This window comes from Delphinus delphis, chromosome 8 (assembly GCF_949987515.2).
Source record: "Delphinus delphis chromosome 8, mDelDel1.2, whole genome shotgun sequence".
NCBI classification, from domain to species: domain Eukaryota; kingdom Metazoa; phylum Chordata; class Mammalia; order Artiodactyla; family Delphinidae; genus Delphinus; species Delphinus delphis.
In genome coordinates, this window is record NC_082690.1 from 52,099,166 (window position 1) to 52,387,523 (window position 288,358).

At 36.7% G+C, this 288,358-nt stretch overlaps 1 pseudogene; it reads right to left on the reverse strand.

Annotated features, from left to right (window-relative positions):
- Window positions 1-107,305: 107,305 nt before the first annotated feature.
- LOC132429045 (pre-mRNA-splicing regulator WTAP-like) lies at window positions 107,306-108,225 on the reverse strand (annotated as a pseudogene).
- Window positions 108,226-288,358: the final 180,133 nt, after the last annotated feature.

Below are 288,358 nucleotides of genomic sequence, written 5' to 3' on the forward strand. Positions count from 1 at the left end.
GTGATAAGCCACAACCATTCCTGGCAGATGAACAGTATGTTTGCATTTGGTCCACTGTAAACAAGGGTGATAACTGAGGCAGCAGCGTGTGACAGGAAGAGCCACAGATTTGGAGTTTACCTGAACTGGATAAGAATCCTCATTCAACCAATTATTAACCTTGAGAGTATAAAAGGACTACTTAAATTCTCTGAGCTTAATTTTTGCCTCTGTAAAATAGGAGGTATTCTACTTTTACGTGGCCCTTGTGATAATTCATACTAATGGACTCTAGGTAGATATAGTGGCATGAAAACCACATTTATCTTTATTCCCTAAATGAAAATAAAGGATGTCCTAAATTATGCAAACCCACAGAGGAAAAGGGAAAGGAGAAGACATAAAAGCAATAAATGTTGGGAGGTGTGAAGTAGATAGACAACTGTTAAGTGAGCATATCCAGGGAAGCCCAACTCTAAACTTGTAGTGAGAAAAACTAAAAAGCCATTGGGTATATAATGCATATTAAACCCTCTTAAAATAATTTTTAAAAAGGCAGGGGCTTCCCTGGTGGCGCAGTGGTTGAGAGTCCGCCTGCCAATGCAGGGGACACGGGTTCGTGCCCCGGTCCGGGAAGATCCCACATGCCGTGGAGCAGCTGGGCCCGTGAGCCATGGCCGCTGAGCCTGGGCGTCCGGAACCTGTGCTCCGCAACGGGAGAGGCCACGATGGTGAGAGGCCCGTACCGCAAAAAAAAAAAAAAAAAAAAAAAAATTCATTCCAAGCCAACAGAAAAAGCCAGTGGCAAGGTCTGAGCTTGGTGTTACTAGGCATCAACTAGTAAAAATCTCTACAGGCCCTAAAAATCTTGTATTAAAAATATTAGCATATGTCACTCTCCTCTATCAAATCACAACTTACTAGGCATCAACTAAGGAAGCCAGGGTAGCTGAACGGAGAGAATTGCAGGTGAGAGGATTCGGGAGTTAATTATGGGGAGTCTTGTAAGTCAGAGATAGAATTTTGAATGTATTCTAAGTGTGATGGGAAACCTTGGATAATATTAACTTAAAAGTTGCTGCTTTGGTCATTTATGATACAGATACGATTAAAGATGGATAAGAACAGAAAGGCTTATTAGGCTATTGCAGTATCTTAGTCATTATATAATATACCTTATGACGGAAGACCCTTCCGTCATAATTTTATTCAGGTTTTCATGCAATGCAATCTCTTCAGACTTCCACTGACATTATAATCAATATTTTACTTCCATTGTTCTATCTTCCTTTGCTTTCCACTACCTTTCCTCAAGGTACTTCTTGTTAATTGAATAAATGAATAAATAAATGAATTTTCTTATTCTCTTTGCTACAATTTTCTTATTCTCTTTGCTGTAATTTCCAGGAAGTGAAGCTCATTCTTCCTGTACATGGAATGGTTTACCCATTTCACATAACAGAAACAAAAATGGCCTTAGTTCCACCAGAAATTTTGACTTTCACTTCAAAACAACTCAAAACATAAGTGTACACTGAGTATGAATGATCCAGATGCTATGGGGGCAGTAATCAAATACAAGTCATAATCTACATGGGAATAAAACCTATACATCTGAAAAGGTACTGTAATTCCTCCATTCTAAGAAGCCATGCACGTAAGATGGACAGTCAATTTAATAACGACTTTTCATTGGGAGAAAACAACCACTGTCATTATTTAGTTGAGCATACTAGTTCTAATACATATCCTGTCCTGAATATTATTTTGACAAACTGTGCCTTAGAATAAAGAAAATATAAGAATTGACAGGAGAGGGAGAGAATGATAAAAACAATATGAATGAATAGATGCTAAATGATTTATGAGACATGACACAGAACCAGTGGGAAAAGTCTGTGTGTTCTAGAGTAAATGAAGAGACCACTGGGTAAGCAAAGTCATGCTCTCTATACATAAACTGCATGTCAGTGCATGTATCTGTGACCATGACTGGACAGATAGACCCCACCAACATTCAGACCTTATTTCTTCATTGTCGGGTGTAAAAGTTTGGTTTTCCTTCAGTCCATCCTCTAAATGAAGAGATCATCAATAGGCCTGATTCTATACACAGAAGTACTTTCTTTGGTACCCAAATATCTTTGAAATAATAGAATTCAGTTGCTAACATTTTTAAAAAGTTATGAGAATTTGCACGGAGACCAGATCTGAACTCTGGCAACACTAGGTCTTCATTGTCACCTGGCAATAGTCAATGACACGTGAGTAATTTAGCCAGTTCAGACTGGGCGTGTGTTATCTAGTTAACCTTCTCTCATTTAGGTTTCTAGCCTGGTCCCTATGGGTATGTTATTTGCCCCTTGAACTCTAAATAAAGTCTCCATTATGTTCTCCCTCCTCTTGGGTTTGGAAGCTATCTGCCTGTGTTGCCATGCTGACTCCAGAACTCACTGTGTGCTTTTGGTCAAGTTACTTAACCTTCCTTTGCCTTGGTTACCTCCTCTATAAAATAGAATTATAAATAGTACTTACCTGATAGGATTCTAAAAAGATTCAATTATTTATTTCTGGCAAAACATTTGGAACTGTCCCTGGCAAATAGTAAGTTCTCATTGCTACTATCATCATGATCATCATCACCCTTCAAGATCTACTTAGAATGTGGCCTTCTAAGCAAAACCTTTCCTGACTATCCACACCTCAACATAGTTCATTCTCATTTGCCCAACTTTGTAACTAGTAAAAATCTCTACAGGCCCTAAAAATCTTGTATTAAAAATATTAGCATATGTCACTCTCCTCTATCAAATCACAATCTCATGGATGACAAGGGCTATGTTTTATTCATCTCTGCATTCCCAGAGTCTGACAAAATAAGCATTACACAATAGAAAATGCATGCCTGATGGATCTCTTACTCACATGATTTTATTTGGCATTTTATTATTGAACATTATATATTGTCGAACATGAGTACGCCTAGTGACCAAATGGCAGAGGACAAAAATCCATCAATATGTATTATTATTTATGTTAATAACAATAAATATTTTATCTCCACGCTCCTCTGTTATTTTTATCTCTCAGTGGTATTTTTCTTGGAAAGAATTAAATCTGAGCTATGTTTTCCAAACTCTAAAAAGTGTTTGTAGTGGATTCTACAAATGTGTCTTCATATCCACAGCCTGTATCACAGGGTCTGGCATATAGGAGGCACCTTCTAGAAGTCATTGAAGGAGTGAATAACTGAATGAATAAATGTATGAATGAATGCCATTCTCCATCCGGAGACTCACTCTTATTAAGATAGCAGGGACTCAGGTCTCAAATGAAGAGCCCTGGAGCAATTCTTAACCCCCCTCTCTCTCCACCTAACCACATCACAATATCTAAGGACACTGCATTTCCATATCTGCAAGTGAACTGGTAGTGCCTTTTTTACCCTGTTGGTTGCTCATACAAAACCAGGGGAGGCAGTAAAAGGCTTGGAAGACATTTAAAGTAACTTTTAGGAAAAGGGTGGAAACAGTTCAAAATGACTTTCACCCACAATGACACAGCTGTACGTTGAAGGAGAACATATTAATAGTTCTTATTGAATGTGAAAAAGAAGTAACCTTTTACTTCCCTAATGAAGATGTGAAAAGGACATGTAGAAGCTATATACATGGTGGTAAAGAGGCAGAAATTCAAAACGTTTTTTTTGACACCTAATAAGAAAGGCTTCTATAGAACCAATACATTTTACTGAAAATAGTATCTTGCATTTTGAATGTAGTTAGCAATTACTCACATGTGTTCATCAATTTGATACTCAAATCAACTATGGGAAGTGAGACAGTATTAACCTGAATTGTCTGATGAGGTAACTGAGGTTTAGGATTTTTAAGTCCCAAAGTTTTATACATATTAGACAAATTTCTGTGAAAAATATATATATGCATCTCAAATTAAATAAGGTTGACTGACTACCTTTCACTTGCTGCTCTCATATTAATGCCAAACATTTCACGTACTGTGTTTATAAGGTAGAATATTCTGGATATAAATTTCAAGGATTTGGACTTTCACAACTATATCTAATTCCTGTAATCATTACTTTAAAATTCTCTGACATGTCATGTAATTTCCAGTTTTCAGATCCTCGCTGTGGCTTCTCAGCTGTAGGCTGTGGGGTAACCTTCCTGAGCAGCTCTGTCATTAACATTGACATTAACCTTCATCAATTCCCCTTTAAAGACAGATTGCTTTTCATTTCACATACTTCTGTCTTGATCTGAATAACCTTTATTGGTACTTAGTTTACCTTTGGGGATTCATTCTTTGAAGATATTATTTTATTGCAACTTTGGAGAAACAAGGAAATATCCCCCACAGGGATGTCTGACATATGGGCAGGAGCAGATAAAATCATCACTTCTTCCTTTAAACGTTGGTGGCTACTTATATTACCACCACTGGAGCACTATTCCTGTATCCCAGTATATACCATGGTGTAATATGGTCAAGAAATGTGTAAAGTGTTATATGCCATAATAAATAGCACCCTATCCTTCTCCATAATCATGCCCATCGCTCTTGTAAATACTTACTCAGTGTATGTTGAGCACCTTGATAACAGAGATCATGGCTGCTTTGCTTACCACTCTCCCTCCCAATAACTGTCAGATACTGATATGTATCAAACAAACACCCAATAAATATATAGTAACTAGGTGACTGTGTCTCTATCCTCTATGGGAGACATAAAATTCACATTTAATTATAAAGAGCACTGGCAGTCCTCCAATGTAGAAACCTTTATCTTCAATGAATTTATACTGAACTCTGCATGTCCTGCTCTCCAAGATTTCTAATGAAAAATGTTAAGCACACAGAAAAGTTGAAGTAATTTTACAAAGAACTACCATCTATATTCTACAGATAACATTTTATTATGCTTGCTTTATTAAATGTCTAGCCATCCCTCTGTCCACCCATCATTCCATGGACATTTATTTTATTTTATTTTTTTACATCTTTATTGGAGTATGATTGCTTTACAATGGTGTGTTAGTTTCTTCATTATAGCAAAGTGAATCAGTTATACATATACATATGTTCCCATATCTCTTCCCTCTTGCATCTCCCTCCCTCCCACCTTCCCTATCCCACCCCTCTAGGTGGTTACACAGCACCAAGTTGATCTCCCTGTGCTATGCAGCTGCTTCCCACTAGCCATCTATTATACGTTTGGTAGTGTATATATGTCCATGCCACGCTCTCACTTTGTCACAGCTTACCCTTCCCCCTCCCCATATCCTCAAGTCCATTCTCTAGTAGGTCTGTGTCTTTATTCCTGTCTTACCTCTAGGTTCTTCATGACATTTTTTTCCCTTAGATTCCATATATATGTGTTAGGATATGGTATTTGTCTTTCTCTTTCTGACTTACTTCACTCTGTATGACAGACTCTAGGTCCATCCATCTCACTACAAATAACTCAATTTCGTTTCTTTTTATGGCTGAGTAATATTCCATTGTATATATGTGCCACATCTTCTTTATCCATTCATCCGATGATGGACACCTAGGTTGCTTCCATCTTCTGGCTATTGTAAATAGAGCTGCAATGAACATTTTAGTACATGACTCTTTTTGAATTATGGTTTTCTCAGGGTATATGCCCAGTAGTGGGATTGCTGGGTCATATGGTAGTTCTATTTGTAGTTTTTTAAGGAACCTCCATACTGTTCTCCATAGTGGCTGTACCAATTCACATTCCCACCAGCAGTGCAAGAGTGTTCCCTTTCCTCCACACCCTCTCCAGCATTTATTGTTTCTAGATATTTTTGATGATGGCCATTCTGACTGGTGTGAGATGATATCTCATTGTAGTTTTGATTTGCATTTCTCTAATGATTAATGACGTTGAGCATTCTTTCATGTGTTTGTTGGCAATCTGTATATCTTCTTTGGAGAAATGTCGATTTAGGTCTTCTGCCCATTTTTGGATTGGACTGTTTCTTTTTGTGTTTTTGAGCTGCATGAGCTGCTTGTAAATTTTGGAGATTAATCCTTTGTCAGTTGCTTCATTTGCAAATATTTTCTCCCATTCTGAGGGTTGTCTTTTGGTCTTGTTTACGGTTTCCTTTGCTGTGCAAAAGCTTTGCAGTTTTATTAGGTCCCATTTGTTTATTTTTGTTTTTATTTCCATTTCTCTAGGAGGTGGGTCAAAAAGGATCTTGCTGTGATTTATGTCATAGAGTGTTTTGCCTATGTTTTCCTCTAAGAGTTTGATAGTTTCTGGCCTTACATTTAGGTCTTTAATCCATTTTGAGCTTATTTTTGTGTATGGTGTTAGGGAGTGTTCTAATCTCATACTTTTACATGTATCTGTCCAGTTTTCCCAGCACCACTTATTGAAGAGGTTGTCCTTTCTCCCCTGTACATTCCTGCCTCCTTTATCAAAGATAAGGTGACCATATAGCCTGGCTTTATCTCTGGGCTTTCTATCCTGTTCCATTGATCTATATTTCTGTTTTTGTGCCAGTACCATATTGTCTTGATTACTGTAGCTTTGTAGTATACTCTGAAGTCAGGGAGCCTCATTCCTCCAGCTCCATTTTTCGTTCTCAAGATTACTTTAGCTATTTGGGGTCTTTTGTGTTTCCATACAAATTGTGAAATTTTTTGTTCTAGTTCTGTGAAAAATGCCAGTGGTAGTTTGATAGGGATTGCATTGAATCTGTAGATTGCTTTGGGTAGTAGAGTCATTTTCACAATGTTGATTCTTCCAATCCAAGAACATGGTATATCTCTCCATCTATTTGTATCATCTTTAATTTCTTTCATCAGTGTCTTATAATTTTCTGCATACAGGTCTTTTGTCTCCTTAGGCAGATTTATTCCGAGATATTTTTTTCTTTTTGTTGCAATGGTAAATGGGAGTGTTTTCTTGATTTCACTTTCAGAATTTTCACCATTAGTGTATAGGAATGCCAGAGATTTCTGTGCATTAATTTTGTATCCTGCTACTTTACCAAATTCATTGATTAGCTCTAGTAGTTTTCTGGTAGCATCTTTAGGATTCTTTATGTATAGGATCATGTCATCTACAAACAGTGACAGCTTTACTTCTTCTTTTCCGATTTGGATTCCTTTTATTTCCTTTTCTTCTCTGATTGCTGTGGCTAAACCTTCCAAAACTATGTTGAATAAGAGTGGTGAGAGTGGGCTACCTTGTCTTGTTCCTGATCTTAGTGGAAATGCTTTCAGTTTTTCACCATTGAGGATGATGTTGGCTCTGGGTTTGTCATATATGGCCTTTATTATGTTGAGGAAATTTCCCTCTATGCCTACTTTCTGCAGGGTTTTTATCATAAATGGGTGTTGAATTTTGTCGAAAGCTTTTTCTGCATCTATTGAGATGATCATATGGTTTTTCTCCATCAATTTTTTAATATGGTGTATCACATTGATTGATTTGCGTATATTGAAGAATCCTTGCATTCCTGGAATAAACCCCACTTGATCATGGTGTATGATCCTCTTAATGCGCTGTTGGATTCTGTTTGCTAGTATTTTGTTGAGGATTTTTGCATCTATGTTCATCAGTGATATTGGCCTGTAGTTTTCTTTCTTTGTGACATCCTTGTCTGGTTTTGGTATCAGGGTGATGGTGGCCTCATAGAATGAGTTTGGGAGTGTTCCTCCCTCTGCTATATTTTGGAAGAGTTTGAGAAGGATACGTGTTAGCTCTTCTCTAAATGTTTGATAGAATTCACCTGTGAAGCCACCTGGACCTGGGCTTTTGATTGTTGAAGATTTTTAATCACAGTTTCAATTTCAGTGCTTTTGATTGGTCTGTTCATATTTTCTATTTCTTCCTGATTCAGTCTTGGCAGGTTGTGCATTTCTAAGAATTTGTCCATTTCTTCCAGATTGTCCATTTTATTAGCATAGAGTTGCTTGTAGTAATCTCTCATGATCTTTTTTATTTCTGCAGTGTCAGTTGGTACTTCTCCTTTTTCATTTCTAATTCTATTGAGTTGAGTCTTCTCCCTTTTTTTCTTGATGAGTCTGGCTGATGGTTTATCAATTTTGTTTATCTTCTCAAAGAACCAGCTTTTAATTTTACTGATCTTTGCTATTGTTTCCTTCATTTCTTTTTCATTTATTTCTGATCTGATCTTTATGATTTCTTTCCTTCTACTAACTTTGGGTTTTTTTTTGTTCTTCTTTCTCTATTTGCTTTAGGTGCAAGGTTAGGTTGTTTATTCGAGATGTTTCCTGTTTCTTTCGGTAGTATTGTATTGCTATAAACTTCCCTCTTAGAACTGCTTTTGCTGCATCCCATAGGTTTTGGGTCATCGTGTCTCCATTGTCACTTGTTTCTAGGTAATTTTTCAATACCTTTTTGATCACTTCATTATTAAGTAGTGTATTGTTTAACCTCCATGTGTTTGTATTTTTTACAGATCTTTTCCTGTAATTGATATCTAGTCTCATAGTGTTGTGGTCGGATAAGATACTTGATACAAATTCAATTTTCTTAAATTTACCAAGGCTTGATTTGTGACCCAAGATATGATCTATCCTGGAGAACGTTCTATGAGCACTTGAGAAAAATGTGTATTCTGTTGATTTTGGATGGAATGTTCTATAAATATTTATTAAATACATCTTGTTTAATGTATCATTTAAAGCTTGTGTTTCCTTATTTATTTTCATTTTGGATGATCTGTCCATTGGTGAAAGTGGGGTGTTAAAGTCCCTTACTATGAATGTGTTACTGTCGATTTCCCCTTTCATGGCTGTTAGTTTTTGCCTTATGTATTGAGGTGCTCCTATATTGGGTGCATAAATATTTACAATTGTTATATCTTCTTCTTGGATTGATCCCTTGATCATTATGTAGTGTCCTTTGTCTCTTGTAATAGTCTTTATTTTAGAGTCTATTTTGTCTGATATGAGAATTGCTACTCCAGCTTTCTTTTGGTTTCCATTTGCATGGAATATTTTTTTCCATTCCCTCAGTTTCAGTCTGTATGTGTCTCTAGGTCTGAAGTGGGTCTCTTGTAGACAGCATATATATGGGTCTTGTTTTTGTATCCATTCAGCCAGTCTGTGTCTTTTGGTGGGAGCATTTAGTCCATTTACATTTAAGGTAATTATCGATATGTATGTTCCTATTCCCATTTTCCTAATTATTTTGGGTTTGTTATTGTAGGTCTTTTCCTTCTCTTGTGTTTCTTGCCTAGAGAAGTTCCTTTAGCATTTGTTGTAAAGCTGGTTTGGTGGTGCTGAACTCTTTCAGATTTTGCTTGTCTGTAAAGGTTTTAATTTCTCCATCAAATCTGAATGAGATCCTTGCTGGGTAGAGTAATCTTGATTGTAGGTTTTTCTCCTTCATCACTTTAAATATGTCCTGCCAGTCCCTTCTGGCTTGCAGAGTTTCTTCTGAAATATCAGCTGTTAACCTTATGGGGATTCCCTTGTGTGCTATTTGTTTTTTTTTCCCTTGCTGCTTTTAATATGTTTTCTTTTTATTTAATTTTTGACAGTTTGATTAATATGTGTCTTGGCATGTTTCTCCTTGGATGTACCCTGTGTGGGACTCTCTGTGCTTCCTGGACTTGATTAACTATTTCCTTTCCCATATTACGGAAGTTTTCAACTATAATCTCTTCAAATATTTTCTCAGTTCCTTTCTTTTTCTCTTCTTCTTCTGGGACCCCTATGCTTCGAATGTTGGTGCATGTAATGTTGTCCCAGAGGTCTCTGAGACTGTCCTTAGTTCTTTTCATTCTTTTTTATTCTTCTCTGCAGTAGTTATTTCCACTCTTTCATCTTCCAGGTCACTTATCCGTTCTTCTGCCTCAGTTATTCTGCTATTGATCCCTTCTAGAGTATTTTTAATTTCATTTATTGTGTTGTTCATCGTTTCTTGTTTCATCTTTAGTTCTTCTAGGTCCTTGTTAAATGTTTCTTGCATTTTCTGTTTTCTATTTCCATGATTTTGGATCATCTTTACTATCACTATTCTGAATTCTTTTTCAGGTGGACTGCTTATTTCCTCTTCATTTGTTAGGTCTGGTGGATTTTTATCTTGCTCCTTCATCTGGTGTGTGTTTTTCCATCTTCTCATTTTGTTTATCTTACTGTGTTTGGGGTCTCCTGTTTGCAGGCTGCAGGTTCGTAGTTTCCTTTGTTTTTGGTGTCTGTCCCCAGTGGCTAAAGTTGGTTCAGTGGGTTGTGTAGGCTTCCTGGTGGAGGGGACTAGTGCCTGTGTTCTGGTGGATGAGGCTGGATCTTGTCTTTCTGTTGGGCAGGTCCACGTCTGGTGGTGTGTTTTGGGGTGTTTGTGACCTTATTATGATTTTAGGCAGCCTCTCTGCTAATGGGTGGGGTTGTGTTCCTGTCTTGCTAGTTGTTTGGCATAGGTTGTCCACACTGCAGCTTGCTGGTAGTTGAATGAAGCTGGGTGTTGGTGTTGACATGGAGATCCCAGGGATATTTTCGCTGTTTGATATTACGTGGAATTGGGACGTCTCTTGTGGACCAGTGTCCTGAAGTTAGCCCTCGCACCTCAGAGGCACAGGACTGACTTCTGGCTGCAGCACCAAGAGCCTTTCATCCACACGACTGCCCCCAAGAGCTCCATTCAGATTACGCTAGAGTAAAATAGCAGAGGAAGCTGCATTGGCTGTTAAGTCATGTCTCATCAGAGCAGATCCTTCTTGGCCATGTGCTTGGGCAACTCTTTCAGAGGCAGGGGGTGGCTGTCGCTCCCCAGGGGGACACAGACACTGGCAGCAGACGTTCTGGGAAGTCCATGGACTTTTTTTTTTCCTTTTATATTTCAGAATAAATTGTAGACAGCCATACATGTCTTCTGAAGTACTTGAGCATGCATATCAATAAGAGTACAACTTTTGTCCATGATTTTTTTTTTTTATCTTTTAGGTAAATTTTACATGTTAGGAATAAACAAATCTTAAGCATGCATTCAATGAGTTAGACATGCATACTCCTGTATAACCCAATCCTCAATCAGGAAACAGAACATCACTTTAAAGATTCTCCTTATTCCTCTTCCCAAAAGTCCACCCCCCCACCTCCCCCCCACCCCCCTTCAAACTGACAGAACTATGGATCTGATTTTCCTTCTCATTTATTTTTTCTCTTTTTGTTTGTTTGTTTGTTTTGTTTTGTTTTTGCCTGTTCTAGCACGTCAGAGTAACATATATTCTTTTGTGTAAGGCATTTTTTTTAGCATAATGTTTTTAAGAATCATTCATATCGCTGTTTCCTTTATAGAGTTGAATAAAATTCAAATGCTTTACCAGTACTTTCTCATCTAGAATATGTTCTGGCCCTGCCTAGTATGATTAAACACTTCAGGAATTTTGTACTCTCGGAGAAATCTTAAAATTCAAATGGGCTAATTCTGCCTCAAATATAAATAATCATAAAGGAATGAGGTCTATTATGGAAAATAATTTGTTAGAGTGGACAAGCTGTAAACTGAGAGTAGAGATTTGGGTTCTAGTTCTAAATCTGGGAGACTTTACATATAATTTTTTCCCCTCTGAAAAAGATTGTCCTCATCTGTAAACAAGGAAATTAGATTAATCCTCCAAGGATGGACTTCCAGACCTAAGAGTCTGTCATGTGCTCTCTCGTGTCAATTTCTATTTCCTTTAGTCATTCTTCATCATGTATCAACTTGAAAAAAAAATATCTGTATTCCTACCCCTCAGAGATAGCATCTATTAATATTTAGCTGTATACCATTCTATATTTTCCTATGTACAAATACTCATACTCATATAGAGATATTTATATAAACTATTTTGAAACCTAAATAAGTTTTATGATAAGTAGTCCTTGTCATAAATATTATTTACTAGGCAATTTGTGGCTGTATATTATGTTTGAGCAGCTATATCATAAATTGTTTTACTAGAATTTTATTATTAGACAATTACATGGCTTCTAATTTTTCAATTTGATTAATAAAGCTGTAACAAACATCCTTTTGTGTCTATATGTGTCTGTGTCTGTGTGTGTGTGTACATATACCTCTATCTCTCTCTATAGAAGTGTGTATGTATATATAGTGATTTCTTACAGGCAAAAACTTAGGAACAGAATTACGAAGTCAAAGGGAAGGCTTCCTAGTGAATGAAATCTTTCTGTAATGAAATAATTTGAATGCTCACTCATTACATCTAAAATGGCAGAATTTTCTCCCTAAGTCATCATCAGTTTTTCTTCCCAACTTATGTCTGAGAAAATAGGTGTATACATCTCAGTTCTAATGCAATTTGTATACCAAAGAATGATCAGATATTTGAGGGATATGCAGAACAGCATACAGGTTAAATGAGCAGTTATAGAAGAAAGGTTCTTGAAGTTAGTCGCGTAAAGCCCTGATACATAACGATAGAATAAATTTAGAGTAAGCGTAAATTTAAATAAAAAAGAAAACCAATTAAAATCAGCAATTAAGGCACTATCAATTAGCCTTAGAGAATATTTACTAGGTCTCTACAAAGAAAGAAAATAACCAAAGAAACATTCATTTTGTATAACACTTGGAATTAGATATAATTCTCAATTATCTTGTCTTATGAACTGAATTGTGCACTCCACAAATCATATGTTGAAGCCCTAACCCCCCAATCTGACTATATTTGGAGATAAGGGCGGTAATTAATGTTAAATGATGTCATAAAGATGGGCCCTATCCTGATAAGGTGGTAGTCTTATAAGAGGAGGAAGAGATACCAGAGATGTCTTTATCTCTCCATGCATGCACAGAGGAAAGGCTATGTGAGAACACAGAAAGAAGGTAACCATCTGAAAGCCAGGAAGAGAGGCTTCATCAGAAATCAAATCTTGATCTAGGACTTCTAGCCCCCAAAACTATGAGAAAATACCTTTGTTGTTTAAGCCATCCGGTCTGTTTTATGTTATTATGGTAGCCTGAGCTGACTAATATACCATGTAAAGTCTGTCTGTAAGCTCATCTATAATAAAACCTAAAGCTCACAAAAAATCCCTCTTTGTTCTACCTAAATTAAAACTGTAAACGGGATATAAGGTTCATAAATAAATGCAAGCAAACTCGAAATACTGTGTAGACACTGTTCTTGTTCACAGGAAGAGATGGCTTCCTGTGGTTGGATATTGCTACATTGGTAAAGACATCTTGGTAGGGGATTTTATCATTTAGACTCTGTGGTGGACACTGTATCTTCCAGTACCATTCAGATTCCTCTTCCATGAGGAACATGTTTCCCCAGCTGCTGATGTCGGGCAAAGTTATTAGAGCCTTCAGCTATCAGCTCCTTCAGAGACTGCCTTGGCTGCAGAGAGCTGCCCCGCCCAAGGTCAAACCCTTTCCTTGCATGGCCCACACTGAGTGAATAATCAGTTGAGGAGTGTAAAGGCCTGTACATTACCCACCTTGGGACAATTCAGAGGGGCTAGTCTAGCTCTAGAACTCTCTGTGTAGGTGCAGAGGCTGTAGTTGGCCATATGGCTGCTTGCCTTCTCCCTGTGCCAAATAGCACTTCCTACCCATCCCTTCCACAGGTGTTGCTCCCAAGGGCATATCTAAATAAACACCCTGCATGCTAAATTCCATTTCAGACTTTGCTTCCTTGGGAACCCAAACTGAGGTAGAGAGTGGGTAGAAAAGGTTACAATAACATTTGCAGGTGCTATAATTGCATCACTGCCTGATTGATTTTCCTCAAAACAGCCCCAAGAGGGAACCCAGGTCCTCTATGCCAAGCTATTTGGCCCACAAAATCACAGACCTAGCAATTGTAGCATAGGACCATATGAGGCTAATTTTTCCCACTCTAATTGTGTAAGGTATATAAGAATTTAATAATAAACACCTCTTAAAACAACTGTTTTATCATTAGCCTCATTATAGATCATTCTATTGAAAATGTAGACTAGGATCAAGACTAGGTATACAGATAATCGAAGTATACTTAGAGATCCAATAATTTAAAATTCAAATTGCTGAGACTTTTTTCAAGAAGCTGTACTATTCAAAAAGTACATCATCCCATTCACTTATACCTTCTGTTAGAATTCTTTTTTTTTTTAAACATCTTTATTGGAGTATAATTGCTTTACAATGGTGTGTTAGTTTCTGCTTTATAACGAAGTGAATCAGCTATACATATATCCCTATATCCCCTCCCTCTTGGGTCTCCCTCGCACCCTCCCTATCCCACCCCTCTAGGTGGTCACAAAGCACCCAGCTGATCTCCCTGTGCTGTGCGGCTGCTTCCCACTAGCTACCTATTTTATATTTGGTAGTATATATTAGTCCATGCCACTCCCTCACTTCGTCTCAGCTTCCCCTTCCCCTTCCCCGTGTCCTCAAGTCCATTCTCTACATCTGCATCTTTATTCCTGTCCTGCCCCTAGGTTCTTCATAACCATTTTCTGTTAGAATTCTTGAAACCACTTTTCTTTATTTCTCATTGTTCTCTTCTCTTTTCCCCTCCCAGTATCAGCCCCTCCACCCACCCCTTAAGGCAAAATACAAGTTCTTCCCGTCTTAGCCATGTCTTCAAATTCATGTTCTGACACTTTCTTGCTATGTGGCCTTGATAAGGTCTCTTAATTTCTCTGAGCCTTAGTTTTCTTTTCTGTAAGGCGAGGCAGGTGGAAAATACTTAACTACCATAGTTGTGGTGTACATTGAGTTAATGTATGAAAAATGCAGACCATGGTACCTAGCACATACCAAGTACTAAGCAATTTTTTTCCTCTGTTTCTTCCTGTGAGAAATACTGTGAAAGGCTGTATGAATTAAAAGACCCTAAGACCCACTGCAAGTAAATGGTGGATGCATTGAAGTAGGGAGCAATCTTTTCCTATTTTGTAATTAAACTCCTATTTATTGGACACTTAAGTGCTAGGTATACAATTGTAGACAAGATAAAGTCTCTTGATTCAAGGAGCTTACCAAATAGTGAGGGAGTTATAGATAAGAAAATAAAAATGTGGGAGAAAGTGGAGTGTTGACTGCATATATAGAAAGAATGAGATGGGGTCGTCTTTCTTTTTTCATAGCTGTGTTTCTTAAAAACAACATTCAGAGGAAGAGCTAGGTTGCTGCCTTTGGATTAACATGAAGGCAGTGTTGACTGTAGACATGAGGGACTTGCTTCCAGAACAGGGATGCTATTTCCAGCACAAATACAAAGGCTCAGCAAAGAATTGCAAAATATCTCTAACTAACCACCAAGCACATTCCCTAAGACACCTGGCCTTTCCAAGCCTGACACCTGTCTTTCTAGTGCTGCTAATAATGGATAAACAATTAAAACATGGATCTAAGTGTTGACTTTGATGAAATAGAGATTATTGTAAATTGAGGGGGAAAAGACATATCTTTATGAACTATTACCCCAAACATAAGCAAAACTGTGTGTGACAAATGCAAATGTAGCCCATTCCTTTTACTCACCCCATCCCCATACAAAGGACTTCACGTTCTCAAGAGAGTATCACTGATTCAACACAGTTTTCTGGAAACCTTTTGTCTTTGAAATGGACAAAAATGTCATTTTCTTTCATGATTCTCTTTTGGTGCTATGGAAAGCAATGTAATTATACAGCATGTTATACAGTATCGTTTCAATAAGGAAGAGATTAGTCCTGGTTTATGATAGAATAACATTCTCTGGGATTCAATATAGCATGAAGGTAATAAAAACAAGGTCTTTTTAAATTCATCACCAGGAATAAAAGAGAAAAGATACTAAACCAAAAAGGTGAAGGGAAGGTGGGTAGACGGCATTTTGTCAGAAGACTGAAAGCAGTACACGTAGTCTAAGAAGATGAAATGGAATTGAATAAAGGAAGGAAAAGGGGAAGAAAGGGTGAAGTATTGAATATGTGCTTAGACCTTTATGTTTCTTCTCCTATTTACTCATTACAATATTTTACAAAGAACTTGAAGCTCAGATCAATTGTTGACTGCCCAAGCTGACCTAGCTGGTAAAGTTATAGGTTTGAGCCCAAATCAGGCACAATCCAGACTCAGCTTATTCTTGTTATATGTCCCAGATTTCTGAACAATCTCTACTTGTTTATTAAGGAAATTGATAGCAATCCTTCTAGTGATTATCCTGAAGCAAATCCATCCTCTGCTGCAGCTTGGGCATTTGTGGCTTAAGTGTTTAAAATCTCTACCATGGGGTGAGAAGCATGAGGGTTAAAGAAGGAAAGACATTTGATAAGCCCGGCTTGATGCTTTATTTCAAGTCAGAAGTGATCTTTCGTAGACACAAAATCTTCTATTTTCCCAGATTTTAATGTAAGAAGACTTCTATATAATGTTCTCTTAGGTTAAAGTAGAGTACAATATTCTTCCCTCAGTTTCCTAAACATAAGACCATCCTTCCCATTCCCAGGCTTTTGTTTGTGCTATTTCCTATGCCTGAAATATTTCTTCCTTCTGAGTACTCTCTTCTGCCAACACACACATTCCTGTGGATCCCAGCTTTTCTTTTAGATCACCATTCTTTCAACACATCAGAAGGAAAGACAAGATAAGATCTGTTCTCTCCGTTCTAGGAAATTCAAAGTACTATACAGCTCTTTTATTTTTTTAATCACATTGAACACAGTTGTAATTTTGCATTTATTTATGTAGAGTTTTATTTATGCCTGCTTCTCACAAACTCCACAAGACAGAGGCTATATATTTGTGTTATTTTGATCCTTACCATTGCATCCCCAAGATGTAGCTTTACTAAAAGCTTAAGTGAATGAATAGTAGTTTCAATACGTTTTTCTTCCTTTCCTAGAAAACACACTACCATGGGAAAACTATGTTCCTTCTCTTTCTCTTAGTAACTGAATAACATTGTTATATATTGAAAAGACCATGAGCTTCTGCATACTCTTGGGTCTGAATCCTAGCTTTGACACTCAAAGTATGGCATTGTATAATTTATTTACTTCTTGAAGACTCTGATTACTCCTCTATTAAAGTGGATATAAATTCATATCTTATAGGATTGTTCCAAATCTTAATGACATATTGATACATCATATGCAATTAGCAATTGTGAGTTTCCTAATTCTATACCTGTGTTTTTCTTCTTACAAATAAGGTTGATGGTTATGCAAGCTTTTGAGTTGTTGGTGCAGGTACTGCCACCAGAGCATGAACTGGCTTCTGGATGTGCAATTTGACATAGGTTCATTAAGATAAAACATTTTACCTCCTCCTGGAAGTCATCCTTAGCTAAAATGTATCGCTAGTTTAATCACGGTCCATAGTCTCTTTTCTTCCTACCACATTGTATTTTTTAAATTCTATTTTTCATTTTATGCTAATTGTTTTGAATATGTGTATTTTCCTTCTTTTGTTCAATTAACCAGGAACCCCACTAGATTTTATGGGGTGATACAAAAGTGAGGTTGGAAACAACTCTACCATTTATCTTGCAGTCTGTTGGCATAGGCAAAGGTTAAAATAACACAGTAACAGGGCAATATTAATAAGCAATTCTAGAAATCTTTTGTATGATATGGTTGCTGTGTATCATACACTGTGTAAACATCAATGATGATAGCTTCTAGGAAAGAAAAATGTAAGTGCAAAGCCATGTTAATATGAAAGGAGATGGTGGATGTTGGAATGACTGCCAAGTCTAAGGGGTGGTAGATATATGGAAGAGATGAGAAAGTTGAAACTGATTAGATGGAAAACTGAGCTAGATCATAGAGGCTTTGCCAGTCATTCCATAAAGTTTGTTTATTTGTTTCCTAAAAGCAATATGGTGTTAAAAGGCTTTTAGCAGGAAAACAACATGATGTCATGACTGTTTAACAAAGGCAAATCTTGTCTCACTTAAAAATATTGTCTTTCTCTCAAAATCATGTCTTCCATTAAGGCAGGGGCCACATTTTCTCCTTTTGTGCATTTCCCTAAGCATTTAAAAATTAATAGGTGCAGAATAATCCTCAACGCATCACACATTAAGTTGTATAGTATGCAAACTAACATTTGAATTCTCAAGAAGACTTACAAGCTCTTACAAATAAAGGAACAAGGTATTAATTAATTTAAGTGTATATAAGTAGGGCTCTACAGGCTTGGAGAGCTTTTATATAGACTGTGTGATGTGTTCTCGTGATCTTCCTCTAGGTGGGATGGGAAAGGAGAGAGCCAGATATTAAATACGTGCTTTGAAATCTTGGTAGGGCTCACAGACATGGCTGATCTTGTAAGTGCATTTACAATTTGGGCTATATGGAAACCAGAGGCCTCCGGGGAATCCTTGAGTCTTGTTCTGTCCAGTCATATTTTTATACTTTCATATCCACAAGATCTTGTCAATAAGATGAATGCTGATGTACCAGCATCCTGAGCTAAAGGCAGAGCTCAAACATCCAAATAATTGATGCATTTTTTATCAGACTAGACAATAGCCATAACATAAAATCAAACAAGAGTCTGCTAACAGTTTTTTGGTTTCTTTTTTACTATTTCTGTTACACAATCATTCAATGATTTTACCATTCTATTTTAAAGAAACTGAAGAAATGAAAGGGGGTTTGGAGACAAGATGCTCCTGTCATGAAATGCACATCTTAAAATTAGAAAAGGACAATGTGAAAACTTGTCATAGTGTGAAGAAAAAGGTTTTAGAGCAAGGAGAGTAAAATTCTCCTCCCACACTTTCCTTCCTATCTCTCTCTCCCTCCTTCTCTCTCCCTTTCCTCTCCTTTCTCTGTATCTTACTCTTTCTTATACTGTCTCACTTCATTACATCATATACCCATAAGTTGATGTGGGGACCCTTCATATTCCTATTACAAGCAATTCTTAAGCACTTATTATGTGATAGTCATTGTGATCAAAACTAGGGATAAAAACGATAAATTAGACTGTGAGTTATGGAGAGAAACTGGGTGTAACTCTCCTTTGTACCCCCAAAAACTGGCAATGCTGAATTAAGTTTCATAAAATAAAAACAGTGAGTACTAAAAACAGTAGTAAGAATAAAGTTAATAATTGAGTGTTTGCTGTATGCCATGGATTTAAAATGTGGTCCCTAAACCAACAGCATCAGCATCAGCATCAGCTAAGCTAAAATAAGGTTATCACCTCACACTGGTCAGAATGCCCATCATCAAAAAGCCTACAAATAATAAAAGCTGGAGAAGATATGGAGAAAAAAGAACTCTCCTACACTGTTAGTGAGAATGTAAATTGGTACAGCCATTATGGAGAACAGTATGGCGGTTCCTTAGAAAAATAAAAAAGAGTTACCATATGATCCTGTTATCCCACTCCACTGCATATATCTGGAGAAAACTCTAATTCGAAAAGATACATGCACTCCAGTGTTCATTGCAGCACTATTTACAATAGCCAAGACATGGAAGCAACCTAAATGTCCATCGAGAGATGAATGAATAAAGAAGATGTCATATATATATATATATCACATTATATATATATGTGTGTATATATATATATATATATATATATATATATATAAAATGGAATGTTACTCAGCCATAAAAAAGAATGAAATAACACCATTTGCAGCAACATGGATGGACCCAGAGATTATCATACTAAGTGAAGTAAACCAGACAGAGAAAGATAAATATCGTATGATATTGTTTATATATGAAATCTAAAAAAAAAAAAAAGATACAAATGAACTAATGTACAAAACAGAAACAGACTCGCATACTTAGAGAACGAATTTGTGGTTACCAGGGGGTAACGGGGTGGGGAGGAATAGATAAGGGCTTTGGGAATGACATGTACACACTGCTATATTTAAAATAGATAACCAACAAGGACCTACTGTATAGCACAGGTAACGCTGCTCAATATTTTGTAACAACCTAAATGGGAAAGAATTTGAAAAAGAATAGATACATGTATATGTGTAACTGAATCACTTTGCTGTACACCTGAAACTAACATGACATTGTTAATCAACTATGCTCCAATACAAAATAAAAAATTAAAAACAAACAAACAAAAAAGAAATTAAGCACTCAGGTTTCCCTCTAGGCTGAGTAAATCAGAAATTCTGGGGTGGGCCCTGGAATCTGTTTTGTAATAAGCCCCCAGGTGATAGAATTGGACACTAAAGTTTGAGAACCACTTCCTCTATGTTCAGTAGTTTACATGAGTCATCTCATGTAATCCTCATAAGCCTTATGAGTCAGATACTATTCTAGCTTTGCATTATATATTATATATTGCTGCCTAACCAGTCATCCCAAAATGTGGTGACTTAAAACGAAAGCAATCGGGGACTTCCCTGGTGGTGCAGTGGTTAAGAATCCACCTGCCAATGCAGGGGACATGGGTTCAATCGCTGGTCTGGGAAAATCCCACATGTCACGGAGCAGCTAAGCTCGTGCGCCACAACTACTGAGCCTGCGCTAAAGAGCCCATGAGCCACAACTACTGAGCCCATGTGCCACAACTACTGAAACCCATGAGCCTAGAGCCTGTGCTCCACAAGAGAAGCCAAAGCAATGAGAAGTCCACACACTGCAATGAAGAGTAGGCCCTGCTCACCACAACTAGAGAAAGCCCACACAGCAACAAAGACCCAACACAGCCAAAAATAAATAAATAAAAATAATAAAGTTCCCTTTAAAAAAAAAAAAAAGCACATGTATTAAAAAAAAAGAATCCACCTGCTAATGCAGGGGACATGGGTTTGATCCCTGGTACAGGAAAATCCCACATGCCACGGAGCATCTAAGCCCATGTGCCACAATTACTGAGCCTGTGCTATAGACCCCGTGAGCCACAACTACTGAGCCTGCATGCCACAGTTATTGAAGCCCGTGTGCCTAGAGCCTGTGCTCCTCAACAAGAAGGCACTGCAATGAGAAGCCTGTGCACCACAACGAAGAGTAGCCCCTGCTCGCTGCAACTAGAGGAAGCCCGCACACAGCAACAAAGACCCAACACAGCCAAAAAATAAATAAATAAATGTTCCTTTAAATAAATAAATAAATAATTTAAACAACAGCAATCGTTGTGTCATTGTCTCATGATTCTGAGGTTAAGTAACCTCACAGTATGCTTTCACTCATTCAGGGTCTCTCATATGATTGCAGTCAGATGGTGGGGCTAGAATGATCTGAGGGCTCATTTGCACATATGTCTGTGGCCTGCTCCATGGAGACTTAGTGGCTGGGGAGCAGGAATAGCTGCAACTCTTGAGACATCTCTTTCTAATTCTCTCTAACCTCTTCATCCTGGCAGCTTCTGGGTAGCCAGACTTCTTAGAGGACAGCTTCAAAAGCAAAAATCCAAGGGGAAAGAGTGAGAGAGAGAAAGGGAAGCATGAGTTGTATCACCTTTTATGACCGAGCCTGGCAAGTCATGTGACATCATTTCTCCATGCCTGCTTGCCAGGCGGTCACAAAAGCCTACCCAGGTTGAAAGCGAGAAGCAGAGACTCCACTTCTTGATGAGGGAATTGACAAGTTTTGAGACGAGGTGTCAGACTGGAAATATTTTTCCACTGATCTTTATAGAATATAATCTGCTACAATCTCCATTTTTCATCTAAGAAAATAGAGATGGAGGAAGGATTAATAACTTGCCTAAGATTTCTTAGTAAATGGTAGAACAGAGATTTAAGCTGAGAGGTAGCAGTCTTTATCAGAATGCAATACTGGTTTCCATACAGTTTACTCTCTACCAAGTGTGTATGGAATATTTTACATTGATTATTTATTTCTGTCATCAAGAACCCAGTGCAATCTATACCATTACTTTTGCTGTTTTGCAGATGGGACAACTAGGGGTTAGAGACATTAAATAGCTTTTCCAAATGTGCATGCCAGAATTTGAATACAGGTGGTATTTCTCCAAAACATGAAATCAAGCATAGTACTATGTTGCTGTTTTCTTTTATCAATTATGATCATTCATATCATGAATACATATGTATTTTTGTCATGTGTTTTAGTGTTTTTGTTTTCTTCTCTGCAATTTCTGCCTTAATTTATAAAATCATAATTGTTTCTTATTCCCATAATTTAAAATAAATTGCCCTACTTCCAGAAGTATGTCTTTATCCTGAGTTAGGGATAGTGCCACTTTCTCTAGAAACTACACTGAAAGATTAATGTGATGGCTCAGTCTAGGAAGAAGGGCAGAAAGATGTCAAAGACAATAGGGAAAAGTTGAGGAAACTTGGCATATTTTTGCTGAAAATAAGAGATTAATGGAGGATAAAATTGATGCCTGAAAATATGTAAATATTAGTCATGGGGAAGAATCTAAACTTATGTGTAGCTCTCATGACAGGAAAGATATAAAACTAATGGTTAGATATTTCAGGTAGGCAGATTTCGATATAGAACAAAGCCCTGTATAATGAGGACTGCGTGGCAATGAAATGGATTCCTAAGAGGTATATCTGTACTTGTGGTTGAAAAAATGTCAAAGAGATCAGCTGCCCAGTTATTGAAAATATTGCAGAAGAGCTTCCAACACTGGATAAATTGTCAAAGGGGATGGCATGTAAGACTGCTTCTAGTCCTAAGATTCTAAGATCACTGAGCAATTTATTGAGGATGTCCCTTCCACTGAACAGCACTAGAACACCCAGGCATTTTCTCAGGCTTAAGTGAGCATTAGAATCTTGAGACTACAAGGGGCCCCACTGGGAATCTACCAGGATGACAAGAGGAGAGGAGATGCAGCTTGCCCACAGGACATGTCAACTCTTCCTTTTGTGGCAGTCCAGGTAGCAGGTCACACAGCCATCTGAAAACTGTCTTCTTTCCAGATGACAACTTCAGGTCCAAGGAGACAAGATTGGTGGGTATAGGGCTGCTCTGGCTTAGAAGCTTCATATTCCGGAAGAGTCGATATCTGTCTTAACACCCCACATGAATATCTTCCAGGGTGACCACCACATATTCATACAATACACATGTTACACAGCACTCAGAGAATCCCAAAGCATGGTGTATTTATGTATTTATAGTTTGTTTATAGTTTTTCCCAATCCAGATGTACTTTAACACTCAGGGTTATTTTATTTATTTATTTTTTGTGGTATGCGGGGCTCTCACTGTTGTGGCCTCTCCCATCGTGGAGCGCAGGCTCAGCGGCCATGGCTCATGGGCCCAGCCGCTCCGCGGCATGTGGGATCTTCCCTGACTGGGGCACAAACCCGTGTCCCCTGCATTGGCAGGCGGACTCTCAACCACTGCGCCACCAGGGAAGCCCCCAGGGTTATTTTTTAACATTAGCGATGTTGCCTAGAAACATGTTGACTTTCTTACTCTTATCAGTTTTTTCAGGGTAGCTGAGCTAGAGAATTAACTCAAGGTGGTTCTCATGCAGCAGGGGTGGTATTTCGTTGACACTGTGTCTACAGTAGCATCAGAAATGTAATGTGATATCAATTCCATTCTGAAGCACTTGCCACAGTGTCAGGCCCTTTGCTAAATAGCTTAAATGCAAGATTTCATTTCATCTTCAAAGCATCCCTATGTCCTAGCTACTATTTGGAGCCCCATTTTATAGACAACAAGTTAAGTCTTGAGAGAATAAGAAGTTTTTCAAGGTCATCCAGCTAGTGACAGGGTCTAAATCTGGATCTGGTTTTGTCTGTCTCCACAGTCTGAGCTTTTAACCACTTGTTTACTCACCAACTGTGTACTGACCTTCAACTCTGTGTCAAGAACTTTGCTAGGAGCTAGGGATAAAGAATTGAACAAGACACATATGGAACCTATATACTGCATGTAGCAACAACCTGTGCTAAATAATAACCATTACAGATTGAAAATGTCTAAGTACTAAATTATATTAAAGAAAAGTGTCACTGATGCCAGGGATGTGAGCAGTAAACTATTAAGTTAACTAAGTAGCTTCCCAAATAAGATAACTTGGCATGACCAAGACCACCCAACAAACTCTTCTTCTTCCCTAGATTTGATCAAATAAAAGAGGCAAATAAAGACCTGAGATTCCTGTAATCGTGGAAGATTTTATGAAAGTCTTTATTGCTACCTCAATAGAAAAAAACAAAGATACCATTGTCTATTATATTCTTTTGAGGAATGAAAGTTAATTTAATAGTAGTGGCTACTTCAAGATAAATGAGTTTTACCTATACTTAGATTGAATAGAATAATAATACAGGATTAAATTCCATTTATGTTTATCATGACTTTGACTGGGTGTCCCATGGATGGACTTGAGTCCCCATTCTCAATCTTGACACGGGAAGAGAAAGATTTATGGATTTGAAAGTGGCTTCAGGGCAGGGTTTCCAGATAAAATGCAGAACACTCAGTTACATTTGAATTTCTGATAAACAAATTTCTACTCTAAGTATATCTCAAATATTGCACAGAGCATACTTTTACTAAAAATGATTTGTTTTTTGACTAAAGTTCAAATTTAGATGGATGCCCTGTATTTTCATTTGCTAAATCTGGCAACTCTACTTCAGGGGTCCATGTGCTTAGCATTGCCAACCTGATTTTGCAGAGCTGGGACATACTCCGCCCTCTGGGGATGCATTTATTTTTTCTTCAGCCAGTAAATGTTTACAGAGGGCCTACTGTCTGAGATGCATGTGCATATTGATATAGATGATTATAGTGCCAGGTGAAAAATATTGTGAAAGTCAAGAAATACATCAATTAAAATGACCACAAAATGGCCAGTATTTATAAAGGTGTATTCTCAGTGTCTGCAAGCACTGTGTTGAGCCCATAGATGTATTCTTTCACTAGATCTTTATATCAACCCCAAGAAGTAGGTGCATTTACTATAAGAAGGAACTGAGATGTGAGACTTGGAGATGGTTAAGTCACTTACACTACTGCACATGGATGATACGTGGCAGAGCCAGGATGGAGGCCTTGGGCTGCTTAATGCCAGAGCCTGGACTTTGACCCATATACTACACTAAGATGGCATTGGATAAATACAGTTGGCTGAGAAAGGCTCACTACGAAAGTGCTTTGAACTAGATTTTGTAGTGGAATTAGGAATGGACCGAGTCAAAAAAATGGATGATGGACGTGAGGACAGTCTTCTTGAGAAAATACCATGCCTGAAGAGTAGGGCACATAAGGGGAAAGGCAGGAAATGGGTAGGAAACCAGACAATGTTAGGTTTGGCATTCACCTCTTCAAGAAATATTTCCTGATTACTCCATCTTGGTCAAATACTGGTAATTCCTATGTATGGAGAACCACAAGTTAGGATCACTTTATTTTAATGATAAGGATATGGTGCAATCAAATACTTAAAATTAATGTCGTCCCCAGTGTGAATATAATAGCAAATAAATATAATAACACAACGATAATACACAAGTATTCACTATGGGCCAGAAATAGTTCAATGTACTTTACACGTATTAACACCTACAGTCCCACAGCAACTCTATGAATTAGGTATAATTTTTGTCTCATTTTAAAGGAGAAGAAATTGAGGAATAGCAAGTTAAAATACCTTGCCCAGGAGTGACACTTCCCAAAGTAAAGGTTCAAGTTGCACTCTCCCAAGTTCTAGCTATCCTTGTTTGTCAGCTGATTCATGGAAGTCTGATTCTGGACTAGGAAGGCTGGGCTATCAACGTGCAGTGTACAGTAACCCTAGCAGTCTGAAAGCTGAACGCACACAAGTAGTTTTACATAATTAATTTAATTCAACATTTTTTTTTAAATTCAGTGCTGACTTCCCCATGGGAAGCCTTCTGGAATGCTTGCCTATGCAGATTTTCATAATCAGAAGGCAACAGGAGACAAGCAATAGCACAGGCTGCTGAAAATGAAGTTCTAGACATATTCAGATGATGGGGTAACTGGGGAGGCTGCTCAAGCAGGCAGGTCGTGAACAATAAATGAGATGTCAACAGGCAAATCCGAGGAGCTTAGTAAAATATTTCAGACACAGAATTGTGCTGACAGTCATATATGGGTGTGTGTTCAAGGAAACAATGATGGAGTATGAGAAGTGATACAAGTAAAATGTAAGGGTCGAATGTGTGCTAGGTGGCTTCTACTTGCACTAAATTATTTGTTTTGCTATCAGAATACACGAATGGACATTATTATACCCATTTTACAGCTAGAGACTGAGGCATAGAAAAGTTATATGTAGTGGCCAAGGACACATAATTAGTAAGTAGAAAACAGTATTTCTTACTAATGGTCACTTCTCTTATTGCGAAAACATATCTACTTTCCATCTATTCATTTATTTCCCCAAATATTTAATCAGTTTCTGTGGAAGCACTTTTATTTTGTAGTAAACAAAACAGTCACAGTTCCTGAAAACATGGGGCTGTCAGTCTCTCATTTATACTGTCCCTGTCATCTGATATTAATTGGTTGTTTCATTTTTTATTTTTGTAATTGTGAATACCTTGTTTCATTTAGCATAGATCACATCTGTTCTGGATTGAGGAAAGATGAAAGTATTGGCTGAGGTTTGAGCTAGGTAGGATCCAGGACAGAAAGTTTAAAAAAAAAAGAAAAACTCAAGTTGGTGTGGCTGTCAATCTGGTACGTTGTCCAAATGCTAAACTGAAAAGCAAATCAATAGTTGTCTACCGTGGGACTTCCGGAAACAAGTCATTGTCTGTGCTTAATTAAAATGCCAGACTGACATCTGACACCACATCAGAAGTCTATGACAGCTTCAGATGGTTACATTATAGGAGAAGTTGCAGTGATGGGGAAACAGAGAAGGTGAAATGGTACCCAGAGCCCTGGCCTACATTTAGGGTCAAAATCAGCCCATTCTCTAATCACCTGGGCATTGTTGGTACAACAGTATACTTGTATTTGTGAATATGCAGAAGTTCATATTTTTCTCCTTCCAAAGTGCTGAAGGGAAGGGAGTACAACCCAGACTGCAAGGGTGGATTGTGACAGGTCCTGGACTTTCTTCATCTATTAATTAAAGATGAAGACATTTTTACAATTTAAATCCAAGGAAGGGAGACCTGGGCGAAAATACCTTCAGGGAATATTTTAATTTTTAAACTTCAGTGGATCACAAGTTTTCATGACCTACAAAGGCTTTCCATGATTTCATCACCTCCCCTTAAGCCCTGATCTCACCTTCCACAGCTGCCTGCCTGCCTGCCTTGCTCAGTTCTCCCATCCCTCTGGTTTGCTACTCAGGCCTTCAAAACGCTCTCTACCACAGGGCCTTTCGATCTTTTTTCCTTTCTGTCTCAAATTCCTTTCGCCAGATATTTGCCTCCTCAATGCTCAATGCCACTCTGACTGACACTCTTATTTCTAAATCACAGTTAAGAAACCCAGCCCTTTTATTTACTCTATTTATTTTATCCATAGCAATTATGGCTTTCAAAAATATTTTATAATTTATGTATTCTATTATTTATTGTCTGGATTTCCTAATAATACACAATCTCTACATGGGCAGGGATTACTTTTCTATTTTCACTAATGAGTCTCAAGTGTTTAGGAACACACCCTGCATGTCGTAGCCTCTCAATAAGTGTTTGTTGAAAGAGTGGCAACATTTTCTCATATGTAATATTCCACAAGTGCACACCTACATTCACATCATCCTGCCCAGATTTTAGGTTAATTCTAATTCATAGGTTAGCTCAAAATGAAATATAAAGTGCTTATAATCTAGCATAAAAAACTGATCTCAAGGTTGAGGTCTGGTTTATCAGTGCCCTACAGGGTGAGTTAGGTCTTAGTAAAGTACACATTCTTTAGTAGAGCTGTTTGTTTGTTTTTCTGGAAGGGAAGCCACAAATTGGAACTCTCTACCATGTTATCTAGTGTAAGAATTGTTTTTTGCTTGTAAAATTAGAAATCAAGAAGAAAATGCCCAGAAAAAACAAAAGTCAATCAAATTTTACTTTTTCTTTCAAAACCCTTCACAATAATTGGGGACAAAACAAACTTTAAAAGAAAACCACAACTGAAATTACCAACTATTTAGAAATGAAAACCAATCAGTTCACTACACATGCTTTTGGTAACAGTCAAATATAAACATATAGACTTAAATGAAATTATTAGAAAGCAAAATGAGTAAGTTTTACCTAAGTTCCAAACTCAGAAGTATTAGAGAAAGAAAATAGAAGTGGATTTGATTTATAAAATAATTTTTTGAATGAGTGTTTCGAAATAAATGATGAAATAGAGAATCTTTGTTAAGTTAAATTATCAAAAGAAAACGAGCAAAGAAGAGAAGGAGAGAGAAAGTGTATAAGGGAGAATTCAAATAAATAAAATTGGGAATAAGAAAGGGGGCATAACTACAGATATAGAAAACATTTAAATATTTTTGAAAGTTTAATGTATATAAAAATAGGTGTAAAAGGATTTTTATTGCATTATCCTGTGTAATACTGAGTGACTAGAGACAATCTTACTATCCAGCTAGGAAGAGAGTAGTTAAATAGCTTTTGGTATTTCACACTGTGAAATATTATACAAGAGTTAAAAAGGTTGAGATAGATATAAATATATACATTTACATACATATATACATTTATATTACCTTCCAGAATACATAACACACAGAGACACACACACACACAAACACACACACATTATTAGATTAACTGAAAAAAGAAAATAGCAAAATAACATGATCTCCCATATTTGAAAACATTTAAAAAGAAAAATAAATCCCTAGTAAGCCAAATATATTTTTATTATATATATTTACTCACATAAATTTTTAAAAATCTGGAAATATGTAAGGAAAACTCTTAATTCTTATTTCTTCTAAGAGTGGAATGATTGGAAAGGCTACAAGTAGCCTTTCACTCTTGGCTCTATGCACTTTCTTGTTGTTTGCATTTTTAATAATGAAAATATACTCAAATATTACTTGTATAATAAAAATATGTAAAGTACCCTTATCTATATAAGTAATGTGTAATTATTATACTTGGAACTCTGGTGCCAGTATATTTTTCAGGTAAACAAATATAGATTCAGATAAACATATATTACATCAAGATAATTCCTTTCTTTGTGAATTTCAGGCTACCTAATCACTGCTAAATCTACTGTCATTAGCTACTGCACTTTGCTGTTTAAACAAACATGCAACCATTTTTTTTTAATAGACATACCTGTGTGTTAGGCTTCCTCCTAGACCTTAACATTACAGTAATTAACTATGATGATGATGACAATGTGATCATCATCATAAACCCATAGAGCTTTGCAGATAGCCATCACAAGTGGTTTTGCATTCATTCTGTGTGGAATAAAATAATTTTTGGAATGGAGAAGTAATATGATTAGATTTAGACATGAGCTGATCTGTTGTCAGATTGGAGGGAGGACTATGATAGAACAGTTTGGAGGCAGAAAGACCAGTTAGGACAGTGAATCTTCCTTGAGAACACCTCAGAAAAAGTGAGATAGGGGTAAAAGGTTGATTACTAAGCCTCACCCCAGTAGTTCGATTTTCCAAGAGAGACCAGGAATGATCTCTTTCTCTGTGTGTGTTTTGTGTATACAGATGCACATGTAATAAGTATTTTTAAAATACCCACAAGACTCTGGTGATCAGCTAAGTGTGAGGATCTCTGAGCAAGGAAAATATGTACAACGATCCAAATAATCTTTGGAGAACTCAAGAATAAAAAGAAAGGGGCGGAGTGAGAAACGTATAATGGAGAGAAATTACATTAGGAGAGTCTTTTTAGAAAGAGAACCTTTTTTTTTTTTTTTTTTTTTTTTGTGGTACGCAGGCCTCTCACTGTTGTGGCCTCTCCCGTTGCGGAGCACAGGCTCCGGACGCGCAGGCTCAGCGGCCATGGCTTACGGGCCCAGCCGCTCCGTGGCATGTGGGATCTTCCCGGACCGGGGCATGAACCCGTGTCCCCTGCATCGGCAGGTGGACTCTCAACCACTGCGCCACCAGGGAAGCCCTAGAGAACCTATTTTTTTTTTTTTTTAGAGGGAAATTATTTTTATTGGCTGGTGACAAGCTTCTTTCTTATACACTATTTTTTTTTTAACATCTTTATTGGGGTACAATTGCTTTACAATGGTGTGTTAGTTTCTGCTTTATAATAAAGTGAATCAGTTATACATATACATATGTTCCCATATCTCTTCCCTCTTGCGTCTCCCTCCCTCCCACCCTCCCTATCCCACCCCTCCAGGCTGTCACAAAGCACCGAGCCAATATCCCTGTGCCATGCGGCTGCTTCCCACTAGCTATCTACCTTACTACGTTTGTTAGTGTGTATATGTCCATGACTCTCTCTCGCCCTGTCACAGCTCACCCTTCCCCCTCCCCATAACCTCAAGTCCGTTCTCTAGGAGGTCTGCGTCTTTATTCCTGCCTTACCCCTAGGCTCTTCATGACATTTTTTTTTCTTAAATTCCATATATATGTGTTAGCATACGGTATTTGTCTTTTTCTTTCTGACTTACTTCACTCTGTATGACAGACTCTAGGTCTATCCACCTCATTACAAATAGCTCAATTTCGTTTCTTTTTATGGCTGAGTAATATTCCATTGTATATAGAGAACCTATTTTTAACTTTCTGAAAATCATACAGGTTTGGATGATACCTTTACCAATTCTTATTTCCTTGTTCACTTTTCTAGTCATCATTTCTGGAATGAGTATTTTCATTTTAGTTCAGATTTATTTAGAATGTATCTCTCTCTCTCTGAAGAGGTACAATTCTTTTTTTTTTCTTTGTTTTACTTTATTTTATTGAAGTATAGTTGATTTACAATGTTGTGTTAATTTCTGCTATACAGCAAAGTGATTTTGTTATACATATGTATACATTCTTTTTTATATTCTTATCCATTATGGTTTATCACAGGATATTGGATATAATTCCCTGGTATACAGTAGGACCTTGTTGTTTATCCATTCTATATATAATTGTTTGCCTTTGCTAACCCTAAACTCCCAATCCATCCCTCCCCCTCCCCTCTGCCCCTTGGCAATCACAAGTCTGTTCTCTATGTCTGTGAGTCTGTTTCTGTTTCATAGATAAGTTCATTTGTGTCATATTTTAGATCCACATATAAGTGATATCATATGGTATTTGTCTTTCTCTTTCTGACTTACTTCACTTAGTATGATAATATCTAGGTCTATCCACGTTGCTGCAAAAGGCATCATTTCATTCTTTTTTCATGGCCGAGTAGTATTCCTCTGTGTACATGTACCACACTGAAGAGGTACAATTCTAATGAGAGGATGGAGAGACTGGTTGGGCTAAAGAAGAAAGTGGAATAATAGAGAAAGGATCTTTGGCAAAACAGAGCATCATATAAATGAACAAAATGTCCTGCTTGACTAATACTCCTAGTTGTTTGTTTATTGTCCTCTGTATATAATACCCTAATGACATATCACTGTCTAAAAGGTCTAATGGGATCTGGACCTGAAATTTGTCCAGCCTTCTCTTAATCTAGGCTTCCCCTTCCTTGCTCTGATACTGCCATGCAGACGTTCTGGCCTGAGAGTCTTTGGTCTTGTTCCCTTGTCTGAAACCATCTCCCTGCTTCCATTCAAAGTTGCCACCTTCTCAGCCTCTAGATTTCAGTTTAGGTGTCACACCCTCAGAAATACTGTTCTTGACCTTTCTACATAAAAGAAGCTTCCCTAGTTTTACTTTCATCTCTGCTCATTTCCTTCCTAGCTCTTATCACAGTGTGTGATGCATTTGTTGACTGATATATTTTCAGTCTTCAGCAGTAGGTTATGAGGCCATCGTGGCAGGGACTGTGCCTCCTTGTCCGTTGGGTGTAGCCAGCCCCCATCAAAATGCCTGGCAGACACTTAGTATTCAAATAATACTGTTAGAGAAGTGAAATTTGAAGAAAAGCAGAAACAGTAATCATAAGTTACATGCAGCTAATTTTAAGAACCCAGAATTCAAAGACTATGTTCTCATATATGTTAGTATCAGAAGGCAAAATATACATATTCATGTATATGTTAGTCATGAAATTAAGCTGCTCAGGGATCCAATCTCTATCATTTGAGGTTATTCATTTCTATTTTGGCTGTACCTGAGTTTGCTGCAAGATAGTTTGTCAAGATTTTTCCTTTTTTTAAAAGCTAATGGCCTAGTCATCCCCAGGAGGGGCCTGAGGCTGCGTGTGGAGGTGTACAGAGGTTTCCACTGGCCGCTACCTGCTAAACTGAATATACTTAGCTACCTTGTCAAGTCCTAGAATTGTTTGATTTTCTGCAGGAAATGTTTGCCTTTGAAAACTCCAGTGGGGAAATAGCTTTTTCACCTCTGCTCAAGAGAATTAGTTTAACATTGTCTGAAGATGAGATTCATCCCCTGGAGGAGGTACCCAGCATCTAATGAGCTTAGGAACAAATCAGAAAAACAGCAGGGAGTGGATTCCAACCCCCACCCTCACCTTGGTTCCATAAAAAAGTCTGTTTTAGTTGTTTGCATGAGTGAGCTACCCATTTAAACTGAGTTTTGTCTGTGTGTTATATTGGATATGTATAACTCTGATATGGAAACACGTCTAGCTACATTATGCATTCTGAAAGGTGTATGATTTTGCTCCTTGGAGTGCATTCTATTTAAATATTCATAAATACATTATCCACCAGGCATGTAGTTGTATCTCTTTTATGTCTACTATGAGTCCTGCTTCTGGCAGTTTCAGCCAGAGCAACTTATACCCTCATAGTCATACACACGTGCACACACACACACACACACACACACACAAGCATACATATAGTCACTGAAACAGTGACTGCCCAACAGTTATTCTCAACAACTGCTTCCATTACCTCAGATTGAACTTGATTATTAGCTAGTACCTCCTCTTTCTTTCACTAGGATTTCCTCCCAACTCAATCTCTTCTCTGAAATTGGCTCCTTGGACATTGTTTTTGTATTTGTTCATGCCGGCATTTGATCCTCAATTCTCCTTAATAGATCGCCACTTGTCTCATTCTTCTGTTTTACTACAGTCCTTGCTACCTATGGAGGAAGTCCCTTTTCTAGTTCCGCCCTCTTAGAACCCAGGTTACAATAGTGGCTCTTTGACTGGTGGTTTAACTCTGCAAGATCAAAGGAATAGGCAAGTTTGAAAACAAATTGTTTTAATCTTTAATCATGTAGATTTAGAAAGAATATGTATACTCCAAATGGAAATTGGGTAGGAAAACTTTTAACAGAAAAACTTTACCCCCAGAGCAACACTGGTTTGATAGTGCAAGAGAGTACAAATGAGCCAATGAGAGAAGATACTATATGTAGTACTCTCTAGATGAGCTTGGTTTTTTTGTTGTTGTTGTTTTGTTTTTAATTTTATAGTTAATTAGAGAATTAAAGCCTTCCAATTATAGAGGAACAAAAGCATTTTTTTTCTTCGCCTTGTTTTGTTTGGAAGGGCAGAGAACACATACATGTTGCACATGTATGTGTACATGTGTAACACATACATCTCAAAAATTTTCTAAATATCTTAAAGCATGCCAATTCTCATAACTAGTAAGTGACAGTTAAGTACCCCGGCCCTCACCATCATTATGCATTTCCTGGGTAATTGTAGTGACCTCCTGACTTAGGTCCCCGCTTTTGCCCTTGACCTCCTTTAGTTTTTTCATCTGACTGAAGGTAAAATCAAAGTTCTTATTATAATCTTTAAATTTCTCTATGCTTTCACCCCAATTCAAGCTCTTGATGCTCTCCTGTCTCACTTTCTCTTCCTTTCTTGTTCCTTAAACTTCTCAGGCACACACATACCTTAGATCCATTGCACTAGTTTCTATTACTATTCCCAGAAATCTCATTCTCCAGATATCTACATAGTTAGCGCCTACATTTCCTCCATGTCTTTACTCAAAAGATATAAAATAGAGCTTCCCTGGTGGCGCAGTGGTTGAGAGTCCACTTGCCGATGCAGGGGACATGGGTTCGTGCCCCAGTCTGGGAAGATCCCATATGACGCAGAGCTGCTGGGCCCGTGAGCCATGGCTGCTGAATCTGCGCGTCCGGAGCCTGTGCTCCGCAATGGGAGAGGCCACAACAGTGGGAGGCCCGCGTACCGCAAAAAAAAAAAAGATATAAAATAGACCCAAATAGAATTTCTAGTTACAGGAATGAAATATCCAAAGAGTTGGTGGGGGGACAGGGAAGTGCTGATGGGATTAATATCAAATTAGACACTGCAGAAGAAAGATCAGTAAACTTGAAGTCATAGCAATGGAAACTATCCAAATTTAAGCATATGTGTATGTGCGTATATGTGTGTGTGTGTATATATATATATATATATATATATATAATATTTTGTTTGTTTTCCCAATGTATACAAAAGTTATGTTGACACTATACTGTAGTCTAAGTATACAATAACATTATGTCTAATAAAACAATGTACATATCTTAATTAAAAATACTTTATTGCTGAAAAATGTTAACTACCATGTGAGCTTTCAGCCAGTTTTTTTTTTCAGCCAGTAATTTTTTGCTGGTGGAGAGTCATGCCTCAGTGTTGATGGCTGCTGACTGATCAGGGTAGTGGTTACTGAAGACTGGGATGACTGTGGCAATTTCTTAAAATAAGGTAACAGTGAAGTTTGCCATATCAATTGACTCTTCCTTTTATGAATGATTTCTCTGCAGCATGCAATGCTGTTTGGTAGCATTTTACCCACAGTAGAATTTCTTGCAAAATTGCAGTCAGTTCTCTCAAACCTTGCCACTGCTTTATCAACTTTGTTGTCATTTCAACAGTCTTCACAACATCTTCACCAGGAGCTGTTTCCATCTCAGGAAAACACTTTCTTTGCTCATCCCTAAGAATCAACTCCTGATCTGTTAAAGTTACCTCATGACATTGCAGAAATTCAGTCACATCTGCAGGCTCCATTTCTAATTCTACTTATCTTGCTATTTCCACCATACCTGTAGTTACTTCCTCTACCTAAGTCTTGAACCCCTCAAGGTTATCCATGAGGGTTGGAATCAACTTTCCAAACTCCTGTTAATGTTGATATTTTGACTTCTCCCCATGAATCATTAATATTCTTAATGTTATCTAGAATGGTGAAGCCAATTCAATGTACTTTGTCTAGATCCATCAGAGGAATCACAATCTATGGCAGCTATAGCCTTATGAAATGTATTTCTTAAATAATAATACTTGAAAATAAAGATTACTCTTTAATCCACAGGTTACAGAATGGATGTTGTATTAGCAGGCATGAAAATATGGTTAATCTAAATCACCATCAGAACTCTTGGGTGACTATGTGCATTGTCAAGGAGCAGTAATATTTTGAAAGGGATCTTTTTGACTGAGCAGTAAGTCTCAACAATGGTCTTAAAAAAGTCAGTAACCCATGTTGTCAAAAGAAGTGCTGTCATCCAGGCTTTGTTGTACTATTTATTGAGTACAGGCAGAGTAAATTTAGCATAATTCTTAAGGGTACAAGAATTTTCAAAATGGTAAAAGAGCATTGGCTTCAACTTAAAGTCACCAGCTGCATTCGCCCACAACAAGAGAGTTACCCTATCCTTTGAAATTTTTAAGCCAGTCATTGTCTCCTCTCTAGGTATTAAAGACTTTTATGACATCTTATTCCAATAGAAGGATGTTTTGTCTACATTGTTTTTAAAAATTTTTTATTGAAGTATAGTTGCTTTACAATATTGTGTTAGTTTATACTGTGCAACAAAGTGAATCAGCTATATATATACACATATCCCCTCTTTTTTGGATTTCCTTTTCATTTAGGTCACAACAGAGCATTGAGTAGAGTTCCCTGTGCTATACAGTAGGTTATCATTAGTTATCCATTTTATACATAGTATCAATAGTGTATATATGTCAACCCCAAAATCCCAATTCATCCCACACACCCTTCCCCCTTGGTATCCATATGTTTGTTCTTTACATGTGTCTCTATTTCTGCTTTGCAAATAAGATCATCTCTACCATTTTTTAGATTCCACATGTATGCATTAGCAAACGATAATTGTTTTTCTCTTTCTGACTTACTTCACTCTGTATGACAGTCTCTAGGTCCATCCATGTCTACAGATAACCCAGTTTCATTCCTTTTTATGGCTGAGTAATATTCCATTGTATATATGTGCCACATCTTCCTTATCCATTCATCTGTCAATGGACACTTAGGTTGCTTCCATGTCCTGGCTATTGTAAATAGATCTGCAATGAACATTGTGGTACATGACCCTTTTTGAATTATAGTTTTCTCAGGGTATATGCTCAGTACTGGGATGCTTGCTGGGTCATATGGTAGTTGTATTTTCAGTTTTTAAAGGAACCGCCATACTGTGCTCCATAGTGGCTGTATCAGTTTACATTCCCACCAACAGTGCAAGAGAGTTCCCATTTCCCCACACCCTGTCAGCATTTACTGTTTGTAGATTTTTTTATGATAGCCATTCTGACTGCTGTGAGGTCATACCTCATTGTACTTTTGATTTGCATTTCTCTAATGATTAGTGACGTTGAGCATTCTTTCATGTGTTTGTTGGCAATCTGTATATCTTCCTTGGAGAAATGTCTATTTAGGTCTTCTGCCCATTTTTGGATTGGGTTGTTTGTTTTTTTATATTGCGCTGCATGAGCTGATTGCAAATTTTGGAGATTAATCCTTTGTCAGTTGCTTCATTTGCAAATATTTTCTCCCATTCTGAGGGTTATCTTTTTCTCTTGTTTATAGTTTCTTCTGCTGTGCAAAAACTTTTAAGTTTCATTAGGTCCCATTTGTTTATTTTTGTTTTTATTTCCATTTCTCTAGGAGGTGGTTCAAAAAGGATCCTGCTGTGATTTATGTCATAGAGTGTTCTGCCTATGTTTTCCTATAAGAGTTTGATAGTGTTTGGCCTTACATTTAGGTCTTTAATCCATTTTGAGCTTATTTTTGTGTATGGTGTTAGGGAGTGTTCTAGCTTCATTCTTTTGCATGTAGCTGTCCAGTTTTCCCAGCACCACTTATTGAAGAGGCTGTCTTTTCTCCACTGTATATTCTTGCCTCCTTTATCAAAGATAAGTTGACCATATATGGTTAGGTTGATCTCTGGGCTTTCTATTCTGTTCCGTTGATCTATATTTCTGTTATTGTGCCATTACCATACTGTCTTGATTATTTTAGCTTGGTAGTATAGTCTGAAGTCAGGGAGTCTGAGTCCTCCAGCTCCATTTCTTTCCCTCAAGACTGCTTTGGCTATTCAGGGTCTTTTGTGCATCCATGCAAATTTTAAGATTTTTTGTTCTAGTTCCATAAAAAAATTCCATTGGTAATTTGATAGGGATTGCATTGAATCTATAGATTGCTTTGGGTAGTATAGTCATGTTCACGATATTGATTATTCCAATCCAAGAACATGGTTTGTCTCTCCATCTGTTCATATCATGTTTAATTTCTTTCATCAGTGTCTTAGAGTTTTCTTCATACAGGTCTTTTGTCTCCCTACGTAGGTTTATTCTTAGGTATTTTATTATTTTTGTTGCAGTGGTAAATGAGAGTGTTTACTTAATTTCTCTTTCAGATTTTTCAGCATTAGTGTATAGGAATGCAAGGATTTCTGTGCATTAATTTTGTATCCTACAACTTTGCCAAATTCTTTGATTAGCTCTAGTAGTTTTCTGGTGGCATCTTTAGGATTCTCTATGTATAGTATCAGGTCATCTGCAAACAGTGACAGTTTTATATCTTCTTTTCCAATTTGTATTCCTTTTGTTTCTTTTTCTTCTCTGATTGCCATGGCTAGGACTTCCAAAACTATGTAGAATAATAGTGGTGAGAGTGGACATCCTTGTCATGTTCCTGATCTTAGACGAAATGCTTTCAGTTTTTCACCATTGAGAATGATGTTTGCTGTGGGTTTGTCATATACGGCCTTTATTATATTGAGGTAGGTTTCCTCTAGGCCCACTTTCTGGAGAGTTTTTTTTATCATAAATGGGTGATGAAGTTTGTCAAAAGCTTTCTCTGTATCTATTGAGATGATCATATGTTTTTTCTCCTTCAGGTTGTTAATATGGTGTATCACACTGAATGATTTGAGGATATTGAAGAATCCTTGCATTCCTGGGATAAACCCCACTTGATCATGGTGTATGATCCTTTTAATATGTTGTTGGATTCTATTTGCTAGTGTTTTGTTGAGGACTTTTGCATCTATATTCATCAGTGATATTGGTCTGTAATTTTCTTTTTTGTAGTATCTTTGTCTGGTTTCGGTATCAGGGTGATGGTGGCCTTATAGAATGTGTTTGGGAGTGTTCCTTCCTTTGTAATTTTTTGGAAGAGTTTGAGAAGGATGGGTGTTAGCTCTTATCTAAATGTTTGCTGAAATTCACCTGTGAAGCCAGCTGGTCCTGGTCTTTTGTTTGTTGAAGATTTTTAATCACAGTTTCAATTTCATTACTTGTGATTGGTCTGTTCATATTTTCTGTTTCTTCCTGGTTCAGTCTTAGAAGGTTATACCTTTCTAAGAATTTGTCCATTTCTTCCAGGTTGTCCATTTTATTGGCATATAGTTGCTTGTAGTAGTCTCTTAGGATGCTTTGTATTTCTGCAGTGTCTGTTGTAACTTCTCCTTTTTCATTTCTAATATTATTGATTTGAGTCCTCTCCCTACTTTTCTTGATGAGTCTGGCTAACGGTTACCAATTTTGTTTATCTTCTCAAAGAACCAGCTTTTAGTTTTATTTATCTTTGCTATTGTTTTCTTTGTTTCTATTTCATTTATTTCTGCTCGGATCTTTATGATTTCTTCCTTCTGCTAACTTTGGGTTTTGTTTCTTCTTCTTTCTCTAGTTCCTTTAGGTGTAAGGTTAGATTGTTTATTTGACATTTTTCTTGTTTCTTGAGGTAGGCTTGATAGCTATAAACTTCCCTCTTAGAACTGCTTTTGCTGCATCCCATAGGTTTTGGATTGTCCTGTTTTCATTGTCATTTGTCTCTAGGTATGTTTGAATTTCCTCTTTGATTTCTTCAGTGATCTCTTGGTTATTTAGTAACGTATTGTTTAACCTCCATGTGTTTGTGTTTTTTATGGTGTTTTCCCTGTAATTCATTTCTAATCTCATAGTTTTGTGGTCAGAAAAGATGCTTGATATGATTTCAGTTTTCCTAAATTTACTGAGGCTTGATTTGTGACCCAATATGTGATCTATCCTGGAGAATATTCTGTGCACACTTGAGAAGAAAGTATAATCTGCTGTTTTGGGATGGAATGCCCTATAAATATCAATTAAATCTATCTGGTCTATTGTGTCAATTAAAGCTTGTGTTTCCTTATTAATTTTCTGTCTGTATGATATGTCCATTGGTATAAGTGAGGTGTTAAAGTCTCCCACTATTATTGTTTTACTGTCGATTTCCTCTTTTATAGCTGTTAGCATTTGCCTTATATATTGAGGTTTTCCTATCTTGGGTGCATATATATTTAGAATTATTATATCTTCTTCTTGGATTGATCCCTTGATCATTATGTAGTGTCCTTCCTTGTCTCTTGTAACATTCTTTATTTTAAAATCTATTTTATCTGATGAGTATTGCTACTCCAGCTTTCTTTTGATTTCCATTTGCATGGAATATCTTTTTTCCATCCCCTCACTTTCAGTCTGTATGTGTCCCTAGGTCTGAAGGGGGTCTCTTGTAGATAGCATATATGGGTCTTGTTTTTGTATCCATTCATCAAGCCTGTGTCTTTTGGTTGGAGCATTTAATCTGTTCACGTTTAAGGTAATTATCGGTATGTATGTTCCTATGACCATTTTCTTAATTGTTTTCTGTTTGTTTTTGTAGGTCCTTTTCTTCTCTTGTGTTTCCCACTTTGAGAAGTTCCTTTAGCATTTGTTGTAGAGCTGGTTTAGTGGTGCTGAATTCTCGTAGCTTTTGTGTCTGTAAAGCTTTTGATTTTTCCATCGAATCTGAATGAGAACCTTGCCAGGTAGAGTAATCTCGGTTGTAGGTTCTTCCCTTTCATTAGTTTAAGTTTGTCATGCCACTTCCTTCTGGCTTGTAGAGTTTCAGCTGAGAAATCAGCTGTTAACCTTAGGGGAGTTCCCTTGTATGTTATTTCTCATTTTTCCCTTGCTGCTTTCAATAAATTTTCTTTGTTTTTAATTTTTGCCAATTTGATTACTATGTGTCTCGGTTTGTTTCTCCTTGGGTTTATCCTATATGGGACTCGCTGCACTTCCTGGACTTGGGTGGCTATTTCCTTTCCCATGTTAGGGAAGTTTTCTACTATAAAATTCAAATATTTTCTTGGGCCTTTTCTCTCTCTCCCACTTCTGGGACCCCTATAATGTGAATGTTGTTGCGTTTAATGTTGTCCCAGAGGTCTCTTAGGCTGTCTTCATTTCTTTTCATTCTTTTTTCTTTATTCTGTTCCATGGCAGTGAATTCCACCATTCTGTCTTCCACGTCACTTATCCCTTCTTCTGCCTCAGTGATTCTGCTATTGATTCCTTCTAGTGTATTTTTCATTTCAGTTATTGTATTGTTCATCTCTGTTTGTTCTTTAATTCCTCTAGGTCTTTGTTAAACATTTCTTATATCTTCTCGATCTTTGCCTCCATTCTATTTCTGAGGTCCTGGATCATTTTCACTGTTATTATTCTGAATTATTTTTCTGGAAGTTTGCCTATCTCCACTTCATTTAATTGTTTTTCCTTGTTCCTTCATCTTGTACATAGCCCTCTGCCTTTTCATCTTGTCTATCTTTCTGTGAATCAAGAAGCCATAGTTATTCTAAATGTGTATGCCCCTAAAAACAAAATTCAAAATACATGGAAAAAACAAACAACTGAAAACAGGCACAGAGAAATCCATATTTATAGTTGGAAATGTTTTTACTCCTTTCACAGTAATTGAAAAAAACCAGTAGACAGAAGATATAGAGGAGATTCCATGAATACTATCAACTAATTCATCTTCATTATCATTTATTGAACATGCGACTCAACAACAAAATAATACACATTATTTTAAAGTACACACAGAATGTATATCAAAATAAGCCATACTTGGTCATAATTTTTTTAATGTATTTAAAATATTAAAATTACAGTGGCCTTCAGTATCCATGGTGGAAATTTCAATCAGCAATTGGTTGAATCTTTGGATGTGAAAGTTGCGGATACAGAGGACCAATTCTATATAGATTTTGGTCTTTTATTACAACTAATTTAGATCAGCAGTTAGTATTATAATCATGTGAGCATAATCCCAAATATTTGGAAATTAAACAAAATATGTATATTTAATGCATGGGTCAAAGAATGAATCCCAAAGAAAAATGGTTTTTTTAAACTAAATGAAAATGAAAAGCAATTCCACCCCTGGGTATATATCCAGAAAAAACAAACACACTAATTCACAAAGATAGATGCACCCTAATGTTGATATTAGCACTGTTAGTGGGACACTGCATCTTTACTGCAACACGATTTTTAAGAGCTTCATATATTCACTCTATCTCCCGAGTATTTGGAGACCCCTGGGATTTCTTTTAACTGTTTCATTATTTGGTTTCAAAAGATATATACATTTATATCCAACTTATGTCCATTTTATGAATTCCCAGACTTCCTTATATCTACAACTTCCTCAAATAGTGAATGGCCCTTTCACTGTTCACCAAAGCACTACGTAGTAGAAAGATCTTGTTCTAGACCAGAGACATGTCAGAATATTAGCTCTACCACCTCTCTTGGGAAATGTTAACAACATTCCTATGTATTGATTCTTCAGTTTACTCATCTGAGAAAAGAAGATACTAATATCAATTGTGGACTGCTTCATATATCCTTTGCAGAGGGAGGAAGGATGACTGGGACTTCTGTTGTTTAGTTCTCATGTATTTAGTTTAGCTCAAGGCGACAGATTAGCCCAACTAAAATAAGCAATTGTAAATTTATTAGCTCACATAACAAGGGGTAGATGGTAGGGATTGTTCCCCACACAATAATCATGGGACATTGACCAGAGGTAGAAAATAAAAGACTGTTTTGTGTACCTTTTGAGGAAAGTAGGCAGAGCTTCCACAAAACCCCTACCAGACTTGCTCTCACAAAATCTGGCCAAAAGGACCGGATTTGCATCTCACTGCCAGGGCTAAGGCAATCACTAGGCAAGGGGAATGGAGTTACTAAGATTGATTTCACCTAATCAAGATTCACCATATGGACCTGGGGAAGCACCTCTCATCCCTTTCAACACACACACCCTTACGAGAAAAATATCACGGTCCTCTTAGCAAGGATGAAGCAGGCCATTTGGTAGGAAACCAAGGAGACATTGACTTCTAGGGAATTTGTCATCATCTGAGGTCTGGTGACAGTGTTATTACTGACCCAGAATTCAAATTGTTTGACACATTCATAGTATTTTCATTTCTCTAGGAGATAGAGGTCTGTGAGGAGTGTGTGTGAGAGAGAGAGAGAGAAAGAGAGAGAGAAGAGATAATAAATTATTAATTTGTGATGAAAATTGTAAACTGTCCTGTAGACAGAAATGCTGCTGTTTTTGGCATTGTTCTGACTCTGACCCAAGGATTTTATCGTCAGAATATTGTTTGGAAAACTAGAACTCAGGACTCAGAAGTCTTATTTAAACTTAAGGAAATTGCTTCTTTTCTCCCCTGAATGTGAGTTGAGGATAGGCTTGAGGATGCCTAAACCTTTGACAAGTAGACTTGTCATGGAAGTAGAGATGTTTGTATCCATATTCCTTGAATAGTGAAAGCCTTTGACACTCTCTTTTTTTAAATCTCAAGTTCAGTGATTTTCACATCTGCTCTTGTAACTTACTGTCCGGGAGACATATCAGAATTTCTAAAACCATAGATCATTCTGCCAAGTAGCAAAATTGTATCTGTTCTTTACATTTTGGTTCTACACTGGATTAACTAATTTGTGGTTGTTCATACAGATTTTAGTTAGACAGTTAATACTGAAATTGATCTGGTTTCTACCTACTGAATTAAAACTGTCACTTACCTAGGTCTCAGAAATTATTCCTAAATTATTTTATTTGTAATTGTGTGACCCGTCTCCTCGTTTCCTTACGCAGAAAGTTAATTATAAAAAGCATATGAATTTTACTAGATAATTTAAGTTGGTAGGTTTATTTCATTTAGCTTTATATTCTTCATGGACATTTGACTGTTGTTACCACCGACTCTCAACAGAAAATTGTTATAAGGATTAACTGCTGTTGTGCATGAGAAGAATCTAGCATATTGACTGACATGACTGGCCTGCACATAGTAGGCTCTCAATAAATGTCAGATGCTACTATTATTTTATTCTGGAAAATTAGAATTGTGACACCTACCTCTTGGTGTTTTTACAAAATTGCAATGAAATATCATCCACATAGATGCCAAATATAGTACCTGGCTTCTCTACAGGAACTCAATAAATGTTCATTTTCATTCCTCTCCCTGCCTACTAAACAAAGCATCCAGAGGAGTAATAATGCTGTCTTCATGATCCTACCTCACCCCAGCAAAATAATTTCCTCTTCTTGGAGGAGAGAAACCAATAAAGTCTGGTTTCAATTTATTTAGAGTATTCTCTTTCTGACAGCATAAAATAAATCCCTGTTATGAAATAAACTGTGCTGATCTATGTATGATGGTAACTCAGTACCACCTAGTCCTTTTTGGATAAATAAATTAAAAATACTCTGTTTCGAGAATAAAACCAGCATACCAGTCCTCTGAAGGAAATACCTAATACAGACTCAGCAGAGTTACTGTGGGGAGGAGCAGGTGATGGTGAGTGCAAGCTCTAGGCATTTATCACTCTGAGTGTTACCGCCTGCTTGGAAGAATTTGCTATTTACTTCCAGCTCAGGACAATTAGACTTAAATTCCAAAGCCACACATTAGGTAAGTGAAAGAGAAGAGTAGAGGAGGACTGACTCTGGTAATTTAAGTAGCATGATTCTTATATATATATATATATATATATATATATATATATATATATATATATATATATATATATAAAAAAGTTCATTTATTTATTTATTTTTGGCTGTGTTGGGTCTTCGTTGCTGTGCTCGGGCTTTCTCTAGTTGCGGTGAGCGGGGGCTACTCTTCGTTGTGGTGCGCGGGGGCTACTCTTCGTTGTGGTGCGCGGGCTTCTCATCGTGGTGACTTCTCGTTGCGGAGCATGGGCTGTAGGCGTGCAGGCTTCAGTAGTTGTGGCTTGCGGGCTCTAGAGCGCAGGCTCAGTAGTTGTGGCTCACGGGCTTAGTTGCTCCGCGGCATGTGGGATCTTCCCGGACCAAGGCTCGAACCCATGTCCCCTGCATTGGCAGGAAGATTCTTAACCACTGCCTCACCAGGGAAGTCCCGGTAGCATGATTCTTACCTACTGCGGTTAGTCAGGTGAAGTATAAGATATCAATAATGATGCTTTTTAATGCTGGATAATTGCATTCAGGACGCTTGCCTTACCTGTTCCAAGATCTCCCTCAGAGAGTAAGTTCCATAATGCTACATAGAAGTACATTCCTGTGACTGATTATAATGAGACGTTTCCTTTGCACACGCAGAGGTAAAAACTCCAAAGCAATTTTCACAAATTGTAACATTCTAGAGTAGCTGATGTTTGAAGTACAATTTCCATGCAATTGAAGATTTCTTTTCTGGCTAGAGAATTTTTGAGCTTCTATTGTAGATGGGCATTGATTGTAGATTGTTGTAGATGGACAAGGAAATAAACCAGAGAATTATCTGTGCTCTCACATACCGTTTTATTTCTAGGGAGCATGTTAATTGTTGCATTAAATGGCACCAAGTTGTCTTCCCCAGATAAATGGTAGTTGTTACTTCTCTTTTCCCAGTGTTTATGAGAACAGTTGGCTTTGATTTGGCAATTGTATAATAATACTTCAAGGTTTGGGGAGCATTAGTGATGGAAGTTTGAATTAAGTTATAGATTCATTTATGTATCCATTGCTGTGTGCTTATGCAAAAGTTTGTAAATTATAAAAACTCTGTTGAATGTTTCTGATAGATGCTAAGCCTCCCACTGCTCATACAAGTTATAGAGATTTGTGGCCAGATTATTGGGTGGGATTTTCAACTCATAGTAAATGTTGACTCTTCCACTTGCGTTTTTGTAATCAAAGTAGAGTTACATACTCCGTACAATGCCCATACTATAGTAGACATTCACTAAGTATTAGTGAATAATGAGTAGTAACATGACCCTTCATAGTAAGGTTAAATGAGATGTAAGAGCCTAGCAGAGTGGTTGTTCAGTTTTATTCATATATCAGCTTAAACCAGCAGAAAGCAATATGCTTTTTAACAAATGACTTTTGTGTTAATCTTACAACCTGGACTATTAACCACTTCTGCATTTATTATAGAAACATTATGGTGGGAAAGGTATGAATCTTGGAGTAAAACAGAAAAGTGTTGGAAGTGTTATTTATGGTGTCATCTTGAAAACTTCTTATTTATAAAACAGTGACCTTGAAATTGTAGGGAAAAAATACAGGTGATTTCCATAAACTCCCTAAAATACAGTATGGTATATGTTGGGTATCCCATGAATATCCTAGAATCTGTATTCTTGCTTCCATTATTATTAGTAGTAGTAGTTTTAGTATTATTGCAACTATTCAAATTTTATTCATTGATTCCAGAAACATTGTACACTAGGGCATATGATCTCTCTTATATCAAATTCTGCAGGTGATAAGTTTATCTTAGAATTAACATTAGGAAAACCATTTATTTTCTTGAAGCAAACACCCTCTTTACTGATAGAGATATGTATAATACTGTGTTTTTATTTTTGTCATTGCTGACAGGAAATGCAAACCAAATTTTAATTTTAGCTCACAGCTCCAGTGATCATCCCAAGATGACTAAAATTGCTTCTTTTAAAAAATCCTTAATTCTAACTTTTCTAATTATATCTGTTATGTTTCTTTTTGCTATTATGACTTTTGTAAATTACCTTAAATTCTTTTTGAAAAGACCTTTGGTTTAATTGAATGAAAGTGTTTACAACATGATTAAAATTGATGATTACTGGCATCATCTATGCTTTGCTTTGTCTTCTGCAAAACTGACTTCATCCTTGCCCATAAAAACCCTTAAAAAACAATTTTTAACATTATATTACAAACCATTTATACATTTTGGCCCATTTGTGTTAGCTGGGTTTGAACTGCATATTTTATGACACATTTAAATGATTGAGAGAGAGATTTATGTGTCTTTATCTACATCAGATATAGACGTTTGTGACACAAAGCTATGAAGCTATGTTTTGTTCTATAATATTTAATTTTAGCTTTAGGATAAATTTTAATTTTCCTAAGGCAATTGAGTTCATTTATTGATTAGATAATTGAATGAACAGTACTCCATTTTAAGATTAAACATGAGTTCAATTTTTACAGCTCATACTATCGCACCCATTTCTGCATCAAAGTGCTATTTAGAGCCAATCTACCGCAAATATGAATACATGGATCCTCTGTTTTAAAAAAGAGTGTGACTGTTGAAACTTCAGATTCTGGTTTTAGATTACTGATCACATCAGCACAATTTTTACAATACCATCATAATATATGGGATGAACAACAGATAACCTGTCCCTCATTAACTCATCCACCAAGCATTGAGCATCTACTCTGCATGAAGCATTTTGGTACAAAGGTTATTAATATATTTCCCTTGCTCTCAAAGAATTCACAGATATAAGGGAAAGAAATGTCTGTAGATGAACAGTTGCAACACAACATGACAAATACCAAAATTAAGGTTTGCAGGAATTCCAAAGCTGGCATAGAACAGGTAGTTCAGAAAAATAATTTGATAACAGATGATGTTTAAGTTGGTTCTTAAGAGAGACTTGGAATTTTCCACTTGGATAAGGTAGGAAAATGTATTCTAAACATGTGCAAAAATAATGAGGTGTTATCAACAGAACGTGATCAGGAAACTGTAAGTTGTTCAATATAGAAAACAGTCCTCAGCAGTTCATAGAACAGCAGAACCCAAAGGAGTCTGAAGAGACTGTGAAGCTTAGAGAACTGATGTATTAGGGTTCCCTCCTCATCTTGGTAGTAATTATCAGCATTCGTTTATGTGTAGACTCTGATCTAGAGAAGATTCAGTGTCTTATTCATCTCAGAACCTTCAGTCAAGAAAATGTTGCTCATCCATTCACCCATTGATTTAAAAAGATCAGTTGCAGTACTGGGCCCTGGGGAAATGGGTGAGCAAGGCAAACAAGATGTGTGCTTTTGCTCTCTGGTAGCCAAGAGACAGATACAGATACTAAACAAATAGAAAAATAACCCCATGAAGAAACAATGCAGGGTAACATGTTGGAGAGTGACTGGAGGTCAACCCTAGATTGAGTGGCTACTAAAAGTCTCTCTGAGGAGATGACTTCGAAGCTGACACTTGAATCACAAGAAAGAACCATCTAAGCAAGGGCAAGTGGGGAGGCCACTGCAGGCTGTGGAAAGAGCAAGAAGAAATTCCCAAGGGAGGGAACAAGCTCAGCTTCTTCAAGAAACCATGAGAAAGTCAGTTAGACGAATGCCGAAGAGCAGAGGGAGGACAGATCCAAACCACCTCTGTGGTCTATTCCTTTGTAGATTGGAGGAAAACATTCAAATTTTATTATTAGTGCAATGGGAAGCTATTGGTGGTTTAAGCAGGAAAGTAACATGATCTGATTTATGTTTAAAAAAAGAGTACTGAATGAAGAATGTACTGTAATAGAACAAGAAAGGTGACAACCTAGGAGGCTTTTGTGTAATCTCCATCACCTTAGATTAGGATCCTGGCAGTGGAGAAGGTGGGAAGCGGAGAGATTGAGGACGTACTTTGGACACTGAATAACCGAATAATAACACTTGCTGTTGTATTAGGTCAATGAGAGTGAGGGAAAGAGAGAAAGCAGGAATGACTTCTTGCAGACTTTCTGAAAGGGAGTGGGTGGACATAAGGGACCCAATTTAAACAATAACAACAATTATAGTAGCGAGTCCTTAGATAAATGCTTATCTGTGCCAAACACTACTCTAAGCAAAGTTATGTATATTAACTCATTTAATTATTATGATAGCCCTATGACTTCATTTTTACTATCCTTCCCATTTTGCAGATAGAGAAACTGAGGGAGAGAGATGTGAACTTGCCAAAGGTTATACAACAGGACACAGTTTCATCTTAAGACCTTTATATAACTAATTCCTTCACCTCCTTCTAGGTCTTTGCTCATATGTCACCTTCCCTTTGAAGCCCACTCTAACCACTCTACTTAAAATTACAGCACTAGATACCCCATAGCATTCCCAGTTATATGCTTCCCTCAGGTACCAAATAATCTGCTTGTTTATGTTGTTTATCTACCCCTAGTAGAATATAAACTTCATGAGAGCAGGGATTTTGTCACTGTTGTTCAGGGCGGTATTCCAAGTACTTGAACAATTCCTGGCACACAATGAACATTCAATAGATGATTCTTGATTAAATAATAAACACATGGATAGATGACTGGAGTAGTTGAGCTGGCTTTCAAACCCTGGTGGCCTGACTCTAGCATCTGTATACGTACTCACTATACTATATAGCACGTTCCCTCTCAGGGTGGGATGGAGAAAGAGTCCAGCTCCCCAGTCAGCAGGAGTACTGAGTTATACTAAGTTAAACCAGATCCAAAATTAGGAAATGGAAGAGACGGTGGGTAACGTAGCCTGTCCTTATCTCTCCTGCCTTATCTCTTTCCGCTCAACTCCTCCTCTGTGTGAAGCACTTTCTCCCTTCACCATTTTACTTGAATAATCACAGTATGTCTTTACAATTTCAACGTAGATATCAGGTCTTCTGGAAAGGATGCATCTATTCAGCTGTGACTGAGCCAGTTGCCTCTTTCATGTTGCTCATTAAATTCCGTGCTTTTCCTTTTATAAGTTGTCAGACTGTACTGTAAGTATCTACTGAGCTGCAGTGTGTTTATCTGAGGGAATTCTGCCCACTACCTGGCCGCGACTGGCACCTAGTAGGTGCTCAAAAAGTTGTTAAATTGAACTGAATGACTCTAGGATGCTCCCCCAAATATAAAACTGTATAAATAGATTGGGCCCTGGTCTATAAAGAGTTAACACTAACCAGTTCAAATTGCTTAAAGGCTTTCTGAATCATTGTTACCAATAGTTCAGTTTGAATTATGCTGTCATCAAGGGGAGCCTCTGTTCTCTTATCCATTCCCATATCACTTAAAGAAGCTAACTGAGAAAGGGGAGTTCAAATTCTAAAATCCTCTGAACCACTGAAAGCATATATTTCAGATTAAAATCCCTTTTCAATTGGCTGAAGCCACCATAATTGGATCCAAATGAATCTGAATTTAAATGTGTCTGAGTTGTGATAATATAGTCAGGGCTGTGTTTACCACATATAAAATTTTAAGCAATATGGATTATTTGCTAAGGTAAAGAGCATCTTTAGAAAGCAATTTATATTCTGTAGATTGGAGGAAATAAAACCTTGAAAGAAGATCTAAGCACATTTTTGTATTGATATTTTAGGAAAATTTGTAGTAGCAATATGCTAGCACATAAACCCCACCAGTGAACTAATCTGAGGTTTAAATCAAAATAACTTGTATAGGTCTATTTTAGTTTCTGATGATTCTTTTTTTTTTTTTTTCCCTGAGATGTGGAAGAACGGCAATATAATCTCTTTTATGTAACCAGCTTAATTTTTCATAAACAGCCCTAAGGTTAAAAAAAAAGAACTTGAGAGCACAATATGTAATTGAATCATCTTGGAACAAGAACAGCGGAAGGTAATGAAGATTTAGGTAGGGAATGGATTTCACACTGTTCCTCCTACTTTCCTTTGCAGTCACATCAGTGAATCTGAGATTTCTGGGTAGAAGAATCAATAGGAATTTACAGTGAACCTTGAAAGAGGGCATTCTGATGTGACTAAGGAACTCTGAAGACAATTGTTACTCAATGTTGAAGCAGCTCCTTTCTCTTGCTGGGGGAAGGGGTGAGTAGATGAGAAGCGAATTGAGTGATGTGAGGACGTTGGCTGACTGGTAATGGAGAAATTCTCATGGATGATTTTTTTTCCAATCAATCATTCCATTCATTCATTCACCTACTTATTCATTCATTCAACAAGTTTCAAGTGCCTGTGTGGATCGAGCTTTCTACAGGGCATGTGTAATCAAGAAATAGATAAGATACGATGACTAGCCCCCAAGGATCTCACAGTATAGAGGGGGAAACAGACAAAGAAAGTAATCATTAAAATACACAGTGAGAATTGCCATGGTAGGGATGCTGTACATGCCAAGACTTGACAGGCCTATGGAATCTGGGAAGGAATCCTGGAGGAGGCACTACTCGGGCTGCATTTTTATGGAAAGTAGTTGAAAACGTCTATGAGAAATAGGTCCAGGAAATAGTGTTTATGTAGCATTTTCATATGTGACAAGCTTGGCATTCTCAGGTAGGATTAAGTTTGCCTGTATGTATCAGGCAAACTGAAAAGGTTTGCCTGTATTTATCAGGCATACATACATTGCCTGTATGTATGTATCAAATAGTACTGGTTTAAGCAAGAGAGATGTTTATTTCTGTCTCAAATATAGTTCCAGGACTGGCACAGTCCTTGAGGATCCAGGCTTTTTCTAACTCACTTCTCTACTCTCTGTGGGTGTGACCCTCATCTCTTGGTCCAAGTTCACATCTTTATTTTGATAGCAGGATAAAGGAAAGAAGAAAAATATGGGGCAAAGGATGTGTCTGAACTCTCTCTTAAAGAAGATTCTGGGGGATCACTCCATATCTAATTTCCCAAAACCTAGTGGCATCTAGCTGCAAAGGAGGCTGTGCTTTGTAGTGTATGTTCCTCAAGGCCATGTGTCAGGTGAAAATTACACTATTGTGGAAGAAGAGGAGATTGGATTTTGAGGAAAACAATAGCTTTGGCTGTAGGTGGAAAACAGTAAGATGTTCAAGGAATAGCAAGTATTTCTTGGTGACTTAGACTGAAGGTACTAGAAGTGGGAGAGGAGAGAGATGATACTGAAAATGGTGTGACCTAAAGTTGGAGGCATAGTCATGGGCCACACATGAAGAGTCTTCAGTGAACAATAAATCTTTACTGTGCCTTTAAAAATGTGCCAGTTACAATTTATGTGTACTCTTATTCAATCTTCCAGATAATTCTATAAGGTGCAATTATTATTATTCTCATTTTAAGATAATAAAACTGGGGTTTAAAGATTAAGTAGCGTGCCTACAATTACACTGCTAGTAAGTGAAGAGCTGAGATTAGAGTTTAGATTGGCCTGACTCCTGAGGCAGAATACCAAGGAGCCTGCGGGGCCCAGGAGCTTGACCTTCCCCCTTTCTTTTGTGGCTCCACATCTCTGAGTTCTTTTTCTGTGTTCTCTTTCTGAGTGGGCTACCTGGATGCAATTAGCAAATCTTGTCCTGGTCAGAAGCAAAGTACCTGAGAGAAAGAGAGCAGTAAACTAAGCCTTAGCAGCTCATGATGTGAAATAGGAAAGGAGTCTGCAAATTGACTCTTGGCATTTCATCTCACGTTTTCATTAAGTTTTAACTCTGTATATAAAAAGGTTAATTATACGGTGCTTTAATCCTATGTAAAAGGTCAACCAAGTCCTACATTATGTAAGGCATTAGGACAATTCTTGAAGTAGAAACACATTTGAACGGTTGATCAAGGTAAATCATGAGTTTCATGAAGCACTCTTGATAATAAGATTCAATTATTTCCAATGAGTATGTCTAAATCTGGTGAGTGGACTGCCTTGCCTATTATAAACCAAACTAATCTTACCAAGGACAAACTGTGATACTCATCCTTGTATTTTATAGGTTTATTTTTAGCAATGTGTATTTCCTATGTGTGTGATTCTAAACATACATACCCATTCTAGAAAAAATTATTGAGCACAGAAGCTTATGAGGAAATAAAAAAAAAAATCATCACTCAGAGAACTACTACACAGAGAAATCCACTGCTGCAATGTTAATATATTTTCTTTTAATTTTTAAAACCATTTATGTTTATGCCTGGTTTTCGTAGGCTGGAATCACACTATTTATAACTTTATTTCCATATTTTAAAAAGATTATATTGTAAATATTTTCCATGTCATTAAAATTTTTTGTAAATGAAATTTAGCAGGTCGCATGATAGCTCATCCTTGGGCTATGGTCACTGAATTAGCCAGTCTTTACTTGGAAACACTGTGGTCTGTGGTGTCTGGATGTTTGTATGACTAAGATGCCTGGAGGGCGAGGCAATTTTTTGGTTACCGTGGTAACTGGCTGGTATGGACAAAGAGGCCTGGTTCCACAGAATTTTAGAGTGCTTTGCACTTGACTGCCCTTATCCTTCCAAGGTTGAGAATGTCCTTTTCTCAAGTCTGTACCTCCTGGCCAAGTCTGAAAGCCATCCATCATGATGGAGCTATTGTTTAGAGGGGTTACACTGACAGGATTCAAATATTAGCAATGCAAAATCACTATTTTCACCTCCATGTTCACTGTAGCATTATTCACCATAGCCATGGCATGCAAATAACCTATCAGTCAACAGATGAATGGATAACGAAAATGTGACATATATATATGATGTCAAATATAGTATCATTTGATCATAAAACAGAAGGGAATCCTGCCATTTGCAACAACATGGAGAACTTTGAGGGCATCATGCTAAAAGTGAAATAAGTCAGACAGAGAAAGACAAATACTATATTATCTCACTTATATGTGGAATCTAAAAGGCTGGATTCATAGAAACAGAGAGTAGAATGGTGGTTAGCAGGGGCTGGGGTGTGGGGGAAATGGGGAGATTGGTCAAAGAGTACAAAAGATCAGTTATGAGATGAATAAAACTTCTGGAGATATAATGTTATAGCGTGGTGGCTATAGTTAACAATAGTGTATTGTATACTTGAAAGTTGCTGAGAAAATAGATCTTAAACATTCTCACCATTCATGCACAAAAAAGACTGGTAAAAAAAGATAACAATGTGGGACCAGGGACCATATTTTCGATCACTCATCAGTATATATTCTACCTTCTTTCTGTATGATTCAGAAATAAGGCATTCATTGCTCCAAAAAGCATTGTGTGTTTTTATATCCCCATGCCATTGCACATGCTGTGTCTTCTGCCATTTCCATATGGTACTAGTCATCCTTCAAAGTCCAGTCCAATATCACCTTCCTTTAGCTTTACCCCATCCACTCCTCTACCTTTTCCTACCCCAGCTGCAGGCAGAATAACTTGCTCTCTGCTGTGTCCCTCTACCACTTGATTCTTACCTCTGTTATAAATCTGAGCAAAACATTTCTTTTCTTACTCTATGAGGTACTCTCCCCACTGGACTGGAAGCTTCTGAAGGCAGAGCTCCGAGCCCAGTGTCATTCTTTTAATCTCACGTGTCGGGCACCTACCTTGTGATGTTGCCCATCTCACTGTATTGAGTACCTGATCAGAAAGCTGGGCCTCAATGTCCTCATCTCTAAAGTGAGCAGTACAATGCCAGTCTTTCATAGAAATGTTTTAAGAATGTGTAGCAGTAGCAGTTTTATTTTAGGTGGGGCCTCTCAGTGGAGTTTGAAAAGTGATCCTTATCTGCAAGTTTCCAACAAGCCTGTGACTTGGACAACTGTTGCCTCTCCCAGCCCCCAGGATATGACTAATTTAACTCTAGAGAGTTGCTTGTGAATGTACAGGGTCCAGGAGAGTATTATAAGGGTAGGAGTATGTCACTGAACGAAAATAGAAAAGGTTAGAACATTTCAACTACATTCTGACACGTTGATGAGACAACTCCCTTTTTAAAAGATTTCTGTCAATAAAAATCCCTATTCATACTTGCCCAATTGGGACTTAGGGAGAGCTAATGAAATATGTTTGTAAATCACATTAAATAAGATTAACAATTTCTACTTTTAATGCTTCACATGATAATTTCAGAGCACTTTCTGATACCAAAAAAACCTGCCATTCCTGAGAGAGAAACTGACACCTAAGAAGTGTGAATCTCCTCAGGCCACAAAACGTGATCCCTCCATTTCCAACATATTTGTGTCTTCATTCCTCTCATTTTAAAATAAATGAAGGAAATGTAAATCAACATTTATTGCATTGTACTAGGCATCCTCGGGAAGATAGAAGTAAATATGATGCTGGACCTGCTCTCCTGAAGTGAAAGCATTACACTTGATATCTTGTGCTAAGTGTATTTATAGAAGAAAACACAGAGGCAGAAAGGGCTTTGGGGACGGATTATTTATGTCTTTCAGGATCAAGGAGTACAAGGTCCAACTATATGGAGAAAGAATGATTTGAGCTGGATATTTCAGGAAAATGTGAATCTTCTAGGATCAGAGGAAGTTAAGGTGCACACAACATGAAAAATCTGAATGACTTAATATTTCAAACTATATTTCTAGTATATGTCATATGTTCATTATGGGTCACATGCAGCCCTGTTCTATTCCATTCTTTCTCTGAATCCCAAACTCACATAACTGCCTCTGTCTTGGGCAGTTTGGTGGCAGAGAGGGGAAAAGAGACATCAAAACCATGAGCTTGTACATAAAACTTCTCCTACCAATAGCATTTATAACAGTTATCCATATTTCATTGGCAAAGTAAATCACACGGCCACTCTTAGGTATATGAGAACACACACATAATCCTTCCTCAGGGAAAATAGCCCTGGCCAGTGGAGTGGGGGAGGGGAGGACAGCAAATATTTTGAGCAGTGATTCAGTCCACTGCGGAAGATGACATCTGAGCATTTTAGATGTGAGGAAATCTCACTAATAAATAATTAGGAGATAGGCTAGAATAAATTAGAGACAGCTTTGAATTAACAATACGCTGTAAATTACAGTTTTGATATTCTCAAGTAAATCCAGAAGCGTAAAATAAGCAAAAAACATATGTCACAGCTAGATTTGTTTGATGAGAGATAATAATTTGTGATTATTATCATATTACTACTGCTGATAATCATAGCTGAGGCTGAGCATATTTTCATTTTACAATACAGGTACATTTTCCCATTCATTTTTCACAGCCATCCCATGAGGCATGCAAAATCATTAACATTATCCCCATTTTACAGAGAAGTAAGTTAATGCTAAATTAAACCCACTGAGTCATCCCAAGTTACAGTGACTAAGTGACAGACCTGAACTCAAACAGGAGGAGCTCTGCCCTCAAAACTAATATTATATCTAACTGGACAAAACAAACTTTCACCTAAGGAATTTAATCACTGCTCTGACAGTATAATCTATATGAAAACTTGCTTTTTTTTCTAGGATAATTTAAGAGTAAACATCAACTTTTCTCAGTCATACTTATCACAAATCCTGAATCAGTGAGGTCTAAGTTATTGATTTATATGCCGTAGTATGAAAATGGGAGCTCATACTATTTCAACTGCGTACATATTTTAAGATCAGCTATGAAATTATTTTTTACCAACCAGTGAAGATTTCTAACATGCATTCATCAGAAGCTAATTCAGCCAATTCCTAAATATAACACTGTGCTTTTCTTTATGCTCTTATAGGTTTTATTAGAAAACGCTAGCTTTTCTTTGTCTGGAATCAGCGTTTTGTCAGGTACTTGGTCCATGTGCTTTGTCAGAAAATATGCTGTCAAAACGAATTTAAACATTCCCAGAACCCACTTCACCTAATAAAAGTTATCTGCAAAGGTTGCGGTTTCTTTATAAAGATTCCTTCAAAAAAAGTAAAAGGAGAAAATCAGTCATAGCAGCTCTTTATAAAAAACCATGCAGACCCTGATTCCTCATTTTCTGACATCTGAATACAAGAGAAGAATAATGAAGGGAGGCAGTGTAATGCAGCAGAGAAGACCCAGTGTTCAGAAGGCTAGAGATGAGCGTTCTAATTCTGGATCTACCTCTAAATTACTGTGTGAATGTGGGCCAGTCAGACCCCCTGGGCTTCAAGGAACCCTATGTAAAAAAAGAAGGGTCAGGTGGATGATGACAGACCTCTCTTACAGTTCTAATAGTCTGTTACTTAACAAAACAGAATCCATTCATTCATATAATGCTTAGTGTATCTACCAAATTAGTTTTGGATAAGTGGCTACTCAGTTCCAGGCCCTGTGCAGATGCCAAGAATTGAAAGCTGGAGAAGGCATGATCAGCCATAGTCCTTGCCCTCTGTGACCTCACAGACATGGCAGGGAGGCAGGCAAGGAAAGTAAGCTCTCAGTGCAGTACAAGTGTGATGCTGGAGCACAAAGGAGAGGACACAGAGGGACACACAGGGGGCCTTGTATCCACGTCAAAATTTGTTATAGCACAAGGCCTTCTGGAAAAAAGTTCTCCTCCATGCACCATCCTTGTCTTTAACCTGTTCCCATGAAAGCTAAACCTTCCCCACTATTCTTCACTCTTCCTGCATGCTTTGTGCATATGTCACCTTGCTGTTATTGCTATTTACCTGTGAGGAAACTGAAGCTCATAGACTGAGTTACCCAATGCCTCATGAAAGTAAATTAGGAAAGTGGCCTGTGAGACCCCATAGTCTGACCCCAAAGCCAATGCTTTTATCTCCCATGCAAGCTTTGTGAGTGTATGCATTTTGAGCACCTTATGAATTTGTTTTCTTCTGCATCGTGGATTCCCTTGCATGATTTCTAAAGACTTCAATTGCAGTTTCGCCACTGACTGATGAGTTCGGCTACCAGTCTTTTTGTCTTGTTTTGTTTTCTGGGTTTTCTTTTAAATTGTAAGATCAAGTCCCCTGCTTGTTAAGAACTTGACTCCATCAGCTTTGATGAAGACCTTGATTGGAAGAAGGAGGGGTTGATAACCCTCTGTGGAGTTACAGAGAGGCTGGCAGGAAGCACTTTGCTTTTGTGTTCAGACCACTGAAGGAAGTGTTCAAAATAGAAACAAGCGGTTCCCTTTGGGCGTTTTCACTCCTGGATTAATTTTGCCAAGATGGATGCACAATCTCACTTCCAGGCCACTTCACAAAAGCCCCTTCAAGTGCAAAGGAAAATGATTCCTTGAGAAGCCAGAGAAAAAGAGTGTGAAAAAAAGCAGTTGAGTGTTAAAAGAGGTCTATCCTAGGAGCCTTCTCCAGATTCACTAGCTGAACTTCTTGGAGCATGAAGCAGCATCTGTAGGGACTGTGGTCAGATGGAAATGCAATAAAATGTAAAGACAAATACAAATTTAACTCTCTAAAATCTATTTCAGCAGCTCACAGAAATCCTCCAAGGTCCCTGTACTGAATTATTTCAGACAGACATGGGCAACCTTTTTCATTTCTTTTTTGATGCTCCTGGGTGTCTGTGTCAAGGACTTTTGATGATGTTGAGGTGAGGAATTTCACTGTAATTTTCTCAAGCCACCAGATTCTTGCCTCCCCCATGTATATAAATAGGAAGAGTGGAGTGTGAAAGGCCCTCCTCCCACTATGCCAGCCCCCAGCATCACACTTAAAGGCTCTCTGGAACACAGGAGATTCAAAGTTAAGTATGAAGTGCTTATAAAATGGCCCAGAGCTGCTTTTATTGACTGGAAGCAAAAGCTTCACTTAGCGCTTTTCTAAGCAACTAACTCCATATTTTTGCTTCTAAATTAAAAGATATAAAGGATCGATAAGAATATTGTAAAATATAGTTGTAAAAAATCGCATCTACTATTTTTCAGTGCTTACTATATATAACCTGGCACAGTATTATACACTTTACAGACATAGTTACCACAAAACCCTGAGAGTTGGCTGGTATATCTACCACATTTGTTTCTGTTTTTGTTTTTTATATAACTGAACCTTTTTTTTTTTTTTTTAAAGTTAACTAACTTTCCCAGGGTCACAGAGAAATAGCCAGGGTTTGAACTTGGCTTTCTAATTTAATTTTTTAAAATTATTTATTTATTTTTGGCTGTGTTGGGTCTTCATTGCTGCGCGTGGGCTTTCTCTAGTTGTGGCAAGCTGGGGCTGCCCTCCGTTGCAGTGCACGGGCTTCTCATTGCGGTGGCTTCTCTTGTGGAGCACGGGCTCTAGGCGTGTGGGCTTCAGTAGTTGTGGCACACGGACTTCAGTAGTTGTGGTATGTGGGCTCAGTAGCTGTGGCTCGCGAGCTCTAGAGTGCAGGCTCAGTAGTTGTGGCACATGGGTTTAGTTGATCCGTGGTATGTGGGATCTTCCCAGACCAGGGATCAAACCTGGGTCCCCTGCGTTGGCAGGCAGATTCCTAACCACTGTGCCTCCAGGGAAGTCCTGAACTTGTCTTTCTAACTCAAACCTATTACACTATCTAATATGTCTGCCTTGGCCCAGATATTGACTGTCACATGACACATTCACAGAGTGATGTGTCTGTAAAGACCAACCCATTCACTTCATGGATAAGGAAAGAAAAGCCCAGAAATTGTAAGCGGCCTGGTGAGAGAGAGCATCGAGTATGCTCTCAGTCATCTTGGTCTCCAGTCCTGATTCTAACACTTACTCCTTATGACCTTGGAAATGCTACTTAGTAACTCTGAACCTCAGTTTTCTAATCTGTGAGATAACGGTATTAGGGAACCAGTCTGCCTCAAGATGCCTTCACCCCACCCTGTTTCACCTTTAATCCCATGCTTTCCTCTTCAGTACCTGTATCAATAATAATTTAACTCTTAATAGATTTCCTTACAAAAGCTTCCCCTTCAGGATCTTAATACTTTTCTTATATAGAAATAAGTTTATCATCACCAATCCAACCCATTTGAGATGAAGGTTGTACTTTAAATGTTACTCCAGGGTTCAAACCCTTTCTTATGTATTTTCCTCCATGGAAAGGGGACTAATGTTTATAGTATTATGAGTACATATGTGCTGTGGACAACTGTGTTAGATTTGTTAGATTCAAAATCTAATCCTATTCAGTCTTTATAGTTATTACATAAAGAGGTAACATTATCCCCACTTTAAAGCTAAGAAAGCTAAAGTTCAGAGTGTTGTCATTAAAAGTGCTAAACTTGCATAATTTCTAAGTGATAAAACTGGGATTCAGGAGCAGATATTTTTGGTTTACAAGCGTAAGCCCTTTTCCCTGCTCCCATTCTTGTAGGCCTATTCCTTACCATGATGAAAAGTTAAGAGTGACCACAAGGTGGACCCAAGTGGAACATGACTGGTCTCCACTTGATAACCATACAATCAGAGAGATCTTTGCACAACCATTTTCCAGAGTCAAAGTGCTTGCATAATGTTACCATTTTTCCCTACTCACCTTATTCTCATAGGGCTCAGAAAGGCAATGTAGTGACTCAGTTCCTGAGACAAGATTAATTTCATATGTTCTCAGCAAGTGAAGTCAGTGTTCCTTTGTACCATGTTCCTCTTATGGACATTAAAATGTAGCTTATCTTAAATACTGTGATGCACGTAACAAAAGCTCTTCTTTAATGAAAGACAATCTTAAATTTAAACATGGAAGAACAGTCTTTACATATCCATAAATTGGTTAAGTGTCTTTTCATTACTATAAAATGAGAATAATACTACTAACACCTCACCATGGCGTTAAACCATCCATCCATCCTCTCAGTAAGATTATTTTATACATCACATGTCCCTGTCTGTTGTCCAGTACTGTTACGTGCTGATTGTGGAAGCACCTTGCCAAAGTTAATACTAATGTATATTGAATCTGAAGCGTTTTATTATTGTCTCTTTTGTATTAGAGCACAGTGATATTTGAACTACAAACTCAAGTGTATTATCTTGATATTTTCATGAAAAATAATTGGCATTAATAGAAGTAGTTAAGAAGTTAATGCCTAAAAACATTTGAAACAAACTTCAAAGTAGTCTCACTAAATGCTAGTAGAGGACACAAGTGATTGTTTAAATTGTACAAGTGTGTTATGTGCAGTGTAATAAAATCTTAAAAGTCTCAGGGCACATAATCAGATTTACTAAAATGTGTAAATCATTTGAAAAAAATCTATCAGAAAATCTCACACCAATATAAGAAAGATCTTAGTGGAAAACATAGTCACCTCTTAAGTAGAGAAAAAGGAGGTTTTTGCTTTCGTAATAATAGAGGTTTCCACAAGAGACCTGTAAAGGGGGTTATAGTTAAATTAGACAAATAATTATTAATATTGACTACACATAATTTTATTTTCTTTACAAGGTATTTTAAACTTGTTCATAATAAATCTAATATATTTTCACATTTTAAAAAGCTTATTAAAATTCCCTATGTCTGGGCTGGTGGTCTCAACAATGTGTTTGAGCCATCTCTAAACATCAGCGTGTGTGTGTGTGTGTGTGTGTGTGTGTGTGTGTGTGTGTGTGTTATATGGTCTATTTACCCAAAAGGAAATCCTGCAGTCTCCTTCCTGAAATGATTGAACCCTGGTTGCCAGTTCTCTGAGAGTCGATTTGCAGGTGGAGCTGACAGCAGGCTCAGTCCCTGAGTCCCACTGCTGTCTGTGTTGGATCTCACTTGTGTCTTAGCTGAGACTCAGCTCTGGTACCCAGACTACAAGTCTCAAGCCTCAAAGGCCTTGTGAATAGGCCATAATAATTAAATGAAAATGTAATAAGAAGTAACATTATTTAGCAATGATGATGTCAGGCACCTTGCTAGACACTTTACACAGAGTACTGGTGGCAACCCTGGTGGCAGCCCTACCATGTCAGTGTTATTATCTTCATATCTTAGACGAGGAAACAGAGGTTAGTGAGATTAACTAATTTGTCCCAAATAATACATTTTATAAATAGTGGAGCCAGCAGTTGCTCTCAAGCCTGTCTAACTCTGAAGCCCATGCTCTTTCTACTTGTAAGACAAGAATAAAATAAAAAGACACATGCTTGCAGATTTTTTTTATTGATAATGGTGACCCTTGGTTCAGTCGATAATTCATGGATTTCTGATCAAAATTATCTGCGTACTTATTCCATGTGAACTTATTTTGTGCCCAAATTTACCACTACAAGCCCTACTTATCATCCAATCTCTTTGAAAATCCATATATGGCTGTTCAGTAGCAAGCTACCTATTAGAAATGCGGGGAAGCTTGTTTTACGACATTGGCACTGGTTATGAAACCAAAAGTTGAAAAGATGGTATAAATTAAAAGAGGTGAGGAACATTATCACTGTGTGAATGGAACCAGCTTTGTTTTGTTGGTTGGCTGTCACATTGACAGGAGCTTATGGGCCAATTGAAAAAGTACTGTGTTATGAGGTTAATTGTTAACAATCCCAACTAATGTGATCGAGAAAAGGGGCATGACTTTGAAAATCAGCTTCTTCCACTCTTGAAACAAATAGATATTAAAAATGGTCTATATGTTCAAAGACAAAGCATCGCTTAAAGCAAACATACCCATTGATAGCAAAACTTGAATTTTGATCTTAACATTAGGAAGATCTGAATAAATAAGACGTATTTTTAAACCTATGATGACAAAAAAGCAATTCTGTTGAGCAGAATTAAAGTAGGCGAAAATAGCTGAAAGTAACTGTAAATTAAATAGCAAATCTTTGGTTTCAGATCTAACCTAGGTTAAAATATGGGCATTTTGACTTTTTGCTTTGTTGGTTTATTTACACACCTCTCTAAGCTTCAGTTTTCTACCTATAAAGTGAATATAATGATAGCTATCTCACTGAGACATTACAAGTATTAAATTAGATAATGTAAGAAAAATACCCAGCATGGTGCTAAGGAAATAATAGGTCATCAATAATAGAATTGGCTACTCTAAATAAATATGAAGCAAAATATATCCATTATCTAATCCACAGCCTACCACTCTTAACGTATTAACATATCTTCTTCTGAATGTCTTTTATTCTCATATGCTTATATTTTACATTACTTAAATAATTCTGTGTTTTATTTTATTTTCTATTAAAGTATAGTTGCTGTGCAATATTATGTTACAGGTGTATGATATAGTGATTCACAATTTTTAAAGGTTATGCTCCACTTATAGTTATTATAAACTATTGGTTGTATTCTGCATGTTGTACAATATATCCATGTAGCTTATTTTATACCTAATAGTTTGTACCTCTGAATCCCCTACCCCTATATTGCCCCTCCCTTCCCCACTGGTAACTACTAGTTTGTTCTTTATACCTGTGAGTCTGCTGCTTTTTTGTTCTATTCACTTATTTGTTGTAGTTTTTAGATTCTGCATATACATGATATAATACAGTATTTGTCTTTCTCTGTCTGACTTATTTCACTTAGCATAATGTCCTCCAAGTCCATCCCTGTTGCTGCAAATGGCAAAAATTTCATTCTTTCTTATGGCTAAATAGTATTCCACTGTATATATATCCTATTCCTTCTCCATTTATCTGTTGATGGACACTTAGGTTGTTTCCATGTCTTGGCAATTATAAATAATGCTGCTGTGAGCATTGAGATGCATGTATCTTCTCAAATTAGTATTTTTGTTTTTTTCGGATATATACCCTGGAGTTGAATGCTGGGTCATATGGTAGTTTTACTTTTAGTTTTTTGAGAAGTCTCCATATTGTTTTTTATACTGGTTTCACTAATTTACATGCCACTAACAGTGTAAGAAGGTCCCCTTTTCTCCTCATCCTTGCCAACATTTGTTATTTGTGTTCTTTTTGATGATAGCCATTCTGACAGGTGTGAGGTTAATATCTCATTGTGATTTTGATTTGAATTTCCCTGATGATTAGCAGTGTTGAGCATCGTTTCATGTTCCTGTTAGCCATCTGCATTTCCTCTCTGGAAAAATGTCTATTAGGTTCTCCTGCCCATGTTTAATCAAGTTTTTTCTTTTTCTTTATGTTGAGTTGTATGAGCTGTTTATATACGTTGAATATTAACCCCTTATTGGTCATATCATTTGCAAATGTATTCACCCATTCAGTAGGTTGTCTTTTCATTTTGTCAATGGTTCCCTTTATTGTACAAAAGCTTTTAAGTTTAATTAGGTCCCATTTGTTTATTTTTGCTTTCATTTACTTTGTTTTAGGAGATGGATCCAAAAAAAAAATGTTGATACAATTTATGTCAAAGAGTGTCCGTCTATGTTTTTCTCTAGGCATTTTATAATATCTAGTCTTACATTTAGGTCTTTAATCCATTCTGAGTTTATTTTTGTGTATGGTGTTAGAGAATGTTCTAATTTCATTCTTTTACATGTAGCTCTTCAGTTTTCCCAGCACCAATTATTGTAGAGACTGTCTTTTCTCCATTGTATATTCTTTCCTCCTTTGTTATTGATTAATTGACCACAAGTGCATGGGTTTATTTCTGGGCTCTCCGTTGTGTTCCACTAATCTATGTGTCTGTTTTCATGCCAGTACTATACTATTTTGACTACTATAGCTTTGTAGTATAGTCTGAAGTCAGGGAGTGTGATCTCTTCAGCTCTGTTCTTCTCAGGATTGTTTTGGCTAGTCAGGGTCTTTTTTGATTCTACACACTAACAACAAACTATCAGAAAGAGAAATGAAGGAAACAATCCCATTTACCTTCACATCAGAAAGAATAAAATACCTAGGAGTAAATCTGTCCTCTGTAAAAGACCTATCCTAGGAAAACTATAAGACCCTGATGAAAGAAGTTGAAGACAACACAAACAGATGGAAAGATATACCATATTCTTAGATTGGAAAAATTAATATTATTAAAATTACCATAATACCCAAGGCAATCTACATATTCAATGCAATCACTATCAAAATACCAATGGCATGTTTCACAGAACTAGAGCAAAGATTTGAAATTTTGTATAGAAATGCAAATTTTATTTTTATCCTGATTTTGAATTATAATGACACAATAATCATTTTCATTATTTTTTTATTCAGGTGAAATTCACATAACATAAAATTAACCATTTTAAAGTGAACAACTCAATAGCATTAAGTATTTTCTCAATGCAGCCACCACCAAAACATGTGTCTTGTCCCAAAAGGAAACCTTCTACCCATTATGCAATTATCTACCTTTTATCCCTCCCCAGGCTGTTTCAACGAAACACCAATCTGGTTTCTGTCTCTGTGGATTTACCTATTCTGGATATTTCATTTAAATGGAATCACATGATATGTGACTTTTCATGTCTGACTTCTTTCACTTAACATAATGTTTTTAGGGTTCATCCAGATCACAGCATGTATCCTTTTTCAGCTAGATAATATTACATTGTATGTAAATACTACAATTTGTTTATCCATTCATCTCTTTATGGACATTTGGTGCTTTTCACACTTTGGCTATTGTTAATGGAGCTGTTATAAACATGTATGTATGTATTTGTTTGAGTACTTGTTTTCAATTATTTTGGATATATAGCTAAAACTGGAATTGGTATGGTAATCCTATGTTTAGCTTTTTAAGGAGCAGCCAAACTATTTTCTACAGTGGCTGAATCATTTTACATTTCCACAAGGACTGCATGAGGGTTCCAATTTCTCCACCTCCTCACCAATACTTCTTATTTTCATCTTTTCTTCATTATAGCTGTCCTGGTAAATGTGAAATGGTGTCTCATGGTTTTGATTTCTATTTCTCTAACGACTGATGATGTTCAGCTTCTTATATTGGCCATTTGTATATTTTATTTGGAGAAATATCTACTCAAGACCTTTGTCCATTTTTGAGTTTTTGTCTTTTTGTTGTTGAATTGTAAGACTAATTTATATGTTTGTGTTACTATATTCTTATCATAGGTAATATTTTCAAATATTTTCTTCCATTCTATAGGTTGTCTTTTCACTTTCTTGATAATGTTTCATTATTGTAAAATATTTATTTATATATCTCAAATAAGACTTTTAAATTTTTAATGTGTTCATAACATTCAAAATAATAAGTATAAAAAAGCATTATACACAAAGATGAAATACCTAAGTACCCAACCATAAAGAGATGTTTAATTAAATATAGTGAATCCATATTCAGTATGAAATAGTGGTCTGCCACCCCATTAGGCTGCCAAGATAAATTACTACGTTAAGTAATATCAGCCTGGAATTTTAAAATAGGATTTAAAAATTAAAAAAAAAAAATTAATTTAAAAATACATTTAAAAAATAGGATTTTTAAAAATGTTATAAAAACAGATGAAAAATTAATGTTCCACATTTTTTAGTCAATAAGCCACCCTCCTCATTACTCAACCTCACCCCAGTCATACCCAGTTAGTGTCCAACATGACTTACTGGTAATCTAATACGAGTACTTTGCATTCAGTGTATGTTTGTGGAATGGTTATTAACATGGACTCATAAAGCTCTCCTTAACACTACAGCATTTCCCTTTTCTATATACCAATGAAGGAACCACTAAGTAATTAAAAACACTTCCCAAGCCATTTGTCATAGACATTCTACAGTTTGAGTTTTTCAATGACATTCCTCAGTCAAATTAGAAGGACTTTCCTAATGTTATAACTTAACTTTCAAATAAATGTATTCAGGCACATTTTGCATTTTTTATACTGCCAAACATTTAACTTTCGCCAGAAAAATGAGGTAATTTTTATGTTTAGGTTAATATTTATTTTGTAGGGAAAGCATGGATAAGAAAATCTTACTGTTAATGAATTTACAATTCATTAATTTAACAAATATTTATTGAACCTCCAATGTATGCTAGAAACCATGTTATGTTATGAGAATTCAAAAATGAAATAACCATTATATACTCTCAAAAAACTTACATAAATGCACAGCTAATTGCAGCATCATCACATTATTTCTACACATTCCAGTGAAAACACAGGGAAAGAAATTCCCAAACCTAATTGTGGAAGTCAGGAACTATTTCACAGTTTATGTAGCTTCAGCTGAGCTTCAAAGAATAAATTGCAGGTTTGCCAGATGAATAAGCTGAGAATGGAGGTTGAGGATGTCCTAGGCAGAGGTAACAGTATGTACAACATTCAAGGAAGTGTGAGAATTTATGAGAGAGAATTTGGTGTTGCTACAACATGAAATGAAAGAGGAGTGAAGGATGAGACTGGGCAGGTGAAACAGATCATGACAGTTTTTTAAGGTAAAAGATCAGCATAAACTGAGGCTCAGAGGCAGTGTATTTGATTTAGAAACAATAAAAACACTTGCTAAAGATTGCAAATGCCCTCCCAGTGCAAAACCTATGTTCTTTTCCATCCTGATCCAATGACCTGTGAAAAACACAATCATTCTGGCTTGCCAAACTATGTCCATATTTTCTAATATGAGCATTATTATCTACTGATTATGAAGGAGAACAGCTTTGTTTGACCTTTGCTCTAAAATGTGTTTCTGTAACTCTTGATGCATTTCTTTCCAGTGCAGCAAACATGGAGTTAGGCAAAGAGGAAAGTTCCTTTTTCAACAAAATCCTTATATTGCAAGTAATTGGATTCGTAAATGAGTATATGTGACAATAATTTTATATTAGGTGTCATGGTGAGATAATGAAAGGAGTTATTATCTTTTCTCAGTTGCAGAGAAGTTGATGCTTGAGATAAATGTAGAAGGATATTATCCAAGTTCTAGCAAAAAGGAAAGACAGCCTATGAAATAAGAACAGGGAGATGTTTAAATAAATAAATATGTGAAACAATGTATTCATTAAAAGGACTGCAAGAGAAACTTAGGTGCCAGGGGAAGAGTGATGTTACCTGAGAATAGAAAGGTAAGTAGGTGACAGATAGTGAAAAATTATAAGGAAAGGAGTTCAGAAAGCCAGGAAGTCTCCCAGATTCTACAGCTAGAAAGGAAAGAAAACAAAATTTAAATACAGATTAACTTGATCCTAAAGCTGGCATTTAAACCATATGACTTTCCTCTATGATATAATTATAAAAATGGTACAATATCCTAATAAAATTTTCGAAATGTACATATAATTTTGAAATTCAAGTCAACGGTCATGCGTAAGCAGCATTCCCTCTGGCCATCTCTGTCGTGGATTAGATCCGATAAGCTCTCTACACAGAAGAATAGTATTTATGAGAAGAGAATGTCTGTATAATTACGTTGAGAATTCTGAGACTCTGTTCACTCTCAATGAGATAGCTTGTAATACTCATCTATCAATGTCTGGTATGGCTGCTAAAGTGATAAATGAAATCCTTTCTAATGCTTCAAGAGACCTTTATGACCGCAGTGCCTAGCACAGAATTTAGACAATGACAGTGTTAACTATCTGAGTTGGTGAAGCCCCCATTTAGAGCTCAGTAACTGCTAAAGGGGTGAGGGTGTAGTAAAGTAAACATTGTTCCAGAGATTAAATATGATCACTTGCAGTAAGTTATTTAACTCAATATCTGCTACAGTATAATAAATAAATATCATCCCTGTCTCCTAACATTGAAAATTAAGTATTTCTAGAGGTCAAATAAATTCCATTACTAATGTACCAGGAGGTACATATAAGCTGATTCTTTTAAAAAGAAATCATCTATGAGAAGTAGATAATGAGCTCAGCAAATCCTCTTTCCAGGAAAATAACAAATTTAACTGGTGAAACTTTTATTTACATATATAAGTTTATACATATATATATTGAATAAAAATGAAGACACATAATAACACAACCTATGACATGCAGTTAAATGCAATGGTTAGGGGAAAATTTTTAGGGGCAAATGCCTAAAAAGAAAGATTTCAAATCAATAACCTGATTTTCCCCTTAAAACACTAGAAACTTAACTAAACTGAACAACAAACTAAACTAAAATCAAGCAGAAGGGAGGATTTGAGTGCAAATAAATGCAACAGTGAAAGGAAAATGGTAACAACAAATAAATAAAACAAAAATTTGGTTCTTTGAGATCAACAAAATTGACAAACCTTTAGCTAGGCTGCCCAAGAAGAAAAGAGAGAAGCCTCAAATTACTAAAATTGGGAATGAAATAGGATACATTACTACATACCATAGAAAAAATAAATATTTCTCTATTTAAGTTATAAGGAATACTATTCACAACAGGTCAACAAATTAGACAACTTAGATAAAAATGGAAAAAATCCTAGAAAGGCACAAACTACTGAAAAAATATTAGCAGAAAATAGAAAATCCAAACAGACTTATAACAAGTAAAGATATTGAATTCTCAGGCAAAAAAAAAAAAAAAATTAAAAATCCCCAAAAGAAAATTCCAGGCCCAGATAGCTTCACTGGTAAAATTTACAGAACATTTAAAGAAGAGTTAATAACCAATCTTCAAAAAAACTTCAATATAAATATCAATTCTTCTACACCAATTTTTCAAATTCTTCCATAGAGTAGAAGAGGAGGGAACACCTCCTAAATGGGTGGCTGTGAATCCGGTGTTACCTTGGCACCAGACAAAGACATCACAAGAAAAGAAAAATGCAGACTAATATTCCCTATAAATACAGATGCAAAAAAGTCAATAAAGTACTAGCAAAGAGAATCTAGCAATATCTAAGAATTGTATACCATGACCAAGTAAAATTTATTCCAGTCTACAAAGTTGTTTTAACAACGAAAATCAATTAATGTAATACATCATATCAATACAATAAAGGACAAAAATCATAATTATCTCCATAAACAAAGTAAAATCATTTAACATAATTCAGTAGGAGTAGAAGAGAATTTACTTAACTTGATAAAAGGCATCTACAACAAACACACAGTTAACATCTGATTTAGTGTTAAAAGACTACATACTTTCCTCTCTGACATTAGGAATAAAACTACAATGTCCATTCTGAGTATTTGTATTGACCATTTTAATGGAGATTCTAGCCAGGGGAAAAGAAAAGAAAAGAGAAGAAGAAAAGAGAAGAAAAGGAAAGAGAAGAAGGAGGGAGGAAGGGAGAGAGAGGAAGAAAGAGAGAAAAAAAAAGAAAGAGAGAGAGAAAGAAAAGAAAGAAAGAAAGAAAGAAAGAAAGAAATCCAGATTTCAAAGAAAGAAGTAAAATTATCTCTGTTTAAAGGTGACATGATTATAAACAGAGAAAATCCTAAGTAATTGACTACAAAATGATAAGAGCTATAAAACAATCTTAGCAAAGTTAGGTGATACAAGATCAACATGCAGAAATAAATTGTATTTCTATACATTAGCAATGAATATTTTGGAAATGAAATTAAGAAAAAATTTCACTTATAATTATATCAAAAATAATAAAAATATTTATGTATAAATTTAACAAAATAAGCACAAAGACTTATATACTGAAAACTATAAAACATTTTTGAAAGAAAGTAAAGGAGATTGGAATAAATGGGAAAATACCCCATGTTCATGGATCAGGAGATTTAATATTGTTAAGGGGAAAATACTTCCCAAATTGAGTTACAGATTAATGTAATCCCTATTTGAATCCCAGCTGGCTTTTTTTTTTTTTACAGAAAGTGACAAGTTAATCCTCAAATTTATTTGGAAATGCAAAGGAGTCCAAATAGTCCAAACAATTTTGGCAAAGGAAAACAGCTGCTGGGCTCACACTTTCTGATTTCAACACTTATTACAAAGCTACAGGAATAATGATAGTGTGATACTGGTATAAAGGTAGATAGATAGACAAATAGAATGAAATTGAGAGTCTGTAATAAATCCATATACCTTTATTGTTTTGCAACAAGAGGGACAAGATTATTCAGTAGAGAAAGAATTATCTTTACAATAAATGGTACAGAAACACCTGGATTACCATATGCAAAAGAGTGAAGTTAGGCTTATACTGCAAAGTCTTTACAAAAATTAACATTTTTTCAAACATTTTTTCACACTTCCAAAAAATCTACAGAGTAATCTGTATAGTCAAAACAATTAATAATATAATTAAAATAATTTCTAATAGTCTATAGGAAGTAGGTTAGTTGTTGTTTAGGGTTGTAGAGGGAAGGAGGAAATGGGGAGTGACTGCTAATGGGCATGGGTTTATTTTAGGGGGAATAAAAACGTTCTAGAATTAGATATTAGTGATGATTACAACAACACTTGACTACGATTTAAAAAACATTGAATTGTACATTTTAAATAGGTCAATTTTATGGTATCACATTATATCTCAGTAAACGTGGGCACAAGAACCAAGCACACACACATAAAATATCACCTGAGAACTCCTGTGCAGACTGAACATTGATACTCTTAATGGTCTGAATATTCTCTCTCTCTGCCCCTTTCCAAAACTGTCCTTTTTCTTTGAGGTGAAATTATTTGGCATTACTTGATCCTTCTGAAACATTTATATTTTAAAATCTTAGTCACATAATTTGCACTTCTTTTCTTTCTGTTGATATTCCCCAGGGAAATGTAAGAATCTGTGAAAAAATAATTATTTCATTATGCAAAAAGAAATGAAATTGCTGCTGTTGGCAACAGAATTAAAACAACAAATCTTGGTTGACTTCTTCCCAAAGGTTAGTTTTGGAGATATTTTTTAGATGAGTTAGTGATTTTAAGTGTCAGTACAATTATACACCTGTCAGGAACTAGGATTCTATTTATTCTACTTGATTTACAGTGAATTCTAAGCACTAGTCAGCCTGTACTATAAGATGTTAAGGAAAACACCAAAGAGAACTACTACAAAAGACAAATGAAGCAGTGTAACCTGGGAATTTGTTATCTGGGACCATGATTTGCCTCCAGTTTCAAAATGGCAGCTGCTATGGAGGAGCTTCTGCTGGCTGGTCTTCATAGTTGCTGTTGAACAAACATCAGCTTTTCTTGCTATTGAACCCGGATTTGACTAGTGGTTGGGAAGGGCAATGGATGGTGTTGGCGGAGGACTTTTCCTTTTTGATATGGAAAATTTTGCTGTCACTTTGAGATACTTCACCATGGAGGCCTTAACTTAAAGTAGTTATTTTATTAAAAGCATTATCTTCCCTTCAAGTAGCATATACTTAAGGTGAAAAATATTTGCCTAAAAACGAACAAACCGTTATAGCCTCCCTGCTTATGTGTACTGATGATAATTAACATTTCGATATATAGAGAAACACGTTGCTATTCAAAAGAAAAAAAACAAAACAAGCATAACCATAAAGTGGAAATATTGAGGTGTACAGCACCAATCCAAAACTTCTCTATGTTCTTTGAAATGTATCTCCTCCAATGTGGCAGGTACATTTTGAACTTTGCCCAACATCCAGTACTGGGGAAGTATATTACAACCATCTTCAAATATGCCACATACTGTCTTACTGCACTGCCTTTAAAAGTGTTGTTTCCTTTACCTAAAATAACATTTCTTCTCTTTACTGCCGGATGAAACTTCTGTTCATTCTTCAAAACCTTCAACAAACAGCACTGTGAAGTTCTCTGTAACCCCTCTGAAGCACTACAAAACACACTGGCAGTCAGTATAGACTCATCTCTGTGGTGGCACTTTTCACACTATATTACGTGCTAAGGTTAATGTCGTATTTCATGTGTTTATCACAGTATTTAGCCTACTGTATTTTAAACAAAAGAATTATCTTTTATTTCCTCAAAATGAATTCAATATTTTTATATTCTATCTATACTATGTATTCATTCACACTTTTATATTTTTTATTTATACTTTGCTTCTCTGGATAAATTTTAAGTTTCGTGAAAACTAGCAATGTGTTTTCTATCAGTATGATAGTTCCACAAGGACTCTTTGAGAAAAAATAACCTTCCATTGGTATAGCATTTAATAGTTTAAGTAGTATATTCATTTTTATTTTCTCTTAAATGTTTATAATAATCCAGTGAAATGGTGGTGATATCTCCAGTTTGCTTGGGAGGAAGCAAAGAGAGCTTGGTTATTTATCCAGAGTTGTACTGCGGTCAAATTATAAAGTGGTCACAGTATTGGTAACTTGAGATTAGGTTTCCTGAAACCAGGTAAGGGCCTACCTCTTGTGAACAAATAATTATTTGTTCAATAAGATACTTATTGAAAATGCCAGAAAGTCAATAACCAAATGGCTTTACATCTTTGTATAAATTTATTTCAATCACAGCATATTTTGTTGTTATTTTTAGGCAGATGCTTAATTGCAATATATTTTTTGAACCAGTGAAATACTTGATACAATTTAATTTCAAAATTCCAAAGAGATTACATTTTAATTAAAAAATATATTTTTAGAGCTATGCTTGTTTTTAGGAGAAAGTGGTGAATCACAATGTAATATCATAAAAAGATTAATCTCTGATATTTTTCAGATATAACATGATATGTGTTGACTGTAGAAAATTGAGAAACTATAATAAAAATTCTGAAAGAAAATATACCAAAACATTTACAGTATTAATCTCCATTTCATGGGATGGAGATTAATACTGTAAATGTTTTGGTATATTTTCTTTCACAATTGTTATTTGTATGCATGTCATTTTGTTAATGTAAGCTGTTTAACATCCTCTATAGCAGATATAGGGGCCTAGGAAAGATGATCATTCAGAGGTACATTTTTTAAAATTACTAATTGCTACTAAGTTATGATTAGAAACCTAGCTGTCCATTGTTTTAAATTTATTTTTCCAACATTTAAGAAATTTATAATCTGGCATATTTAAAAAAATTATTTATAAAGTGTCTTTGGTAATATTTGAACCAGTTACAAAGATTCTGAAGTTCCTTCAATTATTCTGTACTGCAATTACAAATCATGCATTTGATTTCCATTTTGAAATGCTACCATTTTCTACATTAATAAAGAAAACTTCCAAAGTACTTATATGTACTAAGTTAAATTCACAAATATGAGAAATCTCATGTTCCAAGGTTTTATACAAACTTAGAAAGATTTCCACTAAAAATCACAGCTAAGTTAATTATTTAATTATATATGCTAATTTGGCTTCTAAAAACTGAACATCTCTAATAGGCCAAATTCTCTTAAACATTACAAACCTTTAAAATGAAAAATAGCCATCTATTCTTTCTTAAACTCCAAATATTTAATGTATAGGTTTAATTTTCTTATTTAAAAAGTAATTTTTATTCACTTATAAAGCAATTATATTATCCTAGTTGATGGACAAACTTCTCAGCAGGTAGAGGTTGCATGAGGATCAAAGAACTAGGCTGAAACTCTGACTGAATTCATGCTGGAGCCTTGACTGAGTTACACTTAGCCCTATGTATAGTATGTGTCAAGGACTTCATGATAAAGAGGGATTAGCATTACAGTCCTCAGAATTTATGTAGTTCAAGACCCTGATCTACACAGGTACTTTTAGTTTTGTTTTGTTTTAACTGAAGTATAATTGACATCTAACGCTCCATTAGTTTCCAGTATACAATGTAATGATTTGATATTTGCATACATTGTGAAATGATCACTACAATAAGTCTAGTTACCATCTGTCACCATACAAAGTTTCAGAGTTTTTTTCTTGTGATGAGAGTAACTTTGAAATTTGTAATACAATATTATTGACTATAGTCCCATGACTTGTTCATGTTTTATCTGAAAGTTTATACCTCTTGATCCCTTTCATCCATTTGGCCTACCTCCACAACTCCCCTCCCCTCTGGCAAACACAGATCCGTTCTCTGTAACTATAAGTTTGGTTGTGTTGTGTTTTATTGGTTCGTTTTTTTGTTTTGTTTTTAGATTCAACATGTAAGTGAAATCATAAGGTGTTTGTCTTTCTCTGACTCATTTAATTTAGCATAATATCTACAAAATCCATCCATGGTGTCACAAATTGCAAGATTTCATGCTTTTTTATGGCTGAGTAGTGTTCCATCGTATGTATATGTGTGTGTGTGTGTATGTATACACACACACACACACACACACACATCTTACATCTTTATTCATCCACTGATGGACACTTAGGTTGTTTCCATGTCTTGGCTATTGTAAATAATGCTGCAGTGAACATAGGGGTGCTTATATCTTTTTGAATTAGTATTTTTATTTTTTTGAATAAATACCCAGAAGTGGAATTGCTGGATTATATGGTAGTTCTATTTTCAATTTTTTGAGGAATCTCCATACTATTTTCCCTAGGTGGCTGCATCAGTTTACATTCCTACCAAAAGAGAGAATAGTTGATGGATTTGTTGAAGCAAGTCCATTTTGATAACCCCTTAATATTGCTTTGGCTCATGTTCCTGTCATCATAAAGCCCCCTATTGTGTGAACTAATTGAGACCTCACTAAATGGTGTCATTTGTATAGCTTTACTCCTGCCTGATTGCAAGCAACTCTAATTCCCAATGTCAAGATCACATTTCACTTCACAGTTATATGGGTCATAACATGAAAACGATTAATTTCATGTTGATTACTCTCTGCTGCTATAACATGAAATGCACTTCATAGCAAGTGGACTTTTTGTATGTTTGCTTATCTGCCACATTGGCAATTATTTCGTGTGTACTCTGAAGCATTCTAATGAACAGTTATAAGAAGTATCCCCTTACTTATGAAATGTAAGCCAATGATGCAAATGATCCTAAAAGCCCTATCTCATGAGACTGTATGTAGTTGTGTGTGTGTGTGTATGTGTGTGTGCACGCGTGTGCATGTTTACAAGATTAATCAATTCCCTTGCAGGTTGCTTAAAACAATGTTTAGTGTATGGTGCATTCACACTAATCTTTTGAGGAATATACACATTTAGGAAAGAAAATTGCAGAGTGATAGCCTGGTGTAAGTAGTAAGACATCATACAATAAATTTCTTTTAAATATCCAAGAATCCCTATAACAAGAGGCTATAGGGATTCTTGGATATCTTAGGGAGCTTGTGCAATTTCTAGAATGTAATTTAGAAACCAGAAACATTCAAAGTATTTTATCATAGCAGTGTTAAAATTTATCAACTTTGAGTATTTTAAAGAAATTACAAGACATTATCAAGCATACACACATAAGGCTTTCATTTAAAGGCAAAGGCTATGTATAGTAAGAGAAGATAGTGGAGGAAGAGACAGCCAGACTTGTTTCCCAGGATTCTTAGTCCCTAATGGAAACACTTTGTCTCTAGACTAAACCACCAAGAACTGTGCTATGAATCTTGACTTCAAGGTAGAATTTCCAGCAGTGTCTTTTTTCCCCTTCAGGTCACATAACCAAGTCAGGATTTCTAACCATTCGTGCCAAGTGAAGCCATCAGTAGACAGACTGACCCTGCTGGTCCCCAAGGAAGTTTCAAACTTTAACAAGCACTTGATTTAATCTTAGTGCCCTTTATTTAGCCAATAGTCAAAACCAGGTATGCAGACATCCTCAGAGATAAGCCCCAGTCTGGCTATAAAATAACTCTGTTCTCTATAAATAATATCAGTAATGATAATAAGAAGTAGCTATATTAATTCCCTATTGCTGCTGTAACTAACTGTCACAAAGCTGATTAAAATAGAACCAATGTATTACCTTATAGTTTCAGACATCAGAAATACAAACTGGTTCCTAAACAATGTATGTAAAAGACCTAGCAGAGTGTTTGTTCTATATTACACACTAAACAAATGAGAATTTTCCATATCATTTTTGTGATCATCAAATATAATATTCACCTGTTTAAAACAGTAATAAGTAGAAAGAATATTTATCAACAGATAAATGCCTTTTAAAAAATATTTTAGGATGTACTTAACGTGGATCTCTTTAGTCCTCCTGAGTATTTTAACTATTTGAAAAGTCAGCTATCATTACATTCATATTGACTTCTATATAGGATATCTGTACACACACACACAGGTGCACATGCACACAGACACACACAAACACACAATGTATCTTTCCTCTTGGTCAATCCATTTCTACACAACAACAACACAGCTTCCTTAACACTGAATAATTCAATAAAACACCTAGAGTTTTTGGATCTGAAAAATACTCACAAACCATATTGACCTAAAAAAGTGTGTTGATATTTCCTGACCCTTTCTTAGTGAAATTCAATGCTAAATAGTTCCAAGTATTCCCCCCTCCGAAAATATAGTAGATATTATTCTGTTTCACACTGAACAGGAATTTTTTCAAAGGTAAAAAGCAATGAATCAAAATTTTAGAAAACCTGTAGAAATTATCATAATTTTATAAATAGGAGATGGAATATATTCTCTCGTTAGAGCTTCGCATTGTTTATTTCCTCTTGTTCTAACGTCTTTATGGTCCTTGAGACATTGTGATTAATATGCCTATATGTGCATTTCATCAGCTTTTTATGAATATGCCAATTTGTGCTTCTAATAAAACTGTAGTAAGTATTTATCCAACTATCTACTGCTATGTTGTGTCAATCACCAGATTCTTTACATTTTTTTTAAACTCAAAAGAAATCGTGTTTATCATTTGCTTCAAAAATTTTAAAGGGCTCAGCAGGCAATTTGCATATGTCACCAGTTTAACTGAGCAAGGATTAGCAAATTAAATCTTAATTAGCTAATTTTTGCATAATTTTAGGGAAATTATATGCTTTGTGCAGATGACAGGTGGGAGGTAAGACATTTAACTTGAATTGAAGTTTTCCTTGACTTTATGAATTTTAATAGAAAAATAACATTTAGCAGTTAAAATACGTGTCAAACTGAATAGATCCTATCTGGAGCCACTAAAATAAGAAATTATTTTATGAAAGAAAACCAGCAACAGACATTGAAGTATTCCTACTAATACCTAAGAATTATTTTGAAATGAAGGGGATTTTTTTCAAACAGGTTTTCTGGTTCATAGCATATGTTCCAGACTGTAATACAGTGATAAGTTAATGGAATATGAATGTTAATTCACAATTCCCACATATATTTACAATAAAGTCACAGCTGGCATTAAGCCTTTATATGGGAGATTTGGTAGTGCTGTGCAATGGTAATTATAATTGTACTAACTCACATGCCAGGGGTGGTGGCATGCATCAGCATTTGGATCCCTTGGCCTGATACCCTGAGCTATTTCTCATCTTTGTGTTGCTTCCACTTTCTGGACTTTCTCCTGCTACTCTTCATACTTCATCTTGGTATCAAACCATCCTTCAGAACTTCAGTTAAGCATCTGTATAGAGGACATCTTCCTTCATCCCGCTCTATCTCGCTAATGATTTAGTTCTATTCTCTGTCCCAAGTTCCATGTGCATTTATTTTTTTATCATTACACTAACCACACTGTACTATAATTGCTAATTCTTTGCTGTTCTCTCTTTACTGCCACCTTGAAAGCAAGGACTATTTTATCTTTCTTTGTAAACTTTCAATAGAAGTTTGTTGAATAAATTAGGAAAGGAACATTTCCGTCATATATTCAGTTCAGCTCAAAAACGTTCTCAAAATAATCTGTGAATGAAAGCTAGGGTTTAATATTTTATTAGGAGGACAAGTTCCTGCTGCTTAATATTGCATTTGTTTTCACTGGGCTCACTCTTTAAAGTGATGGCATATTAGGTCTACTCAACACATAGCAAAGGTCACCATGATATTAGAGATTAATATGTCATTTTGTAAGATCATATGAGGTCCTAGTAAATCTGACAAGAATAGTTATTATCACTGAGTCAGGCTGGAAAAGTCTTTATTTGGCCAACAGACCTTGCTTCTCCCTCAGGCCAACTCCTTGATCTGTGTACTGAATCTAACTTCCTCTCACCTATTCTCAGACTTCAATTCAGCAAGTGTTCCCTTTCTCTTCTGTGTCATTAATATTCCTGTCTTTATTTGATCATTTCTATTACATACAAATGGGCTTTTTTGTTTCTCATCAAAAAAAACCCAAAAACAAAACTCAAATCCACATTTCCTCTGCTATGACGTCACTTCCCTGCTCCACTTTACAACCAAACTCCTCACAGAGCTGACTCCCCTTATATCCTATCTTCTCTGCCCAGTTTCTTCTGAGCGCATTTCAATGAGGCTTCCACACATGACTCTACTGAAACACTTTTATCATCATTATCAATGAGCTCTTTGATGCTCAATGCAATGGACAATGTTTAGTCTTCTTCTTACTTTGTTTTTTTCAGGGTTTCATATAATTAACCAATCCTTCTTCTTTAGATTATTTCTTCACTTGGCTTTGAGGCACCATTCTCTGTTGTCTCACTTCCTACCTGACTTGAAACTCCTTTGCAGTGTACTTAGTTGGTTCTTCCTCATTGATTCCATCTAAACGTTAGGGTTTTATTCTTGGATATATCTTCTCCGTGTACATCATTCTCCAGGAAGTCTCATTTAGCATCATGTTTGTTTATTAATTGTTTTAAATATCATTATATGGTAATGATTTCCCACTTATATCTACAGCCCAATGTCTCCCTGCATTCCAGAGTCCTACATCTAATGACTTACCCAAATATCTCTATTTGAATATCTACTAGGGTCTCCAACTATCAACAGCTCATCCCTTGATCCCCAAATATAAAACTCCTCTTATCACAGCATTCTCCACCCAGAAAATGTCATCTTTTCCTGACTACCACACCTTCACTTTAGTTTTTCAATTTTTGTTTATAATTTTATTCTAATAGCTAAGTCTGTAAAGGACACTATACATTCCATTTCTGTAATAGATCTTTACATTGTATATGTTACTCAGACAGCTTATTCATGTTCGCTAAACTATTCTTGCTACTGTCATGTTTGGTAGGTTTGCAGATATTTTTTCCATGTGCTTGCCTCTAATTGTGCATAAATAGTTTTGTCTTTTTTCCCCTTGATGGAAGAAAACAAACCTTATTGCTTCTGGTATGGAATATTAATTTAATTTAAGTTATGTGTGGAAATAGCCCCGATATGCTGGTTTTAAAAATGCATGTCAACATTTGGCATTTGGGTATTCTATGTAAATGCAAGCTTTTAGCAGAATTCCAATTGAACAATTTATAGTTTCTGAATATAATTTATGGGAACTATGTAAATATCTACAACTTTATAGTCACTGTTTCCTAAATTACTCATGAATCACTAATTGCCTTTTTCAGCTACAGGATATGCAAATATATGTTCACAGAGAGGAAATACTAAAAACTACAAGGGCCATTTAGTTAAAAATAAATAGACAATGACACTGAATGCTTTACCAACTAGGAGAGGGCACTATTTTTTCTTTGACCTGCTAACTTGTTATAGATCTATCTTAGTTGGATGAAAACTGGAAATTTCAAGGATATACCCTTGAATGCAAAACTGGTTTTAGACGTGAGTAGAGTACATGGCCACTTTCATGAAAATCAGCTCAGCAGAAAGAACTTGAGTTTGAAACCAAGCAGATTTGGATTTGAATGCTGTTCCTGCCCCTAACCAATTCTAGAATGTTGGGCAAGTTGCTTAAATTCTCTAAGCCTCAGTTTACTCATCTGTAAAAATAATATAATAATACTGATGTTGACTAATGAAATCATATGTTAGAATACTTATTCAATGTCATATACGTAATGCTTTGTTTCTATGATGATAATGATGTTGGTGATGATGATTTGATTTGGCCTTAGTGAGACAATCTAATGAATTATTCTGTCATTATGTTTTTCCCAGCTCTTTATTTTTGTAACCTGTTAAAGCTTCAAAAATTTTGGAAGAACAAACACCTGTATACTCATTATTTAGAGTTAGCAGTAGCTAACATGTTGCCACATTTGCTTTACCTCTCACTTATGAGAGATGGAAAAGCTTGTCACTGTGATCTTCCCATGTAACCGAGAGAAGTTTGTCTTGCGTGGGGCCTCTTGATCCACCCATTTGTTCCTTCATCCCCTCAACAAATATTTATTGAACTACTACAATGGTGAGGAACTAACTGTTCTTGGCATTGGGACACATTAGTGAAAAACCAATCAAAATATATGTACTTGTCATATTTTCTATTTGTATTTATCTTAAGGTGACAAGGCCCATAGTCATAGAAGGTCCCATTTTCCTCATATGTTTTGTTGTTTGAATTCCTCCTCTGAGCCAAACAGCTCAAATGGAAATATAGTGTGAAAGGTGAACTTGCCCTTTTTCTTATTCATATCCATTCTCAAAAGATACTATAAATGGTCCCAACAAATGTCTCCAGCAAGAAATTCAGTAACCTTTTGAAAACCACTATGCAAACAGTCATTTTCTTCAAGGAGAGAATAGAAGATTCCTTTGTAGAGAATTGCTGTGAGGACAAATTCAACAGTTGTTTCCTGCCCTTCAAGCCTCCATTAGTCATTCGATCATTTAGATGTTTGCAAATGAGAGCTCTCCTCACAGTAAAGTTTGTGGAAATTATCTCTCAAGGTGACACTCAAGTGCTAAAACTTAATGGGAGTTTCCAGATGACTTGCAAGGAGACCTTCCAGCCCAGAGAGTAAAACTGTGTTTCTTGAACTAACCCATCTTAGTCAGTTCAGGCTTCCATAACAAATACCATCAACTGGGTGGCTTAAGCAACAGAAATTTATTTCTCACAATTCTAGAGTCTAGAAAGTCCAAGATCAAGGTGCAAACAAGGTAGCTTTTATTCTGAAATCTCTTCTTTTGGCTTTTAGACAGCCATCATCTCACTATGTGCTCATATGACCTTTTTGTGCACTCACTGGGAAAGAGAGGCCAAGCGAGCTCTTGTATCTCTTCTAATAAGGGCACTGATCCCATCATGAGGGCCCCACCCTCATGAACTCTCTAACCCTAATTACCAACTTGGTTCCATCTCCAAATACCATGATGTTAGGGGTTAGGGTGAACATATGAATTTTGGGGGTCACAGACATTCATTCCAGCACATTGCCCAGGGATAAAAATATCTCCTTAGGTAGTTGGTTAACATACCAATTGTTAGACTCCCCATCAGCAATTTCTGATTCAGTTGGTCTGGGGGTGGAAAAGTAATGGAGTGGGGCTTTTCAGAGTCACTGGAAAGGGAAGAGTTGACAGTGAGAGATTGTATCATCATCAGGATATAAGGGGATATTTTGGTATATAGGAAGGTAGATCCTTGAGAAAGTTAAATGGTCAGCTATCAAGAAGGAAGGAGAAAGCTTAAGAAAGTTCTGAGGAGAGAATAGCCCTTGCTTTAGTAAACTTCCTGTCAGATGGCTCAAGTCTATTACTTTAGGCAGTCTTGACCACCATGCACTCTGAATTAATAGAAACTTCAGGCTTTATTACCTGGTGGTGTATCTTCCTCCTTTACTTCCTCTATTACTTTTTCTGTAACTTATTTTGCTTTTCTTTCCTCTGGTACTTTCACAGAAGGGTAAAGATCATTTTTCCCTGTCTTGTTCTATCAGAATGATTCAGTTGTCATAAAGAGAAGCCTTAACAATTAGCAGCAGAAAATAATAATAAAAGTTGAGGACTTTCTTATAACCAGACCTTGTATTACTGTGGTTGTAGAGATACAAAGTCCAGGCTTTGTGACACAATGCTCTGAATTATCTGGATTAGAAAGAAAACTCTTGCAGATACCATAGCTGCTAGGTTAGAGAAGAATTTTCTGTTCTTTTGAAATTCTACAATTAATAGCATTGGCCTCTGCTTGCACCTGGATATCTTTCTTGTCTAGTATTAGAGGTGGCTTAACCAGGCATTTTAAAATTGATTTTTTTAATTTAATATTGTGGTTGAATTATACCAAGTGCCTCCACCTAACATCAATGTTTGCTTGACCTTGTAAATATTGAGTTAAATTCCAATTAATTCAATCACTCCATGCAATAGAAGTCTTCTGTACATTTCTACTGGTGGCACGTGGAAACTAATTTTGTAGATAAATGAATAAGCAAGTTTCATTAGTTTAGGGATTGTGACTAAGCCATTAATGAGTGGCCATATTTCACAAATTATCTTTAATTATTCATTTCCGAGCCAGTTGTTTATCTAAGTGTAAAAGTTGTTTTCCCCCATTGGCATATAAACTAAAACTATTAACCAATATTTGTATTAATCCTCATTTATGTAATTGAAGAGACTTCCATTTATCTCTGTGTACTATAGAGCTTGCCACCCTGAGGTAAGTATTTGTTTATAACGTCCAACTCCAATGAGATCCTAAATTTGTTGAGGGCAGAAATTTGTTTTATTCATCTTCATGTGCCTGATGCCTCGTACACTGCCTGGCTTATAGCAGGTGTTCATTAAATATCTGGCGAAATGAAAATACTTTGTGTTCATCTTGATGTATATGAGGGGTTAATAATCTGATGTGGTTAATAAATAATTTTGAGTGATTTTCACTCTTGTTCCAGTTGTTTCTCTCTATATATCTATATCTATAGATATATAGATATCTATACGTTTCTCTCTCTATATATATCCCATTTATCCTGGGCCTTATTAGCCTATGAGTTAAAAGGCTTGCATTTTTTACACAAATTGTCACTATGACCTCACATTTATGCCTCATACAAGCTTTCAAACCCCTGCAAAGTTGCCCACTACCATTTATTTCTGGCAGATCCCAGTGGGTTTCTCACCAGATACTGCTCGATGTTGTCCTCATGTGCTAGACGTCTGCTTGGCAGTTGCCACATTCACTCTTCCCGTTTTTGTTATTTTTTTTCTTGCAGAGGGTGGCTGCAGATACTGACTCCATTCCTTTCTTTATTTCTAACTAGATAGATGGTAGATAGGTGGAGATAGATAGATAGATAGATAGATAGCAACGGACCCTCTGTACTGCTGAGTACTTAACATTTTAAGTTCTCAGGCCCTGAGTCTACTTTGTGTCCCGCCACCATTCTGAGGCTCAGATTTCATTCATCGGCTGGGAAGGGCATCCAGATACCGTGTTTTCCCTTCTATTCTTTCTCTTCCAAATCTCTTCCAGCCTTCAGGCTTCAAAAACTCCCTTTTTGAAGATCTCCTCTGCCTGAGACATCCCTAATATGTAACACAATGTTTGCCAATAGTTACCTATGGATTAGAAGCAGAGCCAGGACTATAACTTAAGTTTGGTAGGGTCCACATCTCCTTTTCACTGACTCAATAAACGTAGGGTGTCTACTATGTGCCAGACACTGGAATACTCATGAGCAAAATTGTCAAACATCTTCACTTGTGGAGGTTGTATTCTTGTGAAGGAAGATAGATATTATGTAATAGATCATTATAGATATGAAATAACAGATAAGTAAAATATATGACATGTTAGACATATAACGTAAGGGGTTTGGTTAAAATAAATTTTAAAAAGGGGAGATAGTGTATGGTAGTGAGAGTAATCAGGGACATTATCTTTCATAAGGTGACATTCAAGTAGAGACCTAAGGAGGGGAGGATGGGAACCAAGGGACAAAGGCCTAAATGGATTTAGACTAATATGACCAGACGTAGTTCATTATTAACCAGACTATTGCATGTCCTAGAGCAGTGATGTCCAAGCTGTGAAGTTAGCTGTATAGCTTCATGACATAAATCTTAGTATTTCAGACCCTCAGTTAAATTATGAAACCTCTCAACATGTAAACTAATATTTAACTCTTCCCTTAACCAGTAGGATTCATTTTCATATGACTAAGCTTGAGATAAATCTTAATACACAGTAAGAGAGGTTTCAGTTTCAAAGTATACAATCAAAATATGCCATGTCTGCTTAGATGTAGAATAAGAATAATAAAATGGAAATAAATTCGGGGCAAAGTTTCACTTTCTCATTCTATTTGAGAAAATTTACAAATAAGAAAAGATAAGGCATTTTCTTAATAATATGTGGTAATTCTTTGAAAAACAGGTTGTAAAAAAACTTGGAAGTATGGCATATACTGAAGAAAAAGATATGATAATATCTTATTGGACTCTCAAACAGAGAATTGGAGAGATAATTAATGTTGAAAGTGTGTGTTTATTTTGAATCAGACCACAGAGTGTTATCATATGACTTTTATGAAGAATTCGTTACCTAATTCTCAGTTTGGGATTAGTAACGTGTGAGGGCAGGATAGTAATATCACCAAATTTACTTGTTAGAAAGAATATAACAGCATAATGACATATGCTTAATAGTAGATAAAATTATTTTTACTTAAAAAGTATAAACAATTTAAAAAGAGAAGGAATTAATAGAGCCTATAGTCACCATGCTGTATATTAAATCCCCAGGACTTATTAGTTTATAACTGGAAGTTTGTACCCTTGGATCCCTTTCACCCATTTTGCCCACCCCCTACCCCCTACTTCTTGCAAATAAAAATCTGTTGTCTGTATCTATGAGTTTATTTATTTTGTTTTTGATGTTGTTTTAGATTCCATCTATAGGTTAGATCGTGCAGTATTTGTCTTTCTCTGTCTGACATTTCACTTGGCCTATGTCCTCAACATCTATCCATCTTTGTGCAAATGGCAAGATTCCCTTCTTTTTTTTTTTAACATCTTTATTGGAGTATATTTGCTTTACAATGGTGTGTTAGTTTCTGCTTTATAACAAAGTGAATCAGGTATACATATACATATATCCCCATATCTCCTCTTTCTTGTGTCTCCCTCCCACCCTCCCTATCCCACCCCTCTGGGTGGTCACAAAGCACGAAGCTGATCTCCCTGTGCTATGTGGCTGCTTCCCACTAGCTATCTATTTTACATTTGGTAGTGTATATATGTCCATGCCACTCTCTCACTTCATCCCAGCTTACCTTTCCCCCTCCCTGTGTGCTCAAGTCCATTCTCTACATCTGCATCTTTATTCCTGTCCTGCCCCTAGGTTCTTCAGAACCTTTTTTTTTTTTTTTAGATTCCATATATATGTGTTAGCATACGGTATTTTTCTCTTTCTGACTTACTTCACTCTGTATGATAGACCCTAAGTCCATCCACCTCACTACAAATAACTCAATTTCATTTCTTTTTATGGCTGAGTAATATTCCAGTGTGTGTGTGTGTGTGTGTGTGTGTGTGTGTGTGTGTGTGTGTGTGTGTGTGTGTGTAATCATATCTTCTTTATCCATTCATCTATTAATGGGCACTTAGGTTGCTTCCATATCTTGGCTATTGTAAATAATACTGAAGTGAACACAGGGATGCTTATATCTTTTTGAATTAGTGTTTCAGTTTTCTTCAAATAAATACCAAGAAGTGGAATTGCTGAATCACGTGTTGGTTCTATTTTTAATTTTTTGAGGAACCTCCATAATGTTTTCCATAGTGGCTGCATCAATTTACATTCTCACCCACAGTGCACGACGGTTCTCTTTTCTCTACATCCTTGCCAACATTTATTTCTTGTCTTTTTGAAGATAGCCATTCTGACAGGTGGGAGGTGATATCTCACTGTGGTTTTGATTTGCATTTTCCTGATGGTTAGTGATATTGAGCAGCTTTTCCTGTACCTGTTGGCTATCTGTATGTCTTCTGTGGAAAAAAATGTCTATTCAGAACCTCTGCCCATTTTTTAATTGGATTGTTTATTAATTTTTTGCTATTGCTATATATTTTTCACTATATATTTTACATACTAACTCCTTATCAGACATATGATTTGCAAATATTTTCTTCCATTTGATAGGTTGCTGTTTCATTTTGTTGATGGTTTCTGTTACTGTGCAGGTAATTTTCTTTTGTTTAGTATAATTACCTGGACAGATCAAACTCCAAAGAAGATTGCTTCTTTGAATTACCTCTATTAAACCTCCATAATTCTGGTACTGTGCCATAATTGACTCAATCATTCCAGGTATTTTTAATGCATTTTTAAAATTTTACATTTTTAATTTTCTTGAGACAGGCATTTAACAAGAAACTAAGTGATTGATGCTGCTCATTCTTATTATTTCATTTGTTCTAGCAACACAATCCTATGTGCCATTACAAACAAAATAAAACCATTAAACATTCACATCTAACAGGAAAGGGGGGCACCAACAGACCAAAAAACAGGGTTTATATACAAGAAGTTTAAAATCTTCTTAGGTAGATCAAATGTACATACAAATGATGCCTCCATTTCCACGAAGGAAATACTATAAGTTGAAAGTGTTACGATTGCCAGTTTGCCTCTTAAATATTTCTCAAATCTGCCTTGCCATCTCAAGCCCCACCTTCTCCTCACACTAGGGTTGTTTTCCACCTGCTTTATCACAACAGCCTCCTTAAATACTCTTTTCTGTCTCTGCGCCTTCGAGTTCCATCCATGTCTCTGTGAACACATTCCCGGAACCCCAGCACAGAGGGCAGAGGCAGCGGCAGCTGTAGCCTGAGGTGGGATGTGCCAGGCCAACCCCTACTGAAGACAAGCTCCCAAGAAGCAGAAAACAGTGACATGCAAACCCTCCCTCTAGCCTATATTAAGATAGGATCAGGACTTCATGTGAGAAAAAACTTCTACAAATGCAAATACAAGCACGTTATGCTTCTGGGTAAAGAACATCCATGTTTCCGCATCACACACAAGGTGAAGGGCAAGCTCAGCCCACGGGCTTCATTTCCTGCCTCCCAGTACATTCACTCAGCATCAGCCCACACACACGGAGTCGCTGTCCTCTGGACACATAACCCGCACATAAGCAAACAAATTACTCACTCAAATTAAAAAGTAAATGCATAGGGCTTTCCTGGTGGCGCAGTGGTTGAGAGTCCGCCTGCCGATGCAGGGGACACGGGTTCATGCCCCGGTCCGGGAAGATCCCACATGCCGCGGAGCGGCTGGGCCCATGAGCCTAGGCCGCTGAGCCTGGGCATCCGGAGCCTGTGCTCCGCAGCGGGAGAGGCCACAACAGTGAGAGCCCCGCGTTCCACAAAAAAAAAAGGTAAATGCATAAGTAACAGAAAACAGAATTAAAACCTTCCATGAGATTATACATGACAAGTCCTATTGTCAGAAAGTGTTTGCTTAAAAGACCCTACTGCTTTAAATATTTTAAACATTTATGGAAACTCTCCAAATTATTTTATTTGCATAAATTCCAAATGAATTTATTTGCCTGTGTGCACATTAGCATACAGACATTTATACCCAGGTATTTTAGCTAACAAACCAATTATTCTACTGCATATACTTTTTAAAACTTAAGATAATGATACAAAATAATTTAGAAAAGAAATAACAGAAAATAAATGTGCATACGTCACCATTCTAGTTCAACCAATGTCGATTTTTAGATTCTTACCCTCCAATCCACATTTGATATGTATTTCATATAGATTTCATATAGCTGTAATCAAAGTTTCCACTCTTTCTGCATTCTGACTTCCTTAACTTTATATCATAGCTATTTTTATGATGTGGCACAGAGCAATATTTTTAATGCATTCGTTACATTCCACAAAGTAGATATACTATAATTTACTTAACCATTGCCATATTGTTGAGCGTTTAGTTAAAATTATCATAATGTCAAGCATCATGATAAATGTCTATGATAAGCATAAATTTATATTCATATGCATGTATTCATATACACTTTTTCATATTTGAATGCCTTGGGCTTACTGTACTAAATGATTTTAAATTTTTTATGACTGATAAATAATGATAAATTACTTCTCTCAAATAATATACAGTGTACTTGACCACCAATAATACATGAATGTTTTACTGTTCATCTGTCCTGGTTTACATTTTAATGAACATTTGTATTTGTTTGTTTAAATTCTTTAGTTGAATAGGTTGAATGTCTGTTTCTTAAGCAAAGGATGTTGGACATAATATAACATTTTCATAATTACCCAAGTCATCATTTGAAATTTCAATATGCTATAGAGTAAGGCACTAAGCTCATTAAAATACCCAATCTATGCAACGTATATCAACTGTATGCCAGACAGTCTGCTAGTCTCGTCTCTAATTTTTAAAATTTAATCGTTACATGAAGAAAGTATTAATATACCTATTTTTAAAATGGTTTCAGTGAAACTAAATAGTATTGTATGTCGGAAGGGTGAAGTACAGAGTATAAGATTTAATAAGTGAATTGTGTGATTTATTACATCTATACACATTTCTTTTTCTCTCACTCCTTACTTTTCTTTATGTTTTTCTCCCTCCCCAGCTTTCCTTTCTTTCTCCTTTCTCACTCCATCCATTTCCTACTCCTTTCCTTGTTTTTGCAGATTTGATTATCTTTCCCCAATACTAATATCTACTGATGATGCTAAAATACTCCAGTTAGTTAAAAGATAGTATCCAAATATGATTTAATTTCCCACCTACATTGTGATTTGTAAAGCCAATTATAACTGTGTGTGTTTGTCTGCGTCTCATTTCCCTTGAACCGATCACACCAGACTGGACTGGGAGGAACGCCTATGCAATTTCTCTTTCCTTCTCTAACCCAATGATAGACATTATACTGGGAAACTCAGACACCTCTTTTTTCTTTACCTACTTTATACTTCTGGACACCAGTATTTTCACATTTTTAAAAATTGATTTGAGGCCTGATTCTGAGGCATGTTAATTTATTGAGTCTCTAAGCTGGGACAAATATTTTAGTTTCACTCAGTATGTAGCTTTCTCATTTCCCTTCCAGGTCAGTAGATAAATCCTTCTCTTAATATTTCATAAATGCCAGGAGTTAGTTAACAGTGCTGAGACAGCATTAAACTAATCTCTCTGGTTCTTGACACAGTCTTTATTTTGTTCTTAACCCCAGAAGATGTCACATTTGCAGATGATATTTAAATTTCACCTGAAACACTGTGAGGTATGATTTCTTCAAAACTACAGTGTTTTGCAAAGCAGTTTTAACAGTCACTATGGGAAATTTTGCATCCTTCAGAAAGCCAAATCTTTCAGAACTCATAAAATCACCTGATAACTAGAGAAGAGTGCTAAGAAAGAAGCCAATCAGCTAAGCTAAGTATTTCATTGGCTTTTAGGTTTACATTTTTTTCTTATTGAAGGTTAGTACTCTGACCTCCTCTATAATTAGGCAGTTAACAGAAGCGAAGCAACCTGTTGCAATATTTTTTCTTAACTAAATGTGCCAGTTTGAATGCTGCATCAAGTCATCTGATTCTGGACATAGCACTATTTTTGTTATTCATTCATTTTCCTTTTGAGTTCAAAAAACAGTTGTTTTGCCTGGCATCATGTAAACCTAGCCTTGGCTTTGAGGATTCCCCTCTTCCTTATTCTTTTTTTGCCATGTTTGTCACACTTTAGTTTTTTATGCCAAACCTTTTTAAAGCATTGTCCTCGGCACTCACATCACTACTGTCATGGCAACCAGGTGGATATAACTGAACTTATGTGTATTCATTAAGCAAAAATGGGGCTACTCAAAATTTTTTGTTTGAATACTCTTTAGCCATATTTTTGATTCAGAAGATGGGACTCTGTACCTATGATGGAGGAACCTAAGAAAATGGTTCCTAGTTTCTAGTTTGCAGTAGCTTTGGCTTCTGTGGGATAATTTCTATCAGACAACTGGATGCATTTGAAAATCTTTATATCTTAATATTAGAAGAGTCTTATTAGCTTCGCTTGTTTCTGTTTAGAATTAATGACCAGGAAACATAGTTCATCTTTTAAGATCATTCCAGACTTTTAGTAAACAAATAAGCAAACAAACATCAAATGAAATGAATTCATTAATTAATTCCAAAGTCTAGAAATGGAGGGAATGAAGGTAGGTTTTGTTCTATATTATACCTGTATGACAGAGCCTGAACCCCATTTTAAGGAGGTGAATTTTTAGCAATCTACCCTCTCTCTTTCAATATAGATATGATACATGTAGATATAGATATACATTCAACCCTTGGTATCTGCCAGGAATTGGTTCCAGGAGCCCCCACCTATACCAAAATCTGAGGATGTTCTAGTCCCATAGTCTGTCCTCTGTATCCTTGTAGTTCCACATCCACAAATTCAGCCAACTGCAGATAGGTTAGTACTGTCCATATTTATTAGAAAAAAAATCCACATACAAGTGTGGATTCAAACCCATGTTGTTCAAGGAAGGCTGGCACACCAGAAAGGCAATTTGGAAGCTGGGCATTCAGTGGGAGCTGGGGTAGATAATCTCAATTTACCGGATCAGAGTGTTTGTGATGTTCCTAACATAACACAGGTGGCTAAGAAATATTCTCTTTGTTTTCCTTCCCTTTCCCATTACTCCAAATGCTTGCCACTTCCCACTACCAGAAAAATAGGAGTTATGTGAATTTTCTAATGGGTAATAGTAAATCATCCTTAATTTTGAAAGATAACTGCAGAATACTTGTGAACTCTCAGGGTGGAGACCATGTCCTCTACCTATTTTGACATTTTATTATGGCTGATGCTGTGCTCAACTCATCTTTGTTAATGAAAAAGTCTTATTTAAAAGTCTAAGAAAAGAGGCCTCAATTTCTAAATATTCTATGAAAGTATATGATCCCCCAGTTTTCTAATTGATAGAACCATCAAAGCTGTTATTTTGCATTGTTCATTGCTGCACTACTATGTGCCATTTACTCTCAACATTTAAAAAAAATTTCTTCTGAAAACTAAGGTCAGTTCATGACTTCAATGCAACATAAAATTAGATAATGTAGGAGACGACATCTTGGGTGACTACTCTTAAATTAATATCAAAAAACAATTAAAAGGATAATATTCTTGAAGTTAATTGTCCCTGACACCTATTAATAATACGAGCCTACATTATTGCTATACACATTCATTAACTATTAGTATTTTAAAGTATTTATCAAAACTGAATGCTACTACAGCTATAAATTAAAGCAAAATTAGTATATTTACACCTGCCTTTAATAAAACTAAAATTGATTACTTTTCTTTGTCATCAAGTCAGTTCTCTAAAGCAAGTGATATATTTATTTTTTATTTTTATTTTTTAACATCTTTATTGGGGTATAATTGTTTTACAATGGTGTGTTAGTTTCTGCTTTATAACAAAGTGAATCAGTTATACATATACATATGTTACCATATCTCTTCCCTCTTGCGTCTCCCTCCCTCCCACCCTCCCTATCCCACCCATCCAGGCTGTCACAAAGCACCGAGCTGATATCCCTGTGCCATGCAGCTGCTTCCCACTAGCTATCTACCTTACGTTTGTTAGTGTATATATGTCCATGCCTCTCTCTCGCCCTGTCACAGCTCACCCTTCCCCCTCCCCATATCCTCAAGTCCGTTCTCCAGTACGTCTGTGCCTTTATTCCTGTCTTACCTCTAGGTTCTTCATGACATTTCTTTTTTCTTAAATTCCATATATATGTGTTAGCATACGGTATTTGTTTTTCTCTTTCTGACTTACTTCACTCTGTATGACAGACTCTAGGTCTATCCACCTCATTATAAATAGCTCAATTTCGTTTCTTTTTATGGCTGAGTAATATTCCATTGTATATATGTGCCACATCTTCTTTATCCATTCATCCGATGATGGGCACTTAGGTTGTTTCCATCTCCGGGCTATTGTAAATAGAGCTGCAATGAACATTTTGGTACATGACTCTTTTTGAATTTTGGTTTTCTCAGGGTATATGCCCAGTAGTGGGATTACTGGGTCATATGGTAGTTCTATTTGTAGTTTTTTTAAGGAACCTCCATACTGTTCTCCATAGTGGCTGAACCAATTCACATTCCCACCAGCAGTGCAAGAGTGTTCCCTTTTCTCCACACCCTCTCCAGCATTTATTGTTTCTAGATTTTTTGATGATGGCCATTCTGACTGGTGTGAGGTGATATCTCATTGTAGTTTTGATTGGCATTTCTCTAATGATTAATGATGTTGAGCATTCTTTCATGTGTTTGTTGCCAGTCTGTATATCTTCTTTGGAGAAATGTCTATTAGGTCTTCTGCCCATTTTTGGATTGGGTTGTTTGTTTTTTCTTATTGAGCTGCATGAGCTGCTTGCAAATTTTGGAAATAAATCCTTTGTCAGTTGCTTCATTTGCAAATATGTTCTCCCATTCTGAGGGTTGTCTTTTGGGTTTGTTTATGGTTTCCTTTGCTGTGCAAAAACTTTGGAGTTTCATTAGGTCCCATTTGTTTATTTTTATTTGCATTTCTCTAGGAGGTGGGTCAAAAAGGATCTTGCTGTGATTTATGTCATAGAGTGTTCTGCCTATGTTTTCCTCTAAGAGTCTGATAGTTTCTGGCCGTACATTTAGGTCTTTAATCCATTTTGAGCTTATTTTTGTGTATGCTGTTAGGGAGTGATATAATCTCATACTTTTACATATACCTGTCCAGTTTTCTCAGCACCACTTATTGAAGAGGCTGTCCTTTCTCCACTGTACATTCCTGACACCTTTATCAAAGATAAGGTGTCCATATGTGCATGGGTTTATCTCTGGGCTTTCTGTCCTGTTCCATTGATCTATCTTTCTGTTTTTGTGCCAGTACCATACTGTCTTGATTACTGTAGCTTTGTAGTATATTCTGAAGTCAGGGAGCCTCATTCCTCCAGCTCCGTTTTTGTTCTCAAGATTGCTTTGGCTATTTGGGGTCTTTTGTGTTTCCATACAAATTGTGAAATTTTTTGTTCTAGTTCTGTGAAAAATGCCAGTGGTACTTTGATAGGGATTGCATTGAATCTATAGATTGCTTTGGGTAGTAGAGTCATTTTCACAATGTCGATTCTTCCAATCCAAGAACATGGTATATCTCTCCATCTATGTGTATCATCTTTAATTTCTTTCATCAGTGTCTCATAATTTTCTGCATACAGGTCTTTTGTCTCTTTAGGTAGGTTTATTCCGAGATATTTTATTCTTTTTGTTGCAGTGGTAAATGGGAGTGTTTTCTTGATTTCACTTTCAGATTTTTCATCATTAGTATATAGGAATGCCAGAGATTTCTGTGCATTAATTTTGTATCCTGCTGCTTTACCAAATTCATTGATTAACTCTAGTAGTTTTCTGGTAGCATCTTTAGGATTCTCTATGTATAGTATCATGTCATCTGCAAACAGTGACAGCTTTACTTCTTCTTTTCCGGTTTGGATTCCTTTTATTTCCTTTTCTTCTCTGATTGCTGTGGCTAAAACTTCCAAAACTATGTTGAATAAGAGTGGTGAGAGTGGGCTACCTTGTCTTGTTTCTGATCTTAGTGGAAATACTTTCATTTTTTCACCATTGAGGATGATGTTGGCTGTGGGCTTGTCATATATGGCCTTTATTATGTTGAGGAAAGTTCCCTCTATGCCTACTTTCTGCATGGTTTTTTATCATAAATGGGTGTTGAATTTTGTCAAAAGCTTTCTCTGCATCTATTGAGATGACCATATGGTTTTTCTCCATCAATTTTTTAATATGGTTTATCACATTGATAGATTTGCGTATATTGAAGAATCCTTGCATTCCTGGAATAAACCTCACTTGATCATGGTGTATGGTCCTTTTAATGTGCTGTTGGATTCTGTTTGCTAGTATTTTGTTGAGGATTTTTGCATCTATGTTCATCAGTGATATTGGCCTGTAGTTTTATTTCTTTGTGACATCCTTGTCTGGTTTTGGTATCAAGGTCATGGTGGCCTTGTAGAAGGAATTTGGGAGTGTTCTTCCCTCTGCTATATTTTGGAAGAGTTTGAGAAGGATAGGTGTTAGCTCTTCTCTAAATGTTTGATAGAATTTGCCTGTGAAGCCATCTGGTCCTGGGCTTTTGTTTGTTGGAAGATTTTTAATCACAGTTTCAATTTCAGTACTTGTGATTGGTCTGTTCATATTTTCTATTTCTTCCTGATTCAGTCTTGGCAGGTTCTGCATTTCTAAGAATTTGTCCATTTCTTCTAGATTGTCCATTTTATCGGCATAGAGTTGCTTGTAGTAATCTCCAATGATCTTTTTTTTATTTCTGCAGTGTCAGCTGTTACTTCTCCTTTTTCATTTCTAATTCTATTGATTTGAGTCTTCTCCCTTTTTTTCTTGATGAGTCTGGCTAATGGTTTATCTATTTTGTTTATCTTCTCAAAGAACCAGCTTTTAGTTTTATTGATCTTTGCTATCGTTTCCTTCATTTCTTTTTCATTTATTTCTGATCTGATTTTTATGATTTCTTTCCTTCTGCTAACTTTGGGGTTTTTTTGTTCTTCTTTCTCTAATTGCTTTAGGTGCAAGGTTAGGTTGCTTATTCAAGATGTTTCCTGCTTCTTAAGGTGGGCTTGTATTGCTATAAACTTCCCTCTTAGAACTGCTTTTGCTGCATCCCGTAGGTTTTGGGTCATTGTGTCTCCATTGTCATTTGTTTCTAGGTATTTTTTTATTTCCTCTTTGCTTTCTTCAGTGATCACTTCATTATTAAGTAGTGTATTGTTTAGCCTCCATGTGTTTGTATTGTTTAGCCTCCATTTGTTTGTATTTTTTACAGATCTTTTCCTGTAATTGATATCTAGTCTCATGGCGTTGTGGTCGGATAAGATACTTGATACAATTTTAATTTTCTTAAATTTACCAAGGCTTGATTTGTGACCCAAGATATTATCTATCCTGGAGAATGTTCCATGAGCACTTGAGAAAAATGTGTATTCTGTTGTTTTTGGATGGAGTGTCCTATAAATATCAATTAAGTCCATCTTGTTTAATGTATCATTTAAAGCTTGTGTTTCCTTATTTGTTTTCATTTTGGATGATCTGTCCATGGGTGAAAGTGGGGTGTTAAAGTCCCCTACTATGAATGTGTTACAGTCGATTTCCCCTTTTATGGCTGTTAGTTTTTGCCTTATGTATTGAGGTGCTCCTATGTTGGGTGCATACATATTTACAATTTTTCTATCTTCTTCTTGAATCGATCCCTTGATCGTTACATAGTGTCCTTCTTTGTCTCTTGTAATAGTCTTTATTTTAAAGTCTATTTTGTCTGATATGAGAATTGCTACTCCAGCTTTCTTTTGGTTTCCATTTGCTTGGAATATCTTTTTCCATCCCCTTACTTTCAGTCTGTATGTGTCTCTAGGTCTGAAGTGGGTCTCTTGTAGAGAGCATATATATGGGTCTTGTTTTTGTATCCATTCAGCCAATCTGTGTCTTTTGGTGGGAGCATTTAGTCCATTTACATTTAAGGAAATTATCGATATGTATGTTCCCATTCCCATTTTCTAAATTGTTTTGGGTTTGTTAGTATAGGTCTTTTCCTTCTCTTGTGTTTCTTGTCTAGAGAAGTTCCTTTAGCATTTGTTGTAAAGCTGGTTTGGTGGTGCTGAACTCTCTCAGCCTTTGCTTGTCTGTAAAGGTTGTAATTTCTCCATCAAATCTGAATGAGATCCTTGCTGGGTAGAGTAATCTTGGTTGCAGGTTTTTCTCCTTCATCACTTTCAGTATTTCCTGCCACTCCCTCCTGGCTTGCAGAGTCTCTGCTGAGAGATCAGCTGTTAACCTTATGGGAATTCCCTTGTGTGTTATTTGTTTTTTTTCCTTGCTGCTTTTAATATGCTTTCTTTGTATTTAATTTTTGACAGTTTGATTAATATGTGTCTTGGCGTATTTTTCCTTGGATTTATCCTATATGGGACTCTCTGTGCTTCCTGGACTTGATTAACAATTTCCTTTCCCATATTAGGGACGTTTTCAACTATAAAAATTCTCAGTCTCTTTCTTTTTCTCTTCTTTTTCTGGAACCCCTATAATTCGAATGTTGGTGTGTTTAATGTTGTCCCAGAGGTCTCTGATACTGTCCTCAGTTCTTTTCATTCTTTTTTCTTTATTCTTCTCTGCAGTAGTTATTTCCACTATTTTATCTTCCAGGTCACTTATCCGTTCTTCTGCCTGAGCTATTCTGCTATTGATCCCATCTAGAGTATTTTTAATTTCATTTATTGTGTTGTTCATCGTTGCTTGTTTCATCTTTATTTCTTCTAGGTTCTGGTTAAATGTTTCTTGCATTTTGTCTATTCTATTTCCATGATTTTGGATCATCTTTACTATCATTATTCTGAATCTTTTTCAGGTAGACTGCCTATTTCCTCTTCATTTGTTAGGTCTGGTGCATTTTTATCTTGCTCCTTCATCTGCTGTGTGTTTTTCTGTCTTCTCATTTTGCTTATCTTACTTTGTTTTGGGTCTCCTTTTTGCAGGCTGCATGTTCGTAGTTCCTGTTGTTTTTGATGTCTGTCTCCAGTGGCTAAGGTTGGTTCAGTGGGTTGTCTAGGCTTCCTGGTGGAGGGGACTAGTGCCTGTGTTGTGGTGGATGAGGCTGGATCTTGTCTTTCTAGTTGCCAGGTCCATGTCTGGTGGTGTGTTTTGGGGTGTCTGTGGACTTATTATGATTTTAGGCATCCTCTCTGCTAAAGGGTGGGGTTGTGTTCCTGTTTTGCTAGTTGTTTGGCATAGGTTGTCCAGCACTGTAGCTTACTGGTCGTTGAGTGAAGCTGGGTGCTGGTGTTAAGATGGAGGTCTCTGGGAGAGTTTCACTGTTTGATAGTATTTGGAGCTGGGAGGTCTCTTGTTGACCAGTGTCCTGAAGTTGGCTCTCCCACCTCAGAGGTAGAGCCCTGACTCCTGGCTGGAGCACAAAGAGCCTTTCTTCCACACAGCTTAGAATAAAAGGGAGAAAAAGTAGAGAGAATTATTAGAAGTAGGAAGAAAGAAAGAAAGAAAGAAAGAAAGAAAGAAAGAAAGAAGGGAAGGAAGGAAGGAAGAAAGAAAGAAAGAAAGAAGAAAAGAAGGAAAGAATGCAAGAAGGAAAGAAAGGAGGGAGGGATGGAGGGAGGGAGGAAGGATGGAAGGAAGGAAGGAGGGAAGGAAGGAAAAAAGACAGAAAGAAAGAAGATACAGTAAAATAAAATAAAGTATAATAAAGTTATTGAATTAAAAAATAATTATTTAGGAAAAAAAAAGGACGGATAGAACCTTAGGACAAATGGTGGAAGCAAAACTATACAGACAAAATCTTACACAGTAGCATACAGATACACCCTCACAAAAAGAGGTAAAGGGGGAAAAATCATAAATCTTGCTCTCAAAGGCCACCTCCTCAATTTGGGATGATTCGTTGTCTAAAGGAGGGAAGGAAGGAAGGAAGGAAGGAAGGAAGGAAAGGAAGAAAGAAAGAAAAGAAAAGAAAGAAAGAAGGTAAAGTATAATAAAATTATTAAAATTAATTATTAAGAAAACAATTAAAAAAAAATGGACAGATAGAACCCTAGGACAAATGGTGGACGCAAAGCTATATAGACAAGATCTCACACAGAAGCATACACATACACACTCACAAAAAGCAGAAAAGGGGAAAAAAATCATAGATCTTGCTCTCGAAGTCCACCTCCTCGATTGTGGATGACTCGTTGTCTATTCATGTAGTCCACAGATGCAGGGCACATCAAGTTGATTATGGAGCTTTAATCCGCTGCTTCTGAGGCTGCTGGGAGAGTTTTCCCTTTCTCTTCTTTGTTCTCACAGCTCACAGAGGCTCAGCTTTGGATTTGGCACTGCCTCTGCGTGTAGGTCGCTGGAGGGCGTCTGTTTTTTCTCAGACAGGACGGGGTTAAAGGAGCCGCTGATTCGGGGGCTTTGGCGAGCTCAGGCGGGGGGGAGGGAGGGGCACGGCGTGCGGGGCGGGCCTGCGGCGGCAGAGGCCGGCGTGACGTTGCCCCAGCCTGAGGCGCGCCGTGTGTTCTCCCGGGGAAGTTGTCCGTGGATCCCGGGAACCTGGCAGTGGCGGGCTGCACAGGCTCCCCGGAAGAGAGGTGTGGATAGTGACCTGTGCTCGCACACAGGCTTCTTGGTGGCGACAGCAGCAGCTTTAGTGTCTCATGCCCGTCTCTGGGGTCCGTGCTTTTAGCCGCGGCTCGCGCCCGTCTCTGGAGCTCCTTTAAGCAGCGTTCTTAAACCCCTCTCCTCGCGCACCAGGAAACAAAGAGGTAAGAAAAAGTCCCTTGCCTCTTCGGCAGCTCCAGACTTTTCCCGTACTCCCTCCTGGCTAGCTGTGGCGCACTAGCCCCTTCAGGCTGTGTTCACACCGCCAGCCCTCTCCCTGTACTCCGACCGAAGCCCGAGCCTCAGCTCCCAGCCCCGCCCGCCCTGGCAGGTGAGCAGACAAGCCTCTCGGCCTGGTGAGTGCTGGTCGGCGCCAATCCTCTGTGCGGGAATCTCTCCGCTTTGCCCTCCGCACCCCTCTTGCTGCGCTCTCCTCCGCGGCTTCGAAGCTTCCCCACCTCCGCCACCCGCAGTCTCCGCCCGCGAAGGGGCTTCCTAGTGTGTGGAAAGCTTTCCTCCTTCACAGCTCCCTCCCACTGGTGCAGGTGCCGTCCCTATTCTTTTGTCTCTGTTTTTTCTTTTGCCCTACCCAGGTACGTGGGGAGTTTCTTGCCTTTTGGAAGGTCTGAGGTCTTCTGCCAGCATTAAGTAGATGTTCTGTAAGAGTTGTTCCACGTGTAGATGTATTTCTGGTGTATCTGTGGGCAGGAAGGTGATCTCCACGTCTTACTCTTCCGCCATCTTCCCAGCACCCTAGCATGTGATATATTTAAAAGGGACCAAACCAAAAATCAGGAATTTTGAGTTGTAATTCCAGCTGTACCATTCACTGAGTGAGAGGCTTTAATAAATCACTTAACCTCCTTAGACCTTCAACTGCTTAACTCTGAAAAGAGAAGTTTGGAGTAGATTAATATATATGCTTATTTTTAGCTTGAAAATTCTGCAATATCTGAACATATAGTCTTGATTTTAAATTTCAGACACAAGGTGGCACTATTAGCAGTGATTTTCATTTAATCCACAGATAAAACCAGGGCAATTTTAAGATGTGTATACTAAAAAAAAATCGAAATACATCCGCACACACACATACCCTCACACACACACATGCTGTCTTTGGTTGATTACCATAACGTAACATCTGGATGAAAGCTGAACAATTCAGTCAACCAACTGCTCGATACTAAGATGATTGATTGATTTTTTTTTTTTCATTTTCATGAGAATATTTCAGTGTTGGGTAGGCAATAAAGACATATTTGCAAAAATGTGTGCAAGATGAAGATTGATAATGCTATGATTTCAATATAAGTAGGAAATCTTGAACAAGATATATCAATTTTATAGGATGAGAGGGAAGGTGTTGAAACGTGGGCAAATTGCATAACTAAGAGTTTGCTATTAAATTTAGAAGAATACTTGCTAGGATGCAATTTTCAAATAACAGTAAAGACAGACGTTTTAGAAAATTGAAAAGGTGTAGCGCACACAGAGATGAGAATTTAAATTCTAATCGAAACCATTTTTTTCTGAGAATTTCCAAACTCTTGCTGCCACTTCCCAAAAAACTCTCCACATGTTTTGAGGACCAAGCAACATTTTGTGGCTAAACCAATATCGTGATTTAATAGAATATTCTAGTAATAAACACATTTTTCCCTAAAAGCTGAATTTGTCCCTTCCTTGTTTGTTATGATGGTTTTCAAATTAACTCTTTCATGGTAAGTTCAAATGCAGTTTCTCCTTTTTAGTGTTTTCCCAATCCAGGTAGAATTAGTCTCCCCTTAATAATTTATAAAATTCTTAGAGTCAAAAAATACTGGAGATCTTTGCAATCCCCTAGACCACTCCTTTCATTTTACTGATGAGAAAAATGAACTCCAGAGAGAAAGCAGGAGGGCAAGAAGCACCACATCTGATCTATGATAAAGGCAGAAATATGGTTCTAGTGTTCTATCGGGTGCTGTTGTATGTCTCAGATGGTAGACAGCCCTTTCTATCTAGAGTACAAATCTTATCTACCTTCCCAAACTATAAATTCCTTTTAGAAAAAAAAGTCTATTTTATTTCTCTCACACTGTCTAGCATAATATCTGGTAATATGGAGGTGCTCAAGACATACATTTGAATAAATAAATGATTAAATCTAATGAACAATTATAATAAACTAACATTCACTTCTTCCATATTTATTTGTGCCCACTGCAAATCTTCACTCCAGATAATTACATATTATAATGTCTTTTCATACCTCTACAAAACCATCTGTAGTGAGAAGTGAGAACTTTTAAAACTTGTTTTATTGTAAGCTACTCTGAAGTTGGTTGTAATCATAAGTTCTTTCCTATTACTCAGTGGATATCACTCAACTGATCTCAATTTAAATTGTTGCAGCTGAACAAGTAATGAATCTATGGCTCACACCATCCTTGGTTCAACAGACATTGGCTCAACAATTCTGAGAAAAGACTACCGTTTTTGAGTTATGTGGCTTCAGTCAGTGGTCTAATCTCCTTCAGTCTCAATTTCTTACCCTGTAGCAGGGATAGTGATAATTATCATTTCTGCACAGAGCTGTTTTCCCGAGTAAGTACACAAGTCCCAGGAACATGTGAGTCTGGCACATATGTTATTTGGAAAAAGTTGTAATTCTCTCATTATATTGGAGAAGACACAGGAGATAAATAAGTATACAAGAATAACTAAGATGAAGTTGCCCTGTTTTCCCAAGTGTTGGTCTAGTGTCGATAATAAGCAAATGCATATGTGATGGCCTCACTGATCTTTGGAAACAAAGTAGGGACACATAAATTGTAATGACCCATATAATTCTAGGTCTCACTCCAACTTATGAATGTAGAACTTTTTCAAAACTAAAGTTTTACCCAAGTATTTGCAGGTATTCTGGGAAGAAGTTTCATGTATGCTCATACATAACCCTCTCATGTTCTTCTGCCCCTCTCTTCTGTGGTATTCTACTTCTGAAGGTCTGTGGGAAGGAGGTTTCAGATGCCCAGGCTAACCTTCCACTGCCCTTGGCTACCAATGTCCAGTACGTCGGGGCAGGTGTCTATGCCGCAGTCAGTGCTGTCCCTTACTGCTTCTCCAGGGCAGAACCCAGTGCTTGGCATGAAGCCAGCGCTTAAAAACATTTATGCAGGGAATGAATAAGAGGTACCAAAGGCTTTCCTGGAAATCTGAACATAGTGGAGCCACATTGTGGTCAGTGCAGAAGGACGGAGGTTGGCTCTGTTCTCCCTTCACTGTCTCACTTTCAAAACTCTGGCTGGCTTTTGTTACCATGTCAGGGAGAGAGCCCCTTGTGAAAACAGCACCCTCAGCTTCTGCAGGCAAATCTTTTTTCAAAAAGACTGAAGGCAAAGATCCTATTCCTTTCAGTGGGCTTTAGGCCAATGTCTGAGAAAAGCATTGCTATTCTTTCCTTTCACCTTCCATTCTGGAACTGCTGCTTTCTCTCTCCCAACACCACTAGAATTCTCTGTATGTAGAGAAAAAAGAATTTAGTCATATTGCTCTTACTAGTTTAGTAGATATGCCTAGACATATCTAATTTCCTAACTAAATTCAAATGTTCACTGTTTATTCAGATAGATATTTCAGAAGGGAAATCAAAATTTTAAATATATTTAGAAATGAACAGAAATAAGAAAAGTTTATAAAATTATGGAATACAACAATAACTTTACTCAGAGTAAAATGTATAGTTTTATGTGCCTTTTTATATGCTTTAATAAAATTATTACAAATAAACTAAAATTCAACTTGAGAAACTAGGAAACAAACAAAATAAACCAAGAAAGAAAGGGAAAAGTGTTAATAAAGGTAAAAAATTAATATATTTAAAACTAAAATGAAAAGAATGATAAAAGTAAAATATATTTCTATTTAAAAAAACAGAAAAAGAAGCACTCAGTAAGTCAGACATAGAAAATTTTAAAAAGCAAAAATATACAATATTAGGAATAAAAATTGTGATATATAACTATAGATACAAGTGAGATTAAACAAAATTATAAGAGAATTTTATTTCTATAACTATGCAAATAAATTTGAAGTATATAAAATGGATGATTCTCTAGCAAAACATAAATTATTGAAATTGGCCCAATTACATAAAACATAAATATCAAGAGTGTTATATTTAAAAAATACAGGGCTGTAAAAGTAGTTTTAAAAAATCCACAAGGCTATTTTTAACTTTAAAGTGGAGATGCCTATTTTACTGTGACAGCACATAGTGGTCATCAGCAACACATTTAGATATAGGTATATTAATAAGCAAATTTAAACATAAAACACTTTTCTGTGGCCAAACACCATACATAAAGTTAAGGGACAATGACATGCTATGGAGAAAATGGAGCACATATAATAGACATAGGACTTTACCACATGTATTTTCTACAAATAAATTTTTTAGAAAGGTAAACAGCCAAATAGAAAACTGGATAGCATATATGAACCAGTAATTCAAAAAAGGAAAAATAAAATGAAATACACATGACATGAAAAGATCCTTAAACTCATAAAATTCAGGGAAATACATGCATATTTTGTCCATAAAATTTAAAATGTTGATAATATCAGTGTTGACAGGGATCTGGGAAAAGATCATTATCAGATGGTATTAGTGAAAAGTATAGATTGGTAAGAATATTTTGGAGGATACTTCGAAGCCTCGATTGAAATTTGAAACGTCATCCCCATTCTTAGGAATTTACCACAATGATATTTTGGGCTTAAAAATATATACTGGTAAGAGAGTCATTGCAGCATTATGGTAATGTTGAAAACAGTGGGAAAGTTAAATGCCAATCAATTGACAAATGGCAATGGGTGCATGTATAGGCACTAAACTCAAAAGATATATATTATGTTTTGTCATGAAAAAAATCAAGGTGGTATATGACAAAATTCCCTTTAAAAGTATATACATATGTGTGTGAAATTTTGTCTATATAACACACATAGGCTAATATATGTGTAAATCATCAAAGCTGCAAATTTATGTATCAAACTGCTAACAATAATTATTTCTGAAGGTTGTGATAGGAGAGATGGGTAGAGGGGGACGGATTTTTCACTTTGGACTTTATATATTTCCAGAAAAAGTGATGGAATAGCACGTGGTTTTTAAAATACTTCTCTGTCGTGATTTGCTACAGTTTTCAAATTAGATGAAATATTTTCAAAACAAGTCATGGAGCTTAAGTGTTATAATACGGAGATGAGACCCAAGCTGTGAGGGTCAGTTAGAGGAGATGCAATAAATACAGTCTGTTCCAGGGAGAAGTATGTCTTCAAGTAGAACTCTGGATATTGTGTTTCTTATGAGGCAATACAAGTCTCCTCCTTTAAATATTGTCCTGGTAGGGCTTAAGCTTCATTTGGAAACTTCACCTCTTTTAAGGTTCATTTCCCTATTGTCCAATTCACCTCTGTGTCATTCCCACGTATAAACTTGTTGCCTTTGTATGATGCATGAGGAGACCTTGTCTAATATGTTGTCTTTCACACTATGAGTTGTGACATATTCCTGGGTTGTAGAATCAGTGTAGTGGGTCTTGTCCAGCCTGTCTTAGAAAATAAAACTAGGATGGAACAGAGAGTATCATGTATAATAAGATGCCTTATTATTTCATGGAACCTTGGCTTTAGGTGTGTGTATATGTGTGGTAGATTGAGATGTAAAATGTATTTCTCATTGTGAGTCAATGACAAAATGCTTAAAAGCCACTGGTCTAAACACAAGTCTAGAAATAACCAATAGTATCAACTTGTGGATGCCTCAGCAGCTCCTGTGATCTGTCAGTTTCTTTGAGAGATGTCCAAGTCAGGACTTTATGCCAGCAAATAGCAAATTTCATTATTTAGATTTCTACCATTATAGCTAAGTGATTTCAGATATTGAAGGCTTTCCTTCTTTTTTCCATCTTGTGATGACTACTTTAAAACTGCATAGATTTTTTGAAAGGACTTACACTTTGATGTTGTGCCTGTCAAAATAAGGTACATGACAGTGTGTTAGGTAGTCCTCAAAACCATGGAAAAAACAAATTTTAAGTAAAACAAGCATAGTCACATTATGAAAGACTACAAAGGTCATATGGATTTGTAAGATAATATACAAGACTTCAAAGTTCTTTCTCTCCTGCAGTAATCACTGTGGGTGATCTGCCCTGAAATCCCAAGGGCACCCATTCAACTCTCCTGCCCTCAAGAACACTTCAGTGGAAAAGCCTGCTGTAAGCCACTGTGAGCCAGACTCATAATTAGCAAGTGACACCACTGCAGAAATTCATCGACACTTAATTGAGAAAGGAAAGAGGTCATGGAATAAGAGTTGTGAAGGTAGTAACTTCTGGCTACACTGGGCAATTTTGTTTTCAAGGAACAGAGATTCACTCAGATCATCTCAATTACTAGAGATTTATTATAGAGATAAACAGAATTAACAATAAAAATAATAACAACAGCTACAGGAATATCATGGGGAAACAAGAATAGCCTTGTACCTTAAAATGGAGCCTCACTGCCACTTAAACTGTCATTTTGGATCCAGGAAGCAAGTGATCAGGTATTTATTGTGGCCTCTGCAGAAAAGGTGACAAAGTTCTGTGTCTCTGCTTCTCTGAGCTGCCAACCAACTACCTGATCTCAGGTTGTATTTTTTTGGTTTGTGCTTTGTTGTGTCTTCTTTACCAAGTGTATATCATAGTATCTACTGTTTCTGTCTCTGCTGCCTGCCTATTTCTAACAATGACTGACTTTCTGCCTGCTCAGTTCATATTCCCAGAGAGAATTTCTGAGTGGTCTAGCTAATAAGGATACTTCCTGCCACCAGCTGAGCATGTACACACTCTGGAGCCAGATAGCCTGTTTCAAAGCCCAGCTTTACTGAGTACTGGACATTTGACCTTGGGCAACTGATTTAAATTTCTGTTCCTCAGCTTCCTTACCTATATAATGGTGTCTATCCCATAGAATGGTTGAAGAGTCGATGTGTGATAAGTACTTTTAGCTCTCATTAAGTACTGGTACTCAAGTAGAGCTTTTGCAGCAATGTTTCTCAGTTCTTGAGATAACCTATAGGAATGGCCAGTATACTGGGGCCACAATATACAGACATGATTTCCTAACTTCATATAAATAAGTATCTACTGTACGCCAAGCCCAGCAATGATGCTTTCATGCTTGTAGGGAAACACAATGAAGAAAAGCGGGGGGGGGGGGGGGGGGGGACATGGGTACTTGAGCAATGGCAGTGATAGGATCTCATTGAGGGTATAGCACTTGAGCTGTGACGCAAGTGACAGAGGAACTTGTATCAGACAGTTCTCTCTGCCAAGTTTTGTTCATCTCTCCGGTTGGCCTTCTTAGACAAGTCTAAGATCATCCTACCCTAGCTCTCTCTTGTGTGCCTAAGGCTGCTTCCTGGAAACTCGCATTCTTTGCACTGATGTGGCCCAGGCCAACCACAGTGCAGCACAACTCTTCTGTGCTTTACTGCCGAAGCAGCAAGCCAGACCACCCCTTGCTGTGTCAAGATTCACCCAGAAGTCAGATGCCGGTGATATGTACACTACACTCCCAAAGGCCTCCACAGTTGTCATTTTGCTTGTTTGTTTTGAATGTGTTATAGTAGAGGAAAGATGGATGGCTAGATTTTCACAAGCCCTGCCAATTAGTAGGGATTCACGTTTTTCTTTCCCATTAATAACAGCTGTTGATTACTATTTTAAACAGCACAGTGAGCCTCACTAGCAAATTCATAAATACATCTGTCTCCAATCTTTAAAATTAAGAGCCACAAAACTGACTTGGCAAAGTAGAGGGGTCTGTTTCACTACTTGTTAATCCTTTCAGCCATAAATTGGTATGAATCAATTCTATATAGTATTACCTATGAAGGTGAAGGAAATAAAAACAGGGGAACCAAGAAGAGGACTAATATTGAGGGCCTTCTATGTAATTTTTTTATATGTATTATCAGCTCTAATTCTCAAAACTATTCAATGAGATGCATATTATTACCCCCACTTTTACAGAGGAAGATAAAGGTATTTATACATGGAGATATACAACTATAAGATGGTCAGATATGCTTTCCCCTCTATGAAGAAGTAAGGACAAGTCTTGCTAATCGGATAACTGATCACATTATAACTCCTTTCAAGGCAAACGAGTCTGTTCTTGGTAGCGTAGGTGGAGGGAGGGCACGTTCCTTTGTATGCTTGTCTTTTCCCTTTCATCTTTTAATTTAATTTTTTTAAACCAATCCTTCAACTTGGAAAGAAAAAAAATTTCCCTTCCTGTTGAAATAAACAACAAATCTGGGGTTTTAGCTACCTGATGTTCTTTGAAATGTCAATTTCAAGGGAGAAAATTAGTGTTGGAGAGCCTGGGACTAAATTTCAACTGTGCCTTTCTAAATTGTGCATGCAAATGGACAATTAGACCTGCGATGGGTAATTGCATGCCTAAGTGAACCCTTCCACAAATAGTTTAGAAGCTGATTTTGAAGGTTGAATTTGTAGCAGTCCTTATAAATTTCCTCTCCTGCTGGAAAAACCTATGGAAGCTCATCCTTAACTATAATAAGGGAACACCTCTCTATTCCAGACACTTCCCAGCAAAAAAAAAAAAAAAAAAAGTCATTTGAGGAGGTGAGAATAGAGTCATTAGTATTAGTAAGCCATTTATCCATCCAGAAATAATACTGTTAGTATTTTATCCTTATCTTTCTCAACTTATTAATATATTCCTAAAATAGTCATATATTTAATACTGTAATATACTTTTTCACATTTAATAATGTATTCTATAATGCCTATTCTTCCATAATCTTTTTATCACCTTCATGTTTTTCCATTTTAACATATCACACTGTATGGAACTGACATTCAAGTATTTCATGTTAGGTTATTTCTTAACTTGCTGTATTATAAAATACATTATTATAAAAATGCAGTGGTAAACATTAAGGCCCATTGTTTTTTACGTAATTCACTAATTATTTCTTCAAATCACTTCCCCCACATGCAATTCTGAATAGTATCATTCTTTTTGACTCTTGTCATAATAGGTGGAAACTAACTCTTTTTTCCTTATTGTTTTCACTCATATTTTATTTTTATTATTATTATTATTTTTGCCTGTTGAATGGAATGGGGATTTAATAAATTGCACTACTGAAAAAAATAAAGCAGTAAGTCTCATCACAGCTAATATCCTTATACAATCTAGTTGTGAAATGAATGTTTATAATGCTTCAAACAGTTTAGACCTGAAGTTTGATACCACACCTTCATTATTTGTACATTCCTCAATAAGATTATCTACAGTATTAGCAACCATTCAAAGAACAAACCATTGAGTAAAACCACATTGATTTAAGGCTCAATCAAGTAATATGGAGCCCCAAACTAAATGGTTAAATGTATGAACTACTTGTACTGACATCTATTATTTGATTCTCTCATGACTATTAAGTTGGTTCTTAGCAAATAAACCCTTTAAAGGCAAAATTCACCTCATTTGAGTTTGACCCAGAAGTTCAACAACAATCACGAAGTCCAGTCTTATTGGCAAAACTGATATACAGTGTCTCTAAGTCACTATGCTCAAGGTTAAGAGCGATGCATATTCCATCTTTACATTTACTGGAATTTTACATGTTCAGTTCATGATTTTAAATCTCTAGGTTTTCATTCCTTCAAACTGTCTGAAGACACAGTGTGCCACAGACTTAAGACTTCTGTTTCTCCCTCTATTTTCTTCAAACAGAAACACTTCTCAAGTGTCTACATGTCCCAGAAGGGGAATTTTTCGGAGGTGGCCCCTTCTTCGGAATAGTCCGACGCCATCAGGCCTCTGAAGCAAGGGGAGGGGGAAGAGAAAAAAGCTGAAACACAAGGTTCATCTGGTAAGTTTTACATTAACCATTACAAGCTGGATAGTATAAGAATGTGGCTTTTTGGCTCAAAAAGTCTGAGTCTTGGTGTGGAAACGAGTACTTGGCTGTCCCACCACAGCTTTCCTGTAGTGGGACTGTCAGGGGAGTCTTGACTGGGGAGTATGACTTGTTTACCTATCAGGCGTAAACTTCCAGGCCCTCAGTTCATTTGGGGCTTGTTCCAGTTTGCCTTTAGTCTGTTCCAGTTCACCTTTCATTTTTAGGAAAAACAAGTTGATCGCTGGGTCTACTATTGTTGATCTCAGTTGGGCAACACTAGGCACTGGACTTGCTTGAGGTACTGGATTTGAGAAGTACACTCTTGCAGCTCTTGCTCCTTGGTTGCTAGTCGCATTACAAGAGTGTTTTCCCTGCGTGCAGACTCTTGCTGTTGCTGCTTTCGTTTTTCTTCAGATTCCCTTAAGCCAGTTACATCATTAGAGTTAGGATCTGCGTACCTGCCCTCCAAAGCTTGCACATGTGCTTCATATTGTTTCCACCTGAGAATTAATTCATCTCGTGCCATACTTTGGAGTCTGTTTCACTCAGTCGAACCTTTTTAGGAAGAGGTTCCTCGTTGGTCATCTTGAATCCTCTCCTGACGGAGGCCGCGCCGGCGCCGCCCAGTCACATAGGCTGACCCCGCGCTACCCGCTCGCTGCCCGGGCCGCCCGACCCCGCTGCCGCCGGCCCCCGCGCTCCTCCTCCCGCCACAGCCCCGGCTCTGCCCTTTATTTGCAGGTCTCGCTGCCACAAAATGGCACTGAGGGAGGATCATTCATATTTTAGGTTGTGGTCAACGGCTTGCAAAGGCCAATCTTTCTTCCCCAGCTCAGCACTTATGTGAATGATATTCCTGTCCTTTAAAGGGCGCTTTCCCTCTTTTTTCCAGCAAGATCCATTCACTCCCTGTAAAATTACTATGCCATGGAACACAGTAGAAAATGCTAATCTTCCTCATTCTCTGCCAAGTAAAGCAGTGTGATATAACATACATTCAATAATTTATTTAATTATGTATGCTTTCTTTCATATCTACTTAAATTACAAAACATGAATTAAATTTCCTTGGAGATTCAGGAAAAATCAAGAAGTAGTAGTCTTTGAATAAGGTATCTTCCTAACTTCGTACCTTCCTTTCTCCCTTCCTCCCTCCCTCCCTCCCTCCCTCCCTCACTCCCTCCCTTCCTTCCTTCTTTCCTTCCATCCATATCCTTCATTATAGATATTCATATATCCTCTCAAGTAGGATACATGCTTCAATATACTCAGTGAAATAACTACACATGTTTAGTTTATAGCAGTTTTAATGTCAGTGATGAAAATTGTAATAGTAATTTAATTTCACAAAGAGCTGTGGTCATAGGCTAGATGATATGAGTGTCACAGGAAGGTCTCTTGATACACATGGGCTTAAAAAAATATGGCTGCAAAGAGTTAATATCCCACATGTTTAGAAACAAGACTAATCTATCCACTTTGAAAGATATTTAACCTGGCTGAACTGTATTAGCATATGAAAAAATTAAAATTGAAAAAAATTTAAGACAACAGTCTTAACACTGGATAAACACAACTATTTTATGAGAATTCCAGGGAAAAAGAAATGGCCTATTATGATCATTTTGGTGGAAGCAGCAGGAATCAAAGCTCATCAACTATGGAATTTTAAATCAAAATGATTGTTTCATGATACGATAACCCTGTCCATATATATTAATGTTTTATAGACCACCAGAGGATTATGTGCTTTGAAAAGCTATATTGATAGTGAATTAATTTACCTCAGTGATGGAAAATTAATGATTATTGGCAAGACACTCCTTAAATTGAGTTATCCTATTACATAAAATACTATATAAATGTTTTGTCAGGTTTTTGGGTGGCTTATTTGTTTTGTTTTGATTTTTAACCTTTCAAGAGTTTTACATTTACCATAGGAATATCTCATTTAACTAATGGCATATAAATATATACCTTAAAAACTAACTGCTACTGATTTTGAACAAATATATTTGAAAATTGTACCTCTCATATTGTTGTATAAAATTCATTTCATTCTTCATGCCATTATTTATTTTTTATTTTTTTATTTTTTACAATCACTTCTAATGAGCATTTTCTATGCAGAGGAGAAGTATGTTACAAAGTATACCATGTTCTTTAAATATAAGTAATAAGTATCCCATATCAGTCTCTCTTTCTGAATTACCACTCTCGAGCTATACCAGAATTCTTTCAATTCTTAACTTGTGCCAAGTTCACTTACACTTCAGGAACTTTTACCCACCCTTCCTTCTGCCACCATTCTTTACTAAATTATTTTTTTAATTCATTATTTTTCCAGAAGACCCTGATGTCCTAGTCTAAGTTTGGTTTTCCACTTGTGAACTTCCATAAGTGCTGTATCTTCTGTACTATACAATTTAGCATTCTGTATTACTCGCTGCTCAACTGTGAGATTCCTGAAAACAAGGGTATTATCTCTCGTTTGTCCTTGCATCTTCAGTCTCAAGAAGTGTCTGGCAGAAAGAAAGGAATAAATAAATATTTAATGGATAGTCAGATTGATGAATGGATGGATAGGTGAAACAGTTATATGAGAAAACAGGGCACATTTGGGAATTCTTAGGGAGCAGTGAAAAAAATGTTGTAAGCACAGTCGATTCTCATCATTTGCAGTGTTTTTGTTTTGAGAAGTTGCCGCCACACTGAATTAGTGAATACAGAATCATTGCTCCTAGGAGAGACATAAGGATAGGTTCCTATGAGCATCTGGTCACCACATTTTTGTCCACTGATCAATAAGTAACTTTATATTATGTGTGTCTCTGTTTAAAGACCTTATTAAGCGTATATTGTTGATTTATTAACATCAAGCTCATGGCTAACAACACTATAACTAATGCCTGAGTGAAACTTACCTACAACATGTATTTTCTCCATAAGGCACATAACAGCCTTCTTGCACTTAGGAGCACTAAAGAACACTTCAGCACTATGCTTGGGAGCCATTTTAAACAGCAAAATCACCAAAAAAAGCACAACAATGCAAAAAATGTGACACTAAATAGCCTGCAAAATAATCACTTTTTTCCAATATGAGAGCTGAAACAGGAAAGTAAAGGATTGCCTTATTCCACCTTGGCTGGCAACATGTGCGTCAGGCAATGCAATTTTTTTGTTGTCCTGCATACGTACATGTCCCTGAATGCCTGTGAAAGTGCTATGAGTATTGGTTTTGAAGTTACAAATTAATTTGAAAATGTGGAATATGCGAATAATGAAGCTTGACTGTGTTTGGTGCTAGTGAAAAAATATGGCTTCTGTTATCCAAGAAGATGGGAAACAATCAAATAACTATAAGACAAAGCAAACATAAAGATGCACAAAGAAAGTGTTCAAGGAGTTTGGAATAAGTGGGCATAACTGTAATCAGATGAGACTTCATAGTGAAAGTGGCCTTTAATCTATACATAGAAGGATAAGTAGAATTTTAAAAGAAGGATATAAAGTAAAGAAAAATCTGGATGAAAAGACATGGCTTTGGGAAATGAATGAATGTTCGATAATGCTTAGAAAACCCAGTTAAAAAAATGATTGTAATAGGCCATCAGGTGGATAGACTAAACCAATAATAGTAAGTGTAAAAAATGCTAAGATAGAGATGAAAGTAAAATAGCAACAGAATAAGCTAATGAAATGGATCTAGGAATGTTATCCACGATTGTATCAGTTTTCTACTGCTGCACAACAAATTACCACAGATTGAGCAATTTAAAAACAGCATACATTTATTATCCCACAGTTTCCATGGGTCAGGAGCCCAGGCAGAGATTGAGGCTGAGTCCTTGGGCCAGGATCTCACAAGGCTGCAAACAAGGTTTGGCTGGGTTGCATTCCTCTCTGGAGCTCAGAGTTCCCTTCCAAGATCATGTGGCTGTTGGCAACTTTAGCTGCTTGAGTTTGTAGGACTGAGGACCCCATTTTCTTGCTTGCTGTCAGCCTGGGGCTGCGCTCAGTCCCAACATCCGGGCCACACACCTCAAGGGAAGCTCACCTCTTCAAGTCAAACAGGACGATCTCTCTTGTTCTAAATTTATCCCTTCATACAAGGACTAAATTCTCTATTACACAGTTCACCTGGTTAGGTCAGGCCCACCCAGGATAATCTCCTTTTGATGAACTCAAATGACTGTAATTACATCTGCAAAATCCCTTCACTTTTGCCATATAATGTAACCTAATCACAAAAGAGACATCCCATCATAATCACAAGTCCCATCCACACTCAGGGGAAGAGAATTATATAGGGTACAGGACTCCTGGGGGCAAACTTATAATACTGCCAAGCATAAGGGTACATTGAGTTCATGCATGTATGATCCCTCCTCCATTTTTTTAAATTATTATTACTAGTCAATCACAACTTGCCCAGATCTAGCAGTTCCATTTTTTTTTTTTTTTTGCGGTACGTGGGCCTCCCACTGTTGTGGCCTCTCCCGTTGCGGAGCACAGGCTCCGGACGTGCAGGCTCAGCGGCCATGGCTCACGGGCCCAGCCGCTCCGCGGCATGTGGGATCTTCCTGGACCGGGGCACGAACCCACGTCCCCTGCATCGGCAGGCGGACTCTCAACCACTGCGCCACCAGGGAAGCCGTAGCAGTTCCATCTTTGAACTTACTAAAACAGGGGAATCCCAAAGAAGAAACTTTGTGTCCCTGGGTTCAAACTTGGTTGAAGCTCAGTTTGGGATCTCAGTTAGGACCAAAGTGATCTGCGTAAGAAAGAGAGAGAAGGCCCTAAGGAGAGGTCCAGGGGTAGGGAGAGGAAGAAAACATTTCTGCAGTGCTGTGAGCAGGGGCAAGATCGAGAGGTATGCCCAGAGACAGAGAGAAAGGGAACACGTGAGACAGCCATGGAGGATGAGAAGCTTTGGAAGAGTTGGCATGTTGAAAGGAGATTTTCAAAGCTGCTTGGATTTTGTGTTTCAAAAAGTAGCTACTCCTAGGGCTTCCCTGGTGGCGCAATGGTTGAGAGTCCGCCTGCCGATGCAGGGGACACGGGTTTGTGCCCCGGTCCAGCACAACAGTGAGAGGCCCACGTACCGCAAAAAAAAAAAAAAAAAAAAAAAAAAAAGCAGTTACTCCTGCTTCTCTGCCTCCCAGTGCCTTCAGTAAAATTTTGCTCTGTTTGTCCTTGTTTTAGAATTGGACTAATGTCCAGGATTTATTTGTTGTTATTTTGCTTTGATTTTTGAGAAAATGTCTAAAATTTGCTAAAAGTTTGACACTGTAAAAGATATATTATGACAGGCTAAGAGGCTGTACACTATGTATAAAATAGATAACTAATAAGAACCTGCTGTATAGCACAGGAAACTCTACTTCATTTCACTGTACAGTAGAAACTAACACAACATTGTAAAACAGCTATACCCCAGTTAAAAAAAAAAAGAAGAAAAAGAGGTTGTTGGATACCCCGTGCTCTCTCTCTCTCTCTCTCTCACTTTCTCTCATCTTCCTCTTCTTGCTGCCCAGGAACCACTCCTTCAGGCTTTCTTTCTCTTTTTAATGTATATCTATATCTGATTAGGATAGTTCTCCCAGCTAAGATCTTCCAATGGTTTCTTACAGCACATAGAATGAAATCCAAACTCTTGCCTTGGATTAGAAACACCTGGATTCTGAAGAGTGGTATTTGGCCCCCAATTTGACATTATCTGGTACTATCCTCCCTTCTCTGTTCACTCTGCTCGACCTCTCCCTGTTTCTTGAACATGGCAAACTTATTCCTGCTCTATCAGCTCCATACTAGTTTCGTCTGCATGGCTAACTTCATCATGTAGTTCAGATCACAGATTAAATATGATCTCCCCAGAGAGGCCTTTCTTAAAATCGCTATCTAACAGAGCCAGCTTTCTATTAAAGCATTCTGTTTTAATCATCTAACTAGAACTTACCACCATCCGATATTGTCTTATTTATTTGTTTATTATCTGTCTTCTGTCCTCTCACTCCTGCCCTGGGACAGGCCATGGGTTCTGCAAGGTCAGGCAGTGTCTCCACTGATATCCAGTCTATCGCCAGTAATTAGAATGTGCCTGACACATAGCAGATGCTTTATAATTACTTGTTACTAAATGAATTCATAAGAGATTAGAATGTATTGGGGGTTATCTGTCAACATTTAACACAGTGCATTCGGGAAATAATTAGAGAAAGTTGAGTCCAATTGACACTTGGTAAAGAGAAAATAGCACTGGGCTGATCTTTGAGATATGGGGCTTTTAATCTTGTGTCTGCCACTAACTTGCTGTTTGATCTTGGACAAGGACAAGGGAGGCCTTTCAGAATTGGAGTAAAAAAGACAAGAATACTTATGGAAATTTCTGTATACCAAATCTGTTATATATTAGTAACACACTTTTATGGATGAGGAAACTGAGGCTTTGTGAGATGAAATAATCTATGATCAGTATGTGGTAGAGCTAGGATTTGAAATCACCTGTGTTTGGAGTAAGTTCTCTTCCAGCTCTGATATTCGGGAATCTTGAAACTCCATTCTTTTCTACTTCCTCTATAGGACGACTTCCTCCTAATCAAGCGTCTATCATTTCTTTTTTATCCTGAACAGCTTTTCTAATTTGTAGAATGGAGGAAATAAAAATGCACACTGAGTGGAGACTGCATACAAGGGCTTTGGGGCTGCATGCTCATTTTAACTAGTTTTTGTGGTTTTTTTTAACAACTAAAAAAAGAGTAACAAGCAGAGGTAATATCTACAGAATTGTCTTTTCCATAATCTCTAAGGATTTATACTCTTTTAAAAATCACCTAGTTTGTCTTCATCTAAGCATTTTAGTTTTTCAATCTCCAACTGTTTTTTGTGTTAAATGCTTTCTAAATGATTTGTAAAGTTAATATTTAAACAACTCTTACACTGCCTAATCACATAGTTCAATCTTTTGAAATGTCACCTTTTTTTCTTCTTCCAGTATCTTTATTTAGATGTCAAATTGTGCTAGCATTGCCAATGTTAACTCCACAGCAAGCAGTGATTATGTCACATACCTGTTTTATTCTTCTGCAGTCCAATTCAGTTAAAAATTGCTTCTCACTTATTTCACTTGCTTTTTTTTCTTTTCCTTTCTTTTTGGTTGCTGTTCTTTTAAGTTCAGGCATGAGTTTGATTTGCTTGAAATTTCAAAAAGTAAAGATGTTTCCTAGATATATAAGAGTCACTGTGATACTAACAAACACTGTTTTGGGCTAGGGATGAGTACTTGCTTAGTGATGCCCTGTTTGACTGAGAATTTTGTTCTTTTAAAGGAAGTGGTATTATCTGCGAGACAGAGCCTTATCACTTCAAGGAACTTCTGAAGAATGGTGTACCTTCTCTGATATCTTAATGACTTAATGCCACAAATTACCTGCCCAGTAATGATAACAGTAATAACACAGTAGCCATAGCTAGTTTTATGAGTACTGTTATTATCCTTAGTTTACGGATGAGGAAATGAAATTCCAAGAGGTACAGGAACGTCAGCTAATGAGTTGACTCAGGGCTCTAGCAACAAAATTTGGGCTTTTTGACTAAAAGAATCTGAATTTTGAACCACTATGTTTTACATACCCAGGACTTAGTTGTACTTTCTTGTCTGGTCTTGGTCTGGTGTGCCCAATATTTTTTTTTCTTTCATTCACGAAACATTGACTAGGCATCTAGAGCAAAGCAATAGAGTTAGAACAATAAATAAAGCTATCTATTTTTAAGCTGCTCAAAGGTTAGCAGAGACGGTAGTGAAAAACAAACATGTAAACAAATGGGTAGACTAGAAAGCTACAATTACAGTTGGGCAGTTTCAGAGATTATTTCCAGAGTCTGCCCAGGTTTTAGTCCATGAATTGAATTAATATGTGCTGACAAGGGGAAGAAGGAGAACAGTTATTGAGTGCATACTCTGTGCTGAAAATTGTGCTAAAAACTTATATTAATTAAGGTAATGCAGGCTTAATAAAAAGGTTGTCTGTTTCTTGCTCAGGGAAGAGGGTGTTCTTAGCTGGGCAGTTCTCCTCCAAGCAGTATTGGGGGACCTAGACTCTTTGCACCTTGGGTCTCTGTCATCTTCAATTTGTGATTCCCAAGATTTCCCTGGAAGCCTCTGTTTCAGCCGGCAAAAAAATGGGAAAAGAGCAGGAGGATTATATACGAGACACTATTATGGACCAGGCTTGAGAGGAACCTTGCATTTCACTGGCTAGAACTTATTTACATGGAAATACCTAATTGCAAGGGAAGCTGGGAAATGTAGTCCAGCAATGAACCCGGGTAAGACTATGAACAAACAAACAAACAAATTGGAAGTATGGATGCCATGAAGCTACCTATTTAATGTCAATAAAATTACCCTCTCTAGAAGAAGGTCCAAAACAGTAATACTTGTTACTTTTGTAATAGCCAATCTTCTATTAGGGCTATCTTCACAGAGCATTCAGAGCAAGAAAGGAAAATACCCTTAGAAAATATTTTTAACATGATAATCAACTTGCCTCCAAAAGCCTTTCAGCTAAAAAACTGTGTGTGTGTGTGTGTGTGTGTGTGTGTGTGTGTGTGTGTATGTATGTGTATGTGTGTGTACATGTGTCACAAAGATAGTAATTAATCTGATTGAAATCCAGATCATTCTGTGTAAAGTTTATGTCCTTTCTATCATACCAAGCAGATTCTATGAAAAGTCTTAAAGAAAATAAATTAATTTACAGCAGAAACAATATCAGAATGCTTTGGTATCTGGGTATTTAACACCTGTTTGACCTTAACTACTTAAGCAAACTCTTACATCTTGCATTAGAACCTCAAACAACATATATACAAAAACGCCCATTTATTAAAAGTATACTAGCACAAGGACTTACGGTGTAACTGTCCTTAAGGACTCAACTTAGAATGAGAACCTTAAATTTTCTGTAAATAGATTCAAGGAAACTTCAGATCATCATTATCCTCTCTATCTCCCTGTACCTCCATAGTCATGTTTGCTAAATCTCCTTATTTGAAACATGGAAAAATTAAAGAAAACCTAATGCTATATATTAAAGGAAAGAGAATATAAACTTGAATATTAAGTGGTATCTTGAATCTCCATAAGCTTTTTTATTTAGATATTCAAAGACTTATAGACCACAGAAGGCAGAGTTGGAACTGATAATCGTTACCAATTCTGAATAACATCTTCCAAAATAAAGCATATATGGAATAGAGCATTTATTAGAAATCCGTGATACAGCCACAAAACTCCTAAAGAGTTAATCATGGGCTGTTTATTTTTTTTATTTGCTTTGCTATTTGGTAACAGAATATACGGTATAGTATTATATTAGACTCTACCCACTGTACATTTGCCAGTTGAGTAAACGCTCCTCGGGGCTGAGAGGTAAATTAATAGGCACAGCTCTCTGTATTTCCTTGGTTGACCAGGTCCTTCTTTGATGCAACCACTATTCTGAGACAGAACTGTCCCCTACCTTTATTGCTGTTTCCTAAGATCCAGGATAATGAGGGGTTAGTACAGGAATAAATAGCTCCTGTTGCCAGGATATATTTCTACAAACAATAGTCATATTTCCACCCCACCTAGTTCTTATTGGAGGAAGTATATATGAGAAATATGCCTGTAATCATCCAATGAAGTACCATCATTTTCTCCCAAACTCCCTTCCCTTTCTCTTCACATAATTGCCCTCATTTTTTACCTATTTTTCTGAGATGCTCTTGCCAAGTGAATATAGCATTTGTCTTTTGTTTGCTTGCTTGTTTCTTTTAAAGTTGGACTCATCCTACTTCAGGTATCAAATGAAATAGAAGAGATCAATATCTGCTTACTTTCTGAGGGCAAGTCTTAGTAGGTTACTACTTATATTTCATAATCTAAACCACTCAGCCTGGAAATTAGTGGAAATCTCTCCAGATTTATCTGTTGGTTTTAGTTTTCATATTATTGTAAACTTTTCCTCTGCAAATTCATAAATTAATAGTTTGACGAGACAGGATGTTGCTAGGGGCTGGCTATTTCTTAGGCATTATTTAAAGCTGTATTGTTCATGATTGCTAAATGAGTGAATGAATAAATAAATGGACAAATGAGTAAATAAAGTTAACTAGGGCCACCAAAAAAAACTAGAGAACCTCACCTCACTTGGTGATGACACAGAGGAGAAGGCCAATTCTGTGTGCAGTCACTGAGAAAAATGCCGCAGTTCTCCAATATAAGCCTTCTCCAGGCTTAGAAAGACAGGCTCATTCCTGAGCAGAATAATGATATAAATGTCAACATCTTCCAGAACAAAAGACACCACTACAGTTTCTATTGAAAACACATTGTTTATCTCAAAATACTCCTGTTGATAGCTTGCCATTGGGAATAATCATTGCATAACAGTGCTCTCACACTGCAAGAGAATGAATACAAAAAGTGAATGTTTCACAGATGATAAACATCAATACAGGCAGCACTTAATTTTTTAATTAAAAAACCCTTTTCTTTTTTGAATTCAAGCCTCTAGAAGATTGCTTAGAGATACTCTCTTCGCTGGAAATGCAAGACCAAAAATTCACCAAGTAGCACTGCCATTTCAGTAAGACTTAAAAAAGGAGCAAATGTAGTGAGAGAATCCAAACTAGTAGAAGACAAAGGCAGTTTGAAGCATATAAACGTAGCCTAATGATGGCTTTGATGAGCCTTTGTCTCTCAGCTCTTTGTGCACAGTAAAATATGAGGAATTAAAAAGAGAGAGAGCAAAATAGTCAAAGACTTATCTGTATGTGTCACTAATGAGTGATGAGAACTGGAAAGACAAAGAATGAATTTCGGTGGTTTTGATGGGCCTTTATCAGATAATGTCTGTGTGAGTTACAAAATATGCAACATGACAAAGAGTAGGAGTGGAGAAAAAGGGAAGAGTTAAGTTTGATATGCGTAGAGTAATACATTAAAGTTTTTTGTGAGGGGAATGTGAGTTGGTGGGGAGATGACTCTCCAGTGGTTTTCACAAAAAGAATCAGCCAAATGATTATCTGGCATGAATGTCTTGGTGAAATCTGTGCAGTGTTGAACATACGTTAAAGCCAGGCAAAGTCTTCTATAGAGAGGAATCCTGAGTATAGGTCCTCAGGGAAATGATCAAGTAATTTACTCAACAAGAGTAAAGGAAGTGCAGACTGTTTGCACACATGGCCATTTCACTTAGCTTGACTAGACTGAATGGAGCCATAAGTCAAACTGGTCTTCAATTCAGTTAATTTTTCTTTTCAATCTGACCAATTTTTAAACTAAATTGACAATCCTTTCAGTCAAACTACCTGTATGTGTGGACATAGCCACATAAAAGTATATGTTTTGTCTATAAAAACACTAACCTGAGTTGGAACGCTGGCTGTCCCACTTGTTTGCTGTGTTTTTAAGCCACTTCAACATGTGGGGCTCCATAGTCTTTAATTTTCAACTAAATATAATAGTACTTATTGCATAAGAGTTTATAAAAATGGAAAGAAAAATATATGTAAATACAGAACATTATGCTATTACTTGGAGTAGAATTTGGGGGTAGTATTGAATTGCTCTGCATAATAATGGGATAAACATTTGAAATTGTTGCATAGAAGAGGAGGAACTTACTTTTGGGAAGAAATGCAAATGTCTTGTGGTACCAAGAAAGGACTCAAGAAATAACGCATCTATTAAGGAGATTTAAGGTGTTTGCTTGAGTGAGGGAAGTGATGTGATACACAGTTTTCATGACTCACTCTATTAGTTTGCTAAGGCTGCTGTAACAGGGTGCCACAAACTAGGTGAACAACACAAATTTATTGACTCACAGTTCTGAAGACTAGAAATCCTACGTCAAGTTGTCTAGGGACAAACTTTTTCTGAAGGTGCTAGGGAAGAATCTGTTCCAGAACTCTCTCCTAGTTTCTGATGGTTCCTTGGCTTGTGGCAGCACAATTCCAATCCTGATGTGGAGTTCTCCGTGTGTGTGTGTGTGTGCCTGTGTCCACATTTCCCCTTTGTCTAAGGACACTAGTTATTTCATCTAGTTAGGGCCCATTCAATTCCAGTATATGACTTCATCTTAACTAATTATATCCATAATGACTCTATTTCCAAAGAAGAGCATATTCTGACATTAACATATGAATTTTGGTGGACATAATTCAGCTTGTAATACTCACTAGTGGTTTATTGGTGGTAGATTTTTTTTTCCAGAAAAAATAAAAAGTTCTCTGGTCTCCATGTTGATGGAGAAAAATAGGGACTGCCCTGATGTGGTAAAGAGCCTGGAGGGAGAACTGACATGTGGGTTATGAGTATGAAAAGGCTTCAGTGAGTTGATTATAGCAGTAAACAGTCATTGAGAAGCTAATTGATACTAGGCATTGACAACTGCAAGAAGATAGACCTGGCACTTTGAGGATCTCAGGGTGTAGTGATGGAGATTCACCAAGAGATAATGACAATGATAATGACAAACTACAGGCCAAAATACAATGATTTCCCAGCAAAGTCATTCACATAGTCATTAGAAATTTATGAAATAATAGTTTATCACCATAGGTATTTCATGTTAAGGATATCTTCCTAAAATTATCTTTCTATTAAAAATCTATAAAATTGACATAAATGTCTATGCCTGCATGATCACTAAGTGGTGTAACTGGATGTGTTTTTAGGTCTATGTGACTTTCTATTCTATGTCATTGTCAAGGCTCCCACCCGCAAAGAATGTAAACACAAGTTTTTGTAATATGTGAGTGAAATTCAGATCAGTTACACAAGATAACCTTTAATTCTGGTGTTAGAATACTGTTTCAATATGATACTTCATGGTGAATATCATATCTAATGATTTTGATACATTTGTGGAAATAATTTACACATATATTTATGTTTGTTTATTTATTTATGTATATATAGAGAGAGACATATATATTTTTGTATATATTTAGAGTACTTTTGGGTTCACAGCAAAGTTTAGATGAAGGTGCAGCAATTTCCCATATTCGCCTGACTCCTACGCATGCATATCCACCATTATCAGTATCCCCCACCAGAATAGTACAGCTTTTACAACTGATGAACCTACATTGAAACATCATTAATACCCAAAGTCCATTGTTTACATTATAGTTCTCTCGGTGTTGTACATTCTATGGGTTTGGACAAATGTGTAATGATATGTATCCCTCATTATAGTATTATACAGAGTATTTTCACTGTTTTAAAAATCCTCTGTTCTTTGCCTATTCTTTCCTCTTTCTCACCCTATCAACTCCTGGCAACCACTGATCTTTGTACTGTTTCCATAGTTTACCTCTTCCATAATGCCATATGCTTAGAATGATACAGCATGTAGCTTTTTCACGTTAGCTTCACTTACTAATATGAATTTAAAGTTCTTTCATATCTTTTCGTGGCTTGATAGCTCTTTTTTTTTTAAGCACTGAATAATATTCCATTGTCTGAAGGCATCACAGTTTATTCATTCATCTACAGGGAGAGATCTTGGTTAATTCCACATTTTAGCAGTTATGAATATAGCTGCTATAAACATTCTGGTGTAGGTTTTTATGTGCACATAAGTTTTCAACTTCCTTGGCTAAGCACCAAGGAGTACGATTCCTGGATCGTATGGTAAGACTAGGTTTAGTTTCATAAGAAACTGCCAGACTGCCTTCCAAAGGGGCTATACAGTTTTGCATTCCCACCAGCAACGAATGAGGTTTCCTCTTGCTCCACATTCTCACCAGTATTTAGTGTTGTTGATGTTTTGGAGTTTGACCATTCTGGTAGTTATGAAGTGGTATCTTGCACAGGCTCCGGACGCACGGGCTCAGCAGCCACGGCTCATGGGCCCAGCCGCTCTGCGGCATGTGGTATCCTCCCGGACCGGGGCACGAACCCGTGTCCCCTGAATCGGCAGGTGGACTCTCAACCACTGCGCCACCAGGGAAGCCCGAAGTCGTATCTTATAGTTGTTTTAATTTGCATTTCCCTGGTGACACATGATGTGGAGTATCTTTTCATATGCTTATTTGCCATCTTCTTTGGTGAACTACCTGTTAAAGTCTTTGGACTAATTTTTAAATCAGGTGGTTTTGTTACTGTTGAGTTGTAAGTGTTATTTGGATAATTTGAAAGCAGTCCTTTATCAGATGTGTCTTTTGCAAATATTTGCTCCCTGTCAGTGACTTGTCTTTTCATTTCTCTTGGCATTGTCTTTCACAGAGCAGACATTTTTTAAAATTTTAATGAAGTCTAGCTTATTAATTATTTCTTTCATGAACCTTATCTTGGGTGCTGTATCTAAAATGACATCACCATACTCGAGGACATATAGGTTTCCTCCTATATCACCTTCTAAGTGTTTTATAGGTTTACATTTTACTTTTAAGTCTATGATCCATCTTGAGTTAATTTTTGTGAAGGGTATAAAGTGTGTGTCCAGGTTTATTGTTTTACATGTGGATGTCCAGTTGCTCCAGCACCATTTGTTGGAAAAACTATCTTCACTCCATTGTATTACCATCTTTCCCTTGTCAAATATCAGTTGACCTTATTTATTGGGCGGGGGGGGGGGGGCGGCTATCTCTGGACTCTCTATTCTCTTCCTTTAATTTATTTGTGTACTCTTTCTCCAATATCAAATTTTCTTGATTACTGTAGCTTTATAGTAAGTCTTGAAGTTGAGTAGTGTTAGTCCTCCAACTTTATTCTTCTCCTCCAATATTGTATTGCTTTTTCTGGATCTTTTGCCTTTCCATGTAAACTCAGAATCAGTTTGTTGCTATCTACAAAATAACTTGCTGGAATTTTGATTGGGATTACACTGAAAATATAGATCAATTTAGAAAAAACTGACATCTTGACAATTTGAGTCTTTCTGTCCATGGATATGGAATCTCTCCATTTATTTAGTTCTTTTTTCATTAACCAAACTTCTGTAGTTTCTTCATATAGATCTTATACATATTTTGTTAGATTCACACCTATGTATTTTATTTGGGGGGGAGCTAATGCAAATGGTATTGTATTTTTAATTTTAAGTTCTCCTTGCTCATTTCTGATATGCATATAAAATGATTGACCTTTGTACTTGAGGTATTTTGTAATCTTTCTGTATTGTTTTTATTATTGTTTTGGTCAATCTGTCAGATTTTTTACATCACAATCATATCATTTATAAGCAAAGACAGTTTTACTCCTTTTTTCCCAAACTGTATACATTTTATTTCCTTTACTTCTCCTATTGCATTAGCTAGTACTTCCATTACAGTGTTGAAAAGTAGTGGTGAGAGGGGACATCTTGTCTTGTTCCTGATCTTAGTGGGAAACTTAGCTTCCCACCATTAAGTGTGATGCTAGTTATAGGTTTCTGTAGATATTCTTTATGAAGCTAAAGAAGTTCCCCTCTAGTCCAAGTTTACTGAGAGTTTTTATCATGAATGGATAATGGATTTTGTTAAATGTTTTTTTGCATCTATTGATATAATCATATGATTTTTCTTTCTTAGCTTGTTGATATGATAAATTACATTAATTAATTTTTGCATATTGGACCTGCCTTGCATACCCAGGATAAATCCTGCAGGGTTGTGGCATATAATTATTTTTATCTATTAATAGATTGGTTTTGCTATAATTTTGTTGAGGATTTTTACATCTATATTCATGAAAGATAGAGGCATGTAGTTCCTGTTTCTGGTGATGTTTTTGTCTGGTTTTGGCATTAGGTAATGCTTGCTTCACAGGATGAGTTAGGAAGTATTCCCTCTGCTTCTGTGCCCTGAAAGAGATTGTCAAGAACTGAAATTTCTTCTATAATATTTGGTAGAATTCACCAATGAACCTACCTAGATCTGGTGCTCTCTGTTTTGGAAATTTATTAATTATTAATTAAATTTCCTATATAAATATAGACCTCCTCCGGTTGTCTATTCCTTCTTTATAAGATATGGCAAATTGTGTCTTTCAAGAAATAGGTCCATTTAACTTGTCAAGTTTGTGGACATAGAGTTGTTCATAATATTCCTTTATTATCCTTTTAATATAATATTCATTGTACTTATAGTAATGCCCCTTCTTTCATTTCTTATATTAGTAATATGTATCTCCTTTCCCTTTCTCTCTCTCTCTTTAAGTTAACCTGGCATGAGAATAATCAATTTTATTGATTTTTTTTTCAAAGAACCAGCCCTTGGATTTGTTGATGTTTCCTATTGACTTCCTGTTTACAATTTCATCAATTTCAGCTCTAATTCTTATATTTCTTTTCTTCTCCATAATTTAAATTTAATTTGCTATTCTTTTTCTAATTTCCTAAGGTGGAAACTTATATAATTTATTTTAGATTTTTCCTCTTTTCTAATATATGGATTCAATACTATAAATTTCCTTCCAACCTCTGTGTTTGTTGTATCCCACAAGTATTGATAAACTGTGTTTTCTTTTTTATTAAGTTCAAAACATTTTTAAATTTCTCTGGAGATTTCTTCTTTGACTCATGTATTGTTTAAAAGTGTGTTGTTTAACCTATATGCATTTTAGAATTTTCCAGTTCTCTTTATGTTATTGATTTCTAGTTAAATTTTATTGTGGTCTGGCAGGAGACATTGTATGCTTTCTATTCTTTTAAACATGTCAAGATGTGTTTTATGACCCAGAATAAGATATTTCTTGGTGAGTGTTCCATATAAACTTGAGGAAAACCATGTATTCTGTTGCAGGATTATGTAGTCTATAGATGTCAGGTACATCCAGTTGATTGATGGTAGTGTTGAGTTGTGCCCTGACAGATTTTTAGCCTTATGGATCTGTCCATTTCTGATTGTAGGGGCATTGAAGTCTCCAAGTATATAGTGGATCCATCTGCTTTTCCTTGCAAATCTATCATTTTTGCTTCATGTAGTTTTATACTCTGTTTTTAGGTGAACACACATTAAAAACTATTTATTCTTGAAGAATTTACCACTTTATTGCTATGTTTTAGTGCCTCCTTTATCATGAATAAATTTCCATGATTTAAAGTAGGCCCTATCTGAACTCCTGGCTCAGGATCGCTTCCCTCCATCATCACTGAGCTGCCCTGGAGCCCACGGGGATGGTGGCTTCACTGAGACTGCTGGCGCTGGAGGGGCCCCAATGGCTGAAGCCATGACAGTCCTTAGGACCATGGGCTAGATGCTTGTCAGTTTCTAATGTTAATAACATTGAATTTGTGGGAGATTAGTTCAAGATGGGGGAGTAGAAGGATGTGCGCTCACTCCTCCTTGCACCGGAATCACAACTAACTGCTGCACAACCATCAACAGGAAGACACTGGAATTCACCAAAAAAGATACCCCACATCCAAAGACAAAGGAAAAGCCACAATGAGACGGTAGGCAGGGCATAATCACAATAAAATCAAATCCCATAACCACTGAGGGGGGTGACTCACAAACTGGAGAACAATTATGCCACAGAAGTCCACCCACTGGAGTAAAGGTTCTGAGCCACACATCAGGCTTCCCAGCCTGGGGGTTCAGTAATGGGAGGAGGAATTCCCAGAGAATCAGATGCTGAAGGCTAGTGGGATTTGATTTCAGGACTTCAATAGGACTGGGGGAAACAGAGACTCCACTCTTGGAGGACATACACAAAGTAGTGCACAAATCAGGACCCAGGGGAAGGAGCAGTGACCCCACAGGAGACTGAACCAGACTTACCTGCTAGTGTTGGAGGGTCTCCTGAAGAGGCAGGGGGCAGCTGTGGCTCCCCACGAGGACAAGGACACTGTCGGCAGAAGCTCTGGGAAGTACTCCTTGGCGTGAGCCCTCCTGGAGTCCACCATTAGCCCAGCCAAAGAGCCTGTAGCCTCCAGTGCTGGGTCTCCTCAGGCCAAAAAACTAACAGGGAGGGAACTCAACTCAGCCAATCAGCAGGCAAGCAGATTAAAGTTCTACTGAGCTCTGCCCACCAGAGCAACACCCAGCTCTACCCACCACTAGTGCCTCACATCAGGAGCTTGCACAAGCCCTTAGATCACCTCATCCACCAGAGGGCAGACAGCACAAGCAAGAACTACAATCCTGCAGCCTGTGGAAGGAAAACCACATTCACAGAAAGATAGACAAAATGAAAAGGCAGAGGACTATGTACCAGATGAAGGAACAAGATAAAACCCCAGAAACACAACTAAATGAAGTGGAGATAGGCACCCTTCTGAAAAGAATTCAGAATAATGATAGTGAAGGTGATCCAGGACATCAGAAAAAGGATGGAGGCAAAGATTGAGAAGATACAATAACTGTTTAACAAAGACTTAGAAAAATGAAAGAATAAACACCTAAAATAATTAAAAAAATAGAGATGAACAATACAAAACTGAAATGAAAAATACACTATAAGGAATCAATAGCAGAATAACTGAGGCAGAAGAACGGATAAGTGACCTGGAAGACAGAAAGGGGGAATTCACTGCCACAGAACAGAATAAAGAAAAAAGAATGAAAAGAAATGAAGACAGCCTAAGAGACCTCTGGGACAACAATATACGCACCAACATTCGCATTATAGGGGTCCCAGAAGGAAAAGAGAAAGAGAAAGTCTCTGGGAAAATATTTGAAGTGATTATACTCGAAAATTTCCCTAACATGGGAAAATAAATAACCACCCAAGTCCAGGAATCACAGAGAGTCCCAGGCAGGATAAACCCAAGGAAAAACAAACCGAGATACATAGTAATCAAACTGACAAAAATTAAACACAAAGAAAAACTATTAAAAGCAGCAAGGGAAAAATGACAAATAACGTACAAGGGACCTCCCATAAGGTTAACAGCTGATTTCTCAGGAGAAACGCAACAAATCAGAAAGGATTGGCACAATATATTTAAAGTGATGAAGGGAAGAAACTGAAACCAAGATTACTCTATCTGGCAAGGATCTCCTTTGGATTAAACAGAGAAATCAAAAGCTTAACAGACAAACAAAAGCTAAGAGAATTCAGCACCACCAAACCAGGTCTACAACAAATGCTAAAGGAACTTCTCTAAGTGGGAAACACAAGAGAAGAAAAGGACCTACAAAAACAAACCCAAAACAATTAAGAAAATGGAAATAGGAACATACATATCGATAATTATCTTAAATGTGAATGGATTAAATGCTCCAACCAAAAGACACAGGCTTGCTGAATGGATACAAAAACATGACCCATATATGTGCTATCTACAAGAGACCCACTTCAGACCTAGGGACACATACAGACTGAAAGTGAGGGGGATGGAAAAAGATATCCCATGCAAATGGAAATCGAAAGAAAGCTGGAGTAGAAATACTCATATCAGATAAAATAGACTTTAAAATAAAGAATGTTGCAAGAGACAAGGAAGGACACTACATAATGATCAAGGTATCAATCCAAGAAGATGATATAATAATTCTAAATATATATGCACCCAAGATAGGAGAACCTTAATACATAAGGCAAATGCTAACAGCTGTAAAAGAGTAAGTCGACAGTAAAACAATAATAGTGGGAGACTTTAACACCTCACTTACACCAATGGGCAGATCATACAGACAGAAAATTAGTAAGGAAACACAAGCTTTAATTGACACAATAGACCAGATAGATTTAATTCATATTTATAGGACATTCCATACAAAAACAGCAGAATACACTTTCTTTTCAAGTGCATGTGGAACCTTCTCCAGGAGAGATTACATCTAGGGTCACAAATCAAATCTCAGTAAATTTAACAAAACTGAAATCACTTCAAGCATCTTTTCTGACTACAACACTATGAGATTAGAAATCAAATACAGGGAAAAAAACAGAAAAAACACAAACACATGGAGGCTAAACAATACATTACTAAATAACCAAGAGATCACTGAAGAAATCAAAGAGGAAATCAAAAAATACCTAGAGACAAATAACAATGAAAACAGGATGATCCAAAACCTATGGAATGCAGCAAAAGCAGTTCTAAGAGGGAAGTTTATAGCTAAGCCTACCTCAAGAAACAAGAAAAATCTCAAATAAACAATCTAACCTTACACCTAAAGGAACTAGAGAAAGAAGAACAAACAAAACCCAAAGTTAGTAGAAGGAAAGAAATCATAAAAATCAGAGCAGAAATAAATGAAATAGAAAGAAAGAAAACAATAGCAAATATCAATGAAACTAAAAGCTGGCTCTTTGAGGAGATAAACAAAATTGATAAACCTTTAGCCAGACTCATTAAGAAAAAGAGGGAGAGGACACAAATCAATAAAATTAGGAATGAAAAAGGAGATGTTACAACAGACACCACAGAAATACAAGGCAACATAAGAGACTACTACAAGCAGCTCTATGCCAATAAAATGGACAACAGGGAAGAAATGGACAAATTCTTATAAAGGTATCACCTTCCAAGACTGAACCAGGAGTAAATAGGAAACATGAACAGACGAATCACATGTAATGAATTTGAAACTGTGACTAAAAATCTTCCAACAAACAAAAGCCCAGGACCAGGTGGCTTCACAGGCGAATTCTATCAAACATTTAGAGAAGAGCTAACACCTATCCTTCTCAAACTCTTCCAAAATATAGCAGAGGGAGGAACGCTCCCAAGCTCATTCTACGAGGCCACCATCACTCTGATACCAAAACCAAAGATGTCACAAAGAAAGAAAACTACAGGCCAATATCACTAATGAGCATAGATGCAAAAATCCTCAACAAAATACTAGCCAACAGAATCCAACAGCACATTAAAAGGATCATACACCATGATCAAGTGGGGTTTATTCCAGGAATGCAAGGATTCTTCAATATACACAAATCAATCGTGATACACCACATTAACAAATTGAAGGAGAAAAACCATATGGTCATCTCAATAGTTGGAGAGAAAGCTTTCGACAAAATTCAACACCAATTTATGATAAAAACCATGCAGAAAGTAGGCATAGAGGGAACTTTCCTCAACATAATAAAGGCCATATATGGCAAACCCACAGTCAACATCGTCCTCACTGGTGAAAAATTGAAACCATTTCCACTAAGATCAGGAACAAGACAAGGTTGCCCACTCTCACCACTCTTATTCAACATAGTTTTGGAAGTTTTAGCCACAGCAATCAGAGAAGAAAAGGAAATAAAAGGAATCCAAATCGGAAAAGAAGAAGTAAAGCTGTCACTGCAGATGACGTGATACTATACATAGAGAGTCCTAAAGATGCTACCAGAAAACTACTAGAGCTAATCAATGAATTTGGTAAAGTAGCAGGATACAAAATTAATGCACATAAACCTCTGGCATTCCTATACACTAATGATCAAAAATCTGAAAGTGAAATTAAGAAAACACTCCCATTTCCCATTGCAACAAAAGGAATAAAATATCTAGGAATAAACCTACCTAAGGAGACAAAAAAACTTTATGCAGAAAATTATAAGACACTGATGAAAGAAATTAAAGATGATACAAATAGATGGAGAGATATACCATGTTCTTGGATTGGAAGAATCAATATTGTGAAAATGACTCTACTACCCAAAGCAATCTATAGATTCAATGCAATCCCTATCAAATTACCACTGGCATTTTTCACTGAACTAGAACAAAAAATTTCACAATTTGTATGGAAACACAAAATACCCTGAATAGCGAAAGCAATCTTGAGAACGAAAACGGAGCTGGAGGAATCAGGCTCCATGAGTTCAGACTATACTACAAAGCTACAGTAATCAAGACAATATGGTACTGGCACAAAAACAGAAATATAGATCAATGGAACAGGACAGAAAGCCCAGAGATAAACCCACACACATATGGTCACCATATCTTTGATAAGGAGGCAGGAATGTACAGTGGGGAAAGGACAGCATCTTCAGTAAGTGGTGCTGGGAAAACTGGACAAGTACATGTAAAAGTATGAGATTAGAACACTCCCTAACACTATACACAAAAATAAGCTCAAAATGGATTAAAGACCTAAATGTAAGGCCAGAAACTATCAAACTCTTAGAGGAAAACATAGGCAGAACACTCTATGACATAAATCACAGAAAGATCCTTTATGACCCACCTTCTAGAGAAATGAAAATAAAAACAAAAATAATCAAATGGGACCTAATGAAACTTCAAAGTTTTTGCACAGCAAAGGAAACCATAAACAAAACCAAAAGACAACCCTCAGAATGGGAGAAAATATTTGCAAATGAAGCAACTGACAAAGGATTAATCTCCAAAATTTACAAGCAGCTCATGCAGCTCAATAACAAAAAAACAAGCAATTCAATCCAAAAATGGGCAGAAGGCCTAAATAGACATTTCTCCAAAGAAGATATACAGATTGCCAACAAACACATGAAAGAATGCTCAACATCATTAATCATTAGAGAAATACAAATCAAAACTACAATGAGATATCATCTCACAGTGGTCAGAATGGCCATCATCAAAAAATCTAGAAACAATAAATGCTGGAGAGGGTGTGGAGAAAAGAGAACACCCTTGCACTACTAGTGGGAATGTGAATTGGTTCAGCCACTATGGAGAACAGTATGGAGGTTCCTTAAAAAACTACAAATAAAACTACCATATGACCCAGCAATCCCACTACTGGGCATACACCCTGAGAACACCATAATTCAAAAAGAGTCATGTACCAAAATGTTCATTGCAGCTCTATTTACAATAGCAAGGAGATGGAAGCAACCTAAGTGTCCATCAACAGAGGAATGAATAAAGAAGATGTGGCACATATATACAATGGAATATTACTCAGCCATAAAAAGAAATGAAGTTGAGTTATTTGTAGTGAGGTGGATGGACCTAGAGTCAGTCATACAGAGTGAAGTAAGTCAGAAAGAGAAAGACAAATATTGTATGCTAATACATATATATGGAATCTAAGAAAAAAAATGTCATTAAGAACCTAGGGGTAAGATGGGAATAAAGAGACCGACCTACTAGAGAATGGACTTGAGGATATGGGGAGGGAGAAAGGTAAGCTGTGACAAAATGAGAGAGAGACATGGACATATATACACTACCAAACGTAAAATAGCTAGCTAGTGGGAAGCAGCCGCATAACACATGGAGATCAGCTCGGTCTTTTTTGACCACCAGAGGGGTGGGATAGGGAGGGTGGGAGGGAAGGAGACACATGAGGGAAGAGATATGGGCACATATGTATATGTATAACTAATTCACTTTGTTATAAAGCAGAAACTAACACACCATTGTAAAGCAATTATACTCCAATAAAGATGTTAAAAAATAAAAGAATACAAATTAGAAAGAAGAAGTAAAACTGTCACTGTTTGCAGATGACATACTATACATAGATTATCAGAAAGATGCCACCAGAAAACTACTAGAGGTAATCAATAAATTTGGTAATGTTGCAGGATACAAAATTAATGCACGGAAATATCTTGCATTCCTATACACTAACAACAAAAGATCAGAAAGAGAAATTAAGGAAACAATTCCATTCACTATTACAACAAAAAGAGTAAAATACCTAGGAATAAATGTACCTAAGGAGGCAAAAGTCCTGTACTCAAAAAATTGTAAGACACTGATGAAAGAAATCAGAGATGACACAAACTGATGGAGAGATGTACCATGTTCTTGGACTGGAAAAATCAATATTGTGACAGTGATTATACTACCCAACACAATCTACAGATTTAATGCAAGTACTGTCAAACTACCAATGGCATTTTTTACAGAATTAGAACAAAAAATCTGAAATTTTGTATGGAGACACAAAAGACCCCGAATAGAGAAAGCAATCATGAGGGAAAGAAATGGAGCTGGAGGAATCAGACTCCCTGACTTCAGACCATACTAGAAATCTACAATAATCAAGTCAATATGGTACTGGCACAAAAACAGAAACATAGGTCAATGGAACAGGATGGAATGCCCAGAGATAAACCCACACACCTATGGTCAACTATTCTATAAGAAAGGAGGCAAGGATATACAATGGAGAAAAGACAGTCTCTTTAGTAAGTGGTGCTGGGAAAACTGGACAGCTACAGGTAAAATAATGAAATTAGAACACTCCCTAACAGCATACCAAAAAATAAACTCAAAAAGGATTAAAGACCTAAATATAAGACTGAACACTATAAATCTCGTAGTGGAAAGCATAGGAAGAGCACTCTTTTTCATAAGGCACAGCAAGATCTTTTTTGACCCACCTCCTAGAGTAATGGAAATAAAAACAAAAAGAAACAAATGAGACCTAATGAAACGTAAAAGCTTTTGCACAGCAAAGGAAACCGTAAACAAGATGGAAAGATAACCCTCAGGATGGGAGAAAATATTTGGAAACAAATAAAGGGACAAGGGATTAATCTCCAAACTATATAAACAGCTCACGCAGCTCAATATTTAAAAAAAAACAAACAACCCAATCCAAAAATGGTCAGAAGACCTAAATAGACATTTCTCCAAAGGAGACATACAGATGGCCAAGAGGCACATGAAAAGCTGCTCAACATCACTAATTATTAGAGAAACGTAAATCAAAACTACGATGAGGTATCACTTCACTCCAGTCAGAATGGGCATCATCAGAAAACCTACAAACAACAAATGCTGGAGAGGGTGTGGGGAAAAAGGGAACCCTCTTGCACCATTGGTGACACTGTAAACTGATACAGCCACTATGGATAACAGTACGGAGGTTCCTTAAAAAACTAAAAATAGAATTACCATATGACTCAGCAATCCCACTACTGGGCATATACCCAGAGAAAACCATAATTCAAAAAAACACATGCACCCCAAAACGTTCATTGCAGCACTGTTTACAATAGCCAGGTCATGGCAGCAACCTCAATGCCCATCGACAGACAAATGGATAAAGGTGATGTGGTACATATATACAATGCAATATTACTCAGCCGTAAAAAGGAAGGAAATTGTGTCATTTGTAGAGCCGTGGATGGACCTAGAGACTGTCATCCAGAGTGAAGTAAGTCAGAAAGAGAAAAACAAATATTATATGTTAATGCATATATGTGGAATCTAGAAAAATGGTACAGATGAACCAGTTTTCAAGGCAGAAATAGAGACATAGATACAGAGAACAGAAGTATGGACACCAAGGGGGAAAAGCAGGGGTGGGGGTGGTTGTGGTGTGATGAATTGGGAGATTGGTATTGCGATATACACACTAGTATGTATAAAATAGATAACTAATAAGAACCTGCTGTATAAACATGTAAATAAAATAAAATTTAAAAAAATATAACTAAAATTAAACAAAATTAAACAAAAACAGAAAGAAAAATGAAGTAGGCCCTATCTGCAATTAACATAACTATTCCTGCTTTCTTTTGATTAGTGTTAGCATGCTGTAATTTTCTCCATCAGTTGGCTTCTAATATATATGTGTATATTTAAAATGGATTTCTTGTAGACAACATATAATTGGGTCTTATTTTTTGATCTACATTTTCTTTTAATTGGTATATTTAGACTTTTAACATTCAAAATGATTATTGATATAGTTGGAATAACAGCTACCAAATTTGTTACTCTTTTCTGTTTGTTGTCCTTGTTCTTTGTTTCTATTTTTTTACTTCCACTCTTTTTCTGCCTTTTGTGATTTTAATTGAACATTTTATATCATTTCATTTTCTCCCCTTGCATAGCATAGCATAGCATCTAAAATTGTTTTTTTTTTTTTTACTTTTATTAGTGGATGTCCTAGAATTTTCAGTATACAATTACAACTAATCCAAGTCCATTTTCAAATAACACTATTATAGGTGGATCTCAGGATAATGGTGGAATAGGAGTTTAATATCATCTTCTTTCCAAAGAACAGTGATTTTGACAATCACGCATGAACAAGAATGTCTTTGTACAATTCTGGTAGATGAGCAAAAATGTCTAGCACACCACTGGAATAAAAGGAAGAAAGAAAGAAACAAAGAAAGAAAAATAAGGAAGGAAGGAAGGAAGACAAAAACCAAAAACCAAAACCTGATGTTGAACTCACTGAAGAGGGAAACAGAAAATTTTACTTTACCTGCAACACTCCTTCCCCAAGATGGCACAGTTTTATCTCCTTGGCCTGTAGTTTCCCCAAAGGGAGAAACTGAAAGTTTATGAGTAAGTGCCTGGATTCCCCAGCTATGCAAGAGAACCAAAGAGGCTCACTTCTTTCTCACCGCATTCAGAATACTGGAGTGTGCTATACAACTGAGGGGCAGTGAAGGACCCACAGAACAGCAGCCAGGACTCTGAAGTTACCACAAGAATGTGAACCTTACTAACTGCCTTATGTACTCAGTCAGGCCGTTCAACCCCAAGCCTCTGGGGACACCTCATCTGAAGATCCCCACACTGGCCATAGACACCACCAGTGCTCTGCATGCCATACACACACCAACCCCTTAGCCAGCCAGCTTCCTCCGTACACACCTTTGGGCAGTTTGAGTTTTTTTAGATGGCTAGTGAGCACACTCAGAAAGCTAGCTCAAGTCTACAAGAATGGGAGAAACCACGCGAACTTGAGCGTTTAGCACTACCCTAGGGAAAACAAACAGGACATTGTCAGCACCTGCCCTAGCTTTGTAGTATCAAGAGAAGACATGCAATCTTAAGAACTCCCCCAAGGATGGAACAAGAAGTATGGAGCAAGTGTGCCCATAGAAAAGGTCGGAGAAAGCCTCAGAATCCCTAACAGGGGTGACAGAAGGATTTCTCTCCTGAATTCAGTAAAGACTAGAGCATGTGGCTCCTTCTATAAATTCAAAGACAGAAGCAGAAGACTTTAAGGAACATGAAAAATCAAGGAAACATGACACCATCAAAGGAACACAATAATTTCCCAGTAACTGACCCCAAAGAAATAGAGACCTTTATTTTACCTGATAAAGAATTTAAAATAGTTGTTTTCTCAGGGATCAAGTGAGAATCAGCCAGGAAGAAGATGGAGGGGCCACATGGGTGCTTCTGCCAGATGAAATGCCCTCCACATTGTACATCTTCTCTTTGCTGTTTCTTAAAATTGTCTCTTATTGATAGCAAATCAAGGGTGATTTCATTTAACATGATCCTGAAATAGCTCTGTGCTGGTCACAAAGCAGTGATATGTAGATCCTCTCCTGAAAAGGGAGATGGTCTTGGATGAACGCAGCATTCGAGGATGAATTTGAATGCATTTGCTTTCTCCTCTGTCTGCATGTCTTGGATGGGTTGTCCCTGAAGTGGCCATAAGCAAATGGAGAAATTGTTGAGAAGGAACTGGAATGCAATCAGTGTTTCGGAGAGCTGGAAGCCCCATCTTTCCAGCCCCTAATATCTCTACTCATTGTCACATTCTCTGAGCTTGACCATTCGACCATTCTGGGGTGAACTCTGCCCTCTCTGCTGGTAACCTGGTTTACTTATGGTTACCCCCATAACCACGGTCTGATGGGTAATACTGATCAGAAGGAAATTTTACTGTATCAGAATTTAGATAAGTTAATAGGTGTAGGAAATGTATCTTGTAGGTGGTTCTATTTGTTAAAGTCACATTTACTGGTTACAAATACTTGGAAATACTTTGGTAGAAGAGATGACTTAGCTGACAAGATGCTAAGAGATGCAGAAGTGATAACTGGAAGATGATGCAGTCAGTTCTGCTGTCACGTGACGTGTGCTCCTAAAAGTCACTGTGTTGTACAGAATTGCACAGTAGAACTGTGTTGGAGCACATCGTTCAAAAACTTTATCAGTGAGACATTAAAAAAAGTGGAAACCTAATAAACACAGTAGCACAGTTCTATACATGTTAAATGGTTAAGAAGTACACATAGACTACAATAAATACGACACTTTACCTTGAAAAAAAAATAGTTGTTTTAAGGAAGCTAAGTGAACTACGAGAATAAAGAGAAAAACAATCCCATGAAATCAGGAAAACACTACATGAATAAAACTAGTGTAACAGAGAAATAGGAATAATAATAGCGAACCAAATAGAATTTTGGAGCTTTAGAGTACAATGAATTAAATGAAAAATGCAATAGATAGCATTAACAGCAGACTTGATCAAACAGAACAAAGAATCTGTGACGTCTAAGCCATGTCATTTAAATTTTCCAGTCAAAGGAGAACAGAGAAAAATGAATGAAAACGAGTGAAGAAAGCCTATAGGAATTATGGGATACCACAAAGTGAAACAATCTACACATTATTGCAGTCCCGGGGAGAAGATAAGGAGAAAGAGGTAGAGAGCTTATTTAAAGAAATAATGGCTGAGAACATCCCAAAGCTGGGGAGAGATTTGGACATCCAAGTTTATGAAGCTCATAGGTCCCCTAAAATATTCAACTCAAAAGAGATCTTCTCCAAGACACATTGTAATAGAACAATAAAAACAAAAACAAAGAGAAAATTAAACGTGTAAGAGAGAGAGAAAAAAAAAAAAAAAACTCCTCACATACAAGAGGATTCCTATAAGACTATTAGCAGATTTCTTAGCAGGAACCTTGCAGACTAAGAGAGAGTAGGGTGGTGAAATAAAAGAAGTACCAACAAAGAATACTTTACCTGGCAAAGTTGTCCTTCAGAAATGAAGGAGAGATAGAACCTCTCTCAGACAAACAAAAGGTAAGAAAATTTATCACCACTAGACCTGACTTCCTGGAAATGCTTAAATTAAACTATGCTAATTATAAATATGTTTTGAAGGCAGAGTCAAGAGGATGTCCTGTCAGATTCAATGTTGGGCAAATAGTGATTGTTTCACTTTACTTAAAGATGGAAATATATTAGTCTAAATACCTAAGCTTATATTATTATAGGGTTTTGAGAAGGAAGGACTTTTTTAACTTTCACAGTATAAGTACCTAAGAGATAAAGTAGTATTTGCATTTCCCACAGTATCTACATCATGACTTTAACATTTTATGTGCTTGATAAATACATTTTTTAAAGTAACATGTAATGCTTCACAAGTAGTCTAAATACTTTATAATAATAAAGTAATCCCAATTCCCCCCATCCCATGTATCATTGCTGTCATTTATTTCACATGTATATATATATGTTTTATATACATATATAACACATTATTGAATACATTATTATTTTGAACAGACTTATCTGTTAGATCAATTAAGAATAAGAAGAAATTATTTATTTTACTTTTATTTATTCCTTCTTTGATTTTCTTCCTTTATGTTGATCCAAGTTTGTGACTTACATTATTCCTTCTCTCTAAAGAACTACTTTTAACATTTCTTGCAAGGTGGATCTACTGGTAACAAATTCCCTTTTGTTTTTCTGAGAAAGTCTTTATTTATCCTTTACATTTGAAAGATAATTTTTTGGGGTACAGTATTCTAGGTTTGTGCTTGTTTTCTTTTAATGCTTTAAATATTGCATTCCACTCTCATCTTGCTTGTGTGTTTTCTGAGGAGAAACTGGATGTAATTCTTATCTTTGTTCCTTTATATGTATTTTTTCCTTATGGATTCTTTCACAATTTTTTATTTTTGATTTTCTGTAGTTTGAAACAATATGTCTAGATGTAGGACTTTTTTCGTTGTTCTTTGTGTTTTAGCATTTTTCCTGTTTGGTGTGCTCTGAGCTTTTTAAATCTCTGTCTGCTTTTAATTTGGGAGAAATTCTCAATCACTATTGTTTCAAATATTTCTTCTGCTCCTTTCTTCTCTTTATGGTATTCTATGCATATTTTATGCTTTTGGTTGACATCCCAATGGCCTTGAATATTCTATTCTCTTTTTATTTTTTGTTCTCTTTGCTTTTCATTTTTTGTTGTTTCTCTTCATATATTTTCAAGTTGAGAGATTCTTTCCACATTGTGTATAGCCTACTACTAAGCTCACAAAAAGCATTCTTTATTTCTATTACAGCGTTTTGATCTCTAGCATTTCTTTTTTGTTACCTCTTAGGATTTCTGTCTCTCTGCTTATATTGCCTATCTGTTTTTTGTTTGTTTTTGATGTGGACCATTTTTAAAGTCTTTATTGAATTTGTTTCAATATTGCTTCTTCTTTATGTTTTGGCTTTTTGGCCACGAGGCTCCCCAACCAGGGATTGAACCCTCACCCCCCTGCATTGGAAGGTGAAGTCTTAACCACTGGACCTCCAGGGAAGTCCCTGCCCATCTGTTCTTGAATGATGTCTACCTTATCCATTAGAGCTTTTAGCACATTAACCATGGCTGTTTGAAATCACTAGTGTGATGATTCCATCATCTATAATATTTCTGGTTCCGATGATTGCTCTATCTCTTCCAGTTGTGTATGTGTGTGTGTGTGCGTGTGTGTGTGTGCGCATGTGTGTGTTTCCTTTTAGTATGCCTTACATTTTTTTTTTTTATAGCCATACATGATGTACCAGGTAAAAGGAACTACTGTAAATAGGTCTTTGGTAATGTGGTGGCAAGGTGTGAAGGAGGGGAAACACTCTATAGTCCTATCATAAGGTATCAGTTTTTTAATGGGCCTATGTCTATGGACTCTGAATTTCACAAGTGTTTCTCAGTTTGTTTGTTTTTCCTTCTTCCCCTACAAGTGGGAAAGAATTACTATTAGAGTCTCTCTTCACCCAGCTCAGTGAGATTCTCATAATCCTTTAGCAGGTAAGCCTCTAGTTGACTAGTTTCTTCTGAGGGCAGGATTTGTCAAGAAGAACAGTACACTGGTATATTCTACAATGGTTCCTTTTCCCCTCTGCCTTCTAGAAGCATGCCAGGATTTTTCTTTGATATTTAGTGTGGGAACTTGGTCAAGCTCCTGGAGGTAAAACTCACAATAGTGTGTAGCCCCTCTTATAACTGGGTCCCCCTGACATTTTTAATTCTCAGACTTGTCCATACTGGATCTTCAGCAGCTCATCAATTACAGTTAGGCTTTTCTACCTGGGCATGTGTTCTCAAGGTGTTTTCCACTCATGAGTCCCTGCTCTGGTAAGTCACAACTCTCTGTATTCACCTGTCTTTCTCTCCAATCATGGGGGCAGCAAATTGTCCTATGTCCTCACCTCTCTTACAGATCCAAAAAGAGTTGTGATTTTTCAGTCTGTTTAGTATTTTACTTGTTACGATGGATTGGTGACTTTCAAGTTCCTTCCTTATATGCAGAACTGGAAACAAAACCAAAAATTTATGTAATTTTAAAATTAACTTTCTTGTGTGAAATGAAGACAGAATGTTTCGACCAAATTTATATGGTGCTTGAAATATAAGGCAACCTGGTAGAGAGGGAAATAAAAGGCCTTTAGTGTTACATATTTATATGTGGTTTTGAAAATCCTGCTTCTTCATGTTCAAACCATGTGTGATTTATGCAAATTTCAGCACTACCTTCTAAGCTTTAGTTTCTTCCTTGGAAGAATGGAGGAAGTAATGCACACCTCACACTTCTATTATCACAGTACAAAGTAAGTGAAGTCTTTTTAAGTGCTTCACATCTAGCACACAAACAATTTTTATTTATTAGTCTTTTGCTACTCTTCCCCCTCTCCCCAATACAAACACCCCTATAAACACATACACCTAGAACTCTCTTTGCCTCGTTGTTAGGAAGTTTCAGTTGTTATTTTGTGCTAGATTGAAACATTTTTGTTCACCATAAAAATATTTTGGAAGCAAGATGTAATTACCCAGGCTACCCTTTGGGCTAATGAAGCTGAAAGGCTAGCACTGAACCACCATATGCACTGTGCATGGAGGGGCCTGTTGGAACCATGCATTTAAATCCATTTCTTCCTGAGAACAATTAGATAAAACCATCCAATTCTTCCAGGAGCTTTGAAATGATCACCTGTTGGACCCAGACTCTGGGTAAATTGCTTTCATTTGAACACCATTTGGAATTTGTTCAACTAATCACAGTCTGTTAATTGCATTTTGGAGGAAGAAAGAAATTGAATGAAGTGACTGGTTTTTGTTAGATTCACGCCAGCCATGGGATTCAGTGTGTGGCTACAGCATTCTACCCCGTTAATCTCAATAAAAGGAGGACTTTGCAAGCTGTAATAATTAAATCACCCTTTACAAGACAAAATAAGTTCTGCATGGGAACATGTTATGCTACACTACATTATATCTTACATATTATATATTCCTACTTACATTGACCATCTTCTTTATCCAAAAATACCAGATACCAATAATCTAATGTACCTTGATTATCCAGGGCCAATTATCCATGGTGATTTTTCACCTTGGCAAGAGAAGGCATTTTGAATATAATGATGACACCATGCTCCATTGTTCTCCTAATACATTTTTTTCCTGTAGTCTGAGGCAGTGGAAAGCACATGAAATTCTAGTTATTTCAAGCAGAGTTTGAATAGCAAAATTGTGCCAACTAGTTGAGTAAACTTGGTAAAAATACACCACTTCTCTAAGCCTCTGTTTGAAACAACCAGTTATTTTCAGATATCATGGGATAAAACTAGAAAACTTCATATATCACATTTAACAAAGTGTTTATGCCATAGTGAGCATCTGCAGTGCAGTTCTATCAAGCAGAAGCAGTAGTAGTAATAAAGGTATGGTTATATCACATTATTATTTGGGTAAATAAAATTCCATCCCAAGTCCGATTTTCTTCTTCCCTCTCAAAGATCAGTACTGAGTAATCTATTTACTTTTCTGGACCTTTTTCTAAATAAATAAAATGATTTTATTCAGTACCCATGATTTATATAAAAAATACAAATGATTATTGCCCTCGAGTAGATTATAACGTACTTTACGTGATATGAATAATGTACCTTGGTACTAACAAAATGGAATTACTTAGTAGTTCTTATTTTGTTCTTATAAAGACCAGATCACTAGAAAACTTGTAAGATACAATATCAAAAATAAAGCAGAAATAGTCTGCAGTTCCAAAATTGTGAAGGCATTTTGCAAAGTTGGAAGACATTTTTCCTTATTTTTAAGAAATGCCCCCAAACTGAGTACTATAAGTGTTAAATGCTCACATATCCTAAAAAGAGGAGCTGGATTCATCAGTACAGTTCAGGATGATAGGTGATAAACACCCACATATTCTGAGAAGTGCTTCCTATATCTACTCTAAACTTGTGGAGCGGTGACCAAAATCAATCCAGAATCTCTAGCTAGCCCATCCATAACATATTTCCAAGCTACATACAAAATGACTGAAGTTTCATTGTAATGAAAAAGAGAAGAGGATGTCTTGAATGGATTTCATAGGAGTAGAAGGCACTGTAATGTTTCTCCAAACCCAGCCATTGTGAACCAGACTTCTCAATTCCTGAAAATAAGAGTATTCTACGACCGGACAGCTATGTTACATGCCAAAGATGCTATCCAGTTGGTGTGGAAAAAAGGGGTGACATAGCAAATTGAATGTAGTGTTGGGGGAAAGTAAAGCCCTTTTAAATTGAGCCTTAAGGAGTCTAACCCATTAATAACCTGGTTTTATAATCAATAACACACACATACACCACATAACTCAAATTGCTGTTTTCACATAACATCAGAAGCATTTTATCTCACTAAATATTCTTTGTTTTTAAAATCAATTCCACTCCTGTTGCACACTGAAATTTTTACAATTTTTTGCTATTAAAAATTAAGGAATGCTTGAACAACTTCATGCATAACAATTATTCAGCATCTCTGGTTATATCCTTTGCATGAATTAGTAGACCCAAAGCTGTGACCATTGTTAAAGATCTAGGTACATATTGACAACCTGCTCTCTGTAAAGGTTATAATAATTAGAGGTCTCATTAAGTTATAGTAATAGGAGGTTCCAGCAGCCATATATGAGAGAGCCGCCACATCATGGAAATCACTCTGTAATAAGTGAAAACAAAACAAAACAAAAAACTCATTTTTTAAAATTAAAAAGGTCGACATTTTTCATATATTTATTTGACATTTAGTTTTTGTCTTGACAATTACCTTCTTGGGTTCTTTGCCCATTTTTCTATGGAAACCTTTGTGGTTTGTTAAATTGATTTCTAAGAGCTTTTTGTATATCAAGAATTATAAACCTTGTCTACTATATTTATAGCAAAGATGTTCTCCCCTTTGTCATGTGCTTTTTAGGTATGTTTATTTGATATTTTTCCATAAATTTGACTAAATTTTTAAAAAAATATGAATTCAGTACAAGAACAGGACAATGAGTACACTAATTCACATTCATTATTTAGTTTGTTCACAAAACACACACACACACACACACACACACACACACACACAGAGCCAGTTATTTTTTTAAAGTACATTAATTTGGGAAGAGTAGAGAATTGCAGTTCAGGACAAGCAAACTAAGGCAAATCATAAGCAAGTCTGGAGAACATAGGAGAGGGGCTTGCTTTTTTAAAGAGAAAAAGAAAGTTGTGAGGGGCTGTTTCAAAGAGTCCAGGATGGTGACATTGTCTCATTGGCTGTACTGTTGCTGGGCAAGGAGAAATTCTTCCTTCCTACTACTGGGGTCTGAGTGGTGGTGCATGAAAACTCCCCCATCAGGGCTTCCAAACTCCATTTTAAATTAACTTTCCTTTACTTTCACATTTTCCTCTTTTGATCAAGATGTTTTTCTCAATAGCATTGCTGATCAAGAGTCAGGTTTCTCAGATTTAATGGTTTCATCCTTTGATGCCAGAAGGAAACTTTTCTGGTTTTCATGTCCCAAATCCCCACATCTGAGGGAGAGTACACAGACTTGAAACCTGTGAGGCCATATTTGCATAACAAGAAGGGGTCGGAGGGAGAACTCTCAGGCATTTTCCATCTGAGATAAGCATTGGAGATTATCATTCCTTTGAGCATATTACCTCTGCAAAGATTTGAAAGCCAACAGGCACAAAATTTAGCAGAATAATGACCCTAGTTTTTATAATAACAAAAAAGCAGGAGCCAAACCTGAAGGCAACCAGCTAAAGAGGTCAAAGGACCATGAACTGTCAGGTAATGATTGGCAAATGTGTAACAACATATGAGAATACCTCTTCATATCAGCCTAATCTGATAGGTAACATCCATAGGCTTGAGAGTTAGCATTTGGGGTCAAAGAAGAGACCAAGGGATCTCTGACATCATGAACAGACTGACATTTTGGCAACAGCTCCAACAGTCAGAAAGATTTTCCCCTTTTTCAATAGATTGGACCAAGAAAGAGAGGGAGGAGATGACAGCAAGAAAAAGGTATGCAAACCTGGTTTGGTCATCTTGGGAAAGCTGTCTGTTGGATGCTGTCTGCTTAAATTCCTGGAAATCTTTCTTTCAGGTTGCCACATAGTGTGTGAGTCCAGTCAGGCTTGTTGTTTTCTTAGATGTGATATATGAATCCAGGAGTCTATTCCTTGAAGTATTGTAGCACAAGAGTTAGTTAATTGTACCTGATAGAGCCCTTTCCAATGAGGTTGAAGAGTGTCTTTCTGGAAATACCTTTTCCAATAGCTGAAATCTCCCAGGTTTCAAGGTGTGATGTTTAAGGTCTTCATCTCCCAGGAGTCCACAGTGAAAAGATTGCTCTATTAAAGCATGCTTATTTTCAACAGAAACAATTAGGCTTCTACAATATTGAAGTATATCTCCTTTTATCAGCTGTGGATCAAAAGAGGCAGGAACTAGATGCATAGGGCATCCTGTGATTATCTCAAAATTGGGGAGCTTATGAGTTCCAAAAGGGGTAGACCTGAGATTTAGAAGGACTAATGGCAGTAACTTTGGACAGGGTATTTGAAGGGTTGATACTGTTAGTGCTTTCAATTGGCCCTGAGGACTGAAGGTGGTAAGCATAGTGAAAGTGTTGAAAAACCAGCCAAACAGCACAGATCTGTGGAATCACTTGACTGCTGAAGTGAATTCCTCAGTCAGTATGAAGTTTAAGGGGGGTTTCCCAGGTAGAGACAACATTTTCTAGTAGGATTTTAGCCACAGTAGTAGCAGTAGGCTGTCCACAAGGAAAGACTTCAGTCCAGTGAGAAAATATGTAAATCATTACCAAGATATATTTATATGAGTGAGATGGGGCTAGCTATATAAAATCCATCTGCCAAACCTCAAACGGTCCATTCCTGAACTGTACTTCAGGAAGGTAGGGCAAACAAACTAGGCACTCTTTGTGACCTTGTTAACATCTGCACACTAGTATTGAAGACAGTGGTTTAATGTACAGTAGTCAATGGTGAAAATTTTAGTCTCTGGCAGGACTGGATTGTTATTTGGCCCAAGCCAGAGTTCGTTTTATCAAAACAATAGTTATTAGATTTCCAGTATTGTTTTTCCTTTTTTGGGGCCAACTGCTGGACATCTTTAGTTCTAAATTATCATTTGGGGGAACATCACTTTGGATCATAACAGAGGTTGAATTGTTGGTTCCTTAAGAATAGCATTTGGCAGAAATATTAGTGAGATAATTTCCTTTAGCCTATAGGGAATCAAGTTTGGAATTCCCAGGAACCTTGATAATGGCCACAGCAGCTGGCAAGAGTATACAATCTAATAATTCCTGGACATAATGTTTTCCACAGGAAGTGAGGCAGCCTCACTGTTTCCATAGCATTCCAAAGTCATGAGCTACTCCAAGGGCATAACTACTGTTAGTATAGATATTTGCAGTTTTACCTTTGGCTAAAATGTAGGCCTGAATAAGAGTGTCCTGTTGAGCTGAGGTAGCTGAGATCAAAGGTATTGCCTTATTGACTTCAAAGGAGTTGCAATAGCATATCCAGCCTAATATCTACCATTTTTATCTTTTAAGTAAGAACAACCAGTAAACAAAAATAAAATCAGCATTATTCAAGGGCGTTTCCTGTAGTCACCAGTGATTCAGGAGGTGATCTGTAGACAACTGGCTTCTACTGCGTGAGGTACAAAGATAGAGGGAATCTCATGACTTTCTTCCATGGCCTTGGCTAAAAGGGCAGTGGCAGGAATGGCTCTGAGGGAAGGAGTTTATCCTTGTGCCACAGGATCTAGCTGTTGGCTATAATACTCAATGGTGGTCCCCATGCTTTTGGGTGAGTACATCAAGGGCATTTCCTTCCTTTTCACATATAAAGAGGAAAGTTGACAACTGAGATGTTAAGGGCAGAAAAATTTATCACATTTTCCATCAGGGTTTGAACAGCTAAGTCATCCTGATCTTCCCACATAATAGGGTCAGGTCTATTGGTTTTAGTAAAGGACATAGAACTTGGGTCATAAGAAATTTGAAATCCAATTTTGGCAGCAGCCAGCTGGCCTAAGAAAACTCTAATTGATGCTTAATTTGGGGTTTGGAGAAGATCAGAATGCCATGAAGCCTATTTGGATCTAAATGTAGCCTTTGTTCTGAGATCAGGTGTCCCAAATATCAAACCTGAGTGAGAGAACTGCAGTTTTTCTTGCAGACTTTGTGTCCTTTCAAGGCTAAAAGTTTTGGATTTTTTTTCCTTGTCACTTAGAATATTTTTAATGAAAATTTTATGTTTTAACTGGTCAATTCTGTCTCCCCATTAAGAGGCCTGGGGGAGCAAAGAAGCAAGTCATAAGATGGTCTCCTCACAGGCAAAATAGGAATATTGCAAGGCCTAGTACAGGGGATAAGGAGGCCCTAATCTTTATAACCCTCTATTATGAGCTTGATGGCTTGCAGCTGATCCAATAAGGACAAATGGTTAACATCCTTAAAATTAGCTCTAGTGTTGCCACAGAAGAAGCAAATAAAGGACACTGAAGGGTCATTTGATTCACTTTGTTGGGTATTTTGGTTACTGCTATGAAATTCTAGAATTATCTCCCCCTTTTAGGAGAAAAATTCCAGCATGATATTTCTCTAAGAAATCTCAGCCCAATAAATAAATAGGGACAGAGGAATTTAGGAGAAAAGGATGAGTATCTTTTAGAGGGCCTAAACAACAGGGAATAGGTTTAGAGATAGGAACCTGTTGAGGCTTCTTAGAGACCTCTACTACTTGAACCATTTTAGTACTTCGAGGCACTGGCTGTTTAATAACAGTGAGTTTGAGCACTGAGAGGGTAGCTACAGTGTCTATAAGGACAGTCATTCCCAATCTGAAGAGCTATTTCTCCAAGCTGGTTAAGAGGAAGGATTGGGAAAAGCCACTGCAATTCCTGAGTCCCATGATTGGGAGTTAGTAGGGCTTTGGAAAGGCTAGTTAGAAAACTGACTGTGCCTGGAGCACTAAGATTTATAACATTCTTTCTTCCAATGTCCTGGCTTTTGCAATAATGACAATACCAGGAGGGGGTTGCTTTTGTTTAGGGATCTCAATTTGTTGGACCTACAAATTAAGGATTTCAGTGGTCTTCCTTTTATTAAATCATCTAGGGTGTGGGCAAGCTGATTTACTAAATTAACTAAAGCTGGAGTGGACATGGTTTCCCATTCCTTCCTTCCTGGTCCTTTTATCTAGAAGAGAAAGACCCTGGTTCAGCCCAGCAATAAACACGGAGTTAAAGGCTACCCAAGTAGATTCAACATCTATAGGAAGATCCGGATTTTCCTTAAAAATAATTTGGAGCAGCCTATAATAATTATTCACAGGCTCACTGAACACTTGGGTACAAGCCTGAATTTCATGTCAATCAATAGGTTTGGGGAAAGCAGGGCTTTCTAGCCGAAGTTATTTAGCAAGTTGCCCCGCCTGATCCTATAACAACTCAGGGGGTTGTTTTCCTATTTGCAGTCCTAGATATTTTTCAGGATCATCCCAATTAGCTGTTTTCATCCATTGTTGGGCTTGGCCTTCACCAATAAGCATGTGAACTGGCTGTTATAAATCTGAGAAAGCTGGCTGGTAAGTCTGGAAGACTATATTAAATGCCTCAACAAATCTATGAGGGTCTTCAGTAGCTTTAGGAAAATCTTTGACCATGGTTCATAGTTTGGCCTTAGTTCAGGGAACATAAGAAATTAGGAGCTTAGCATCAGAATCCTCAGAGGGTCTGGTTTTAAAAGGACAGTTTCTGTCAGGTTTGAAAAAGGAAGAAGTAAGGAGAAGTTCAGCGAGAGGGTTGGAATAAAGAAGTAGAGGGTACAAAGAGGTGCAGTAGGAGAAGAGGAAGTTAGTGCAGAGGGTGAAAGGTATGAAGAAGCCTCCAGTGCTTTTTTTTTTTAATCGGCTTTCAACTGCTTATTAACCGTGGTCAATTCAGAAATGGTATTTTGGAAAGAGGCAATTTTAGAGTCCTGAATACTTTTGGAAGCCTCAAGATACCAATTGAAATAGGCATCCCATTCAATTTGTTTCATATTAGAGCACTGGTACTCTAAATTGGTTCTAAGAAAAGCAAGTCTGAGGAGATTGAAAGTTCCCCATATGGTCACTGGAGTTCTAAATTATTTTTGGTTAAGTTGGACCAATTAGTTAAAAATGGGCATGAGGAGAGACCGTTGTTTTTAAACATGAAAACAAGCCAGAGTTCCAGAAGGAGGAATGTCTTGAGAGATGTTAGCAGAGTGAGATCCCCTTACAAGAAAACAGAAGAGTGCTCCCCAGGAAAGACAATACCATCATTAAAAAAAAAAAAAAAAAAAAAAAAAAGCCAGTTATTTTACCAGCAAAATAAATTTATTGAAGAAAGCAGAGAAGTGCAATTCAGGACAGGCGAACTATGGGAACCATAGGTAAGTTCAAAGAACAGAGAGAAGGGCTTGCTTTTATAGAGGAAAAGAAGGAAGTTGGGAGGGGCCGCTTTGAAGAGTCCAGGGTGGTGACAGCTTCTCATTGGCTCGGCTGTTGCTGGGCAAGGAGAAATTCTTCCTTCTCACTACTGGGGTCTGAGGGCTGGTGCCCGAGGGCTCTCCCTTCAGGGCTTCCTGACTCTATTTTAAATGAGGTTTCCTTGTATTTTCACAAATTCAAACATCATGAATAACCTCTGTGGTAGGTATTTTCAACATTAAAAATAGAAACTGAGATTCTGGTAAGTTTAGTGATTTATGTAGGGCCATACGTAGAATTTGAAAAGTTGAAATTCCAAATTCTCTCCAGGTAATTTACAGTGATTTTTCCACAATACCTTGATTTAGTACTAAATAAGTATTAAAATGCCCTATTTTACATGAACTAATTCAGGTAATTTTGTTAGCTACTCTAGGAGGTAGTTGGTACTCTTATGGTCATTTTACAGATCAAAAAACTGTGGCTCAGAGACATGAGATTCTTTCCCAAAGTAAGGTAGAAGCCAGATTTGAACTCAGGGTGTCTGACTGAAAAGACAGTTTCCTAGCATCTGCACTTGATGTAAACAAGTTAAAAACCAGGCCATGATAACCACAAATATGAAAATATTATCACTGCAAATTCACAGTGAGGCAACATTTACTAGTTCTGTAAATCATGGTCATTTGATCAAAGCTAAGTAATATATCAAGATGTCTCTAACCTTTCAAAGCCACTGTTAGAAATTTTTTTAAAAAATAGTGATTTTCTATATAATTTGCTCTTATTTACTGTGAACAAACACTGTCTGCACCCTAAATATTTTATTTGGAGAAAAGTGTTAACAAATAGCACCCTGGTACCAATCTTATTTTGCCATTTAGACACAAAACAGGAGAATGATCAAAATTACATCTGATTTTTAAAATCACAAATTTCAAAGATTTCGAACTTTAGATGAGACAAAAGTAACTAAAATATATCATCTTTAAAAGTTGTGGGCAGACCATTCTTTTTTAACATCTCATTTAAATTTTATTAAAATGTATTTATTATTAACTGGGCGAAAGCCAAACATTAGAAACATTCCTAGCTATTATGTATTCCTAAGAAATGTGTATCATGATGTACTTTGTTCAAGGTGACATTATGGTCTTCCTTGCTCCTCTTGCATTGTCTAACACATGGTGGATAAATATATGTCAAGCAAATGAATGAATGAAATCTTCCATGATGTTCATCCCACGATGTTTTTACACATGTTGTTTGCATTTATTCTTCTTTCTTTGTAAGAAAAATTAGTGTTCCCGTTTTGGGGCATTACTAACTTGCATGTAATATGTTTATGAGTCAGTGTTCCCTGATAGACAGTAGCCTGAAGTCAGGCCTGGGCATTCCATTCTCTGTGCTTCACATACTGTGTCATAAAGTTCAGAAACTCACTATATATTTGCTTAATGAATTAATGAAGATCTTGATATCCAGGAAAGATAGGAATTATGGAATTAATGATGTGATTTGAGGTTTCAGCAGAGAATATGGGGGTATTTGGGACCTGAGAGATAAAGAGTTAGACATGTATATTTTTAATAGCATTATTTTTTCTAACTTTTGTCTGTTCTTATACTCTGTTCTATTTTTTTTTTCTAAACTGTTAAAATCCTTTTGAAAATGGAAATATCTGTCTTTTCTCCTTTCTCCTACTTAGCACCTACCAATTCCAAAGGCTTCAATTTTAATGTTCAAGTCCCTTTTCAAAATAAAATTGAAAATATCACCCTTGGTTGAGTGTTTGTGTCTTGAAGAACAAAAGCTTAGAATATCTTTAGTACTAGTACTTTTTAAAAAGCGAAGTGGCTTTAAAAAATAAAACTTCGACATTGGATACTCAACCATAAGGAAAAAAAAATAACTAGCAAAAAATATAGAAAAAAAATTCAGAAGCTGAATGGTCTTGACAACTGCCTTGAAAAATGCACTATTCTGCAGGGAAAGACATGAATAATGAAGAACTCTTCTGGAACCATTAGAAAGGTGAAGGACAGTGCCTTGGAAATTATTCCAAGTGTTTTTATCAGGCTCAAATGTTTCTGTTTCTTATCTACTGCCCCTTTTGCTACAATGAAAATAATGTTAATAATGACAGTGACATTAAAGGCCTGGGATGATTTGGAAGTTGGGGGCTTGTGATTTTCCTGTCGCTATCTTCATCTTGACTGTGCAGATTAGGCCTCATAACTTCCAGGACATCTTTGTGGCTGAATCAATATTATTTTATTTCATTGACCTCACATTGTTGATACTTTCGACCAGAGTGATAGGAGGCAGTCCTGGAGAAGCCAGTCAGAAGGCAGTGAAATCATCTTCATAGACAGCTTTTCAAGGAGAAAGAGGGAAAGGAATGAGCATTTTTGTTGTTTTGATTTGACCATTTGCCAATTATATATATCTCATTTAATGCTTACTTCTGTCCTTTAAGATATATATTATTATCACCCCATTCCTACAAATGGGGAAACAAAGCTCAGAAAGGTTAATTTGGCCAGCAGCATTAAATATGAAAAAAATGCCTTTAATTTATTAGTTTATTTGATTAGCAGTTACATTTACTGGGCATCTACTATGTGCAAATATTGTCCTAGAACGGGGTTAACAAACTTTTTTCCATTAAGGGTTGGATAGTAAATATTTTTAGTTTGAGAGTTTGTCACATTGACTCAACTCAGCCAAAGTAGCTACAGATAATACGAACAGGAATTGTGTTCCAGTAAAACTTTATTTACGCATACAAGAGGTGGAATGTATTTGGCAAATTCCTGTTCTAGACATTGAGGACACAGTAGTAATGAAATAAAATGCCTCCTTTTATGAGCTTGTATTCTGCCATAAGCAGGAAGATGACAAATAACACAAGTTATATTGTAGGTGATAATAAATACATGAAAGCAAAACAAGTCAGAGTAAGAGGGTAGGGAATGACACTTCTTTTATGATATCAATTATACTCCATTCATATTGCTTAGAAGTACACCCTGGAGTTTCCTTTATTGATGTACTTAAACATTCTCTCAACTCAAACGTCCCTTAGCTATTCTGAAATAACCCTAAAACTTCAAAATTTCCAAATGGTTGATAGATCAGAACTCCTAGTTGATACATCCTATGGACATACCTTACCTCAATTTAATGTATTACAGTTTCTCCTTTTTGAAACTCTTTCTTTTCTTACCTTCTTGTATATTTATGTCTTGGTTCTTCTCTTCTCTAGATAGCTGTTATCAAAATCTTCTTTTTAGACTCGTTTTTCCACTCAATTCCATAAAGCTAAACTTTAGCACTCTCCTCAGTTTATATATTCTCCTTCAGGGACCTCTTTGACTACCATGACTTTAGCTACCACCTTTACAAAACATTCTCCAAACCTCCATCTCTGGCATACATTTACCTCCTGAATTTTGAATTCATATTTTCAGCTCCTATGGAAAATCTCCTTTTGCATATCCTACAGATGCCTCAAACTCAACAGTCTGAGCACCTGATATACCTGAACATTGTTTGTTTCTCTTCTTCTATTTTCTTTCCCAATGAACAGTCACCAATCACCCAGTCCTGAGATTTATCTGCTAATTCCTCAGCAGAGTTGGATCTAAGTTAACCATAATTATGTAAGACTAATAGTGGTAAAAAACTTACATGCTCAACATTATCTTGTAGAAAAAGGATGGATTATACAGTTGTCAAAAGCAGATTCCCATCCCAGTTCTACGATGTACTAAGTGAACTACAATTACATAACTGTGCAGAACTTTTGTTCTCTTACCGCTGTAACTACCTTCTTCAAAATGACAACATAAATGTGAATTGATAGATGGATCTAAAATTCTGTTAGCCCTGTATATGTTCACAAAGAAATATGTTATCCCTCATATCTCCCCTTCTTTCTCTTCTATAATTTTTTTAAAAAATCATCTTATTTGATCTTGTAATAAGGAAGAAAAATGTAGACATATGGAGATGAATATAATTAGGTCCTTGGTTTAGCAACTCAGTGTTAAGTGTGTGTATATGTATGGGAGGGAGAAGCATAAAAATAAATAATGAAATACAAAGCAACACAAAACTATATGTGTTAGTTCAGTTTCCTACGCATTCATGGTCTCCTGAGCCTTGTAATTAACTCAGGGTGTTACAAAGCAGACATTCAAAAAGTGTTAACACTTTGAGGTCATTCTTTTGATTGTTTTCTTTATAAACTATGACACATTCACTTATCAAACTCTGCCACATCAGAGTAATTAAACGAATAAATGACATGAAACATGTTGTTTTGAACTGACTTATGTTCACTGAGTTTTGTGACCATAGGCAAATTATCTAAATTCCCTAATCCCCATGGAAATAATAGCACCTACTTCAGAGAACCATTTTAAGAAATTAAATCAGATGATACGTGTTATCAGCATTTCTTAGCACGGTGAATGGCACACGATAAACACTTAATAGAGGATAGTCATTATTGTTGTTGTTATCATTAGACTGACAAAATTAATTTCTGTTGTTCTCAGCCTGAGATGGACTATCCTTAGTATGTGGGTATGTATGTATGATTTATTTATAAAATTCATTCAAGCCTTTCTTGGTTTCTCCCATAAGATGAAGCTGATGTACTCTTCTCCCTCACAGCGAAGTGAATGCACCCAAAGCTTCCTACAGGAGCAGTGAGGGGATCTTGAGATGCGACTTTAGAAGTACTGAAAAGAAACTGCCTGTCTCTGGCTTGTGACGATAGGAACACTTCAGTTTGTTACTATTACCGCATTGTGACTTAGCCTTTCTTTTTATCTATTGTCAAGTGCATAAAATAACAATGAAAATGACACCATGGAAGAATAAAATATATACCTCTTTAGTTCCCCTCTCTGGTTCCCAGTCAGCACCTCATTTTTATTTGACAAGGAAGGACACTTATCCTTCCCTCTAATCTCTGTAGCTTGTGCTGCTTATTTACTATTTTAATTGACAGTGAATCCTGGGGATGAAGCATGGCTTAGGCAATCAGGCATTACCTTATATGGCACTCGGCAGGCATACGATGTTGTGCCAAATGGTGGGCTGGTTTCATTAATAACCATAAAAACTACTCCTGCAACCCCTTACAGCTAAATATCCCCCCCAGATGTTTTGCAATCACTGTGTTAACGGACCTCTGCTAGAGCAGTGTGGGCAAACTAGCCATAAGGATGGTAGAGAGGCATTTTAGGGAAATGCCTACAAATGTCTTCGTTTTCAGCTTCACCAACCAATAGGATCTCCCAAAGGAAAATATGAAACTCTCCAGCTGTTGCTGCTGTATTGGAATCCATCATTGTGTCCTGGACAGCAGGAATAGCTGGAAGGCATGGACCAATTTGGAAGATTTTTCAAAAGAGAAACAAAAATTGAACAGCCCAGAGAAAGAAGGGATTAGTTAAACCAAAAGCAAACTGGGAATCCATTTCCCTAGGGTTAGGCAACTTGGGAAAGTATCTTTCTGCCTAATTCTCAAAGCAAATGTAGAGTGTATCAATGTTTCTGTCCATGAGAAACAAGGGCCTAGAAGAGAGAATGCATCTTCAAGAAGTGGCTCTCATCACCCAGATTCATGCTTCTCAAACTAGAGCAGACCTGCTCCTGGGAACCAAGGCAGAGAGCTAGAGGTATATTATGCACAAGAACAACAACAACAAAACGTGGGTGGAGGGTTATACCTAAAAAAATACGACATTTATTGAGCATACATTGTAACGTTACACACAGTAATAATTCTCACATTAAACCCATGAGGTGGGATTTTTTTTGTTTTGTTTTTTCATGTTTTTCTACTGATGAGGAAAGTGAATCTCAAAGTAGTGTAAACAACTTGTCCAAGGACACACAGCAGTAAATGGACACTTGGGATTCAAACCCAGGCTGCTTAATTATAAAGCCTGATTTCTTCTCTCTCCTGCTGAATCAATTTTAATCAGTAATAAGTAAATTAAAATATAGTTTATTAAAATGAATTGGCTATATCTTGTAGTCACATAATTGTCATTTTTTTCTGTTGAGGCTGTTTTCTGTTTTCAAAGTCAAATTTTAATCCAAACTGAACAAACAAGTGGAAAAGTGAGGGAGCTACCTGTATTAGCAGACAAAGATGTACCAAATGTAAAACAGTGGGTTATTAACAGAACTATTTACATGCATATTTACAAGCAATCCTTTTGTCCATTAAGCTTTACTTTAGTTAGTTGGGAAAAGATTTTTGACATTAGATAAAGCACAGAATTTAGGCTGTAGAAAATAAATGTATGAAGAGCATATGCAGTCTGTAGTATATTAAGGGTATTGATAGTATTTGACTAAGATGTAGTAATATTGCCCTGCCTGTTGACCTCCCTGAAGGGAGCTGGGCATACATGGAAAAGCAGCTAAATGGAAAAAAAAAAAAAAAAAAAAAAAAAAAAGTCCCACATGATAACCTATTAAGCTAGTTCCCAATACCTTCCTGTAAAACTCTGGTGAAGCTGCGTGGAAATATGTGACTTAGGATCTAAGATCTAAGTGGAACCTCTTAACTCCTCTTAAAGAAAAAAAGGACTGGGTCTGGTCTTCTTTGACCTGTTTGGTTTAGGATCCCAGAGTAATGACCAGCACACTTAGACTTGTATAATGAGGGAGGAGGGGCCTTGGACCTGCTTATCAACTTAGGTACATAATGAGTACAGGAAATGGAACAGAGCTAAAGTCAGCCATAGACTGATGCATGACCTTTTAAACTATATTGACCCAGTGACTCCAAGTCAATATGCTGGACTCTTGGTTAGCAACTTCTCCCTTCCTGGAGAAGATGAAGGAGTGAAAGAGCAAAGAGGCAGCACACAGAGTGTGGGCAAAACCCTACTACCTCTCTTCCCCCCATGTGCTTAGTCTGTTAACCCAGCTCAGTGTGGCGGTGACTGATGCGTCACTTAGAGATAGTGCTATTTTCCCCAGATGTGGATACTGTTGGAGTTTCCAGGAAAACCTGTCCCCATATCCATGTGACTACCTGTAAGGTCTAGTCATTGTCCCCCACCTTTCCTTGATAGTGTGATAGAGAGTTTCACCAAAGATCTCAGAAATCCCTTTAGTGAGTCAAGACAATAATTAACTTCAAAGCCACATTAGAAATTAAGCTAAAACTTCACATCCCCTCCTTCTAAATCTACTTCTTAAATTACGTCTTGCCATATCCTCTAGACTAGTGTGCCGGAACAGCCTCAGTATTACAATGCTCTCTAATATGAACTATCCTTGGCCTCCTGTAATAAATTATCAAAAAAAGTAATATAGATGTAAAATTCACCTCACCCCTCACCCCTGAGGTATTTAAGCTTCAAATTTTCTCTTTGATTACTCCCCTTATTTTCTCTAGAAGCCCTTTTATTTCTGGCCAGCCTGGGCTCTGTCTTCAGTAGCTGCTCATCAAGGGTCATTTTCCCCTAAAACAGGCATATTGCTGCACACTCTAATATTGAACAACGAAAACTCCTAGTTTCTCATGTGTTCATCGTTCCAAAGTTTAGTAATTCAACAATAAGTGTAGAGCAACACCAGCCTCATAACCCCCAAATTTAGTGAGATACGTAGCTCCTGCAGCAATAGACGTTCCTAAGCAAAGGTAATGTTTCCTTCCTGTTTTTTTATCTAAATTTTTAGTTATCTAGCAAAGTCATAAAAGAGAAAGCAAGAGGAAAAAGATAGTTATTTTTGGTTTTGCTTTACCTAGATGTCACTGAATACATGCAGATTTTCAAAGGCTACAGTGTTGCACAGTCTTCCATTGCAATGACACACGCTTCTCTCAAATAGTTCGGAAGCCCCTTTAAGCCCTATAGTATTTCTACAAGTCTTTACCTTCAAAGATTCCATAATGAATATGTTATTTGCTGCACGTTCCCACCACCCAGATCCTTGCCGCTTATTAGTTTATGTTTTTGTTTAATTCCCCCTAGCCTTTATACTTCAATAGTAGCATAAAAAATTGTGTGATTTCTGTTAATCTTGGGTCCTACTTGCCCTAGACAATTCCTGTCTCCATCAATTCCAGTTGAGAAACAAGATGGAAGGGGGATGGGGTGAGAGAAATCCTGAAAGGAAAACAAGCAAGAAAACAAAAATACCCACAACGAGCAGTCAGTCTGTGGAACCTCCCCTTGTCCAGCAGAAACAACCCATGGGCCATAATTCTCACATACCTAGTAGTTTGCTGCTGTATATAGCCTGAAGGCCTAGCCTGCATCAGTGGACTGGAAACAGGATAGACAGGGGAATGACCATCTGGGGTAATAAAACTCTTCCAAGAATCAGTGTTTGACAAGTCTGTGACCAGTGCTTCTGTATGAGATGTCTGTTTTCTCCATGGACATCTAATTTACCTCTGCAACAAGGACAGCTGCCCTTGGTCCAAAGTCTGTAAGGGAACCTGCTTCTTTTTTCCTTGTTCCTCTGACTACCAATTCTGTCCAGGTTTGCTAAATATAGCAACCTAGTTTCTCAGTGCCATAGTTTTTTTCTGAATGCCTCTGGAAGCTATACCTATATTTTAGGTATGTATCGGTAAGCTTCTGTCTACTCCACCTTCCTACACATCAAGACCACTGAAATGGGAGGAAGGACCTCTGGTCATAGAAAGAGATGAATAGTAAGGAAGGATATGTTTGTCTTTCATGCTTAGGGGTGAACTGGCATGGGATATGATCCCACATCAGGCCAGTAGCTTAAGGCAAGCAAGGCTACTTAGTAGTTTAAGGAAAAAAAAAAAAAAAGGGAAAAGAAAGCAGGAGAGCTGGAAAAATCTCCGCCTGCCCTTAGGTGCAGGCTCTTAACCAATTTGTACATCTGTCCATCTGCTTAGGGAGGAAGAGAGAATCAGGAAAGAGATATGACAGTGTGCAATACGGTCACAGTTTGCTGGGATCGATTAACCCTAGTAAGACAGGAAGTATGGAGGAACTTTGAATGGGTGCTTGATCACACCCGATAATGAAGTTCAGCCAGTTAATGCCCTGGACTCTGAAAATTGAGTTTGGAATTTCCTTTTACTTTGAGGAAAAGCGGAGTGTGGGTGCAGATGTAGGCAGAAGAGCTGAAGCTTTTTCTGGTTCAACAGGTAAACCAATGGGAGATAAGGGATGTGAGAATTCTGAGTTTTATTGGATGGACCTGGTGACTAATACATAGAGGGAAAAGCAGTAGCTCTTAGCAGTGGAAGGAGTGAACCACCCACTGGCTTACAAGTCCCCTGTTACAATATCAAACTCATTAAAGTTACGACCATGTGAACCAGCTCACCAGTTAGTGGGAGTAACACGTGTATTCAAGCTGGACTAAAGAAGCCCATAGCTGATTTCAGTCATATTAAATAAGAATAAATTGATAATTTATTGACTGAATGCTTACATGTGCCAGATAATATATTTGGATGTATTATCTAATTAACTTAAGGATCACAATAATTCTAGGCATTATATTTGTTTTATAGAGAAGTACATTAAGGATTTGAGACATTGAGAAACTTGTGGAAGAACACTGAGTTTATTAAAAAAAAAACCCTACATATCCATGAATGTCCACATCTGACTGACCACAAAGCCTGTTTGGCGGGATGTGTATCTAGGTTTTCTGACTTTTAAGATCAATTGGAAATTAAGATTTTTAATTTCTCTGTGTTTAAATATTGGCTCCATTTCCTCCCAAGCACTGAATGTGGGAGCAAACAAACATTTTGTGGGTAGCATTTAGCCTGCATGCTGGCTGTTTGCAACTTCTGCTGAGTCTAATAGCTTACAGTTTACACTAAGAGCATAAACGTGTAAGTTCAGCAAGCAGGTTAAGAATATAGAGATAGAGCCTGGTTTCATGTTTTATGTAATCCCATATGGCATTCTCTTGTAGTTCATTATAAATATTCATCGTACGCATTTTATGTGACTGGCACGATGCTGGATACTGAGGATTCAGTGATAAATAAGAGATACAATCTCTATTTCTCATAAGAACGAGACAAAATAAGAGGCAATAATTTTTTTTTTGCGGTTCACGGGCCTCTCACTGTTGTAGCATCTCCCATTGTGGAGCACAGGCTCCGGACGCGCAGGCTCAGCGGCCATGGCTCACGGGCCCAGCGGCTCCGCCTCATGTGGGATCTTCCCGGACCGGGGCACGAACCCGCGTCCCCTGCATCGGCAGGTGGACTCTCCACCACTGCTTCACCAGGGAAGCCTGAGGCAATAAAATTTTGTACAGTTTGGATTCTATAATAAAGGGAGGGCAAGGTTCTAAGGGAGGGCAAAGGAGTAACCAAGTCTTAAAGGGTCATTCTTAGAGGAATAATTGATATCCAATTTGAAATAGAAAAGAGTTCAGTTTACACAGACTCACCAAGACTTGAGAGACCATCATCCCTTCTGGAAACTGGACATGGTGAAAATTTGGTTCAGTAATATAAAGGGATAAATGACAAGGGCCATTGTTAGAGAGCTAGGAAGATCACGTCGTGAGGGGCTTTGGAAACCATGCTGAGGCCATATTGAGTATAGACTGTTTCCTGATAACAGGGAGGAACAAGCAGATTTTGGAGGGAGCACCACAGTTAAATGTTCATGTTAGAATCATCTGTCTAGCCACAATGTGGAAACATAGATTGGAAAGATCAAGGCTGAAGTCAAGGAGAACAGATAAAAGGCTATCAGTAGAAGGAGGCAGAAGATGATGTGTCTCATATAGCTTCACTAATGGCGAGCCTAAGTGGACAGGGAAGGAAAAATTAAGGAGGCAGAATCAACAGGTTCCCCTGGTGGAAGGGGCTAAGAAAGATTTCTACTTTAAGGTGTCAAGTGATTTGGGGAGACAGGTATGCTGGAAGGAAATACTGAGGGAGGGACAGGTACATCATGTCTTGAAGGACTTGTATTTGTCTTCAAAAAATTCTCATTAGTCCAGAGAAAGAGAAGCCAGGCAGCTGGATTGATTGAGGTTTCATTATTGCTTCTGTGAAGGTGGGGGCATGGCAAGTGGGTCAGGGGACAAAATAGCCATTTCAGATATGCCCAGAGTATTCTATATGCCCAGAATTGGGGTTTCATTATGCAGGTGAGTGACTGAAATGGAATCCCATGAAGTCTTAAGAGAAGTTGAATAGGAAACAAACATGGCGACTGCTAGAAACTAGATAGCAGACTTTTGGGTTCCACTGGGCATGTGATGAGTTTGGAGCTTGGAAGTTGATATTCCTGCGGTCCACACAACTGAAAAGAAGCCTAACAAACTGAAAATCAGCCACTCTTATTAGGTCTATCAGAGAAGTGAGGTCACAGGGCAAATGGTTGCCCCCAAAAAGGAGAGACAGGTGAATACAGAGAAATACAGATTACCAGAACAGCACTTGGGGATTGGAAACCTCCACAGTACCTGCTAAGACAACTTGAACTGTGAGGGGTGAATTGCTGGAGGTTCCCTGTGGGCAAGTTTCATAGTTAAACACTCCAGGGGGCCTGGACATAGAGGGACCTCCACACTCTAGTGAGTTTTACTTCCAGTTGCCCTACCACGTTCTCAGTGAAGATCCAACAGAAATTCCCTGGAGCTTCTGTGAAGGTGGGGGGCTGGGTGGGTGGGTCAGGGGACAGAATAGCCATTTCAAATATGCCCAGAGTATTCTATTCCTGACAAGCCTTGCCCCCAAGGGAAACTATTTTACCAGAGTCTAACTGACCTGGGGGAAGGGAAATGCCCAGCTCTAGTTTGCTCTAGCCTTCCTGTCTAGCACCTAAGGGGGAAACAATACAAAACTAAGAAGTACACTGAGACCGAATCCTAAGACGGTAGAGACCAGATGTCTAAACACAAGTGATGATCCAGAGACCTGGAAGAAGTTAGTGAGAAAGGGGAAGTCTTATCAGTTTGTGGTCAAAGAGTAGGATACTCGAATTTAAAATTTCAGAGGCAGAACAATTGGTGTGGGCTGCTGCCTTATCCAGGTTGCAGAATCTGTCAAAAGAATCTAAAAAACAAAGCAGATTCAGAAAAGGAATGAAAGAGTTGGCCTGAAACAGGTATGAGGGGGTCAGAATGGCTTATTGGTCAAATAAAATCTGTAAGTATTTAAAGGTAGCACTGCAAAATAAATAAGCTTACTGAGTATCTATTAGCCTGTTCATGGCAGCCATTCAGAAACTTTCTCTCATGATTATCATATTCGTAAAGGTCATGCCGTATATTCAGGCATCAACATAGCAAAACTCAGAGATAAAATTGTTTTTTAGGTAGTTCAGGTTTATGAGAAATCTCTGAGGTTTTATTAGTTTGGGGCCCAGAATTAATCAGTTTGATGCTGTTATTTTTAGTTTATCTCAGGGTGCAAAGTGTTATTTTGTCTGTCTGTTGTTGCTGTTTTTTTATGCCCTGACTGTGGTATGTGAAATACTTAGTTTTGTTGGCAGCAGGTCAAAGTGCCATTTTTTTTTTAGTCTTACTTCTAGTGCAGAACTGGCCCAAAACCATGACAATTACCAGTCCTTCCCTTAGTAACTAATCCAAATAAGCTCACAATTATCTGCACACTACCTTATTCTGCTCAAAAAACAAAAAAAAAGGACAAGCAACTGCACATGTCAATGGCTCTCTTCTATATCATAAAGATTTGGAAATAAGCATTACTGTTTTTTGCCTAGGAAATAGCTCCCTAAAATAAATATGTCCATTCTAATACTCGGAATATAACTTATGCAATTTTGTAGTAACACCCTGAAGCACTTTTGAGATTTTGCTGTAGAAAATAACAACAAAACCAGACTATCAAACAAATAAACAATAAAAATCACAGATCTATAATTTATAATAAGTATATTTCATATTCACTTATTTGAAAGAAGATCATTTCCTACTGTGGAAGACTGTGCATGGCTTTTTGTGACAGTTATCTGCTACTTCCAAGTTGGGCTTTTCTTGCTGCCAAAATAATGACCTTATAATGAAGGTTGAGCTTGGTTTTATATACACACACAAACATATATATACACATACATAATGGTATTATATGTATTATGTATATGTATTATATGTATATATGTATGGAAATAATTTATACGTGTATATATATATATAACTTATAACATGTGTATGTATATATATGCATATATACATATACACACATATAACTTATGGAGGGCCTGGAACAAAATGTGCAGTGAATAAATATCAGCTATTAAAATATGTGCAATCTACTATGATGTTTATAAAACAGAAGATGCTTAGTATATACTCACCTATGACATTTCAGAAGAGATTTTGTTTACTGTCCTCTAAATTCATTTATACACATTATGGAATTAAAACCTAAATGTAATAAAAATGAGAGCTAAGGGTCAAATGTGACACAAATTATAAGTGCTGGAAATGAAGGAGATATAATCACAGTGATAGAGAAGAGAAAGAAGAATAAAAGAATAAAATGATGATGATTTTTCATTTCTTCAGTTAAAGTGACACAGAGAAAAAGATAATGGAGACAGCTGGAGATAAGCAAGTACAGAAGAGAGGGAAGGATGCAGGTGGAGAGTTCCACTTGTGGGTTATTAATGTAGATAGAGATGAAGGTAAAGGCAGAATTTAGATTTTCTTGGTAGGACCAAAAAGAGAGAATAAAGACAGGAAAATTAAAAAGAGGTTCTTAAAAAGATGCGACGATGTGAGAAGGAGCAGTGAATACTCATTAAAAGAAAGTTGAAGGATCAATTGAAATATTGAAGAATCAGATATATAAATAAGTCAGAATTATTCAATTCTTGAAAGAGGAGAAGGGCAATATGCAAGTTAGTAAAGCAGCCCCCTCTTCTCCCTTTTTCGTCCTATCAGTAAAAGTTTATCATGAGGTTATGGTCATCGTTCATCAGTAACTGAATTTCACCAGTAACTGAATTTAACCACAAACGGTAATTCTTTCTACCTAAAGAATGATTTCTCTGTCCTGCCGTAATCATTGTTGGGGATAAGCTCAAACGCATTTCTCTCATGTCAAATTCTTTAGAATTCATTCCCCTCCCCATACTCTCACTGTGCTAGTTCTTACTTTAATCAGCATTACCATCAGCCATGGATTATAAATATTTCATTCATGTATACATCAAGTACTATTGAGCACCCACCATGAGTTTGACATTTTGTTGAGTTCTGGGGGTGCAAAAGTGCTCTCAAGGATTTTGTAATGCAATGGTGACACGCTGAGATATTGGCAAATAAATATAGTAAACGATTGAATATATCATGGCCATCTATTGAGTAAAAAGACATATAAAGGAGAGAATGACAAAATCTACTTGAAGATTATCAAGACAAAGCATCAGAAGGAAGGTGTGCTCCCTATGTTATTGAGAAAAAGAGATTGAACTAATGGAGTGAATGAAGTACAAAACCATAGCAGAGAGCCATGGTGAGCAGAGCTTAGGAGGTCTGCTGAGAGCATGTGTCTCTGTCTTTTTTAACATTTTGAAGATCAGTTGGAAGCTAAACATAAAACACACACACACAAATATATCTCCAAACAATTCTTTCAACTAACTCCCCCGTGTTAATCCCAACCCTCAGTTTAATGTTTCACATAGTAGTCACCTGATTGCTGTTTATTAGAAGAATGTACAAATGACAATACAGTTTTTCCAGCTGCTGCATATAGTAAAAATAAGAAACAAACTTTCTTCTAAGTGAACAGTAACTGTCAAATTCTCTCCTTGCTGTATGTTTGTTAAGCTGCAATAATAGCTAGGAACTCCTGCCAGCACCAGACTTATCATGTAAATCAATGCTCAAAAGCAATATTATTGTACAGCATCTTGCTTTTTGGCTTTTATTTCAGGGCTCCTGAAGTCTGGTTACAAATAGGTCATTTATATTCTCACATTTATTTTTTATAGTTTTCATAATGAAAACTAGGTCCCTACCATCGCTATACATGTACTCAGTTTTCATAAGCAAGACCATGGAGAAGATGAGTTGCTCGAAGTTGTAATGCAAATTGCTTAGTGCACTAAAAAGGCATTGCTTTCCCCCATGTACATGTTTTATTTGCATTTTAAGACTCTAGTAAAACTCTATTAACCATCATTCTCCTATTTTAGTAATTTTCTCATCTTGGAATTTTGGGGGGACAAAGTAGAAACACATTTCTTTAGTATTATTAATATTTACAACAAATTTTATGGAAAAGCATCTAATAAACAATATTGTTGCAAGGGTAACAGAAAATAGGAGAAAAAATAAAGGAGGAAGCAGGGAAAATCCAGACTCCTACTTGTCTAATAAACCAACCGTTTTCATTCACAATGGTTATGTTTAGACTTCAAATGCACTTGTTGGTAAAGAACAACTGTGGAATTAATTTTATGTGAGCATAACAGCCAGCTTTATCTTTTCTACAATAAAACTATCTTCTCGGGGATGAGAGAGTAGAGCTCAGATGGCTCCCAAATTTCATCTGCTTCCAGTGAATTTCCTCCCTTGCAGCCCTCAGGCTGCTCTCAGAGGCCTGGTCTAGAGGACACATTGTGAATGACTGCATTAGCCAACAGACTCTAGTACAGCAGCAGCGTGTTACATTTTGAGGGCAGCCACGTAGAAACAAGGTTTATTAGAGATGAAGAGAGAAGGGCGACTATTTCAAGAGAGAGTTCTGGTTATGAGAGAAGGTCCTTCAGTCTCACTACCTGGATTGATTGTAGTGCCCACCACCCACATGTTGTGAGGCTTAGGCAAGTTACTTAACTTTGCTGATCCTTGCTTCTTTCTATCTGTAAAATATATACAATGATCGTACTGATGTTATAGGGGGTTGAGGAGCTGCAGGTGATTTAACATGTGTAAAGTGCTAGGCTAGGCGCTTAATAAACAATAAACGTTAGCTCAGTTCTCTAAATCTAAACCTTATTCGCCCTCTCCTACCTACCACCAATTGTGCTGACTTAACGTGTAAAGAGGGCTATCAGCCAGGTATGGAATGCTACACGGACATTAAAAACAGGAAATCTGGGGGAGCCGGCCAATGAAAAGATCCTAAGGTAAGAATGGATTCCTTCTGGTTTGTAACCTTCTTCCACATAGCCGTAAATATTTCCATTTGGTCTGAGCTGTGCTGGATTCTGGTTGAACCTCTTTCTATATTCAAAGTAGACAAAATTCTCAAATTATTATGAAATCCTTTCTTCAAAGTATCAAGAAAGTAACTGTGGCAGAATAAGTACTTGAGTTCGAGTCCTGTCCTTCTGTCTCACTAGCTCTGTGACTAAAATATTGTTTCCCCTTTCTGGACCTTATTTCAATAATATAATATGTTATCTTAGATAATCTATCAGGTTCCTGGAAGCTCTAAACTTTTGTGTGGATTAATCCATGCCTGTAATTCCAGGAGTCAAACCAAATGAGAGCCAAATGTAAATGATGCTGTGTTTCTGTGGTCTTTAGTATGCGATAACCATTTATCAAGTAAGTAGGAAAGTTAGAAGATTTTAATGAATAAGACTGCTTTCTGATTCTGCAGTTCGCTTATTTTTATACTAATTCATTCATTCATTCATTCAGTAAGAATTTACTAAATGTCTTCTATAAGTCACACTGTTTGCTGGATTCTGGCAATACAGACATAAGGTTAGGATTCCTGGCCATTAGAATATGGGGATCCCAATAGGAAACATATATATGTAAGCAAATAATTGTAGTATGGTATGATGAAAGCTATGTATAATATGTGCAAAAAGAGTCATGAACACAGAGAAGTAGAAATTTTGAATGAAATGGAGAAACAGAAAATGAATGGGCTTTGAAGTCAGGTAGAATTTCCATTCAGCCATCTACAAAGTAGGTGACTGTACAATTTGTTTAGCTCCTTTAAGTCTCAGTTGGTTGTCTGAAATATGATGACGGTAATACCTATTTTAAAGTGTGGTTATGACTAACCACACTTTAAAAAAGGTTTGCTACCTTCTCAGAAAAGGGGGCGTTTGCTCTGGGTCTTAGAAGAAAGAGTAGGAGTTTGCTCGGTGGATGCAGTGAAATGGGTGTGTGAAAGGGTGGGATGTATATTGAACAATACATTTGAAGCCTTATTCTTCATCCTAGATAGTGGTTCCCTGTTACTGGAGGAGAACATCCATAGGAAGAATATGGTAAATGAGTGTGTAAAGAGGATTTGTTCTCAGATAGGCAAGGGTTTTGCCTCTCATGCTGTCTTATAGGCAGGCATTGAAAGATGATTAGTATTCCTCTTAAATACGTGTTTCTAAGATTATTTTGGTATTAATATAGTCATGGAAGTTACTCCTAGCTATTTCAGTGTTGTGGGAAGAAAATAAATGTAGAAATAATATGAGTAAAGAAAGATAGACATTAACAAGGTAATGTCCTCAGAAGGACTGTAGGATTTAGCAGAAGTTTGGGGTTATACTTTTAACGCAGCAAAACTTGACAGATTCGTGCCTTTATTTACATTTTAAAATACTGTTTTGGGGTTAGAGAAAGGAAATCAAACAATATGCTTAAAAGTAGAAGACTTGGTTTAGTGAATAAGATGCAAAGAATCAAGTTAGCATTTTCAGTGATTTTAAATGATTTTAAAATACCTTGATTTCTCATTATACTTTATTGATCTTTCAACATTGTTTCAAACACTAGTTGAAAATTATTTTTCCTAAAAATATTAATGGCCTCGACCCCCATTGTTTTCTGACTTCTCATGTCACTAATTAGAAGCTGATGAGTGTCTATTCTCCTTCCTTTCAATGTCACTTTCTTTCCTCTCTCTAGAAGTGTTTAGTATCTCAGTTTTGAAATTCACAAGGATGTTTTTTTTCCCATTATTTTTATTATCCATGCACAGGATACTTAGGAGTTCTATCAGTCTGATAACTTATGTCTTTCTTCAGTCACAAGGAAATACTTGTTCTATACTTGTTTGGTGATTTCTCCTCTAGTTATATTGTTACTTCTTTCAAGGAATCCTCCTGATAGTGTTTTGGATCTTTTGGTTTGAGCCTCATTGTCTCTTCCCTTTCCTCTTATTTTGTTTCTATCTATTTTTATTGCTATTATCAAATATTCTGAGGTGTTTTTTCATCTTTATATTTTAGACCTTCTATTGATTATTTTTTAAATGCCTGTAATCATATCTTTAAACTCTTAAGAATGATTTCTTATACTTTGTTTTTTTCTCTCCATCATAGTAGTCCTCACTTTATGGGTAAAATATCTTCTCAAATCCCTGTGGATATGTTAATTAAAGAGCTCTTTTAAGTTCTTTTATGTTGTCTGAATTATCCATTTTTTTCCTCAGGGTAAATATTTCTGTTTTAGACTTTTTGGTCATTTTCTATGGTACTAATTATTCTCATAAACATTGTGATTTGTGGTACTCCATTCACATTTAATTGTGTGGGTTTCCATTACTTTTAGATGGTTAAGGCTATTTTCCAGCTACATTGATCTTTTAAGACTCAGTTTGTTTATGACTTCCACAGACATATTTTTATTTTTTTAAATTAATTTATTTATTTTTGGCTGAGTTGGGTCTTTGTTGCTGTGTGCAGGCTTTCTCTAGTTGTGGAGAGCTGGGGCTATTCTTCACTGCAGTGCATGGGCTTCTCATTGTGGTGGCTTCTCTTATTGTGGAGCATGGGCTCTAGGCGTGTAGGCTTCAGTAGTTGAGGCTCATAGACTCTAGAGTGCAGGCTTAGTAGTTGTGGCGCACGGGCTTAGTTGCTCCACGGCATGTGGGATCTTCCTGGACCAAGGCTCGAACCCATGTCCCCTGCATTGGCAGGGGGATTCTTAACAGCTGTGCCATGAGGGAAGCCCCAGACATATTTTTAAAAGGAACAGTTCATTGTCAGGTAAGTACTAGGTTAGTCAACTGGAAATTCTGAAAGAAAAATTTGTAGTCAAGATTATTCCTGGTTTTCCAGCTTTAAGACTCAGTCTTTTTAAAGAGTACTGCCACAGACCTCATACTTGGAAATATTCTGTAGGCTTGTAGCTCTGCTGACTGACCTAGAGAAGCTATATTAAATAGGAGATAATAGGTGAAAACGTTAAATAATAACAACAGGACAGTACTAATTTTATAAATCATGTGCATCTACAATGGTAAGGAAGCAACTGGAGTCAATAGTCGTGTTATTAAAAATTATATTGGAAAAGTTGTGATAGCAGAGTGGCTCTCTTTTGCATCCATAATACCTTATGAATGTTGCTATTATTGCCCTCACACTTTTACATTATAATCACTGATTGAATTATTTATATCTCCTTTTCCTACTAATACCTTGATCCACTGCATTGTGTTCATTCTTGAATCAGTAGTGCTTATCACACTTCAGGGTGGGTGGCAGATAATGTTTGTTGGCCAAATGACTGAATGAATAAGGTAATGAATGAATGGAGATTCTTGAGTTTCCCACTTGTTTCTTTTACCTTGGTCAAGGCATTTCACTTGTCTGACTGTCAGCTTCCTCATTGTAATATAAGGGTAATGTGTATCCACTTTTGTTTCTTTTCAGAGGTTTCATAAAAACCCAAGTACTATAAGATATACTAGTGCATTATAAAAATATTTTCTGTGCTATGTATACATGACTTTTATTATTATCATTGTCATTACCATAATCTCGTCACCTTCATTGTCATCATCATCATTTTCATCATTCTAAGTCAAGCAAGGACCCTTTTCTGTTTATTCAAATCTACCTATTTGATAATACCTTCTAGGTTTATCTGATTGATGTGGGTGTTTTTATTTTCTACCTTTCAATCACTAATTATACAGAAAATGCTTATTAGGATTTGTAAAGAAAATATAAATTCACTGGAATAAAATAATGGCCTAATGTCTCCAGAGACGTTCTAGATGACTAATGTAAATGCTACGTTCAGAAGATTTTACAAATAGTAGGGATGATGAACACAAAAAGTAAAAATTTGTAGAGTTTTTTATACTTTTCAAAATACCTTCACAGAAATTTATACATTTAGTTGTTATTATTGCTTCATGATATAGTTAGGTGATGTGCTATTATTCCTATGTGAGTGATGAGGAAGTGGAAAGCATGAAAGGTTAAGTAATTTGTCCAAGGTCAAAGTTAATCAATAACAGAAGTGATAACAGAGCTCATGTACAATCCCCTAATTTAGTATTATTTTATTATATGACATATACATCCAAATTCTAACTTGGTCACTACATTTACAACAATAAAATTTCATCTTTTTTTTTTTTTTTTAATAATGGGAGAGGCAGAGTGTAGAGAAAATCAAATGCACTTGGCTTCTTTCATCTTATCCACCAGCTGTTCTTAGTTCTCATTTATAAAACTGTGTTAACTGGACCCCCAAATAATGAGGCCTCATTTATAAAACTGTGTTAACGGGACCCCCAAATAATGAGGCTTCAATGACAGAACAGAACCACTAATTCTTTTTCCTTAGCCAGTTTTTCCTTGGCCAATGAACTAATTATTGAAGAGAACTTTATTATATTTTTCCCAGTTCACTTTTAGACAATAATCAAAGAAGCAGGAAGAAACGTGCTAGTGTCTAGGGACAATTATTGCAACTATTTTGCTTGCAATGTAAAAGACATTAAAAAAAAAGGCAAAGTGGTGGGAAATGGGTGTTACTTTCTACAGATAGTGCATTGCCTGACTCATATGGCCAAAGAGCAAAGTCATTTATGGGGAATCATTGTCTCCAGCAAGATCATTAAAGAAGATAAATGCTTCTAGACCAGATGGAAATATAAGAGAGTTGGATCTAAATTAGGGAAACCATTGGCCACATGTGAATCCCAAGCTATATGCGTAAGCCTGATCTGATTAACTGTTTTGAAAATTACCTTTGCAGTGAAATTTAGAGCACACAAGAAGAAGGACGGCTTTTAGAGGATACTGAGAACTTGGCTCTGAGGGTGGAAATTTGAGATTTGTATTAGACCACCCAACTCAACGAGCTCTCTCCCTTCATTTAAAGAATAATAATTACATTCGTTGAAAGATTTTTATGTTCTAGGAACTATTGGATGCTTTGCATATATTCTATCAAATCTTGCCAACAATCTTAGAAGATGAGATGAGGAAGCTCTGAGTCAGAGGAAGCTCTGAATAATGATAATGATGTTGATAATAGAAATAGTTATTATGTATTGAAAACTTATTAAGTAGTGACCATGTTTTTTTTAACCCTCAAAACACTCCGATTGCTACAGGTGCTGTTCTTTTTGATTTCCATTTATAGAGAAGGAAACTGGTGCCAAAGATATTAAGTAACTCGCCCAAGGTTATACTTGCCAAAGAGCCGGAATTTGAGCACAGCAATCTAGTTCTAGAGCCTGTATCCCTGATTACAATGCTAGACCGATAAGAACTAAGGAGTATGGATCATCTTATTCACCACGTAGTAGAAACTTGATAATCACTTGTACATAAATTAAATGAAGAAACTAAGTTTCAATGCGAAGGAAGGAAGAAAGGAAGGAAGGAAGGAAGGGTTTGCCAAAGTTACTGTGTCTCTCTGACTGCAAGGTGAAGTCAGATTTTCCTCAGCAAATATATCACAAAGCCAAGTCTGTCCTTATTGATCAGCCTATGACCATTCTGAATGGTGGTATTAAAGATGGTCTCTAGAGCATGCAGGCCAAAAGGGGGCTGGAAGGAAAGGATCCAGATAAGTCCTTCTTGGGATGCTATGCATACAGGTATGGCTGGGTTAGCCCTGGAAGGCAAGTTGCATCTTCACAGCTGGAAAACATACTTGCCAGTTCTTCTCTGCATGTATTTTTTTTTCTTTGTTATCCCAAAGCCTTGGTAAATCACATATTTTACATTTCATTTGAGTAACTTCAAATTTACATAAAGGTTTAAAGAATAAAAATAATACGAAGAACACCCAATACTCTTTACCTAGAGTAACCTTTTGTTGATATTTTACTCTATTTGCTTTAATAGAGTTTGCACTGTCTCTCTCACACACATATTTTCTGTCTATCTATATATCTATCTATGTATCTATCTACCTACCCACCTACCTATCCATCTACTTATCTATATGTTTTTGTTGTTGTTCTTGTTTACTTTTACTTTCTGAATCATTTGATAGTAAATTACCTGTATCCAGGCTCTTTACTTCAAAATTCTTCAGTGTATCTTTCCTAAGAACTGGGATATTATTTTGTGTAGACCAAAACAGTTGTCAATTACATTAAATGTGATACAACACTTTTACCTAATCTACGATTCATATTCCAGTGTTGTCAATTAACCCAATAATATCCTTTTTGACTTTTTTTCACCTCTCGTACAGGATCAAGTCCAAGATTAGTATTGTATTTAATTATCATGCCTCTTTAGTCTTTAATATGGACAATTTTCATAGCTTTTTTTTTCTTGGTCTTCTATGTCAATTAAAAAAATAATAGCATCTTTCTCTTTTATAAGTAGAACATTCCTCATTTCTTTGATTTTTCTGATATTTCTTCCTGATTAGATTCAGGTTGTGCATTCCCAACTGGAATACTATATAGGTGATATTGTGAACTTCTGAGAGTATCACATCTGGAGGTGTATTCATCTGCTACATTGATCAGTCCATCAAGGCATTGGTTTCTCTATGATATAGTTTCTATTTTTTCCCCCTTTATTACCAATAAGCCGTAATTGGGGAAATACTCTGACTATGTTGTAAATAGCCTGCTCCTAATCCAAATTTCCTTCTAAATTTAGCATCAATTAATGATTTGTGCCTGGTCCAATCGTTACTGTGGTTGTTATAAATGATTTTCCCTCTCCAGCCATGTAGCCTGAGATCTAGTTTGTGCTACGTGCCATACACAACACAGGGCCAGCTGTGTTAGTCAAGTTCTCCAAGAAGCAGGTGCTACAGCAGGATTAAATATGGAAAGATAGTACTAAGGGAAACGATTGTGTAATTGGAGATAGGGAGAAATTTGGAAGAAGCTGGATGTACCATCAACTGAGATGCAAATCTGACGTTGAGTGAGGGAGAGAGGGAGTGAAGGTTGGGTGAAAATGTTTTAGACTGCAATACAGACTAAAGGAGGGTCAGAAAAGCCATTGGATAGTCCTTGAGCCAAAGGTGGCTATCAGATGGGACTGTATTTCCCAGAAATAGATCTGCCATAGTAGCTCTGCTGTATTCCCATTCCTTGACTGGGAACAGCATGAGGGCTATGGCAATGAAACTCCCTGTAGTACAAAGTCTTCTGGGCACATTTAACTACTCCTTTAGCAGCATCCCTTTTTGAACATCATGTCACCACTATCAAACAAATCTAATCACACTGCCCTTTTCTCCTCATAGATATATTTGAGAAATACAATCATGTAGATGAAAGCACCTTGTAAATATCAAAACTATACCAGTCTAACAGGATTGCTGTTCCTACTACTGTTTTTTTTTAAATTTATTTTTTATTGAAGTATAGTTGATTTACAGCAATGTTTCAGGTATACAGCAAAGTGATTCCTATATATATATATATATATATATATATATATATATATATCACTCATAATGAAAGGGACTGAGAATAAAGCAATCTCCACAGTGTAGCATCTACATTTAGGCATTTATCTGCATGTGAGGCTAACAGGAGGACTTTTTACTGAACTTACCTCTGACTCCTTTTTGCCTATTTCTTTCAAGGTGGTTTACTCTAGAATGTAAGTCCTGAGGAAGAAAATACTCCTTCACAGAGCAAGAATGAAAGGGTAAAAATAATTATGCTTAAGAGGGGCCTATAGATAAGTACTGCTATGTCTCATAACTATCTTATTATCTAATATAAAATATTTCCCCCCAAAAACAGTTCAAAATCTCTGTGTGCTTCACATGAAATCAGTTTTGTTTGTGTTAACTGAGGTTGAAAAATGTGCTGGAATACTATCTTCTTAGAGGTGTTGTGGTGAAATGAGAGCAAGCACAGGCTTTGTTGCTGAGGACTCGCAGACTGTGGAGAGTTTAACCTACTTAAACTTCAATTTTCTCATATCTAAAATGAAAACTAATAACATGTTCACTCCATGATTGATGGAAGCAGTAGATATAACAAGTGTCAGGTGTCCAACCTAGCCCCTGGCAAACAATAGATACAGTAAATTGTGGTCATTGTTATTAAATCAAGAAATGTCTATTAAGCATCTATTATGTGTTGGTCACTATGCTAGATGCTGAGGCATATAATAAATAGACAGAGAGACAATCCCTGCCTTCCAGAAGCTTACAGTGTAATGGGGACTATAGACAAAGAGGCAATACCTACAGTGAAAAAAGGCTTTGACAGGGTAAAAACAAGGTGCTTTGGGAATATATAGAAGGGTCATTGAACCTAGAATTGGGAAATCAGGGGAGTCTTACTGGGGAAAAGATGTTTAAGAAGACCCAAGCGCAAGTAGAATTCAGTCAGTCAAAAGGTGAAAGTAAGAGTAGAGGAGAATTCCTAGTAGAAGAATCAGCATATATAAAGTCCTGGAGGCAAGAACAAGCATTCCATGTTCAGGAAACTGGAAGAAAATCATGGTGGGGATTAAAGGTGGTGGTAGAGTGGTGGGAAAACAAAGTCTGTGAGATGAAAAGGGCCTTGAAATCAGTGTTAATGACTTTATATCATTAGCCAATACCTAAATACTGACACATAGCAGATACTGAGTAATTGTTGAATATAGGGAGTTATTTTTATCATGCAGTTTTTTTGAGATACCCATACTTTTCTGCTGAAATATTCTTTGGAAAGAAAACTGTGTGCCACATAGAAGCACCCCTGGGTTTTCCCTGAAAGGTAATATTGCACATGAAAATCTCCCAAGTGGCATAAATGTCACAGAATCTTTAAAGTTAAATCATAACACGGGATTAATATTTACCTCCTACAAATTGAACTGCTTCTCTAAACTAGAGAGTTCTAGTTTTCCCATGGGTGTGTCAATTTCATTTCCTTTAATTAAGAGAGTCTGTGAAAAGAGTCCAAGATCCTGTCTAGTCTAACCAAGGGGAACCTACCTGATCAGAGATTGGAGCACACAGAAACACACACATGAACTCTTTCCAAAGCAATTGTTTGAAGTGGTCCAAAAACATACACAAGCTGCACCTTTGATCAAAGAAAAATAAGAGGTAATCCCCAAGTCAAACTGAATTCTCCATGGGTATTTGTGGCAATTTGACTGAAAATTGTATACTATCAAATCCCCATGGAGTATGTTTGAGGTTTGGAAAGACATGAATATTTGAGGACACGGAAATTTGTGAAGTCCAAAGATGTTTATTGACAGGACTTATTTCAGTTTTCCCAGGCCAGAGAGATAAAAAGGTTTTCTCTGTTTTTCTTTAAATACTTCATCCATTCCAAAGAGGATAGCTGGGTAATCCCCAGACAGGAAGAGTTACTGACTTACCACAAATGCATAGACGTGGGACAGCAGTATGGTCCCAAGTGCTAGCTTTGTGAATGGTTACTATATCTGGCCATCACTGTCTCCATTTGCAAAATATGCCAGGTGGTCTTTGTATTAATTGATTCCCCATGTTCCATCTTCCCTGATTCACATCTGTTCTAATGAAGAGAGTGTATAAAGGACTATCTAAAACTTGTGCCGTATAAGACTATCAAATGAGAGTTTTTAAGTCCAGTCAATTGCCTATATGTTGAGTCATTCTTTTCAAGCATATGTTTGTATTTAGCTAAACAGAGCCAGATCTGACCATGGGGTACAGTGGGACAGGCAGCTGTATGCATAGAAGCATTGCCCAACAATGAAATAAAGGTGCCAAATAGAAAGAGAAGTGACGACAGTCCAATATTGGGGCCACTCAGCAGAGTCACTCATGAAGTGACTGGTGACCAGAAATAAGCCTTGATCAGGGCGCACTCTGACAGGGCTGTGCTCACGAGGCAGCCAGAAAAACCTGAGGCTGGACTTCAGCTTTGCCACTTACTAGTTGTACAGCCTTAGGCAAGCTGGTTACTTACTTAGTCTAAGCTGTGGTGCCTTCACCTTTGAAAGTGGGAGAATGGTACCTAATTTCAGACTTATTTGAGAGTTCAACAAAATGACATGTAAAATACTTAGTATGCTAGGTATTCATCACATGCTGACTATTATAGTTTATTATTATATTTGTTGTTATATTGTTATTAGTAATAATATAGTAAGAGCAGAACATCACTATCAGCATCACTTGATATATCTTCCTTGTATAGCTAATAGTTGACTTACTTAGTTTAGTTAATTTGCCATAAAGTTACCTAACTGTTTAACTCAAACCATGATGTAAACAGTTCCAGGTTATTGGTAGGAAGCATGTATAGATATAGATATGTATATATGTTATATAAGGGTGTAATGATCAAATAAGGTAGATAAATAAATTACAGTACAATGAAATATAGATATGTGAATGACACTTAGGATATCATAGATACTGGAGTAATTAACTTTCCCTAATGAGAGATTAAAAGGAGACCCAAGGTGTAGCAATGACAAACTCAGGTCTGTATTTGTAGCTTTTTTTTTTTTTTAATCATGTGAAATAATGTTTATTGCTGCCAGTTATATAATCAGTACACCTTTCTTGAAGAAAATTTAGAAAATATTCACATACATGAAAATAAAATTATCCCAAATCCCAGCAAGCAGAGAGACTAACAGTTAACATTTTATTTAACAGATAACTGTATTTTAGATCAATTACAGTATTATGTAGATAAACTCTTAATAAGAATCTAATTCTCTGAACTTATTCTGTGCCTTCTATCCAACTACTTCCAGACTTCCGGTCATGTCATTCTCTCCTCAAAGAAGGAACCCAATCTCAATCTACTCACCTTTAAGACTGAGTTATTTAACATCCCTGAGCATCTGTTTTATCATAAGATTTTTGTGGAGATTTAGTAATGCACATTAAGAACCTAGTACAGAAGGTGCTATACAAATGGTAGTCATTGTTACAGCTAAAATGTCCCCTCTTTAGTGGAACTTTCACAGTTTACTTCAGTCCTTCTCTGATGCTATTTGTATGTCACTTGCATTGGAATGCCTCATCATGAGCCAATACGTGTCTTATCTCCCTCACCAGGATCTGAGTTGATTTTGGGCAGGTTTTGTATTTGTAGCCTTTTGATTGTATGTTAGATGTAGTTTAAATATAATCCTTTTTTTTTTCTTGTGTCATTTCAAACACAGTCAACAAAACATGAAAAATCTTATATGTAGTTGAGTTATCAATTTAAATGAGGTCTTTCCCTAATGGTATAAAGAAAGGAAAAAAGAAAAGCAAAGAAAAACAATTTAGATTGTTTTCCTCCTGGATTTTTACTTTTTGATAATCCTTATTATAGATTTTTGAAAAGAGTGGATTTGGGGAGACTGGTCGTTTATTTTCTCTTTGCTGGTACTAGGTCTAAATTTACCTTTTAATTTACTTTATTCATTACACCGAACTACACACAGTCATTACCTGGAGGTTTTAAAAAGGAGTATAATAATGTGGACAAAGGATTATCTAACAGTAGCATTCTATAGCAAAGTGATCAAATTAAATACTTAGGGAACTGAAAACTTCTAATGGCCTGGCTGCTACATTAAAAATGTATGGTTTATTTCTCATTGCATGAGGACATCTCCCTAAATTATAATGTTAATTTAACACTGTAATATAGTTATCCCTCTCTATAAATATATGATTAGTTTGACTGATTTGGTTGATTTCTTTTTTTTTTTCTTCTTTTTTTTTTAAACATCTTTATTGGAGTATAATTGCTTTACAATTGTGTGTTAGTTTCTGCTTTATAACAAAGTGAATCAGTTATACATATACATATGTCCCCATATCTCTTCCCTCTTTCGTCTCCCTCCCTCCCATCCTCCCTATCCCACCCCTCTAGGTGGTCACAAAGCTGATTTGGTGGATTTCTTTGTCTTAACATTGCACACGAGGTTGCATAAATTTCACAGTATCCTCTTAACATGGAATCATGAGAACAATAAGGCAGAAACGCCCAAGGAACATAAGACATATTGGGAACTGATTTCCTGTAAGGGATACCAATACAACTTAAACACTTGTGGAATGTTTGCAATGTCTATAATAAAAAGAGTGCATGATCACTGTACTTTGTAACTACAAAGACTGAGCACAGCTCCTTGTAACCAGTTATCTTAGCCAAGTCATATTAGCAAGTATTTATTGAATGCCTAAATTATAATAATTTTCTGAGAACCATGAAGAATATAAATGCATAAGGGAATGGATTTCTCTTCTTTAAGATGTTTCACATTTAAATCAAAAGGAATATCTTCTCTCTAGGCATTGTTAGAAAATATGCAATCTGGTGTTAGAATTTTATGTTCAAGGTCATACCGATTTGTGTGCACTATTGTAGAGAGCAGTAGGTGGGGCTGAATTCAGAGAGGGGGACAATAGAAATAGAATAGGAAATAAGTAGGGATGTATAAGACAAAAGGACCCTTAGACAGTGGCACGGTATGAACAGAAGCAAGGAGTTAAGAAATAACATGTTAGATACTAATATTATATGGGGACTTCATGATATAGCATACATTTTATTTTAGGAGATATAAATGAGGCTTGACTCATTACTTCCTGCTTTAAACCCTACCAATGGAAACTTTGTCCAGAGATCATTCATATCATCAATTCATCCATAAGATTTATAGTGCCTTGTGATTAGAGTCTATGGAGATGTCCTTATTTCTGCTCTCCCGTAACCCCAAATGTAGTATGGTCACATAATGGGCCTTCAACAAAAATTCATTCATCAAAATAGAAGTGACCATTCTTACTTACAAGTTGCCTACTAAGTCAAGAGTGTAAAATTTCATTAAGCTAAATATTCCATTTGTCTCAAAAGATCTGTTTATATCTGGAGGGATAGAAATCTTTGGTAGGTTTTGACTATTGGTGGTTTTATGTTTTATTGAAAGCATTTAACTATATTTCAGCAAGGTAAACATAAAAGAAGGTTAAAAGGAATGGTCTGTTGCGTAGCTAGGTAGCTAGTGTTTGACAGCATAAATTGAATCTGTCCCTTATCTTATAAAGGCAGAAGACACTGAGAATGAGTGAAGAAAATTGGACTTCCAAAATGATAAAATATTCAATAACTCTACTGGAACAAAATCTTATTTCTCATAACTTTATTTCTAACCAAATTTATGTTATATGGAAAAAAAACCCAAAACACTGCATAGAAAACACTTCAGTCTCCTACTTCATTTTAAAACATAACAAAAACAATGGTGATATAACAACTGGAACCACTAATTGTGTTTCTACACGGTGCCTACTTTGTTCTAAGTGCTTTGCATGTTTCCTTGCTTATCTTTACAATGCCCCGGTCTCACACACAATGAAAATGAAGCAGACAAAGGTCAGCAAATGCTCAAGGTTCTCAGTAGGTATGAAGCAGCCCTACCTGAAATCCAAGGTTTCTCTGATGTGAAAAGCTCATGTGCATTGCCTATGTCAGTATTTCCCAAACTGTAATTATTTATCATCTGAATGCCTTTTAAGATATCTGAATATTACCTGGACTCTTTTTTATTGTGGTAAAATACATGTGACATAGAATTTACCATTTTAACCTTTTAAATATTCAGTTTGGTGGTGGTAAGTATACCACACTGCTGTGCCACCATTACCGCTATCCATCTCCAGAACTTTTTCATCATTCCAAACTTAAACTTACTACCTGTTAAACACTAACTCCCCTCCCCTCAGCCCCTGGGACCCACTGTTGTATTTTCTGTCCCTATGAATTTGGCTGATCTAGCTAACTCATGTAAGTGAAATCACATAATATGATTTGTGCTTTTGTGGCTGGCTTATTTCACTTAGCATGATGTTTTCAAGGTTCATCCATGTTGTAGCTTGTATCAAAATTTTATTCTCTTTTTCCCCCTCTGGCTTTATTAAGGTATACTTTCCAGTCAAATGTTGTATACGTTTAAGGTGTACAAACTGATGACCTGATATAGGTAGATATTGTGAAATATTTACCAAAACCAAGCCAATCAACGTAAGTTTAATAATATTCCATTGTAATTTTGTTTATCCATTCAGCTGTTGATGGACATATGTTACCACCTTTTGGTGATTGTGAATAAGGTTTTACAAATATCTGTTCAAGTCCCTGATTTCATGTATTTTGGGTGTATAACCAGAAGCAGAATTTCCAGATCATGTACTTAATTGACCTGTTATATTATTTCTTTAAGATTATAATGAAAAATATTCATATAACTATTCAAAATAATTTTTTGCTACCTAAAATCATTTCAACCAGAAGTGTGTGTGCTGCCTTTAGTGAAATATTATTTTACGCTTGAGAAAAGTAGTCCACTTAATGAGACCAGACTTTTATTCTAGTTACCTCAAACTAAACAAACACAATATTTTCAATAATTGATAAAAGAATAATGAAACTTGAAGAGGAATTATTGTTCAGAAGAAAAAAATGGTTCATTTGCTCATAAATTTACATATATATTTATTGGCGGTTAAGTACTACTCTTAAGAACTCTGAAAATGGAATAGTGAACAAGATACAAATGAATCATGCTTTCAAGGAATTTAACTGTTTAGAAAGAAACACTAAAATGTATTAAAATGTAAAATGTATTAAAGTTAGAAATATCACATATAGTAATGATGATAAAGGACATTTTAGAGCATATAACCAGGTACACCTCAAGTAACATGAGTAGAGTTAAAGAAAGGTTTTTATATGGATGTAAAATTTTAAATAATAAAGATGTGTAGGAGCCAGGAAGATGGGGGAGACAATTATTTTAGGCAGAGGAAATATACTGAAATTCCTGAGAATGGGAAGAGCAAGGCAAATTCAAAAGTATTCAACAAATCCAATATTTTTCAGTATAGGACACAAGAAAGTGTAAATCATGATAGAGAGATGGCCCTGTACAACACATGTTTTCAGACTGAGAAGAAATTATTTACATTATGGAAGGCAGGGTTTCTTGTCTCCATTTTGTAAGCGATTACATGGAGTCTAACTGAGGTTAAATATCAAAGCCTGCGTTGCCATCAAAATTGAATATCATAGCAGAGTCTGTTTTCTTTTAAGAAAGATTATAGGAAAGTAAAACATAGGATATACAAGTCAATAACTGTGAAAGGTTGGGGGAAAACTTTCAAAAGAGCCGATACAACAATGTACGAAATAGAATATGGCCAAGTATAAGAATTTTAAATTGTTTAACTTCTATAATTACGAAAAACATAAAATAATGAGGGGATTTACCCTTTCCAGTTGGCAGGTTTTGTTGGTGGTGGTGGTGTTTTGCTTTTTTGACCACCTAAACACTGACATTTTAAACACTGAGAAGAATGTACGTTAGCATGGTCTTTTTATATTGCTATATGTATCAAGAGTCATATAGCTCATCTCAGTCATTCACCAAGTAATCTGTTCCCAGAAATTTAATCTAAATAGTGAGCCATATATAGAGAAAATTAGATTATATATGTGTAAATATCTGCATATGCATACATCGATGTCTATATGTCTATATATATTTATGGATATAGAAATATCCCAACATTCTTAGAGTGACAGATTGGAGTAATCAAATGTTTTTTGTTCAGAAATTTATGAAAAGCCGTATAGCCATTATTAAATATACCATAAAGGAATATCTATAATAAAGAGAAAATGATAAAAAATTAATTTACAGAAAGCACTTTAAAATAGTGTATATAGTTTAAGGTCACGTGTATGGATAGGTTTGTGTGTAGAGTTAAATTTGAAGGCTATATACCAAAAATGTTTACTTTGGGTGTTGCTGGGTGGCATATTGTTTGCTTTTGACTTGCTTCTTTAGACTCCCCCACCCCCAATTTTCTGCACATCACATTCATTTTTCTTTTTTATTATCAATACAAAAATACAAAATGCAAACTAAAATAGTTCTTGGTTGGAAATCCTGCTCAGGTACAGAGGGGCTAGATGGCAACTGATAAAGTAATTATATGGTATACAGTCTAAAAAATGTTTTAATGAAATCTGAATAGGAATATTAAAATCTTGGAGTAAATTCAGAGCACAGTAATGCCTTTTAAAACAATTTCCATCTTGTTTACATGTAACTCTGCATACACGTGTTATACTTCATTCCTTTTCTGAACAATCTTTTCCTTTTTGCTCTACCCTCTCTAATAGGATCTGTTCATGATTCCATCTTACACAGCTTGTTTCCATAGTCCTCTGGACTGCAATTTAATGACACCTCCTCCAAATACACAACGGGGCTGGAGAAAGCACCTGAAATGAGTTCAGCCTGCCAGGTTCTCTTTCCTGCTAATTGGGTCTCCAGTCTGTGTGGGATGGATTGAACAGGAAGCCATGTGAAGCCAGAGCTATGGTGGAGGCGCACATGCCAAAGTGGAGGAGGAGTGTGCAGCCAGAGAGAGAGAGAGTGATTGAAATGCTTGGGGAGAAGCAGAGATGATACACAGCAGGAGTAACCTCAGCCCTTGTTTTCCAGTTCCTGATACCAGGCTTTGTGATCCTTTTCCATGACATATCTGTATTTTCAATCAATTCCCCTTTTCCCTGAAACTAGTTTGAGTGAGTTCTATTTTTAGTGCATTTGAAAGATTCCAGGTTAAGACAATATCTAATAGTCACTAAATAATCTGTACTTGATTTATATACGACTCACATTTTGGATTCATAATTACAGAGAAAGACTGAACTTGAAGGTCAGGGAACATTTTAGGAGACTTTGAGGCCAATTTTTTCTTCATAACATGTGCAGCATAACAGTATTACTAATTTTCATTCATTCTCTTTTTGCTCACCTCCAGCAAACAGGGTGTTTCTCATATGATGGTTTTTTGCATTTTAGTTTTTATTCTTTTTTCCTCTTAAGTGTTCCCTTTCCTAGGATAACACTGGCTAATTAGTGAATAATTTCAGATCTGATTTTCATTTTTTTTCTGACTCTCCCATCTTCTTGCATACCCATCCACAGTAAGGCATTACCATCTTTAAAATGTATTTTCCTTCACACTCATGATTTTTTTTTGACAATTGTCATCTTTCCCTTACACATGCAAGCATAGCTTCTGTATGATGGAGTTCTAGGCCATGGTAGGTCACATAATATACTGTGGTATAATACTAACTTTGGAGCCACACAGAATTACCTGCTTACAAATGATATGATCCTAAGAAAATTTCCTAACTGCTCAACCTTTGGCAAAATGGAGTTATAGCCTGTAATGCACAGAGCTGTTATCTCTGTGCTTCTGATTAAGGGTCAGAATAAACCGATAATAGAAAACAGATAGTTTAAAAATCACTAGTCATAGGCCAAAGGATACTGCTTCTTAAATATCTCCTTTCTGCAATAGATACCTACATATTAGATGAAACACAGAATAACTGATATTTTAGGATTGATATTTATATAATCTTAATATTATTAAACACTATGAAAGATATATTTTTCTGAACTGTTACCATGTGTCATGCATAGTACTAAGTAGACGTAATGAATCTCGTATTTACTGGTCAGGAAACTAAGGAAAGGTGAAATAATTTACCCAAAGTCACATAGAGAGTTAGTGTGAAGTCAAAGTCAATATTTGAGCTGGATTTACCCAACAACGAAACTATTGTTCTTTCCACTACAATGCATTGCCTCTGAGAAGAAATACAGCTTAACGATTTAAGAAAGGAACACCGTTTCATGTTGATAGAACCCAATTCATTTTGATTTTTGTTGTTTTATTTGCCACATATATAGTCAAAAAAATTCAGACTTCTACTTCATCAGTGACTTTCCTTGTGATTATGCTTTAGATGAAAATCACAGTAGAAACATACCCTTCAAATTATCTTTGTACACCCAGGATGCTAATTATCTTCTGTTTGCCCCTCTAGATCCACTCTCTACCCTGCTCCACCTTGCTTTCTGTGGGGAGAGGCTGACCTGCAAGGGTATACCAAGAGACTGTCTTGCCTTCTGACTTTTCATTGGATTCAACTAATGGGGAGCCCTGGCAGGAGATTGGGGCAGGGGGAAGAGAGTGAATGAATGTGGAGTACTCTCTCCTTTTCTTATTCCTTCAATCCTGGAAATTGTAACAGCTCCTTTCTTACTAGCCCCCAGGGTGTTGTGGAGCGGAATCTACACTATCCCTTGAGTTTTCCTCCACCCTGGTCACACCTTGTAAATAGTCTCTTTATTAAACCCTTCTTGAGAGGTGAAAATACGATTTCCTTCTAAGATCCTGTCATTTATTTTATCGAGGGATCCTTCCTCATACATCTGCTGTCTAACAAAGAACTTGGCATACTAAATGTGTTATAAGAATGGACAAATAAATAGAAGAAAATAGTGATATATACTTTATCCTTATGGAAGATAAAGCTGGCTAAGGGAACCACTGTATGTGTCTGATAATCTCAAAATAATTTCCTGTTTAATGGGGCCAGTATACCAAATAGAAAAGTAAATTTCTATCCAGACTTTCTTTTATGAACAAAACAGTCTTGGAGCCCCATGAAATCTGAGAAGATTTGGTGATACAGCCAAGCTCCTGCTGTCTGGAAAATGTGATAGTAATCCACAAAAGGATTTCAGAGGGCTCGTCTAGAAGCTCTGTGGTCACTCTGGTCTGGCAAAGAATGAAAGCCCCATGGTTAGGTTGAGAGCTTAGAATTGCACTCCCAAGCCAGTGGTATTTTGCTTAAATTTTAAAATGTTAGCCAAGTGGACCAGGGTGTCTCAAATTTAATTTAAAGGCTGAGATTCATCCCTAATCAAGTAATACCTCTTTCCTCTCATGTAACACTTCCATTTAGTTGATTGAGGGCATCCAAACTATGAACATTTGGTTTATCTGCCTCTCAGAAATGTTATTCAATGGTTAGTGATTAATTTCATTTCACTGTGGATACAATGATCTCTTCTAGTGGTTGAGAAAAGGAAGAGGTGGTATTTGTTACTCTTAAGCATCCTGAAATTGTCTATCTGAGGACTTGTATTCACAAAAACAACTTCTCTTTTTTAAAGAAGGCATCAAGTACAGTAAATCCCCTACATACAAATGTTCAAATTGCAAACTTTCAAAGATGCAAACATGCATTTGCATGTCCAGTCACGTAAGTTAGTTCACGAGTCTGGTGTACATTGTCACGTGCGTGCATCCTCTACAAGTGGTTGCGCTTTTGTGTACTGTACTGTACAGTACTGTATAGAGTACAGTAGTACAGTGTCTTTATTTCAAGCCCAGGATGTCTGGAAGCAAGTGTAAAAGCAGTGGTGATGTAGCTGGTACTGCTAAGAAGCGCCAATCGATAACGATGGAAACAGAAGTGAAAATAATTGAGAGAGTGGAGTGAGGCGAAAATATGGTAGACATCACTTGTTCTTGTAACATGAATTGTCCAACCATCAGCACTATTCTAAAGAACAAGGACAAGATCATGGAACATGTGAAGTCTGCTGTGCTGATGATGTCGACAATAATATCGAAAAAGCATGGAAAAGTGATGGAGGAGATGGAGAAACTTCTCAGTGTGCGGATGCAAGATCAGCATTAGCATCGAGTCCCCCTCAGCTTAATGCTGATTCAAGAGAAAGCTAAGAGCCTTTTATGAAGACTTGAAGAATAAACACGGCGAGTAATCAGAGGGTGCATTTTTAATACCAGCCATGGCTGGTTTCATCGGTTCAAGGCTAGAGCCAACCTTCACACCGTAAAAGTCAGTGGTGAGGCAGCGAGTGCAGATATGGTAGCTGCCCAGGAATTTCCTGCAACACGTCAAGAAATCATTGATGAAGGTGTGTATTTACCCGAGCAGGTTTTTAATGTGGATGAGAGAGGACTGTACTGGAAGAGGATGCCAGACTGAAGTTACATCAGTAAGGAGGAAAAGTTGATGTCAAGCTATAAAGCAGCAATTTTATGAGGATAGGCTAACTCTGCCATTTGGTAGCAATGCTTCTGGCGATATGAAGCTGGAGCCTCTTTTAGTTTATCATTCAGAGAACCCAAGAGCCCTTAAAAACATAGCCAAGGGCTCTCTTCCTATTGTGTGGAAGAATAATCCCAAAGCCTGGGTTACACAAGTCATTTTCCAGGATTGGTTTTTCCATCACTTTATCCCGGAGGTAGAGAAGTATTGCTTGGAGAAGGATGTCCCATTCAATATTCTTTTGCTGCTTGACAGTGCTCCGGGCCACCCCCCATTCATGGATGACTTTCATCCCCAAACCAAAATAGTGTATCTGCCACTGAATACTATATTGCTCATCCAACCTGTGAACTGGGGAGTTACAATGACTTTCAAGAAATATTATTTATGTCACACTTTTTATCAGGCAGTAAAGGCGAATGACAAATCAGGAACAACCTTGTGACAATTTTGGAAGGACTATGACATCTACAAGGCCATAAAAATCATAGACTTTGCTTGGTGTGAGATTATGGCTGTCACGATGAATGGGGTTTGGAAGAACATTTTCCTGCAGTTTGTTCATGATTTTCATGAATTTGAGAAGGTGGATGAGGAGTTCAAAGAGGTCTTCAGCAACTTAGTGACGCTCAGCGAGAAGCTGGCACTAGATCTACAAGAGGACGACCTCACTGAACTCCTTGCTGTGCAACACGAGGAGCTTACTAATGAAGACCTGATGGCATTGGAGGCCCATTTTTTCAAGAGGGTAGATAGAATTGAATCCAGCAAGGAACCAGAACCTGTGCCGTCAATATCAGGTGTGAATGAAATTGCAGCTTGCCCTCCATCTCCTGTTGCTGACCCTCCTTCAGCTCTACCATCTCCCACCTCCTCTCCCTCCTCCAGTCAGTAACTCTTCTTGCCTGTTCACTGGATGCCAGCCCCTGTATGCCAGCTGTTGTACTGTACTGCTGTACTTTCCAAGGTATTGTACTGTAAGATTCAAAACGTTTTCTATATTTTTTGCATTTGTTTGTTTTTTATATATTATTTGTGTGAAAAGTATTGTAAACCTATTACAGTACAGTACTATATAGCTGATTGTGTTAGTTGAGTACCTAGGCTAATTTTGTTGGACTTACGGGCAAGTTGGACTTATGAACGCACTCTTGGAATGGGACTCGTTCATACGTAGAGGACTTACTGTATTCCTAAACCATTTACTAAAGGCACGGTCACTTTAGATCATTCAACACTATTTGTCATGAGCAGCTGTTGTATCAGACACTGAATGTAAAAGACATTTGATAAATTGCAATTATGGTGCAAATATTAAGCAGAGTATTACAGGGTATAGGCTACATGTTCCCTCTCTAGGTCTTCCATAGTTAATATGCCCATATTCCATCTTATAAGTGAGGAGACTGAAACTCAGAGGAATGAGAGCACTTGCTTAAAGTTTTACAGTGTGGGAAGAAGTGGAATGAGAATGCTGATCTCCTTACTTCTCCTCACACATCAATTTCACCAAAAAAAGGCAGCTTCTCATCTTCCCCAAGCTCTACCAGAATTCACAGAGGTGCACCTGAGGACACTGTTGATTAGAACCACTGGTAATAACGGTGAACTGTTAGATTGGCTAAGGATGCAGCATGAGGGGCAGAGGAGCATCATCTGGTTTTGCTCTGTTTCCCTCCTTCCTTCCTTTAAGTCACTAAGTCGTAGGCCAAAGGATACTACTTCTTAATAGCTCCTTTCCTAATACAGACACCTGCATTTCCTAAATGTAGGACTTTTTTGGTTGGTTGTTTTTGTTTTTGAAACAACTTGGGGGAGCTTATTATTTTGCCATGCAATCCTTTTCATATTTAGACTGCATTTTTTTCCATTTTATTGATTCAAAATTGTCTATAGCTTAGAATCACTGGATTTGGAAATTTTTAATAATTAACTTGATTGTTTTGGCTAATGGGTATAAGCTTTTTTGACCTGAAGAATCCTTTTTTTAAATAAAATGGTTTTGGAAAATGCAAACAACAGGTACAGGCTTCCTCTGGTTGAAGCTGGTGGTGAGATCTGAGCCTCATCACCCAAGCCCCTTAGTGGGCCTCATGGAGTACAGTTTGAATATCAGTGACCTAGTCTGACCCTATCACTTATCAGAAACATCAAAAGATGGAAATCTAGTGAGGCAAAGAAAAATCTTAGGGCACACACCTGATCAATTGAAGAGCAAGAATTAAAACTCAGGTCGTTGAATTCCTACCCAAGGCTTTTCTCATGCTAACACAAAGCCACCTTACCCATGCTCTGAGTTGTATGTCAGGGGCAACACAGAATTGTACAGCCAGCTCCTACCTGCCATTAAGGTCTCAGCTCAGATGTTGCCTCCTCTGAGATGTCTTCCTTGACTACAAAATTTTAACACCCAGTATCCTATTACTATATTTTATCTTCTTCCTAGCCCTAATTGTCAGTATCTGATGATTATTTTGTTAATATATTTGGTCCCTTAGTTCTTATCTATCTCCTGCTAGAATGGAAGCTCTGTGAGTCTTTCTTATGGACTGCTTGCTGAATTTCCAGGACTAGAAAAGCACACAATACATATAGAGGAGAATTTGATAACTTTTTGTTATATGAGTGCATACTAGGCAGAGCTGCATGCCTGGGCTGCCTGTTCTCTGTGGTCCTAGTGAGTTGCTTGCTAGGCAGAAGTCAAATGATCATTCATCTAGAATGCTAGAGAAAAGGCTGCAGAGGCTATGTCAGACCCTCTGACTTCCCTTCTAGCCCTGGTTTTCCATGATCCAAAGAAATTGGGGTTGTTTCTATATGCAAGAAATACCCTTTATTTCCTATCTGGAAGAAACCTTTAATCCTGATGCAGCCCAGTACTTAGTATTGTAGCAATAATTACCCTATTTACAAGGATTAAAAGATATGTATTTCAGATTTTTTTAAACCACCATAAGACAAATTTTAAAAAGTTTTTTCCTTATCATATACAATAGTTGTAGCTAGGGATATTTTACAAATGAATTTTATTCCTTTTCACCATTCCCAGAGCTACCACATTATTGTAGGCTCCCCTGATGATTCACCAGCATTAACGCCATCTTCTCCCAACTGGTTTCCTGTCCTGCTTCTGCAGTTCCCTCCTCATGCTTCCTTACTCACTAATTCCAGACTTCTCCTGTTACAAATAAATAATTTTCTAACTTTCCCTGATTCAAGCTGTATTAGTTTCCTGTGGCTGCTGTAGCAAAGTACCACAAACCCAGTGGCTTAAAACAATAGAAATTGATTCTGTTACAGTTCTGGAGACCAGGAGTCCTAAATCAGTATCACTGGGCTGATACACTGATACAGCAGGGCCACACAACTTCCTGAGGCTCTACAGGGGAACTGTGCTTTGCCTCTTCCAATTTGTGGTGGTTACTAGCATTCATTGGCTTGTAGTCACATCACACCAATTTTCAAGGCAAGCATCTTCAAATCATTTTCTGCTCTGTCTTCACATCACCGTCTCTCCTGTGTGTGTCTACCTGGATGATCCAGTATAATTTCTTTTTCTAAAGATCCATAATCACATCTGCAAAAACTCTTTCTCTTATAAAGTAACATTTTCAGGTTCCGGGGGTTAGGACCTGATGTCTTTGGGGGCTGTTATCAGTCTGCCACAGAGCTTACATTGGTTTGCCATTGCCTGTAAAATAAGGTACACATTTATTATCAGGAAATACCGGTCCCTAAGATTCTGACCTCTATTTTCTTTTCTGTTCAGATCTTCCATGATGGTTTTCTGTATTCCCAATAATGTTTTGTTTTCAAATACACCTTTTTCTCCCATTTCCTGAAAGAAGGCCACTCTTTTATACTTCGTCCTCTTTTGTAACATGCTGTCCTCATCTACAATATGTTATCCTCTTTTATCTTAGAAAGCCTTTATTTATTTAACATATATGGAGTGACTACAAAGTATTAGCAATTGTGCTGAATTAATAAGGCTTTGGTCCTTAGCTAAAGGACTTGAGCACTTAGTGGAGAGGGCAGAGGAATAGAGAAAAAAATATGATAAATGATACAGTAGAGAGATAAATACATACGATGCTATAAGAACACAAAGGAAGGCCATGGAGAGGGAAGGCAAACAGAGGCATTATCCTCTTAAGATACCTTAAGGCAATCCTGGATCAATCTTAAGCAATAAAAGTCATAGGCAACAAGTTAGCCAGATGTAGGAGTAGGTGATAATGATCGATAGTGGAGGCTGATATGGAGGACTTCAAAATTACGTGGTTCTGTTTATTTTTTTCCAGTTTTATTGTGATATAATGTACATATAACATTTTATAAGTTTAAGGTGTACAACATGATTTGATACACATTTCTGTACACTAACAACAAAACATCTGAATTAAAAATGAAGAAAACAATATTTACAGTAGCATCAAAAACAATAAAATACTTAAGAATAAATTTAACCAAGATGATAAAAGATCTGTATACTGTTGAAAGAAATTGAAGAAGACATATATTACATGAAAAGATATCTCATGTTTGTGCATCAGAAGAATTGGTATTGTTAAAATGTCCGTATTACCCAAAGCCTTCAATAGATTCAGTGCAATTGCTATCAAAATTTTTCAAATAAATAGAAGAAGCAATCCTAAAATTTGTATGAAACCATGAAGAACCCCAAATAACCAAAGCAATCTTGAGAAAGAAGAACAAATCTGGAGGCATCTTGATTTCAAACTATTCTAGAAAACTGCAGTAATCAAAACAGTATGGTACTGGCATAAAACAGACACATAGATCAATGGAATAGAACAGAGAGCTCAGAAATGAACCCCTCTACACAAGATCAACGAATATTTGAGAAGGAAGTCAAGAGTACCCAATGGGGAAATCCTTTCAATAAATGGTATTTGTAAAACTGGATATTCACATGCAAAAGAATGAACCTGGACCCCTATCTTATACCATTCAAAAAAATAACTTGAAATAGATTAGAGACTTAAATGTAAGACTGGTATCTGTAAAACTCCTAGGGGAAAAAAAGAAAAAAAAAAAACAGGGAAAAAGCTTCTTGACACTGGTCTTTCCAGTGATTTCTTTGGATATGGACACCAAAAGCACAAGCAGCTAAAGCAAAGATAAGTAGAACACCAAACTAAAAAGCTTCTACACAACAAAACAAACCATGAACAGAATGAAGAGATGACTTACAAAATGAGAGAAAATGTTTGCAAACCATATATCAGGTAAGGGGTTAATATCCAAAATATATAAGGAACACATATAACTCAATAGCAAAAGAACAAATACTCTGATTAAAAAATGGGCAGATGACCTTAATAGATGTTTTTCCTAAAAAAGACATACAGATATCTGTTATCTTAAGGAAACTTGGTTTCTATACTTTAAATATGTGATTTGCTAACAGTAGAATGAATTTTCCTTTTACATTTTGGACTCTCGAGAAACTCCAATATAAGAAAAAAAAAAAAAAAACTAAAGGGCATTTTACTTACTCATTCTCAATTTTCAGTTCTTAGTTTAAGCAATATTTTTTCAGAGAGACCTTCCATACCTCATGAGTCATATATTCTGTTAAATAACCCTGTGACATCTAGTACTTTTTCTATTATAACTCTCATCATTTTTACTATAATTATTTAATATGTCTTGCCTGGATATATAGATTAACTTTTATAAATTAAGGGACATTTTAGAATTACAGGTTTCTGAAGTGGCAAGGATCATGTTCATGTTTTATATCTGAGACCCAGTGCAGTGCCTGACACATAATAGGTTTTTAACAAATGATTTTGGAATGCATTAATATAAGAATAAGACAAAAAGGACTTAAAACGCCCATTCATTTCCACGAATACCAGCACTCTGACATCTCACACTGTAACGTTTTAGGAGTTTACTTGCTCCTGCACACAACTCACTGTAGCAGTATATAAAAGGCATGCACCAAGCAGATGTACCTAGACTTTGTGTCATCTTAATTAAGCATGCCACCTCTGATGTTCTGGTTTATAGAGGTTTCGCTTTGTTTTGATTTTAGGAGACATGCATAGGCCTGAGTTTAAAAATAAATCAGAGAAGAACCTAGCTTATCAATAATATATTCCCAAAGGTTCAATACATGTCCAGATATGGAAGGAGAAACTATATTGTGATCACTTTAGAGAAAGATTTTGTTTGGCAGCAAATTTCGGTGTCTTAATGATCTTCAATGTGTTAAAAACTTTATTTGACATATTTAAGTAGATAAGTTGCTTTTAATTCAAGATTTTAACTGACAAAATATATTTTAAATTGGTCATTTTCAGTCCTTATGAATCACTTCTGGGGAGACGTAAGGTTCTGTAGAACTGTTTGGAAACCACAGTTATAGACAATCCAGAGTAACAGGGGAGTTCTAGCTATAAAAACACACAAGTGCTAGAAGAAGGAGAAAACATCAGTGAATTCTTCCATAAATATAGTTATAGGAAAATCTTTTTAACTCTGAGTGAAAACCCATATGCAATTTTAAAAATCAATAAATATGACTACATAAAAAAAATTAAATAGCAAAAATTCAAAATAAGAATGACCAAGTGGGAGTAAAATTGGCAAAGCATATCAGAGAGAAAAGGCTAATATCCTTAATTATTAATGGACTTTAAAAATTAAAGAGAAAATTTGTTTTATAGAATATTGGGAAAAATCCATTAGCAGACATTTCACAAAAAAGTGAAATAAAAGTAGACCTTAAACACATGAAAATATGCTCAACTTCACTCAGGATAAAAATAATAAAAGTTAATACTAGACCAAGGAACTGTTTAGCATGCAGTATGTTGTCAAAAATCGAAAAAACTTGATAATACAGTGTATTGGGGACACTATGGGGAAATAGACACTTGCATACATTGCTGGTGAGAATGCTAAATAGTATAACCCTTATGCACGTTCTACATGTATTCTTACCTTTTGACCCACAACACTTCTAGGGCTTTACCATAATGATATACCACCAAGAATATAAAATTGCATATGCACAAATATATGTATTATACCATTATACTGTAAAATATGGAAAACTACTCAAATCTCTCACCAGAGAGGTTTTGTTAAATAAACTATGGTAGATATATATGACTGAGTACTATGCAACTGTACAAAAGCATGAGGAAGACCTCTGAACTGATACGGAGTGATTTACGGAGATAGCATAAGTGAAAAAAAAAAAAAGTAAATAAAAGCACATATGGCGTGCTACATTTTGCATAAGAAGGAAGTGAAAAGAAGAAAACATAAATATATCTTTGTTAAGTGCAAAAAGAAACATAAGAAGGATAAGCCAAAAAATAATGAGGATTGGTTATCTCTAAGGGATAAGATGGGCAGAAAATGGAGTGGAAGGGATACAGCAAGAAATGACAATTCTTTGAGCATACCTTTTTGTACAGTTTTAGTCTGTGAAAGTATGTTAATGTTCTACATTTTCAAAAAATAAAATTAATGAGTGAGAAAATAAAAACTGAAGGAAAAGGAAGGAAGGATTAATCCAAGGTAACATTTTCATAGTATCGGACTGTGTACCCTCAGTCACAGGCAATGTGAGGAGGAGGAAGAAATGCCAACAAACACCAAACTCTTTTTAGTAGATTTGAGTTTTTCTTTTTCTTTTTTTCTTTTTTTTTTGTCTGTAGCATGGGTAAAGTCATTCTGAAATTCTTTTAGGTGTATTATAGGATTGAGCTAATGAATAAATATGTTGATATTAAAGGAAGATAGGGTTTTCACTGTGATTGATGTATAATACAAATGTAAAATAGTATATGGCAAAAACACAGAAATCCCTTAGGGACTGGAATTAAGGTATCATTGTGGATTTATGATTTCGAATATATATATTATATATGTGTGTGTGTGTTTGTATGACTGTATCTGTGCATTGTATTTTTATTCATGTATTTGTATGTGTATATATATTTCTCTGTATAGTATATGCATGCATATTTTTATGTATATTTGCACGCATATGTTTCCTAGCTCTGTCAGCTGACAGGGCCAAGAATCAAAGATATCCCCACAGCAATAAGTAAACCTGGTTCCCGGATGTTGATATATAACGCCATTCATCACTATCATGAAGCAGAGATTCTCAGCGAAGTGACTGATTTTGGGACTGGGCAGGGTAGGTACAAGATGAGCCTGAAAAAAAATCTTGTTATGCTAGGAAGCCAGGGAGTGCTTTAAAAAAAAATGGGAGCATGTCACAAGAACACAGAAAATAGCATGACGGGGCTTCCATTCGACAAATCTGGAACAATTTGAACATGAAAATAAGTAAGTACAATAAAGAACTATAAAGCATTGAAAAGAGAGAAATTTTGTATTAATTTGACACTAATAAATAGATCAAATCAATCAATCAATTAATAGAGGAGAAGGGAGGGCTCTTGCTTACAATAAAAGGCCAAGGGCTCATTGTCTAATGTGAAAGAAGTGTATAAGTTGGGAAATTAATATTTTGCATCATTAAAGACTGGATCAGAAAAGAGTCATCAGTTAACACTAATCCAGGGAGAAATTTTGGAGAGGTATAGGACGTCTGTACAGTTTGCTTATCTCTCTCTCTGTCTCTCACACACACACACACACACACACACACACGCACACGCACACACGCACACGCACACACGCACACACACACACACACACACACGCACACGCACACACGCACACACACACACACACATACCCCTAGAAAGGCCTAATACATGTAGATGCTGTTTGAGTGATTGCCATTATGGCATAACTGTTACGATAATTAACGTGTTATTATGATAGCTTCCTGTGTCTGACAGTCTAGACCTTGGCCTAGATCAGGTCCTCCAGAATCTTCTCTAACCTGTCTAGCAGCCACTTGCTCCCACTCTCTGTCAGCAGTGCCCAGCAAGCATTGATCTCGGGCCAGAGTGGTTGTAACAGTTACCATTACGGTTATGAGTGCTGAGATTTAAGAAAGCTGAATCTAGCCACATTTTCTGGCAGTGAAACCCTCAGAGCAAATGCATCTGAAAGGCAAAAACTGTTTGATTTGTGTACCAAGAGGTAGAGCATAATATGAAAGCAGCTCAACCTTTTTTGTAATGACTCCAAATGGCTCTTTCCCATACACTCAGTGCCAAATAAATCAATTCCCTGACTCTGATTTGCTCTTGACACTGCCTTTAATCTGTGAACCAGGAAATGCAAGGAGATCTTGTGCGCACTCCTCTCCCCCATCTGCGTGTGGCTGTCAGGCAAGCAGTCAACAGCACTCTGTAACAGAAGTTAATTGGAAGGAGCTGGAGACATCCAGCTCCTTTGGTAATTATCGAAGGCACTCTCCCGGCGTGGAAGAGAGCCTCTTGCCTCCACACTGTTTGATAAAGAGACTCCTTTTCCTCCTTCTATAGTCACAGAAGCAAAACAGAGCCAAACAAAACTAAGCACTTTCTGTTTGTTTGATAAACCTCAGAATTACTTTAAGGTTGGATACACTAAGCTTTAGGTTCAATTCAATTTGTCTCAGATACATTTCAAAACCTTTGAGAAGATGTGTCTAATTCACCACGTTGTCCCCAGTGCTCAGCCTTGTACCTGACAGATAATAACTGCTCAGTAAGTGTTAGGAATTTTCATTATGAATATTATTAACATTCATCTAGTCCCTATTATGTATGAGTCTCTGAAATGAGCATTTAAAGAAGAAAAAGTTTAACTCTCAAGTTGCACACACTTGGGTAGAAATGTTAGCTTTTATACTAACAGCTATGGTATCACAGGCAAACTGTTTCATCTCACCAAACATCTGTTTCCTCACCAATACTATGTGAATTATATATAACTCATAAGGTTGTACCGATTAAATGATTAAAACTATTAAAGAACTGGTATTCTGACTGGCATACACTAAATGCTTAAAAAATTATAGTCTTCTTCTCTTGCTGCTTAGTGTGTGTAGAAACTATAGGAACTACTTGGTCCACTCATGACTAGTATCTTGCTTCCAATCTTTAACCTTAACATTATTAATCTAGAATGTGACAAGTCCTATTTTCTCTCTTATTTCCCTCTATGACTCTCAACTCCATTATCTCTTCCATTTGTTTCATTTTAGCTAAAGGACATCTTTAAATAGGGATTCAAGAGCACAAACAAAATTTGTATTATATCTTGCTTATGAAGCAAGTACTATAACATGCATTGGAGATACAGAAATGAGTACAGTATGATGACCCTTTCCCTCAGGGAATTTGAAGCCTTGTCAGGGAGACAGAGATTTACATGTGAAACTCAAACACAGCACAGGAAATTTTGGATGAGAGAAATTCTTAATGTCAAAGTACTGTATGGGCACTGAGGATGGAGTAGTCAACTCCCCGTGTTAAGAAGCAGATGAGTTGTGTTAATGAAGGATTCAGAGAGGCAGTGTTCTTTTCACTGTTTTTTTTTTTTTTTTAAATTGAAGTGTAGTTGATTTACAATGTTGTGTTAATTCCTGCTGCACAGCAAAGTGATTCAGTTATATATATATATATATTCTTTTTCATATTCTTTTCCATATGTCTTATCACAGGATATTAAATATAGTTCTCTGTGCTATACAGTAGGACCTTGTTGTTTATCCATTCTATATATAACAGTTTCATCTGCTAATCCCAAACTCCCACTCCATCCCTCCACCACCTCCCCTTTCCCTTGGCAACCACCAGTCTCTTCTCTCTGTCTGTGAGTTCCTGTGGACTCTGAAGTATGATCAAGTGTTTCCTCGGCAGGGGACAGGCAAAAGATTAACCTACAGAGAAGGGACAGCATGTGCAAATCCATAGAGTGATGCATGTGATAGGAGAGGAAAATATGTTTTGGCTGCCACATGGTAACATTGCTACATTATGCAGTGGAATAGCATCATTAGCGAGCTATGTGACAGAGTCATCTATTTTCAGAAAGATAACTGGTGATGGTGTGGAAGGTAGATTGCAAATATTCCATTCCACTTCTGAGGATGGAGTAGGGTGTAGCTGTCTCAGTTAAACTTCAGAAGTTGAAGGTTCATTAGGCTTAATGGTTACCTGCAGAGCTGTAGGACCTTGAGGCTTATTGACAGTCTATACCCAGGGGTCACAGAAGGGCCAACTTGAATTCTATCTACAAAAGGCAAATACCCAGAGTGAGTATTTGGTAATCACTGATCATGTGGTTCATAGACAGGCAGGAGGGAGAGAGGCTGAAGGGACTGAGTATGAGCCTAGGATAACTGCCCAGATGACAAGTTCCTTTACTAGGACAGCAATACTGATAATGGAAGAGGGGTATGCATATTTTAGAAACATTTGAAAGCAGCTTCAGGAACTTGGTGGACATTGAATACACGGGAAGTGGATGAAGCAGATAATTTGTATACTTTAGTGACAGATGGCATGATAAAGTGGAATCAAAAGGAACTGTTATTTGAGTTTCTTAACTTAGCCCTAACTTATTCAATAAGAATAGGATTTTATATTTAAACAGATGACTAGACTCATCAGTAGAAATGTAAACAGCAACGTGATTCATGAAGCTATTTTTTCTATTCTCTATACTTCAGTCCTACTTTTAAAAAATGTAACTAGAACTTAAATTTAATAATTTGATAAATTCAAAAATGTAGTCATAATGATTTTTACATGTAGCATGATAAAAGATCACAGCTGCCTTCTAAATCATATCTTCACTGAAGTGTAAAAACAGTGAAAAAAATCACAAAAAACATGATTTATAATGCTGATTAAATGTCTCTCACTTTTCATAAAATTTATTTGGCATTATTTTCTCATAAATGTTAATAAACTCAAATAGTGGTGCTTATTGAATCTCTGCTGTAATTTCCAGCTGTTGCCAAACTACATAAATTGACCATAAGAGTCCATCATTATAACCTTACTCAGGAGAAGGCATTTGGCTGAGTAGAGTTAAATGAACAAAGTACTGGACCTGAGGCTGCAAGGTGGTGAAAGAGAAAATCATTGCAAGGCAGGAGCCACATACATAGTAGACTTTGAGCTTTAAAGATCCAAATCTATGTACACACTATTCTGTAAGTTGTTTCCAAAGTGCTTTCTTAAACCACTCAACAAATATCTATTTTGTACTTGCTGCTTACAGCGACTTTTGATAACTTAAAATGCATACTTCTGTGGTAGGCTTTTCAAAGAGTACAAAGCCATCTCTTCATAGCAGTTATGTCATTTATAGTATACTAAAGTAACTATCACAAAAATATGACTGAAGCAAGAATCCTCATTTTATTTTTTATTTCCATTTTATAGATGAGGGAAAAAAAAAAAAAAAAAACCTGAGTCTTTGAGAGGTTAAGTGAATTAATTGACCAAGGTCACCAGGATTTGAACTTAGGCTGATAGACACTATGTTCTTTTCCCTTTCCATTATATTACTGTCTCATTCCTTTGCTTATCACAGAGTGAACAATTTTGTTTTTTCTTTTAAACAGAGCTGTTTGATACAATCTGTATCTTTCTCATTCTTAATTCTTTTCTGTATAACTGGTTTTATCCCAAACAGTGTTTTAAACATTTAAGAATAAAGAAATGCTATAAAGTCATAATGTTGAAGGGTTTTAAATATGGGATTGCATAAAAATAATTGGGTTGAATAACAGTGGGTATGCATTTTATGGGAAACAAATATTTATTTTTAATGTATCCAAGCTGGTAGCCTTTCTTCTTTGTTCTCATAGCTAGATGCATCTTTCTGAGCCTACATTCCTTGTATAAAGACTGCTGTTGAAGCTTTTGTAGCATTATGGTAGAGGTCATTGTGCTTACTTTGCATTCTATTTTTACTGGGGCTGTCTGTGCCCTTTTATGATTATGGTACTACAGATAGATAAAGACAGGAAACAATGTACTGAAGAAAGTTAAATTTTACTAAATGTATGATTTTTTTGCAAGTTAGTTAACCTTTCTGAGCTTTGGTTTCCTCTTTCATAAAATGGGGATAATAGTCCAATATCATAGGGTTGTGATGAAGATTAAATGAGTCAATGATTTAGACAGACAGATAGATAGATAGATAGATAGAACTGTAAGCAATACTAAGTAAAGTGTAATTCTAAGGAAAATACAGATGTGTATTTAATAAAGTTAACATTTATTAAGCAGTTCTTATATGCAGGGCCTATTCCGAGTGCTTTATCTATATTATTTTATGTTAATGTTCATAATCCTATGAGACATGAATCTTATTATCTCTGCTTTACTGAGGATAGAACTGAGATTTAGATTAAATAGGTATTTTGACAAAAGTCCCACAACTCTCAGTGAATGGAGACAAGATTTAGATCCATGACTTTCTGACTTTTCAAAACCACAACTGTAACCTATACTTCCTATTGTATTTCTTAATTTACCCTTATTTGTTAAGTGAGATGTATAACCTAGTATTTGCTATATGGGTGCTGGGTTACAGGGAAAGAACACGTAGACTAAAGTGGTATAATTAGATATTAATGTATCAGGAGACTAGAAGTAGCTACAAAATTAACATTCTAATATATACTATTATAGTGATATTAATCAAATATCATAAAATAAACTGCCAAGAGCCATATTCTGCCTCTGTTGATAATACCTCTAAATGGTTAGTATAGGATGCAGTTGCTGTAGTTTCAGTGTAGAACCAAGCTAAGAATGAGAAAGGTACAGGAATTTCTCTAGCCTAAATAAGCTTTAGGTCAGGGTTGAGTATCTGTAGCATATTTGATCATCCTGTTCCCAAAATGTTGGGAGCATCACAAGCTCAATGAAGCTACCAAGTTTTGTGAGACAAGTTAGTCTCTATCTTTTTTGTTTGTTTGTTTCCTGTCTTGTACCTACAGATACCACAGCTAGTTAGTGCCAACGAATTATAAATCAGGGCTAGCCGGAGAGTGATGTCTGCCAATTTTGTGGTATTAAATGATGGCATGTAGAATTAAAATTGAGTAGTGAAAAGAATACTAGGGTTATGTCTCTGCTTTATCACGTAGTACTTTTATGATTCCAGGCAAGTTGCTTTCTCTCTGTGTCTCAGTTTCCATGAGCTGTAAGATCAGAAAGCCTCAGATTCAAATCTTGGCTCTGTTCCTTTATAGCTCCTTGACCTTAGGTAAGACATATTATTTGCTCTGTCAGTTATATCTTTAGTAAAAAAAGTTAGTATGAATACTTGCTTCATAGTGTTGTGAGGATTAAACTAGGATAATACATGTAAAGCATTTGGATGTGTGCGTTGAACATAACAAGCACTTAATAAATGTTAGCTTTACTGATCACACGTAGTGCGTTTTTCCTATCACTTACATTTTTCTCACTCTGTATCAGGCACTATTCTAGTGCCTGAATGTAAGATTTATATAATTGAAGACTGACCATGGTGAGGATTAAATTTAATAGCACATATAGAATGAGGAACACAGACCTAGCATTTAGTAGGTGCTCAGTAAATTTTAGACCATGCAGTACAGTGATACAGAAGTAAGCCAAATACCCACACATAATTTGGGTTAATAGTGCAGAGTGGAGAGAGACATCTTCTATTAATTCACTCTTCTTTATTATTTATTTTATACATATTAGTGTATATATGTCTATCCCAATTAATTCACTCTTTAATTCATTTATTCCATTCAACAAGCTTTATTTATCACCAGTTCTGTGCCTGGCAGGGATTCTATACACCAAAGGGAAAGCAGAGTTTAATAAGACTGGGTTTCTTCCCTGTAGATTGTCTTTATTCTGAGATCCAAGTGTCTGTGGATAAATTTCAAGGTCCACAAATTCCCTGAAAGAATAGGCACAAATGAGTATCTTTATTTTCCAGGCGTAGCATCTGTCACTTTTATCAGCCTCTTGAGAGCACACCTAGGAGTCCTCAATACAGAGAAATGGGTGGACTCTGATTCTTATTTATTGCTTTCGAAACACTACCGATCCTCAGCTGGCTGGACCTTGAACTTGGATATAACTGGGTTCAAATTCCAGATGCTTTCCCTGGGTGATTTGTGCCTTAACTTGCACCTCAAATTATACAGGTCTAAAGATACCCACCTCTCAGGCTTGTCTCAATAATGCAAACCAAAAAAAACATCTCACAGTATCTGACACTTTATAGATATTCAAAATTAGAGCTTCTCCCCACTTCACTGGCTGCCTCAGAGACCAGCAGAATGCCTTCCTCATCAAAGAAGCTCAATCACAGCTTTTTGATTTATTATCTCTGATCAGAATCCTGTGCTTTCAAAGACTAGTCTAAATAAAATGATATAAAGGGTCAAAACACGAACACAGTGATCATCGAAGCAGAAAACTTTGGCACATGTCATAATCCATATGTATCAGCTCACACATCTCATATTGTACCTGTGGTGACCTCCAGGAGCTTTAGACATAATCCCTGTCACAATTTAATTGTGTGACATTGTGATTCAGATCTCCCCAGGCATTATAGAAACTAGCTTCCCGTGTGCATGAGATGTTAGATGGAACACAAGTGCACATTTATCTCTCAGATGTTTCTCACAACAAGAGAAGCCTGCAGAGCTTCGAGTTCCACAGCAGCACAAACGAATAATACATCGTGGGAAGAACAGAGTCTTCTGAGAGCCACAGAATGGTATACAAATGCTGATAGGTAAAAACAATGTGGTAAGGGTGTTTTACAGAATAACTGAATGTCACTGCAACACAATACAGTAATAATCACTTGAGAAAATATTAAGTCATTTTTTTTGTTTGTCTTTTAGTATTTTTTTTTACAATGCAGGATCCTAGACTGGACCCTAGACAAAATTTACTTATTTATTTTTTAATACAGCAGGTTCTTATGTTATCTATTTTATACATATTAGTGTATATATGTCAATCCCAACCTCCCACTTCATCCCACCCCCCACCCCCCCCACCCCGCTTTCCCCCCTTGGTGTCCATACGTTTGTTCTCTACAACTGTGTCTCTCTTTCCGCCTTGCAAACCAGTTCACTGCACCATTTTTGTAGATTCCACATATATGTGTAAATATACGATATTTGTTTTCCTCTTTCTGACTTACTTCACTCTGTATGACTGTCTCTAGATCCGTCCATGTCTCTACAAATGACACAGTTTCGTTCATTTTTAAGTCTGAGTAATATTGCATTGTATATATGTACCACATTGTCTTTATCCATTCGTCTGTCGATGGGCATTTAGGTTGCTTCCATGACCTGGCTATTGCAAACAGTGCTTCAATGAACATTGGGGTGCATGCGTCGTTTTGAATTATGTTTCTCTGGGTATATGCCCAGTAGTGGGATTGCTGGGTCATATGGTAGTTCTAATTTTAGTTTTTTAAGGAACCTCTATACTGTTTTCCATAGTGGCTGTATCAATTTACATTCCCACCAACAGTGCAAGAGGGTTCCCTTTTCTCCACACCCTCTCCAGCATTAGTTGTTTGTAGGTTTTCTGATGATGCCCATTCTAACAGGTGTGAGGTGATACCTCACTGTAGTTTTGATTTGCATTTCTCTAATAATTAGTGATGTTGAGCAGCTTTTCATGTGCCTCTTGGCCATCTAGTATGTCTTCTTTAGAGAAATTTCTATTTAGGTCTTCTGCCCATATTTGGATTGGGTTTTTTTTTTTTTTTTTTTTTTTTTAATATTGAGCTGCATGGCTGTTTATATATTTTGTAGATTAATCCTTTGTCCGTTGATTTGTTTGCAAATATTTTCTCACATCCTGAGGGTTGTCTTTTCGTCTTGTTTATAGTTTCCTTTGCTGTGCAAAAGCTTTTAAGTTTCATTAAGTCCCATTTGTTTATTTTTGTTTTTATTTCCATTACTCTAGGAGGTGGGTCAAAAAATCTTGCTGTGATTTATGTCAAAGAGTGTTCTTCCTATGTTTTCCTCTAAGAGTTTTATAGTGTCTGGTCTTACATTTAGGTCTTTAATCCATTTTGAGTTTATTTTTGTGTATGGTGTTAGGGAGTATTCTAATTTCATTCTTTTACATGTAGCTCTCCAGTTTTCCCAGCACCACTTACTGAAGAGACTGTCTTTTCTCCATTATATATCCGTACCTCCCTTGTCGTACGTTAGTTGAGCATAGGTACATGGGTTTGTCTCTGGGCTTTCTATCCTGTTCCATTGATCTATATTTCTGTTTTTGTGCCAGTACCATACTGTCTTGATTACTGTGGCTTTGAAGTATAGTCTGAAGTCAGAGAGTCTGATTCCTCCAGCACCATATTTTCCCCTCAAGATTGCGTTGGCTGTTTGGGGTCTTTTATGTCTCCATACAAATTTTAAGATTTTTTATTCTAGTTATGTAAAACATGCCATTGGTAATTTGATAGGGATTGTACTGAATCTATAGATTACTTTGGGTAGTATAGTCATTTTTCACAATATTGATTTTTCCAATCCAAGGACATGGTATATCTCTCCATCTGTCTGTGTCATCTTTGATTTCTTTCATCAGTGTCTTATAGTTTTGTGAGTACAGGTTTTTTGCCTCCTTATGTAGGTTTGTTCCCAGTTATTATATTATTTTTGTTGCAATGGTGAATGGAACTGTTTCCTTAATTTCTCTTTCTGATCTTTCATTGTTAGTGTATAGGAATGCAAGATATTTCTGTGCATTAATTTTGTAGCCTGCAGTATTACCAAATTCATTGATTAGCTCTAGTAGTTTTCTGGTGGTATCTTTAGAATTATCTATGTATAGTATAATGTCATCTGCAAACAGTGACAGTTTTACTTCTTCTTTCCAATTTGTATTCCTTTTATTTCTTTTTCTTCTCTGACTGCCGAGGCTAGGATTTCCATAACTATGTTGAATGACAGTGGGGAGAGTGGACGTCCTTGCTTGTTCCTGATCTTAGAGGAAATGTTTTCAGTTTTTCACCTTTGAGAATGATGTTTGCTGTGGGTTTGTCATATATGGCCTCTATCATGTTGAGGTAGGTTCCCTCTATACCCACTCTCTGGAGAGTTTTTATCATAAATGGGTGTTGAATTTTGTCAAAAGCTTTTTCTGCATCTATTGATTTGATCATATGGTTTTTATTTTTCAGTTTGTTAGTATTGTATATCACATTGATTGATTTGTGCATATTGAAGAATCCTTGCATCGCCGGGATAAATTGCACTTGATCATGGTATATGATCCTTTTAATGTGCTGTTGGAATCTATTTGCTAGTATTTGGTTGAGGATTTTTGCACCTATATTCATCAGTGATATTGGGCTGTAATTTTCTTTTTTGGTAGTATCTTTGTCTGGTATTGGTATCAGGGTGTCAGTGGCCTTGTAGAATGAGTTTGTTGTTTGTAGGTTTTCTGATGATGCCCATTCTGATCCTCTGCAGTTTTTTGGAAGAGATTAAGAATGATGCGTGTTAGCTCTTCTCTAAATGATAGACTTCACCTGTGAAGCCATCTGGTCCTGGACTTCCGTTTGTTGGAAGAATTTTAATCACAGTTTCAATTTCATTACTTGTGATTGTTCTATTCATATTTTCTATTTCTTCCTGGTTCAGTCTTGGAAGGTTATACCTTTGTAAGAATTTGTCCATTTCTTCCAGGTTGTCCATTTTATTGGCATAGAGTTGCTTGTAGTAGTCTCTTATGATGCTTTGTATTTCTGTGGTGTCCACTGTAACTTCTTTTACATTCCTAATTTTATTGATTTGTGTCCTCTCCCTCATTTTCTTGATGAGCCTGGCTAAATATTTATCAATTTTGTTTATCTTCTCAAAGAACAGCTTTTAGTTTTATTGATATTTGCCATTTTATTCCTTGTTTTTATTTCATTTATTTCTGTTTTGATCTTTATGATTTCTTTCCTTCTACTGACTTTGGGTTTTGTTTATTCTTCTTTCAGTAGTTCCTTTAGGTGTCAGGTTAGATTGTTCATTTGAAAATTTTCTTGTTTGCTGAGGTAAGCTTGTACTGCTATAAACTTCCCTCTTAGAACTGCTTTTGCTGCATCCCATAGGTTTTGGATTGTCGTGTTTTCATTGTCATTTGTCTCTAGGTATTTTTTGATTTCTTCAGTGATCTCTTGGTTATTTAGTAATGTATTGTTTAGCCTCCATGTGTTTGTGTTTTTTACGTTTTTTTCCCCTGTATTTGATATCTAATCCCATAGTGTTGTGGTCAGAAAAGATGCTTGATATGATTTCAATTTTCTTAAATTCACTCAGGCTTGCTTTGTGACCCAAGGTGTGATGTATCCTGGAGAATGTTCCATGTGCACTTGAAAACAAAGTTTATTCTGCTGTTTTTGAGTGGAATGTCCTATAAATATCAATTAAATCTATCTGGTCTATTGTGTCATTTAAAGCTTGTGTTTCCTTACCAATTTTCTGTCTGTATGATCTGTCCATTGGTGTAAGTGAGGTGTTAAAATCCCCCACTATTATTGTGTTACTGTCAATTTCATCTTTTATAACTGTTAGCATTTGCCTTATGTATTGAGGTTCTCCTATCCTGGGTGCATATATATTTAGAATTATTATATCTTCTTATTGGATTGATCCTTTGATCATTATGTAGTGTCCTTCCTTGTCTCTTGTAATATTCTTTCTTTCTTTCTTTCTTTCTTTCTTTCTTTCTTCCTTCCTTCCTTCCTTCCTTCCTTCCTTCCTTCCTTCCTTCCTTCCTTCCTTCCTTCCTTCCTTCCTTCCTTCCTTCCTTCCTTCCTTCCTTCCTTTCCTTTCTTTCTTTCTTTCTTTCTTTCTTTCTTTCTTTCTTTCTTTCTTTCTTTCTTTCTTTCTTTCTTTCTTTCTTTTCTTTCTTTCTTTCTTTCTTTCTTTTGTGGTACGCGGGCTTCTCACTGTTGTGGCCTCTCCTGCTGCGGAGCACAGGCTTTGGACGCTCAGGCTCAGCGGCCATGGCTTACGGGCCCAGCCGCTCCACGGCATGTGGGATCTTCCCGGACCGGGGCACGAACCCGTGTTCCCTGCATCGGCAGGCAGACTCTCAACCACTGTGCCACCAGGGAAGCCCAATATTCTTTATTTTAAAGTCTATTTTATCTGATATGAGTATTGCTACTGCATGTTTCTTTTGATTTCCATTTGCATGGAAAATCTTTTTCCATCCCCTCACTTTCAGTCTGTATGTGTCCCTAGGTCTGAAGTGGGTCTCTTGTAGACAACATATATATGGCTCTTGTTTTTATGTCCATGCAGTGAGCCTGTGTTTTTTGGTTGGAGCATTTAATCCATTTACATTTAAGGTAATTATTGATATGTATGTTCCTATTACATTTTCTTCATTGTTTTGGATTTGTTTTTGTAGGTTCTTTTCTTCTCTTGTGTTTCCACTAAGAGAAGTTCCTTTAGCATTTGTTGTAATCTGGTTTCATGGTGCTGAATTCTCTTAGCTTTAGCTTATCTGTAAAGCTTTTGATTTCTCTGTTGAAACTGAGGGAGATCCTTGCTGGATAGAGTAATCTTGGTTGTAAGTTCTTCCCTTTCATCACTTTAAATATATCATGTCACTTCCTTCTGGCTTGTAGAGTTTCTGCTGAGAAATCAGCTGTTAACCTTATGGGAATTCCCTTGTATGTTATTTGTCATTTGTCCCTTATTGCTTTTAATAGTTTTTCTTTAATTTTTGTCAGTTTTATTACTATGTGTCTTGGCATGTTTGTCCTTGTGTTTATCCTGCGTGGGACTCTCTGTACTTTTTGGAGTTGGGTGGCTATTTCCTTTCCCATGTTAGGGAAATCGTCAGCTATAATCTCTTCAAATATTTTCTCAGATCCTTTATTTTTCTCTTCTCCTTCTGGGACCCCTATAATACGAATGTTGGTGTGTTTAATGTCCCAGAGGTCTCTTAGGCTGCTCTTCATGTCTTTTCATTCTTTTTTCTGTTCTGCAGCAATGAATTCCACCATTCTGTCTTCCAGGTCACTTATCCGTTCTTCTGCCTCAGTTATTCTGCTATTGATTCATTGTAGTGTATTTTTCATTTCAGTTATTGTATTGTTCATCTCTGCTTGTTTGTTCTTTAATTCTTCTAGGTCTTTGTTAAACATTTCTTGCATTTTCTCGATCTTTTCCTGCATTCTTCTTCTGAGGTCCTGGATCATCTTCACTATCATTGCTCTGAATTCTTTTTCTCGAATATTGCCTATCTCCACTTCATTTAGTTTTTTTTCTGGGGTTTTATCTTGTTCCTTCATCTGATACATAGTCCTCTGCCTTTTCATTTTGTCTGTCTGTGAATGCGGTTTTCATTCCTTAGGCTGCAGGATTGTAGTTCTTCTTGTTTCTGCTGTCTGCCCTCTGGTGGATGAGGCTATCTAAGAGGCTTGTGGAAGCTTCCTGATGGAAGGGACTGGTAGTGGGTATAGTTGGGTGTTGCTCTGGTGGGCAGAACTCAGTAAAACTTTAATTCACTTGTCTGCTGATGGATGTGGCTGAGTTCCCTCCCTGTTGGTTGTTTGACCTGAGACGACCCTGCACTGGAGGCTACAGGCTCTTTGGTGGGACTAATGGTGGACTCTGGGATGGTCATGCCAAGGAGTACTTCCCAGGACTTCTGCTGCCAGTTTTCTTGGCCCTGTGGTGAGCCACAGCCACACCCTGCCTCTGCAGGATACCCTCCAACAGCAGCACGTTTGTCTGGTTCAGTCTCCTTTGGGGTCACTGTACCTTCCCCCTTGGTCCTGATGCGCACACTACTTTGTGCATGCCCTCCAAGAGTGGAGTCTCTGTTTCTCCCAGTCCTCTCGAAGTCCTGCAATGAAATCCCACTACCCTTCAAAGTCTGATTCTCTGGGAATTCCTCCTCTCATTTCCAGGCCCCCTGATTGGCAAGCCTGATATGGGGCTCAGAGTATTCACTCCAGTGGGTGGACTTCTGTGGTATAATTTTTCTTCAGTTTGTGAGTCACCCCCCCAGCAGTTATGGGATTTGATTTTATTGTGATGGTGCCTCCCCCACCATCTCATTGTGGCTTCTCCTTTGTCTTTGGATGTGAGGTATCTTTTTTGGTGAGTACCAGTGTCTTCCTTTCAATGATTATTCAGCAGTTAGTTGTGATTCTGGTGCTCTCACAGGAGGGAGTGAGAGCACGTCCTTCTACTCTGCCATCTTGAACCAATCTCCCCTAGACTAAATTTAAAAATCTGATCTTTTGAACTCTCATTCGGTCTATGCAATCAGACTGAAATGAACTGTCTTCTTCAAGGGTCTAGTTGACATCTGTTGTTCATACCTACCTAGCATTCATCTCATCTTCTCTTACAGAATCCTGACTTTCTTCTAGAGAACTCCACCTCCATTCTCCATCCACATAGTTTGGATGAAGCTGACAGGCCCATAGTAGTGCCATTTAAAGGGATGGGCACAGGTTCCAAGCCTAGCCAATCAGAGCCTTACCCCATCCCTGACCAATGTGATTGGTTCAGGAATAGACACATGTTCCATGCCTGGCCAATCAGAGCCTCAGCCCATCCCTGACCACCCGTGATTGGTTCAGGTATGGGCACATGACCCAATTTGGACCAGTAAGAGCCAATCCTGTGACTGGAGGAGCTTTTGGGAACAAGCAGCCCTTTGGGACTAAGGGGATCTGAGTCATTATTACACTACTACAAAATACATGTTACAATATTGCTATTAATATCGCAGATTATTCGAATCATGGTGCACATCTTGGCTACTTTCAGTGAAAATCTGTACACCTTCCCACACACCATAGAGCCAGTGTCATGAAAACCTGCAGCATCAGGTCTGCCTATGAATCTAATATGGTCAGTGAAGAATACTAGACTGAAAACCTGAGTTCTCTACATGACCAAAACCCAGCCTCTCAATGCCAGAACCTGGGATATATATCCCATGAGTATTAAATGGAAATTTTTTATGAATAGATCATCTTTCTTTATAAGCAAAATATTTTTAATAGAAGTTGACATTTTCCAGTTTGTTATAAATTATCAGTGATGATATTTTTCAATAAGTGATATTCCCATTTATCACTGGATAGAGTCCAAATTCCTTACCACTGTACATATACATATGCACACAAACATATTTATATTACAGACTAATAAGTATGTGGAGACACAATAATGAACAAACATGTCCTGGGCTCTGCCTTCAGTGAGCTTCTACTCTACTGAAGTAGAATTACATTTGGGGTGGTGGTGGGAGTGGTAAATTTGTGATTGGGGAAAACCCATGATAATATGAGATCATATAGTAGGGATATCAAACCAAGATTCAGAGATCAGGAAAGATTTTTCAAAAATAGTGACACCCGTGACACCCAGACTGATGTTAAGGATAAGTAAAAGTTAACCAGATGAACAGTGGGGGTTGGAGTATATATGCCAAGGACTAGAGACAGTGAGACATACGATGTATTCTGAAAAGTGGAAGAAATTCAATACAATTGGGGCATAAATTAACAAGTGGATGAAAAATTACAAAGAAATAATGACAGAGAAAGGAACAGATCCCAGAGTAGCTTTGCATGAAAAAAGACATAGAATTGTACACCTGGCTACTCTGTGAAAACTTCTTTCACCTTTGTGATAAACGCTCACTTGTTCCTTTGTTCCGCACGGGTCCAGAAACCCAAGAGAAGACTTGGATTGATGCACCTAGAAGAACACAATTACAGCCTGTTTTCTGCATAGTAGGACTGGGATGTCTTCAGCCATTTTTCACAAACCATCAAAGTGAAGAAATCTTCAAAAGCCTTTGTATAAAGAGGTTAAAAGACATTGACAAACATTTTGCCACCGTGAAACTTCCATTCTAGTGGAGAAGATAATCAGTAAATAGACAAATACATATAAAATATAGTGTTAGATATCAATAAATATGAAGAAAATTACTGTTTGTTAACTTAAATGGAAATGATTTAAAATGGGTCCTTAGAATAAAAGTTATCCACAATTACTCTCACTTACTTTAAACCAGGAAGATTTCTACATAGAATACTAGAATCATTCTAACTAGATCCAGCAAAGCCTAGATGATTACCTGCTAATGATACAAATACATACATATATACATACATACATATATATATATATATAATCTGTATACATATATATAATATGTGTATATATATAATTTGCTTTACTATCCACTATCCTAATTCATGTTGCAGAGTAGATCATATTCCATCTCCCTGACACCATGCAGATTATAAATTACTTGGATTTAAGAGGTTGAGAGTGAGAAAGAAAACACACAGCTCTTTGAGTCATTTGTATTTTTCTAAGAAATACTTCCCATTTTACATGAATTTACTGTACATTAGTTATATAAGTGTATAAAATATGTGTCATATCCCAATGTAATGTGGCATGTTGCTGTATTATAATTAATAACAGAAACTTCTAAAATAAGAACTATGACAAATAGAGAGCATATAAGAAAAACTAAAAATTAACTTTTCTTTTATTCTTTTTCCTTTAATTTTTTTCTAAAGGCAAATTAAATAATGAGGAATAAGTCTGATCAAAATGAAACTCCACTATTCACTCACTTGTTCACTAAAGAGATACCCATTTTCCTCAACCTGCAATCATTTCCTCTGTTTTTAATGTTACTAAAAGATAATAATTTAATCCATCTCTTGGGTTTCAAAATAAGTTACCTTCACTAGTATTGTTTCAAGGTTTAGATGCATGCGTTTTTATCCAACACTTGCACATTAAAATTTAATGATAGAATTATTGCTTATGATTCTGTACATTTCACTCTAGCTATTATAGAATATGATGCATACATATGTTTAGAAAGCTTTGTGATATAATTCAATTACAGAAACTAAATACAGAATGCATTGTCCCCTGACCATTTATTCTACCTGAAGCCTGGGACACAGACTTTTTAATTTTATATTTGTTCTTCAACAGCATGTACAAAAAATGCACTAATAGCTGCCGCTGTCTCCACAACATCATGGTCACAGTTAAATAGTTAATGCCACCAAGCACAAGCAGGGCATGCAGTGAGCATGAACGTGACTGTAAAACCACTGTAATGGGTTTAGATCCCTTGGGTCCCCACTGTGCTGTGTACCGATACAGCAAAAAGAGGAAAAAGTCTCATCAAGATGCAAGTTTAAACAGGAATCTGTCCTGCCGCATCTGCTGACAAGATTAATTATAGACCTCTGAACCTGATGTGTTTTCTTAATATCTTGCATCACTTTACTAGTCTGCAGTCAAGCTGAAATATTAGGTGTGGCTTTGTATAATTCTCAATTCCAGAGTGACACCTTGCAGTATGTTTTCTCTTGATAACTTAGAAGTTTTCATTGGTGATTTGCCATTATTCCTTGCATTTGTCCATTGAAATCAGGATAATCCCGTGGCCTTAGTAACAAAACTCTGAAGGAATGCAAGAGCCCTCTCCATGAGAAAGTGCAGCCATTTTCTCTAGGGTGTATATCTTCAAATGAAAGGACAAGGCAGTAAACACAGTAAAAATTATTACAAGATATTTTCCTAGTGAATCAAATAATCTTCCAAGGAAGAAAAGAAAAGAAGAGAGAGAGGAGGAAAAGAAACAATGACAGACCCAAATAATTTTTTTTAAGTTGAAATGATGTCTTTATCAAACCCAACACATTATTTGTATTAAAAAAAGAGGTTATATCTCAAAGAAGTTTAAAGCTCAAGTTTATAGTGAGACGAAACTGAATAGGATATCAATTGGGTAAAGTTATTTTTAAAAATTTTTTCATCTTTAGTTTCCTCATTTATAAAATGGAAAAACATAATTGTAACTTTTTAGATTTGTTATGATGTTTACAATATGATAAAGAAGGTGATTGTCACAATGCTGGGCTCATCATAGTCACTAAATATCAGCTTAAAAATAAGTATAGAGGGGGTGGCTTCAAGATGGCGGAAGAGTAAGAAGCGGAGATCAGCTTCCTCCCCACAAATACATCAGAAATACATCTACATGTGGAACAACTCCTACAGAACACCTACTGAACGCTGGCAGAAGACCTCAGACCTCCCAAAAGGCAAGAAACCCCCCACATACCTGGGTAGGGCAAAAGAAAAAAGCAAAAACAGGACAAAAGAATAGGGATGGGACCTGCACCAGTGGGAGGGAGCTGTGAAGGAGGAAAGGTTTCCACACACTGGGAAGGAAGCCCCTTTGCGGGCGGAGACTGCAGGGGGCGGAGGGGGGGAGCTTCGGGGCTGCGGAGGAGAGTGCAGCAACAGGGGTTCGGAGGGCACAGTGGAGAGATTCCCGCACAGAGGATCGCTACCGACCAGCACTCACCAGCCCGAGAGGCTTGTCTGCTCACCCGCCGGGGCGGGCGGGGGCTGGGAGCTGAGGCTCGGGCTTCGGTCAGATCCCAGGGAGAAGACTGGGGTTGGCGGCGTGAACACAGCCTGAAGGGGGTTAGTGCGCCCCAGCTAGCTGGGAGGGAGTCTGGGAAAAAGTCTGGAGCTGCTGAAGAGGCAAGAGACTTTTTCTTGCCTCTTTGTTTCCTGGTTCGCCAGGAGAGGGGATTCAGAGCACCGCTTAAAGGAGCTCCAGATACGGGCATGAGCCGCGACTATCAGTGTGGACCCCAGAGATGGGCATGAGACGCTAAGGCTGCTGCTGCAGCAGCAAGCACAGGTCACTACCCATACCTCCCCTCCTGGGAGCCTGTGCAGCCCACCACTGTCAGGGTGCCGTGATCCAAGGACAGCTTCCCTGGGAGAACGCACGGCACGCCTCAGACTGGTGCAACGTCATGCCGGCCTCTGCCGCCGCAGGCTCGCACCACATTCCATACCCCTCCCTCCCCCCAGCTTGAGTGAGCCCCAAATCAGCTGCTCGTTTAACCCCCGTCCTGTCTGAGCGAAGAACAGACACCCTCGGGCGACCTACACGCAGAGGTGGTCCAAATCGAAAGCTGAACCACAGGAGCTGTGCGAACAAAGAAGAGAAAGGGAAATCTCTCCTAGCAGCCTCGAGAGCAGCATATTAAATCTCCACAATCAACTAACTTCATGTACCTGCATCTGTGCAATACCTGAATATACAGTGAATCATCCCAAATTGAGGAGGTGGACTTGGGGAACAAGGCTATATATATATTTTTTTCCCTTTTTCTCTTTTTGTGAGTGTGTATATGTATGTTTCTGTTTGTGATTTTCTCTGAATAGCTTTGAATTTACCATTTGTCCTAGGGTTCTGTCTGTCCATTTTTTTTTCTTTTTTTTTTACTTAAAATTTTTTTTCTTAATAATTATTTTTTATTTTAATAACTTTATTTGATTTTTTTTTTATCTTCTTCTTTCTTTTTCTCCCTTTTATTCTGAGCTGTGTGGAGGACAGGCTCTTGGTGCTCCAGCCAGGCGTCAGGACTCTGCCACTGAGGTGGGAGAGCCAAGTTCAGGACACTGGTCCACAAGAGACCTCCCAGCTCCACGTAATATCAAATGGCAAAAATCTCCCAGAGATCTTCATCTCAACACCAACACCCAGCTTCACTCAACGACCAGCAAGCTACAGTGCAGGACACCCTATGCCAAACAACTAGCAAGACAGGAACACAACCCCACCCATTAGCAGAGAGGCTGCCTAAAATCATAATAAGGCCACAAACACCCCAAATCACGACACCAGACGTGGACTTGCCCACCAGAAAGACAAGATCCAGCCTCCTCCACCAGTACACAGACACTAGTCCCATCCACCAGGAAAACTACACAACCCATTGAACCAACCTTAGCCACTGGGGACAGACACCAAAAACAACAGAAACTACGAACCTGCAGCCTGCAAAAAAGGAGACCCCAAACACAGAAATTTAAGCAAAATGAGAAGACAGAGAAACACACAGCAGATGAAGGAGCAAGGCAAAACCCCACCAGACCTAACAAATGAAGAGGAAATAGGCAGCCTACCTGAAAAAGAATTGAGAATAATGGTAGTAAAACTGGTCCAAAATCTTGGGAATACAATGGAGAAGATAACAAGAAACATTTACCAAGGACCTAGAAGAACTAAAGAGCAAGCAAACAGTGATGAACAACACAATAAATTAAATTAAAAATTCTCTAGAAGGGATCAATAGCAGAATAACTGAGGCAGAAAAACGGATAAGTGACGTGGAAGATAAAATAGTGGAAATAACTACTGCAGAGCAGAATAAAGAAAAAAGAATGAAAATAATTGAGGACAGTCTCAGAGACCTCTGGGACAACATTAAACACACCAACATTTGAATTATGGGGGTCCTAGAAGAAGAATAGTAAAAGAAGGGGACTGAGAAAATATTTGAAGAGATTACAGTTGAAAAGTTGTCTAGTATGGGAAAGGAAATAGATAATCAAGTCCAGCAAGCACAGAGAGTCCCATACAGGATAAATCCAAGGAGAAACATGCCAAGACACATATTAATCAAACTATCAAAAATTAAATACAAAGAAAAATATTAAAAGCAAGGGAAAAGCAACAAAGAACACATAAGGGAATCCCCATAAGGTTAAGAGCTGATCTTTCAACAGAAACTCTGCAAGCCAGAAGGGAGTGGACATATTTAAAGTGATGAAGGAGAAAAACCTACAACCACGATTACGCAGCAAGGATCTCATTCAGATTTGTCGAAGAAATTAAAAGCTTTACAGAGAAGCAAAAGCTAACAGAATTCAGCACCACCAAACCAGCTTTACAAAAAATTCTAAAGGAACTTCTCTAGGCAGGAAACATGAGAAGGAAAAGACCTACAATAATAAACCCAAAACAATTAAGAAAATGGAAATAGGAACATACATATCGATAACGACCTTAAATGTAAATGGACTAAATGCTCCAACCAAAAGACATAGACTGGCTGAATGGATACAAAAACAAGTCCCGTATATATGCTGTATACAAGAGACCCACTTCAGACCTAGGGACACATACAGACTGAGAGTGAGGGGATGGAAAAAGATATTCCATGCAAATGGAAATCAAAAGAAAGTTGGAGTAGCAATTCTCATATCAGACAAAATAGACTTTAAAACAAAGACTATTACAAGAGACAAAGAAGGAAACTACATAATGATCAAGGGATCAAGCCAAGAAGAACATAATAATTGTAATATTTATGCACCCAACATAGGAGCACCTCACTACATAAGGAAAATACTAACAACCATAAAAGGAGAAATCGACAGTAACACAATCATAGTAAGGGACTTTAACACCCCACTTTAACCAATGGACAGATCATCCAAAATGAAAATAAATAAGGCAACATAAGCTTTAAATGATACATTAAACAAGATGGACTTAATTGATACTTATAGGACATTCCATCAAAAAACAACAGAATGCACATTCTTCTCAAGTGCTCATGGAACATTCTCCAGGATCATATCTTTGTTCACAAATCAAGCCTTGGTAAATTTAAGAAAATTGAAATCATATCAAGTATCTTTTCTGACCACAACACTATGAGAATATATATCAATTACAGGAAAAAAAAATTGTAAGGAATACAAACCCATGGAGGCTAAACAACACACTACTTAATAACCAAGAGATCACTGAAGAAATCAAAGAGGAAATCAAAAAATACCTAGAAAAAAATGACAATGAAAACACAATGACACAAAACCTATGGGATGCAGCAAAAGCAGTTCTAAGAGGGAAATTTATAGCTATACAAGCCTACCTTAAGAAACAAGAAACATCTCAAATAAATAACCTTACACCTAAAGCAATTAGAGAAAGAAGAACAAATAACCCCAAAGTTAGCAGAAGGAAAGAAATCATAAAGATTAAATCAGAAATAAATGAAAAAGAAATGAAGGAAACGATAGCAAAGATCAATAAAACTAAAAGCTGGTTCTTTGAGAAGATTAAAGAAAATTGATAAACCATTAGCCAGACTCATCAAGAAAAAAAGGGAGAAGACTGAAATCAATAGAATTAGAAATGAAAAAGGAGAAATAACAACTGACACTGCAGAAATACAAAGGATCATGAGAGATTACTACAAGCAAATATATGCCATTAAAATGGGCAACCTGGAAGAAATGGACAAATTCTTAGAAATGTACAACTTTCTGAGACTGAAACAGGAAGAAATAGAAAATATGAACAGACCAATCACAAGCACTGAAATTGAAACTGTGATTAAAAATCTTCCAACAAACAAAAGCCCAGGACCAGATAGCTTCACAGGCAAATTCTATCAAACATTTAGAGAAGAGCTAACAGCTATCCTTCTCAAACTCTTCCAAAATATAGCAGAGGGAGGAATACTCCCAAACTCATTCTACGAGGCCACCATCACCCTGATACCAAAACCAGACAAAGATGTTGCAAAGAAAGAAAACTACAGGCCAATATCACTGATGAACTTAGATGCAAAAATCCTCAACAAAATACTAGCAAACAGAATCCAATAGCACATTAAAAGGATCATACACTATGATCAAGTGGGGTTTATTCCAGGAATGCAAGGATTCTTTAATATATGCAAATCAATCAACGTGATACACCATATTAACAAACTGAAGGAGAAAAACCATATGATCATCTCAATAGATTCAGAGAAGGCTCTCAACAAAATTCAACACACATTTATGATAAAAACTCTCCAGAAAGTAGGCATAGAGGAAACTTTCCTCAAAATAATAAAGGCCATATATGGCAAACCCACAGCCAACGTCATCCTCAATGGTGAAAAACTGAAACCATTTCCAGTAAGATCAGGAACAAGACAAGGTTGCCTACTCTCACCACTGTTATTCAACATAGTTTTGTAAGTTTTAGCCACAGCAATCAGAGAAGAAAAGAAATAAAAGGAATCCAAATTGGAAAAGAAGAACTATAGCTGTCACTGTCTGCCAATGACATGATACTATACATGCAGAATCCTAAAGATGCTACCAGAAAACTATTAGAGTTAATCAATGAATCTGGTAAATTAGCAGGATACAAAATTAATGCACAGAAATCTCTTGCATTCCTATACACTAATGATGAAAAATCTGAAAGTGAAATTAAGAAAACACTCCCATATACAATTGCAACAAAATGAATAAAATATCTAGGAATAAACCTACGTAAGGGGACAGAAGACCTGTATGCAGAAAATTATAAGACACTGATGAAGGAAATTAAAGATGATACAAAGATATGGAGAGATATACCATGTTCTTGGATTGGAAGAATCAACATTGTGAAAATGACTCTACTACCCAAAGCAATCTACAGATTCAATGCAATCCCTATCAAACTACTAATGGCATTTTTCACAGAACTGGAAGAAAAAAATTCACAATTTGTATGGAAACACAAAAGACCCCGAATAGCCAAAGTAATCTTCAGAAAGAAAAACACAGCTGGAGGAGTCAGGCTCCCTGACTTCAGACTATACTACAAATCTACAGTAATCAAGACAGTATGGTACTGGCACAAAAACAGAAAGATAGATCAATGGAACAGGATAGAAAGCCCAGAAATAAACCCACGCACATATGGTCGCCTTATCTTTGATAAAGGTGGCAAGAATATACAATGGAGAAAAGACAGCCTCTTCAATAAGTGGTCTGGGAAAACTGGACAGCTACATGTAAAATAATGAAATTAGAACACTCCCTAATGCCATACACAAAAGTAAACTCAAAATGGATTAAAGACCTGAATGTAAGGCCAGACACCATCAAATTGTTAGAGGAAAACATAGGCAGAACACTCTATGACATACATCACAGCAAGATTGTTTTTGACCCACCTCCTAGAGAAATGGAAATAAAAACAACAATAAACAAATGGGACCTAATGAAACTCCAAAGCTTTTGCACAGCAAAGGAAACCATAAACGAGAGCAAAAGAGAACCCTCAGAATGGGAGAAAATATTTGCAAATGAAGCAACTGACAAAGGATTAATCTCCAAAACATACAAGCAACTCGTGCAGCTCAATATCAAATAAAACAAACAGCCCAATCCAAAAATGGGCAGAAGACGTAAATAGACATTTCTCCAAAGAAGATATACAGATTGCCAGCAAACACATGAAAGAATGCTCAACATCATTAATCATTAGAGAAATGCAAATCCAAACTACAATGAGATATCATCTCACACCGGTCAGAATGGCCATCATCCAAAAATCCACAAAGAATAAATGCTGGAGAGGGTGTGGAGAAAAGGGAACCCTCTTGCACTGTGGGTGGGAATGTAAATTGATACAGCCACTGCGGAGAACAGTATGGAGGTTCCTTAAAAAACTAAAAATAGAACTACCATACGACCCAGGAATCGCACTACTGGGCATATACCCTGAGAAAACCATAATTCAAAAAGAGTCATGTACCAAATGTTCATTGCAGTTCTATTTACAATAGCCAGGACATGGAAGCAACCTAAGTGTCCATCAACAGAGGAATGAATAAAGAAGATGTGGCACATATATACAATGGAACATTGCTCACCCATAAAAAGGAATGAAACCGAAGTATTTGTAGTTTGGTGGATGGACCTAGAGACTGTCATACAGAGTGAAGTAAGTCAGAAAGAGAAAGACAAATACCATATGCTAACACATATATATATGGAATCTAAAAAAAAGAAAGTATATGGTCTGAAGAACCTAGGTGTAAGACGGCAATAAAGATGCAGACGTACTAGAGAATAGACTTGAGAGTACGGGGAGGGGAAAGGGTAAGCTGGGACAAAGTGAGAGAGAGTCATGGACATATATACACTACCAAATGTAAAATAGCTAGTGGGAAGCAGCGGCATAGCACAGGGAGATTAGCTCGGTGCTTTGTGACCACCTAGAGGGGTGGGAAAGGGAGGGTGTGAGAGAGGGAGATGCAAGAGGGAAGAGATATAGGGACATATGTATAGGTATAACTGATTCACTTTGTTATGAAGCAGAAGCTAACACACCATTGTAAAGCAGTTGTTCTCTAATAAAGATGTTAAAGAAAATAAGTATAATCTTCACAGCTTTTGTTTCATTGTGATGCATCCTATTAATGGATGCATGGGTGACTATTTGTTGATACACTGCTTTCAAAATTATTAAACAAGAAAGTACTATGTTCAACCAGGTTTTACCATCTTCTCTAAGAGTTGGGACAATAGTCTTATCTGTAGGACATAGCAAGGTGTATCTGCGTTTTCTGGACCATCTTCATTAGCTCTCTTTCCCTAAATCTGAGCTCCCATCTTCCCGTCATATGAACCATCATATGCAGAAGCAGATACTATCAAAGTCCTGCTCTGAATGTGGGGGTGGACTGGTCAGCCATATCTCCGTGTAGAGAAAGACAAAGTTCAGGGGCTGGATCCCTCCTGGAAGGCAGATCACAGGGTCACTTTGGAACAGAGGTGAAAGCATTATTCAGGGTAGTTGATAAAAAAAAAAAATCTGGAACTGAATTTTAGTTGGGTAGAAATCAGTCAGAAAGGGTATAGTTTACAAAGGTGTAAGTAAAGGGAGGATCTTATATTTGTTTTATTTATTAATTGTAATTTTTTAGGGTGGAAACAGTTAGGCTGAACAATAAGCAGCCTGGTGTCTTCATCAAAATTGTTTTCATCATTATCACCGCTATCATCATCATCATCATCGTCATCAATCATGTTTTCAGAAAAATAAGAAAATAGGTCAGGGTTACATTTAAACAGTCAAACAATAGGTTACAGCAAAACTTGGTTATTAGTGTATAATCTTTATTCTGTCAGTTATTGATTGATTTTTGTTGAGATATAATTCATATAACATAAAATTTCACATAACATAAAATTCACCATTTCAAAGTGTACAATTCAATGGTTTTTATCCTCCCTTCCACACCATGCCTTAGCAATCTGACTGTTTTCTTAATATTTGGTCAAGCCTTGAAAAGTTGTAGATCTGACTCTTAGTTTATCAAGATTCACCAGTCTGAGCATGTTAGTTTCTTACCGTTGGTGCAACAAATTACAACAAATTTAGTGGTTTAAAAGAATAAACATTTAGTATTTGCAATTTTGGAAGTCTTACTAAGGTAAACTCAAAGTGTTAGCAGGGCTGCATTTCTTCTGGATGCTTTAGGGATAATCGATTTCCTTGCCTTTTTCAATTTCTACTGGTCACTTGCATCCTTTGCTCATGGCCCCTTTCTTTATCTTCAAAATCAGAAACATAGCATCTTCCAATCTCTCTCTTTGACTCTGTTCCTTTTGCCTCCATCTTTCACTTATAAAGATCCTTATGGTTACATTTGGGGTCACCCAGATAATCTAAGTAACCTCTTCATCTCAAGATCCTTAACTTAATCACATCTACAAAGTCCCTTCTACTGTGTACAGGAACATTTATGGGTTCTGGTGATTAGAATGTGGACATATTTAGGGGAGGGTGTTGTCATTCAGCCTGCCACACTGAGATTCGTATTAATATGTTATATTACATGAATAATACTCTTGTAGTGTATTTTATGTTCAATGAGGTCCTTCACCTCTAGAAAATATTCTTGAACACTTCTCTGGATTTCGCAGCCTAAGAAATTTAAAAGACCTCTTTAAGGTGTATGCTAAGTTACAGGGAGTTTATACTCTCTTACTCTGTGTCAATCCCATCTGAAATGAATTTCTTTTACTGATTTCCACAAAATATATATCACATTTATTGAAAGTTTGCCTATTTTGCAAAAATTTGCAAGTTTGTGGGGATGAGCATTTATCTTATTGATCCCTTCTTTCCTTTTTTTCACACTTACCTTCCCCATCTCTCTTCTTGTCCCTCTACCACTCAGATATGCTGGGATCTCTAAATTCTTCTCTATTATTCAGAACAGGCCATTTTTTAACAACTTCAGTTATCACACTTGAAAAACTACACCAAAGCATTTCAGAGCAAGGGGCCTTCACTGAAGAAGTTTCTGTGTCTGTTGAAATGGCTGTAGCTATAGTTGACAAAGTGATGTTTCCTCCAATTATAATGCTACAACTTCCCAAGTAATTTATAAACACATCCAAAGAAAGGATTAGTTTTCTTTTCTTGTTTGTTTTTCCATTTTCATTTGCTCATCCATTCGTTTTAGTCTCTCTTTTGCACTTCCAGGCCAGGCCCACACATAACTGGGCTTAATACACAGTGCATCCACTGTAACTGTTGTTGATTGAGAAACATCCTTTAATGATGCTGTCATTATTGAAGTTTTGCAGGTTTCTTTTCCTAATTTCAAAATGCCTTTTTCATTTTAGATCACCCCAGGTAGCCGTCTCACAGCGTCCATCTATCGATTCTCCCTGCACGAGGTGAAGAAGAAACCACCGGCTAAGGTATGGCTTCCAGTACCAAGACGCACCCCCTCAAAATTAAATACATGTAATACAGATAGAGTGAAATTTTAAAAATACTCTTACAATAGAACTTGAGGCAATTGATTTTGGAAATTACTAGAAGTAAGAGACCGTTCTTTTCTCTACTACAAGATCTCTTTTGTGGAAAAGAAACTATTTATACACGTACTTGTTAGAGCTTCTACACTGCAATTTACTCCACCTAATAATTACTCTATCAACACACATTCTGTCTAAATGTCTTTAGTCACAGTCCTTCTAATGTAATCTGGGTGTTCATTGTTCTTCTGTTTGATATGCACTGGAAGCTCGCAGCATCTTATTCTAATCAGTATTTGAATGCATTGTCTGTTGAAATGAAGTAACAATGGTTAGTAGGACAGGTGTTTCCCTTGAATGTGAAAATGTAGGGGTTAAAACCACAAATTAAACTGACTACGCACAGTCTTTGCATGTTTCAAGATTGTGGGAAACAAATTTTTTGCGAAGTGGAAATCAGGTACTAGTCAAAGTTGTAAAGATCTGTGACCTGAAAAATAAATGGCATTTGGAAATGCCTATACTCTCCATTCTGGAGAATAGGCACCAAACTGCAGTGTGTTGGTACAATGAAATATCATTTGCCTTTATGGATGGTGATGTTGACAAAGAGAATAGGAGAACCAGAAAGAGAAAAAAGAACAGAGTTTCATGCCATCTGCATCAGTGCATCAGTAAATTAACAGAAGGATTGGAAGAGCCTATGAATTGATTATTATTATTAATTAGTAGATTACTGTTTTTATTAATATTAGACACTTCTCTGCTTGTTGGCTGAAAATGCTGTAAAGATCAGTTTATGACATTTAGTTGTCAAAATAGAAAGATTTTATAATAGCTAACTGATTTGTCTCATATTGATCATATTTATCTCTTGTTTCTACATATATACCTTAGTTATTATTTTTCATTGGAATTTCTAATTGATAAGGTTATGAGACATTTTTAAAATATAACATATGTGTCAATGAACTATTAACTTCATAGTTGAGGAAATAATTGAGGCCAAAGTGATTTTCATTTTTTTTTTGTTTGTAAAAACAGTATGGTAATTCATACCATTTATTTAACGAAATTTTTTTAGCAATTCCTTCTTTTCAACCTTCACAAACAACTTGCTGAATAGGTAATGAATAAAGCTGAAGAATACAGATGAGCTGGCCAGACTGGGATGTGTACCTAGTTAGCTAATGTCCCAGGGAAGAACAACAGGTTCAATCTTAAAACCCCAATTTACGATGCAAGTTACTGTCACCTCAGGAGTGATAACATATGATTTTCCATCTACAAGTGTCTTAGTTCTCAGGCTGATTTGTGGTGGCTCCTTGTTTTGTTTTGTTTTGATCTAAATTGCTTAAGCAGTTTTAAGAAGATGAATGAGTGTCTGGGTTAGAATGATTCCTCTGGCTACTGACCTGCTCAAGGTTCATACAAAATCATTGTCTATGTTTCTTCAGATCATGGGCCATGGGTCTAATCTACACCATTAAAGCTTCACTCACATAGAATTAAGAGGTTCCAAATGAAGCCTTATTGGAGTGAATTCCTATGGTTAAGAGGCTATTAGTCTTTGTGGTCAAGAAGGTGGCACTACAGTGGGATTTCTGTCTTTCATGATGCCTTCCTTACTTCATATCTTACGCCCCCATACACACACACTGGTTAATTTTTTTGACCATAGCCTTTTGTAATATATGCCTTGGTTTTAACTTCATTAACTTAGCCTAAAGCTCTTCAGCCAAGCTCACATTTGAAAAATCAAATAAATAATAAAATAAGTAGTAGTGTTTCGTACTTCATAAGACTGCCTCCATGATTCTGGGCAAATCATTTAAACCCTCCTCCTTTCTACTCACTTGATGAAAGGCCTCTGCTGGAGGAAGTCTAACTCCTCTCATTATAGGGATATAATATCTTTGTTCTTTCCTTTTAAATTTATCTTTTTTTTTGGTATCAAAGAGATCTATCTGAATATATTTTGGTTGTCCCATTTGATAACTACCTGATCATTTGATCTTTTAAAAGCATAAACAGAATATAAACTTTAGAGATAAGCATACAGAATCATGTTCCACCATCATCTTTCACTTGCTGTGACTCATGAAAAAGTAAGTTAACCTCTCTTTGCTACAGTTGCTACATGGTAGGTGGGGAACAATGATATTATCCAAAAGGGTTTTTCTGAGGATTGAGGGAGGTAATACATTCAAGCTCTTGGTATACTGGGTAGCACAGAGCAAGCACTCAAAAATGCTAGCTGTATCATGGAATGTGAGTGGTAAATATATAGATTAATAGAATAATCATAGGGAACAAAGTGTATCTGTTTTCAAACAATTGGAATACACGAAAATCTTCACATCAAAAGTATACTGAAGATAGCTTGGAGTTTGAGATTTGCAGTGCCTTGGGTTATTATCACTATTGATTATCATTGTAAGCACAGAAAGCTGGGAGTACAGAATGTTCTGTATGTGTGGAGTTCAGTATCTGAGAAACCCAATGTGAAAGTGACGATGGATATCCTCTAGCCCGAAGATTTTTTCAGACTGGATTTTTTGTTTAGGTTTGTTTTGTTTGATTTGGTTTGCTTCCTTGTGTGGAACTTCACTATATGTAAAAGTTATACAAGGAGAGCTGATCTCTCTGGGAATGGAAGAGGTTCCGATTCTTGTCTGTTCAACTCCACCACCAGCATCATCCCTGAGCTTGCTCTGAAGACCCCCCTAATGCTTAGAGTACACAATTTAAAACAGATTGATCTACTCTAGTCCTTTAAATTTTAGGATGGAGAAACTGAAGCCAAGAATAGTGAAGTCACATGCCTCAGGTGGCACACTAAGGGAGAGAGCAGTTTGGGTATGCTGACTTTCCTCTACTGGATCATGTTGGCTCTTCTGCAGAATATATTTAAAGCTTAGGACAGCAAATATGGCTGTGAGAAGTGTGACCTTCCCTTTCTTTTTGCCAATCATACTGTTTTGGTGGTTGCGTATGTATGACAGAAGCAGTTCTCAAAGTGTGGGCACCAATCAGCAGCATTAGCATACCTTTTCTAGAAATATAAATTCCTGGACCTATCTAGCCTTCCTGAATCAAAAACTTTGGTGGTGTGGCCCAGCAATTTAAGTATTACCAAACTCTCCAGGGGAATCCGGTATTCATTAAAGCTTAAAAACCTCTGTATTAAATAATTTCTTTGGAAATTAGCTCTATCTGCAAAACAATTTTAATTGCATGGCTTACCTACCAATGGCAAAAACCACTATGAAGATATGGAAAATTCTGTAAAGAAAACGATTGAGAGGGAATAATGTAACTAAAATTCACTGATCACCTGCCATACACCATAATACCACTCTTTGATTTTTAGTAGTTATCTTATTTGATCCCTATAGCAACACTATGAAGTATATCTTATTATCTGAATTTTGATGGGAAAATTCAACTCACAAAAACTAAATAACTTGTCTAAGATCATTCAGCTGGAAGTTGCAGAGCTAGGATTTGAACCCAGATGTCGTTGACTCCAAAGCTTTAAGTCTTCCTATTGTGAATTGAAACATACTAGGTTTCACACACACCTGGCATGGACTATCTACAACTCCAGGGAAAAATTTATGCATTAGATTTTCCTTGTAATTACGAAGTGCTTTGATGTTGATTATTCTTGGTGTATATTTCCTTCTCTTGATGTTACCTGGAAATAATGACTTATCACTCTGATATAAATATGCCTTTTCTATTCTTTTTCATTCTATTGATAATTACATCTTTTTCAATATCACACCCCAAATTTCTATATACCTGCCTATGACAAGCTAATATATATGTATATACTAATTTTTTTCTTTAGCATTTAATATAAGAAATAAATATAGCCTCATTGCACCCTGTTTTGGGGCAACTAAAAAGTTTCTGAAATATGAATCATAACCTTAGATATTATGTAAATAAAATCACATAAGTATTATGTAAATGTAATTACATATAGAAGTAATTAGAGGGATATGCATTGCAAACTTCAGAGCTGTAATATAGGAAATTATAGGAGAGGGTAATTATATATCATGTACTCTGAAGCTTCAACATCTAGGAAGAAAGTCATCAATTTTTATATCTGAAAGAGACGTTAAATATCTCATTGTGTTCTGCAGAGTGTGTGGTGAATGGGTGGTCTGATTAGAGAAATGGAGAATGAGGATATATTGTGAACTTGGAGGATGTTTCTATTGTGGAAGCATCTCAGTTCCAGAGCTGCTAAATTATGTGTCAATTATAGGCCTTACTGATCTCTATTTGAGATTGGTTTTCAATCTCAAAAATTGAAAAAATTGAAAAAATTCCCCTTGCTCACTCCACATTCTAGGTTGCTGACTGTACAAATGTCAGCCACATATTCTAGTACCTGGTAAAGTTCTGGAAGATTGAACTTGATTGGACAAGTTGTACCAATGACTGTCAGAAGGAAAATAATCTAAGGAGATAAATGCATAGAACTGTGAACTGGATGAAAATGAAAATACAACATATCAAAATCTGTGGGATTTTGACAAAACTAAAAGAAAATTTTATAGCACTAAGTGCATATTTTAGAAAATATAAAAAGTTAAATGAATGATTTCAGCTTCCACCTTAAGAAACTAATAAAAAAAAGAGTAAATTAAATGCAAGTTAAGCAAAAGACAGGAAATATTAAAGATTCAACACAATCTCCCTCAACGAAATAGAAGACAGAAAAACAATTGAGAAAATTAATGAAACCAAAAGCTTATTTTTTGTACAAATAAATAAAATTGATAAACTTCTAGCCAGACTGATCTAGAATAAATGCGGTATAGATACACATTACCAATATCAAGAATGTGAGATATATATTATGAATAACTTCATACCAATAAATTTGACAGTTTAGATGAAATGGACAAATTTCTTGAAAGACACTAAGTACCAAAACTCACTGTAGTGGGTTAAATAATGTCCTTCAAATCAGAATCTTTGGAGATGTAATTAGTTAAAGATGTTGAGACAAAATCTTCCTTGATTTAGGCTGGACCGTAAATCTAATGACTGGTGTCTTTACAAGAGAAGGAGAGAGATTTACACACAGAGAGACACCGGGAAGAAGGCCATGTGAAGTCTGAGGCAGAGATTAGAGAGATGCGGCCACAAGCCAAGGAAAACCTGGAGCCACAGAAGTTGCAAGAGACAAGGAAGGGTCCTCTCTAGAGCTCTCAGATAAAGTTTGGCTCTACTGAAATCTTGATTTCAGACTTCTGGCCACCAGAAGTATGAGAAGACAAATGGCTATTGTTTTAAGCCACCCAGTTTGTGGCAATTTTGTTATAGTAGCCCTAGGAAACTAATATTCTCACTCAACAAAAAAATAGGTAAGAGACGCTATAACTATTAAGGAAATAGAATTTGTAGTTAATAACCTTCCCACAAAATATTTCCAGGCTGAGAGAGCCTTACTTGTAAATTCCACCAAATACTTAAGGAGAAATAGTATCAATTCTATACAAATTTTTACAGAAAATTTAAGAGCTATGTTCCTCAAGTAATTATTTGAGGCCCACATTACCTTAACACCTAAACCATACAAGAACACTACTACAGACTAACATCCCTTGTGAACATAGATGCAAAACTTCTTAACAAAATTTTAGCAAATGTAATTTAAAAATATATAAAATAGATAATACATGCTATATACTTGGGGTTCATTATAGGAATGCAAGTTTGACCTAGTAGTAAACCACAGGATCATCTCAATTGAGTCAGAAAAAGCATTTTAAAAACTTCAACATATACTTCTAATAAAAACTCTTATTAAACTCAGACTAGAACAGAACTTCCTCAACCTGTTGAGGGGCAGAGATGGTGAAAGACTGTATGCTTCCCACTAAGATTAGGAACAAGGTGAAAATGCCTGCCCTCACCACTTGTATTCAACATATTGCAGAAGGTTTTAGGGTATGCAGTGAGAAAAGGAAGGAAGGAAGGAGGGAGGGAAAGAAGGAATGGAGGAAGGAAGGGGGAGGGAGGGGGGGAGGAAGGAAAGAAAGGAAGAAAGAAAGAACGAAAGAAAGAAGGGAAAGAAGGAAAAGAAAGAAAGAAAGATCCTAATTGGAATGAAAAAATTAAAACTCTTTATTTGTAGATGACGTGGTTGTCGTATGTGGAGAACCAATGGAAGCTACAAACAAGGTTACTAAATTTAAGTAAGTTTAGCAAAGCTGCAGGATACAATTGAAAATTGAAATTTAATTTTTAGCAGACTGTTAAAACAGTATCAAAAATGTGACATGCTTAAGGATAAATCTGACAGAACATGTATAAAACTTCTATCCTGAAAGAAAACAAAACAAAACAACAACAAAAATACATTGCTGAAAGTTTTAAATAAGTTCTAAATAAGTGGAGAGATAATCTGTATTTATAAATTAAAAGACTCTATATTGAGATTTTAATTCTCCCTAAATTTGTCTATAGATTCAATGTAATGCCAATAACAATCCCATCGGATGTTCTTGGTAAAAGCTGATTCTAAAATACATATGACAATACTAAGTACCTAGAAGAGCCTAAAAAACATTGAAAAACAAGTGTGAACTTGGAGAAATTACACTACCTCACTTCAGGATTTATTATAATGCTTCAGGAACAAGACAGTGTGGTAGGGGCATAAAGATAGGCATATGGATCAATGGAATAGAATGGAGACCCACAGAAATAGATCCATACATTCATGAACAATTGATTTTGGACAAAAACAGTTCAGTGGGGAAAAGCTAGTCTTTTCAACAAATGGTTTTGGAACAATTGGATATTCATATGCAAACATGTGAACTTGTGTTCATACCTCTTATTGTATACAAAAACTAACATAATGGGTCATAGATCTAAATTTAAAATATGAAACTATAAAACTTCTAGAAGAAAACAGGAAAAAATCATTGTGGCCTTGGTTAGGCAGTTTTCTTAAATCCACCACTGAAAGCAAGATCTATGAAGGGAACTATTCAGAAATCAGATTTCATCCCAATTAAATATGTTTCTCTTCGAAAGATGCTAAGAGAATATCTAAAAAGACAGACTTAGAAAAAGTGTTTGCAAATCAAATATCTTATTCTAGGATATATTAAGAACTCTCCAAATATCATTATAAGTCACACAAACCAATTATAAACAAAACAAATTTTATAGATACTTCACCAAAGAAAACATATGGATTGGAAATAAGCATTTGTCATTAACCATTAAAGAAATGTAAATTAAAACCACAAACCATGCCACTACACACTTATTATTAGAATGTTTAAAATTAAAAGCAATGATGACACTATTTGTGGACGAGGATGTGGAGCAATTGGAAATCTCATGTACTTCAAGTTGGCATGTAAAACGGCACAAGCCCGGGCTTCCCTGGTGGCGCAGTGGTTGAGAGTCCGCCTGCCGATGCAGGGGACACGGGTTCGTGCCCCGGTCCGGGAAGATCCCACATGCCGCGGAGCCTGCGCGTCTGGAGCCTATGCTCCGCATACGGGAGAGGCCGAAACAGTGAGAGGCCCGCGTACCACAAAAAAAAAAAAAAAGGCATAAGCCCTTGGGAAAACATTTTGCCTATTCAAAGTTAAACACACCTCCCACTGACACAGCCATTACATTTTAGGTATTTACCCAAGAAAAATAAAAGTATATACCTCTATGAAGACTTATAGATGAATGTTTATAGCAACATTATTTGTAATACCCCCAAACTGGAAACAACCCAAATATGTATCAACAGATGAATGGATATATCAACTATTGTATGGCCATACAATAGAAACATACAATGAGAGACAATGAAAAGGAATGAACCTCTGACACATGCAGCAATGTGAAAGACTCTCATAATATGATTCAGAGATAAAGAAGCCAGATTAAAAAAAAAGAGCACATACTGTTTGATCTACATTTATATAAAATTCTAGAAAGTGCAAACTAATTGGTAGTCACAGAAAGTGAATCAGTATTTACCTGGGGATTGGGAAAAAGGCAGGAAAAGGGAATTAAAAGGGGCAAGAGGAAATTTTGTGGTGATGGATGTATTCGTTACCTTAATACTGGTGATGGTTTCAGGAGTATATACATATGTCAAGGATTATCCGGTTGTACACTTAAAGCACATAGGTTTGAAAGAACTGAAAAACAGAGATTGAGACAGAGCAAGGGTGGTAGACACAGATTTTATCCCCATTCTGCTCAAGACCTCGGACCATATTCTCCAGGCAGTGTAGAGCCCTCAAAGGCTTTAGTGGGGCAATGACATGATTTGCATTTTAGCAACATGACTGTAAGAGTGAAGGGAGAGGACTGGCAATACACATTTTTAGCACGGTAATAGAATTGCAACAAATGTTCCAAATAATCTCTGCAGGATTTCCAGTGAAATCAATTAGCATACATTTGAAAAAGTGCTGGTGGGGTTTGGGATTTATTCTGTAGCCATTAAAACAAATTGGTCCACATTGGCATACAAGCTAATACGTGGCTGAGCAATGACTTCAAACCAAGCCTAACTGATTTCAATGCCAATTTCTCTTTCTGCTACACACGCCCTCCCCCACCTGCATGCAAATCTCCTTCCAAAACCTAGTGGTGATGAAGTGTCATGCAATCAAATGAGAATTTTCAGGATTTCCCTCAAATCAGAATGTGGACCAGACATTACTTAATGCCAGGGCCTAGTTGTAATGGGAGCTGAACAGGCAGTACTTTCATACCTCTGAAGCATGCTGTATCCCTTATGGGTTACATCTATACCCCTATTTTTTTATTTTATTTTATTATTATTATTATTTTTTTTTGCGGTACGCAGTCCTCTCACCGTTGTGGCCTCTCCCGCTACGGAGCACAGGCTCTGGACGCGCAGGCTCAGCGGCCATGGCTCATGGGCCCAGTTGCTCCGCGGCATGTGGGATCTTCCCGGACCGGGGCACGAACCCATGTCCCCTGCATCGGCAGGCGGACTCTCAACCACTGCGCCACCAGGGAAGCCCCTATACCCCTATTTTGAGAGTATGAGTCACATTCCAGGGTCATCCCTCAAGCTGCACAGATTAAAAGTGATTAGAATGACAATTCACTGTCTTGCTTAAGGTCAATGAATTCAATGGGTCTCGATGCTACATGTGGGCACAGTGCTCCATATTGGTTCAAGAACAGCATCTCTAACCTAGTCTAGTTAAGATTGTTTCTCAGGAAAGCTTTAAATAAAGAGAGTAGAAAGCAAGAATGTCAAACTTCAATTAATTTGGCAAAGGAGAGGTTAAATTTTAAGATTATCAGTGTCTCTGGAAACATGAGAGGCAGTTACCCCATTCCATTTTGTTTGGAAGTCTTTGAAGGTATTCGACATTTTGACAGTCTGAAGTGTCAGTCACTCATTCTGTGGCAAGTGCATAGAAACCTACATGAAATTTGCCTATTTGGTTTTTCAAAACTGTTGAACAGAAACTCTCTTTGGACCTTGGCAAATAGTACTAATCAAAACTTGAATAATAGACTTGTCATTTTATCCTTTTCATTATAAGTTGGGTGGGTCTGGAGACTGTACAGTTTTCACACAAAAGAATGAACAATGTGTGTTTCAGGCTTGTTACAAAGTCATTTTTCCAGGCAAGAAAGAAAATGGAATAAAATTGGGTCTAATGGATCAAGGAATTCCTCCCTAATTTGGCTAAATTTTCTTTAGTCCTAGAGAGAGGAAAATGAGATTAGTTCTCATTCTGTTATTTATTGACCCTAATGTGCATCACCATGCATTAAGCCGAATAGTAAAGGTAGTGGGGACAGTTTAGACTCTGTGTTTGTGGAGCTCATAGTGGAAATTAGTAGAAGGATTAAATGCATGTCTTGGCTTTTGACAAGACTAGGTTCAAATTCTGACTTTCCCCACACTGTCTCTGATAAACTTCTTTACATTTCTAAGTCTTTTATTCTTATTTGTAATTAACTCTAACAGTGATGCACACCTCTGAGGGTTTCAGTGAGGATCACATGACATTGTGAATCCAAACCACTTTGAACTCAGCAGTCTGTACTGTGTGTATTATCATTATACATTACATATTATCATGGTGTTCTTGGACCTGTCATCACAGAGCAGTGGGATTAACTGTGGATCACATAGTTTGTACGTGCTTCATAAAAAATCTCTATTATTTTCGTTTTACCAATAAGACTGAGAAACAGAACATTTATGAAACTTCCTTAAAACATTCGGTAATAGTGGCAGAGTCAAGACTTAAGTCAAGTTCTTTCAGTTGTCAAAGCTGTGTTCTACTCTGCAGGACTGCTGCTTTCTAAGTTAAAATAAAAAAGAAAAGAATAACACAATAAATATTTATTAGTGAAAAATCCTTTGGTACAGTTTTATTACTAACCAAATCTGCATATATATATCAGTATCCACATGTAAAATTGAATTGTAAAAGCAAATGTAAATTTTCTTGTTGAACGACATGCTTTGTGCAAGGAATTCCCCAGTGAATATGCCCTCTCTTCTCATAAGTTTTTATTTAGATGAGTTTTGGTTCAATTTTCCAGCCATGTTTATGGTGATTGCACATGCTGAACCAAAATTTAAGAGAATGTTCTGAATACAAGTATCACTTCTTAAAATTGCATGTAAAGCCGTATATATTAAGCACAAATAGTTGTTATCCCTTTTATAAGTCTATGGAGCAGTATAGTTTGAGAAGACCGACTCTATTACAGGCCATATTGTACAGTGGTTAAGTGAGGTTGGATAAACCAGGCTAATGGAGGTCAGAGAGATTAGCATTCAGAGCTCCACCTCGGTCAGTCTAGCTGCATGGCCATGGGGAAGTTCATCTTTCAAGTTCAGTTTCCTCAATTGTAGAGTAGAAATAATAGTGATAGAAAATAGTGCCTATGCATGGTGCTGTTTTGAGAATTGAATGAGATCATGGTGCAGATTAATTAATTAGCCCAGTGCCTGAGAAGGAGCATTGAATAAACTGGATGGGGTTGTAGGATGTGGTTGTGTAGGTCTCCACCATCAGTTCTTTTCAACTTCAAGGGAAGCATTCTTACAGATAGGAAATCCACAAGGATAGATAAATCTCGAAGACGATGTTTTGATGGAAAATGTTCCCTAGAAAGCTCTCCATTTTCAATTCTCTTTCAATTCTTCCTGTTGCTATAGAGAAATCTTCAATTAAGAGTTAGTGCACACATGAAAACGCCTAGCAATCTTCATTTGTACAAAGAGGGCTTAGTGTGAAGAACTAACATATAGCTAGTATTTCTCAGCCCACAGCTACTGCAGGAGTGAGAGGTGGGATTTGAAAGGTACAGGCCTTTGGGGTACCAGAAAGCTCAAACTGAAATGTTGAATTCATTAAATTGTACAGTAGTCTGTACATTTATAGTGGAGGACAGAACTCTTCCATCAAAAGACCATATGACCCAGAGCCTAGCTATTGGTTTCTAATACTATTCTCCAACGGAAGGTACCCAACCCCTTGGATAAATGGCTGGTTTTAGAGCTGAGGCATGGGATATACAAGATAAACCTAGAGTATCTCATAGTGCCAGAAACTAAGGAATTCTCAAAACAAAATGAGGAGGGTATGCCAAAAAAACAGAGAAGCCAGCTGAAAGAGCTCCCAATGGCCAAAGCTGGAACAATTCGAACAACAAAATTAACAGTGTAGTATATAGACCTATACCCCTGAGTACAAAATGAAGTCCTCACCAATATAAATAATTGATAGAATGAAAAATGAAAAGGCGGGGGCGGAGGGGAGATGGGTAGATAAATCTCCATAAGAAGAATTTCAAGTAATTTATGAAATACTTGATCTTCTACTCCTTAATTATGGACTATGCTTAATGACTTGCTTATAAAGAGTATAGTGTGGAAGGGCTAGGGGAAATAACTTTACAGTGGGGAGTCCTGACAAGTACTCCCTCAACTAGTAGATTCAGTTTAACATCATCAGTGATAAGTCATATATTGATCGCCTGTACCCTTGGTAAGTGCTGATAATGGTACTTGACCTGTAGGGGTCTTCCTTCCCCAAACCCATAACCCCAGTCTAACCAGAAGAAAATAGATCACACAAACCTAAGCTGAGGAACATTCTATAACATACCTGACCAGTAGTCTTCAAAACTGTCATGGTTATCAAGGAAAATGAGAAACTGTCACAGCCCATAGGAGCCTAAGGAGACATGACAACTTAATGTAATGTGGTGTCCTGAATGAAACAGAAAAGGGACATTAAGAAAACCTAAACCTAATAAACTATGAATAAAGTATGAAGTTTAGTTAATAAGAATGTATCGGTATTGTTTCATTGTTGGGACAAATGTGCCATATTAACATAAGATATTAACAATGGGAGAAACTAGGTGCAGGGTATACAGAAACTGTTCTATCTTTCCAACTTTTCTATAAACCTAAAACTATTCTAAAATAAAACAGATAATATGAAAGATAGTCCTACTTAACTTTTAATGCTTTCTTTTAAAATTATTCTTACTGTCCAATATGGTAGCTGTTAGCCACTTGGGCACTTGAAATGTGGCTAGTGTAAAATGAGATGTGCTTTCACTACTATATGTAAAACAGATAACCAACAAAGACCTATTGTATAGGACAGGGAACTATACTCAATATTTTTTAATAACCTCTAAAGGAAAATAATCTGAAAAAGAATGTGTGTGTGTGTGTGTGTGTATACAGCACACCTGAAACTAACATAACATTGTAAATCAACTATACTTCAATAAAAAATATTACAGTACGTAAATAACTAAGAATAAACTGAGATGTGCTTTAAGTGTAAAATACACACCTGATTTGGAAGACTTAGTCTGTAGAGAAAAAGAATGCAAAATGCCCTTATGAATACTTTTTCTTACCTATTACATATTGAAATGATATTTTGGGTATATTGGGTTAAATAAAGTATATTATTTAATTTCATCCATTTATATTTACTTTTCTTAATGTGACTACTGAAACATTTAAAATTTATTCCGTAACACATTGTTTCTGTTGGACAGCACTATACTAAACTATTAACAAGGGCATGTTTGGGTGTTTTAGGAGAACAGGGTATGCATTCTATGTGTTTACTTAATTGTTTGTATATATGTGGATTTTCCATATCATTTTATTTTTGTTGTTACTGTAATTTTTTAATGAATGATAACCCAAGCACTTGAGGAAGAAATTCAAATTAAAATTTTCAGCCTTTGGGGCAGATTTTTACATATAGTTATTTGTTTATCTGAACAGTACCTAAGACTAGACTAGATCCTATGCAGGTTGATGGGTGGTCTTGTAGTCAACCTTCTCACCTCAGATGTTGCCTGCAGGTCACATCTGCTGTGCATTTGGGATCGCTTTGTGCATTATTTTCCCCCAAGGATTCTATGAGATACTGCATGATCAGTATACAGCAAAGGCAAAGTAGAGACACATTCTTTCCCCCATTTTATCTAAAACTATAGGTGCCCTTCCCATGAAAAATGTGTGACTATATCCCAAACTTACAAACCCCCATTGCCTGAAATAAATAAACGGTGCTTTACGTGAGTAAAAGAGCACTGATTTTATTCATGCTGCCTTCTGAGTGATACCTGGCAATTAAAAAAAAAAAGGACAAACTTCCATTTTCTTCCTTTTCTACCTGGAGAAGTCTTCATTCTTCAGGACCTAGCTTCAGGCACCTCTTATTATCAAGATTTTCCTCATCCCAACTTTAAATATCTCTGTGCTCCCAGAACACTGGTTGGAAAACACTCTCCCCAACAATATTGCAACGTACTTTTGTTAGTATGGTAGTGGTATGTCTCGCTCACTCAGTTTTGAGATCCTATGTCTTTCCTATGGTAGCAAGATGTGAGAAATAATTTTTGTGACTGACCTAGGTGCCAATCCTTGCTTTAAACAAACACAAATCCAATGCAGAGTCAAATAAAGACAGGAAAACTATCAGGACAATATAAAACAGTAGGTAGTTAACAAATGACTGACTGAATGACCACAATAATGTCATCCCTTACATATGCGTAGGTTAAGTTCCAATTACATCTCTTGCCAAATATAACTGTTCATCCTACAATATGCCTGGTTATTTGCCCTACACTCTTCCTAAATTATTGAATGATGTTATTTTGCCCTTCTAATGCTGATGACTTTATTATAAATGTTAATGGCTAGAACTCATTTTGGCAAAATGAGAAAATAAGAGGAGCCTTAGGCAACCTGAAGAAAAGACAGATCAGCTCAGACCTTCCTTCAGTAAATCTAAGGGGAGCACAGGCCTGGGATGGATGGTTGAAGTTACTCTGGGTAACTATACTATTTGAACTTTGTTGCACTCCTATTATTTAGATAGCAAGAGGAGGTTGCTTTTAATAGAACTAATAGAACTAATATGTTTCTAAATTTGATAAAAATCACAATATATTATAAATTAAGAACATTTATTTATCAGGAGAATAAAAAAGGAAACTCACAGTGAAAAACATGTTTGCGGTACATATATCTGACAAACCACCTGTACCCAGAATATATAAAGAACTTACCTAAATCAACAGGAAAATGTGGACAACCCAACGGAAAAGTGGGCAAAGGAATGGGTACTTCACAAAAGCGGGTATCCAAATGGCTATTGAAATATATGAAAAAATGCTCAATTTCATTAGTCATCAGGGAATGTAAATTAAAAACATAGTACTATATTACTATATACCCACCAAAATAGCTGAGATGAACAAGAGGGAAGATATCCAAGATTAACAAGGATGTGGATGAACCAGGACTCTCCTACATTGCTGGTGGGAGTGTAATTCGATACAGCCATTTGGAAACTATTTGACATTGCATACTGAAACTGAACATATGTATAACCTTGGCAGTCCACTCCCATGTCTACTCAACAGAAAGCATACATGTTTACCAAAATCCACATATTAGAATGTTTATCACAACTCTGTTCATAACAGCCTCTAATTGGAAACTACACAAATGTCAGTCAACAGTAAAAAGGAAAAATTAGGTGTGGTATACTCACTCAATGGAATGATATAAAGCAATGAGAATTGGGTGATATAAAACTGGTACATTCACAAATATAGATGCCTCTCACAAACTTAACACTGAGGGGAAATTGAGACAAAATAGAGTATACATGGTAATAATTCATTTTACAAGAAATTCAAAGCAGGCAAACTTAATATATGTTGTTGGAATTCAGAAACGAAGTTAACCAGGGGTGAAGAGCAGAATAATGAGTGGCTGGGAGCACAAGGAGTGTCTGGGGTGCTGGTAATGTTCTGTGCCTTCATTTGAGTGCTAATTACGTGTGTGTGTTTAGTTATAAAAATGTATGACTGTACACTTGTGATATATAAGCAAATAATTCCAATTAAAACATTTACCCAGAAAAAGGCTGCAATACCAATTCTTTTCCATTTTAGGTACAGGCTGAGGTATAGAGTATTGCATAATCCAGGGGGCACCTGTATGAGGTTGCATAAAAATAAAGTCTTTACCCAGGTGTGCTTGGGCTACTCTGTAGTTAACATTAAGGGGAGGTATTCCAGACACTGTCCTGAGAATTTGTCATGCTTTATGTCATTTAATCTGCACAACAATATCAAGAGCTAGAAATTATTGCCTACATTTTACAGAAGGGAAATTTACTTGATTTGCCTAAAGGAGCAGTCAACTCAGACTCATACACTTGTCATCCTGACTTCAGAACTTGACCTGTTAGCTATCACTCTGTAGTCTTTATTTTTTACTTTCTTTATTAAATTGAATTCCTTTCTCTACAGGAGAATATTTTAAAGGGCGAATATTGGCTGACAGTGACCTATGGGCCTCTCTGCACAACTTAGCCGCCCCTCAATCCGGAATTCCAAAACGGAATTTGTGAACCACGTTACTTTGTGTGCCTAGAGTACAAATTTGCTCATAACACCTATACACCCTCTGCAGAGCAGCTAGGAATGAATGCCTTGTGGGATATGTATTTAGGGAGGAGCCACTGATGAGGCTGGCAATAGGTGAGCCTCAACTTGATGAGAGGAGACTTAAATCTAGTTCCATTTTGTCAACATCAAGTTGTGTAATGCTGGACGTGTTATTTGCATGTTCTGAGCCTCAGGTTTTGCAGTTGTAAAAATGGAAAAAAATAATTACTTCTCTGATTCCCAAAGTGTACTAGTATTCTCTCCTTTCCTTTTTTTGTTCTTTTGGTTTTGCTTCTTTTTCTTTTCTTTGTTTTTTTTTTTTTTTGTAAATACTCTGTACTATGTACTCTTTAGCCACTCATATATATGCTATGTTAGTTTTATCCTCACAGTAAACGTTATCTGTTTCTATCCCCACTTTTCTAAGGGGAAATTAAGGCTTGGAGAGATTAAGTAGTTTGTTTAAGTTCATATACCTGTGTCATTTTTCCTCCATTACTTTAATGTCTCTGAGCCTCAGCTATAAAATGGAAATAATTGTAATATTTTATCTGGCGTATAGGGTGGTTTTTATCTGTTTGTCATGGTTGTACTTTTGTTTAATTTTAATATTTACTGAGGACCCACTATATGCCAGGCCATCCGCTAACCACTTTCAAATATGTCATCTCACAAATCATCCTCATAACAACCCAAGATTGAAATTAAATCCATTTTACAGACAAGGAAACTAAGTCTCAAACAGACCCAGTCATTTTCTCAAACCTATCCAGCTAGAATCCAAGCCCAGTTTTATCTTACTGCATCAAATAGAATCTACTCACTAAGCTCAGGGCCCTCACATTTTATGTTTCAGAGAATAAAAATATGTTAAGGTAAAAAGTAATCATTTAAACAATAGTATAAAGGAGAAACTGAATTTTGAACAAAATTAAATGCTTTGTGACAAAAACCAACGTCATTAACTTCTTTATTTTTCTTTTTTATCATAATTTGAAATTAAACCATTCACTTCAATCACTTATTCTTTATTTATTCAAAGAAATATCAGTTAACTTCCTAATGGGACTGAGCACTAAGGAACTAGGAAGGGAAACCTACTATTCCCTCCTTAAGGACAAGCTTGGGTTAGCGGGAGAGTGAAGGTTGAACTGGTGGAAGTGGGGAGACAGCATAGAAAAGGAAATATAGTTAAAGACCATGTGGTGTGACAGGGATAAGCACTAAAGTGGAGCCCCCAAACCAGGTAGGAGGTGAATCCCCATTTGTTGATTCTTGAAGATGTTAGGAGACAGCCAAGCAGAGAAGGGAATTAGGGTGTCTAGGGGGTGGAAATAACTTATGTAAAAACTGAAAACCTGACAAATCCTGATGAGTTCTAAGACAGGCAACTGTTGCAAGTATTTGTACTGATATGATGGTGAGTGGCAAGGCAGTGGCAGAGCTATGTGTTTCGAGACCTGAAGCTTACACAAGTGAGGAACACTCCTTCAGGAAAACACACACAGGTTAACATAGTGCATATTTCTTTAGAACGAGAAAAGAAATCACACAAAAACAACTGGATCTTGGGAGATTCAAGCCCCTTTCTTCCTGAATCAGAAATGCTTATATATGTGCCACATCTTTATCCATTCGTCTGTCAATGGACACCTAGGTTGCTTCCATGTCCTGCCTATTGTAAATAGAGCTGCAATGAATATTGTGGTACATGACTCTTTTTGAATGATGGTTTTCTCAGGATGTATGCCCAGGAGTGGGATTGCTGGGTCATATGGTAGTTCTATTTGTAGTTTTTTAAGGAACCTCCATACTGTTCTTCACCACAAAAGCAATGAAATTGAGTTATTCATAGTGAGGTGGATGGACCTAGAGTCTGTCATACAGAGTGAAGTAAGTCAGAAAGAGAAAAATAAATTCCGTATGCTAACACATATATATGGAATCTAAAAAAAAAAAAAAAAAAAGGTTCTAATGAACCTAGGGGCAGGACAGGAATAAAGACACAGATGTAGAGAATGGAGTTGAGGACAAGGTGAGGGGGAAGGGTAAGCTGGCACGAAGTGAGAGAGTGGCATGGACATATATACACTACCAAATGTAAAATAGATAGCTGGTGGGAAGCAGCTATATAGCACAGGGAGATCAGATCGGTGCTTTGTGACCACCTAGAGGGGTGGGATAGGGAGGGTGGGAGGGAGACGCAAGAGGGAGGGGATATGGGGACATATGTATGCATATAGCTGCTTCACTTTGTTATAAAGCAGAAACTAACACAACATTGTAAAGCAATTATACTCCAATAAAGATGTTAAAATAAAGACATCTACATAAAAAAATTATATGTACAGAATACGAACATTGTACTTTAATGTCTAAATGATGAGACAAGATAAAATAAGAATTATATTCCTGTTGGAAAAAAAAAAAAGAAACGTTTATATAGCCTGACTTAACCAGAGGAACACTTAAAAGAGGTATGGAAAGGGTTTCCCTTCCATCTGACCTTGAAGAAGTAAGCTGCCACGTACTGTGAGAGGGCCATAGAGCGAGGAACTATGAATGGCTTCTAGGAATTCAGAGCTGACAGCCACCATAAAAACGGGGACCTCAGCCGTACAATGGCAAGATGTTGGATTTTTCCAACAACTCTGTGAGCTTGGAATGGGACTTCAAGCTCCAGAAAGGAGCATAGCCTGGCTGACATCTTTGTTGTCGCTTTGTGAGACCCTGCGCAAAGGACCCAGAGAAGTCATGCCTGAACTCCTGGCCCATAGAAACTTTGAAATAATAAATATATATTATTTTAAGCTGTTAGGTTTGTGATAATTTGTTATCCATCGATAGAAAACTAAATACATCGGGAAAACCAAAACAAGAAGAGTTAGGTATGCCACACTTTGAAATTCATAGCACTGTGATGATTGATGGATATGATAAAACAATTACAACCAAAAATGGCTTGACCTACAAGTCTGTGACACTTTTAATTGTCTCTGTGAGATAATGTCAGGGCAACTGTTCTAATTTCAAATACTGGTGCCAGTTTGCTGGGTTACCCTGGGTTCATCACTCTCTTCTATGGGTTTCAGTGTTCTTGTCTTCACAGTGAGAGGATGGGATAACTTGATCTCCAAGGATTTTCCAGCTCGGACACTTTTATGAAATTCTCAGATGTACTATCAGATGACAATCTCCATGAAAGTCAGTGGCCCCTCTGTATTTGTACATAGGTTCCATAAGTTTAGACACCCAGTTTTCTTTCCATTTCAAAGTGGACTGGATTGTGTATTGAAATTCCTCGCTTTCCACAAAATATAATTGTAGATGAGCACAGATGATTCATTCTCAGAAACAGTCTATTCACTTAGATTAACCACACCTAAAACCGAAATCTTCTTGACCCAAGAGTTTTCATTTAGAACTTGCTGATTCGATAGAAAGATATCAAATTATATCCCCTGTTAATTTTAAATTAACTCAAAGTATTTAATTAACACCTCTTCAAACAGAAAAAAAAAATAATAAGGATACTTTCCACTGAAGGCAGTGAAGACCACTTAAGAGATTTTTATAAATCAAATTTAAACCCCGTATCCATTCAGACTCTTGCACAATTAAGAATATTCATGGTATAGATTCATATAAAGCAATTAGCAGCTCTGGGGAATGGATGGGGTGGGAGGGATACTAAGAAAGACTTGATTAAATGTTGAAGTGAAGTGAAGCTGAGGCTTTCCATAATTGTAGAAGAGGAACCTGGTCCCTTAGGTATATTTTAAAACAAGAAGGAAAACTATAAAACCTGTGAGCTCACTACAGACCATTCAATCTGATGGTGCACATGAGAAGCCTGCTCAGATATTAGGTTCTGAGGTCTGTAATGGGGAAGAAAAAAAAAAACAAAAACATGGGGCTGAGTCAGTGGGCCCAGCAGTTTTATCATTAGTTTGCTAGATGGCCCGGGCTAGGTCACTTGACTTCTTTGGGCCTCATTTTCCTTTTTTAACCAAAATATGTTATTTGTATTTACTCAGCATTTCCCAAAATATATTACAAGGACTACTTGTTTGTTGGGCTCTTGATCTGTGTTAAAATACAGAGACCATTTTTAATAGTTCTGTTTTAGGAAAGTCTGGGAATCAAATGGATTTAATTTTTTTATCTTCTAGTTGTAGAATTTCTTGGAGTCTTTTCCAGGCTGATGGGTCATGTGAATCTCCCAGGTAATTACCCTATCAGCTCGTTTGATGAAAGGATCCCCTGTTCTTAGAAAATATCTGGGAACTGTGTTAGACAGAACCCATGTTGGAAAGCAGCAGATGAGGTGATCTCTAAAGACCTGGACAGCTCAACATCCTTTGACTTTTTTTTTTTTTTTTTTTTTTTTTGTGGTACGCGGACCTCTCACTGTTGTGGCCTCTCCCGTTGCGGAGCACAGGCTCCAGACACGCAGGCTCAGCGGCCATGGCTCACGGGCCCAGCCGCTCCGTGGCATGTGTGGGATCCTCCCGGACCGGGCCACGAACCCGTGGTCCCTGCATTGGCAGGTGGACTCTCAACCACTGCGCCACCAGGGAAGCCCAACATCCTTTGACTCTTGATCATCTTGTCTGCACTTTAGCTCCAGGTACATTCACGAACCGGAAAGGATGTTAACAGACATAGCACTTTTGACAGTCATTTACTAAGTCTCCTTGATGAAGTCAGACATTTAATTAAATATTCATTAGTTTCAAACCTGAGCCTTGTTAACCATGAATTTATTTCAAGCATGTATTGAGGGACCTTCCCTTTTTACAATCTCTTTATAGTTTCAGATGTACATACTCACTTATACCCCAAAAGTTTAAATTATTAAATCAGAAAACAAATGCCTTCTAGGACATTTTGGTTCCATTGGTCCTTTCTCTGTCCTTACCTACTTCAGGTAGCCCCAAAATAGATTGCCGAGTTGAGACAGAGTTAAACTCCACACGGTAAATAGTAGCACACTATGTAGAAAGGGAAGACACTGATGCACCAGTAATAGTTGGAGATAAAGATCAAGCTAAGAGATGAACTTTGTGACAAGAAAGGGCTTTGGAATGGAATGAGGTGGAAGTTCATCACTTAGCTTCATCACAGTACCTGTGTGATCTTGGGCAGTTTACTCAAACAAACACTTTAGGGTGGTATGACAACTTAAGTTTGTTAATTAAACATACCCGAGTCTCTTGAGATTTAAAGAGTCTCTTTTCATTTTAAAAAGTCGCCTTCACTCTTTGTAAAAGTCCAGTCTTTTAGAGTCCTGTCTCTCTTTTTCCCTCCTCTATAATGGCACTGAAGTTTTTGACAAGGTTCTATAAGTAGTACTCTTCTTCACCCCTCAGTGTTTGAACCAGTTGAAAAATAAAGCAAAGGAGTAGATAATGGCCAAAATACCACACTTTTTTTAATCCAAGGAAATGTACCATTATTTTAAGACATATTATTTTTATATATTTTAGAAAGATAAAGACACTGCTAATTAATATTTGATTATATACTTTCTTATTCTTTATAATTTCTATTTTACACAGAGAGAAAGAAACTTAGACTTAATTGAGTATATATTTTTATCATGCATCAGTCTTTTGCAAACATAAAAAGGAAAATGTAGACCAACCAAATTGGTAAAGGTTTTCCTAAAGCTTCTTTTTATTCTAAGATTGATTTTTTTCACTCACATGGGTCAATTTGTGAACCTTTTACACACAATATTGCCCTATGTCCTATCAGAGGTCTTGGTGATACTGTGTTCTTAAAATAGTCCAATAAAAAAATATCTGGAAAAAAAAATGTCTGGAAGCCATTGCTGCTGGATTTTTAATTTGGCTTCTCAGTGAAGTAGAACTAGCCTAATTTTGACTCCTGCTTTTTTCCTAAACATATCTGATCTAACTCCTTACTATTTGTTTTCTAAGGCTTAAAAACAATCTTCAGGATTTTCTTCAGTGTTTCTGGTACCATTCAGCAAGTTTTGACATTGGCACATTTGATATTAGCAAGTGTGTAGGCAGTGACCACTGTCGTGACTGCCACCTGGCCAACAGTGACGATCAAATGCTGTTGATTGTAAGATACACTCCAGTTTCAGAAATGTTAAAGTGCAGAAAAAAATGTGAATCTTAGAGTCACTGAAATATAGTATTGTCTTTATTACTGATAAAGTGGATTTTTTAAGAATGTGATTAATATCTATACACAAGTGATCTTTGTAATAATGAGATGAACTGACCTATTCATACAGAAGCTCTGGTCTGGCCACGCATGCTCACAACGAGTAGCTCACTGCCAATAAAAAGAGGAAAGTGCAGTGATACACAAACCAGTTTCTTCTTTCAAATCAGTTAAACCACAATAAGTGTAATTGAGGGTGTGATTAGAGTCAGGAATATTAAAATAACACAGCTCCATCAAACATGGGAGGATATCCATCCAACAGGGATAGGGAAGAATCACTGCCCCACAATAATGGTATATGGATAGTGAGATATATTTAATATTGTTCTTGGTGGGGTGGAGGAAAGAGATCCCTGACTCTAATTTTCTGCATCCTCCTTGGTCTCTGCTATGGAGTGACTTATCTGGCCTGATGATGTGATGATCTCACTGCTGTAGTGGGAGCCTGTGAAGTCCCCCTGTTCCTACAGGAATCTTCATAGGTCTATCAGCATTCTGGTATCCCCATACCAGGGCATGTAAGGATGCCATTTTTCTGCACACTTCACTTCAGGCTGTGGGATTCAATAGGGCTGCCACTGCCCATATATCTAGACGCACCTCACATTGCTGTTGTTTCATGCTTTGGCCTTCTGCCATCTTGATGATGCCGGGCACAGAGCTTCTTCTAGAGATTTGAAGCCAAGAAACTTGATGTTATAGGCTATCTAGGGAAGTGGGTCTCTGTACTTCTGATATTCTCAGGCATCTGCAGACCCCATGCCCCTCTGTATATTTCCATTACTCTCTGCACCCTTATGTTCCACACTAAGAGGGAGAAAGTAAGGACACACTCTTCTTTGACCTTCTACTGTCTTTTTTCTTACATATACTTTCCCACCATTTGAAGAGGTTAGATCTCAACCTTTTCTTCCTTTTGTGTTGGAATATCCCTCTTCCTTTGTATCCGCACTTTTCTCCAGATCTATGATGGCCAGGAAACATGATTTAAAGGTAAGGTAACAATATGATTTGTTGTTCAAATTAGGATAATTTTGAGTATTAAAGGAGGCACTATTAATTACATTGGGAAACAGGCATTAACCAGGAACAATCAAGGAAATCTTCTGAGATGAGATAAGAACAGATCTTGGTTCTGATGAACATTTAAGACTCTTCCAAGGCCTCCAAAGTGTGGAGAGAATTTTAAGGCAGAAGAAACAACTCATGCAAATGTGTAGTATAGAATTCAGAGTGTGCAGTAATCCACAAGTAATTTTGTAAGTCAGGGGTATACTGTTTGTGCATGGGGGAGGTAATGGAAAGGGCTGGACGAGGTAGTAAGAATAATTAACCTTTACTTATTAACACCTATTATAAACAGACCAGTGTTTCAAGCATATTGCTTATACTGTTATTAGATTTTCACAACAGCTATGAGTTAGGAACTGTGATTATCCCCATTTTACAGGTCTTGAAATGGAAGCACCAAAAGACGGAGTAACTTGTCCAAGGTCACATTTAGAACAAATAACTAAGCCAGAAATTTAAGCCAGGCAGTTTGGCCCCATATGCCATGTTCTAATCCCATGCTCTCCTGTCTCATTATTTTGAAGATGCTATAATGCCATTGGGAATCATAATTCATATTGGATGCAAATTGATAATAAAATCTAAATTATTTAGTCATATGAGATCCACGGATGGAGAAGGTCTCAGAGGTTGGTTTGTGAACAGAAATGTCATAGGGAAGAATGATAAATTCAACACAACTTAAATCCAGGCATTTATAGTGTCCATCAGCAGGAATGCAAGGTTGTATTCTATAAAATTTGTAGATGAACAATTTCATAAATACAGGCTTTGGAGGTTGAATGTTGAAGACTGATTTTATTTAAAATTATAATGAGGCTGGGCCCGTGTGCCATGGCCCCGCTGAGCTTGTGTGTCTGGAGCCTGTGCTCCGCAGTGGGAGGGGCCACAACAGTGAGAGGCCCGTGTACAGCAAAAAAAAAAAAAAAAAATCATAACGACCATATTAGATAGACAATTTCAAATCATGAATATATATATATGTATGTATATTCTCCTTGAAGGGCTTTTGTGTGTGTTTTTGTTTCTTTTTTTCATTTAAAGTAAGTTTTATTTCGATATACTTCACATACCATAAAATTCATCCTTTTTAATTAATACGATTGATAGTGTTAATATATTCACAGAACTGTGTAACCATTCCCATAATCTAAGTTTAGAATTTTTTCATTACACCAATTAGAAGCCCTACATAATTAGCATTCATTCCCCATTTCCCCTGCCGTATTCCCTGGCAAGCCCTAATCTACATTTCTGTCTATAGATTTTTCTATTCTGGACACTTCATATAAATGTAATATATGGTCTTTGGACTGACTTCTTTCATTTAGTACAGTATTTTTAAGGTTCATACATGTTCTAGCATACCTCAGTATTTCACTACTTTTTATTGTAGAATAAGATTTCACTGTATAAATTGTGCCACATTTAATTTATCCGTTTATCAGTTGATGAACATTTCGGTTGTTTCCACTTTTTGGTCATTATGAATAATGCTACTGTGAATATTCATATACAAGCTTTTGTATGATTGTGTTTTTATTCCTTTTGGATATAAAACTAGGATGAAATTGCTGTGGTGACTGTGTTTAATGATTTCAGAAATTGCTAAACTGTTTTCCAAGGTAAATTTTGTGATGATTAAATAAATTAATTTAGTAAAATTCCTGAAACATTGAAGGCTCTTGATAAGTGCTAGTCACCTTTTCTTGTAACCCTGCAGAATGCTTTTACTCATAAATATCTTTATGTATCTAAGGATTAAAATGCTAATGACTAGCAAGCTCCAGCTTTCTTCTGAGGGATATATTTTTCCTTTTTTGATGCACATCAAAAAATATCCCTTCCATTGCAGTCATTTTGTTTAAAACTCAGTAATTTTGACCTTACAAAGTCGATATTGTTGAGTTTGGTAGAAAACAAGGTCCCAAGCACTGAAGCAAATCTTTTCCTGTCTCCTTTGATCTATTTTTCCTGCCTTGAAGAAATGTTCCATGTATTTGACTCCTCTATTTATATCTCAATTCACAGTTGTTACCAGATTTACATGTTCACATTCACATTTTCATTTGTAAGATTTATACAGAACATGTCCTTTGCCTAAGTGTGCAACATAAAATACAGACTTTTTTTTTAAACATCTTTATTGGAGTATAATTGCTTTACAATGGTGTGTTAGTTTCTGCTTTATAACAAAGTGAATCAGCTATACCTATACATATATCCCCATATCTCCTCCCTCTTGCATCTCCCTCCCACCCTCCCTATCCCACTCCTCTAGGTAGTCACAAAGCACTGAGCTAAAATACAGGCTTAAATAAAGAATACAATGCATTTCTTCTCTAGGAATATATGAGCCCTGAACATAAATCCAATAATCACGCTCCACTGGGAAAACATTTCCAAGTGTTTAGAAACCACATGAGGAACTGAAAAACTGAAATTTTCCCTGTAAAAAGAGCAGTGGATCAAGTGTTTCAGGGAAGGTCAGAGTGAAGGTCACCCAGAAAGAGCTACAGTCAGGAAGAGAACAAGATGGTGATGCTGGGCAAGCCAAAAGAAGGGATGACTAGCAGAGGCAAGTTCTGCAGAGTGGCTAAGCAGTGGGCAGCTTGATAAATATTACTTGTTTTACCATTTAGACTGGCACAGTGAAAGTACAGAGAATAGAGTCATCAGGTTGTTGGAGATGGAAGCCTGAAGTATCCCAGGTAGAGGAGGATAACTAGGCAGGTATGTCCCGGTTCCCATTCATATATGCCATATGTCCGTGAACATAGTGTCTAATCTTTATGAATCTGTTTCCCTAACTATAAAATAGCTAAGATAATGCTTACTTTGTGGAACTGTTTTGACTGTTACTGTGATAATAATATGTAATGTATGTAGCAATATTTTTTTTATGACATAAAAGGTTCTCAAAAGATCGTAGGTATTATTCTTATCGGGGTCAACATTTTTAGTCTATATTTAAGATGGTGAGAAAGAGAAAGAGAAAAAGCGAGATAGAGACAGAGACAGAAAGGTTCAACTGTATAGTTCACTTTGACTTCTTAAGTCTTACTTAAAATCTGTCCTCTTTTATGCTGCTGAAGACACCATAGTCTCATTATGGTGTAATATCCTTTCCTTTTGACATTCTACTTAATCTCTAATCCCTAAAACAGACTCTACTTCTGCTTTCTGTCCTCAAGCTCTTTGAAAAGCAGTGGCTTTCTTTTTAATGGTTCTGTGAAACATTAGCCCAAGGAAGAGTCATTTAGCATTCGGAAGTAATACTTCTTTCTTTGGACTGTTGACCAGAGTTAGTTACAATTTTTTGTTTTTCTAAAAGAGAAATGGAATTTGTGATATTATAATATTTTGCTCTTCTACAGGATTGGCTTGACCCATATAGATTCAAATGACCACATTATTGGAAATATTACGCATATCTCATAACCGTATTCGTTATCACTAACTAAGAGATAAACTCCCAAGTCTCAAAGGCCTGACATAATAGTAGTTATTTTTCATTCACCTAGAGATCGGTCAGCAGAAAGTAGGCATAGAGGAGGGTTACTGTGCTTCAGAGACCCAGCTGATAGAGATTATGCCCCTTCAGCATTTGGCTTCAGAGATCACCCTGGATTTTGACAGTCAGCTGGCACAAAGAAAAGAGAAACATCGCTCAGGAGGTTTCTTATGGACTATGCCTAGAAGTGTTGTACATCTCTTCCATCCATATTATGTGGTCAGAACCCAGACACGCTATTCTACGTAGATTCAAGGGAGCTCACAAATATACTCTGTGGCTGGCTAACAACTCCACACCATGAAAAGGAAGCATAGATTTCTGATGATCAGATTGCCATTGATACCACAAAACATATTTTAGATTTTAGTCTGCTGAACATCTGGTGAAGAGCTCTGTTTAGCTAGAGGTGAATGGCGCTCCTTTACTATACTGAAGTTTGCTCTGATCTTCTGAAACATTTAAAAGTGGCAGTGAGGAATTAAGCCCTGCCTTTGCTATCAAAAGACTCGGGTTTGAGTCCTAGCTCAGGTCCTTAATAGCTGAGTATCTTGATTTTCTGAGCTCTGGTTTCCTTAGCTGTGAAATTGTGAGCATGCAAAAGACCATGCCAATGTCTATATGAGATCTGGTGGTAAAATATGTAAATTAGTTTTCAGAGTATTTAGAACAAAAAAGGTACTTAATAATTGTTAGCTGTTATTTCAGTCATTATTTGCATTAATTATTTGCATTAATACCAAGAAAGTAGTGATTTGCAAAGACTGAATCATGAATAACATTCTTCATGTTCATAAGATAGCCCATGTACCTTAACATCACCTTTAAATCATTGGGGACACACTGATGAAGGGTCTGTCATAGGCCTGTTAAATATTGGTGGCCTTCCATGTTCAAGCTTATATAGATGATGGCCTATTTCTTCACTCAGCAGTAGTTTTAACTGGACTATGTTAAAACTATGTTGGCAACCAATCAAGCTGAATTATCATTGTTGTTTATGGTATCTAAGTATTACTAAATAAATTACTCAGTAAGTCATCTTCAGTTTCTCTGAAAAACAAAATATCTTTGATCATGTTTCTAGTACACATGGCCTTGAAGAGTACCTCGTACATTCTCAGATATTTGTTTTATTTTTCTTATATTTAAGATCATTGGAAAGAAGCCCTCTTTACAGGATTCTTTTGTTTAATTGGCATATCCAGTCATTGCTCAATATTTGAACATAAGAAAGTATGTGAAATGTGTATTGTGACTATGTGCTAAAACTGTATCTCCCAGTAGTAGAAATAACTTCTGAAATGCATAATGGTAATTTTAACCTTTATGCTTATTTCCTAAAGAGTTAAGTTAGTAATTAATCCCTCATTATGTAAAGCATGCAAACCTATTTGGAATTTCTCCAAGCTCTATTTCAACTCCAACCTTAGGAAAATAATTTAACCTCTACTAGTCTAAGGTACTCTGTCTATAAAATGAAATTTATAATATCCACCACACAGAGAGTGAAACCATTCAGAATACTACAAGGACAAACTGGATGCTTCCTATATGTTAGTTCTATTTAAATCTAAGTCTGAAAATTCTACAGTTTGGTAATAGTATTAGAATTTTTGTCTCAGAAAGTTTTGCATTTTTCTTATGGAAAGTGGTACGTATACTCTATAAAAGCCACTAAATCTGGAATTCAAATAGAACACCCTCTAAAGGAAACCATAAATGCCTTGTTTGCTTGGTACTATTTACACATGTTTTCCAACACAGTTTACTGGGGAATGAGATGAGATAAGTGGAGATGTTTGTTATTAAATTCTGTTCCTTGCATTTTAGCTACATCAGTGAAAGCAGGTTCCTGGATTCTAAGTGCTAGAAAATAAATTATTGAAGTGTGAAAGTGGAACTGTGTATTCAAAATTGCAAAACACACAGCAGCTGGCTGGTCTGCCTCATCAAAAAGCTGGTTTTGTTAGAACTTTAGTGGTTAAACCTTAAAGGTACCTCTACCTCCTATTAGAAGCAAATGCTCTAACTCTTCTTTCCTGCCTCTTTCCCCTAGGAAAAAATCACATAGCTAATATGTCGTAAATGTTAATGAATTCAGTAGCATTTCTTGCACTATCTCCTGCATTTTAATTGTTAATATAGTTTAAAGTGGTGACTATATTTCCCAAACCCTAAACTGGGACATACTGCCTGACACATGGTTTCACCCTGGGCTATAAACTGTGCCAGGAGAAATAGGCAGGCAGAGTCACAGACTAAAACCACAGCCTGTGACAACCACTAAATAGCCCTATGACATCAACTGAGCCTCTTCATTTCTTAGGCAATATGTTCATCTAGAAAATCAGGAAAATAGACATAAAATATGCAAATTTTATAAGACTTTTTTATTCACTTGTGGATGTGCAAGACATTCTGGGAGACATCAACTGTAGGAGAAATACTGGAATTTCTGTAGTATAATATGTATAATTAGAACAGTACTGAATTTCTGAGCTATTACTAAGTAAGGTGCTCTAGAACTTATATTGAGGGAAAGGAAAAGAAGAGGAGAGGCTGAAATAAAAAATGATTAAACACCTACTTGGTGTCAGCTATTGAGAAAAAGCCTGTATTTACAGTAACTAATTCAGTCCTTTTAACAATCTTATTATGAATGTTTTAGTTTTAGTTTTATGGATGGGAAACAGAAGCTCCAAAAAATTAAGTAACTTGTAAGGTCACACAAATTTTAAATGGCAGAATCAGAATTTGAGCCAGGTCATGGCCCTTTGGTAAAACCAAGTTAAACTCCTAGTACTACTCAATGTTTTTTCCAAACAATTCAGATGTATCATTCCAACACAGACCAATTCTCCCATTTCCCAACACGAACTGATTGTCCTACAATTCAACTTAATTCTGACACTTACGACACAGAGTTAGTACAGACACCATCCGTTAAGGGCTCAGTCCCACAAAGCTGCCTCAACTTTAGATGTCAGCAGAAAATGAAGTTTCTAAGCTACCCACACTCTACCTGGCTGACTTCAAATTAAGGGGTTCCCACAATCCGCCCTCAGATTGGATAATTTTCTAGTATGACTCACAGAACTTAGGAAAGTGCTATTTTAACTATTACAGTTTTTTTTTTTAATAAAGGATGCAAATCAGTCCAGCCAAATGGAAGAGATGCATAGGGCATGATCTCGTAAGAGTTGGGAGGGTGGGTTATTGTGTACAGATCTTCCAAAGCCTCTCTGGGCACACCCCTCACTCAGCACATCTATATGTTCATCAACTTGTTAGCTCCCTCAAACCTCTTTGCTTCAGAGTTTTTTATCAGAATTTTATTACATAGCCATTGTTGATTAAATCACTGACTATTGATAATTGAATTCAATCTCCAGCCCCTCTCACCTCCCCGTAGGTCAAGGAGGTTGAGCTGTTAGTTCTGACCCTATATTACGTGATTTGTATCTCTCTAACCACTCCCATGTTGAAGCTATCTAGGGTCCCACCAAGAGTCACCTCAATAACATAAACTCAGATATGGTCAAAAGGAGAAAACCATAATTTGAAAAGATACATGCACCCCAGTGTTCATTGCAGCACTATTTACAATAGCCGACATGGAAGCAACCTAAATGTCCATCAACAGATGAATGGATAAAGAAGATGTGGTACATGTATACAATGGAATATTACTCGGCCATAAAAAAATGAAATACTGCCATTTGCAGCAATATGGATGGACCAAGAGATTATCATACTAAGTGAAGTGAGTCAGACAGAGAAAAACAAATATCACATGATATCACTTATGTGTAGAATCTAAAGAATATGATACAAATGAACTTATTTACAAAACAGAAACAGACTCACAGACTTAGAAAACAAACTTACGGTTGCCAAAGGGGAAAGGTGGGGAAGGAGGGATAAATTAGGAGCTTGGGATTAATGTATACACACTACTGTATAAAATAGATAATCAACAGGGACCTACTGTACAGCACAGGGAACTTTACTCAATATTCTCTAATAACCTATATGGGAAAAGAATCTGAAAAAGAATAGATATATGTATGTATATAACTAAATCACTTGGTTGTACACCTGAAACTAACAGAACATTGTAAATCAACTATACTCCAATATAAAATAAAAATTTTAAAAAAGGTTAGGGGCTTGTTATGAATAGTAAAAGGCACTCATCACTCATGAAATTCCAAGAAGTTTAGGAACTCTGTACCAGGAACCAGGGACAAAGACCGAAGAAATATTTTTTATTATACAACCACCCATTCTTTTTGTACGGGTCATAGTTTCCCACTAATATGTTTAAATTTATCAAGCAGGGCCTCTTGGTTCATAGAAAATAAATTATGTAAAACTAAGTTAAGGTGCTCCAAGGTTGAAATGTATCAGTCTAATACATGACCCAGTTCTTGTACCAGCAAAAACATCCATTCCTGACAAGTACCTGTGGGACCAACTTAAGGGCCATTTAGCTGCTTGAGAGAATACATATGCAATGGCTCTGTTTTTTTAGCCTATGAATTTCCATGGTGTTTAAAATTAATGCAATCATGAAAATCCAAATTATTGGCTGGAAATATCAGAACTAAGCAGGATATTAGTTGTGATAAATGACTCCTTGAACATAAAGAGGATAAAAGTCTACCACCAACCCCATGGCCATAAAGTACCCATCAGAAAGGAGACAATTTCTCTGTATGTTTAGAATGTAACAAGAACGTTCTGAGCTTAGCTATCAGTTTAAACATCTAAAGAAAACTCATAAGAATCATAATTAATTAATCATATATTTTTACACTTAACATCTTTCTTTTACTGCTAGGAAAAGTATCTGCAAGTGTGAGCACTGTGTCTATATTTACCACTGTATTCCCAATAAGTAGCAGAACATCTGACACATAATAAAAACAAAATAAAGATTTGTCGAATGAGTTAGAGAGACCTAGTCTTGAATCTTGTCCTTCAATATCTAATGTGACCTTGATAATTACTTAATCTCTCCAAGCCTCACTTTCCTAAATATTTGAGTGATAGTACTAGCTTTTTATTTATTTATTTGGAGATTTTAGTGAGATACCGCATGGAGGGTACTTATCATGCAGCATGACAAATAGTATGCATTCAATAAAAGTTCTCTATGATTATTATGTTTACCAAAGTTTAAAGGACAGAGAGGGAAAAAATAGGAATAATGTTTATGATATTAGGAACTATGACCCACATTTCCATAAGCCATTCATGATGTTATTTCATGTAAGGTCCTGGATTAAAATGACTCTACTTTAATGAGTATCTTGAACTTAGTGGATATTCATGCTAATTAAATGAATGTATGAATGCATAAATAGGAATGTAGCATTAAATTTCAGCAAACAGGTGGCTGAGTATATAAAATGTGATAAAAGAACAAAATACAATCTCTGCATTAAGGCTATTACAGTATGTGGAGAAAATATCTGAATAGATTATTGCGATGATGTATGATAAATACTGTGTTAGAAAAATCTAAAAGTCAATAAACACACATATACATACACACGGCCATAGAGCGAATGGCCGTGGATATAGTGAGCATGGCAGTTGACAGTTCAGAAGGCTCTTTCACATCCTTATCCTTTTTATCATTTGAGGGGAATCTTATTCACCTTTTGGATCCATTTCTCAGATGCAGAAATTGAGGCTAATAGAATTACAGTGATTTGTCCAAGATTATACAGCCCCCAGATGACATGCATGCATTTAGAGATCTCATCGGTGTCTCTGACTGGTACACAGCACTCCCCTTCATTTCAGTCCTTTAGTAACTAACAATAGTAATTTTTTCTCCTAAACGTATATGGCTCTAATTCTACCCTACGTATATAGTTCTCATTCCATTAGTCTTTCTTCTTTAATCCATTTCATGTCTTTATGAATTTACAGTCTAACAAGTCCTTTTAAGTACTCTTATAAAGTGATAAATGGGCCAGGGGAGGTTTAAATGGAAGTTACAGTGAGGATTTTGATTCTTAGAGTAATAAGACCAGGTAAGTATCATCTTTTGTAGAATGAGGACTTAGCATCAGTAAAATGGGGCTAATGGTACTTTTTTAAGAGAGCTGCAGAAGGTTAAAAAAGATAAAACATGTAAAGCCCAGAATACAGTGTCCAGTACATGCTGGGTGTGCTGTATGGGGTGGGTCTCCTCCCCTTTCCCTGTCAGGCTCTGCTACACTTGACAATCACCCACTGTCAGCTCTACAACTCCACATATGAGTTAAATGCCCATGAAAATGGCTGTAGAACTCCAAAGATAATGTTGTTTGGAAATAACATTATAGAAAAAACACACACGGCAAGACTGAAGACATACTGCATTTTACTTATGTAAGAAAGCTAATGGCTTCCATTATGTCTATATCAGCCCCTCCCCCTCACTCCTAGATGGCAGTCCAGGCTGTATTACCAGGCAGAGAGTGCACAATTTTGGAGACTTTTCTAACTGTTACAAATTAGGATCCACGAGGGAAAGGCTCACTAGAAGACATCACAGGCGAGTTTATCATTTTTTCCGTTTGAAGTTGGGGCTCATATGTTTTTCTCATTACAATCATTACTTTGAAATATGATTTTTTAAACAGTAATTTTCTAGAACAAAAGGGATAATACCGTATTTCAAAAGCTTTACTGTGAAATTGAACCTTTGAACTACTGTGAAAGAAATTATTCCCTCAAGGCTGCAAGGCTTAAAGGTTATTAAAAATTTAATTTTAAAGAAGGCATCCAGGAAAAACAAAGTGTATAAATGCTGCGTAGAACTCAGATTGCCCAACTTAATAACTCCCATTGCTCCTTATTTTTAAATAATCTGGAAATGTGAACAAATGCACTCCATTTTTTTCAGTGGCAAATCAGTATGTCAACAGATGGCTGGCACTGCTCCTTGACATCGTTTATTTTCAGCTGGAAGCCCATCCACTGCAGTGGTTCAGCTGGTGTCTTCTGCCTGCCCCATTTAAGAGAGATGATTGCACAGTGTAGAAGTAGTATCATACAGAGGATGTGTGGAACCCAAAGAATCCCCCAAACTCCAGATATTATTGTAATAAAGAGCAAGTATCTAAACTACAGCATAAGTGGTCCACACTTAAAGGACTGATGTGATTGAAAGAGTTTCCATTTTCTCATGTATAAAATGAAAGTAGTTTTCTTCTTCCCATTATATGGGGACGCTATTAACATTTTCATTAAACAGACAGTGTGACCTTAAGTTGCTTACCTTCTTTGTGCCCCAGTTTTCTCATCTGTAAAATGAGGATAATAATAGTACTATCTTACCTACCTCACATAGCTGTCAGGAAATTAAATCAATTCATGCATATACAGCGCTGGTGATAGTGCCTGCATATAGTTAAACACGATGTGTTATTATTGTCATTATTAATTTTAATCCTACCATGTCCAAGTAATGTAATGCATTCTAAGGGGACAAGGGTGAATAGATAAGCCCATGCCCTTAAGGAGCTCACAAGCAAGTAGGAGAGAGAGACAAATAAGCAACAGTGGTGTAAAAAAAAAAAAAAAAAAAAGTGCAGCACAATAGGATGACAAATCAGAGGTGTGTTCAAGGTTTGTGATTTGGATCTGCCTGGGTGGTGACAGGGTGAGAGGGAGATGTGATAGGGAAGATTTCCCCAGGAGGTGCCTCAGGAAACACATTCTACACATAGAGGAAACACATTCTACACATAGAAGCTCATGGAGTATTACTAAAGCCTATTTCCCTGGGATACTGTGGAAAAGCAAATTGCATAAAACCATGCTTCTCAATTCTGACTCCAGTTGAAAGTCATCCATGAATCTGCTTAAAAATACCATCCCAGATCTACTGAATCGGAATCTGCTGGTCTGAGATCTAGGTATTGGCGTGCAACCTATAGACATAATTCTGAGTCACAGGCAGGGTTGAGATCCACTAAGAAATGTACGTTGAAAGCATAACAGCAAATCTCAGAACAAACACTGGATATTGTTATTACTGCTTAATAAATACTTAAATACAATGATCTCAAAACTGCTTAATTTTTCTTTCTTTTTTTTTGCCTGGTATCATGACCCACAAGTGGTAGAAATGGCAAACAAGACCATTGAGGCCAAGCACAAGAAGTTGGACTTATAATAAAGCCTTTGACAAGTTAGGAAAATGACTAGACCTTGTGCTTAAAGTAGATGTTATCTCTCTGTTCTTCTGTGTCTTATGGAAGAACCTGTATTAGCACAAAGACCTTCATAGACCTAAAACTGGGATCTAGTTTACTCAGAAAGAACTAGGTACATCTCTTTTTGACAACATTCACTTGCTGTAGTCTTGTCTCCAGAGTTTCTCATCCAGGAACATAACTTTGAACCTACAAGAAGGACAAGCTCTTCCCACTAGACTGTGCACTACTTGAGGCTAGTGATAGCAGATCTGCCATTCACGGTTGTTTCTCTCACACCTTGCAGAGTGCTTGTCCTATAGAAGGTGCTGACAAATATTGATTTAGTAAATGCTAGTTTGTTAGATGTTTCTTCCCCATGGGCCTCACTTGAGTGCTACTTGGCTCTCTATTCACTGCCTTTAGGGAAAGAGATGCTTTTTGATATTCTGAGTTGATAGCTCATTTTAAAAGGACATTTATGAGAACAAGTGACATTTTCCTGGTATAATTATAAACAATTATTTTTGTAATAAAGTACACAAATAATTCAATTTTGCTGTGTGCTTCTGCACCAGATAGGAAGTAAGGTCCATATTTGCCCACTATTACCTTGAACTTCTATTACCTTGAACTTCTACCACCCACATTAAGTTATTAAGACATTCTGTTTCTCCTTAAAATTCTAGGTGCTACCCTTTCTTTCTCTTCTTATCTAGATTTCAGCAAAGCAAGCCATTTGTTATATATACATTTTTAAGAAAAATTGCAAAGACTATGCAGTATGTGTAACATGCAATTCCTTATTAGTGTGACTGTTTCTCTGCTGAATGCCTCGTACGTCACCAGAAATGAATTTTCTCATTAACCTTAAGCATGCTAGCTTGTCAAATTATGAACCAAACAAGACTGCACCCAGAAATTGAGCTGCCATCATTGCATTTATAAGGCTTTGCCAGTTAGTCTATAAATAACACATTTTTCACACACTTCAGAGTTCTGAAAAACTAAACGACTTCTGAATGTTCTTAAATACAAGAATAGAAAAAAAGACTACCCAAAGAAAGTGAAAGAAAATGATTTGTTCTTGTTAAAGGAGATGAAAATTATTTAGAGGAACAATGGATCAGATGATCATATAGATATGTAACAAATATTTATTGGGGTCTGATCTGTGTGTATGATTTCTTGGATGTAGAAGGTGTGACTTACTAAACAAGTCACTAGGATTTTTTCTTCAGTAGAAAATTATTATTTAGCAAATATTTATTACACCTATATGCATTATTCAGGATATCAGCAACGGAGTACAGAGATGAATAAGACAGATTACTGTCTTTATGGAATTCATACTTGATAGAGAAGTCAGATAAGTAAATATTTAGGAAAGGAATTGGAGAGGCAACAGCAGTGGCTCTCATGCCTATACAGAGGCAGAATGGTAACAGTTAAGGATAAAAAGATAGTTAAATCCCAGAAGAGAAATGACTTGTAAACTAGGATACAGTTTGACATAATTCTGAAGTTCAGGACGTGTCTAAAGAATGAAGATGACTTAGGGGGATAATGATTTGTGTTTGCTTGAATCATAGTTTTTGAGTCCTCTCCAGCATACGTTTTTGTTTTGTTTTTTTTAACATCTTTATTGGAGTACAATTGCTTTACAATGGTGTGTTAGTTTCTGCTTTATAACAAAGTGAATCAGGTATACATATGTTCCCATATCTCTTCCCTCTTGCGTCTCCCTCCCTCCCACCCTCCCTATCCCTCCCCTCTAGGTGGTCACAAACCACCTAGCTGATCTCCCTGTGCTATGCGGCTGCTTCCCACTAGCTATCTATTTTACGTTTGGTAGTGTATATATGTCCATGCCACTCTCTCGCTTTGTCACAGCTTCCCCTTCCCCATATCCTCAAGTCCATTCTCTAGTAGGTCTGTGTCTTTATTCCTGTCTTGCCCCTAGGATCTTCATGACATTTTTTTTTCTTAAATTCCATATATATGTGTTAGCATACGGTATTTGTTTTTCTGTTTCTGACTTACTTCACTCTGTATGACAGACTCTAGGTCCATCCACCTCACTACAAATAACTCAATTTCATTTCTTTTTATGGCTGAGTAATATTCCATTGTATATATGTGCCACATCTTCTTTATCCATTCATCTGTTGATGGACACTTAGGTTGCTTCCATGTCCTGGCTATTGTAAATAGAGCTGCAATGAACATTTTGGTACATGACTCTTTTTGAATTATGGTTTTCTCAGGGTATATGCCCAGTAGTGGGATTGCTTCTCCAGCATACGTTTATTTAGAGGAAGCTCTGTGGATGGTATGAGGGACCGGCAGGGAATATCGATGGCGATGCTTAGTCTCTTACCAGTTATGGAGAACAACCCATTTTTAGTTCCATCAGCCCCATCCCATATGACAAAGACAAACATAGGTGAACGTTAACAGGATCCATCTTCTCTTGAAGGCATTTTAAGAGAAAGTCTTATGACTCAAGCATCCTACAGAGGATTCTCAAACGTCATGCCCAGCGGCTATATAAACTAATTTTTCCAAGAACTTTTTTTTCTTCTCCCTGAAAAACATTTTGTTAAATATGGTCTTCTCCATCAACTTTTTATTTCCAGTGATGTTTTACTGCCCTATGATAGTCTAATATCCTTCATATACTCAGCTGATTTACCCATCAATGTGGATCTGCAAAGAAGCACTGAAATAGGAAAGTGATATAACCAGTCTTGCAGTTTAGAGCAGTTTTTAAATGAGTTCATACCTGCAACATGTATAGAACAATGCTTGGCATACAGTGTCAATTAAGGTGAGCCATTGCTGTAACACAGCTACTACTACATCACTACTAACCAGTAAGTGAAACAAGGTACAGATACACACATTCCACTCCCACCCTTACGTGCTATAGACAAGGTCTGTCTCTTCTGCTAATGTGACCCCAGGAGAACAGAAAGCACATCTCTTATTGATTGATTTATGCCCAGTACTTAACATTGCTCAATAAAGTCGTGTGGAGTAAATCAAGAATGGTCTGTCTTAATCCTCATGAAGTTCTTTTTTGAGTTGGTATAGTGGACTAATGTCATTTCCACACCCCCTCCCCAGAGAGAAGTTGATACCCATTCAACTCAAATGCTATACTGATTCCTTTCAAGACTGCAGATTCTCATCACAAGTAGGAAATGAAAGAGAAACATCTAATTAGGGGGGGAAGAGAGAAGTATCTTCTAATTAATTAAGAAATGATGCAACTTCTGACCCCTTTAGTGTTTTAATGGAAACATTATATCCCTTATCATTCTGTTGAGGAAAGTTGTGGGGATGAGATGAAGATTGTGGGAGCATAAGGAGGGAAAGAAGCTTAAACAAGTGGAGTCTGCAAGTGTAGACAGTACATCTGCAAAGCCTGGCAGGGAAAGGAAAGGGTGGGCATAGAATGACAGCTTCATTTCCTTGCTAGCAACCAAATACAACCCTTTGAAAATTTTATGTTCTCTTACATTTGGAATTGGTAATAATAATAAACGATAAATGACTTTCCAGGGCGTTCTTTGGTTAAAAAGTAATCGATACATACAGCGTCACAGCTAATGATTTCACAGCTCGGTTTCTCCTGTATAAAATGGGAATATAAGTAGTCTCTCTCACATGAGGTGTTGAGACTTAAATCAAGTATTAAGGGTTCACGTATGTGAATGTTTTTCATTGATATATCTTTATTAATCACTTCACCCCAGTCCTGTGAGGGGAACACACATTATTCTCATCTTACATGGGAGAAAACATCAGCTGGCAGAAATGAATTGGCCTGCCCTGCCCACTCGGTCTCTTAACTAGAAAATGGAAGAGTTAGGCCTCTAATTCAAGGCTTTCATGAAAAACATTCCTTCTTTTGACATAAATTTTGGTAACTTTTTTTTTTCAACCATAGAGATTTTTGTTTTCATTTGCCAGTCTTGATAATGTACTCTTTTTCTTGTCTTGCAATGCATATTTTTAGAGCTTGTCAAGCTTTAGGGTTTAATTAAAAATGAACATATTTGGTGGTCAAACAGAAATCATCTCACCTTAGAAGTTAGTGGTAATTATTTCTGTTGGAGCATCTTCAGGTTCCAAAAACTAAAAGGCCACAGAGTTTGAAAATAGGACGCAGAGAAACATGCGCCTGCATCCATAGAGAAGTGGAAGAGCCAGGGTAAGGGGAAGATGAACAATACTGGAGGAGAAGGGACACCCCAAAATCTAGGTTTCTACACAGCCAAATATCTGGGAAGGAGCTGAATCAAAGACACATTTCAAAAGTTACATATGAAAGGAGAGATCCAGGCCTCTCAGCATGGACGGTGAAAGGACAAAGCATAGAAATAAGCAAAGGAACTAACCGGTGCAAAAGGAATGCCTTATACATTCTATTATTATTATTATGCCAGTGATGTATTATTACCCTATTAGCTAGATACTTCTCATGTTATCTTTTACTCTGTACTCATAAGGTATTATCCTCCTCAGATTAGCATAGCCACTTTGAGCACAGTGTCCCGCGATCCTTTATTTTTCTGGTTACTCCATTTGTCCAGACAAGTACTGAGTCGGCTATTCGTGAAAACTGGCGTTTGGCTTTATCTATAAGAGGTCCTGAAAAGTATGGGTAGTTGGAGATGAACAACTTTTCTCAAATGGCATCTATTTTATGTTGTTCTGAGAGACAGCAGTGCACATCAAAGATTTGGAGATGTGCTTGTCGCCCTAACCCTGGACAGCTCTAACTTGGACACTCACAAGGTCACCCCCATGAGCACAGGAGGCAGAGAGCGCAGATAATGCCCCCAAACCTTTCCAGATCAACTCTGTAAATCCGTGCCATGATTATCACAGTGTCCTGAAGGAAAATGTTCCCGTAGGTCCCAGAACAGGAAAGTCTTTTCTCCTTTGACAAAGTTGAGCTGACCCGGCCTCAGGTGTGATTTTTCCAGGCTGCTAATTACAGTCTGGGGTCCCCAGTGCTTGACCAGCTGATCCTAGGGGCTGATAAGAGGGCCTGTGGTTCTGACTATTGTTTAATAGATGCTCCATGCTTGAACAAGGGTTAAAGTGGGCCTGCAGTGGTGCCACTTTTCATCTTCTCCAGATTCCCCACCTCCTACTCAAATCCCCTGGCTGGGTACACACGGCAGGAAGACAGGCCCTTAGGGTTTGCCCAGAGCAGCTTCACTGAAAAATGCCTCAGGTTCCCCTTACTGCAGAAACGAAGGGGAGGAAAGCTCCCATCTGCACGGGCTTCCAGGAGCATGGCACCAAAAACGTCCAGGTTCACGATAATACTTCTCCACTGGATACCTGCCACAGATGGGTATAATTTTCAAGAAGAAAGTTTAAACTGCTCTGGAAACTTCAGACTGTTAATGAGTCTAGGGAAAGGCTGCTGTCGAGTGGAGTGGAATCATGAAGCCACTGTCTCATTTGTTTGAAATCATCTTTATTTTTATTAATATTTTCTCTAAGGTCTAGGATTAGTACAAAGCTCCGTCAATTTTCTCTTCCAAAAAATGCCCACTGAGGTTCCAAAGAGATGTACTAATTCCTTGCACACAATAAGCAATAGTTCTCAGATATCTTCAAATATTTATATCAGTGATGATGTCACTTGAGCAAAGTGATGTTTGTTTTAATAAATTTGATTAAGCAGATGAGTTGGTCATTCCCTGCTTGAAATCAAGCATGACTCATTATTTGGCAAATTTTTATTAATTTATTATTCATTGCTACTTACTGAACACAAAAATATAATTTTTCTTTATATGCCATATTATAATATTGTCTCTATTCTCAGGAATATTTCTGACATGCTATTTGTTGTGATACATCCTTCTAAACACTTTTTCCTTTGCTTTTTCTACATTCTAATCCTGATTGTGCCAATTATTAACTTGGCAACCCTGGATAGGTTAATTCACTTATTAAAATTTAAGTTCTCTCAAATTTTAAAATGGAGTATTATTTGAACAGAATGAGATAAATATACAATTTTCTTTTAATTCAACTGTATTCAATACACACTTATTGCACACCTATTTGCCAAAAACTCTGTTATTTTATTTCATTCTTATTAATCACCATATGAAGTAGGTGAAGTATGATGTATCCAGTCATACAGAGGAGGAAACTAGAACTCAGAGAGTTAATACTTAAACAATTTTCACAACCAGTGAATGACAATCAGAATTTGAACCCAAGTCCATGAGATTCCAGAGCCCGAGCTGCCTCCCCAAGAATGAGTCATTGTTTTTATAGATTATTTTATTACTCATTTCAACTGTGGTCTTTCTTTTAGTAAAATACATCTCCTGTTTTACAAAGTCATTTGCTATGGAATTAACGTCATATACTAAATGTTAAATAAGAATGTGAACAGGTAGAGGGACAGATAGATGGTGTTCAAAATCTAGGAGAGAAAATGGAAAAGACAGAAGTAAAATATAAGATGGGCAGTTTATCTGCCAGGGAAATTCATACCTAGAATATAAGCTCAGGTTGGGAACACTTGCACAATACTGAAAAATATATACTCCTATCTCAAATTTTCACTTCCTTTTTCTTTCCTTTAATAATTTGCTCTCACTCCTCAAAACGTCCTTTCATTCTTGTACAATTCTGCCTTTGCTTCAGTAAAATGTATTTTTCTCAGGAGTTCTGTGTTTTCAGCTTTCAAGCAATTAAACTCCATCAGCATCAGTCATTGCCATCCTCAGAACATGGTTCTGTGGTAGGACCACCGGTAAAGAAGGTTTAGGTAAATTCCATGAGAAATGAGGTTCTATTGATCATAATAATGATTAACCTAATAATAGCACTATGTTCCAAGTATTCCAGTAGTTTCCAGGAATATGAAGACAGATTTAGAAACAGATTCGTTCCTCCAAGGCACAGCATTTAAAGATGTAATATCAGTGAAAAATGGTAGTAATAGAATTCCAGTGTAGAAACACGAGTAGAGAAGCAACTACCTTGGGGATGTCACTACAGATTTACGGATGTTACAGTGACAGAAAAATTCTAGAATGGAGACCAGGAGTTTACCTCGTAGAAAAGCAGAAGCTGGGCAATGTAAACTAAGGAAACTGTGAGCAAACACAGTTCGGTATAAACAAATCCTAACATGTTTCCACCTGACACAGGAGCTAAAAGTGGGAAAATACCAAATTAGTTCTGCTATGAGGTTTTATCTTATCCTTAAATATCAAACAAAACAACAATAACAGCAAAATTTGATTTTGGATTAGATGAAATATATGATTTATTGATATATATTAAAATATCAGTAGATTCATCCATTTATTCATTCAAGATTACCTATTGTTTGACTATTCTACCAAACACTTAACTAGGTGTTTAATGGTGAATAAAGTAGACACAATCCCTGCACTCAGAAAGTCTATTGTCTAATGGAGAAACAAGCATTAAGTAACAAAAACAAAATCAAATAAATCATGTATGGTCTCTAATGCAATAAGTAGTTTGAAAATATCAATACAATGTGTGAAAGAGAGATGTTTCAGCCTATTTGGTGGGATTGGTGAATAAGGCCATAAAAAATAAAATCAACCAAAGAATGAATACATACAAAAATCAGCATAGCAGAGAAAGGTAGAAACATAAGTATTTAATTTCAAAAAAAGACAGACATCTGCTTTGGCAGCAAGCTATAAGAAAATCTTTGAAACATTATATTTGGCCCAAAGTATAAACAGGACTACCCAAGTTGATTTTGCTGTTTGTTTTAAATTAACTCAGTGGCTTCGCTAAAATAACAAAGACCTAAATTATGAGTATGATATTCCTACTCATTTTCCTGTTTTACAGATATATCCGATACATGCAATTTCGCTTCTAAACATTATATTTTAAGAACATTAACAAACTAAAATATTCACAAAGAAGTACAGCCAAGACCTACAAATCATATCCTGTATAGCAATGGGTAACAAAAGAAAAATGGTTCCAAGCCTGGAGGTGGCATAGAATAATTGTATGTAGTAGAGCAGCCGGACATATATTATGCTCAATTCAGCCCTTCCCAGTTACTGGCTATAACCCACTGAGCAATTTATTTAATCTCTCTAAGCCTTAATTTTCTAATCTTTATTAGAGATAAAAATATAACCTATTTTGTATGATTATTGAGATGATTAAATAACACATGTAATATGTTCAAAATAATACCCTTAATATAGCAGATGTTCAACAAGTGCTGGCTGGTATATCTGATATCTACTAGTTATGACTACTCAATATGTTTTCCTAAGCTTCTAGTTATAACACTCCTCTGCCTCTTTCTTTGTGAATTCTCATGTAATTCTGTATTTCTGATGGAGCTCCCAACCAAAGTACACATCCTCTAGACCATAGAGGTAGGCATGTAACCCAAGCCTGGATAATCATAATGTTTCATCACCCTGACCAATGATTGGTCTGGGGTGGTCGTATGAACCTAGCTGGCCATTTAGAATCCTTCCCTGGTGTTTTTACATGCTGAGCTGCAGGGAGCTTTTTTTCCTTTCAGGTTATAGTGACGTGGCTTCAGAGCTATAGGAGTCATGTGTATCTAACATGGTAGAGCCTAAGTAAATGAAGCCAACTCCCTAACAGAAGTGGGAGAGGGAGAGAGAGAGTCCTGGTGAGAAAAAGCGAGTCCAATCTCTTAAAGCTCCAAAGCTGCTCTGGCTTCCGCAGCCCTTCCCTCACTTTTGGGAAACATCTCCAGTGTCCTGCCAGTAAATCGCTCGTGCTGCTTTAAGTTTGTTTGGATTCGGTTTCTCCTACTTGCAATTACAATCGTCTGACTATTACTGTTGTTATTATGGCCATTAACAAATGGTCGCTAAGCATTTAGTTCTCACTGAGTATTTTTGAATGATTTGAATGAATGAATTTTTCAGATTGATGAGTCTGAACATGTTTTCTGAATTACTATATGATTTTGAAGGCTGCTATAAAGTAGATATATTCAGAATTGAAGAAAGTACAGGATCAGAGTCTCTTGGAAGAGATGGCATAGAGGAAATAGCCAAGTCTTTCAAGTAAGGTAGACCGAAATTCAAATCCCGACTTTATCATTTATTAGTTGGGTGGCTTTATTTGGGAAAAGCCCTTACTTTTTCTGAGGTAAATTTTCCCTGTAAAATAAAGAAGATAAGTACCCTCATATGATGTTATTGTAAGTATTAGCATAAACATTTAGTATCCTTGTACCTTCTTTAACCCTTAGAGTCTAGGTTCTTTGACTGTATGACCATTTTTACATAAGACACAAAATACTAATATTACAAAACTGCATTATGTAAAAAAATGAAGTTAATATAAAGACCATGTATTCGATTCTAATTATACTTTTATTTCAAAATTTTCTAGAGAAAATTTAATTTTATGTGTCATATTTTAAACTTTCTTTTAAATAATGATTTTCCATGAATAGAATGCTATTTAAATATATTTAAATATATAAACATTCTTTTGGAAAAATTTCAATCAATACCTTTGCAAGCTTTAATTATTGATTGACCACATTGACTTTTCTGTTAATGACTCACTATCCAATGAGTCACTTCTATACCCAAATTTTTAAATGTGTTCTACTGATAAAAATTTTCTTTGTATATTTTATAATCTCATAATGAAGTTGTTTGTACAGCTAGTAGTCAGGATCATGAGGCTTGGATCACAGAGTCACTTCAGCCCTTGCCTCCTTTTGAATGCTATCTTTCCTGATAATCTAGGGTATTATTTCCAATAGACAGCCTCATGCTTCTAAGACATATTAGAAACTGTCTTTAACCATCATTTTCCATTACCAAGGGAGTTTGGGATAATGGAATGTGTAGTCACTTTCAATTTGTGTCAGATTTTCTGATGCTGTTGTACCACCACCATTTTATCAGCTTGTCACTAGAACAAATGAAGTTGCAAATTCCATCGACTTTTTTTCCATGAAATTTTTGAAACTGTTTATTTTTAACATGACTTCTTTCCTTTTTATTTCTATAGTGTTAGCAGGCTTGATTTTCAGCTTTCAGGGTCTCTGTCGCTTAGTGAGTATGGCATTTGGGCACAACAATTTCCCGGGGCCTTGAAGGTTTTGAGAGAAAGGATTCAGGCATAGAGAGTATATTGAAGATGAATGCAGATTGAAGCAATAAGCATGGAGCAATTTGAGGAACTACCTGGAGGCAGGAGTGGAGAATTTCTGATACATCAGGAAAGCCATTATGCTCCTGTTATGTTCAATAGCCTGGTTGGCCCAAAGGTTATGGGTGATGTATGTTTTCATTATCTCCTATGGGCTTGATGCCTCCGAAGACCCCAGATGGCTTATTCTGGCTGCAGTTCCCTTCATTTGCACTATAGCAAGGTCTGTCAGATCAAGCCAATATGTTTGCAAGGGTCAGTTTGCTTTGAGGAATATTGTTCCATGATCTCTGTAATATACTTCTGCCTGAAAATCTACAAGGCATTACCACCTGGGGAGTAAATGAAAGCTCTTCAAAAACACATTTTGATTTCCTTATAATCAACTGTCACTGTGGAAGTAGTAGCAGCAACAAAACAGCATCAGCAACATTAGTTATCATTTACTGAACATGCATTATGTACCAGCCATGCCTTACATATACTATTTTATGATATCGTTTTTACCATATCCTGGTAAGCCAGGTATCATGGTTTCTATTTTATACAGTATATGAAAAAAACAAGATCACACTGAGAGATTAAGTAACCTGTCCAAAACCAGATTCCTAGGTGTGTTAGAGGCAACATTCAAACTCTGGTCTGCCTGACTCCAGGAAATCCCAAACAACTGCAAATCATCTTTAAAAGTCCAACATGTAGGAATCCATGGTCTAGATGGGGAGAAAAAATATATGTAAAGAATACTTATTATAATGTTTTTCATTAAAAAAACATGTGCATTTCCAAGGCAAGAGAAGCAGTATGCACTAAGACCTATTTATACCTATCTTTGGGGGAAGTAATTAAATCTACAGAGGAGAGGTCAGAAAATCCATAGAGAAGAGGTAATTTATCTGTGGAAGCGCAATGCTACAATAAGTGGGACCACTGTTTAAGCAGAGGCTCAGAGTGAGCCTCGAAACTACACAGTGTGTTAGGGAACCGTTAAAAAGTCAAGGGTGGCGTAAAAATTGAAACGTTCCAGTGTCTAAACCTGTCTGTATAAGCCTAAGAAAAAATAAAGGTGTGGCAACACCAGGCTGTGGCTATAAGAGGGAGATGGAACAGGAGAGACTGAAGGGCTTTTTACTTAATCTAAATTGAAGATCGTGAAAATGTAGTGAATTTATGAGAGACTTTTATTTTTAAAATAAAATGCGAAGACATACCTGTCTTACCCAACACCTGGGATCATTGTAACACTGAGACAAGCTTATACAGATGAAACAGTTATTAGAATAAGCACCTTGACTTAGATGTGACTGTCTTTTCTATCATCCTGAAATTTTATTTAAACTCCTTTATTCAAAAGAAAATTAGTTAAAAGAAACCAAGCTGCTTATGTACTAATATTCCACATGGAGTAAAAATGAGGCAAAGGAAACCCCAGTATCTGGTGCAGATTATCTACATAAAAGCCCTCTCCAAACATTAAGTAGTGGAGTCAATTTTGCTGAGCTTTCGAATGCAAATATCCTGGTATTTAATAAGTAGCTGGAACGTCCTTTAGACTAATCCAATAGTAAGTTTGATCTTCCTCTGAAAAAGCAAGTATTCCTTCACTTAAAATGACCTTGTGTCATATGTGTCAAAAGGTTGATCTAATACAATGGGACTTTATCCCATCAATTTGTCTTAGAATGCTGTTCATTTGTTTTAGAAGAAGGATTGCTCTTTCATTACATAGGGTATTATTTGCTTTGTCAAATCCCTCTTGGCCTTGAGTACACTGTAGAAAAAGGGATTCTTTAAGAATGCTGATAAGGATGTTCTACTAAATATTACCCTTTATAAATCTTTGAGGAAGTTCAGGCGTTGGCATAGCACTATAAGGATTTACGTAAGCAGATGTACAAATCTGGGTAAATGAGGACACATCTGGGATGTATATGGCTCTACCCTGTCAAGGACCTGTGCTATATAATGCTGATATATTTGTTTTATTTTGTTTTATATTTGTTTTATATTTGTTTTATATTTGTTTTATTTTGGTAATGCAACCATAAATGCATGCTCCTTTGATGTTTTTAACACCTCTATTTGCATTTAGCTAATATACAATAAACTGTACGTATGTAAAGTGTGTAATGTGGTAGTTTTGACATAGATATATGCCCATGAAACCATCGCTACAATCAAGATTCTGAACGCATCCATCACCCCCCAAAGTTCCCTGTTGTCCCTTTGTCATCTCTTCTTTCCATCCTTTGGTGCCCCCTCCTCACAACTGCTGATCTGCTTTGTCATAAATATTTTGCATTTTCTATAATTTTATATAAAGAGAATCATATAGCCTGTTGTCTGGCTTACTTCACTCACCATAATTATTGGAAGATTCGTTTGTATTTGTCACATACCTCAGTAGTTTATTCCTTTTTATTTCTGGAGTAGTTATTGCCTCGTCTGGATATATCACAGCTTGTTATCTATTCTCCTTTTGGTAGGCATAGGTCCCTCAAACTTAATTTACCTTTCATGACCTTTTGTCTCATGTCTCTGATAATTAATAAATTCTTTGTTAAAAAAAAAAAAAGTATTTCAAAACCTACGTTCTCTCGTCTCTTGATCATAGAGAGGAAAGCAGTACCTTAAGAATACCTAGTGGTAGAATTACTATATTTATGACAATAATGCTACTGGCATTTCTTTTTTATTGCACTTTGCTTTATTGCACTTTGCAGAAATTGCCTGTTTTACAGATTGAAAACATGTGGCAACCCTGCTTAAGGCAAGTCTTTCCAATAGCATTTGCTCACTTCATGTCTCTGTGTGACATTTTCATAATTTTCACAATATTCTAAGCTTTTCATTGCTATCATATATGTTATGGCGATCTGTGGTTAGTAATCTTTGATGTTACTATTGTAACTGATTTTTGTTTTGTTTTATTTTGCATTTTTAATTAAGGTATGTACGTTGTATTTAGGCATAATGCTATTGCACACTTAATAGACTACAGTATAAACATAACTTTTATGCTTTGGGAAGCCAGTGAATTCATGTGGCTCACTTCATTGCGATATTTGCTTTATTGTGGTAGTCTGGAACCAAACCCACAGTATCTCCGAGGTATGCCTGTTATATGCCAATGACACGCGTAGCACCAGATGAAGTTTGTTGTTACTTTTTAAGCTGGACATAACTTAATTAATAATGTGGACTTGTTCCCTGCTTCCACCTCACAATTTTATTTTTAATTATTTCACAAAGCAATTCATGGATTATGAAGATGTGACTAAGAACTAATATGACTGAATTTAAATCATTCATATAATATATTTTGAGAGCCTCCTGCATGTCAGGCATAGGACTAGGAATAGGAATTCAAAAATGAAAAAAGACACAATACTTGTGCTTTCATATCCAAATGTGAATTTATTGTACGCTAATAGGAAGATTAAGCGTCTTCACAGGGCCTTGGAAGGGCCTGGCTTTAGCAGTTGGGTCATGTGGTTGCATATTTTGTCAAATTTGCAAAACTAATATATTTTAAGTTCATTGATAATAACCTGTGTCCCTTTACACTCTAGGTTTCCTACTACACACCTTTTCCCAAGAAGAGTGGCACTGAAGTTGGCAGGGACATTTTGGAGATCCAGTTAAGGGAAATGGGTGTCAGAGAGAGAGAGGGAGATATGAAAGGGAGACAGAGAGAGAAGATACGTACATACATACTACATATTTGGATTTAGGAGGACAGATGTATGTGGTTCACAGTCACTTCTGTGTGTATTAACCTAGGACTCGCCACTCCAGGTTGGAAATGATATCTAGAAGTCCTATTGCTCACTGTACCAATTCACTAGGCTACGTGATCTGAAGGTGTGCGTCCATTAGTGTTATCCAATAGAAATATTTCCATTAGTGCTGGCCACAGGAAGAATGTGGATGGTGGAGGAAAAACTAGGTTTGAAATGGTCAGACTGAGGAGTTTGTCTATAGGAAGGTATATAGAGGCATGTTAGGCTATTAATTAGTACAATTATCATGTTATTTTTCTATGTATGGGATATTTATAATATTTATCAACTTTTAAAATTTCCAATTGTATGTGATTTATTTTCTCATACTAAATATTCACATGTGCACCTAATTTTCCATTTGTAATTTTGAATTATTTTGATTGAAGGCCCCTTCCCCATGTATACATACTTGAGTCTCCATAAAACTAGGATTTATTACTGTTTACACATTACAGTTCAGTGGAGGAGACAGGCCAGGAAACATATAATTCCGATACAAGGTTATAAAGGCTAACTAAGAGAACCTCAAGGAGTGTATAGGACAGGAATCTAATTCTTACTTGTGTGGCTAGACTAGACTTCTTGGAGGAAGTGCTGTTAAAGCTGAGATATAGTGGATAGGTGGGCGGTGCTGGCCAAGCAAAGATGTATATGCCTGTGCATCTGAGTGTCTGTGCATCTGCATGTGGGGTTAGGGGAGAAAGACAGGAGGGTGATCAAGGGGGTTTGACTTTACCCTTTGACATACAGAGTTTTAAAATAGGTGGGTGGTTGGCACAAGATCAGATTTGCATGCATTTTACAGTTATTCCTGAGGTGCCTAAGTGAGGAAATCCCAAGACCTTAGGCAGAGACCATATTTGATTATGTGTCTTCCAAAACTGTGTTTCTTTCCTCTGAGGCAGATGTCCTTAATTCTCAAGAGGCAGTTTTCAAGGAGCAGTTTTAGAATGCAGGGGCACTTAGTGAAAGAAGACTCCTCACTGCAGGAAATGGTATCTGAGATTCCATTCTAAATACCAGCACAACCTAGACCACTTACAGTTCCTTCTACATTTAGTCACTGCTAACTTAATGTTTGTTATATTGAGAGAGTCAGAAATCACAGGCCAGTGTATACATTTCCTACTATTTTATTTGCTCTGTGAGCTTGACAAATCATTTCTATCCCCTAAGCTTCAGTTTACTTATGTTTACAATGGGGATACAAATTCCTTCTTTATAGGGTGGTTTGAGAACAGGAGGATCCACTAAAATAATCTAGGATAGAAGTGCCCAGCATAAAGTAGGTGTTCAGTAAGTTTCAACCTGATACACATTTTAAAAGTTCCACTATTTTATAATGAGTTACTGTCTGATGTTCTCAATGAGGCAATCTTTGGAGAATGACCCTCAGAGGAGTTTTTTTTCCTAAATGTGGAATGTCTCTTTGAATTAATTTACTTAATAAAAAATTGAATAATGCTTGGAATTCCATTGAAAGAATAATTTTAACAGGTCACTGAAAGCTTATTTTATATCCTTTCTTAGAATACTCTAATATTTACTTAGTATTCTAAGACGATCCACCTCTTTTTAAAAAGATTGGGATCATAACTTCTGCAAGATGCTATTCATAGGGAGCTTCATCTTGGTGTTTTTGAGAAATTCATTGCATATGAACACTCCATATCACCCTGAGCTTCATATTGATCTGTCAAGGTCAAAAGTGAATTCCCAGAATACCCAATTTTATTTTATTTTTTAAAGGTACAACAATGGAATATGGAACGGTGGATGTGGTTTGAGATTAATATCTGTCTCAGCAGCTCCTATTTCCTTGTGATAGTGTGAACTAAAAATGGTGCCTGCCATGTCAGGAAACAAAGGATGTTGCAGCTGTCAGCCACTACAGTCACCACGCCCCCTGCCATGGTGAGCCCTGAAGGGAGCTCAGACACTGCAGCCACTTCCCAGACCGTGCACCCTGAGGAAACTCAGGATGAGCAGACACAGAGTAATGGCCCCAGATAGCTGAGGTGCTTATCAAAGGAATGATTTCAGTGAGCCCAGACTCCTCTTGCATCTTCCCATACATAGGAAAGCACTAAATTCCTTAACTTGAGATATCTGCTTTTTTTTTTTTTCTAATTAACCGTAATCTTTTCATATTCCAACTACCTGGTCTTTGTTGCAAAAACCCCTATATATTCTGGCTCTCCCTCTTACCTCTTAGGAGCAGCCTCTGGGATGCTGTGTCCCAGGCTTAAGTCCTCAGTTTTGTCTGCTGAATAAAACATTACTCTCAACTTTCAGGTTGTGCTTTTTTTTTTTTTTTTTCAGTCGACAATAGTCTTACTTTAAACATTACTGCTTCAGGAATTATTTTCCTGGCCCTAAGGACAGATCCCTTTTTTATATTCCCTTAGTTCCCAATGTCTTCGCACTTACTGTCTATTGTTTTGTCTTTGTTACATATTGAACATGTGTCTGTCTCTCTAATATGTAAGCTCTGAAAGTACAGGTACTGAATCTGATTTATTAAATGCTATATCCTCTTCATTTCAGGCAGTTCCTGGCATATAATGGGTATCCAGTAAATATTTATCAAGTGAATGAATGAATGATTACATGTATGAACACTTAGTTAAGAATCAAGCTCACAACCAGAAGGAAGTCATAGACTTTCTATGATAACTTTAGAAATTAAAAAAATTCTTCAAATTCTAAAACTGAGCAAGCTTTGGAAGATGTTGCAATGAAGGAAATGAAGAGAGAAATGAATAAAAAAGCAACATTTTTTTTTCAAGCTTGTGCTATTTTAAAAACAAGAAATACCATGCGTAACTTGGTTTGCTCATAAAATTTTACCATTTGGTTCACTAAATTGAAAAACAGAGTTTACACAGACAACTAAATATTTACAAATTGAATTGACTTGGAGATATTTTTCATCTTTGATGCAAATTCATCCCCAAGCTGCTGACCTTAAAAAAAACAATATTCTTATCATTTTGAGGGTTGATCAGATACAGGAGAAAATTTGAGATTAGGGAGAAAAAAGTCCATGGTGCAAAAAAAAAAAAAAATAGCGTTATTAAGGTGACTTCTCTGGTGCCTTTAGTGACAGACACGGAAAGGGAAAAAAGGAACAGAGGAAGCACATTTACATTTGTTGAGCATGTATCAGGAGCAGGTCCCTGAGCCGGGTACTTTGCATGAATTATCTCATTTAATTTCCATAACAATTATTTGGGGTTGATATTACTGTTCTCATTTTTCAAATGAAATACTGAAGCATGGAGATGACAGCTAACTTTTTTAAAGGATTCTTAGTTAGGACGAAGGGGAATGGAATTGTAACTAGGTGTTTCCCAGCCCCAAAGCCCAGGGTGATGGCTTTACCACGGCTCAGGAAATAAAGAAAACACAAGCACAGCAACAGCCATATCCTAAAAAAAAGGCATCTTCAAAGGCAAAAGTCATCTATCTCTATTCTTTCAGGACCTAGACCAGTGCTTCCAATTGGGTGCCCCATGTATGTAAAAACTTTTTCTAGTAGTTATGTTTTTAAAAAGTAAAAAGAAATAGGTAAAATTAATTCTATTAACGTATTTTAACTCAATAAATATATCCAAATATCATTTCAACATATAAACAATATAAAAATTATTAATATACATTGTTTCATAGTAAATGTTTAGAATCTGATACACATTTTGTACTTGTAGCATATCTGGACTCACTACATTTCAAGTGATCAGAGCCATTGGGGTGCTGGAAACAACCTTATGGGACAGCACAGATCTGGAGAATTCTAGTTAGAACGAATGATAAACTATCCCAGACAGGGAAACTTTAGGCCTTATTCATTAAAGATATAAACATGCCCACTGTCATTTCTTCCGTACAGGGGTCATATTCTCTGTGACTCAGGACTTCATGGGAATCAATAATTTCAGTTTTAGGGTGAGCATTCCGTAAAACTCTGCTTTGCCGCTTACTAGTTATGAGTCCTTGAATAAGTTACTTAATATGGTATGGTCTCATACATGTTGATACATGTTGATACATTGGTGTTTCCTGCAGAATGAGCTCTGTGGGCTAACTGGAATAATTGATAACCTTTTAGATTTCCTATTAGCTCACTTACAGATGAATTTAGCACTTGGTAGCATTGAGCTCTTAAAAAAAAAAAAAGGAAGACCCATATACTGTCAACTAGAATAAAAGGAAACTATAGACCTGCCACCCACTGTGTTCCTTCTCCTTTGGTGGAAAGGATTTTTTACAGGTCCTCTCATACTTTGACCTGGTCTTAGGCTAATTGCATGAGTCGTCTTACTCCATTTCCTGAAATTGCTGGAGACTCATGGAAACTTCTGGAAGTTTCCTCCTGAACAGTATGTGTCTCATGCCTACTGAAGCAGCAGCTCTGTGTTCAAAACTTAGGATAGTCTTTATAGTATCTCCCATTTCTACTTATCTGAGAAGGACCACCTATTTACTACCTCCCTCCCCAAAGCTGTTATGTTAGAATCAGGTCTTTATCCCCAAACAACTTATTCCCACTCAGAGGTGGGGTGAAGAATTCCAAGTAGAATTATCTCAACAATGTTCCTTTCTTAAAGAGGCATAAAAAGCAATCAGAAAATTATCCTCGGGGGCTTCCCTGGTGGCGCAGTAGTTGAGAATCTGCCTGCCAGTGCAGGGGACACGGGTTCGAGCCCTGGTCTGGGACGATCCCACATGCCGCGGAGCAACTGGGCCTGTGAGCCACAACTACTGAGCCTGCGCGTCTGGAGCCTGCGCTCCACAACAAGAGAGGCCGCGATAGTGAGAGGCCCGTGCACCGCGATGAAGAGTGGCCCCCGCTCGCCACACCTGGAGAAAGCCCCTGCACAGAAACGAAGACCCAACGCAGCCAAAAAAATAAAAATATACATAAATAAATTTAAAAAAAAAAAAGAAAATGATCCTCAATGGGTAGTATGACAGATGCAAAACTACTGTTCTATGTATTGTAGCTATGGATCCAAAACATAGCAATATTTACATTCTGCCTTTGATTTCCCAAAGGGAAAACCAAATCAGAGTAAGATTTTCATACACTACCTGATCTTCTCTCAAAAGTTAGTTAATAACTAAAATTTATGAAATATTCACTAAAATGTTATTAATTGTAACTTTAATGATGCATTTGAATATCAATTTGGGAAAACATGGTATTTGTATATTTTATAAACAGAAACACTAACAAGTGTAGTGCGTGTTTGTGTGTATGTGTGTGCATGCAATTTATGTGCTAGTCTATTATTTTAAAAGTTTTGGCAGAAAACAAACAAGAGTCTAAATAAGCCATATAAATATGATCATTTAAAATTCATCAAATATTTTGTGACTATTTTTAGTTCTTTCTTAATCTTATGTTGTGAACACAAACGCCTTATAGTCTCTACCTTTACAGATGAGAAAGCTAAGGTCTTGAGCATTGATGTGGTTTTCTTGGTGATAAGTTTTGGGCAGGAAAAGAATGCCACTTCTCCTATATCTATCACATCTGTTGAAAAACTTATTGATGAATTAATCAACAGTTGACTTGACCAAGCACCATTTTGTAGATATTCTTGTAGATATTCACAAGATTTATTTTGCCAAACAAAAACGTTTTGTTCTTTGATTAGTCTGTTTCATAAATGCATATGCATTTTGAGGCTATAAACATCAGGTTTATCTCTCAAAGAGGCGGTATTTGTTGTGCTGGAAAGCATCATTTGATGTTAAGTCCTCATTCTCGAATCATGGCTCTACCACTAATTGGCTGCATCACATTGGAAACTCCCCTTAGTGTCTCTGACCCTCATTGTCCTTCTCATTCTTCATTCCCTAACTACTTTATTCCCTAACTACTTCCTGACAGGGTTGTAAAGCACAAATAAACATGGTACATGAATGTTTGCTGACAATATTCACACAACAGATAGGACACAAGGCGTCCTTAGCACTCCTTTGTTTCACTGAGCTCAGTAACTCACTGTTGCCTAGTGAGGTTAACATAGGCCTTAGAAATAGATCATCCTGGGTTAGAATTCTTGCTTTGACATTCCCTAGATCTGTGTCCTTGGGAAGGCATTTCATTTTCTAAGCCTCATTTACTTCATCTGTGAAATGGCTACTTTGACCTGACAGGATCATTGTGAGAATGATGCCTGGTGAGAAATAGGTTCCAATCCCCTGAGGTTGATTAACACGGTGACTGAAAGAAAATCTCTCTGTAAGTTACCCAAAGGCAAACTACTGTCACTTCTTCTCTTTCATTCTATTTTTTTCAAGCAGAAGCAAAGCATATCCAGCCTTCGGCTTACAGCAATAACCGACCTCAAGAGATTTAAGCATATTTCTCACTTTATGAAGTAGGCAGACTGTCCTTTGAAAGCAGAGACCAATTCACCAGGTACTGGCTTCTCAATTGACATCATGACGTTACTGCCTTTCCCAAACCATTGCTCGTTAGCATTTAGTAATAACCTTTGAGAGAATCATTACACCACCCATCATTGTGGGGGAAGGTGTATAAAATTAAAGGTATATTAGGATGGCTCAGTTGAAGGTGCAGTTGTTCTCTGGTAATTAGATCTGGCTCAAATAGTCTTTACTTGAAGGAAGGTTTGGTATTTCAGATTCTAGCCAAGGTAATTAGTTCTCAGTACACCAAATAGCCATGATTATAAAAAGATCTTCTCTAAAATGTGGTCCAACAACATGAGGCCTACAGAGTTTGTGTGAACTCCTAAAAGGGGAAGAACAAAGCTATTAATAGTCTAGCTTCAACTCATCCACAGGTACCTGTGTCACCATCCCTAAAGAAAATAAATTGTCAGAATGTTTGTAATGTTAACCACCTCCGGACTAGTAAAGTATGTAAATCACTTTGATGAATGGTAGTTATTTGCTAATTTTGTCTCCTGAGCATAAAGGGTTGTGCGTTTTGGTTTGATTTTCTATGTAATCCTCAAACTTTGTATTCCAATATGAATTTTTTTTTTTTTTTTTTTTTTTTTTTTTTTGCATTACGCGGGCCTCTCACTGTTGTGGCCTTTCCCGTTGCGGAGCACAGGCTCCGGACGCACAGGCTCAGTGGCCATGGCTCACGGGCCCAGCCACTCCACGGCATGTGGGATCTTCCCGGACCGGGGCACGAACCTGCGTCCCCTGCATCGGCAGGCGGACTCTCAACCACTGAGCCACCAGGGAAGCCCTCCGATATGAATTTTAAAAGACAACTGGGAATTGATTTTTCAAATGAGAATTTAGGCTGTTACCTGGTTATTTTATACTAAATGTGCAACACCTCCTCATAAATGTATTGTTGATGATCTCCATGTTATGCTGCTGCTCAGAAAATATAACTGTTAACAGATAGAGATGTGGTATCCTAGAATGCATAGGGCTTTTTAAACACCAAGGGAGTAATCTTTATGGCATAATGACACATATTTCAAAGCGGAATTTAATTCCTGTTCACATTTATTTATTTATTGACAGACTACATGACCTAGGCCACATGACGCCTAGCCTAGCCATGTTGAAGATATGGACATAAATTAAACTGTTCATACCCACAGCATAATTTGGAAGAATCACTTATTTGATAAATATACTACACTGGGAAAAAAAAGCAATAGAGAAAGGAAACAGTGGGCTGTACAAGATGGAGTCAGGTAGGATAGAGATGGTGATGTCTTAAGTCTTGCAACATTATTTATATAAATAACTCAGAAAAATCAGAGAATTTAAAAACCAGGACCTAATCTTTCTAGTCTTATTTACCCATACACATCTAGTTTTATTAAACAACATACCACAAGTATTGTTTAGTAAGGAGGTGAGAAAGTGTACCCTTACACAGACAATGGTCCAGTTCCCCACTCCCGTGCTCTAGATATGTGTCCTTGGGCAAATTATTTTTCTTAGCTACAGTTTTTTTTAACCTGTTCAATAGAGAAAGTGAAACACCCCTTAGGGTTGTTATAAAGATTAAATGCAGTGATTCCTATAAGAGGTAATGACAATAACAAATATTTAATAATTGTTAGCTATAATTTTCTGATGGTCGACAATTTTTATGCTTTGTATTTTATCATAAATATACTGTTTCTCCACTTTTAAATTATTGTTTATTATGTTTTGCTTGTTTGAAATGCATGTACTTCCTTATTTCTATTGAAATCCGAAGTCTTAAAATGTTACCTCCTCTTCAATGCCTTCCCGATTTCTTTCAAATGTATTTATGTAATACGGTCACTTGGGACTATGTTCCATTTTTTCTTTCCCAAAACAGTATCTATTGAGGACCAGGTAGGTCTTATTACTCAGTGTAGTGCCTCAATACAAAATACTAGTTGGAAAATGGACCCTCAATACTAATTTGTTGGAATAAATTAAGGCTTAGGCAGACAGTTACCGAGTTTTGTTCATTCAAATTTTGCACATTCTGCATTTTCATGCATTATACATCAAGACCCTCTAAACCATTTTTCTGTACCAACTTCAAACTACATCAGTTTAGGAAGAATACTTCAATCCATCCAGCAACCACCTCTGCTTGTAAAGCAATATCCATTTGTGGAAATATTTTAACATTTTATTCACTCTGCCTTTACTGTTTTTCACAAATGGATGGAACAGGTAAAAATGAAATTTCTGAGTGTGGTGAAGGTAAGCATAGGTTTCATAAACTCAATACAATTAAGGCAAGATGGAGATAATTAGGCTTGCCTCAACTTTAGTTTCTATCAGGAGCTCACTGGCCTTAAGCCTAATCAATTATGTGTTCAATTACAAAGGAAGTGGGTTAAAGTGCAAAGTGTTAGAAATATAACATTAAACAATGTTCCTAAAAGATGAGCTGCCACTTGGGATTTTGTAATTGGTTTTAGCAGATTGGGAATGGAACACCTATTAGAATCTATAAATCTTTTGTTTGGCTTGTGAACATTTATCATAATATGAAAGTTGAAGATTGCCTAGTATTTTATTCCTTTTTTAAAACAACAAATTGAATTGCTGTAAATTTTAAATTGCCAATATTTAAAGGTATAAAGAATACCTTGAATCCTCAAATTTTACTCCCCCTCATATTATTATTCCAACACTGTCAGCTTTACCAATTCTATAAAGAAATTTTTAGAGTTAGTAAAATTGTTTCATAAACCATTTTCCTCTGTTCTAAGTGTATCTTCGTTATGGATAGAAAAATAAATAAAACCCAGAAAATTTAATTTAACAGAGATTATAATCCTTAACTCAAATGCCATTTGCCTTTTAAGATATATAATTATTATCAATGAATTCAATATCTATGTATTTCTGCAGCATCATTTTTTACTAATATGCATATCCTAACAAAGAATTCTAGACAGTCTTTGGAAGGGAAGACTTTGGATTTCATTTATAAATTTTGCCATTCAAAAGCATATATTATCTAAATTTGTAAGATGGGAGATAGCTGTTTTATGGTACAGTAGTGTTTTACATATTTTAATGTGAATCACCTAGGAATCTTTTTTTTTAAGCTTTTTATTTTATATTGTAGTATAGCCGATTAACAATGTTGTGATAGTTTCAGGTACACAGCAAAGCGGATCAGCCATACATATATATGTATCCATTCTACCCCAAATTCCCCTCCCGTACAGGCTGCCACATAACATTGAGCAGAGTTCTCTGTACTATACAGTAGGTCCTTGTTGGTTATCTATTTTAAATATAGCAGTGGGAATCATTTTTGAGTACAGATTCTAATTTATTAGGTCTGAGGTGAAGCCTGAGAGTCCGCATTTCTAGCAAGTTCTCAGGTGCTGTTGCTCTTGCTAGCAATGAGGTGGACTATACCTTAATAGCAACTCAATAGGGCTTCAAAAATACAGTCAGAAAATTGGCTTCAAACAATACATCTATAATTTTCTAGCTTTAGAAACTGAGATGTCACAACCATCCAATTTCCAACTCTCTTGTTTTTACTCTAGTCCAAGATGCCATCATTTCTCAACTGCTGTGTAACCTCTTCATTGTTTTCTCAGCGTCTGAACTTGCCTCTCTCCAGTCCACTCACTACATTACAATAAAAGTAATTAGCTTTATTAAAATTTTTTTTTTCTATTTATTTTTTATTGAAGTACCATTGGCATAAAACATTGTATTAGTTTCAGGTGTACAACACAGCTATCCAACATTTATATACATTATGCATTGATCACCACAGTAAGTCTAATAACCTTCTGTCACCATACAAATAGTTACAATATTATTTACTATTTTCCTATGCTGTACTTTATATTCCCATAACTTATGTATTTTATAACTGGAAGTTTGTACCTCTTGATCCACTTCATCTATTTCACCCAACTTCCTACCCGTCTCCCCTCTAGAGACCACTAGGTTGTTCTCTGTATCTATAAATCTGTTTTTGTTTTGTTTTGAATGTTTGTTTGTTAGATTATACATATAAGTAAATTTTTTGAACAATCTCTACATTATTTTCCATAGTGGCTGTACCAATTTACATTCCCACCAACAGTGCATGAGTGTTCCCTTTTCTCCACATCCTCGTCAACACTTGTTATATGTTGTCTTTTTTATGATAGCTATTCTGACAGATGTAGAGTGATATCTTATGGTTTTGATTTGCATTTCCCTGATAATTAGTGATGTTGATCACCTTTTTATATGTCTGTTCACCATCTCTATGTTTCCCTTGTAAAAATGTCTATTCAGGTCCTCTGCCCATTTTTAATTGAATTGTTTGTAGTTTTTCTTGTTTTTTGTTTTTTTTTTTCAATATAGACTTGTGTTGCCATTCAGCAGGTTGTCTTTTCTTTTTGTTGATGATTTTCTTTGGTGTGTGAAAAACTTTCAGTTTGATGGTAGTCCATTTGTTTATTTTTGCTTTTGTCACCCTCGTCTGAGGGAACAGACCAAAAAATATCTCTAAGACAATGTCAAAGAGCCTACTGCTTATGTTTTCTTCTAGAAGTTTTATGGTTTCAGGTCTTACATGTATGTATTTAATTCATTTTAAGTTTATTTTTTATATGGTATAAAAACATGGTCCACTTTCATCCTTTTTCATGTACCTATCCAGTTTTCTCAACACCATTTATTGAAGAGACAGTCATCCCCACTGTATATTCTTAGCTCCTTTGTTATAAATTAATTCACTATTAAGTGTGGGTTTATTTCTGGACTCTATTCTGTTTCATTGATCTATTTGTCTGCTTTTGTGCCAATACTATATAGCTTTGATTACTGTAGCTTTCTACTATAGTTTGAAATCAGGGAGCATCACACCACCAGCTTTGTTTATCTTTCTTAATATTGCTATGGATGTTCATGTTTTGTTCTGGTTGCAAACAAATCTTAGAATTATTTGTTTCAGTTCTGTGAAAAATGTCACTGGTATTTGATAACATTGCATTGAATCTTTAGATTGTTTTGGTTAATATGGGCCTTTTAACAATATTAATTCTTCTTATCCATTAGCACAGTTTATCTTTCCACTTATTTGTGTCATCTTCAATTTTTTTCATCAATGTCTTATTGTTTTCAGAGTACATGACTTTTATTTCCTTTGTTAAATTTATTGCAAGGTATTTTATTCTTTTTGATGCAGTTGTCAATGGGATTGTTTTCTTAATTTCTTTTTTTTTTCTTTTTTTTTTTTTTTTTTGCGGTACATGGGCCTCTCCCTGTTGTGGCTCTCCCGTTGCAGAGCGCAGGCTCCGGACGCGCAGGCTCAGTGGCCATGGCTCACAGGCCCAGCCGCTCCGTGGCATGTGGGATCCTCCCGGACCAGGGCATGAACCCGTGTCCCCTGAATAAGCAGGCGGACTCTCAACCACTGTGCCACGAGGGATGCCCCAATTTCATTTTTTGATAGTTCATTGTTACTATATAAAAGCACAACCTATTTCTGTACACTAATTTTCTATTCTGAAACTTTACTGAATTTATTAATTCTAATAGTTATTTGGGGAAACTCTTTGTCTCTCCAGTTCTGAATGACAACCTTTCTGAGCAGAGTATCCTGGTTGTAAGTTTTTTTGGTTTGTTTTTTCTTTCAGCACTTTGAACATAGGTGTGCCACTTCCTTCTGGACTATAAAGTTTCTGTTGAGTAATCAGCTTATAGTTTTATGTGGTTCCCTTGTACATAACTGGTTTTTCTCTTGCTGCTTTTAAGATGCTCTCTTTCTCTTTCACTTTTGATGTTTTAATCTTAATGTATCTTGGTGTGGGTCTCTGGGTTCATCTTCTTTGGAATTCTTTGTGCTTCCTAGACTTGGATGTATTTTTCCTTCCCCAGGTTATGGAAGTTTTCAGCTCTTATTTCTTCAAATAGGTTTTCTGTCCCTTTTATTCTTTCTTCTCTTTTAGGGACCCATATAATGTGAATGTTAGTGAGCTTGGTATTGTTCCAGAGGTCTCTTAAACTATCTTCATTTTTAAAAATTCTTGTTTCTTTTTGCCATTCCATTTGGGTGATTTCCACTGCCCTGCCTTTCAGGTTGCTAATCCATTCTTCTGCATCCTCTAATTTGCTGTCTGCTGTTGATTGCCTCTAGTGTAGTCTTCATTTCAGTTAGTATATTCTTACAATCCGACTGGTTCTTATTTTATATTTTCTGTTTCATTTTTTGTAGTTCTCACTTAGTTCACTCTTTCTTCTCCTGAGTTTGGTGAGCATCTTTATGACCATCACTTTGAACTCTTTCCAGAATAAATTGTTTATTTCCATTTTGTTTTGTCCTTTTCCTGAGTTTTTGTCTTGTTCTTTAGTTCAGAAGGTATTCCTTTGTCTCCTCATTTTGCCTAACTCTCTGTCTTTATTTGTATGTATTAGGTATTGGTTTGGCCAAAAACTTCCTTCGAGCTTTTCTGTTAGATGTTACAGAGAAACCCGAAGGAGCTTTTTGACCAATCCAACATATCAGCTATGTTTTCTGGTCTTGAAAAAATGGCCTTATGTAGAAGGTGTCCTTTTGAGCCCAGTGTGACAATGCTCCCTAGTCCCCAGAGCCAGATGCTCCAGGGCTGTCTCCTGTGGGGGTTGCATTTGCCCTCCTGTTGTGGCTGGACCTTGATTGCTGAATGGGTGGGTCAAGTTTGCCCCCAGGCCAGCTGGCTGTGAGGCCCAGCCACCACTGCTTCAGATACACTGGCACACAGGTTTGGTTCCTCTGAGGGGGACCCTCTTTGGAGGGGCACTGTTATTGGCTGGTGTCATCTGCTGTGTAGAATGGGGTGGGAGCCACTTTTTAGGGGCCAGCCAGTAGGGGCAGGTTGGGCTGGGAAGTTTCTCAGGGGAATTCTGGGTTGGGACACATGATTTTAGCTACTTTGATGGAGAGTGACAGAAATGGCATCAGGCAGCACTGGACCAGCTAGTTAAAATGGACCACCAGCACTTCTCTCCCAGGAGAAAGTTCCACCAGACCCCTGCCTCTCTGGCACACGCTCTCAAGTTAGTCCATGGATCTTCTTGTATAACTCAGACACTTTTCAAGCTGCTGCCTCTGTGCTGGGACTGGAAACTAGTGAGTTTGTGCATGAGTCCTTCAAGAGCAGTCTGTTTCCCACAGCCCTCCACCTCTCCCAGACACAAGACCTTCTGGTTTTCAAAGCCATGCGTTATTATCGGGGCTCATCTGCCTGGTGCAGTTCCCCTGGGCTTGTTAGCCCAACATAGGGTTTGAACTCCTTGCTCCTCAGCAGGGACCTCTGTTGTTATTGTGATATTCCTCCTGCTGATGGGTCTCCACACTGTGGGTGTGGGTTCTGACTAGAATGCACCTCTGCCCCTCCTACCTGTCATAATGTGGCCTTTACTTTATATTTTTAACTGTGGAAAATCTGTTCTGCTAGTCATCAGGTCATTCTCAGAGATAGTTGTTCTATGTATATTTGTAGTTTGGATGTGTCAATGGGAGGAGGTGAGCTTAGCATCTTCCTACTCCACCATCTTGATTGGGACTCCAAAGTAATATTTTTTAAAAACACTAATCTCTCCTATCATCATTACCTAAAACTCCCTTAACAGCTTTCAATGGCTGTCCTCAAAGATAAAGTACCAAATTATTAATATAACCCTTTAAACGCCTGGGGAGCTCCTGCCTATCTCTCTCACTTCATCTGCTTCTCCATTCCCATTGTTCATTAGGCTTTATTTACATGGGTTTTTCCTTTGGCTAAGCGTGATCCGCAGGCCAGCATAAATGTATCACATGGAGATTGGTTAGAAATACAAATTCTCAGATCCCACTACTGAAACTCTCTCCTATAAAGGCAGGAACTATCAGTTTTTTTCGTTTGTTTTTTTGGTTTTTTTTTGTGGTACGAGGGCCTTTCACTGTTGTGGCCTCTCCCCTTGCGGAGCACAGGCTCCGAACGCGCAGGCTCAGCGGCCATGGCTCACGGGCCCAGCCGCTCCGCGGCATGTGGGATCTTCCAGGACGGGGGCATGAACCCGCGTCCCCTGCATCGGCAGGCGGACTCTCAACCACTGCGCCACCAGGGAAACCCCGAAACTATCAGTTTTGTTTCTGGTTCTCCAGCAAACAAAACACTGCCTGGCACACTGTAAGTTCCCAATGAAAACGTTTTAAATGAATGAAAGAATAAATCATTGTAAATCCTATATTATCCATTTCTTTATTTGTAAAAGAGACAAAATACTACCTCTCTCTCAGGTTACTTCACATTCATCAATATATATAAAAGTAGAAATCAGAATGCCTACTTTAAAAGGTATTCATATTTTGAAAGCACTTTTCATTATTTTCTCAATTATGTCTAAACTATTTCTTTTTACTAAAATAGACAATTACTATTCACAACATTGTTCATTAATTCATATGAACTCACTCATATATATAATATTGAATATTTGCTAACACTATTGCTTCTGCTTGGAATATTTTCCCCTCCATCTGTAGTACTAGCTGGTGCACAATCTTATAGCCTTTACTGATTACATCTGACAGTTTTCTCCTTCTAGCTTCTGGTTTACCTTAAACTTTTCTCTTTCAAAGCACTTACAAGATTGAAAAATAATAAGTGCTTTTTTTATTTCAAAAGTAACATAGGTTCATTATAGAAAAATTTTTAAAATACTTTTAAGTGAAACGAAAATCTTAGTTCCTACTGTAATCATTAGCTTTCATGATTACATAACCTTTCAAACTCTTACATATCCTTTAAATTTCAAAAATTGCTATAGTTTAGATAAATTTATCTGGCAGTTCCAAATTATGTAGGCAGGACTTTTTTTTATCATATTAGCCAGTTGATATTGTGTCCTATTAACAAATTTTCCTAAAGTATTATAAAAGAGTGTATTTGACTAAATGCATTGTGTATTTTTTTAAAGAAGTAATAAAACAACATAAGTCATTTGGATGTAAAATTTTATTGAAATTAGGTAACACAGTAAGGGCTGAGTTCTATAAGAACATTTGATCTACAGTAGATTTCCTGTGTATTCTCTGAGCCACTTTCAGCTGTGCTCCCAAGGGGACATCTAACTGCACCCGGCTACTTCCTCTTGCTATTGTAGAACCAATTAAATTAATTTGTTGGAAATAACATTGTCTACTGCTCGCACTGCACACTAGATTAGATTCTCTCTGATTCTTCCTAGGTTTCACTCTGCAATGTGTATAGCATTTTTAATTTTAGTGGTGAGAACCACAGTTTTTCTTTGCTTATATAAAAAATGGATAGTGAGTACTCCCAAGAAACAGAGCTTTCTCAGAAACCTGCATTCACTTTAGGAGCCTGCTGCATATATTTCCTGATACTTTAGTATCGTTTAGGATAGGAAGAAATTGAAAGTATATAGAGATTATTTTTCATTAGATGTATATCTCTAACATAGAGAATTTTTCCAGAGTCTGTCAGGGAGAAGAAATTTCTATGTAGAGACAAGGTGGTACATAATGGGAAATGGAATTGTAGTTGGATGGAAGAACTTAACTGAATTTTGTGTATTGTGTGTCACAATGCCAAATTCATCAGTTCACTGAGTGAACATTTATCAGCACTACTCTAAAACAGGTCTTATAGAAGATAAATAGGTTTCCTAGAATATACACATATTTTAAAAGAAATATGTATTTCTTTATAAGAATATAAATATATTTATATATAAGTTAATTATAAATATACAATTTAATATATGTAAATTCTAATATATATATATATTTAAATAAATAAGACAATAAATCATTTGAATGTAAAAGTGCAATTTCTGGGTTCAGTGTGTATGTGTATGGATGAGGATAAAAAATGAAAGAAGAATGAGTTGAATAATTCTGCTACCAGAATATTTATTTTGAGATGAAGAGCCACAGTAGTATATGGCTGAAAGGTAAGCACGGATCAGATAGTTAAGAGCTTTCTAACCCATAATATGGGGTTTCGATATTTCACTATAGGCAAGAGTGAAGTGTTGTAGAGTTTGTCATCTAGGATGCTGTCATTGAATAGTTTGGCTGTATCAAAGTAGTACTTTGCAGAGTAAAACCAGGTCTCTTTCAACTTCATAGATTTTGCATGCCTGGGTTTCTGTTTTGTTTTATTGTTTTCTGTAATTGACAAAGGGGACTTTATTTTGCATTATTGTGGAAGGATTATGGGAATGGGAAATAAAAGGACTGAATTTGAACACTGACGTAGCCATTAACCAGCTATGTAGCTTAAACCATATCACTTCTCTTAGGTTTCAGCCTCCCTATCTGCAATGCAGGAGGGGAAACACTGCTGGAATAAATAACAATAAATCTCCTTATACTGTTCACTTTCTATGATTCCTTGTGATTACCACTGACAACTCTTGCCTGTTGTCTTTTAGAAGATAATCCAGCCAACACTAATCCCAAGTAATATAAAACCCAAACTATAGTTAAACAAGATTTTGAGGTGTGCTTTCACTTGGAAACAGTTCAAGAAAAAAAAAAAAATGTTATATGCTGCTACTACAAGCTAAACGACTTTAAAATGTAGACAGTTTTGAAGATCACTGCCCTAATTGTAGTTGTTTATAAAGCTTTTAGTACTATTTAAAATGAAAAAAGTCAATGCCTGTTTAGCATTTATAACGGTGCTTGGTACATAGTACGATCCAAATAAAAAATTATCTTCTTGATAGGGTTGTGGATGGGATATGAATAAGCTAAATTTAGTATATAAACTACATAATGCTAGTTTTATTCACCTTATTGGGGTCCTTATCAACCTCCAGAGATACATGTCATTTTCTGGCTATGCTTTGTGGATACTCTCCTATAGGACTAATACATTTTACTCCACAAGTGGCTGAGCTTCAGTAACGGGCAGATGAGTCAGTCTGAAGATGGAATATTATGTTAAGCACTGAGGGGAAAAAAAGCTCAATAGAAGAAGATAGAAATAGCAAACTATACTTGATAACATATATATATATATATATATATATATATATATATATAAAAATATATACACACACACACACACACACACACACACACACACATTTAGGTTGCTTCCATGTCTTGGCTATTGTAAATAATTCTGCATGAACATTGGGGTGCATGTATCTTGTCAAATTAGAGTTTCTCCAGATATATGCCCAGGAGTGGGATTGCAGGATTATATGGCAACTCTTATTTTTAGTGTTTTAAGGAGCCTCCATACTCTTCTCCATAGTGGCTGTACCAATTTACATTCTTACCAACAGTGTAGGTGGGTTCCCTTTTCTCCACACCCTCTCCAGAATTTATTATTTGTAGACGTTTTAATGACGGTCATTCTGATTGGTGTGAGGTGATCCCTCATTGTAATTTTGATTTGCATTTCTCTAATAATTAGTAATGTTAAACATTTTTTCATGTGCCTATTGGCCACCTGTATGTCTCCTTTGGAGAAATCTCTGTTTAGATCTTCTGCCCATTTTTTCATTGGGTTTTTTTTGTTGTGGTTATTTAATTGTATGAGCTTTTTGTATATTTTGGAAATTTAGCCCTTGCCAATGCATCATGTGCAAATATTTTCTCTCAGTCTGTAGGATGACTTTTCATTTTGTTTATGGTTTCCTTTGCTGTGCAAAAACTTATGTTTGATTAGATCCCATTTCTTTATTTTTGCTTTTATTTGGGAGACTGACATTAAAAAAAAAAGCATTGCTATGATTTATGTCAGAGAATGTTTTGCCTATATCCTTTTCTAGGAGTTTTATGGTATCATGTCTTATATTTAAGCATTTAAGCCATCTTGAGTTCATTTCCATCTATGGTGTGAGGAGTGTACTAACTGTTGATTTCCATGCAGCTGTCCAGCTTTCTCAACATCACTCACTGAAGGGATTGCATTTTCTCCATTGTACGTTCTTGCCACCTTTGTCAAAAATTAATTGACTGTAGATGTGTGTGTATATTTTTGGGATCTCTATTCTGTTCCATTGATCCATATGTTTGTTTTTGTGCCAGTACCATACTGTTTTGATTACTGTAGCTTTGTAGTATTGTCTGATATCTGGGAGTGTTATGCCTGTACCTTTGTTCTTTTTCTTCAGGATTGCTTTGGCAATTCTGGGTCTTTTATGGTTCCATATAACTTTTAGGATTATTTGTTTTAGTTCTGTGAAAAATGCTGTGGGTAATTTGATAGGGATCATATTAAATCTGTAGATTGCTCTGGGTAGTATAGCCATTTTAACAGTATTAATTCTTCCAATCCAAGAGCATGGTATATCTTTCTATTTATTTGAATCATCTTCAGTTTCCTTTATTAATGTTTTATAGCTCTCAGCATATAAGTCTTTCACCTCCTTGATCAGGTTTATTCCTAAGTATTTCACTCTTTGATGTAATTTTAAAAGGGTTTATTTTTTACTTCTCCTTTCTAATATTTAATTACTAGTGTAAAGAAATGCAACAGATTTATGTATGTTAATCTTCTGTCCTGCTACGTTGCTGAATTCATTTATCAGTTCTAGTAGTTTTTGTGTGGAACCTTTAGGATTTTCCATATATAATATTATGTCATCTGTATAGAACAAAATTTTACCTCATCCCTTCCAATATGGATACAATTTGTTTCTTTTTCTTCTCTGATTGCTGTGGCTGGAAATTCCGATACTGTGTTGAATAGAAGTAGTGAGAGTGGGCATCCTTGTCTTGTTCCAGATTTTAGTGGGATGCCTTTGAGTATTATTTTGGCTGTGGGTGTGTCATAAATAGCTTTTATTATGTTGAGATATGGCCACTCTATACCACTTTGATTGTTCTGTTCAAATTATCCATGTCTTCTTGATTCAGTTTTGGTGAGCTGTATGTTTCTAGAAATTTGTCCATTTCTTCTAGTTTGTCCAATTTGTTGGCATATAATTGTTCATAGTATTCTGTTATGGTTTTTCTTGTATTTCTGCAGTATCTATTGATATTTCTCCTCTTTCATTTCTTATTTTGTTTATTTGGGTCCTCTCTCTTTTCTTCTTGGTGAGGCTGGCCAGAGGTCTGTCGATTTTGTTTACCTTTTCAAAGAACCTTCTCTTGGTTTTATTGATTTTTTTCTATTTTTTTAATCTCTATTTTATTTATTTCCTCTCTGATCTTTATTATGTCCTTACTTCTGCTGACTTTAGATTTTATTCGTTCTTCTTTTTATAATTCTTTTAGATGGTAGGTTAGTTTGTTAGTTGTGAATTTTCTTATTTTTTGAAGAAGGCCCATATCACTATGAACTGCCCTCTTAGGACTACTTTTGCTGTATCCCATAGATTTTTATATAGTTGTATTTTCACTGTAATTTGTCTCAAGGTCGTTTTAAATTTCCCTTGGTTTCATCATTGACCCATTGTTTCTTTTATTAGCATGTTGTTTAGTCTCCATGTAATCATTTTTTCTCATTTCTGTTTCTGTGGTTGATTTCTAGTTTCATGCCATTGTGGTCAGAAAAGATGCTTGAAATAATTTCTATCCTCTTAAATTTGATAGCATCAATATTCTTGACAGACCTCTCTCTCTGGTCAATGAATGAGGAGGGCAGAAAGATGGATATTAAGATTCCTGAGTTGAAGATGCTTCTTTTACTGCATTTCCAGTCACTGCACAATATTGTGAGCCAATATAGTAGTAGATTTTATTACAATGGCCAGAGCCCTAGCTAGATGTGGATGAAACCTCAGCACAAAAGAAGGAAGGAAACCTTCTTGGAAGAGAAAAAATATTTACCTTAGTAATAGGAAAAATACATTTCAAAATTGGATAATGAAATGTTGTTTATATTAATATACATGGTCATTTAAGAATTTTAGAAAAGATATGACCTAAACTGTGCTTATTGCCAGCTCTGAAAAACCCTTGATTAATTCGATCAATACTATTGGCTCTGCTTTCACCTAAGTGAAAGTATGAATCTGGGGCATTCTGTCACTCACTAACTGTACAATTTGAAGAAAACTAATTAACACTGCTGAATCTGTCAGGTGAAGATACAAATTCCCACTTTTACAGTCATGCTGAAGATTAAATGAAATAACAACTATGACCTTGCCTAACACAGTACCTGTTGTTTAGTTGGAAATATTTCAATATTAATTGCATTTAATATTAGAATGTCTATTCCTTGGACAATTCCATTTCACTCTTCAATTCTCAGGTTTTCCACATCTAAAATGAGCTTTGGG